Source organism: Malus domestica, chromosome 02 (genome assembly GCF_042453785.1).
Source record: "Malus domestica chromosome 02, GDT2T_hap1".
Lineage (NCBI taxonomy): Eukaryota > Viridiplantae > Streptophyta > Magnoliopsida > Rosales > Rosaceae > Malus > Malus domestica.
Genome location: NC_091662.1, coordinates 679,203 through 949,438, shown reverse-complemented (window position 1 = coordinate 949,438; position 270,236 = coordinate 679,203). Strand labels below are relative to the sequence as shown.

The window sequence follows — 270,236 nt, the reverse complement described above, 5'->3', positions numbered from 1 at the left end:
AAAAATACAGAAAAAAATAAAAGATTATATACATATATATATATACCTAACCATCTTTCACAAAAATTGTACTTTCGGAAAATGACACGTAACGTGACAAGAGGTTAAAAATTCTATCCGAAATTAAAAATAAAATTATTTTTTAATTTTTTATAAAAAAAATTAATAATATTTTAATACGAATTGACTAAACTCTTACCCAGCTCATTTTTTAGGAATTGATGCACTTGGACAATTATTGTTCATTAAAGTCAATTACTATTCATTTTGGTGGATTAAATGGACTTTGAGTCATCTCATTTTTTAAATATGGAGTTGCTCTTAGCTTTGTTTTTTACTGAATACATTGGGCCGAAACTTGATGATCCAGACCCATATATTTGATGGGTCGGTCAAGCCTGGTCCACTGTAGAAACCATTAGTTCACAATGAAAATTGAATTTGAAATAAAAAAGGAAAAATGGAAAGCTCTCTCTCTCTCAGCCGGTTTGCTTCAATTATCATCATTCATCACCATCTCTGAAGCGCTCTCTCTCTCTCTCTCTCTCTCTCTCTCTCTCCTTCCTCTCTCTCTCTCTCAAATGGGTTCGAGCAGCAGTCGACTGGGCTCGCGCCCATCTCGGCCCCGAGTCAATCGCACCGCCAGTCGTTCCATACTCTCCTCTTTCGTCTGTGGTGGCTCCTCTGCACGTGCTACTCACGAGGTACCCTTTTCTTCTTCTTCTTCATCGTCCTCCACTAAAATCGATGCCTTCAATTCAATCGTCAATGCCCATTTTTGGATTTCTCATACTTTTTACATTTTTTGATGCAAAATTCGATTTTTACTGGTTTTGGATGATTTGGGATTTGATCATTTGGTGCAAATTAGAAGAATTTTAAGCTTTTTTCATTAAATTAATTTTCTTGGGGGTTTGATTTTCCTCAATTCAAGTTACAATCCAATAAAAATCTATGGGATTTGTCCAGCTGATGCAGAAGATTGGCCCTGTGCTCGGTAATATCATAATGACTCAGTTACTTTGAATTTTCGTTATAATTTCCCTGCAATTGTGAATATTGTATTCATATTTTAAAACTGCTAATTATGCGACCGTGTTGTTGAAAAAAGTTTGGGGATTTAATTAATGGGGACATTGAATTGACAGTTCGAGTTATGTTTGTTTTAATGTATACATTTGTTCAAGTCCAGTATAACAATCGTGAATGAGGAAAAAGGATTTAACTTTGTTTTCGGGGTCTGAACTATGTTGTTTGATTTTTTAGTGTTTTTGAATATGAACTTTAATGATGATCCCCGATGAGTGGTTGGTAGGATGCTCAGGGAAATGGTTGGAGAAAGTTTGATTACGATCGTAGAACTTGAAGGTCAAGGTTCTTAATGGTGCGGATAAATGATCACGTAGTCTTTAGCGCAACTTATGTTCTTGAGCTGGGAATCAATCATGCTGCTGATGTAGTAGTGTGAAGTGGTTGGTAAAAATGTTTCTGTGTATATATGCCCCCATTCTCGGGAGATAGGGAAGATTTAGAAAAGTTTGGATGAGTAAAGATATTTTGCTAGAATATAAGTATATAATTGTGTGCAAGTCTATTATTGTTCATGGGAGTCCTCATGACGAACGTATTAGGAATCTTCTGGAGAAGTAGAGGCATGTAATTAGATATCAAATGATTGCAGTTGTTTTTATTTAGTGCTTTGCGATGCACTTGTGATGACAACCTCAATATATTATTTCCATGAAGTCATGAAGCAGAAATTTTGCTTGGTGTTGGTTTGAAGTTGAGATACCTAGCATTAGTCTATTTAGCGTATAACTGAAGTTATTTATTCTTGTGTTACTTGTGTTCATTTGGGAGTAAATGCACATCTCTTATGATGGACAGTATAGAAACGTAAGTTTAATACCTTTTTTGGTGGCCAAAGAACTGTGGTGTTACGTAGTTGTATTGATGCCTTGATAGTGTATTTTGACCTTTTCTACCAATACCCTACAAATTTCGTGAATCATTTTGTACTTGGTAGTTATAGTCATATAGATTACATAAGGAGACTGATTTGCTTCATGCCTTGATAGTGTATTTTGACCTTTTCTACCAATACCCTTCAAATTTCGTGAATCATTTTGTACCTGGTAGTTATAGTCATATAGATTGCATAAGGAGACGGATTTGCTTCATGCCTTGATAGTGTATTTTGACCTTTTCTACCAATACCCTTCAAATTTCGTGAATCATTTTGTACCTGGTAGTTATGGTCATATAGCTTGCATATGGAGACTGATTTGCTTCATGCCTTGATAGTGTTTTTTGACCTTTTCTACCAATACCCTTCAAATTTCGTGAATCATTTTGTACTTGGTAGTTATAGTCATATAGATTGCATAAGGAGACTGATTTGCTTCAGTACTTTTCCTGCAGATGGAAGATCACGCACCTGAGTGTCGTGTAAAATATGCAGAGCAATCTGATCTTGATATCAATCAAGTCCGGAACTCTGGAGAAGGATCCTCGTTGGTCTCCAGTAGTGGACCACTGTTCACCTGCCCCATTATTGAAATTGGATCATCATCTGAGAGCACTGTTGAAGAAGGATTAAGCAGTGTTGACACAATTAACCGGGGGAAGTGCTTGTCCAAAAGTAAAGAACTAATACCTCATCAGGTAAGTGCCGATTATAGTCATGATCAATCTTGTAGGGATAATAGTACTACCGCTAGTACTTCGTTTAGACAAGAACAATCTTCAGAAACAGTCTCTTTGAATGGTTCTGCTAATGTGGATTCAGTCAATGGCATTGACATTTCAGCAGACAAGAATGTATCTGAGACCTGTCCCGAGGTTATGCTTCCAAGTAGCTCATCTCCACAAGGGATTCGGAATTCCCGTTCTCAGGAAGTGTCTGTTGAGAATCATGTGGCTGACGTAAGGGGTGTACAGGGTTTTAATGCTGATACTGATTCTGCTAATGTTTCTGAAACTCCGTCGACTTTCGACTCACTTGGAAATGATTCCCTTCGGGAGGCAATACCTTCTGGTTTAGGATTCCTTGTGTCCAATAGGGAACAAGGCCAGGAAGATGGAAGTGTACTTCATGTTGATGTTATGAGCATTTCTTCCAACTTTTTGAGGAGTAGCAATGCTGATGCAAGTAATCGTGAGGCTAGAAGGAATGGCAGGCGACTGTTCTGGGATGCATTTTCAAGGCGCAGCTCCAGGAGGTTTATTGATTCACCAACCATTCTTTTCTCTACTGATGATACCGAGGATATGGGATTTCATGACAGATGGCTGCTTGGTTTGAGTGGTGATTTCTTTGATGATGAAATTGGAGTTGATTCTGGTCACCGGGCTAATAGAATTCCCAACTCGAGTGAACGACGGCGACATTCTAGATCTGAGGTGATAGATTTTAACATTAAAAAATATTATGATGTTTCAGTCACGTGGCTTAACTTGGATCTTAAAATTGAGTTTTTTCATTTGCGAGAGTATGGGGGCTTAACTGTATTTTGTATATGTGTATGTTCATTTACATGGTTTACAAATATATCATTCATCAAAGGTTCTTTTATACTTTATGAAGTGTTATATCCAGATGTTTTACGGGCCGGAGAAATCCGTAAACTATAGCAGCTTTATTTTTTGGGGTCCCACTAGTAATTTTCATTGATTTGCATCTGCATGACTCTTTGTAGGTCTGGGAAAGACTTCGTGTTGGCCTTGATGATAATGGCCAGCGTAATACCTCTTGTCCCACAGGAATCCACCCTCGTGGCATGTGCTCATGTGGCTCATTCTTGATGGCTGAAGAGTCTAGTACTCGGGCAAGTATATCAAGAATTGTCATGCTCGCCGAAGCTCTATTTGAGGTAATTTTCTTTCTGCACTCTTGCATATGTCTTAAGTTAGGAGGGTATTTAAGCAACGTAATTAAATCAGCGATGATTTTAGTATATTCTTCTTCTTGAGGTCTCTTTGAGGGCTTTGGCTGCATGTTTACCAATCTAGGTTGAACGGCTGTGATATGGTTTGCGCAGTTTTTATCTATGTTTGACGGTTAAGCTTAGGGGCAGATATTACACAACAGATTACTGTGTACCTTATGAATGTATCAAACCTAATTTTGTTGTAATGTGCGATGTGCAGGTTTTGGATGAGATTCACCGCCAACCTGTGTCACTTTCACTGTCGATGGTCTCAGCTCCTGCCCCAGCATCTCTTGTTGATGGTTTTCCTCTTAAAAGTCACACAAAGGTTGACAAACCAAAGTCCGGGGATGATGTTGAACAGTAAGTTTTACTTAAATGATTTCATCAGTAGGGAGCATAATGAATTTGTTTGATCATGGTGAGTTAATAATTGATAGGTGTTACATATGCCTCGCTGAGTATGAGGAAGGAGACAAAATTCGAGTTCTTCCCTGCCATCACGAGTATCACATGTCATGCGTTGATAAGTGGCTCAAAGAGATACACGGGTATTGTCATTGCCATCCTCTGTTTTTCCCCCCTTCATGATTGTCCTTCATTTCCCCATGTATTTTTTCTCACCGAAATTCTCTCTGTTCATTCCTGCTTACAGAGTTTGCCCGCTTTGCCGAGGAGATGTTCGTGAGGGTTTCACCGACTGTTCTGTCCCTAACTCGGAGATATCTTCTCTTTGATTTAATTGTACATACTACACAGTAATGTATATAGTTAAAGATGGTTCTTCGCATCTACCAGGACATGTTTTGGTCCCCCAAGACTGACTTGTATCTGAATTTTTCCGAAATCCACGATATTGTAGCGTCTGCCGTCCTTGATGCGGATTTATAGTGATTGAAAGAACGAGATACTTACATATCAATGTGCATGAATTGGCATCTTCATCTCAACAAAGAGGCTTCAAACATAGCAAACCCTGGGATTTTCGTTTTTTTTTCTTTCAGTATTTTCCCTTTTTACCTTGGTGTTTGTCACATCCCGGCCCGGGGCGGACCACTTCCTAGGTCCGCTCCACCACCGTAGTACGATATTGTCCGCTTTGGGTCCCGACCACGCCTTCTGGGAACACACGAGCAACTTCCCAGTGAGTCACCCATCCTGGGAGTGCTCTAGCTTCCTTCTCGCTTAACTTTGGAGTTCCTACGGAACCCGAATCTAGTGAGCTCCCAAAATGTCTCGTGCTAGATAGGGATGAGAATATACATTTAAGGATCACTGTGTGGGCGATGTGGGATCTTATAGTGTGTTTTTTGGTTATGTATTTTTGGCTTTTATTTTTAGACAAACGATAGCGTTAGTAAGTTAGATTGTTAATTGTTAAGAGCGAGGGGACCAGTGAGCATTGAAACCCAAGGATAGCTATAACGTCTTGAAGTTCTTTAGGGATTGAAACCCAAGGATAGCTATAATGTCTTTAAGTTCTTTGTAATGTTGTAAAGTTCTTTTAATCCGCCCCAAGGTGTATAAGCATGATTGCTTTTCACGACTGGGGTGAAGCGTTATCTGCTTTTTCTTTTATCTTTTTCACATAGTGGGTTTCTTGCTGGAATTATTGGTAACGGACCTTCCATTTTGCTCAAAAGCTTGCAGATTCCTTTGCCTTTACTTGAATGTCTTGAATAAATCTTGCTAGTTTTGTTGTCAAGGTATAGTCTCTGGTTAGGACGACTCGGGGTTCAGGTGTCTGCAAAAAATTCCTCTTGCTGCCGAATTTGCGATTTTTAACTTGATTTCCAATCCAATTCGACCACTTTACCTGCATCGCAAGTAACCCCAACTCCTGATGATCATGTCGTATGTTTCGATTGATTTGTTTCTTGTATTACACGCGTGTTGGATATTTGCATGAAGGCCCTTTAGAGGATTTCAAATAGTGAGTGAGAAGAACTAAGAAAATAAAAATCAAGGAGCGAATCGAGTTCCGAAACATTGAAGGAGATAATACATTGCCTACATTTACAAATCAAACATAAAGTTTGAATGCTTGGAAGAACAGCGTTCTTCTCTCAAAGTTCATACAACATATCAAGCGATCTCTCAATCAAAATACATATTAAGCAGCTACTCAACGAAAACGCATTAGTAGCCGTGCCCCGGGATCCAAAAGGGATTCTGGTTCTGGTTCTGCTCTTGTGTATAAGTTGCCGGTTTCGATCTCAGCTTCCTAGGGGTGGTGTGAATGTGATCATCACAGAACGGATTGGTTTCATGGAACTTTGAAGTATAATTGTGGTTGTTGTCTCGCGGCGGAGCAAAGAGATTCGGGTGACAATTCTCCTCGTCATCTTGGAATGCAGTCCATCGCGCTGAGTGGATACCGTGTTTCTCTCTTGCCGCATTTCTCAAGCTCTCCATCTCCCCAACATGCTCCTTGAACTCTTTCCTCACCACGTCCAGAACAACTTCTCCATACCGATCGCACCACGACCTGAAAACGAAACAAAAATCCAATGAAAAATAAGAGAGAAAGTACAAGGGGGCGGTGGTTTTAGTTAGAGAAGATTTGCTCACTTGGGAAAGAACTTCTTCAGATCAGCCTTGTCCACCGGAAGCCTGGTCGAAATAGCTTCAATTTGTTCATTCCTGAGCAAATCACAAGAATCAAACTCGTATGTTTTCGATACAAAAAGATTGCTTTTCGATACCAATGTATATGTAAGAAAGACTCATCAAAAGGCTTACGTAAATCGAAGATTTGGATTTGAAGCGCAAAGCTCTGACTGAATTCTTGACAGCTCCTTCTTTATCTTCTCCCCTAAAACCTTCAGATCATACAAAAATAAGAAAAAAAACAACCTTCAATTTCGGATCATGCTTCAAATATAAGCCAGCAAATTACGAAATTAAATCATACGGTTTTGAACCTTGTCAATGAAGAAATCGGAAGGAGAACCATCCGAAAGCAGCCTCCTTTTTATGAGCTTAGTGTCTGGCCCTTCACCCATGGGGATTGGAACAAGCTTCAAGTGAGCCTCACTATCCGATCGTTCGTTTAGCGGCAGCGGAGTTGTCTCGTCCTCCGACTCATTCCTCTTCCATTTCTTGAATCCATCAAAACCCCATTGCTTTTTGGCCGATTTCGAAGGTGTTTGTTCATTTTCGTGGGCATGATCCCCCTGACCCTCTTTCTGTTCTCTCTGAAACAGACTCCTAAACGGTTTCCTCCTTGTTCGATCTGCGCTGCCGTTCTCTTTCACCGGCACCTGTGGCAAGCTTTCCGGCATAAGAATCGACGATTGATCTCCTGCTTGATGCTTAGAAGAGCTGGAAGAAGAGAATTTTGACGAATCAGGCAAATCGAATATGCTCTTTTCTCCCCTGTTTTTCCCATGTTTGTAAGGTGATACAAATCCCAACACCGAAGCTGCCCCTTTGATTTGTTTCACTGCCGAGCTGTGTTTCGATTTGTTCTTCGAATTCAAACCCTCTTTATCTTTCGTTAGCAAGCATTTCTCATCCTTCAAGTCAATTTCCGACCACTGCTCTTGATCTGTATTCTCTTTCGGATCCTTCGCTGGCAGCGACCCTGAAGCGATTATATCTTTGGCCTCGATCTCAGCTCCCTGTGCCTCTAATCGCTGCAGCAACGGCCTTTTCGAAGAATGGTACTCGTCTTCCGATATGCATTTCGCATACAAGAGCTCCTAAACATTGCTTGGTTACTCAGAAAACCAAGAAAGAAAATCCAATCGAAATGAAAAAAAAAAGGAAAGAGTTGAGATTGCAGACTGGCATTTTACCTGCAAGAACAGCAACTTGTCTCTCAGAATAACCGGCTGTTCGTGCTCCGCCACCTGAGAGGCAATGAGGGTTTCGAGCAAATGCAATCGGAAAGCGGACACCTCGGTCTCAGCCAAGATGCCTTCTTTGTGAAGACCCATCAAGTTCAGAATCTGGTGGAAAGAGTCCTGCTGCCACTTGAGGTTATCCGACTGCAGCTTCGAAAGCCTCTGCTCCGCCGCAGGCAACCGCCGCTTCTTGAAGCTGAAGGGAAGAATGGACTTGCACAGGGAGGTCATGGAGTCGTGGATTGTGGAGTAGTACGCGGGCGCGTATGAATATACCATTTTTGAAATTCTGGGTCCTTGATTTGAATTGCCAAGTGGGTTTAACGGAGATCGAATTCGACAAGTTGCCAGAGCCTTGGATTTGGATTTGGTTTTGCGGGTGTTTTTCGAAAAGTGAAAGGAGATTTCTGGGAGTTGCGGTATGTGAAGAAGATTAATGGTGGGTTGAAGGTCGATTGCAGATTTGAAATTTGGGAGACGGGAAAACGGTCACTAGGAAACTAGCCGTTGCGGGAAGAGTCTAAAATGGTAAAATTCGCAAAGGTGCCAAAATAATGAAAATAATTGGTCCACCGAACGGCGTCGTTCGCTGCCTTCCCCTTGGCAAAAGTTTTTATTTTTATTTTTATTTTTTATTGATTTTCTTTTATGAACCTATTTATACATACGAGAGTGTCAGAGCATAGATAAATGGTCAAGAAGTAAGACTAAATTCTCATCCCACACAAGATGGATATATATAAAATAAAAAAATATGAATTCCCACATTGTGTCAAGATCGTCAAAACCGCCACAAACTCTTGTCGCACCAGGAAATATGTACTAAAACTTGAAGGAATACAAAACAGTAAACTGGAGTGGGCTGAAAAATAAAGTTTTATAAAAGCGTGGTTTTTTTTTCTTCACATAGTAACCCTACACTGTAAAACTTGTATAATTTTCAAAATTTATACTGCTTGTAATTTCGGCTCAATTTCGATCGCGACATTGTCTTGAATTGGACATAAAGAAACCTTATTCGTGCCGCTCATCCTTTCCGAGTTATGTCTTAGTCACACATCACATTGAAAACTTTGAAAAGTTTTGGACTCTTGCGTCACTCCAATCAATCAACGAATAATTAATCAAAGTTTATCAATCCTTGCCTAATCATTTATCCATCTATATAATCAAGACAAAGATAAATTAGCTAAATTGGGTCCATTCTTTAGTGACCTCCAGCTAGCCAGTCGTGACACAAAAACAAGGATTAGGGTAGGAAAAGAAGAAGATTTTACCCAAATTAGGATAAAATCCAAGTTAGCATGCTTCATTTTTATAGGAGAAAATGACATTCCACCTTCAAAGCATAGAATATATTTTATTGATATTTTTTCGGTCTTGTTTGAGAGAACCGAATCTTTTATCTGGTTTAGTCTTAACTTGTTACTCCATTTTTATGGCAAACTTGTTTAATGAAAATGACTCGGATTTTGCCAACTCAACAGCTAAACAAAACAGGATGAAGCAAGGCTGCAAATCTTATTTTTATCCAAAACCTTGATGTAGGACAAGATATGAACTTCACAAGGTTTGAAAATTCCTTAACAGATTTTAACCATCTGATGTCGTTTCAGCTTCCAAAACAGCATTTTAAAGTTGGTAATAAAATCAGACTTTTCATTTTTCAATCTAATCAATATTTTTGTATTTCATTAGACTTTCTATGAACTTCACAAGGTTTGATACGAACTTCCCAAAGTCAAATTAAGTCTATTTAAGCCATTTGGCTCCCAGTGTAATGTATTGATTCATAAATGAACAAAAAATCTTTCGGGTTTATCCCAATCTCTAGTGAATTCTAGCTTTTCTATTCTTAGGTTTGCGTTTGTGTCCCATTCAGTACGCTTCCCTTATCCTCTATTTCACCCAAATTCACTCACGTCACTCAATTTCCATCCTCGTTCCTCAGTCTCTGAAGGCTCAAGCGACACCGCACCAAAAAAACCCACCAAAAAAATACTTAAGTAAGAACACCGCACCAAACTTTTATGACCTCACTTATTAACGAAAAACTCATGGATCCACTACTGCCCATCTTTTTCGCGACTTAAGTTGTTATGATCTCACCATGATCTCCCTTAATTGGAAGCGAAGATTGGTATTAACATTTGATTAGTGCAAGAACAAATGATTTCCACTAAACAAGAGAAAGGTCGACCAAGACAGCAAAGACTGTCCTATAATTCACCTGTTCTTGTCCCACCCGTCACATGAGTGGAGCCTTTTCTCTCATCTGATATTCAATTTCAAGGTGGGGAGGTTGGATGGATGGATAGTGATATGTAGTGCAATTACATTCATTCACAAAAGGGATTGCACCTCTTAAAATTTTGTATTGGAGATCACATGTTGGTTCAATAATTTGGAAATCATTGAGAATTTTGGAATAATGTTTAACTCTTTACAATAATTAAAGAGTTATTCCTTATGTAGACTATCACATATACTAAAGTGACTTGCAAAAATAAAAACTGAAAAAGTTCGTTTATAAAAGTCAGATTGAGATTTGTTTGTTATGAGAAACGCTACATATAACTAGTCAAGCATTTTCCCGAAAGATGTGGAAGAGATTTGACGCAACACGAGCATATAAGGATTACAAACGTAAATCTTGAAGAACCAAGGTTTTTGGAATCCATCATAGATGGATAAAATCGAAAGGTTGTTTGATTATTTTTTGAATTGATACATTACATTAGGAGCCAAACGACTTAAAAAGACACAAACACAACCCCTCGGGAAGCTCAGGGTCTTAGTAAATTAAACGACATGAAAGGTTGTTTTATTAGACTTTAAAAATGTTGTTTTGGGAGTTTAAACAACCTCGAATGGCCGTAAACATGACGGGCTCATATTATAACCATGAGTCTTGTTCTTCTTGCATTCTCTTCAAAAAGGACATATTACTCTCAATTCTAGCACGATAATATTTCTTGTTACTTTTTCTGTCGCGATGTTAATTAAATCTGATATAGCCCAACTTTAATTCTTCTTTCCAAACTCTAAAACATTTTATTTTCTTGATATTTTTTCGTCGGAATTGACCCATATCTTGTCCTACATCAAGATTAATGTGTGGAATTATAATCTCCCACAAATTTGCATAAACTATCTACTCACACAAAGACTACTTGGCAACTATTCACTTTAACAAAAACATATTGTAACCAAACAATTAGCACCACAAAGTTAATTGTTCAAACTTCAAACCAACTCTACAACTGCAACTGCAAGCTCAATCTATATTTTACAATTTGCATTTACCAAATTACCAATACAATTACTAGGAGATAATCTCCATTCTGCAACAGGGGCAATGGGCATTGTTGTGAAGCCATGGAACCATGCAACCAGAGTGGAACCTATGGGCACAGGGCAGGTGCACCAGGGTCTCACCTGGCCTGAGCCTCTCCAGGCAGACTGCACACTCATCCTGGTCCGATGACTTCCAGGTCAGCTTTGACCAGCTGAACTTCTTTGACCCACTTGTACTACTACTACTCTTGTTTGCTCCGTAAACTTCTTTCTGCAACTCCCCAAGCAAGACAGATGATCTTCCTCCTCCATCCACACATTTCAGTCCCTTGTTACCACCATTAGTATGCCTAAATTTATCACAAATATAATAAAACACATAGTTAAAACATATCGAAAATCGAGAGACAAAAATAAACAGGTATTGCAGAAGGAGAAAAGAATGAGAGGAAATTTATTCCCGTCGCGTATGTTAGTGCAAGAACCATTATTGTTAAGAAATTTTATGTGCATGAAGGAACAACTGTTTCATTGATATTGTCAAGAACGCATCAATAACATGGATATCGAGGCATTATTGATGTGTCAGCAACAATTTGTTTCATAGCCGGACCACATATTGGTAAATTAATTACCTTTTGGGTTGTGGTTTTCTTTGTGTTCTCAGTCTTTCATCTAATCTCCCCTTGGCTTCTCTGGCTTCCACTCCCAGCTTCTCATCCATGTATGCTTGGTTCAGTATGCTTCTTTGCTATTGTGTCCAATAAATTAATACTGTTATTAATGATTCAAACATGCAAATTGAAACAATGATCATGAAAAATAATCCATATACAACAGGAGAAAATTATATTTGCTTGTAATTTAAATCGGTAGGACAGCGATTTTCACACTCCAGTTTCTCGTTTCTCCTTCTGCGCTCTCTTCTTCTTTTCCTCGATTGATTCTTGTTTGATTCATTCATTTTCGAGGGTAAGAAAAATCGGATGCTTCCAAGAAAATGAGAGAGCGAAAAACACAGAGAGCGATAGAATTACCAGTGAAGAGGTGGAGGTGTGGTGAGATTCATGGTTGCTAGCATACAAACAGAAAGAAGAGCGCCTGGTGCTGCCATGGATGCCGCCGACGCACGGTGACTCTCCGCTCTGATGGACTCGTCTCCTCCGAGCGCATTCCACACCAGGAAGCATTCCAGCCATTAATTTCAACCTCCAAATAACAACTCAAAACCGACAAAGAAAACAAGTGTAGCTCTCTCTCTCTCTCTCTCTCTCTCTCTCTCTCTCTATATATATATATATATGTATATATTTCTCTTATAAATGATACAGTTTTTCCACCATGAAAAGCTGCTTGGTCCTGAAATATTTTCCAAAGAAATGAAGAAGAAGAAGAAGAGGGAAGTTAAACAATAAGATGGAAACAAAATATGGTGGCAGACAAAAGAGGGGTCCATACCATTGATGGTTGTATATACGATCTGCATCAATCATCTTCATCTCTCTCCTCTCAATTATGTACCAGTGAAAACCGTTAAAGTTTCAGAGACGGTTCAACGGCCTACTACTACTACTGGTAAAACAAAAATAAATAGTGTTTACTGCAGTCAGGTTTTCGATGTGGGGCTATATTCTTCAACGAAAATGAGCAAAAGAAAAGTAAAAGATGAGGAGACAAAACAAAACAAAGAAAAGGTGAGAGACATGGGATGGAAAGGTTGAGGGAGTTTCAGTGCAACTTAACCGAAAGCTTCCAACAAGTCCACGAGGTGTGTGTCGAATGAGACAGTGGTGCTGCGTGTTGCTATGAACTGAAAACCTGGCACTTATTAAGGGACAAGGGTGAGCCACGTGATCAACCAAATCTCTTCTTGTAATGTTTCATTGGGCTTTCTAGTAAATAAAATGTCTTTTCTCGGCTGCAGTGAATGGTTTTGTTGAGTACTTCATTTCTTCTGTTTTTGTGTTTAGGTAAAAAGGGTAGTGAATTTGCACATTCTTTTTTGCACTATTTCAATGAATCAAGTAGAATTAAGAGGGGGAAAAGTTTGGCTTCAATGAAACAGGTGTTTTAACTATTAAATTTTATTTCAGAATTGTGAGTAGAGCAGTCTGACCAGCTAGATGGTCAGACACTCTCACAAATGAACGGGCTGCATTATATGAGGGTATTATCGGGTCGCACGTAAGTCCAATCTCCAATCCACGTGGTCTCATTCATTGTGATAATGAGACGTCTTTGTCCTTATAACCTGAAAGTCAATTTGATTGTACACACAAATGGCGTCTTACCCCACATATAAAATCGACTATTTAAAGAAATTATATCATAAATGATCAAATTTATCAATAAATAATATCAAAATTGAATAGAAGTGAATCTTTTTCAAAGTTAAAAACAAGACAAGGTGTAGAGAATCACAAATGTCAGGAGTGAGTATATTTTCTCTCAATAAACAATACAAACGTATCAACCCCAACCCCACTTCTACAATATTTTACTACACAAAGGATATGGACAAAGATCTTATCATGTGAGGAAGAACACACCATGGGTTCTAAGGATCATACAAACTAATATTAAAAGACACTTATTTTTATCTTTCATATACTTTTCTTAATCTTCAGCTCTTAGATCGAATAAATTAAAGAAAATTAATAAACAAAAATTCAAATGGATTACTCAAATCTTCCTTTGTTTTTGTCCAACAATGTGATATTCTAAACTAATCTTAACTTATAATAATGAAAATTCGAACTCATGTACAAAAAAAAACACAGTCCTAATCAACTCGCTTAACACAAGTGGCTCTTTACCACAATGATGAAAATGTGTTGAGCCCTTACATGATAGCGTGTGTTCGAACCCCATCAATGACTAATCTAACAAAACTTATCGTTTGACCAAAAAAAAAAAAATCAACTCGCTTAACCACATCGGCACCAAATCTCATCTCATAAGCACGTAGTTTTCTTAATTGGGCAACAAGAAAAACTAATCACACCATAAAATCTATGCTATGTTCAAGCTCACATTCCAATTTTGTATTCGAGCCCAGCCCATAAGTCATGCAAATGGACGACAATATTAACCTTCAAATTCTGGCCCAACATGGTTTTCAGATTTATCGAAAGGAAAAAAATATAAAATAAAAAAGACCCTAAAAAGCGATAATCTCTGAACAACGTCAAATGACCAGAAACCCCAAAAGCATCCCATGAATTCCGGAAATCTACGTGTCCTCATCCGTCATTGCACCTTCTCCACGGGGCCTCCTCCTCCTCCCAAATAAAAACACAAATACCACCACCACCACCCCTAACCTCTCCACACAAATCAAAATAATGGAGAACCACCACGAACCCTGCTCCCCAAACTCCCTCAAACAAAAGCTCCGCTCCTCCCTCTGCATCATCCCATGCTTCCCTACTCCTAAAGCTCACCACCACGGCGCCCTCACGGCGCCTCCCACTCCGCATGAGGCTGATAATGTCAGCCTCGTGCAAACCTCCTCATTCTCCCCTAATCCCCGGTCCTCGCGGTCTAGGCATCATCACCACCCCCAACACCATTACAACCACCACCACCACAACAATCATTACGAGTTTGCAGAATTGAAAGACAAGTGCAGAAATTGGATTGGGCGCATGCATGGACGTGGCAATGGCCATGGCCGCGCGGGCCGGAGGCATCATTCAGCCGATTTCAAATATGACGCACTCAGCTACGCCCTCAACTTTGATCACGAGGAGTCCAACCTCGAGGATGACCCGCTCTTGGGATTCTCCTCCCGATTACCGCATTCGCCGCCTCGAACATCGCAGGACTCTGTGGCTTCTCCCCCTGCGTCCAAGGAGATAACTGCCTACAGCTAGCGTATGATCCAAAGGCAAGACCTCAGCAATTAATCCGTTCTTAATAATTAATTAATCATTGGGTTTCATAATACACATAAACGTAAATATGGTTTGTTAATTAATTTTCATGGGGGTGTATATATTGGCACGGTTACTAATGTTGCTATGTTTTTTTTACCTTCAATTTATTTTTCTGCAAACTTTTTTCTTTTGCGAACGATTAGTTCTGAATTAGGTTAAATCTGAAGTTTATATTTTGGCTGGGAAATTTGGGAATGAATGCTTGCTGTAAAGTATATATATATTGGGAATAACTTAATTATATATCACTGGATCATCAGAAAATTTCAAATAATAAAGAAATTTAATAGAATCTGAATGAGTTTGCATGATTAATTTCACCCCATCAATTCGATTTGCAGAAGTTCCCAGCATGTGTAGTTCATTACAATTGCAATTCGCGCGTAGCTTCTCTATTGCTCAATTTTCACGCATTAATGCATGCATGCATGCACGCGTACGTAGTCGACCCAGGCCCAGATTTGATACGGCAAATAGTAAATGAAGAAGACGACCATACTACGAGGGGGCGTAAGTAGTGAATGAAGATGACGATGCCCATACTACAATCCAATGAAGGAGAGGGGGCACATGAGTAGTTTAAATGGCTAATTCCCATACTCTAAATTATTAAATGGCATATGGCGGGTCTAAAAATGTTAAATGGCTAATGCCCATACTCTAAATTGTCTTGTATTTAAAATAAATAATAATTATAAAAAAAAAAAAAGGTGGCCTTTCCAGGATGGTTAAAAACCTTGTAAAGAAATAAAGCAATGGTTTTATACGACTGATATTTTATTAATTGTGAGGAAAAATATATTTAACTTAAGTGCATAACAACATAGGAGAGCACATCCGTTCTTGTTAATGTTGCTACTCTCTCACATCTGCAAGAACTCGTGATACTTTGACAGCGAATAATTAAGCAATTCCTGCTGCTGCAAAACAAGAAGCAAGCACCCTGAGGTAGATGATGTCAAACAACGAAAGAGCTAGCTACTTCGATTTTGTCCCGGCCAAATATGTGGCAGTTCATGTTGGAAAATATTAGTATTTAGGTTTACTTTAATATTTGGTTTTCTGGGCTTAGCCCGTTAGCATTAGGGTTTATGGTTAATTTATTATAAATAGAGTGCTTTGTTATTCATTCGAAATAAGTTATTCACAATGTAGCTTGTTAGGGTTTTTGTAGCCGTTTCGGCATTCAGTTAGTTTAATAAAATTCTTATTATTTTGTTCTTCTTGTTTGTTCCGCACTCTGATATTCAACTTGGTATCAGAGCAGGTTCAATCCTTTGGGATTTAATCTGCTTGGTCGGGTTGGTATGTTATTTGTCAGTTTGTATGCTAGTTTTTTGTTGTTGGTTTAGTTTGCATAAGAAAACAAAAAACCTGAACCTTCCACTGCGTCCAGTTCCCTGTGACATGAACCCTGCACCTCGCCTGCTTAAACCACCGCACCACCATCTCGCACCAGACCACCAGCCTGCACTCGCATCTGCCTGAACCGTACCTGCCAGCCATCGTTTCTTCATCAGATCACCACCACGCTGCCACCGGAACAACCTGCTTGCACCTGCACCCAGATCCCTTGCCGTCGTCCCGCGCACCCAATCACCATCCACCCAGGTTGCCGCTGCTCATCACATCCTTGTTGCACTGCCTTATGAACTCACCGCCGCACAAGACCAAGAAACATGTTGCTGCAGTTCTGAAGAAGCCCAGCAGAAAAGAGAAAAAGGAAAGAAAAAAGAAGAAGAGAGAAAAAAAGGAGAGGAAAAAAAAAAAAAAAAAGAGAAGAGAAAAAAATTGTTTGGAGTTTTTTTTTTAGGCCCACACGGGCAAAAGTCAAAAATATGGTTTAAGTTTGTTTTAGGCCCGCAAGAATTGTTGGTTGCCTTGTTTGGAATTGTTTTCGTTGTTTGTTGGTATAATTGAGATATGGAAACCTCGTCCGTTTAGTGACGGGTTCTTTCCATACTCTCAACTCTAGCCAGTTTGCCAGTCAAGTCAAGTCAAGAATCAAGTCAAGTCAAGTTCGCAAGTTCACCAGTTCGCAAGTCAAGTCAAGTCAAGTTTGCATACCTGCCTGTCTGTCTGTCCGTGTTGCGGAGCCTGCCTGTCTGTCTGTCCGTGTTGCGGAGCCTGCCTGTCTGTCTGTCCGCGTTGCGGAGCCTGCCTGTCTGTTTGTCCGCGTTGCTGCGGAGCCTGCCTGTCTGTCTGTCCGCGTTGCGGAGCCTGCCTGTCTGTCTGTCCGCGTTGCGGCAGAGCCTGCCTGTCTGTCTGTCCGCCTAACAGAGCCAGTCCGCATCTGCTTGTTTGCAAACCCATGTCGTATACCGCCATGAGTTTGACGGGGGGTGTTGTAGAATATTAGTATTTAGGTTTACTTTAATATTTTGTTTTCTGGGCTTAGCCCGTTAGCATTAGGGTTTATGGTTAGTTTATTATAAATAGAGTGATTTGTTATTCATTCGAAATAAGTTATTCACAATGTAGCTTGTTAGGGTTTTTGTAGCCGTTTCGGCATTCAGTTAGTTTAATAAAATTCTTATTATTTTGTTCTTCTTGTTTGTTCCGCACTCTGATATTCAACTGTTCATTAGATCATGACCTTCCTAAATATTCCTAACCTAGTAATTAAACATGAAAAATGCTCAGGAGATTTTCTCTCAAAGTGAGATTAATTCTTGATGAAATCTCTGTCATCTCACAGTTGACAATTTAATTAACGTCAATTTCCGTGTCAATATTATAAAACATTGTATCAAAAACATGAGATGACATAGAGTTAACAAATAGTTTTACTTTTGAGAGTCTCCTTAACATTTCTCATTAAACATATAAATAGCAATTAGTTAATTAAATGCACTTGCACTTTGTTGATCCTTCTTCTACGTTTGTTGTAATATTGAACATCATCGGATTCATCAACATGAGATTTACTAGATAGCTAGGAGCCTAGGATTGGTCAAATGTACAGATCAGGAGAAATCTATGCTAGCTGAATTACTGTTTACACTACCGATTAGTTTGCTAATTATGTTCTGATTTCTCCCACAAGGGAACTATACTGTCTCCATCCATGTGGTGCCAGTTGTTTATTCACCACTTCTTTATCCTCTATTGGCCTACTACTGTCCTAACTGTTTGGGACTATAAATTTATCTCTACGCTGCAGCCAATAGGGCATATTGCGCGCGCGCGGGCACATGTTATAAATAAAACAATGCAAGTTGAGGTCTACTTTCCATCTCACACAATCCCACAATTAATCAATTATTTTCTCGAGAATTGTTAGAGTTAGTCGTGTTCAATTATCCGTCTTTATAAACATGAATGACAAGAATCAATCTGCATAAAACCGACAAAGCATGGCCGACCAGGACCAATTAGCCCATGCAAACACGACAGATTCTGAAACTCATTTTCTTCACTACGTACTGGGATGCTTATCGTTGTCACACCTCTATTATCTATAGCAAAATGATTAGGGTGTTTCAAACATGGAAGGATACATATAGTAAAAAATGTAGGGTTTCACGTCCTTGTTGCTTATTGGAGGAACGACAACTTAACAGGGGTAGGATTATCTACTTGCTAAAGACGATCGAGCCAAGTACTATACAGATCTCTTTCTTTTACCTGACTTTCAGTGCGCCATAGATACCAGAATCACATAAGCATGATGTAATATCGATTGGTTAGTTAGTGTACTTTTATAATACCGACACGAATTTGTTTGACTAATATCGTTAATTTGGTGCTGAGCCTTTCGGTGGTAAATACTTAGATGAAAAATGTCAAGGTCCAGAATAATAAAGCTACTTTACGCGAAAAGTTACCAACACATACTGCCGCTTGATAGGTTTGGAATATTGCTACATCGTGCTCATGTTTTTGGAAAAGTTAATTTGGTTTTTTTTTTAATATGTAAGGTTATATTTAGTATTTTATGCCTTAAAGTTTAGCAGAAGAACTTGGATTCCTTATCTATTGAAATAAGGTTAGTTCTCTGCGTGTTAAAATTAGGATTAATTCTCGAAACCTGTTTGGTGCAAGTTTCTTCAATTTCATAGAAATTGCCTTCCTTCCAATCAAACCACATAACACTCAATGGTGAACATGTTTGTGATTTGTGAGACACAAAGTCGTAACTCAAAATGCTTAACTTTTTTAACATTCATTCTTTACCCAAAATATATGTTTCTTTCTTGAATTTTAGTCAATCTTAAAAAGAATAATGAAACCGCGTATGGAAGTTTAATTTACTTTTTGTTTTAATATCAAGCAAAGAATTTGGGCCAACCTCATCCAAACAAGTAAAAGACTAGCTGATGTTAGTTTCCATATTATTTTCTCTTTCCTTTTGTCACATCCCGGCCCGAGGTCCACCACATCCCAGACCCGTTCCACATCGTAGCACGATATTATCCGCTTTTGGCTCCAACTACGCCCTCACGGTTTTTGTTTCTAGGATCTCAGATGACAACTTCCCAGTGGGTCACCCATCGTAGAATTGTTCTCGTGCGAACTTGCTTAACTTCGGAGTTCTGATGGAACCCGAAGCCAGTGAGCTCCCAAAAGGCCTCGTGCTAGGTAGAGATGGGAATATACATATAAGGTACATGATCAACTCCCCTGGGCGATGTCGGATGTCACACCTTTTCTTATAAATTAAGATTTATTCCTCTTTGATGTTGAACTTTTTATACCTTTAAAAAATTATAAAAAACAAGGAAAATATATCTCATATCCTCCCAGTTTTGAGAATTGAAAATCTATCGGAATCTCTGGTGTTAGAAAGCCAAGAATTAAGGGATTTGGATTGTTAGTATGAGAGATTCAGATGCTTTATTTGTGTGCAGTGAGTTAGTGTGATAATAAGAGTTTAAAATGAATAGTTTTAGAAATTTTATTTGAATCCATACAACATTTTTTTACATTCAACTTACTCCCTCCACCCATATTATTTTTAACTAAATTATTAATATATCTTTAAACCCAAACTTACTATCTAAATTACCCTCACAAACACAATTTGATACATAAATTTATCTTTACACCCATATAAAAAATAAAAAACCAAAATCGTGTTTTGAAACTCATTCAAGGCATAAAGACAACAATATCTCCCACATATTTGTCTCATGCGTAATCCTTCTATTTGCTGATTTTGCTCAATCCCATATCTGTTTTAATTAATCTCATCTGTTGATTTTGCTTAATCCCATATAGATGATTAAAAAAAATTAAATATTTAAATCCCATATGTTTTTATTTTATTTTTTGTTCAATCAGTATGCGTTTTTTTGCAAATGATCAAAATTGGATCAGCCAATCCCTCCAATATTTAGTACAAAATCCAAAAGTTTCACATGGTCCGTTGAATCAGCATTTCATTCATGTGTTCTGAAGTTTGAAGAATCCTTGGTTGCTTCGAATCCATAAACAATAACATAAGCATATAAAAGCTCATAAGTAACATCGAGCTAGTGCGATGAAGGCGCGACACATTCCCAGATGGTACCAAGAAGTAGATTGATGATTGGGTATATATGGGTCTATTGATAAATTTTGGTTTTATTGTTCATTTAATCTTGTACCTGACGGTAATTATGCAATAGAGTAAGAAAGACAATTCATATTTAAAGTTTGAAAGAGATTATATAAGTTCAAATAAAATTTCTTATAGTTTTATTTCTCAGAATATATAATCTCGAACACAGAAATTCAGAGGATCGCAATTCCAGTTTTGATGATGTGTCATCACCCACCGATTCGATGAAAGTCGAAAATGTCCTTCAAACGGTCGATATGAATCCAGAAAAATATAGTGGACCAAGAATTATCCAATTATTGTGAAGTTACCCTATTCAGACCAGGAAAGAAGTTAGCAATTTCGGGATAAATAAAAAAGTTACGGTAAGTTATAGTATACAACAATCTATGGCATGCATTAACTTAATTATTTCTTACTGTAAATACTTTAGTTCATAAGAATTACAGTAAGTTCTATCGTCGAATGTAGACATACATTTTTTCTTTTAATAATTTACTCTTAAGTATGAATAGTTACTTAAACAAGTCTAGGCGTTTTTTCATAATTTTCAATCGTCTATGAATCATCAAAGTGGTCGCTTGTCGTTCAGAGCCTAGACATGACCTTGATAGCACTAGGCAGAATTTTTAAAACAGTGGTAATGCTATAACATAAACTCATAACTTATGTTTATCTTTTTTTAATTTTCTAATGGCATGTGTTTAATATTCATTACTTTTTGTATTAACAAAAAATTAAATAAAATTGAACGATTGAAACCCTAATTAGTAAAACAATCATGATTTATATTGACCATGATCATGCGATCAAAGTAATTAAAGATTGATCACGAACAAAAATAAGAAGTTAAGGCTTCAATTAAGTTGTGATTAAAATGGCATGATTGCAGTTAAAATAAGTAACCATAAGTAGATACGAAATTACTACCAACAATTCTATCATAAATTATTAATTAAATAATATGTTGTATGCATAGTATAATTTAATGTAGTATTTGAAGGACCGTCCAAGATTTTCGTTTTGTATTTGTCTTCTCCTACCTTGCCACAATGTCGATAAATTTTTAAGCCCACTAAATATATAATTTGGTATATCAAGTCTCATTATATTAATAGTTAAAATATTTTTAAATATTTAATTATTTGTATCATAATACTTAATATACCAGATTATATTTTCGACATATTAAAGAATCATCGATAAGGCCATTAAATTCAAAAAAAAAATATATATATATATATATATGTTTATATATTATTTGCATATGTCACTATCAAAAATAAAGTACTCCTAGGTTCCCAACAACAACACATAATACTACACTTTTTTACTGATAAATCATAATCTTGCATGAAACATTCCACGTGGCTTCCCCCGTCACCTTCTCTCTTCTCTCTTCTCCAAGACTTCAAACCAAAAACCATAATTTTTCTCTTCAGCCACTCTGCCATTTTCCTCACAAACACATCATTTTCCCGAGAAAATAAAATCCCACCACGGAAAATATTCAACGATGGATGGAACAATAAAAGGACCAGATTTTTAGAGCGAGAAAGTGCCAAGGAGCTGCTAAGGGGACGCTTGTCACTGTGAGCTTTGATTCCTTCGGAGTTTGGAAACTGCACTCCACCGACTCGGACTCTCTCTCTCTCTGTGTTTTTTCTTCTCCTCCATCTTATCTCTTCCACACACTCTCTCTCTCCTCCAAACGCCAACGTTTCAATCTGGTACTTAATCTCTCTCTCTGTGTGTGTGTTTTTGTTCAATTATTTGTGTTTATTGTCCCCTGTTTTGGATATAAAGCTGTAAAATTTTGTTATAGTTTGGTGCAATCTGGCTAGGGTTTATAGCAGATGATTAGAAAAGCTTCAGTACTTAAATTAGAATTAACAAAATGAAAATCCCAGATGAAAAGACCTTAGCTTTATCGCAATCTAGATGAAAAGATTTTAGCTTTATCGAATTTTGATCGTGGGTTTTCTTATTTAGGATTGATTTTGCAGACCCTTGATTGAATTTTGAATTTTTTTTTAATTAATTGTAGATATGGCGTTTGATCAAAATTCGTTTCCCAAAGAACTGAGACAGTTAAATGTAGCTCGAACTGTGGCCGAAGAACCCCGCATTGCGCAGGCTACTACAGCTGCTCGAAACCCCGATGGATTTTTCCCCAGCCACCCAGTTCGTGAAGTTAATAGCCCTCATTCAATACCTGTTTTTTACCAAGCACCGGTTGCCTCGGAGGCTGGGCATGTTGGCCTAGGGTATGGAAATGCCGTGTCGGGGGTGCCCCCGTGGTGCCCTGGCCCCCGCATTGCTGTGCCGGTGGGACATCCAGGTGTGAACCCTGGCGTTGGTGTTGGAATTGGTTACAGTCCTAATTTGGGCAGTCGGGTCGGCGGAAATGATGTTGATCTTGTAAGCTCTGATACTACAACAACTGCTTCTAGGCCTTCTGACTGTAGTTCGAATATGTTTAATAGGAGTGCTGGCAGTGGTCTAGATCATGGAGTTAATGATATGGCAGCTGGGTTCGGTTATAATCCCAATTTAGGCAATAAGGTCAGTGGCAATGTTGCTGATCAGACTGGGAATGATTTGACATCGGGATATGGTTACAATGCCAATTTGGGCAGTCGTGGGAGTGGGACTGAACAAGCAAGTGATGACGGTGGGGAAGATTCTGTGTATGGGAAGAAAATAAAGCTTCTGTGCAGCTTTGGCGGAAAGATTTTGCCCAGACCAAGTGATGGAATGTTGAGGTATGTTGGAGGGCAGACAAGGATTATTAGTGTTCGGAGAGATGTGAGCTTCAATGAGCTAGTGCAGAAGATGGTGGATACATATGGGCAACCTGTGGTCATTAAATACCAGCTCCCCGATGAGGATCTCGATGCACTGGTGTCGGTTTCATGTGCTGATGATCTTGACAATATGAAGGATGAATATGGGAAGTTGGTCGAGAGATCTCCAGATGGTTCAGCAAAGTTGAGGGTATTTTTGTTTTCTGCTTCTGAAGTTGATCCATCTGGTGTCGTACAAATTGGGGATTTACATAATAGTGAGCAGAGATATGTTGATGCTGTCAATGGGATTATGGATGGGGTGAGTGTTGGTATCGTGAGGAAGGAGAGCAATGCAAGTGCAACTTCAACTCAAAATTCTGATTTTAGTGGAACTGATGTTGTTGATAACTCAGTTCCTGGTCAGGGGGACAATACTGGACTTCCATCACCGGGCAAGTTATCACCGAAAAGGGATTCATCTACTTCTCATGATGCTAGTACAAGGCTGGTATTTGTGGATCCTAAGCCTACAATTTATTCTGAAGTTTCTACAATTCCATTGGTCATTCCTGTGGTTAAGTCTGGGCCTCCCCAAACACCATCTTCTCATCCGGAAGGTGAATTAGAAAGATCTGTGCCTGTTACAGTATCACAGCAGCAACCTGGAATTGGCATTTCATCTACTGCTCCTTATCTGCAAACTTATGTTGGTCCTCGCCAAGATTTTGTTACACGGGCAGACCATCTCCAGCTTCCTCCTCAGATGGGTTTCCCAAGTCCTCACCTATTGGGGACTGCTGGTCCTGTATTCACCAAACAGCAATACGGTGATAGTATTGCTGGCATCACCCCGCATCACTTCATTCCTGCAGTGCACATGACAATGACTCCCTCGACTTCTCATGTTAATATAAGACCAAGTGTGCTTCAGCCATTGATCCATCCACAACAGACCCGGTTGGATAAGTATGTAGGCGAGAGTACCTTTGTTCCCAAGGTCGTCCAGCTTCCTGCTGAACAAAGCTATAATTCCTATCAGGTTCAAGTACCCTCAACAACAGCAGGAGGTGCTTATGGATGGCATCAAGTTCAATCACCAGAGCATGTGATTTACCATGATGCATTGGTATCTCACCAACAGGAAGTGTATCCCGAGAAGTCCACAAAGTTCCAGGACTGTTATATGTGTCAGATAGCATTGCCTCATGCACATTCTGATACTGTGGTACAGGTTCAGAGAGACATTGGCGGAAGCCCGGTATCTGATTCAAGTCCAACTTATTATAGTCCTCGGCTGGAGGAGAATTTGCGAGCTCAGCCGATGAACAAGGGAGAAGGTAATTTTGGCCAAGGAGTTGAGGCTCGCCCTAGGGTTCAAATTCCAGTAGATCCTCTTCTCGTAACATCTCATTCAGATGTGACTTGCCTCTCTCAGATTTCATCTCCACAGGGCGTTATCCAGAGAGGAGGTGATGTGCAATCACCAGATGGTGCATTCATGGTCAGTATTCCTAAGCATTGTCAAGACGATGTTGTTCAACTACATCCAACACCATTTCATTACCAGGTTAAACAGGAAAATTTAGGTAACGATCCTTTTAATCAAGATGTACCTCTTGTTGGAGGTGCACCTGTTGAAACTTCAGAATGCCTGGTTCGTGAATCTCCAACTGCATATGATAATTTGAGACAAATCGACGGGAGGATGGAAACACTCAGGATAAATCCCACTGAGATTTATGTTAACAAGGAGCATGGTAAATCACCTTGGGATATACCTAGAATGGAAGACAACGTTGATCACAAAACAGCACAAGTTGGGGGTAGAGAGGTGGCTGTGGATAACCTCGTTGACAAATTAGGCAGGAATCACTTTAACCCGACCGAAGTACTAGCTTCTCCCTCTGCCGAAGTCTCACATGGGTATAGTTCACAGCCAGCAGAATTCTATGATTTAGGAAAACAATCTATATGGGGAAATCCTGAAGCTTATCTGCAATCAAGAGTTGGAATATATCCTTGTGATTCTTACGAATCTAATTATGGAACCCCTGTTGTTTTGACCCATCTCACTGATGGAATTCAACCTCCTCCTGAATGGAAGGATGAGAATATGAGATTGCAGCCCAAGATGGTATCTAACGAGAGGGAAGGTATTACCTCGAATGGTTTTGGTGCCCAGGACTCCTCAAACTCACTGTTCAGCAATCAAGATCCTTGGAGTTTGTGCCAGGATACTCAATTGCCTCCTAAGCCAACCAAAATACAATTGAGAAAAGAACCATATACAGAAATGCGAATGGACGATGGAGGCCAACAGCCACCAGGCAATTTGAACAGGGATCTTAGTTCAGAGCATGCCCCGTCGTCCAAAGGTTAGTTAAGTGATGATCTTTCTAGATAAGTTAATTATTTCATATGAACTTTTCTTATTATTTTGCTTCTTTGTCGTAGGATCAGCAGAAGAACAAATAAAGCAAGAACTTCAAGCTGTTGCTGAGGGAGTAGCTGCTTGTGTTTTTCAGTCATCTACGCCATCAGATTCTTACTTGCATGATAAAAATGAGTCTGCTTATGCAACCAATCGAAATGAAGAGGTTCAAAACAATGCTGCAGGGATGCAAAACAGAACAGAAAGTGAGGTATTTAAGAATTCATATATGTACATGTGTGAATTTTTTTTATTATTTGTACGTGTTCTCTAAGAGGTCGCACTTGGTGCGATGGCAAGTGCCTTCGCCCATGAGCAGTAGGTCTCGGGTTTGAGACTTGGGAGCAGCCTCTCCATAAATGGGGGTAAGGCTAGCCGACATTCACCTCTCCCAGACCCTGCGTAAAGCGGGAGCCTTGTGCACTGGGTACGACCTTTTTTTTTTATTTGTACGTGTTCTCTCCCTCTCTGAAAAAATATTCTAGGCTCTCCTGTTGTTTATCTTCTAACTTCCGCTTCCTATTTTAGGATGTCAAATCCAACTTTGCAGATAAGCCAAATCTTGGTTTTCCAGTAGCAGATGGCCTAGGCCGGTTGCAGGTGAAAATTTGGTTTCCATTAATATGTATGTATTGTGATGTTGTGATATTACCATGTACCATTGACCGATTTCTTTTTCTTTTGGCAGATTATAAAGAACAGTGACCTTGAAGAGATGAGAGAATTAGGTTCTGGAACTTTTGGTACCGTTTATCATGGAAAATGGAGGGGCACTGATGTTGCAATCAAAAGAATCAATGATAGGTGTTTTTCCGGGAAGCCTTCAGAACAAGAGCGCATGGTTTGTCTTTTTGTTACACTAGTTTCTAAAACTTTTAGCTTTCATTCATTCATAACTCTTTTACTTAATTCGTATGTTGTGGTTTATGTATTCAAACAGAGAGATGATTTCTGGAATGAGGCTATCAAGCTTGCTGACTTGCACCACCCCAATGTGGTAGCTTTCTATGGGATTGTGCTTGACGGACCCGGAGGTTCTGTGGCAACAGTGACAGAATATATGGTTAACGGCTCTCTGAGAAATGCCTTGCAGAAAAATGAGAAGTAATGTATTTGCTTGGCATTTTGTTGTCCGTAATTTTCAATTGGGATAAAAATCTGACACAGATTTAATTTTATCAGGAGTTTGGACAGGCGCAAGCGCCTCATGATTGCAATGGATGTGGCATTCGGAATGGAGTACCTGCATGAAAAGAAGATAGTACACTTTGATTTGAAAAGTGACAACTTACTTGTCAATCTTCGAGATCCACACCGCCCAATATGCAAGGTAGTGACTTTATTTTGCTCCTTGCATTCGCATATTCTGGTTCGTTTTGTGGTAGATTTGATCTTTCGTTTCTTATATAAGCCACATACTTGTTTAAAATGCAGCATCTTTATTCAAAAACGCATATTTTTCATTGACATGCTTTATAAGATGCTTCTTATGTAACATACTGTAATTCGTTTACGTGTTTAGAATATTGTGTTCACTGGTTTCTTTCTGATGCCAGGTCGGTGATTTGGGCCTATCTAAGGTGAAATGTCAAACGCTGATCTCCGGTGGTGTGCGGGGAACACTTCCATGGATGGCACCGGAGCTGTTGAATGGTAGCAGTAGCCTTGTTTCTGAGAAGGTTTGTGCTTTCTTATTTAATTTATTCTAAATCGTCTCAAATGATTGCGACTCGCTTCTTAGACCTGTTTTTAATCCTTAGCTCTTTACCCTCCTCTTTTGTTGCATACAATAGGTCGATGTGTTTTCTTTCGGTATCATGTTGTGGGAGCTGCTCACTGGAGACGAACCATATGCGGATTTGCACTATGGTGCTATCATAGGTATCTTCTACTGCTCAATACAACTTCGCACTTGTTAACAATGCTCGGCGCCTTGAGGTTTTACTCAGATTCGGAGATGCTGATATCCCGCTGTTCATATGTTAATGCAGGTGGTATTGTGAGCAACACATTGCGGCCACCAATACCGGACTCTTGCGATCCTGAATGGAAGTCACTGATGGAGAGATGCTGGTCATCAGAGCCGTCCGAGAGGCTGAGTTTCACTGAAATTGCGAACGGATTACGCTCCATGGCAGCAAAGGTTCCTCCTAAAGGACAGACCCAACCGCAGCAACCCTCGGCAACATAGTCTCAGGCTCGAAAATGATCTTAGAAGTTGCTTCATCGTCGATGTCTCGCCGGCGTCGGCACCGGTACCTTTGTGTTTCGAGCCCTTGGAAGATAAACTTAATATTTGCTTTGCTTTATAGTGATGGGGAAGTTGTTTTATTGTTTTATAGAAACATATTGGTCTTATAAAAGTCTCAACTCATATAGGTTTTACCTTTGAACCAACTTCAGTACAAGCACTTATCATTGGATTGTATCGAAGCTTAATCTTTGTCGGGATAAGGCTTTGTTGTTGTTTCGTCACTTTGTACACTGGTAACATATTAGGGTTAAATGGAACATGTTCGATTGGCCCGAGTCGTAATCGAAACAAAGATTAAACCTTGTTAAAGTGTTGGGAAGTTACTTGGCTATTTGCAGTTGCACTGAAAAATGAGATCCATAAAGTATAATTGTCTAATGAAGACTCTAAATTGAACTTCAGAATTGGACATTAAGATCACTTAGATTGTCAGTAACATCTAAAATACTACCACGCCAAAGCTTAATAGAAACGTTTTGGTTTCGATTACAAAATTTTGGGAAAAACTTACCTACAACAGAAATGTCACTGTAACGATATTTTAAGTCAATTACATGAGAATATAGGTCCACTCCTTTTGTATTTTGGGCCTACTCATCCCCTTCTCGTCCCATCTTATGAGTATTTGGCCGGTCAACCACATGGTCCAGACAGAAGAACTCCTCCAATCGCATATTATGTGTAGTTATTTTTAACATGACATTTTGTCAATATTGTTTACTTCTTATGGGGGATACAGATACTTCCCTGCAATTGTTTACGCCACCATGACATTCCAAAATAATAAAACGATGTAGAACAAATTAAAATGCCATAATATTACATTATCGATCCAAAATACCACGGTGGCACTCCACATGTTTGGGGTCTGTCTTCGTTTCTTTTGTTTTGACCAATAGCAAGTCGTCGTCTCTTAGGGCGTGTGGGTTGTGGCGGGGAATGTTTAAGGCACCGCGTTGGTGAGCATATCAACTGTGGCGGGGAATGTTGAAGATTTGGAGAGATTTTTCAATATGTTCGGAACACAGGACAGAATATCACACGTCATTATATTATTGGAGAAAGTTTTTTTCAAGTGTCATTCCAATTGTATAATGAGATGTAGTGTTTAGTTCTGTGTTCCTGGCATTTTGAAATCCCTCTAAGATTTGCATTAGGAATTCCCTGTTTTGTTTCCACAAATCTACACCACCCTATCAAATCTTTCCTCGAAAATCTATAAATGTTAAGTATTGATCAACTCTTTCTTTCCATATATATATATATGTGTGTGTGTGTGTATACATATTTCCTGTTTCCTTTTTCTCTTGTATCCCTTTCCCTTCCCTTCCCCTCCCCTATAAATTAACACCCTTCTGCTCCAAGTCTCTCAACACAGATTCTCTCGCTCTCTAGACCAACCGTGCTCATGTCAAACCACGGTTCACTTCGCGAACACAAAACAGATATGGATGTTTCTACTTCTCCTACGTCTTCTTGCGGTTTTCGTGGTTGTTTTAGGACTTCTGGATCACGCAACAACAATGGTCACGAACGCCAACACTTGGTGCAGCAAGAAGGCGGAGGCCGGCTCAAGGAGACAACATGGTGGAAGAAGAAGCTGACAGAGGCTAAGAATAGGTTGTGCCGAAACAAGAAGCAAAAGAAAGCAACGTCGTACGACATTGATAGTTACGCTCTCAATTTCGACGAAGGTGTTGGCAGAGAAGCCGATGCTGCTCTTGGCTTCAGCAGGTTCGCTGACCCTTTTACCAATGAAGATGGTTCCTTAGGCAGAGAGGTTCGCAGGACCGATGAATCAGCTTTCGTAGAATCCAGAGGTCGGATTCAGTGTCGTCTGTGCTGCCTTGTTTCCTTTTTCGATAGGTTTTCTTGCACTGTAAGAAACAGAACAATCTGTATTCTTTTTTCAGTTGTATTTTTTGCCTTAAAATTACAGATTCACATTCTTCATAGACATTCTCATTCATAAAAATATGTATAGAAAGCAAGCGTTTTATTTAATATGCGATCGGTATACAAAAAATCTACATAGATCCACTGAAACGTAGTACATTAAGGCTACCTGGTTCGAGTTTTTCGTGTTACATGCTTAGAGTTTGATGATATTATGGTACTATAAGACATGGATAGTGTCGGGGTGCCTCAGACTCGAAGCGATCGATCCAAAGATGGGCAGCATACCATTTGAAGGCTTGAAGCTTTTACTGTACGAGAAATATTAAATTCCTTGCTCTCTGTTGCTAGATTTTCGACTAAAATCATGACATTTACTTCAATCGTTGGTTGTTCATGTCACCTGCATTACTTTTTTTTCCAAATTACAAATTGAGACAAGTTTATATGAAGTTTACGAAACAAATTAACTCGAAAAAACAACCATATTATGTTAATCGTAATCCTACCTCTTGCGTTTGCTCTTGAGAACGGAAGTCGATGAAATGTTGCTGTGCCAATTCCTTTTTCTTTGATTAATAAACCAGTTATTGATCTGTTTCAACTGCAAGCCTGTTTCCTGCACCAATCTGGCCTTGTCTTCCTCCTATCGAAGCGAAAGAGCGTCTTAATTAGTAGCTATTACAAAAGAATCTGCTAAACTGAAAGCTTCAAGGGGATTATAACAAAGTTCAAACTCACTGTCGGGTAAGGCCACTTGGAATGCGATTGCCACCAAGATTTTAAGACAGAAGTTGTGTCACCTGGCAGTTTCCCCGCTCTTCTCTTGCGCAGAATTTCCTCTCTAATGTCGACGATCTTTTCCTTGTAACCCTAATAAGCAGAGGTTATCAGCTACACTAATTGTCCACACCGAAAATGTATATATACGCTGTAAGTCTATAGTTTGTACCTGTTCCAGTTCATGCTTCAGTTCCTGCCTTACGCGCTCCATTAAGGACCTCTCACTTTCAGTCGGAACAAGAGGGCCAAATCCCATGGTGTCTGGCCCGTCCAGACTTCCATCATAGGAGTTGATGTCGCTATCTAACTGGTCATCATCATCGGACATGGTAGCACCCGTTCCTTCACCCGTGGATACACCTGTGAAAGCAGCTTAAAATATTTAACTGTAAACCATCCATAAACAAATGTTGATCACGATCAGCAACCAAAAACGAGCAATAACAACTGACGACACTACACAAGATGTCTTATCCTATATCCGAATTTATAGAGACAGGCAATCCAAAGTGATGACACTAATCAAAGCTAAAAGACTCAACGAAAAAAAAAAAACTTAAGTCAGTGCAACTTCTGCCCTCGTCTTTCCTCTTCACACCGATGAAGTCTTTAACAGCGCGACACTGACATCAACCTCAAACTCAACCTCAGGATTCACGATAACAATGGAAACAATGTCGATGGTTTTGATGGTTTCGCTATTGCAAAATCCCTCTTTTCGCAGATATCTAAACACGTAGAGTTAAACATAGTTTTTTCGGGGGAAGGGCAATAAAAGAACAACTATTAGGCAGCCTTATATAAACGATGCTCACATTTAGGACACACCAAAAACAGTTTAGCACATGGGAAGTAACATTCATGTTCTTGTCCTTTTTCCCTGTCTCCTACTTTTCGGATAAAGGCAGCGAAATGGGGAGGAAAGGATCAAGATTTATGGGACGATCGAAACTAAAGAAACAAAAATTACCTGTTAAGCTTTGCAGAGACTGATCAAGCTCCCAACAAGCCATCACTGCTTCCATTGCGTGAACTCGGACATGCTGCTGCAGTTGTTCTTTGAAGGAGCAAAGCAAAAGAACATAATTCGTCTACAAAATCACAACGAGCAAAGATCAGATGACGAAAACCGAAAGTTTAACAAAATTATGAACATCTCGTTATGCTAGACCCTCAACCAACATCGTAACCAAAGCATTTTGTTACAAAATTACAATGTGACTTTTATAAAGTACATAAATTTATGTGTTCTGCAAATCTCAAGAACATTTTAGCTAAAAAGCCTAAATTTATTTATAGAAGAAAGAGAACAGCAAAGGAAGAACTAGGCGTCAGCGGATTAGGCGAGCAAGACTACGCACCAGGATTCGATTGTTACAAAATTACAATGTGACTTTTATAAAGTACGTAAATTTATGGCTTTTTAGCTAAAATGGTCCGAGGTTTGCATAAAACATCATTTTGGTTCCTGAGATTGAGTTACAAAACTTTGAAAATTGCTTAAACTTCGGGCCAAGAGCTCCTAAACACTTAACGGAATTTTTAACGGAATAACCAAAATAATGGATGGTGAATAATCTCAGGACCATTTCTATTGATTTTCAATCTCAGAGACCAAAGTAATGTGATTTGCAAATCTCAAGAACATTTTGGCTAAAAAGCCTAAATTTATTTACAGAAGAAAGAGAACAGCAAAGGAAGAACTAGGCGTCAGCAGATTAGGCGAGCAAGACTACGCACCAGGATTCGATTGTCTGGATACATACCTAAATGTTTAGACTTAATATTATAGTAGAAATTATAAAGAAATTGGAGAGATTGATTTGCAGAACAAATTCTAATTCCAAGACATGCCACTAATCAAACTACTAATTAAAGGATTAAGATTCTCCAAAGCACTTGTAAAGTGGAATAATTAGAGAATTAAGCAACATGATTCTTCACTGCCACCTCAACTAATTACACGACACTCTAAAAATATCCAGAAATTAAAAATGTTTTAAACTTTCAATAATATGGAATTAAAAATTAATTAAGATTTAATTAGTGCTAACCATGAACAAATCAAGTTCTTTCTCATCCATGACTCCAACATCCCCATTGGCTCGGAGCGCCGAGTAGTTGTCGACCACGCGCTGCGATTGCAAGAGCTTCTCATCGATCCTTGGCAGCTGATCGACCGGCGTAGCGATCCTCAAGCACGACACGTGCGCCGACACAAGCTGCTCATACAGAGGATGTCCCACGATGTCGGCCTTGAACCTCGCGCTCTCGCACTCCAGCTCGTCTTCCCCCTCCTCCTCTTCTCCGCCGTCGTAACCGCTTATCTCCCTCCGGTTCCGATCGCTGCAGCTGCTGCTCTTCCCGGACGGCGATATGACCACGTCGTCGTTTCTCCCCGCGTCGTGGAGGCCGCCGAAGCTGGTGTTCTGCTGGCGGAAAGCTGCGTTGTTGAGCCACGTCAGAGCTCCGGAGAGCGGCGGCTGGTCCTCCGCGAAGGAGTGGAACGCCATTTCGTGAGGGGTCTGCTGCTGCTGGTGATGAAACGCCATTTTTGCGAGTTGAATTGTGAGAAATCAGAGAGAAGAGCTTAAAGCTTATGGCTTTTTCAGTGCATATAGGAAAAGCGAGGCTTGGAAAAGCCAAAAGCGGCTTTTGAGTCAAGAAAGAAGGTGGGGTTTGTTGAAAGTTTGAAACTTGAATGTGTTATTAAGCAAGGAGGAGTCCTACTGTCTGCAGAGAGTGACGGAGAAGACGACTTTTGGTTGCGTGAGGACCGAGGAAGACAATTGGACGGCCAGATTGATGGACACGTGGCGAAATAGTAAGACAAAGATTGATTATTTATGATTGTAATAAGAATTCTAGACTTCTAGATTTGCAGCAGGTGTAGCTGTAGCCTGTAGCCATAAATGTGGATAAAGGTGCACAGGCGCATCCTAGGCACAATCTAAAACCAAGTACCTAACACTTTTATTAGTATATATTTCATCGTGTGACACATACTCGAAAGTTTTTGTGATCATCGCGCACAAGTTACTCGATGTTATTGTTCTACTTAAGTTATAGCATATGTATCGATTAATCTTATGACAATTTACCTAAAAAAAAAAAAAACTAATCTAATGAAAAAGTGTTCAAAGGTTCTTCTGATTAACTGGTCAGGTCACCCATACATTACGCGTGAATGCTTTCATTGAAAGTTACATATGCGTCGGGCCGAATTGTAGCCAACTAATTTAGAGTATGTTTCATTGTGAGAGCGTGACTGTCCAGTTGATCAAGTTGTCTTGCATAACGTTTGTCTGAATTTATTTATTTTTTAGTACTGGGAGAAGTGAGGAACATAGAATGGTTGAGTGGTAGTGTGAGAAAGGTAAAGAAGCATTACAATAAAATCTCAATAAATGAATGTTCGCGGTCATAATCAAAATTTTCAGCCCCAACTTGGGTCAGTGTACTAAGATAATAACCTCGGTTAAATAATAAAATCTTTCAATTCATTATAGTGGTATTCTCTTTTACTTGTAAGTGAGAGGTCTTAGGTTTGAATCTCGCCAAAGGTAAATTTGAACCATATTATTGCTAACCTATTATGAGGCTTAGCTCGCTCTTTTACTCCCTTAGTGCAGACAATAACGTTTGCTAAAAAACAAAAACAAAACGTAGAGTGGTGAAATGGACATAGGATATATTGATTCATTTATTTTGGTTTGGAGTGTTTGGACCGTTTGGTGGTATTGTGGGGTATGATTGCTTCCTACTTCAACCCTTGGGGCTTTCCCTCTTGTCTCTTCCACTAAACTATTTGCCTTGCCCTAACAAAATAATATCTAAATAAGATATTTAAACAATTACCAACCTCTTGGAGCCATATATATACGCACAAACACATAGATTTTGTATTGTTGCAAGAAGTTTCTTATATGATTTCGACAGAACGTGCAGCTGTTGGCATGGTGGAAGGACTATAGACATTGAAAACATACGTGTCTATATATTAAAAAAAATGTGGCAGCGATTCATTACTAACTACATAGATATTGTTCCTCAACTCGAATCTTATAATTTTCAGGTGTGTAAGAAGTTTCTTAAATGACTTTGGTAGAAGTTCCAGCTGTTGGTATGGTGGAGGGAATATAGACATTGAAATTACACTTGTCTATATTTTTAAAAGATGTGTTAGCGATTAATTATTAACTACACTGATATTGTTCCTCAACTCGCATCTTATCATTTTTAAGTGTGAAAATTTTATCACTAAAAACTCGATGTAGCGAGAAATAAACCACGCTCATCATATTTAATTTTGTTAATTTTCTGATTCGAGATGTTTAATATTTTCAACAATATATGTTTTAAAAAGACATAAAAATGAAGAAGTTGGTCGACAAGAAAGTAAAAGGAAAGTATGGAAGGGAAGGAGCAACTTTTCTTTTCTTGTGCTTTAATGCTTGAGATACGCTTGACAAATGGAAGTTTTTAAGGTCAAGACAAAATACCAAGATGTCACTCAATGAAATATTCAATCACAACAAATCTTATGGCAATATCTTGGATAGATTTCTGACTGTATTCGGAATACGAGTCATAACATTACATGTCATTACATAATTAGAGGAAAGTTTTTTTTTTTCAAACATCCAACTAATTATATAATAACATGTGATGTTTTACTTTGTACTTTAGACACACTGAAAAATATATCCAATATCTGCCAATCTATTTAATAAATTCACATGATGAGTTCATGGTTTAGCTTATATATTAGAGTAATTCGTGTGAACTCAAACGATAAGATTGTGGTGGGGCAATTATGTCAATTATGTCTATACTCGAGATTACGTGTTTGACTCGACGCAAGTATATGTTTTTCAAGATGTTAATAATTTCGGACCGAATTAAACTCATATTTATATGATTTACCCACATAGGTGGTGAGTGGATTTCAACCCAATTAGGTTGATCTTGGTAAGGATTTTTTGAACCGTATGAATGTAGGCATAATTACTTAATGGATAGTGATTAGGCACTAATACGAGTCTAATTTATTGTGAAAAAACGTGATGAGCACATCGAACACATTCATAAAATATCACAATGACGTAACTATTGTGTAGGGTAACTAATGTCTAATTATTTAGTAAAGATGGAACATGTGATCATAAATTTAAGATTATGAAGACACTTTTTTATGCAATAATTAGCGAGATTCATCATCATTAGTCGTAAAATACATGCAACGATTATGCACCCTCAATTTAGCCATCGGTCTTTCAAGTTATTTATTTGATAAGTTATTTATCACCACCGTTAGACTTTAGAGATAAAATATTAAATATAAAAGTATGATCAGACCGCTGATAAGATCACACTGAAAAGAAGTGAGATGGGTGGTTTAAAGGTTGCACCCTGTACGAAGCCGGATGATATCCGAATGCGGTAGAACTTTATTGTTTCGTGAGAGTGCTTAACTGTTAAACTGGTTTAAGTTGTCCTACTTAAATTTTTCTAGTCTGGAAACAAGATTTAAGAAGAGGATAATATAATAAATAAAAAATCAAGGAGCGTGCAAATGTGGGTATGGTTGACAGATGTGGGGGAAGTCGTTAGATTTGATCGGTCTCTGATTACACGGGAGGGACAGTTTACCAAACTCCCCAATCAATGACGTTCGCTTTCGGACGTCCTCGTCAGAGGTTCGTCGGTTGGTCCTTACCCTGTCCACTGACCTCAAACCCGTACGAGCACACGTGTCGTCCCTAGGTTTCATGGACCACCTGGGAATACACGCCCCATCGTCGGAGAATCCTGTTCGTACAGCTGTACAAAAAAGCAGCAGCAGAAGGGAAGTGGTGGGGACCACCTGCAGGAGGGACACAGGAGTGATAGCTAATCGGCCGTAAGATTGAATTTGGTGCTAGCGGCTGAAGTCACTGCAGGACTCCTTCACGCGCGGCTGTTCGTGGTCCCCACCTTCCCTATTTGCGTGCGCCCTATTGGGCCGAAAGAGAGAAGGGCTACATCTTCGTCGTTCGTAGATTTCCCTTGGGCCTTGCGACTACGGGGCCCAAGGTGTCCTTTCCATTGAGACAGAAGAAGTTCGTAGAAGTTTGAGATGGGTCCACCCAATCCAGACCGTACGTTTGTTTGTCTTCGGATCTTGTCCGACCAATTCATCTACCTTCATAAACCTCACTCTTTTCTTTTTTCACTTTTTATTTATATTTTTTTTCTAAATTATTTTGCCGACTGACGAACTGATTACTTATCCTTGAAGGGCCAAGCCCAACTTACATGAAGCCTCCTTTTCTATTTGCTGAAACAGAAGTGCGAACATCACTACCCAATTGGGAAGTAATGTTTTTGTATGTAGATGCATTCCGTGGATACGTACATACATTTCATACATACAATTGGCATTGCGCTATCCAGTTACTTCTTACGCACTCCTTATTAATTTATGTTATTTAATCTTTTTCATTTCACTCAATTCGACAGCGGAAAATCGAGGGGAATGTGTGGGAGGTAAAAAGGATATGTAGATATTACAGCTCTACAACCAACCAGTATGAATACATTTCGGTGCATACATTTCAGTACCCACATTTAGGTACATTAATTTAATATAATACATTTCGGTGCATATAATTCAATACATACATTTCGGTATTAACATTTAAATACATTAGTTCAATATAATACATTTTGGTACTAACATTTATGCCCTATTTGGCACACCATATAAGATACCGGATAGTACTAATAATACGAAATACGATGTTTGGTGTCTGTTTGGATTAAATAGCCACCGGATTAAATAACCTAGGCCCACCTTTTTTATCCTGTCTTTACCCGCTTGCTTATACCGTCCAAAACCACGGTACAATTTAGTCAGGCTGAAATTTGTCGCTTTCTCATTCCTCTTCAGACTCACTCTTGCTCTCTTGAATCCCAGGTTCGTCTTCTCAAGTTCTTTCTTCTTCGTTTGAATCCCACTTCGTCTTTTCATTTTTCTTCGTCTTCCCAGGTTCTGCCGCTCCCTTTGTTCTTCCGCCTCCCTCTGTTCTTCACCGTTGGCCAAATCACCATTGACCCAAAATAGCAGCACTAATTCACCAATCGTGGGGTTGTATTTATTGGAATTCTATATGTTACAAATACCCCATCTGAATCTGCAGCAAAGAGGAGATAAGAAAAAAATATATATATTCACCAATTGTGCGCCCAACCATTGGCCTTCCCTCTGTTCTTGTTTTTCCGACGAACAGGAATCGATTATTCTGGTAGTTTGTGGATTTTTGTTTAGTTAATATGTTTCTGGGCTTCTTCTGCAACTGGGTCTTGCAAAGAAACATGGTGTATTTGCAGAGAGGTTCTTGACTAAAATTGCAGTGGAAAACTTAGTCCGATACTGCATCAAATGTCTGACTAATTTAATCAGTACTGTCCGGTGGTTATTTATCATATCCGACAGAAATAGTCAGTACAGTCCCAGCTGCCAAACGAGACCTTAGGTACATTAATTGAGTCTTTCAAGTTTGAAGAATGTTAAATAAAATTAATAAATTAAAAAAAAAAAACTTTTTTTGGTCAAAAAATAAATAAAAATTTGTTTATTAATAAATTTAAATATTTAATGGAAGACACTAGATAAAATGCACATTGATTATTTAAAATTAGGGAACTTTAACGAAAAGCTCCCGTTACTGTTCACTTTAACGAAAAACCACATTTTTACACTAAAAAGTCAATCATGGTACTAGTCACTTTACCCTTTATTTTGTCCTTATCATTAAAACTCAAAGTTTTCAAGCCCTTTTCATTAGTTTTCCTTTAAAATTAAGGACACATCAAGGGATTATAATAAATATGTAATCTAACACCACATTTATTTTAAATTTTAATCTTCGTTAAAAAATTAGGAAAATTAATGAAAAAATGCTTGAAAGCTTTAAATTTTAACAATAATAACAAAAAAAAAGGGTAAAATAAATAGTAATAAGATTGATTTTTTAATGTAAAAATATAATTTTTCGTTAAAATAAACTGTTTGTTGAAGTTCTCTAAAAAAATCCCTATAATAAATCAAAATTCAAAGAGCGTGCAAATGTGGCTATGGTTGACAGATGTCGGGGAAGTCGTTAGATTTGATTGGTGTATGTAACGACACTGATTACACGGGAGGGACGGTTTACCACACTCCCCAAGCGATGACCTTCGCTTTTCGGACGTCCTCCTCAAGAGGGTCGTCAGTTAGTCCTTACCCTACGCACAGTGACCTCAAACCCGTACGAGCACACATGTCGTCCCTACGTTTTATGGACCACCTGGGAATACCCGCCGCACAGTCTGAGAACCCTGTTCGTACAGCAGCAGAAGGGAGGTGGTGGGGACCACCTGCAGGAGGGGAAACAACAGTGGTAGATGATCGGTCGTCAGATTGAATTTGGCGCTAGCGGCTGAAGTCGCTGCAGGTCCCCTTCACGTGCGGCTGCTCGTGGTTCCCACCCTCCGTATTTGCTTGCGCCCTATTGGGCCGAAAGAGAGAAGGGCTACATATTCGTCGTTTTCCAATGGGCCTTCCTACTGCGGGGCCCAAGGTGTCCTTTCCATTCAGTGGAAGAAGTTCGTAGAAGTTTGAGATGGGTCCACCGAGAGAATCCTCCTCCCAATTCACCTACCTTCATAAACATCACTTGTTTCTTTTTCACCTTCTTTTGTTTTTTCGTTTTTTTTTTTTTTTTTTTTTTTTTTTTTTTTTTTTTTTTGCCAATTGACGAACTGATTCCTTATACTTGAAGGGCCAAGCCCAACTTACATGAAGTCTCCTTTTCTATTTGCTGCAATGGACCGGGTTGAGGCCCAAAAACAGATCCAATTCCAAGTCCGATATTTCCAGCATTTGCAAAAAGAGAAAACGGAAGTGCGAACATCACTACCCAATTGGGAAGTAATGTTTTTGTATGTAGATGCATTTCATGCATACGTACATACATTTCATACATACCATTGGCGTTGCTCAATCCAATTACTTCTTACATATCCCTTATTAATTTATGTCATTTAATCTTTTTCATTTCACTCAAGCCGACAACAAAAAATTGAGAAGAATGTGCGGGAGGTAAAAATGATATGTGGATATCATAACTCTACAACTAACCAATATGAAGTTGGTGTAAACAATAGCATCTAAGGTATCTTCAAACTATAACATAGACCGATGCTTCTTTGTTCTTATTAGTAATGTTCATTATGCTATGTTGCCTAACTAGGTAGGATGCGGTGGTATCTTAGGCCAATCACGCATCGTCACAGTGAAAATGTTAAAACACACGACAAGGCCTGATAGGCTTCAATACTGCCACTATCACCTCATTGTAGTAGGTAAGTTTCCCTCCTATCTAAGACAAGAAAGGGAGGCTTCCATAATGTTAGAAGGCTCTCACCGAAACACATGAAGCACAACTTAAGCAGCAGTACGTTCTCATTACAAAATCTTTGCAGAAACAAGGTTTACGTACAATTATAACTTCAAAAGGCTCTTAACAAAAATATTGAATATGTGAACTGAACAATATGAACAGTTATATAAATTATATGCAAATGCAATGTACGTAAAATGATCAAGGGAGACTAGGAGAAAGGGAAGGCTTTGCCACCTTGAGCTCACCTCAACCGCTGATATAAACGGTTTTGAGAGGCTTGTTCCACAGAGCTCGAGCATTCCCAGCTCTCCCGTCACCCAAAAACTCGGCGAAATCGTTGAATTGGTGTATGTTCTCCAAAGGCCTGTAGGTCGGTATGGCAGCTTTGGTCGTCACAACATCCATACCTAAACAAAGCAGACCAAAATTAATGGGAAATGTTTTCCGCAATCTTGTTTTCTGCTAAAGGAGTCATTTGTTTGTGTGATAAAGGGCTCCTTTCGGATTGCTTCTCGAGCAAGCATTTTTTGTTTACAAGCGCTTCTGCTACAAGTACTTTTATCCTAGACACATTGAATTTTTTATTAAACTACAAGTGCTTAAAGAAGCAACTGAAAGTGCATATTTGGAAATGCTTTATGTAGTATCGGGAAGTACTTCCTAAAGTAATTGACTCTTAGAAAGTGCTTTCTGAACCATCGGAAGGCACTTCCTGCAGACACTAAACTAGAGAAATGCAGAGGAGAAAAATGGAGTGCGGAAATTAAATACTCGGGAAAAAGCTCAAACCTTCAATTTAGCCATCTGTCTTTCAAGTTATTTATTTGATAAGTTATTTATCATCACCGTTAGAGTTTAGAGATGAAATATTAAGTGTGAAAGTATGATCAAGCTGTAACATCCCACATCGTCCAGGGGAATGAATCTTGTAAGCCTTATATGTATATTCTCATCTCTTCCTAGCACGAAGCCTTTTGGGAGCTCACTGGCTTCAGGTTCCATCGGAACTCCGAAGTTAAGCGAGTAGTGTGCGAGAGCATTCTCATGATGGGTGACCCACTGTGAAGTTCTCGTTTGAGTTCTCAGAAACAAAATTGTGAGGGCGTGGTCGGGGCCCAAAGCGGACAATACCGTGCTACGGTGGAGTTGAGCCTGGGATGTGGTGGGGGCCTGGGTCGGGATGGACAATTTGGTATCATAGCCAATCTCTGGCCAGAAGTGTGTCATCTCTGGCCGGAAGTGTGCCAACGAGGACGTCGGGCCCTAAGGGGGGTGGATTGTAACATCTCACATCGCCCAGGGAATGGATCATGTAAGCCTTATATGTATATTCTTATCTCTACCTAGCACGAGACTTTTTAGGAGCTCACTGACTTCGGGTTTCCGAAGTTAAGCGAGTAGCGTGCGAGATCATTCCCATGATGGGTGACTCACTGGGAAGTTCTCGTGTGAGTTCCCAGAAACAAAACCGTGAGAGCGTAGTCGGGGCCCAAAATGGACAATATCGTGCTACGGCGGTAGAGCGGGCTTGGGATGTGGTGGACCCCGGGCCGGGATGTGACACGACTTTTTAGGAGCTCACTGACTTCGGGTTTCCGAAGTTAAGCGAGTAGCGTGCGAGATCATTCCCATGATGGGTGACCCACTGGGAAGTTCTCGTGTGAGTTCCCAGAAACAAAACCGTGAGAGCGTAGTCGGGGCCCAAAACGGACAATATCGTGCTACGGCGGTAGAGCGGGCTTGGGATGTGGTGGACCCCGGGCCGGGATGTGACACGACTTTTTAGGAGCTCACTGACTTCGGGTTTCCGAAGTTAAAGCGAGTAGCGTGCGAGATCATTCCCATGATGGGTGACCCACTGGGAAGTTCTCGTGTGAGTTCCCAGAAACAAAATCGTGAGAGCGTAGTCGGGGCCCAAAGCGGACAATATTGTGCTACGGCGGTAGAGCGGGCTTGGGATGTGGTGGACCCCGGGCCGGGATGTGACACAGACTGCTGATGAAAAAAAAAAGTCTAGAAATTTAATTACGTGACTTGCAAAAGTAGATTTAAGGACTTATTTTTTTAAAAAAAAAAAGTCTAGAAATTTAAATTTGAAGAGCAAATTAACATATAGATTTAAAGGCTATATGCAATGTTAGTTGTTTATAGGTGAGAAACTAAAGATATTACGCTGGATCAGGCTCGGTTGAAATTTCCAAATGCCTCGTAGAGGTTCGGTGGAAATTTACAAACCCCTCAAAGAGGTTCGGGGGAGATTTGCCAACTCCTCATAGATGTTCGATGGAAATTAAACGCCTTCGAGTTATTGACCGGTCCAACCCGGCTGCATTCATGAATCACCCGTTCAAATTATCATCTTGATAAAGATGGTTTTACTTCGTCGGATATTCATTCTAGTATTTGAAGGATGGAGTAAATTATTTTCTTAATCCAATAGAGTCAAAATTCCTTTCCGTTTTAAGATTTTCAACAACTCCTTACTTCAATTTTTTAACCCATAAAATTTCACGTTCTTACATTCGGGAAGAGAGAATTAGAAATATCCCATTGATTGCAGCTTTCTCTCCGAACTCCTTTTTATGTAGTCAAAGTAAAGGGTTGCTAGGGTTTTGAGTCAAGGCTTGCTAGGTCTGCTGGGTCCTGGGTATGATAAAGTAGGAGGAGTTCTGCTTCCACCAGTAGGACGGTTCTCTTCCCTTGCCAATTGAACTCTCGTACTCTGACCCAATGAAACGAAAAAAATTCTTCCAATGACGAAACCTGTAAGACATAACATAAGTTACCACCTTCAACTCGAAACTACGAAGAATCCACTTCATATATTTAGTTCAGCTTCTTATGTTTAACTTAAAAGGTTTGTGATGTGTCAGATATTCATGTCTTCGTTATAATTCATATCTTGCTTGCGTATGTGCTTAAGTTTCTTTGCCTTTGCCAATTGTATCACACTGATATGAATTCAAACTAAATATCTTGTACACGTACGACCAGGAAAGTTTCAGAGAAATAAGCACTTACCGGAAAAGCCAGAAGGTTTCCTTTGTCAGGTGAGCTTTTAGCTTGCAGATGACATTTTGCAACTCCAGTCTGTCGCCCCAGCCTATCCGTCGTTAGTTGCTCAACTGCCAGAGCTTACTTAGCGCTGAACTAAATGTATAATTATTTCTTTGAGTGATGTACTAAATGTATGAATTATGATTATATTTTCTAGTGATGAACTAATGTTTCATGCACTAATTAGTGACGCAGTACTGCTGCAGATTAGAGGAAGTATGAATCGAGCAATCAGGGGCGTGGCTACAATTTATTTTTTTCTTTTTTATCTTGTGTTGGTGATATTTCAATTAGGTATCGAAACATTCATCTCATCGCTCCCACTCTGGGGTAGGAAGGACTAAGAATGAGCTTAGCTTCCATGGCTCCTCATGAGAAGAGTTTTTCGATATCAAGACAGGCGTGTTTGTTTTTTCCTGTCCTAAATTTATAATCTGATTGTTTTGATATGATGACTTACCAACTTGGTGTAGAGTCTATAGACTTTATCTGTATAAATGGAATATTTGTAGCTAACGGAAGACTCAGAAAGAGATTATAAGAAAGGATATGGAGTACTTGTAGCTAAAGAAAGATTTGGCACAAGACTGAGTGCAGTGGCATTCAATGATTCATACAGCCCACCCCGTTTAATGAGATAAGGCTTGGTTGTTGTACAAGTAGTATTCTTTGTGTGCAATTTGTGGCGTAAATAAAAAGGTGTTTGGGGGGTGATTGGGAGGATTCAAATAAACAAATGCCTCTTTCCAGACGGTTTTATCTCAAGCTCTCCAGGTGACCTGGATGTCTAGATATAGAGCGAAACAAATAAATTAAAGATGTTACTTTTCAGTTGCTGACCTTTTCCTTGTTGCTCTGCTGTGACAAGCTCTCTAAATCTTGTCCGTGACATGATACAGCACGTTCGGGTCTTCTTTGTTCCGTACTGATGAGCCATCGAGAACAACAAGGCTGTTTCTTGGGGAATGAAACAATCGTTTTTGGAGGGCAAGAGCAAATACCCTTCAAGTTGTGCAGCGCGCAGCTGCAATTGCGGTGGTATGGCCTGTTCTCAATCTCCATGTCCTGAATTGATAAACTTACTTCAATCACGCATTGAAGCATCATTGCCGCTATCCCAAGGATCATCCCTCCCACCTCTCCTCTCCTAAGCTTTAGTGAAAACGCAAGTGTAAGTATGTATGTGCCAATTAAGCTTTTGAAAAAGTGTGCTTCCTTTTTCTACATATGTGTGTCTTTGAAGTGCTTCTGTTACATGCTTATATAGAACACGGAGGGGTGTTTCTTCACGGTAGTGTAGGAGTAACCAAGAGTAGAAGTTTTGTTAGCTTCGCTACGCCGTTGAACTCAAGAGAAGCTTAGCAATGGTGGTCGTTCTTGGGAATCATTATTCTTTTTCAGCTTTTGTTTTTCATGAGGCCTTGTCAAAGTAGTTATTCAACAAGGCAGTTGGTTTTTCTTGAAAAAATCAGCTTCTCGAACACATGCTTTAGAGAGAGAGAGAGGGAGAGTTTAGACAAAACGATTTTCTTACTTAAGCTTAGTTGACTGTTTCTACGACTTTAACATAGTTTTTCTCCGTAATGACGTCTTTTTACTAATCTTGTTACCAATCCTATTGTTATGAGCGTGAGTTAGTTGACTGTTTCTACGCGACAACATCTCCGTTTTAGCACGGCGTCACCGTCCTCTCTCTCTATCTCTCTCTCGTCCTTGTAGAATAGTAACTTTAGGACGTAAAATATGGAGTCACTGTCTCCCTCCTCTCTCGCTCTTGCGTTTTTGCCTTTCAACTTTACCTCATTGGAATTGTCATTACTTGAAAATAACTAATAACCACTATCAGTAAGGTAGTAAACACTATCTGCTTCAATCCGTTTTATTGCTTCAATCCTTTTCATGGTCATTTTTGTATATCCCGGCCTTGTAATCTCGAATCTTGACTGCCTGCTTCCATTTATTTTGAGAAACAATGTTCTGATATGGTATTCGCAATTCATTCAGTGGATCGAGACTCCATGTCGATCGTGTTGTTGCTTTGTGCGATAAGAATTTGAAAATTCGATCGTGACTTTATCTTTTGTGATAAATTGATAACATAATGTGTTTTCCAAAAAAAAAAAAAAAATGATAACATAATGCAGCTATCTTATATGTACTTAAATCTGTAAGTGAACTTCTCACAGTAACTTTCGATATCACATATATGTAGAAACGTAAGTTCTTTACGGAATTGAAACTTGAAATGCACTGTTGCAATTACTATTCACTACATAAGTTCATGTAAGGTCTCTCCTCTCATTAACGTGTAATTCATTCTCAACAGAATATAGACAGAAACTTTGGTAGTCCTTTGTGTTCTCCACCTTTCTGTGTAAACTCTCGTACTTGACGCTTTTGCCTATGATATGTTTCCTCGTAGCACCACTTATTTGAGTTTTAGTTTTGGCAAGGCCTGTGAGCTTTGGAACCAAGGCATGCGTATTGGCAGCTTATAGTTTGTACTTCGGACTAACAAATTAAAAATGTACACTTTTCTTGGTTGTGTTGCTTATAAAGATCTGCAAGCGGGCAAAGATTTCGCCATTACCAGACATATATCTCGGTCACGTGATCAATGTTATACTAAACAAATGAATATACCCGCCGTAAAAGGCAAATATCTCCTCTGCAATTGGAGGAGATAATGTATGATGATCGATTTTCTTTTTGTTGTATATTGTTGTCTCATTTGGAGTGTGCACGGTGTACAACCACAAAACTCTCTGTGTGTGTCATATTCTTATGTGGTAGCCATCTTCAATGTCGACATATTCGTAATACTTATATTCATTCGGCAAGAACAAGATAACATTTTCTAAATGGAAAATGTTTTCTAAACTCCCCTTTTGTTCTTTGGATCTTCCTTTTATTTTTTTTAATTACAACTAATATTACTATTCTAAGCTACATTAAAGATCAGTTTGGGTTGTTGTGTTTTCTTTTCTTTCTTTTTTTAAATTTTAAATTGCTTCTGCTTTGCTACGAGACTAAACAACTGTGAAAAAAAAGGCTTTTAGTGAAAAAAAAAAATCAAGGTAGAATTGTCAATATGAAATTCAATATTGTTCACCTGCCTCTATTGATAAAAAAAAATGTTTTTTTTTAGAAGCATGTATAGAGCTGCTTCTGCGTTCTGTTGTTTTGGACTTGTAATTTTTAAGAAGCTACTTTCACTTACTAAACACAAATAAGACCCCAACTTTTTTAAGAAGTTACTTTTAAAAAAATTTAAGTAACCGCAACCATTCCTATGAAGATAGTTAAATTTGAACTCAAAAAACAGTGGATTGAGAAAAATACCTCATTCGTCAGTATTATTTCTTTATTTAGGTGCCTCATATCTTTTCGATGAATTTAATGACAAAAACAAAACAACAACAAAAGTACGGAGAGAAAACCTAGAGTACGGAAATTATTTTCGTGTTTCTAATTAGGTATTTTAAAATGACAGATTGGGAAGCATAGATGGAGGGACATGAGAACATGGATGGTATTTCACTTTGTGTGTCATTTCTTCTGTTTGTTCGTTTTCTTTTTCCTCTTTTTGTTATAATATTTAATAAAAGTTGTTTTCTAATTTGTTGAACATGTTGGTGCAGCCAACTAAACATCCCATCCAGCCTAGAATACGAGAGATTTTTAGTGTGCAGGGTTATTCCAATACACTAACTGTAATATTATAATTGATGAGAAATTTAAAAAAAAAATCAAACTAATTATATTATGATATTTAGTGTAGTGTGCTTGGCACATTAAAAATTTTCTCTTAAATGTCGGTTGGTGTTTGGATTGTATTGTATAATGTATTGGCTTTATTAACTATTTGGTAATTAAACACACTCAAAGACTGATAGTCTTTCTTTATGTTAACGGCTCTCCAAATTCCTATGCATTGTTTAATCTAGATCGAAGAATCTCCAAAAGTATCTAAAAAAAGGTTTATCTGCAAGTCACAATTTAATACATATGTAAATATATTATACACATATGTCCGCTTACAATTTATTTGTTGAACTGAATGACTTGTTATAAGTAAGAAGTCAAAAAAAATTTCCATATACTTGTATGCTTTTGGCACCGGCTCCAATTATCAACATCTTGAGAAGGGTTACCAGTCATGTTATTTGTCTGACACCTCTAACAAAAACATATGACCTGTTATATTATATTTTGGTCACTCTCGATCCCACCCTGATTCCATCCAATATAAAAGAGAGCTCTGCCAAAGTTCTTCCTCAATAGCTCAACCCACAATCTAGCTAGATCCCCAAATTGGGTTTTGAAGGAGAGCAAGGAAGAAGGGGATCCAAGATTTCATATTTGCAGTCTAAAACCTGCAAATTTGGAGTGAAATTGACAAAGATGGATAGAAACAAATTAGAACCCAATATTCTGTTTAGTGAGTTCAAAACGGAAAGAGAGCATGTTCTTAACCAAAATACGATGATTGCCAGATAAAAAAATAGCATTGATATGATGATGATCAGAAAAACTTACAAACCTCTCTGAGTAAACTCAAAATTAGATTTAATTACAAAACTTGATTATCCCATATTATTGATCAAACAAAGTATACTTATTGTTCTGATCAAATCACAAACATACATCAAACCTTGAAGAGAACATTCTCCTCCTCATCCTCCTCCTCGTCCTCATCGCACAAAGTATCCAATTGTTGATGCGACTGCCGCCGCTGATGTAGCCTCCCGACCGCATGGTGGTGCTTAGCCGGCGAGGAAGACGGCGAGGAGTGCACAGAAGAACCGGCTGAAGCCACCAAAGCCAAGTTCCCTTCGCTCCAAGCCCGCCTTAGCGGATACGACACTTTCTTACTCTTAGGCCCTCCGTGGGTACATTGCTTGTTAGGTGACTTGTTGTGTAGGGCACAGCCACAGTTGCGGTGGTACGGGCGCCGCTCCACTCCGATATCCAACTCTGATAAGCAACCCTCGTACACGCACCGGAACAGCCCGTCCGCGGCAGCTCCTGCAGCGGCCATACGACAAGTTTAGGTGTTCGTATTGAATGTGTTACAGATCACAAATATACACAAACGACGTGTTTGTGCACCACCACCCTCTATAAATGAAAAGTTAGGCGTTAAGGGACAGGGGGGGGGGGCATTTATAGGAAATGGGGTTGTTGGTTGTTATATAGTGGAAAAGGTCGGGGGGTGGGGGGTGGGGGGTGGGGGGTGGGGGGTGGGGGCAAGACAAGAGAGAGAGAGAGGGAGAAGTTGGTTGTCAGCTAGCTGGGTTGGCTGGGTTGCTGGGTGTGTTGTGTGAGAGCATATGAAGCAGTAATTCAAGGGTTGAAGGCGTGTGATGTGGGTCGGTCGTAGACTGAGTTAATTTTTGGCATGCACTTGTACATGTGGGCGTGTTTGAGTGGAAATATGGTTATGAGTTAGGAGAGAAATTAGGGAGTGAAGTTACCAACAAGAAATTAATTAGATCGCAATTAGTTAGGTATACTTTTTTGAGTGATTTTACTCAGTTGTATGGTGTTATTAATCTATTTATATGACCATAAAAGAATATATATATATATATAGGTCCTTTATGCAAAAGGAATTTTTTTTAATAGGGATTAGGTGTGAGATTCACTCCATATTGAATTTCAACGATCCGAACCGTCTATTTGTAAGTCTCAATTCATAAATCATCTTTACAAAAATTTAATTCAATCCGAAACCATTTGCCTATTTAATTATCAATGTCAAATTTCATTGTTTCTTATATAACAATGTATTTGTTCATTTCTTTGAACTCAATTAGATGTCTTAAATATTTCCTATTTGGCTAATATTTTGCAATGATGATCTAAGAGGTACAACTTGAAAAATAGACGGTTTGGATCGTTAAAGTTCGATGTGATGTGGACCCTACAACTAATTCTCATTTTTATAAAAAAAAATTGAGGATCCATTTTCTTAAAGGCTTCCTATATATATATATAATTGATGACATATCAATTATATTGCTCATACATATCATAGCACGTGAATTAACGTGTATTTATGTTGTTTTTTAAATGACTAAAAGTGTTTTATGACATTTGAAAGCATTTTTATCTGCACTTGGCAAAAAAAAATTTAATTTGTTTTTGCTAAAAATGTTCATGAACGTATATGAACTTTTAAAGATGCGGTCTCAAACGCGCTCCTACTAACACCATATGATAATGTGATTGTACGCATTCTAAAAAACTAGAATTCTGATTAGGTCACTTTAAATCCAAACTCATTATATATATGACGTTAGGATTAGCTTAGCAATCATCTATCTTTGTACTTGTTTGTAGGTATGTTTGGTATATTGTAGCTGCCGTGTTGCTATATTGGAGTCATCCCTATAAAATGTCTTGTTCACCAATCATGCAAAAGAACTATTTTTTTGGTAATTTGTGGGATTAAGTAGCTAACTAGCTAGCAAGATTACTTCTCAAAACGAAAGATCAACTTTCGTGGGGCTACTGATTTACTTGTGTCGATGAGAATTTTTGTGGCTTCAATTTGACACATTAGGGTTACTTTACGAGCGATAAAATTTATTAGGAGAAATTAGGTTTACATCCTTCTTTTTACTACTTCATTGATTAAAATCCTATTCATTTTCAATTTTTTATCAAGGTCTTTGGGTATTAATAACATCATTAATTATTTGAATAGTAAAATATTTTTATTTTTAAATAAAAATGTTAAAATTAGTATATTTATATTTATGGTTAAATTTTTTATCATATATTTTTATTGTTAGTTTGTACCTATTTTTAATTTGTACCCATATATTAGTTTTTTTTTGTGCCCATATTTTTTAAAGTTTTATTTGTGTTTGTACCCATGTGTATACCGTCACGTGACATTATATATTTAATCAATGATAGAAAAATTACATATGGTATACTTATGTTTTATGCCTAAACTTTGTATCATTTATTTATATATTTAGTTTGTACACACTTTTAATTTGCAACATTTTTTTAAATTTGTAGTATTTTCTTTTTAATTTTATTTTGTACCCATGTATTAATTTCTTTTAGTGCCTATATTTTTTAAAAATTCATTTGTACTCATAATTTTTTAATCTTTTATATGTACCCTAATTTATTTATAATGTACCCATTCTTCTTTATTAATGTACCACTTTGTTATATGTGAAATGTACCAATTTTTTTGTAAAATGTACCAATTTTTTTAACACTATGGATACATTCTTTTTCCATTTATTATTTCTTATTTTTACGTAGTTTTTATCCATTTATTCAATCAAAATGTTTGAATTTTTTTATTGTAACCGTTTATAATAGTATTATAATGAGAGATTTTAAATTTATAGGATTATAAATCTCATAAAATATCAAACAATTAATGTCAAAACTATAAAAATATTAATATTAATTGTAATATAATGAGGTGTACAAAGTCAAGGGACTTTGATCAAACTTTGAATACCATTAAGGTTTTAATCAAAGAATGTTAAGGATTAGGGACTGCATCCAAAGTATCCCATATTATAATATGAGTAAGCAACATGCATTACGAATATGAGAGAGTACATTTAAAAATATCAGTCATATTAATTTTCATGTTATATAAATGATTAAAACACCACCTTACGGATCTCTTTAAACATTTATAACGAATGTATTGATACAAAAAAATAAAAAAAGAATCTAGGATGCATGTAGAAAATTGTTGAACAAAACAAAGAAAAAAGGATGCTTGTAGAAAATTAAAGCACATGCATATGCGTTTTGAGTCCTTCGGTTTCAACACCAACACCACCAAAGTATTGTACTGTTGCTTGGGATTCAGAGCTAGCTTTGATTAATCAAAGATGCAAATGAATATTTATATAGGAACTTTAACGAAAAGCACCCGGTACTGTTCATTTTAACGAAAAACCACATTTTTACACTAAAAAGTCAATCCTGGTATTATTCACTTTACTCTTTATTTTGTTCTTATCATTAAAACTCAAAGTTTTCAAGCCATTTTCATTAGTTTTCCTTATTTATATTAGCTTAATTAAAGAACGGCTTTTTGTTAGCATAATTTCTCATTTTAATCCCTTAACAATGAAAATCGATAGAAGTGATTCCTGAATGTGACAAACTTAGAGACTACTTTTATCGATTGCATACTCAAGGATCACTTCTATCGATTTTCAATATCAGAAATCAAAATGAGAAAATTATATATGTCAACATCAAGAACCATTTTAGCTAAAAAAAACTTTAAAGAAATAATAATCAAACCGTTGAGATTTTATGTTGTAAGAAGGGAAGTAGCATTTTGGGAATCTGTGATCGAGTCTGGGAACCAAAGTAGCATGCAGCAACAAATGGACGGATACTTCTGCACTGCACTATCATGTGAGACTGTAAGCAACCCATGTGAGTCTTGGGAAGGTGATGCCAAAGCATCACTATCGATCGTAGTAGTAAAAGAGTAAATACAATTTACTGAAGGGGGAGAAAGAAAAGGGCAGAGAGAGAGTAATTGAGCATGCTATGCTTGGACTTGGAGATTCACGTAGTCGTAATATATACTAGGGTTACGTCGTGTTACCAACTCATGTATCGTAATATTATTATGTGATGTTACTAATTTACGTTTCATAATATTAGTAGCTAAGGAGTTCATAGTTTATCAAATTAACGATATTCATTAAAGAATATATATTAAAGACATGTACATATCCAAATACCAACATGATGGTAAAAACTATAGTTTCAAAATAAAACATCAAACTAAAACAAACAAAAAGTCGCGCAAACTACTAAAAAACTCACTTCACCAAAATCTTGCATTGCATAATCCGTATCCAAGCTCGTCACCGAAAACAATCAAATCCTATAACCCTAAATAGTTTATATTTTAAATATAGAATTTGTGGAATAAATATACTGTGTATTTATAAGTAATACGTTACGCAGTTATAGTTACACTACCGAAAGAGAAAATTTATATGTAAAAAACATCATAACGTTCTAAACTAATAACACAATACTTACACTACTAAACGTCGTCTTCTATAGCCGTTCAGAAAAATGCATGTATGAACTTCCCCTACCCTAAACCCCGATAGTCAACATGCAGATTCCAGTTGCACAACCAGTCACGAGAAGAGGAAAAACAAACTTTCCAGTTAATAAAGTTGGCAAAATCTAAGCTAATAATATGCCCACCTGTGGTCACGTCTATTTAAATCATGGGAGGTTCTTTTCTATTTCTTCCAACTGCCTTTGCTTGTAAATATTAATTAAAAAATTTCACCATTAAATGGCAACCAAAGCCAGCCAAGAAAAAGATTCAAACAAACCTTCAATAATCTTTATCTATTTCGATCTCACCAAGTACCAAATTTGATTTGATTGTGTTAGAAATCAAATATGATATAAAAGCGAAAGTGGAATAATAGAGAGAGACGAGAGAGAGAGAGAGAGAGAGAGAGAGATTGGGAGAAGAAAATCAAAGTGTGTACTTTCATTATCATTAGACGCCTTTGTATAGGTAAGAGTAACTTGAAGGAAAAGCCCAAGTACCTCTAATTTACATCAATGATCGATAAGCATTAACTAATACTACACAATTGGTTACGAATACGGACAACCACATAGACATAAATATTTACAACACTCCCCATTGGATGTCCATGTGTTAATGAAGTTATGTCTATTATGATAGTTACCTCAATAAAACCTTGCTTGAAAAACCCAATGGGACAAAACCAAAGTAAAGAAGAAAATCGAGCACAATTTTGGAAACACTAGTAAGGTGTTGGACGCACATAACGTTGCCTTGCTAAAACCTTGCCAAAAAAAAAACTCAGTGGGATAAAAACCTGGTTGAAGGGAAAAAAGCACAACGAGCTTATATGTCCATTATAGCATATTGTCAAAAACTCCCCATAAGAAATAACTCCGCTAGATAAGCGACTCCCCCTGATGATAGTAAGCCTTGATTTGATTGATCATCATTGTCAATTTTGAAGTAATGTGAGGAAATTGAACTTGAGCAAAACTTGACACTTGGAAGCGCAAAAGTTTATTGAGAATTGACAATAGCTGTTTGTACTCCTTCAAAGAACAAAGAAATACAAAATAAAATATAGGATTCAAAATAAATTTGTTGATGCACAAAACCGGAGGTCTTGAACCAACGTAAATCCAACCGTGAATCACACAAACGCACAAGAACACAAAGAACACAAAGATGTATCGTGGTTCACCCCAATGTTTGGGCTACGTCCACACTGATGTTGATTGTATTTCTCTGTATGAATGTATGGATTACAAGTGTGAGAGGGAGTCCCCCCCAGAGAAAGAGAGAGTTTAAGAGAGTTTCTCTGTTTGTGAGCTTTGTGGCTTCTGTATGTGAGGATGAGACCTCCTTTTTGTGAGGGGGAGGAGTCCCCTTTTATAGAATAAGGGGCTCCTCCTTTTACATATATCGTGGGCTTAATGTACCGAGGCCCAAGTAACGAGGCCCAATATAATATGGTACCAACAAAATTAGAAGTAGTTTATTAAACTCCATGGTAAATATAAGTAGACCATCTATACAAATAGCCTCATAGGGCTTTCAATAATCTTATAAAAATGGGAACTCCTCCAAGAGTATATTGTAACAATATAATTTTAGTTCGAACTAACAAGAATACTCGTTAAGACAATTTATACCAAACTTATAAAGAATAGGTATTGAGTGTATGTTTTGAGCTTTGGGCTCGTATAACGTTTGGTTTGGGCTTGGGCCTTTTGCATCGTGTCCATCATTTTATTCTAAAGCATATTCCTACTGCATCCTCCTCAACGGTCCACATAGAACCGCGCACGCTTCCGTTGGGCTGCGGATCTAATACTCCGATATCAGAATTCAGACCTTCCGTCTCTCTGTGGCGGCGACAGCGCAAAAGCTCACAGGGCAGCCATGGCTGGAGGAAGAGGAAGAGGCAGAGGAAGAAGAAGACCCAACATCAATGACAGCAGCAACATAAACAGGTGCAGCGGCAGCAGAAGAGCGTCGTCGTCGTCCTCCTCAAAGTCCAAATTTCGAGGAGGTCTGTTCGTGGAAGGCGGCATTTTATCCGATTGGTCATCCCCTCAAACCGATCAGCGAGGTTGTTCGTATATCCCTGTCGAAGGATCATACTTTGCTAATTTTTTGTTTGGTTTCCGGGAAAATAATGGGAACTGGGATTCGGAACGGATGTTTTGATTTAAGTTATAACTGCGGAGATAGCCAAATATTGTTTCCAGATTGAAAAGATTCAAACTTTTGCTGTATTTAGTTTTGAGTTTTGAATTTCAGGGAAAAATCCGAATTCGAGCAACAAATCTACGTCAAAATCAGTAGCAAAAGCAGCTTCTGGGTCGAAAAGTGATTCTCGGAGATCAAATGTTACCGCTATAGGATACCAATACCCTTCTGTTGAATTTCAGGTGTGTCCTTTTGGTTCAAAAGCTTCTTCCTGCAGTTAATTTTTTTCAATAAAAGAGAAAAAGTTTCTAATTTTCCTTTGTATTTTGTCTTGTTAAATACAGTTTTAGCCGTCTAAGATGAGATTTAAATTAAGTTTCCGAAAATTTATTTAATTTAATGGATTGGGTTCTAAGTTGTGATGAAATTGTAGTTACTAGCATTTTGTGCTTGTAGTGAAGAAAATATTACTAGAGCTAAGCAGGTAACTATTTCGTCATGCTCTCGTTTAAGTAAATTATAGTTCATCGGAAGGTTTTATTCTTTGTTTGAACAGTAGTTAGTTCATGGGGAAGTTTTTAGTATGCTTTTAATTTAAGTCGCTGCAAGCAATGTTTGAAGCATAATGTATGCACTTGTCAAATGGCTACAGGCCGAGGGTCTTTGAGGTTCCGTTTTTTCTTTCTTTACTGGAAAACTTGGAGAATGTTTATGGAGATAATATGTGAATTAATTGATGCATTGGGTATTCTTTTTTGTTACCCAATGCATCAATTAATTCACATATTATCTCCATAAACATTCTCCATAAATGGGGGTAAGGCTAGCCGACATTCACCTCTCCCAGACCCTGCGTAAAGCGGGAGCCTTGTGCACTGGGTACGACCTTATTGGGTATTCTTTTTTGTTAACAATTAAGTAGCAGCGTTGGTTCTACATTCATGTAGTTTGGATATGCTTTGGTTTGGACAGGAGGGTTTCTATTCAGAATTACGAGAAGGCAATGATGCAGAAAAAGATATGGACGAGTCGTGCCCTTTGGTTTTAGTTGATTACGAGGATACCCAAATTTCAGCTCACGCGTTCCAAACACAACCGTCAAGTCCCAATGAAGTGGCATTTACTTATCACTACGGTTCAAGTTTTGTGTTAGGTGAAAGCTCTCATAGAGGGCTAGGGTTCTCTGAGGAACTTGAGGAAACCCCAAGTGGCGTTGAAGATTCCTCAAAGCAAATGGAAGAGCCACAATATTCATGTTTTGACTTGGAGTCTTCTGATAAAGATGTGGATGCCAATGACGGGATGGACTGTGAAGTTGGCGAAGAGATGGCTGAAGAGATGCCAACAGAGATGTTGTCGCCCAAGAAGAACTCAGGCTTTTTGTCAATTGGTGGCATGAGATTGTACACCCAAGATATTTCTGATGAAGAAAGTGAAGAAGAAGAAAATGGAGAGTCACTGTATGAGGGAAGCTCAGGCTCTTCTGAGTCTGGAGAACGACTTGGATCCTCTGAAAGTGAAGACTCTGAAGAAATGTCTGATAGTGATTCAGATATAGACGATGATGTTGCAGAAGATTATTTAGTGGGAATTGGTGGGAGTTACAACATTTTAAGTTCCAAATTTTTGGTAGAACAGGATTTGGATGAGCCGGATAAGAATAGCTCTCTGAGGAGTGGCTTTGATGAAACTTTGCAGAAGTTGGGCGGAATTGCTCTTCAGGATGCATCTAGGGAATATGGTAGGAAGAAGGGCCAGTCACAGAAGAAACATAATGTGAATGAAAGACATGCTCGGTCTTTGGCTATAGATGACCTAATGCTTTTAAAGGATCCAAGAAAGCATACAAAAAAGAAGCCCGTTGCTAAGTATCCTCAGTCTTGGCCTGCAAAAGCTCAAAGGAGTAAATTCTCAAGAACTTTTCCTGGTATAAGATCTTTTCTTTCTCAGTTTGGCTTCGTATGTGTAGCTTGGTTAACATGTGTCTGTTCCATGAAAGGGATGTGATCTGGCAATGGCTGAGTCAAGTTCATAATGAATTTCAGCGGATTAACATTTATGTGCTTTGCTTTTTCAGTTGGAGAAGCAAATGAGCTTTCTCATGTTTTTCGTAGTTTCTAGTATTCCTAGTATCCTGTAGATGAATATGATTTGAAGTGCATGGTTTCGAAGTTAGATCTCAATTAGAATGACTATGCGGGTAAAATTTCCCACTTATCATGGGTTAATAAATGTCTGAGGACTGTTTGTATATCAGAGAGAGGATTCCTGTATGATATTGTAATATTTTTCGATTGATTGTCATTCATGCCTTTGTCTCATGCTAGATATTGTTCTAACTGACTTTCCATTCAGGAGAAAAAAAGAAACATCGTAAAGAAAGGATGGTTGAGAAGCGCAGGGAGAGAATGCTGCGCCGAGGTGTTGATCTTGAGCGCATAAATTTGGTAAACTCCTTTGTTGTTTTCAATGAAGTTGTGTGCTGGTCAGTAACTCATGGAGGATATAATGTGCAATGCATTATACTTGGACTGTATTACATTTATATTCTTTTCTATTTTAGAAAATGGAGCAAATTGTTTCGGATGGAGTAGATATGTTTTCTTTTCAGCCTATGCATTCCAGGGATTGTTCCCAGGTATGGAATTTCGATTTATCTCCTTAATTTGATGTTTGTAACTTATTTGATCCTCTTAGTTTTACCGTTTACACTTTCTGTGGGCACTTCATTTTCGTCAAGTGTTAGCCTTTGTTTGATAGTTGGTGTTTTTGAATATTTTAGGTGCAGCGATTAGCCGCAATTTATCACCTAAGGAGTTCCTGCCAAGGATCTGGCAAGAAGAGGTAAATCATTTTGTTTCGTTAATTATAGTTATATAAAGAAAACGTGGAATTGATGTTTTTTTCTTTTCCCAGGTTTGTGACAGTGATGCAGACACAACACACAGGCATGCCATCGTCAATTGATAGACTTCGTCTTGAAAAGGTTAATCACATTTCATGCTTACAAGTTACAATTAGTGTATTGTAAGGTCTGGCCCTGCATTTTTCATACTTTATGTTTCTCATTGCCTTTCTGTTTCTGCTCTGGAACATAATCACTATATACTTCGATCCTCTACGTATGCATGTGCAGCAAAATTCAGTGATTGTTTTCTATATTTCAGTTGATTGGAGCTGACATGGAGGATGCTGATTTCTCTGTTGTTGAGCCTGGTAGAGACAAAAACAGGTCAAGGAAAATTGGAAAAGGGATTGATTTTAAGACACCGGAATCTAAACAATCCAGCCAAAGAAAGACACCGAAGACCTCAGCCAAACGTGGCAGTGGAAAAATGGATTCATATGCTAATGCACCAGTATCATTTGTGTCAAGTGGTGTAATGCAATCAGCAACTGAGAGTGTAACTGTTGACTCAATAGACGCAAGTTGCAAAAGCAAGGCTGTTGCTGAGTCAACTGAATATCGTTCGTTTGAGGTACACACTAAGGGTTTTGGATCGAAAATGCTGGCTAAAATGGGATATATCGAAGGTGGTGGATTAGGAAAAGATGGACAAGGCATGGCTGCGCCCATTGAAGTGATCCAACGGCCTAAATCACTTGGGTTGGGTGTGGAGTTCCCCAGCCCCGTTGAGATCCCAGTCAGTAGAACACCCCCAGTCAAGAATAACGCAGTAAAGAGTAACCCGATAAGAAGCAGATCTCAAACTCAGAGTCAAAGAGTCGGAGCTTTTGAAAGGCATACCAAAGGATTTGGCTCGAAGATGATGGCGAAGATGGGATTTGTTGAAGGCACTGGATTGGGGAAAGATTCACAAGGCATTGTCAACCCTCTAGCTGCAGTCAGGCTACCAAAGTCGAGGGGATTAGGTGCCTCAGGTTAAGTTAATTTTAATTTATATTTGCTTACTTGTAGAACTTTTGTCATTGAAAATAAAACGTGGTAGGGTTACCATCAAAAGCCACAAAGTTTTAAATGTCTTCTTTACGAGAAAACCTTTCTGCCCCGGTTTTACTGTCCCTGGTTCGCCTTCTTTCCATCTCTCTCCTCACGTGATAGGCCAAAGGAGGAGACACGAAGGGATGTTGAAACGGGGGCAGGGAAGTATTTTTCCGGTTCGGGGCTGGTTTCGAGAGCCATGGTCTTCTTAAGTACTCTTCATCCTTTTGCATCTGAATTATCTTGCAAGCAATCATATGGTGCACCAAATTTGTGATTCCATTAGATGGCACTGGAAATTGGAATTGCCTCTCCACCTTTTTGTTTATTATTAGTTGAATAGGACTTATCATATGCACATGAAAGAATAACATCAACTTGTCTAATTCGACACAATCTGAGGACATAATTGTTTAAAATATGGCCAATGACTTCATATGCTGGCTTGGGCCAGTTGTTAAACTCTGCTCGTTCTTTTGCATCTGAATTTGAATCATCTTTTATCAAAACGAGACGTTTTCTTGTTATTTACATTTAAATTCGAATCCTCTATTATCAAAACGTGAAAACGATTCATTTGCATGCTATGTATTATATCTTACATGTTCTACTAGTTTTATGTTTTTCGAGTAGGAGAAAATTACCAACGGGCAAGCTCAAATCCATTAACCAACTCATTGACAAAAAAAAAAAAAAAAAAAAAAATCCATTGACTAACTCATGAATCCTAGTGTTTGATTCTTGGTAATTTTAATTTTGAAGTTTATACTAATTGGACAAAGTCACATCAGAATATTAAATTTACTTCATGACTTAAATAACGTAACATTTTGTTAATTATTCAAAAATTGTATTATTTGGTCAGATGGAGACTATATAGGTAAGTCTCATTACTGAGCGGTTTATCGTAAATTTTATAAAAATCATATGCAACAGGACCTCTTTCTTTATTTGATTTCTAATCTCTTTAACCGACGTGTTAATGACTTAACAACAACGTTCTCAAATAAATAAATGTGACAAAAAAAAAAAATTAAGTCTCACTGAGGAAAAATTAGGCAAAATGGCAATTCTTGGAAAATGACATAAATTTAATTAATTAAAATGGTAAATGGAGGGCCGAGATATGTCCAGAAAAAGGCCAAAAGTTTGGCACCCTTTTGAAAATCCAACCTTATAAAACTTGCACCCCAGATTCCTCTCACTCGCATTTGCGGAGCTTCGAGATCTCGCTCTGCTGCTCCACTTCTCAGAACGCGCTCTTCAGGTCGTCCATGTCTGATACTCCAATAAAGGTCAGTGCAGATCCTTCCTCATTTCATTTGGGTATAAAGAAAAAGATGGAGTTTTTATGTCTTTTGCTGCTTATTTGGTTGTTTATAGATCTTTAATGATGTGCAAGTTATGGTTTTGATTGGCTTTTGTGATTGAATTTTGGTTGAATTTGAAAACCCATATGGAAATTGTGCTGATTTTTTGTTTTTGTTGCGTATTTTCACTTCTGGGTTCCCCCAGATCTGACTCAAACATTGAAGAATGGACGTTTCTCATCGATTCACGATCTGTGCTTTTACCGTTTTGTTGATTTTTGAATCCGGATATGGGTTTTACCTTCCGGGTAGTTACCCTCACAAGTACCTTGTTGGGAGCAAGTTAGGGGTGAAAGTGAATTCTCTGACTTCCATTGATACCGAGCTGCCCTATAGCTATTACAGTCTCCCCTTTTGTCAGCCCCCAGATGGTGTTAAGGACAGTGCCGAGAACCTTGGTGAGTTCCTTATGGGGGACCGCATTGAGAACTCTCCATATCGGTTTAAGATGCACACCAATGAGACTGAGATCTTCTTGTGTGAGACGGGTCCATTGTCGGCAGATAAGTTCAGTCTCTTGAAGCAGAGGATTGATGAGATGTATCAGGTCAATCTGATTCTTGATAATTTGCCTGCGATCCGGTATACCAAGAAGGAGGGATTTTTGTTGCGGTGGACTGGGTATCCTGTGGGAATTAAGGTTAAGGATGTGTACTATGTGTTTAACCATTTAAAGTTTAAGGTGCTTGTTCATAGATATGAAGAGCCCAACGTAGCACGTGTGATGGGTACTGGCGATGGGTCGGAGGTGATCCCAGCAGTTGCTAAATCAGATTCGGATGAGCCTGGTTATATCATTGTTGGGTTTGAGGTGATACCTTGCAGTTTCATGCACAATGTGGATTCTGTGAAGAAGTTGAAAATGTATGAAAAGTACCCTGCAAAGATACAGTGTGATCCCACCACTGTGGCAATGCCGATTAATGAAAAGCAGTCGGTCGTATTCACATATGAGGTTGAATTCGAGGAGAGTGACATCAAGTGGCCCTCACGGTGGGATGCTTATTTGAAGATGGAGGGATCCAAAGTCCATTGGTTCTCTATTCTCAATTCTCTGATGGTGATTACTTTCCTTGCTGGTATTGTCCTTGTGATCTTCTTGAGAACTGTTCGGCGGGATCTTACTCGTTATGAAGAGCTTGACAAAGAGGCCCAAGCACAGATGAATGAGGAGCTGTCTGGCTGGAAGCTTGTTGTAGGGGATGTTTTCCGTGCTCCAAGCAACCCTGCCCTGTTGTGTATAATGGTTGGTGATGGTGTTCAGATCCTTGGGATGGCAGTGGTGACCATACTTTTTGCTGCTCTGGGGTTCATGTCGCCTGCTTCTCGTGGGACACTTATTACAGGTATGCTGTTTTTCTTTATGATCCTTGGTGGTGCAGCTGGTTATGTTGCTGTTCGTCTTTGGAGGACAATTGGCTGTGGAGATCACAAGGGATGGGTTTCGGTCTCATGGAAGGTTGCTTGTTTCTTCCCCGGAATTGCCTTTTTGATTCTGACCACTTTGAATTTCCTGTTGTGGGGTAGTCACAGCACAGGAGCCATTCCATTTTCTATCTTTGTTATTCTCCTTTTGCTGTGGTTCTGCATTTCTGTTCCCCTTACTCTTGTTGGTGGATACCTTGGGGCCAAGGCACCTCACATAGAGTACCCAGTTCGAACCAATCAAATTCCTAGGGAAATCCCTGCGCAGAAATACCCGTCCTGGCTGTTGGTTCTTGGGGCTGGCACTCTCCCCTTTGGCACCCTATTCATTGAGCTCTTCTTTATCATGTCCAGCATTTGGATGGGCCGTGTCTATTATGTGTTTGGGTTTCTCTTCATCGTATTGATCCTTCTCGTTGTGGTCTGTGCTGAGGTTTCTCTGGTTCTAACCTACATGCATCTTTGTGTGGAGGACTGGAAATGGTGGTGGAAGTCATTCTTTGCTTCTGGTTCGGTTGCCATATACATTTTCCTGTACTCCGTAAACTACCTTGTATTTGATCTCAAGAGCCTGAGCGGACCTGTCTCTGCGACTCTTTACTTGGGGTATTCGCTCCTCATGGTTGTGGCGATCATGCTTGCGACAGGCACAGTCGGGTTCCTCTCTTCGTTCTGGTTCGTGCACTACCTGTTCTCTTCGGTGAAGCTGGACTGAAGAACGTTTAGCAACTCAGAAGATCAGCAAGTAAAGAAGAGTTACCGGCGATCATTCGTGGAAGACAGAGTGCAAACTTTTACAGATGTTCTATCCTGTGTTACTTTTCATTTCTATCGCGTTAGGGAACTTAGTTCGTTCTAATAACCAATGTTTCGTCCAGTTTTGCTAAATTCTTTAATAGATGAACATCACACTATCGATTATAGCTCGATACGGACGTTTATTTGCAGCAAGTGTTTTTGGAATCTAAAGATATTTTCTCTGATTCAGTCATTTAAAAGTACTTTTAAACGAGCTTGTAGTTTTCAAAGAGGGAGAATCCAATTCGAATCTTATACCTTAAAAACATACATACTCCAAATTTAGACTAGTTAAATATTTTGCATTGAGAAGGGTTTGTCCGGGCACACAGTGGTACCCGATTTTGTTTGGGACTATTTCTCTTAATCGCGAAATTCGATCACTTGTCAACTACGAAACTTAAAAATCTCTCGCTTAACGTAGTACTAAATGATTCAAATGTTGTTAGCATTTTTTTCTTATAAAAAACATAGTAGTTTTTTTTTTTTTTTTGGGTCAAACGTTATTAGAAACATTTTTATTCATCTGAACTCTTCCTGAGAATTTATTTTCCTGATGGAAATAAATTAACGTTGTCATCATTAGCATCCAACTTTTCTAATTCATCCAATATTAAATAAATTTAATAGATCTTGAATAGTAATGTTTTTCAGTGTGCCGAGAATACGGCATGATACACAAAATATTATAATACAAATGATTGGATACTTGAAAAACAAAATTGCAACCATTTGTATTATAATGCTTCGTGTGCGTAGTAGTATTCTCGTTACATTAAAAAACCTTGAATAGGGGAGGACAAAAATGTCAATCCCACCTTAAAGGGTAGAGCCTTTTTCAACAGAGAAAACCAGAACTAGTGGTGTCAGTTTTTCGGTTAGCTTCAGCCGCTTATAGTTCTTAGCCTCCTCCCTCCCTCTCCCTCTCCCTCTCCCTCTCATTCACACAGAGAGAGAAGAAGAAAGAATGTTGCTCCACTCTCTCTCTCCTCTTCACTCCTCCAATGTCTACTCTCCCTCTCTCTTCCCCTTCCCTCCCTCTCCCTCTCTTTCCTCTTCTTCTTCTTCCTCTCTCTCCCTCGAAACGTCTTCGAACCGTATCTGCTCTCTGCGTCTCTACAGCAATGCCCATTTGAGGATCACCTACAAATCCAACGTAGAGAAATAAAAAAACACATCGACGTTGTGTTTATGTTTATGTCAATTTTCTCTTCTTCTTAATCAACAATGTTTGTTGTGTATTTTGTGCTCCGTTTTTTGGCAGGGACTGAAGCTCAACTGTTCTCTGAAAGAGCCTCTGAAGGTGATGATATCCGGTGCACCGGCGTCCGGCAAAGGCACTCAATGTGAATTGATTGTCAACAAGGTAACCGTTTCAGGATCCGTTCCGGATTGCTTCTTTAGAAAACACTTGTTTTATGCTAGAAGTGCTTTTATTATTAACACATTGAAATCTTTTTTAAAAATCCAAGTGCTTTCCCGGAAGGCGCTTCTATGACCCCTAAACGCTTTTAAGTTTTTCTGCTAAACATAGGCAGAAGCGCTTTTATTGTCAAAATGTACTTTTAGCCTTTTTAGCCGTTACAGAAGTAGTCCCAAACGAGCTATAATATACAAGGCCTTGCATTCTTCAGTTTGGATTGGTACACATATCAACGGGGGACCTTCTCAGAGCTGAAGTGTCATCCGGGACGGAAATTGGAAACAAGGCCAAAGAGTTCATGAATGCCGGTCGTCTGGTCCCCGATGAAGTCGTGACAGCGGTATTATTCCATGAACTCATCATGACTGAAAATCTCACATTATTCGTAATCGTATCATAGATTCATAATCACTTGCTTTTGTAGATGGTGACAGCACGGTTATCACGCGATGATACAAAGGAAAAAGGGTGGCTTCTTGATGGATATCCGCGGAGTTTTGAACAAGCGCAAAGTCTGCAAAAATTGAAGATTATACCAGATGTGTACATTGTGTTAGATGTATGTGAGTCTCATATATAACGAGTGTTATCTGCTTAAACCGATTGCCATCAAAACTTTCTCCTCAAGTAACCTAGTTTCACGTTCGATTCTTTCTTTCTAGAAGCATTTAAGTCATCGTTTTAAGGAAGCTGACTAAAGCTTCTAAGTTTGCTTAATTTCCTATGATGTATGTTAGCTGTTTCATTTGATTCAAACTCATAAAATCGAAGTTTTGTGAGCGACATTTGAGTAGAAAATCATTAATTTTCTAAAACAAGTAGTTTTGTATGTGTAATATATAGAAGTTATTTCGATTTGTCACCTCAATTCCTTCTGTATGAACTTTGTACAAATAGAATTGATCTTTACATAGTTTTTATTCCGTAATACTCAGGTTCCTGATGAAACTCTAATCGACAGATGTGTTGGAAGAAGGCTAGACCCAGTTACAGGGAAGATCTACCATATAAAAAGTTTCCCTCCGGAGACTGAGGAGATTAAAGCAAGACTTATTACTCGTCCTGATGACACCGAGGAAAAAGTATGATTTGAACATCTTGAATTTCTAATTTCTAATTTCCGGTAACTTGTAAGCGATTTCATATGTTATGTGGCAAAACTTTGGAGCAGTTAAACTCAATTGGTACCTCAAAATCTTTTGAGCTTATTCTGTTTGCCGTCTAGGTGAAGTCGCGTCTTGAAATATACAAGAAAAATGCAGATTCAATCTCAGCCACATACTCGAATATCATGAAAAAGGTGTTTGTTAATTGACATCTTGTATATCATTTTTCCTTTTACCATTGTTGTATATGAATCTCTGTAAACAACTTTATGCTTTACACTATATCGTTTGAAACACAGATCGATGGAAACCATTCGAAGGATGTTGTTTTCGAAGTAATAGGCTCTATACTATCGCAAGTGCAGAAAGATAAAGAAATGAAGATCAAATTAGGTAACTCTCTTCAGAATCTGAAGCACATTTCTATGAGTTTCGCTGACTTAAATCATTAATACTTGGAACCGAGTCTTAATCTGTTTTCGGTCATGTTACTTTTACCTAAATGACTTTCAATTTCAATGTTGCATGATGATTTTTATACGCATCTAAAGTTTGAAGAGAGCAGTGACCTAGTAAAATCATACTGAAATTCGAAATTTTCCGTTCTCCACGAATTAACTTAACTTGTGTGGTTTGTCAAATTCCATCTCTCTCTCTCTCTCTGCACTAGGAAAAAGTTGGAGTGGCTCAAATCCGTCTTCAGTTGAGGTATATGTCTAGTTAATTCAGTGTGACAGTTTTGCTATCAAATCAGCCATCGTTAATCCAGATAAGTAATATGTTATGGTTCTGTTCAATTTTTCTTTCCCAATTTTACAGGATAACTGGAGGGGAATTCCTACTAAATTGAATAACGTTCCACATTCTCGAGAAATCAGGAAATATTTCTATGAGGATGTGCTGCAGGCCACCAAAAGAGCAATAAACGATGGAAGAACTCGACTAAAGGTTTCTTACCGGTCATTTCTACTTACAGTGCATGTATGATCACATATAAAACCATTGGTCTCGAAAGGCATGTTAAAGTACACATCTTATTTCCAAATTGGCAGGTAGAGATCAATATTCCGGAGCTGAACCCAGAAATGGTAAGGGGGCATATACCTTAGTTTTCTCAAATCTGTTTGGAGTTGACTATATCTTATGATCAACAGGATGTTTATCGAATAGGAACCTTAACGGAACTTGTTCGAACTATTGCTCTTTCATTTGCAGATGATGGGAAACATGTCAAGGTAATTTGATCCTGGTGGTTTAGATTAGTGACCAATGATGATTTAAGCTTTGCTTGCATTCATTCAAATTTTTCCTTGTCAGGTTTGTGTTCAAGGCTCGATGGGGGAAGGTGCTCTTGCTGGAATGCCATTACAGCTTGCTGGTACTCGAAAAATATTGGAGTTCATGGACTGGGGTGAATACGAAGCTATGGGGACGTTCATCAACATTGGTTCTATAGGTACAGAAATGTTACGCATCCGTCTGCTAAACAGTTGATGTTCATTTTACGTCAGTATATTACATTATCCGACTTGCCTTGAGACATTAGATTCATGATCTTCCTTTATAAATTTACGAAAAATGTATACATCAACGCAACATTTCTACATATCAAGTGCAGGTGGCAAAGAGGTAGAAGAGCAAGATGACCTGTTTATCTTAGTAGCTCCTCAGAATGCTGTTGGGAATTGTATTATTGATGTAAGTATATATATCTCGAGGGTCGAATACTCCACGACTATATTCGTAGAGAGCAAAATTGTACTTGACATGGCTTTCTTTCTACCTTTCTGTTGTTATTAAGAGCCCTTTGCTTAAATTTACAGGATCTAAGAGCCATGACTGATGCTGCAGGGAACCGACCAGTAATTCTTATCAATCCTAGGCTCAAGGTTAGTTTCTATACTACATTTGATGAAATGATTTGCGCTCGGGATTGCTTATAGCCGCAAGTGTTAAGCAACACTAAGAAATTTTTTCCTTTTAAGTGGACATACTGATGAAAGTTTTTAAATTTCAGGATTTACCCGCTTCGAGTGGAATCATGCAAGTAAGTGAAGAACTCGTGACCTGAATTAAATTCATAGAAACCGATCAGTTTCTTGACTATGTCTCGTTTTATAGACCATGGGACGCGACAAGAGATTGGAGTATGCTTCATCATTCGAAAATTGCTATTTCTTTCGGCTTCTCTATTATGCAGGAACCCAGTATCCAATTATGGGTGCTCTCCGGTAAGCTTAGCGCAACTTTCTGCTCCACTACTTCCATTTACTACTCTCGCACACTCATAAATACATGTGTTTGAGGTCGTGAAGAATTGTCTCACATCGGAAAGTTAAAAAAAACTTGCATCCAAAGAATCTGCAAATGTACTAGCTTGCAACGCAAGAAAATGGGTCAATTATGTTATTTGTCTCCTGCAATGTGCCATGCCTGAAACGTTACGATCTTATGTTGAATGACATTTATAAGTGTTCTCTGTAAGAACTTGTTAACAAACAAACACCAAGACCAAAACATGAACCACAAACAAAAGGAAACCAACCCAGTTATGTGCACATAAATAACCAGAAAGGAAAACATACCTGCAGCTGCACCAGAACTCGTAGCCATTGCAGCGAACTTTCAGTGATCCTTCTCTTCTCTTGCAGATTGTCAAGAGCTCGACTCACAGATAGGTTATGGTCCAATATGAGCGTTAGTTTTGTGAGAAGAGAGGTCACTATATATATACATATAGACTTCACCAAAATAGATCAGGATTTCCTATCAAAATCCTCATCGGAAACAAACACTTGTTTCCTGATGCTAACCAAAATCCTTTTCAGTCAAGGATCAGCATTCCTTTCATCAATAGGACTTTCTATCCAAATTGAATACCTATAACCTGTCCTAAAACTTCTCTATCTCATACTCATATTCTTACATTCTCCCACTTGAGTATGAGAACAGTTTCAAGTACTCAGTTTATCCAATCATACTTAGATAGAAGTGATCACTAACAGATAATCATCTCAAATTATTATAAAGGTGATCACATAATTAAGTCATTCACCAACACACAAATACATAGACACAACCAACTTACATAAACCAAAACAATGAATTTATAATTGCCTCTGCAACATAAAATACAGATTTAACTTACAAATCACAATGTCCAGTTCATGTTCATAGCAATGTATCTAAGCTCAAAAGTAAACCAAGACATCTGCTCCCACTCATATAGCCACCAAATCTTTTGGATAACAAAAGTTTAACCTCACATACATCTTACCCATGCATTTTAAAGTATTGAACTTAAGAATCTTTTCTGTTACATCGCAGAATTAACTCAAAAGTCACAACATACTTAATTTGCACTTTGTAATTATGTGAACCAATATAGCAAAACCAAACCAATTTGCTCCCACTTATCTAGGCTATACTTAACACAAACAAGTTAAGTATAAGTTAATATCAACTGTATTAACTAACAGTCATTGCAATACACTGAATGTCTTATCAATGTGATCAATTGCCGCAACCAATATGCAAACAAATTTCATGATCACATTCATTCAATTTGTATTTACAACAATGTGATTTTACTTGACCAGAACAAACACATAAATTGATTTGCTCCCACTATATCAAGTTAAGTTTAGTTCCGGTAAATAACACTAAACTTCTCATTACTTAAACAAATTAAGTAACATAAATAATTACCAATTGCTTCAATAAAACCATAATCTAGTTTTCAAGCATCCAAATGAATTATAATGGCCGGCCTAAGTAACCTTATGCTTACATTCGAACATATGATTCTCCCACTTAAGCATAAGCAGAATGTACTGCACAGCCAATAAAGAAACCGGAGATATGAACCAATTGATTCCCGATTCCTTACCAATTGCATAATCTCAGTTTAGTCAAATACACCTAAACCATTATGCAAACAGTCTATGTATCAAAAGATAGTCACAATCCATTCGGAAAAACTTATCTCACATAAACCCAAAATCACCAGTTTCAACAATGATCAAAATCAGAATAGCAAGCACAATATTCTTGCATTCAATTTGATCCTAACTAGTTCAATACCCATCGAGCAAGATCAACTAAAATTTGATAATGTCTGGATATAAAGGCACAAGTCATCTTGATTAAAACAAGATAATCAAGATCTCAACCTCCCTTTTTTTTTTTTTTTTTTTTTTTTTTTTTAAGGAACTTAAGATAATCGTCCAATAAAATTTAGTGTACTTATAGATTTAATACATAATATCAAATCTCTTACACTTACACTTACAATATATCAAGTGAGATGAGTTTCAGAATGCATTCTTGCCAACAAACAACTTATATCATTTCATACAGGTACTAACACAAGAGCCTTCACATGTTTTTAGTTATACAGTGCACATATTGGCATTAACAAACCCAAAGATTCTGAACTACATCATTCACATATATGGCAACACCCCCAAAATCTATTATATGTAGTCTAACCAAAATTGGAATATGAATTACACTCATAATTTTAAAAACGTCATTATGGATACTCGTATAATCCAATTTTGCTTTTCTAGAATAATTCAAACCAATCAGACCCACATAAAAGCCACAGGTATTTGGTAGCAACAATAAGTCAAATTCTATTATCATAATTCATAATGGAAAATCATGATGCAAGCTTCTAAGTTTCAAGCAAGTTAATGAGAAATCTTACATCTGCTTGAGACAACAAAATAGCTACAAAACAATATTTTCCACCCAATCTAATTACACAAGCTCTAACTCAAAAATAGAAGAGCAATGTGTACATCAAATATTAGTCTAATGAATCTTTATGCAGAAAGAATGATTCCAGTCATCTCACATAAATCATAAGTTGGCATCTATAGGGATTTCGAGTTTAATCGTGCCTTCACAAAATAAACAAGCATACTCAGAATAGCAAAAGCCCTAATTCATTATGCTCAAACTCATCGCACTATAATCACGCATATAGGAGAACAATTAATTATGCATGAAACAGTGAACTGAGTTACCTGAATGCATCATTGGACTCATATTCGACAACCCGATCGCAATTCCTCGGCTCCAAATCAACGAAACAAATTATCCATCAATGCTCAAGACCCATCCATACGGATTGCCATTACTCCCAATTCCCATGGACCTCGTACCATTGCAATAATAGAATGACGAACGAGTTAACGTCAATATGAAGAACCAGAATAATAATATAATCTCAATATGCAGATAACATGATCTTTGTTCAATGGTTTTTAACAACATAATTAGTTGATCATAATACATCTTTATTCTTACAAAGGATTAAGAAACCACAATTACCTCAATCTGTAGAACTCATAATAAACACAGCGGAAGCAATAATTCTCAACAATTAGAACTATGATGTTTAAGATAGATGTATACAACTAAATTACTATACTTATCATCAAATAAGCAAATCATGGAAAAAAAATTTTCTCAACCCCATATTGACAAAACACGAGTTTCTCCCTTTCCAGACTAATCACGGTCAAAAATTGAACTAAAGGTTATTTCTTAAACGGTGTCGTACCACTCGCCTTTAAAAACCAATTAAACAGACTTGTTCTTCAAACCAGTTCGTATGCTGCAGCAATCATATAATCCTTAGACACCAAATAATGGTGTCTCATATATGTGATAAACAGTTTAAAACGATCAAAGTTAAATCAAGGTCCAAAATTTGTATTCAAAACTGATATCTTTAATATGTTTCTGCAGCAATCAATTAAAACAAACTGTAGCGACAAAACTCATTCATATGCTCTTAAACATACACAGGTATCAGAGAGAATCGAAAGCATCGAAAGCATTTATCTCCATACCTTTTAATCACTGATTTCAAATTCACGAAAGGAACCGCGGAAGCGATTTAGAATTTGAAAAATAGAAGATTTTAACATTTTAAGGAAAAACCCAGATCGATATTCATTGAAGGAATCAAAACTGACCGTAATCTGGGAAAAACTCTCATTCGGCAATGGTTTATAGAGCCGTTATTTATTTATTTATTTATAAACACATTCGACTTTTCTCCTTTACAGATTTGAACTCATGTTTGTGTCTTGCGGCTCTGATACCACATGTAAGAACTTGTTAACAAACAAACACCAAGACCAAAACATGAACCACAAACAAAAGGAAACCAACCCAGTTATGTGCACATAAATAACCAGAAAGGAAAACATACCTGCAGCTGCACCAGAACTCGTAGCCATTGCAGCGAACTTTCAGTGATCCTTCTCTTCTCTTGCAGATTGTCAAGAGCTCGACTCACAGATAGGTTATGGTCCAATATGAGCGTTAGTTCTGTGAGAAGAGAGGTCACTATATATATACATATAGACTTCACCAAAATAGATCAGGATTTCCTATCAAAATCCTCATCGGAAACAAACACTTGTTTCATGATGCTAACCAAAATCCTTTTCAGTCAAGGATCAGCATTCCTTTCATCAATAGGACTTTCTATCCAAATTGAATACCTATAACCTGTCCTAAAACTTCTCTATCTCATACTCATATTCTTACATTCTCATCACTTGTCACCTCGTGTTTTAGGTTTTCTTACCCGTATCGCTACGAACTGTACAAGAGGGTGGAAGATCCTTACGGGAAAGAGAAGTACGTAATATTGTCTACATTCCCCGAAAAGCCAAGTATTGATGAAGTGAACGATGCATTTGAAGGAAAGCCTAGGTAACTCTCTCGTTGAAGATTATATGTTCGTTATTTTCGTTTAATTTGAAAGACCAGCATTTCCCTGACCGAACGTTTTCATTTCGATCAAACTTTTGCAGAAATGAAAGCAAGAAAGCCGTAGGATTTTGGTAAGAAATTAAACGTTCAAATAGTTGCGGAAGTTTGTAGGTACAATGTTCTGCTATGCTGTTTTAACTGTTTTCTTTGCCTTGTAGGGGATTCTTGAGTGGTATATTTTGAGGTGGAATCTTTAGGAAGGTGATCGGGGACTGAAGAAAAAACATGTAAAATATGTCTCATCAGCAAGTTCTCACATAAGAGCCGCGAACTAAGCATACTGGGGTAAAGAGTGAATGTTGTTAACCAATTGAGTTACGTTTGAGTCACTTGTAACATGTTTTTTTTTTTGTATTTGTGCTTGATGCATTCATTGCGTGTATATATATGTATATGTATATGCATGATATATTCATACGACCATTAGCCACAAAACTAGTTATTTATAATTTTATACCGAACTTATCATTAATGAGAATCGAACTTAAAGGATTTTCCTTTTACAAACTAACAAAAAAGAAAAAATAAATAAAGAACCTAAATTTGCAGAAGCCATACAACTCACCAAGTGATCAATTTGTGGCTCACATAGCCCAACGTATCATATATGGCATGGACCACTGGATAAGACCCAGAGTAAGGATATTAAATAATTAGAAATCTATTCGTTTTTTTTTTTGGTATTCAAAAGATGATAATGGTTTAAGCGAGTCGAACTACACATAAAATTTAGTTGTTTGACTATAATATAAAAGTATTACTCTCTACACAAGGTAGAAAGAATAACTAAGACCTCGAGATTAGCCATCAACTACAAGCAAGCTACTTCTTTTCCGTTAAGAACGAGTAGAAAATTTTAACTCCTTGAGTATTACATAAATTTATTCAGTTCCATTTTTTTTAAAGAATCTCGACGGTATAAAAAAAAATTTATTAATAAATATGACCATGATGAATGAGATCTTTCTAGGTTTTTTTTTTTAAGGGAGATTTTTTATGTTGATTGGACCCCATAGATTATCACACCAGCACGCAACATTGTGCATATGTACTTCTTGCTAATTAATTATAATATCAAGTAAAAACCTAACCTTCTTATATTTGGAAACCTAATCAACTAACACAAATCAAATGAGATGGTGAATGCTTTTCTTTTTCTTGGTTTTCTTGATAAGTAAGAATATAGGGAACTTTAACGAAAAGCACTCGGTACTGTTCATTTTAACGAAAAACCACATTTTTACACTAAAAAGTCAATCCTGATACTATTCACTTTACCCTTTATTTTGTCCTTATCATTAAAACTCAAAGTTTTCAAGCCCTTTTCATTAGTTTTCCAAAGAATATATGACAAACTTGCAAGTATCATTTTATTTTTATCATCCACTCACACTGAAGTTCCGTAAAAGCAAAAAACATCTCAAATTCTTGAATGGATCGTCACAGCATGAATCAGGTGAATGAAAAATTAGGCGTATAATTAAGAACATGACTAACAAGAATTCTTGTATACTATACTTGGGTCTAATAGTCAGAAAAATAAAAAAAGTTGTTGTGAGTTATAACTTGCTCTATGTTTACAAATATACTTTTATAAACAAGTTAAACTCATCTAATAAAAGTTACAACTGGTCGCAATTTAGTGTCGAAATCATTACAACTATATATCATTTTTGCATATCCATGAGCTAACTTGAAAACTTCTCTTATCAAATGAAGATCAGATACCATTAAATCAACTAATCACATGTTTAGGAAATTCAACTTTTAAGAATTTTTTACGGTACATGCATATATATACTTAATACATTCAACATCTGACGATCTGATATGCGACCAAAAAAAATAAAAAATATCATATATATAAACGTATCTAATTGTTAAATAACAAATATATTAATTATATGCATGTATCGTAAGTCCGTAACCAGTTTTCAAAATACGAGGAATGAAGAAAAGCTTCGCAGTTACTTTTAAAGATTGCCTAATATTTTCATTCATCTTTTTGCTTCTTTTTTTTCCTACCACTTATGATTGCCCTGCAATACTAGGACCAGAATGACTGGGATATTCCACAAGAATCAATCAAACACAAACAAGACTAACTCCGGCGTCCCCACGTTTTCTACCCACTACCACATTTCAGCTTCCACCTTAATGAATCGGGATCCTCGTTGGATCTTCCTTGTAAAAATATCAGAGATATGTGAATTGTGCTCGTTCATCATATATTATGCGATCAAAAATTATTTTAAAATTTTTATTTAAAATTAAATATAAATAGTACTTGATAAAAATTAATCACGATTCATGAATTCTCATTATCATTACCAAAAGGATCCTGTTGGCACCTTAATCACTCTTTCTCTTTTAAGTGTCAATCATACACACGTTGCCCTTACAGTGGATATTGAATTGACCCCATAAAGCAAATAAAGTATAATACTATGTCACTCCCACAATAATCATTCAATGGTCGTACTCACCAACTACAATCATTCAAGCCTGCAACCGTCAGCAGGACGAGAAATTGTTGTATTGTATTGATAGGATCATTTAGTCTAATTGATGTCAGTGGTATAATATGTGAAGTGTCTATAGGAACGTGGATTTAATATGTATAGTCCTGAAATACGAATATCTAATTTAATCAGTTCAAATGTTATAATATGTGAATTGGCTATAGGACGTGGATTTATATAAGAATATATAGAATTTTGTTTTAAATAGAGAAAAATTAGTTCTTCGGTAATAGTAGCGTGCAAGACACTTACTCTTTTTTAAAGAGATGAGGACCATTACATCCAGAAACTCCCTTCCCATCCCTCCTCCAACAATTTTATTGATAACAAATGAAGTAAACGAAAAAGATAAAGGCGGGGGACTATGCCAAGACCGCAAAGATAGAAACGATCAACAAAAACAATAATCAAAATAAAACGAATTGTCACGAGCATGAGTAAAAGCTACAAAATCTGGAATCATAAATCACTAATTATAAGCATAATTATCTGCCTCAAAAGAAGTTAAGTATCTGCAACCTAATTTATTTCTCTATAACTATGCATACACATAAATCGCATTTGAGGAGGCCGTTATCGACAATTCATCCAATCCATCATAAAAAATCACAGAACCGCATTAGAACCCTTAAAAAGTAAAGAAAGCACACTGCTACAGTATTAGTGTATCACTAAATATACCTATTATGTAACATATGAACTGGCTATACGACGTGATCGCGCTCCACCATCCAAAAAAATGCCCTCTGTCATCTTTCTTATTTTTTCCTTTTTCATGCGTTACGTGTAATCCAAAGCATCATACTTTAGTACAACCAAATTCCAAACAAAGAAGACAATATTTGAGAACCTGCACCAAATATGAAACCAAAAACATGCAACAAAGTCAGTTCAAGTGGAAAATTGCAAATCAACAAAAGAAAGCATGGACATTATTGACTCATCATAAACGTGAAGGGGGACCTGTCTCTATCTGATCAAGTTTCAGCTTGGTTGATATGAATTTATCAGTCAAAATCCTCGTTGGATCTCTGTGTTTGAAATTGACATATTCGAAAATTTAGACCGCTCAAGAAAAAATAATCTAAACAGAGAGAGAGCACAGCAGTACAAGGAGGATCCATAATATGGATTAAATCTCCTTTTTATAATTTAGATTAAACTAATGTATAATATCGTGGTTTCAAAGATAAATTTAAGGTTAGATATGTCACCAACTTCACATTGCAAAGAAACAAAGTGAGAATAAATTTAAGGTTAGATCCTCCTCCTTTCCCAGAAAGTTGAGAGTTTTTTTTTTTTTTTTCTCTCTCTCTCTCTTTCTTCTGTGTCGTAGCAGGAGCTATCTCCTCTCTGCTTGGAAATGGCGGGAGGGTCGTTCGCGCCGACCGGCGTGGCCAAGGAGAGGGCACAGCAGTACCAAGGGAGGCTCACCCCTTATGTCATCGTTGCCTGCATTGTTGCCGCCGTAGGCGGCTCTCTTTTCGGTTATGATATCGGAATTTCAGGTAACCTTTCACCTTTTTGTTGGCTAGCTCTTTGGTCTTTGCCTTTTTCAGGGTTTCATGAGGTAATCTACCGAGCCGTACAAGGAAAGAATTAGGGAATGATGACATGTAAGCAAAGTTAGTGGTGAAAAGTTCAGCTTTCTTACATGGTATCATAAATTTTGGGTAGCTGAAAATGGACAAAAAATATAGGTGCAACAGGGTGTATATCTCCTTGTGCTTATCTCTCTCCTCACGGTTGAGAAGAAGGGTCGAGGAGAGAGATATGCACAAAAAAAGGATATACAACTAGTTGCACTTAAGTTTCTTTTCTTAAAAAAAAAGTAAAAGGAGAACACATTCTTATTGTAACTTACAAATGTCAGGATGATATTGTGACGGTATCTCAAGTCAATCACATATTGCCACATGTTTTTAACTTTCCCACATAGCTGTGTGATTGATTTGAGGTACGATCACAATATAGTCTGGAATACCGCCACAGTGTCATCACCGTTGTAGGGAAGTTTTCGGACGGCCATAAAATCGGTAACATGTATGATCGTGCTTGTATGTGTGTGAAATATGGAAGCAGAAATCTTACTGAAGAATCTCTTCTAAATGTTTGGTTTTAACTTTCATTAGGCGGGGTTACGTCGATGGACGGATTTCTTAAGAAATTCTTCAAGACAGTGTACAAAAACAAGACGCATGCCCGGGAAAACAACTACTGCAAGTATGATAACCAGGGTCTTGCAGCGTTTACCTCTTCGCTGTACCTCGCCGGTTTAGTTGCATCTTTTGTGGCTTCTCCGGTCACAAGAAATTATGGACGCCGAGGAAGTATAATCTGTGGCGGAGTCAGTTTCCTCGTTGGAGCAACTCTAAACGCTTCAGCTGAGAATTTGGCCATGCTTCTCTTAGGTCGGATCATGCTTGGCGTTGGTATCGGATTTGGAAATCAGGTAACTAATTCACACAACCAATGACTTACTTCTGTCAACAAAATGTTCGTATAAAACTGATTTCTTCTGCTTGCTTGTTTGTCTTGAAGGCCATTCCGCTATATCTTTCAGAAATAGCGCCAACGCATCTTCGAGGAGCCTTAAACATGATGTTTCAGTTAGCAACCACGCTTGGGATCTTCACAGCCAACATGATAAACTACGGGACTCAAAAACTCGAGCCATGGGGGTGGAGGCTCTCGCTAGGGCTGGCTCTAGTACCAGCTGCGGTAATGACAGTCGGAGGAATATTTCTACCCGAGACACCAAATAGCTTGATCGAACGAGGATGTAAAGAAGAAGGAAGAAAAGTTTTGGAGAGAATTAGAGGAACCAAAAATGTCAGCGCAGAGTTTCAGGACATGATGGATGCAAGCGAGTTTGCCAATGCAATAAAGCACCCGTTCAGAAACATCCTCGAGCGAAGGAACAGGCCTCAGCTCGTTATGGCAATCTTCATGCCGACGTTCCAGATCCTCACGGGGATAAATTCGATTCTGTTCTACGCTCCCGTGTTGTTTCAAAGTATGGGGTTCGGAGGAAATGCTGCTCTGTACTCCTCTGCTTTGACCGGAGCAGTTCTTGTCACGTCTACGCTGATATCCATCGCAGCAGTTGACAAACTGGGACGAAGAGTTCTGCTCATTACTGGTGGAATACAAATGATTGTATGCCAGGTAAACTTCATTACAATTCAATTAGAAAAACTAATTGAAAGTTCTAAAGACGCTTAAACGCTTAGTACTCTCTTCTTCAACGCGAAACAGGTCGTAGTCGCGCTAGTCTTGGGGTTCAAGTTCGGGGACAATCAAGAACTGTCGAAAGGATTCTCAGTACTGGTGGTGGCCGTGATTTGCCTCTTCGTGATAGCTTTCGGGTATTCATGGGGTCCTCTCGGGTGGACAGTGCCGAGCGAGATCTTCCCTCTAGAAACCCGATCAGCTGGACAGAGCATTACAGTGTCTGTGAACCTTCTGTTCACTTTCATCATCGCCCAGTCGTTTCTCTCCCTCCTGTGCGCGCTCAAATTCGGGATCTTCCTCTTCTTCGCGGGATGGATTACTATCATGAGCGTGTTTGTTTACCTGTTTCTTCCCGAAACCAAGGGGATTCCGATCGAAGAGATGATACTGATGTGGAGAAGGCACTGGTTCTGGAAGAGGATAATGCCGGAAGAATATCCTGAAGCTGACGACTCCGTTAATGTCAGGCCAAACAATTCAACAATTTGAGATATTTTAGAGCATAATGAGGTGTAAATAAAGCAGATGATCGTTGCAATTCAGTTTTAAAGGGCTTGTTTTGGAAAGTACTTTTAAAATGATTAGAAGCGTTTTTAGTGAAAATATTTTTGAATTAATCCTCAGTAAAAATACAAGCGAATAAACCCAACTTTTATCCCTAAATGCAGTTTTAATCATTTTAAAAGCACCTTCAAACCATCCTAAAATATATTGAGTGGAAGCAGCCAACTAGCCTATTTCCCTTGAATCAATGTCCCTATATATGAAATTTCCGGGCACCTACATTACTCCCAACGGGGTTTTCTCCATTGCGAGGAAGTCGCGAGATGTGAGTAGCCAGTCGATCTGCCCAAGACGGACAACCAGCTGGTCGATCTGCCAAGGCGGACAACCAGCTACTCACATCCGTTACGGGATTTAAGTGGCCGAACAATCTGTATTGGGATGAGTATCGATCTGCCTACAGTGGAAACCGTCTACTCACATGTCAGTTGCGGGATTTGAGTAGCGGAAAATCGGCCGAATACTGGCGGGCAGTTGTTGCAGGCCGGTTGTGACGCAGGCAACCAACTCCTCACATATTGCGGGTTGCAAGTAGTCGGGTCTACGGCAGAGAATCGCTACCCAAATATCAGGATGTGAGTAGCCGAACATTCTACCCAATACATGGGAGAACCGGTGTGAGTAGCCGATCATTCTACCCGATACATGGGAGAACCGGCAACTCATATCCTGTTCGCCGGTTCACCGATTGATCTGTATTTCTTCCCAATACAGGCAGACAACCGGCTGCGAGTAGCCGGTAAACCTACAAATACAGTCAAACAACCGGCTACTCGCATATTTCGACACCATTTCTAACAAGAAAAACTCGTACAAATCCACATAAAGAACACCAGAATGATTGGCAAGGATTAAGCACAACATTTTATTCCTTGATGATTACTACTACATCATACAATATCTCTCTCTCTATACTTCTCTTTTCATCCAACCTTGTAAACATTTCTTGCACACTAAGTAAACTATACAAGGCACCAAGCACACAAACTTTCCTATTAATCTTCTTCCTTTGATTTGCACAAACCCTAGCAAGATATTTGCCCTAATCTTATCATCATTTGCTCGCACTCAATCAACTTTCCTCTTGAAAAAATAAAGGAAGCAAAGCGAACAATCATTACCAACTAACAGAAGAACCTTCAACGAGATTTTCCGGATCTCGGATTCATTTAACTTTCGATCAAACGATTCAAGCAGGCAGCCTTGCTAAATCACCATCGCTCACACCAAATCGAGCCGCAGCAGCCGGCGGAGATCGCTCGTTGCGGTGCCGTTCCTTCCCAAAAAAGCAGGCAGCGGCACCGAGCTCGGAGGCGGAGACGCGTAGAAAGCGCTCGATCCGGCATAAATCGCGTCCATGACCTTGAACTCGGCAGCTTTAATCTGCTTCTGCACGGTCTCCGGGTCGGGTCCCAAACGGTCCGTGGATCCCAAAACCAGATCCGGATCGTTTTCCTTGTTCGCCTTCGGCTTGCAATCGTCGCTGGCAACAACTCGTAGCCCTCGGTTGCCCTTCTCCGGGTTCAAAACCTCACCGCGCCTCAGGATCTTGACCTGTCCCGTCACAAGGTTTTTAACCGGCGCCTTCGCGACAACGGAGCGATCAGCGCACCGATCGCGAGGTCGGTCGTGCTGATTGGACTGAACCGCTATCGGACTCCTTTTCCGGCGGCGAGATTGATGAACATTGGCGGCGGGGCCATGGTTGGGGGCGGAATTAGGGTTAGGATTAGAGAAATTGGGGCTCCGTCGTGATCCGGAGCGGGGGGAGAGGGTTAGGGTTAGAGCTTCGTGGCGGAACCGACCTCGAAGGCAATCCTGCGATCGGAGAATCGCCGTCACCATTTTTTTCCCTCAGAAGAAGAAAGACAAGGAGAAAATTGAAAATTGCGAAAAAAAAAAAAAAATTTATTTAATTTCTTGATTTTCTGAAAATTTTGTTATCGGAGAAGAAATGCTATATTTTGCAAAGCATAGGGGAGCGTGTATTTATAGAGAGGTTCCGGTACGTCACGTGACGTCGCGTGAGGTTTGGAACCATCTCTGAGGCGCGTGGGCGGGTTAAGATTTTGACCGACGTGGTTTTGCAGTTATAGCGGGGGTTGAATTTACTGTATTGCACTGGTGTTTCACGAATTTACGAAGGCGACCAAGCAAGGTCTGCGCTGGCGTTTGTAATTTTGGAGTAAGAGAGGGGCAATGATGTGTGGTTCGATGCTTTAGTTGCCGTGAAGGGGACCGGAGAGCCACGCGTTAAAAAGTGAACGGGTGGAGTGGTTGATCTTGTCGACACGTGTTGACCGGGGTAACGGAGTTTTCCGTTTGGGCGGGTTTTGACTGGAATCGCGGTTTCGTAGAAGCTACGGCCTACGGAACAAGGGAAACAGTGGATCCGGGCTCCGGTGAGTGGGCTCTGGGTCTGTGTGTACCAACCACGTGTCTGGGCTAGGCAGATTATTGACCCATCAATGAATTGGACTGGATGTGTAACCAAAGGAAATTTAATTTGATTGGGTCCACTTTGGGTTGACAATAGTTGGGTATACCTACATAGCGTGAAGTAAAAGCTCGATTAGAAGTGATTTAAGAAAGAAAAAAAAAAAGGATAAATTTACTATCCTTATGTTTCATGGTTTTCAATATTTAGTACATTAAGTTTTTTTCATTACAAAGTTATACCTAAAGTGTAAATTTTGGGACAATCTCATACATCTGTTAGTCAAACCGTTAAATCTTTCGTTAACTGATGATGTAGTGCCCACGTGGATAATGAATGGCCGTCATGTGTCAATAAGGGTCCCACGTGGATATTAAAATTTTAAAAATTTAAAAATAATTACAAAAAAAAAGTTCTTCTCCTACAAACATCTTCTTTTCCATCCCTTCTCTAACCCTCCACTCTCTCCTCCTCTACACACCCTTTCCGCACACCATCTCCACTTTCTCTCTCTAACCCTCATATCCACACCCTCTCTGCACACCATCTCCACTTCACAGCTTATGGGCCACTCTACTTTGCCAAAGAGTTATTGAGTCGGGACCCCAAACTCGCTGTCGAGCTGGACTCCCGCGGTTCTTCGCCTTTTCACCTGACGGCGGCAAAAGGGTCAGTGGAAATGGTGAAAATCTAGTGTGAGTCAACCCATATATGGGTTTGGTGTTAGATCGCGATGGATTCACTCCCCTGCATTTGGAGGCGATTAAGGGGATAGTTGGTTGAGTTGCCCTGAGTCAAATTGGCGGCGAGGGTGTGCATAAGAGATAAGGGAAGGAGAGGGCCGGGGGTTGAGGTAGGGTGCCCATAAATTTTTTTTTTTTTTTTTTTTTAAATTAAGTGGGTTGGGGGTTAAGGGAGGGAGAGGGTTGGGGGTTGGGGGTTGGGGGTTGAGGGAGGGAGAGGGTTGGATTTGCACATATGGGTGGAGGTCGAGAAGGGAGGGACGGTCGGGGTTGAGGAAGAACAACGTTTTTTTTTTCTTTTTCTTTTTTGGTTGTAATTTTGTAATTTTTTTTAATATCTACGTGGGACCCTTATTGACACGTAACGTTAGTCATTGTCTATGTGGGCGCCACGTCATCAATTAACGGAATACTTAACAGTTTGACTAATGGATGTATGAGACTGTCCCAAAATTTACACTTTAGATATGACTCTGGGACGAAAAAAACTTGATGTACTAAATATTGAAAACCACAAAACACGAGGGTAGTAAACTAATATTTACCCAAAAGAAAAACTATTAACGTTTTAATAATAATGTTTTTAGAGCCAATTCATAAGAATATGTAATTGAATTATGAAAAAAATACTTAAAGTACTTGTGAAATGCAAAAACATTTTTTTTCCAAAAATGCTTTCAATTATTTTAAAAACACTCACTACGAGGTGTAAAAACTTGGATCTATAGTATGCTATCCAAAACTAATAACATCTGAAACCTATCTATAAGCCCTGTAAAGAGCTTTATCTTCTTTTTGGGTCTAAGCCCTTCATTTCATTGCAGATGTAGCCATTTGAAAAAATTTGAAAAAAATTAAAGGAAAGATTATTAGAAGAGGTAAGATAATAGAATATGAAGAATTGAAATAAAATGAGGTATGATACTATAAAATGGTGAAAAGTACGTGAGAAATAGTGTAGTAAAGACTTAGGTATTTATAGGAAAAAAATTATTTTTTTTTGAAAATTCGTCCAAATTTTTTTTTTCAAATTCCAAGGGTAACCTGACGGCAGCATAACGTTAGTTAACCGTTGGCATTCAAATGGGCTGAGCTGGAGGGCTGGTAAAATGTCAAGATTGACATTCTGGCGTTGAAAGGCTAGCAAAATGTCAAGCTGGCGCTAGAGGGTTGGCAAAATGTCAAGTTTGACATCCTGGCGCTAGAAGTGGCCAGCCCTCTGGCCTGATTTGGGGGCTTTAGCCTGATGGGGACTACAAACCCTTTGGCTTAATCCTTAGTTGGAAATAGTTTTCATGTCATTTGGATCTATTTTTAGCCCAATTGATCTTTGGCCAGATCGGTTGGAGATGATCTTATGTTCTATTTCGAGATATGTGCAGTATATGATGGGAGCCCTTATAAGTGGAATACGTGTCGTTCATTTCTAAACTGATAGACGGCCGAGATTTAAAGCTCAAAAACAATGATCTTCTCCACTTCTCTTCAGCCTCCATCGCCGTCTCTCCTCCGTCTGGGCTCTGATCTTCGCACTCCTCTAAAATACACTCCAAGGTACTGGGCAGCTCCCTCAAATCCTTTCTAATATATCCTTCGACTTCAAATCTTGGTTGCAATCGTTCCAGTTCTGGATTTTGAATCATGGGTTCATTTATTTATTTATTAATTTCATGCTTTTTCTTCCTGTAAATTCTTGATAACCTACTTCTATTTTTTCTCACTGCATCTGGATAGGTTTCGATTGATGAAAAAAGATGAAATTTCATTGCTTTTGGTGTTTACAGGTGAAAGAAAAGCCGGAAGAAATGCCGCTGTACGATTGTATGCTGCTGCTGAAGCCCCATGTGAGGAAGGAGTCTCTGATGGACTTGGTTGCTCGAGTGAGCAAACACGTTTGCAGAAGAAATGGAGTTATTACTGACATGAAGTCGTTCGGCACTGTTCAGCTCGGTTATGGTATTAAGAAGCTTGATGGAAGGTATTATCAGGTGGGTTTCTTTTTATCTTTCTGCAATCTTATAGTGCATTTGAATTATTACGGATTGTAGTCTTCTTCGTCGTTGCGTTTGAATTGTCTTATTTTTGCAATGAGAGCGTGTTGTGTAATTCTTTGCGCTTGCGGGTGGTTTTTAGTTGAGCTTGTTAATGCTACATTTTCTATAAGTTGAGGGCCAATGTGATGCCGCTGCAGTTTCCCATTCTCTTTGTTGTACGTAATGAAAAGTGTATGTGAAATTTCTTTAAGCTTCTTTTAATATGGAGGTTCGAGAAATGACAATTACTGGCCGAAGCAGGGATGATTTTTTCGTAGGTATGAACTAGTATTTGAATTGGGCTATAAAGTGCTGCTTTCTCTGTTTGTGTTAAGAACTTGAATTAGAGGATTTGAAATGTAAGGATGGAACCTCTAGGGGATGGCATAAAGTTGATAGCTTGCCTCAGAATTCTCAGGATGCTTAATTTGAACTATCTTAGGTTGTAGATTCTGTTACGCCCTCAGCAGGGGACGATGGACTCTGCTTGTAAGATTGTAACAATATCTGAATTTGAAGTTCTTTGCAATCTTTATAGCAAGACGGATGGTTTTCTGTCAGATCTTGCCAATCCCTAAACTTAGGAAAAATGACAACAAAAAAACAAAAAAGGTTGGCATTCTATCACAGTTTTAGAGTGCAACCGTAGCTTTACTGTTTGATAGTTCTTTAGACGTTTTGTCATCCCGAAGAGCGACAGTTTTCACTGTCTTAACACTCTTGAACATCTCCATTAGGAGAGTGGAATCCCTAAGTTGATTTTTAAAATGTCTTCCACCAATATGCAATCCTTGAAGGAGATTTGGAGCATTTGCAGATGCTGGTGCCTTGTTGAGAGGGTGCCTTTTATCCTGAAGGGTGAGGGTGATCTCCCTTGTCGGTTATTGGGTTTCCAGGGTTTCTGCTTCCTTGGTGGAAATGTAGATTTCACCAGATTCAGCACTTCTTGGAATATTCTAAAACTTTTGAGAGCTCTTGACCAATCTCATCAGATGCAGAAATAAATTTGTACTCTTTTGGTCATTTTCTATTTCCATATGTTGTCTCGTTGGTATTTCTAACTGTGGACGAGTTATTATGATTTTATTTATAACTCAAAGTTTCCATATGGTATAGGGCCAACTAATGCAAATGACAATGATGACTACACCCAACATCAACAAGGAGCTGCACTACTTGAACAAGGAAGATCGGTTGCTGCGCTGGCTGTTGGTTAAACACCGAGAAACAAAGTACGGACAGGAATTTCTAAGTGAAGAGGATTCAAAAAGTGAATTCAATAAGCTTCAGCGGAGCAGCATATATAATATGGATGAGTCCGAGACTGAGGATGATGACGACGATGACGAGGAATATGATGTGAAATATGACGTGGAAGGGTAGTGGAGTACTGTTTCAGGCATGATCCTTACCATTTTGTTGAAGTTCCTTGATTTACGTTTGACATAAGGTACGGCATCAGTAAGTGTTATGAACTATGTTGGGTGAATTAGCTTCTGAGCGAAAACATTGAATATCTTCTGAGCGTTAAAAGGATCAATGTAGTAGTTTAAATTTCTTTGTTTCTCGTGATGACGTATGTGTTAGGTTGATGTTGAGTTGTCGCAGGAGGAACTAGGGCATGCTGCGGGTGCTTCTAGCTCGGTTACTTGAACTACAAGTAACCATGCTTTGGAGCTTCCTTCTACGATTCTAACCTTGTGTTTGGATGGAGACGGCTGCCTATTGCATATACCTGTAAACGGGTTGGGTTTAATGGGTTTTGGTCGGGTTCAACCTAAACCATTAATTTAACGGATCATTCGGACCCAACCTGTTAAGTTAACGGGTCATCCGAACCTAACCCGTTAAGCTAACGCGTTACCTGTTTCACCCGTTAACTTATTTATTTTTTTATATTTTTATATTTTATAACATTTCATCCAAATTTTTTTTACATTTGCCTTCTTCGTCGTCAGCCTCCTCCACTCCCTAATTGCCATATCCTGCGGGGCACTCACGATGTTCTACATGACGGAAGTCTACACCTTCGGGCACAGGATTGAGACCGCCCAGAAGCTGCTGGGGTCCACCCCATACGACCTGCTCCTGATTCGGATCGGCGACTCCTTCTCCGGCCTCCTTCTCTTCGCGATCGGCTTCCTGCTGCTCATGGTCTCCTTCGTGAAAGATCGCAAGTTCCAAAGCTTCTTCGCCAAGGGGTGCACGTTGCTCCACGTTTTCATGGCGATGTGGCGGTTCTACTTCAAGCAACGGGTGGAGGACCTCGCCTGGGACTGGCTGAGGCAGACGGTCGGTGACGTCGTGCCGGCGGCGTCTTGGGTTTATGTTAAACCATAATGATTGGGCGATCTCTTAGTCTCAGAGAGCAAGCCGTGCAACGGTGCGAGAGAGAGTGAGTCGTGAGGGACCTGATGGTTTTCTATTAGGACTCTTGAAATTACACAAAAGTTCTCAGGTCTTAACCGGTTTCGCGAGTTCACCTAAAATGATCCGTTATTTAACGGGTGATTAACGGGTTGACCCGTTAACCACCTGACCCATTTATCATCCATCCGAATACTAATTTTAACGGGTCGGATGAAAAATGTCAGGTCTACTATTGCACATGAATTGCTTGATTCTTGTCCCTTAATTTCCAAATGGTTCCACTTTCTATATAGCAAACATGCCTTGCATTAACCACAGGAGGAAGGAAACATCCCATGCATTGAAAAACAATAAAACGGTAGCGTCTATATTTTACACGCGGAATGTCGTTTGGCATTTAGGAAAGGCATGATATCAAGAGAATCTGTCGAATATTGTCGGCGCAATCTGTTGAGATATGTTAGCAAATATTACATTAAACACTTAGTGGGCACAAAAGGGACCCATACCACCTATTTGGAGAGTCTTGGAAGACCTTCACATATACATTTTCTGAGATCATGGGACCACCTTGGTCTGAATGTACATCCGCCTCTGGTTATGCTAGAACGTTTAAATTAGACATGGATTTCAATTTATATTTATACTTCATCTTTTGTTTTCTCTTCTTTCTCTTTATTTGAGTTTCTTGACGCATACAAACATTCGTTTTTGTAATACTTAGGTTCTCACCCGTTAGAACCCCATATCGTAGCCTTATAAAAACAACGAAGATTTGGCCCATATTCTTGGGTAAGGATATAGGGTATACTTAGACTAGTCAGGACCGAAGTATTTTCGTTAACAAAATGTATATTAATCATTGAAAAATGTTATACTGTTATTTTGCCATAGATTTAGCTGTTACAGTAACAAGGAGAAAAGGGGGTGCCTTTCTTTAATCACTTTATTAATCCTATTCTTGCTTTATTGAACACATTATGCATACTTTATGCATGGTTAACGTCTTTTTTTGCAAATTGTTAATCCTATTTTTGCTTATTAGTTTCCGCACCACTAATATTTTGACTATATGTTCCCCCAATTGCATGTCTTTTGACCCTCCACTAATCTAAATCAGTGTAATAATTTTCATGGCACAGATCCACCGTTATTTTAGCGTTTTATGTTATTAATACAATACTACGTGGATAAAAACTTACATATTTCTTTGTATCATTAACACAACATCATAGCATCTTCAATGTAGACAATTGAGGAGGCAAACCCATTTTGATAAGCCACGTAGGCAAAAACAGCTCTAACAGTATAGGCAATTAATTTTGTCTACTCTCAAAGAAGGAGATCCCCTCCGGATCTTTTCCTCCTAATACATCAAGTTTGGGAATCCGGACAATTGAAATTTGATCAAACGGTTACAAACAAGGGCTTACTTTAAAAGTTATAATAAATTTAACCGTTGAATCAAATTTCAATGGTCCGAATCCCCAAACTTGGTAGATTAGGTGGAAGGGATCCAGAGAGGATCCCTTTCCGTATTTGCCTAATTCATTGGAGTGACAAACTTTTTCTACGAGGTAATTGAGTAGACAATATGCCACGTCGGTCGTTATAGTACAATTTTACTTACTTTAATTGCCTATATCATAAGAAATACTCACGATAATTATGTACCTGAACCACGAAAGTCCTCCGAACTTAATAACAAGTTGGCCCCCATAGGAAGAATGTGGAGAAAAGAATTTACAAGATAACGTAAATTAAAGTATAAATAATTGTACTTGTTATATGATTAGATGATAGAGGCAGAGGTATCAAATCAAAGCATAAGCCCCTCCTACTGTTTTGAGACTCTAATGGGAATCCAAGTCAGGTGAATTCTTTTCCTAAAAAGCTGTGTTGTTCTCAGCTGCACACGGGCAAATCCGTTTCAAATCAAATGCCCGTTGAAGTGTCTGTCCCTTTCAATTTCAAACCTGTCGTTGGGACACTTCTCTAGTAATTTACTAAGTTCTCTTATCAACATATTCCCGGCTCGATGTTGAGTCGGGAACAGAGATTCTTACATGTAATTAAAGTTATATCTTTATACGTAAACAAGACGAAGAGAAGAGAGATGTATATTCGATTGTACCCAAGCTTTTCTTGCTTCTTGTGAACAAACTACTCAGAATATAACAATCTTGTTATGTCTAAGTGTGTCGACTTTTTCAAGGGGATTTTCTATGGTACTATAGATTTGGTGTATGTGATACTCCAAGTATTTTTAACAGTTAGATATTTGTAATAAAAATCAAGATTAAACAGTTAAAATGGCCGAAATATCACAAACTCTTACCCTGGAATCATGGGTGGATGTACATTGGGATCAAGGTGGTCCCAAGACCACGTAGAGTCCGAGAAATATATATATATATATATATATATATATATATATATGTGTGTGTGTGTGTGTGAGGGTCTTTCGAGGACTTTCTGAATGTTTGGTATAAGTTTCTTTTGTACCTACCAAATGGTTGATATAATGCTTGCTAGACATATCTCAACAAGTTGTGGCGACATCATTCGACAAATTCTCTCAATATCACTCACAGATTGTTTCGTCATGTGTCGACATCTGTTGGCATGTGTGCAATATAGTTTGACTTAAGATAAGAAACTCACCAAATGTCGACGAATGTCTCAATAGAAAATTTGATTTTTGTTTTTTAAGCATTGCAATAATAGAAGAAAGTCACGAAATTCCTGAGGGTTTTTATAGTCACTCTAACCCTGTGAGAACCACTGCATGGGAGGGTCCCTCTCGTGAGTGGTGATGCCAAACCCCAAACTTGAACAGCTTGACACTGTTTCCTTTGAATCAAGCAAGACACTCGCATGACATGTATGAGTAGAATTTACATGCAACTTGAACGTCAAAATCGAAGTATTGTAAACTTATTTAAAACACCATCAAAATAACGTCTCCAATATAAGTTTCTTTCCAAAAACATGTATCACACGTTCAGAAGCTTGCATTCTCGGTAATTCACCCACTGAGTTACTGTTAAGGTCAAGGTTCAAGCACGGGGGCTGTCAAATTGTAATTACCCTTTTTAACGTCCTCGAGGGACACTAAAAGCTGTGGCTCATCACAAATTAAGAAAAAGGTTACTTTTATCGGCAACTTGTCTTTTACTCTTTCATCTTTCCTGCACTGCACGGTCTGCATCGGCTGCTCGAGAAGGACTATATGGAACACAATTATGGTTACTGTGATGCCTCGTTTTAATAAAACAATGATATGTGTAAGTTTTATAACACATTATTTTATATTATTGGATTGAGACGTTATTTGTAAGTTTTTATATGGCTCCCTAAGTAGAGTTATGAAAGAACAACGAATCAATTTTTATATTCTCATTTTCTCATTTTACGTTAATACCTTAAAGCTTCATATAGCTCCCTAAGCTAGTCTACAATATTGTGGAGAATTGAATATTCCGCTACTTAGAATTTTTAAATTCAATTTAGCGATTGCTTTTTTGTTAACTGTTGGATTGACTCTAAGAGAACTTTAGTTGTTAGTAAAAAACAGAGAAAGAGAGAATTTTCACACTACAATTTTTCATTTTAAGAAACTAGAGATCAAACTTAAACGTATAATTTTACACATTACTCTAACTAACTGACTTAACCTATTATTCGTCTCACATTTTCTATTCACAATACCAATTTATAAATTCATCCAGTCCCCTACTTTTTACTTGCTCTACCCTATCTTTTGATTGGATTCTTTCTAATAAAAAAAGATAAAAGAGATGCTTTGTGAACTTTTGATTAATTTTTGTTAAAAAAAATAAAAAAATTCACAAAGCATCTATTTTTTTCCTAAATGACCAGCACCAGTCAAATCAACAAACACCCTCAAGGGTCCCCTCTTGCTACCAAAAGCAATCCAAATTATATTCCCATTTCAACTAATCATGTTCCTTCTTTGGACTTAAGCAGGAATGTTTTTGCAATAGTATTTCAGGTCAATTACACTTAAAAACACATATGTTTTAATTTTTTAGATTGTACTACGTAATTACCTTAAAATATTGTTAAAAATGCTTCTTTGAACAAAAAAGTCTTAGAAATTGATACAATCTCAAGTCAATGCTAAAAGTTCTTAGAAAATGCTACAAGTTGCGATATTTCTTTGAACAAATTTTTTTTTTATAGAATCTTTGAATGTGATTATACTTAGTTTTACGTTAAATATTTTATTACCTCTAAATACTCTATGTATTTTTTTAAAGTCTACTTCTAAATATTTCTATTCCTCTCTTATCGGGCGCATCTGTCTAATAAACATATTTTCTAATAAAAAATTACCAAAATATTTGCAGATTTTCGATTTACATGTACAAACAAGTCCACCTACTTTACGTTGCACCAAAGAAAGAAAAAGAAGTTTTTACAAAAAAAAAAAAACAAAAAAAAAAAAAACAAAAAGAAAGAAAAATAAACTGTTCCTCCTTTCCCTCTTTTGCTAGTTCCCATGCATTTCTCACTCCGACTCTCACAGAAAAGGAAACGGATTTCCATAATATCTGACACATTTTTCTTCCAATCGGGCATCCAAAATTGTCTGTTCTCTCAGTCATCCCAACCGCAAGTTCCAATGGAGATTTTCCACTCCTCCTTCTACTTAATCCTTCTCCTCCCTCTTCTCCTCCTCTTCGCGGCGGTTTCCGCCGCGGATATCTACTCAGACACCCTTCTCAGCTTAAAATCCGAGCTCACAGATGCCAATGGCAGCTTGAAAAATTGGATACTCCCTTCTACAGAAAACCCACCTGGCAAAATCCACGCATGTTCTTGGTCCGGCGTCAAATGCAACACCAACAACTCCGCCATTACTGGCTTAGACCTCTCAGTAAAGAGTCTCGCCGGTGAAATTTCCGGCGATCAATTCGCCGTCTTCGCCGACCTTGTATCACTCAATCTCAGTCACAACTCGTTCTCCGGTCACCTCCCCGCCGGAATCTTCAACCTCACCAACCTCACAACATTAGACATCAGCAGAAACAACTTCTCCGGCCACTTCCCTACCGGCGTCTCCGCCCTCCAAAACCTCATTGTACTCGACGCATTCAGCAACAGCTTTTCTGGGTCGCTCCCCGCCGAAATATCAGACCTTCAGAACCTCAAAATCCTCAATTTAGCAGGAAGCTACTTCCGGGGACCGATCCCGTCTGAATACGGGGCTTTCCGCCGGCTCGAGTTTATTCATCTCGCCGGGAATATGATCACCGGAAGCATTCCGCCGGAACTGGGGAAGCTCAAAACAGTGACCCACATGGAGATTGGCTACAATTTTTACCACGGAAGCATTCCGTGGCAATTGGGGAACATGACGGAGCTCCAGTATCTCGACATTGCCTATGCAAATCTCTCCGGCGCTGTCCCAAAATCCCTCGGCGATCTCGACAATCTCGAATCCCTCTTCCTTTTCAGAAACCAGCTTTCTGGGTCAATTCCGCCTGAGCTCAGCAACATCAGAGCTCTCCAAAGCTTGGATCTTTCCGACAATCTGATTTCTGGGTGGATCCCAGAAACCTTTTCGGAGCTGAAAAACCTTAGACTCCTCAGTCTTTTCTACAACGAGATGAGCGGCGAAGTTCCCGACGGAATTGCAAAGCTTCCGTCTTTGGAGACGCTGCTTTTGTGGAACAATTTCTTCTCCGGCAACCTTCCCCGGAGCTTGGGGAGGAACTCGAAGCTCGGATGGGTAGACGTCTCCACAAACAACTTCAACGGCAGCGTTCCGCCTGATATCTGTGCCAATGGTCAGCTCCTTAAGCTGATGCTGTTTTCGAACAATTTCTCCGGCGATCTCTCCACTTCTCTGTCAAACTGTTCGTCTCTGGTTCGTCTTCGACTCGAAGATAACAAGTTTTCAGGTGAGATTCCATTGAAATTCAGCACTCTGACTGACATCACATATGTTGATTTATCTGGGAACAATTTTAGTGGTGGGATTCCAATGGATATTTCAAAAGCTCAAAAGCTTGAGTACTTCAATGTCTCTAGAAATCCAGAATTAGGGGGCACAGTTCCTGCAGAAATGTGGGAATTGCCAAATCTTAACAATTTTTCGGCTTCCTCGTGTGGCTTGATTGGCAATGTTCCTTCGTTCAAAAACTGCAAATCAATATCTGTTGTTGAATTGAGCAAGAACAGCTTGGAAGGAACTGTCCCGAAAAGTATTTCTAGCTGCCGGGTTCTTGAGAGGATTGATTTAGGTAGCAATAATATATCCGGTCGTATACCCGAGGAGCTTGCAAGTCTTCCTGCTCTTCTTGTTCTTGACCTGTCACATAACAGCTTCAATGGACCAATACCTAAAACTTTTGGTTCTTCTTCGAGTTTAGTACTTCTAAATGTGTCTTACAATGATGTTTCCGGGAGTATTCCATCCGAAAAGGTATTTAGAATGATGGAACGAAGCGCGTTTGATGGGAATCCAAAGCTGTGTGGAGAGCCTCTCAGATCATGTCCTGGCTCAGTGTCTATATTTGGAAGCAGAGTCGCCGGGAAGCTTCTGTGGATCGCACTACTCTGCATCGGAGTAGTTATGTTCGTTACTCTATCAGTTATGGGGATATTTTACTACCATAAAGGCAGCAAAGGCCAGTGGAAGATGATCTCGTTTGCTGGACTTCCTCAATTCACAAAAAATGATTTATTGAAGAGCTTCAGTTCGACAGAATCCATGGATGCATTGCCACCTTCGTCAGCTTCAGTGCGGAAAGCAGTTCTGCCAATGGGAATCGCAGTTTCGGTAAAGAAGATTGAATGGGGAGCAAAGAGAATGAGAGTTATGCTGGAATTTGTAACACAAATAGGAAATGCAAGGCATAAGAATTTAATTCGATTGCTTGGAGTTTGCTACAACAACCATCTGGCTTATCTCTTATACGATTACTTGCCCAATGGAAACTTGGCTGAAATGATAAGTGTGAAAAGCGAATGGGCAGCCAAGTACAAAATTATCATCGGCATTGCAAAGGGATTACACTTCCTTCACCACGAATGTTCTCCTACAATAACACATGGAGATCTGAGATCAAGTAATATAGTGTTTGACGAAAATATGGAACCTCATTTGACAGAATTTGGGTTCAAGCACCTGCTCGAGTTGAACAAAAGTTCGTTTACGGCAGCAACTTCCACCTGGGATGCAGGTATGCATAATAAGATATGTTCTTTCATGTAGTAGAGATGATTATGTGGTGGTTGTTTTGAAAAGTTTTTATCTGCCATGCCAAACATATAACTTAAGCCCTTACACCACTACTCCTGAAATTTTGGGTAAATTACGGAATTCCAGTAAAACTCAACGATATGATTAGAAACAGAATTGTAATCAATTTGATATCGTTCGTGTATTAGCATCGACCATTTCCCTAAGTGCTCTTCTTTTGTTGGACAGGTGATAACATCAGTGACACAAAAGAGGAGCTGTGCAGGGACGTATACAGCTTTGGGGAGATCATGCTGGAGATTCTAAGCAACGGCAGGTTGACAAATTTTGGCGCAAGCATACAGAGCAAGTCGAGGGAAGTTGTTCTGCGGGAAATCTACAACGAGAACGAAGCTGGTTCCGACATTTCAATGCAAGAGGAGATAAAACTGGCAATTGAGGTTGCTATGCTTTGCACCAGGAGTAGGCCATCCGATCGACCATCCATGGAAAATGCATTGAAGCTTTTATCCGAGTCGAAACTCCAGATGAAAAATAACCCAACTTTTGAAACTGCAGGGTGATGAATTTAGATGCAGATTGCCACAAGAAACCAAGGACGTATACGCAAGATGAAGTACTTAACTGGTAAGAGTGAGCTGTTTGTAGTCATTCCATTTTGTTTTGTAGTTTGTTTGTATTGTAAGCGTAATAAATGCTTTAGCTGTATAATAGTGCCATGTAATGTAAGTTTGTGTACCGTTGCGTGGGTTGTCTAGGTTAATCACGTACTCACTACTATGCGGTTTAACGTTATTGGCCTGAGATACCGCCATAGTGACTTTTGGTAGTTTTACTCCATACAATATGTGTGTATGTGTGAGCAATATATCACTGTACGACTAAAATATGTGTATTTTACGAAATTTCTTAATGAAAGTACAAATATAGCGATAAAAAGAAGGAAATAAAGTGTTGGGTTTCTATTCATGCATCCTGGGTTCGAAACTCTTCATTCCTTAATTATTGTAATAGGTCCAAACCCTCCATTTTCTTTAATAACAAAAAATAAAAATAAAAAACAATAAAAAAAAGGAAAAAAGAGTCACTATTCACAGTCAACGGCCCGGTAAGCCTTTACACCTCAGAAGTGGGCCGGTCTCTGTGCCGGCCCAATTCACAGGTCCATTATTAACCATGAAGTCACGTGCTACTGCCAGATCAACCATCTTCCTCTTTCCCGCCAAATCATTCCCGCCAAAATGGCGCGCTCCTCTTCCGCGCGGTGCCCTACAATTTGACCTACAGCGAGGGAGCATTTTAGAAAGAGAAAGTGGGAGGAGGGAGTTAACACTGTAATTGTAGAGAGAGAGAGAGAGAGAGAGTAGAGACATGTCAGGGTGGGACGAAGGAGCGATCTACTACAGCGACCAAGCGCAGTCGCTTGGCGGCGACGGCGGAGACGCCGGAAGCAACGCCGCAGCCGCCACCCGCCACTCGGTTCTCCAGAAATTCAAGGAATTCATCCGTAGCTTCGAGACACAGAAAAATGTGTTTTCGTACAGGGAGAGCCTCCTCCACAACGCTAAGTACCTTCTCGTCGACATCGAAGACCTCGACTCCTTCGACGCCGACCTCGTCGCAAAGCTCCGCTCTGCCCCCTCCGATTACTTGCCTCTGGTTACCACTTCACCGATCTGCTAATTATCCCCCTTCGTATTCAATTAATCATTGTTTTGAGTTGTTAATTAATTTTGATTGTTTTAATTGTGAGGGTTTTGTAGTTTGAAAATGCCGCAGGTCAGGTTTTGGCGAATTTAAAGACGAAAGTGCCAGGAAATGAAGGGAAATTGGAGGAACGGGTGCCTGAGGATGTTCAGATCTTGCTGACCTCCAAAGAAGACCCGGCGTCGATGCGCCAGCTTGGGGTTGGTTTTTTCTTTGAATTTTTTGCTTGGTGTTTGTATTTTCTGTTTGGTTGATGAGAAAGTTTGGGAAAATGATAAACTTTTATTTCAGCTGAACATAAAAAGTTAATTATTTGAGCAATGAGAATTTGGGGAATGGTGTATTATTAATGGTTAGGTTATGCTACATAATTTAAATTTTAAATTATTGTAGGCACAATGTATATCGAAACTCATCAAGGTTTCCGGGATCACTATAGCTGCTTCAAGGGTCAAGGCGAAGGCAACTTATGTGATTGTAATGTGTAAGAACTGTAAAAATGTGCAGAGGGTACCTTGCCGGCCAGGCCTTGGTGGCGCAATCGTCCCTCGCTCTTGCAACCATATTCCTCAGGTTTGTTATATTCCTTGTTCTTATGTTCCTTTCTTTCGGTGTTTTCTTGCATTGTCTTTCTTTTCTAGTTTGGAATCTTATACAAGGGATTGCAAATGTTTAGCCTGGAGAAGAACCTTGTCCGCTTGATCCATGGGTTGTGGTTCCTGATAAGAGCAAGTATGTTGATCAGCAAACCTTGAAATTGCAAGAGAATCCAGAGGTGATGATCTTAATTTATAAGGAAAAGAATTTTAAGTTGAATTATGGAATCTGGATGTAATTAGTTGTTTCCCTTGGTTTATGAAGGATGTACCTACCGGAGAGCTTCCAAGAAATATGCTTCTATCCGTGGATCGTCATCTTGTTCAGACAATTGTGCCTGGCACAAGATTAACCATCATGGGCATTTATAGCATCTATCAAGCTTCCAATTCTGCCACATCGTGAGGATTGTTATAACTTTAGATGAATATTTTAATGTCTTTGTATACTGCTCTTCACTACTGAACTTTGATGTTTACTCTATTCGGTTCTATGTAGCCATAAAGGAGCAGTTGCTGTTAGGCAGCCTTACATCAGAGTGGTAGGAATAGAAGAAGCAACTGATGCCAACACTCGGGGTCCTGCTGCTTTTACACAAGATGAGGTATTGGTTGAATTCAATATTTGGGAGTATCTTTAACATCTTTTCTACATTGCTAGTGTGTTCAACATGTGCAGTTCTCGTTAGCAAGTATAGGCCTCATGGAGTATTTAAGCACTAGATAGTTGGTAAATTTTGGTGTGGTTGAGAATTGTTTACTCTAATACAAGCCTTAGCTGTATATGATCATAAAATCATCTTTTTTATTTTATTTTTTGGTCATATTTTAATCGAAGTAAGCTTTGTTATAGAACTAGTAATATGACTTTTCAACCATTTTTCATGTTTGCAGATAGAAGAGTTCAAGAAGTTTGCTTCGGAAGATGCATATAAAAATATATGCCTGAAAATTGCTCCCTCTATATTTGGTCATGCAGATGTAAAGAAGGCTGTGGCCTGTCTTCTGTTCGGCGGATCTAGAAAGGTATATCCTGAATTTTTGTCTTTAGTACTTGTGTGGTTTATTGATGGTAACAACCCATTCTCCTGTGAGCAGCATTTGCCTGATGGTGTGAAGCTAAGAGGTGATATTAATGTCCTACTTTTGGGGGATCCATCCACTGCTAAATCACAGGTTGGTTCTCGTATATTTGTTTTATGGGCTCACAATCTAAGTGGCAGTATACAATTTTTCACAGAAAAATATCTCTGCTTAGTTTAAGACCTATTTACCTAGCCATGTGAGAATAAGACAGTTTATGGTCTTCTTCCATTGCTACACATGGCACATGCTGATTTGATTTCTACTCATCTGTAAAGTTTCTCAAGTTTGTCGAGAAGACAGCTCCCGTGGCCGTGTATACTTCAGGAAAAGGGTCATCAGCTGCTGGTCTTACAGCTTCTGTGATCAGGGATAGCAGTTCTGTAAGTTCCTGATCTTCTTCTGATTTTAATTTAACGATGCTTGTTGTCTCTAGTTTTGTAATGCCTTTCACAAAATATTAGTGAGGTAGTTGTCCCTTTCCTTTGGAAAATGTCTCTAATTTCAATTTCTTGGTGCAACGCAGCGTGAGTTTTATCTTGAAGGAGGAGCCATGGTTTTGGCGGATGGAGGTGTTGTCTGTATTGATGAGTTTGACAAAATGAGATCAGAGGATAGGTAATGCAAGCTGGATAGATCTTGATGTGCTTAACTTAGTTTTTCATAGAGTTCTAATAGACTACATTGTTGTGGCTTAGGGTTGCTATTCATGAAGCCATGGAGCAGCAAACCATATCCATTGCCAAAGCAGGAATAACAACCGTTCTTAATTCTAGAACCTCTGTGCTTGCAGCTGCTAACCCTCCATCTGGACGTTATGACGATCTGAAGGTACACTGCTATTCTAGTTGATCTAATTTAAGAGTCTTAGATGCAACTTGTGACTTCTTTGAATACTAATTGACACAATTGCTTTCTTTCAGACTGCTCAGGATAACATTGATCTGCAGACGACAATTCTTTCGAGATTTGACTTGATCTTCATTGTTAAAGATATCAGAATGTACAGTCAGGATAAGGTATTTTTAATATTGCTAATTCGAAGTGTTTTGCTCAAGTACTTTGGGAGTACAATTCTTGTTTTCTTTCAGGTGGCATTTCAACACCTAACATGTACTATATCTTTGAGTGTCACTGCTGGTCCACTTTGATTGTACTTACTTTTTCATCGGTAGCTTGACTCGGCTTTTTAATGACAGACTATAGCAAGTCATATCATAAAGGTTCATGCTTCTGCTGGTGCAGCACTGGGTGACGGTAGAGTAGTTTCTAAAGAAGAGAATTGGCTGAAGAGGTATACTTTGAAACACAAGTTCATACATTCGTTATAAAATGCTGCCATTGGAATATCAATGAGATGTTGAATTCTTTTTCTTTGCGACATTGTAGGTACATACAATATTGTCGAACTGAATGTCACCCGCGCTTATCAGAAACTGCATCGAGAGAGCTGCAGAGTAATTACGTGAAAATCAGACAGGTATTCTTGCTGTTAACTTATTATAGTGAGGATTGAGCAGATGCCGACCCAAAAATTCTCCAATTGACATCATCTTCATGAATTTTGTTATAGGACATGAGACAGCTAGCGAATGAAACAGGGGAGGCCGCAGCAGTGCCAATCACCGTAAGGCAGCTTGAAGCTATAGTGAGGTTGAGTGAGGCCCTTGCAAAAATGCAACTGTAAGTATTAGTGATATTGATTGATGCTTAGGAGTTAGGACTTCCAATTGTGATGTCTATTAACATGAACGGGGACTAGAACTTCAGTATTGAAAACCACAATGTCAAATTCAGGCGCCACGAAGCTACTGAGGAGCATGTTCGTGAAGCAATAAGACTATTCAATGCGGCCACAATGGATGCAGCAAAGTCTGGAATACAACAGCAGGTCAATCTTACCGGTGAGATGGCTAATGAAGTTAAGGTTAGTAGAAACTACTTCATTGTCATCTTTTCCTACAAGAAAACAAAAGAAGCGACTAGATCAGAGATAAAACATCATTTTCATTCTCTCTTATCTTTCTCATACTCTTTTCTTTTCCAACGCGCGCTTAATTTTTCTCCCTTCAACAGCAAGCTGAAACTCAGATAAGGAGAAGAGTAGGCATTGGGAACCACATATCAGAGAGAAAGCTGATCGATGAGCTCACAAGAATGGGGATGAATGAATCTACCGTAAGTACGAATTTGATTAAATATTCATCATAGTTGCCTCCGCACATGAGCAACTAATCTGGAAAAGTACGATTATTTGAATTTGACGCCTCTCGGTTTGAATCGTCTTCCAAATATTGATAATATCGCATACAATAGTGTGATTTTGGGACAAATGAACATCTGAAAAATGACTATTTCAACTTAGCGGACCATTAGAAACTAGTTGGCGATTGCTTCCGCCAACATCTTTTCGGTTGTTGGTGCCTTCATTGATATCACTACTAATTTGCAGGTGAGAAGAGCTCTGATAATTATGCACCAGAGGGATGAAGTCGAATACAAGAGAGAAAGACGCGTAATTTTACGCAAAGCATAAACAGTTGTTACCTACACATTTACAGGGCAGTTATCTATTGTTTCTGTAATCTTAGGGACAAATGAGCCTCAGCTGTGCATTAGTTTGTATTTCGTCCAATTTTTTCCATGTGAAATGGAATGAGCACTTAAGAGTGATATATTGTGAAACCATGTTTTCTCCAAGTTTACCCTTCCATGTGCCTTGAACGTGACAATTTCGTACGAGAAATTAACGAAAGTTGATGGACGTCTTTGGATACGAACTCCTTACAAAACTGTATAGACTTGTATGAAACGGAAATGCTAAGATGGCGATGTCCGAATTTGAACACGTGCGGGGAAACTTAAAACACGGGATGTTTTGTTTTTGGTTTGGGTTTGGGATGTCACTATGGCATCTCATAATAATGGAGTATAATTCTCTTCCCTGTTTTTTTTCTTCCCTTTCCTATTATATGACGGTCACGGTTAAGTCACGTCAACATCTTATATTAATTTTTTATAAAAAGAAAAAGATAAAATAAAGAATGTAAGTCACGTTAACATCTTATATTAATTTTTTATAAAAAGAAAAAGATAAAATAAAGAATGTGAGAGTAGAAGATGAATGAGGATGGAAAATGAGGGAAGAGAATCCTTGTCTCAAAATAATAGGGAACTTTAACGAAAAGCCCCCGTACTGTTCACTTTAACAAAAAATCACATTTTTATATTAAAAAGTCAATAATGGTACTATTCACTTTACCCTTTATTTTGTCCTTATCATTAAAATTCAAAATTTTCAAGCCTTTTTCTTTAGTTTTCCCTAATCCTAACCTACAAACAAGAGGACGAAAGTGAAATTTTGAGAAAACTTAAATGGACTTGTTTTGAATAAAGGAAAACAAAAGAAGAGAAGAGGGGATAGGTGGCGGCACGGGGAGGATGGCGTCTTCTTCTTCTTGTTCTGTTGGGTCACCGAGTTCTCTGACTCAGCTCCACCGTCCTCCTCCGAGTCTGAGTCCGAGTTGTGTGAGGTACGCAGTGCTCGGGGCTGGCTTCGCCGGCCTCTCCGTGGCGTGGCACTTGCTAAAGCAGAGTCCGAAAGACTCCAACATCCGAGTCGACATATACGATGAAGCTGGAATCGGCGGCGGCGCGTCCGGGGTTTCGGGTGGGCTTCTTCACCCTTATTCCCCTAAAGCCAAGCTTCTATGGCGTGCTGCCGACTGCTGGAGTGAGTCCTTGAACCTTTTGAGCGCTGCTGAAGCCGCCGTGGCTTCCGCTGCTCAAACTTCTGACGGCCCAACGCCAATTGTTAGAAGAAGGTTCGCTTTTTTTATTATTTTTTTATTTTTTAATTTCGATTCGATTAAAGTTGAAATATTTGTGTTCTAGATTACTACATCATTCGTGCATTGCAGCATTTGTGCGCATTTTAGTGTATCTTGAAAGGGTTTTGATGATGTGGATTAGGTCAATTGGTCACGGTGTTCCCTTCTAGTGCGTGAATTCTCTACCGTAGATTAGAGTAGTTTAGAATACCGCTTTGTGAAAAGGTTTCTTTTATTCTTTATCTCAAGCTCAATGCTGTAGAAAAACACCTTGCTAACGAGAGAACGGAAACAAGAAATTTCGCTCTAATAATCGGTTAGTAAATGACTAGTGACAACCGGATGGTTGAGAGTTTTTATCTCCGATTTTGCTCGTGTTTTTGTATAAAACTTAGCTAATAGGCATGAGATTTTGGATTTCTTGTCTTCAGGGGCATCTTGAGACCAGCCCTGAGCCTGAAGAACTTGGTGTTGTTGAAAGACGTAATTCTCCCTCGTCATTCTACCATCACAACAGCTTCAGATACTTAGTTTTCAACCTCATTGTAATGTTAGTGTTTCTCAATTTATGTCAGTAGAATGCCCAGAGTTGCCTTGCTAGTTGCCGAATAGAAACCCTTGACAACGATGCTGCCCAAAATCTTGTACCTGGCATATCTCCACCTCTTGATGCCTCCTTTTATATGCCTGAAGCTGTTAATATTCATCCTCAACGCTACTTACAGGTTCAGATAATTTAGCCGCTGACCCCTCTTTCCCCCGAATCTCTTTAGTAGATACGCTTTTTCTTTTGTTTTTGTTGATTTCTTGTTGTCATGGTTATTTTTCCAGGCACTGTTCTTAGCATGTCAAAATTTGGTGAAGGAACTTCGTGCTTCTGGCACCGGAGTCAAAGAATTGCATTTGCACAAGAGTTCTGTCCACAAACTCGTAGACCTGGAAGGTAATGACCAACGCCATTGTTTCAAGCTTTGTTAAGGCTCATGTCGTGGACTTCTTTGGCTCTCTCCAATAAGTTGTTTGTATGTATTCTGTTTCGTGCTCCGTATTTCTTATCGTTAGCCTTGCAAAGTAACCTGTGAAATTCAGTTAACATCTGTGTAAGTTTGGATTTTGTTGATAGATTCGATGTTTCAAATCGGATGTTTAACTTTCCATGCAGCTTCCGTCATTTCAGAAGGTTATAACTGATAGGTTCAACACTTTTTCTGAAAATGTTGGCTTTTATTTAGTAATGTTAAGGGTTCGGTAATTTCATTGCACTTATCATTTTTCATATTTAGTGTCTGATTATATTTGATGTTAGGGGAGTACCAGGCAGTAATAGTATGCCTTGGCGCCAAAGCAGACATGCTTCCTGAACTCTGCGGGAGGCTTCCGTTGAGGACGTGCAGAGGTGTTGTTGCACATCTTCAGCTTCCTGATGATATAGGGTAAATTTTCTACTCCGCCTTATATTGGTATCTGAATGGCCCAAATTTTTTGTGCTGTATGTACGAAACAAAACTGATCTTATGAATTTCTGTGTTTAAGAGAGGAGTATCCGAGCCTTGGCCCCTCGATATTGTCAGATGCTTGGCTTGCTGTCCAAGGTCCTCGGAGTTTATACATGGGCTCAACATGGGAATGGAAATCAAGAAATTCATCACCGGATGTTTCCGCAGAAGAAGCTGGGGAAGCCCTTAAAGAGCTTCTGCCAAAGGCACTTGCCGTTTATCCTGTCCTAAAAGATTGGAAGTTTGCCGGAGCCAGGGCTGGCCTGAGGGCAATGCCGCCGCTCACTCCTCACGGCTCGCTCCCCCTTTTGGGCTGTGTCGATGACATCATAGGCGAAAACCGCAGCTCCAACTACTGGTTATTTGGAGGGCTTGGTTCACGGGGATTGTTGTACCATGGTTGGCTTGGGAAGTTGATGGCACAGGCTGTGCTTTCATGTAATGAAGAATTAATCCCGCATGAATTAACCTCTTGGAAGAAATTAAAACAATAATTAATGCATAATTTCTCGTTCATTTTTCAAATTCTTTGAACCGAGGTGCCTCGTTCGATGTGTTCATGGACATGCTCGTGTCACAATATACGTGGATTAGGCCAGTTGACCAGAGAAGTTCAAATCCACCTCCACGTAACCTGTTGAAAGTACAAAATAGCTCGCGCTACACGTCATCACTCAATTAAAGTTCCAAGGTACAAAAGTTGTCATGTTTTCACTACGTGCAAGCAGAGAAGCTGAATTTCCTAGCCCAATGTCCATACATAAACTTGGCCTCCGGCTGTGGATCCTGCTAGCATCCCAACGTTGTAAGGGTGAGCATCAAATCGACATGGAATCGCAGTCATGTGCGGGCTCTCTAAAGTGAGCACTGTTCTTCTTGCAGCTGGGGAGATCACATCTACTCCTCTTTTCACGTTGCCTATGAAGACGTAGGCGTCGTCCCACCCCCATATTCCCCTGTTTCCAGTTTCAAAGTCAGAAGCAAAGCGAAAGCGATCCCGTTCTAGCAAAGGAAAGTCATAAACATTCCAAAATTTCACAAACTGGTAAAAACCATACCTGAACTTAGAAATCCATCTGCTGGTATTATTGTTATGGTATATCATTGATGTGTCCTGGAAATTAGCTCCACTCGATATACCAACTGTATCGTCAATACTACACGAAGACAGAGAAATTAGTCACACCGCAGCAGGCGAGATCAATGCAAATTCATTCATTAATCACCTCTTAAGAACGTTACTATTATAGAACAACAATGCAGTGGGAAGAAAAAAGGCGCAAGATGGATACCTTGTCGTTGCAAGAAACCCTCCAGAAGGCGAGAAGTAAGCAGAATGCACAGCCCTATTGTGGCTAACTGTTCGTAAAGTTTTATCTGCATGAATACTTCTCAAATCCCAAATGCAGGCAGTTCCGTCTGAGGAACTAGTGGCCATGAGGTTAGGGTTTGCTGAGCTAAAGTCAATGCTATTGATTCGGTATTCATGCAAAGACCACTGGTTTGAGAAGCTTCCAGTTCTCTGATCCCAGACACTTAAACCTCCATTGCCCTCAGCAAAATATAAGCAGTTCGGATCCTTCGATTGTTGAGACATAGAGTATATAGGCTTTTCACAGGATTGTACTAGATCAAACACCTCTTTCTCGGCATCCATCAACCGGATATAGCCATGATAACAACTGGTAAAGATCTGCAATTTAACTCAACAACCATATGTTACCATACATCACAAGAGTTACTCGAACTCATTCCAGTGATTGCTCACATAAAAGCATGCGGAAAAACAGTGCCAACTTTCGGGAAGATGAATTTCTGCCTTATTGCTACCAAACTCAATTTCTTATATTACTACTCAGAAGTTGAGCAGGACAAAGTATATTAGTGACAGTGTGTGAAACATAACTCAGAATTTAACAGAACTTAAACCTACATTTTTGAATCGGAAACATAAACGTCTCTCTCTCTCTCTCTCTCTCTCAACACTGTTATCATACAAGAACCATTTGGATAGAAATTACCTTTGACATGCAATGTTGCTGAATCAAAATCCCCGAAATAGGACCACTATGTGGATGATACAAATATATTCCGCTTTCTTCATCTTCCTTAGAATCAATATGCCAAAATCCAACATTCCCATACTTATTTCCAACCGCAATCATATTCGAACTAGTACAAGGAAAAAACTTCACATTCATAATCCTGCCGGGCACAACCCTCGCTACATTCTCCGGTTTTAGAGTCAAAGACTCTACCTTTAAACTACTCCACACTTCATTTTCTTCCTTCTTAACCAAACCACAAGTAAACCCACCAATTCCCTCACTCAGAGGTTCTGTCTTCTCACCAATTTCAACTTCATTTTCTTCGTTAATCGAAAAGCTCTCACCTTTGCCACCCTCAAATCTGCCATTTTCGCCCTTAATTTCACCTTTCACTGAAGCATCCAATTGGGGCTTCTTCGAAATATCCAGAATTGTTTCTATTAAAGCTCGATCTGACACTCCGCTGTAGGCATCTTTCATGCTAAGAGGACCCAAATAGCTAGGCAACCCCTTCAATGGGCTCGAAGAATTCGGGGTTTCGGCCATGGATTCGAGAACCTCGTCGCTTAGGCCCTTCGCATCGGGCGGTAACCCGCGCGTGCGTAAAGATCGCCTCATGACAATTGGGGTCTGGGTTTTGGGTTGTTTCTTCGGACTAACATTGTACGATTTGGTCTCGACCCTATAATTATAACCAGATATTAGAAATGGGGGTTTCGAGAAAATCGTGATTTTACCATAGATGCACACTCACACACACACACACATATATATATATATATATATATAGAGAGAGAGAGAGAGAGAGAGAGAGAGAGAGAAAGAACCTTGGGCGTTTGGTGGAGACAGAGACTTGGGCTTTGATGGATTGGAGCTTGAGGGAAGACATCATTTCATCGTTCCGGCGGATGTTCTCGAGCCTCTTACGCTCGTACTCTGTGAGTTTCTCAGTCGCCATTAGAAGGGAATGCTTAGAAGCAGAGAGGGAGAGAGAGTCTCAGAGAGGAAAGGGAAGGAGAAGAGAGAGGGGGTTTGCCAGTGAATGCGGTGGGCCGGTGGGCGGGGGGTTATACATGTCATTCGCGGATTGGTGCAAAGTGGCGGGAAAGGAAACTGGCGGGAACGGGATTAGGCCAATCGACATGTGGTCGCATCAGCTTCTACCATCTGTCTGGGTTTTTATCTAAGAGACCCGAAGGTTTAAATTATGAGAAAAATATCTATTAGAGCCACTAACCAGAGAGCAATGCTACCATATTTTTTAAGAAAAACTAATGAAAAAAGTTTGAAAATTTTGAGTTTTAATGATAAGGACAAAATAAAGGATAAAGTAAATAGTACCAGGTTTGACTTTTTAGTGTAAAAATATAGTTTTTCGTTAAAGTGAACGGTATCATGGGCTTTTCATTAAAACTTTCTATTTTTTATATTATATTTGTATAGAAAGATATTTTTTTTTGGGCTTCCCAAAACAAGTGCTCAAATTCGGATCATCCAAAATAAATTTGACAAACTGCATTAACTTACTCTATTGATTCACTTTACACAAATCAATGGCTCAAATTCTCAAATCTTTAGGCTCGATCGTGACTGTCCGAACCGAATCCAAATTCCATTGGTACACCCAGTCCATCTCTCTCTCTCTCTCTCTCTCTCCAACTTTGGCCAATCCATCTTCTACTTTCGCCAATCCATCTCACTCTCTCTCTTCTACTTTTGCCAATATCTTATACTTTCGCCAATCCATCTCACTCAATCCATCTCACTCTCTCTCTCTTCTACTTTTGCCAACATCTTATCTTATACTTTCGTCAATCCATCTCACTCAATCCATCTCACTCTCTCTCTCTTCTACTTTCGCCAACATCTTATACTTTCGCCAATCCATCTTATACTTTCGTCAATCCATCTCACTCAATCCATCTCACTCAATCCATCTCACTCTCTCTCTCTTCTACTTTTGCCAACATCTTATACTTTTTCTACTTGTACTCGTAAAGCTCTGCCCCAGGTGTATAAAATCTACCATGAATTCTCTCATGGAACTACGAATTTAACCATCAGTTTCCCTCGATCCACAGCTGTGTAGGGCTATACTTATTAGGTACAAGTATGAAGTACTACATTGCTAGTGCTTATCAGTGCCTTCAGGCATTTTTGCAGCAACTACTCAACAAGATCTTCATCAGCACGTTGGATAATAATCTTGACCTAGAAACAGTAGTACCAGCGACTGATCAACCACCATCACCACTACCACCACCACCGCTGCTGCTAGCCGCCGCTGCCAGCTCTAGGACTAGAAAGCACAACTTTGATTGGGCGAAGATTATCGTGGCGTATTGCTTGTCGACAGCCATTGGAATGGCTCTCATTCCCATCCAACTTCACTCCAACCAGCTCCCTCTAACCTTTTGCTTTCTCGGTCTCGCAATCCTACTTGCTTTTACTTGTATCATGGTTAGCAAATTTATCCAACACTCCAACTCTCCACGGATAATAGTTCATCTCTTCCATTATTTCGGGATCTTCTTCGGAATCACCGCCTTCTTCATTTCCGTGTCAATCCCATTTCCTGTCTGGTTCAAATGTACGGCCTCTCTCATCTATGTGGCCTCAGGCCTTGTAGTACTACTTTGTCACCACTACTATCCATAAGGCTAGAGCAAGCAAGGAGAAAACCTCATAAACAAAACGTGCGATGGGGGAAACATAGTTGTAATCTACTAGCTACATATCTGCATAAGACTACGAGTTAAACTGTATTAGATAATGTCTTAGCAAGTGTATCAATTTTATACAAATAACATTATTGTCTTGCTTTTCGTTTTGGCAGGTATTTTACTTTTTAGGAAAGGTTTTCACCCTAATTAATATCAATAAATATTAAATGTTTGTTTTTGTTATTTTGTTTTTCTAGCTTTGTGGATCACTTCCTACGAAAATGTGGAGTCAAGTAGCACCGACTTCACAAGATCAATAAAATCCCCCTATTTTAGTTTTACTTGGCTCTATGTTGACAACTCTGCCCAGTATTGCTTGTAACCTAAAAAATAATAATAAATAGTGTCTTGGAAAGTGAAAGGGAAACAAATCGATTGATAAAATGGTGAAGAAATGTGTTTCTATGAAGAATTTTGTTTTGTCAGAAATTAGATTGCAGCAACATGTTAATATGACCTATTTCCCTTCCATCCACATATATATATATATATATATTAAAAGCTTGCTAACACATAGGAGTTTTGTCTCTATTAAAAATGTAGTACAAATATAATAAGAATAGCATGACAAGGACACACACGCACGCGCACACACACGCTCACATATATATATTAGAGAGGTGGAGGACTAAGGAATAAGGATCACTTTTGTTTGCTTTTTTTCCTTTTTTTTCCTTCTGATAACTGAATGTACAATGTAAATTTTTTGTGTTATCTCTGTTGGATTCATGCTAATTAGTATCGGTGTTTCTAAATAGGATACTAATTCGATTTATACATTTCTTTCTTTTGTATGCCTCTTTGGTGACAACGAGTCGATGAGACTTTGTGATTGAACGTGCTAAAGCATTAATGTTCGAAAGTGTCTAGTTTTAGAATATTTTGGAGCTTTGAATCATCTAGTATTCAAGATGATGATTACTTTTTGTTTTTAGAAGCTTTAATTTGTAATCATATGGATTATAATTAAAGACTTGCTTGAGTGTAGCAGAAAAATATCGTTCGTAAACTATTATTTCAATTATTGGAATTGTATGAGGACTTAAATGATTAAAATAGGGAAATACAAGCTAAAATATACCTATAACAGTGTTTAATTTTTAACAAATGAAAATTATGACAAAATTTTCTTTTTTAAATTTCAAGTTGTTAAAAAAAACATGTAGACGGGTGAAAAAGGGATAAATGGGTAAAAAAATGATAAACGAGTAAATGATTATGGTTAAATGGGTTAATGGTTATAATTAAATGGGTACACGGTTATGTGTATAGTTAACCATTTATAAACGGTTATGGGTATGAGTATAACCGTTTATGCAATTATCTAACGGATAAACTGTTATGTGAGCATGAACATAAATGATTATGAGTAAATAACTGCTATTACCTACTCGCCATAACCGTTGCCCATCCCTACTTTGACTGTCCGAAGCGAATGAATTTGTTTAGGCTCCTGACAGTCCGAAGCAAATGAATTTGATCTTTAGGCTCTCTCTAAGTACCATTTTTCTATCCTCTCTCTCTAAGTACTCGCTGGCTAACTCCACCTGTGAACTCGCTCTGGCTTTTCTCTCAACTCGCCCAACTTTCCATGTTGACTCGCCCTGGCTTTTCTCTCAACTCACCCAACTTTCCATGATGACTCGCCCTGGCTTTTCTCTCACTCTCTCTAACGATCCTTTTCTATCCTCAACGACCTTTTTCTACTTGTACGCGTAAAGCTCTGCCCAAGGTGTATAAAATCCACCATGAATTCTCTCATGGAACTAAGAATTTAACCATCAGTTTCCCTCGATCCACAGCTGTGTAGAGTTATACTTATCAGGTACAAGTATGAACTACTATATTGCTAGTGCTTATCAGTGCCTTCAGGCATTTTTGCAGCAACTACTCAACAAGATCTTCATCACGTTGGACAATGATCTTGACCCAGAAACAATAGTACCAGCGACTGATCAACCACCATCACCACTACCACCACCACCGTTGCTGCCAGCCACCGCTGCCAGCTCTAGGACTAGACAGCACAACTTTGACTGGGAGAAGATTATCGTGGCGTATTGCTTGTCGACAGCCATTGGAATGGCTCTCATTCCCATCCAACTTCACTCCAACCAGCTCCCTCTAACCTTTTGCTTTCTCGGTCTCGCAATCCTACTTGCTTTTACTTGTATCATGGTTAGCAAATTTATCCAACACTCCAACTCTCCACGGATAATAGTTCATCTCTTCCATTATTTCGGGATCTTCTTCGGAATCACTGCCTTCTTCATTTCCGTGTCAGTCCCATTTCCTGTCTGGTTCAAATGTACGGCCTCTCTCATCTATGTGGCCTCAGGCCTTGTAGTACTACTTTGTCACCACTACTATCCATAAGGCTATAGCAAGCAAGGAGAAAACCTCATAAACAAAACGTTCGATGGGGGAAACATAGTTGTAATCTACTAGCTACATATCTGCATAAGACCACATGCACATGCAATGATCGAGTTAAACTGTATTAGATAATGTCTTAGCAAGTGTATCAATTTTGTACAAATAACATTATTGTCTTGCTTTTCGTTTTGGCAGGTATTTTACTTTTTAGGAAAGGTTTTCACCCTAATTAATATCAATAAATATTAAATGTTTGTTTTTGTTATTTTGTTTTGGAAAAATTAGTATCCGGTCCCTAGTTTTTACTGTTCATTGACTAACACCTTATTAGTTCTCAAATTTTGATTCAAGTCCCTAGCATTAATGTGATAATGAATTTACGTGTTTATTATATAATTTTTTTAATATAAAAATTAGTAATTAATTTAGGGTTTAATACTCACACCTCTATTAAACTTCTAATTAATTTTCAATTCAAACATTTCCAAAATAATAAAAAATTAAATTAAATTAAGTTTGTACCTATTAGTTTTTTTTATATATAAAAAGATTCTCAATTTTTTAATCTTAAATGTACCCATTCATATAACTTTTCAATTTTTTTAATCTTAAATGTACCCATTCTCAAATATATCAATTTGTTATATGTAAAATGTACCCTTTTTTAATATAAAATCCATTCAAATTTTTTAATGCATGTTTAATCTTATATGGGTACATTCTTTTTCGTTGATTTGAGAATGTATCCATGTTTTGGTACAATAACTTTTTTTGTTAATTTTGGTTAATGTACCCATACATATATGTACACACACACACAATATAATACAGAGAATAATTTATATTTTATTATTTTTAATCCCATAAATTATGGGTTGTATTTAAAATCTCATTAATACAAACAATTACAAATTTCAATTTTTAATTTTTAATTAAAAAAATATAGTAACTTACATTATTACATTAATATCAGGGACCTCAATAAAAAACTAAAAACTAACAAGGTTTCAATCAAATAATATTGATAGCTAGGGACCGCATCCAAAGTGTCCCTTTTGTTTTTCTAGCTTTGTGGATCACTTCCTACGAAAATGTGGAGTCAAGTAGCACCGACTTCACAAGATCAATAAAATCTCCCTATTTTAGTTTTACTTGGCTCTATGTTGACAACTCTGCCCAGTATTGCTTGTAACCTTGGAAAGTGAAAGGGAAACAAATCGATTGATAAAATGGTGAAGAAATGTGTTTCTATGAAGAATTTTATTTTGTCAGAAATTAGATTGCAGCAACATGTTAATATGAACTATTTCCCTTCCATCCATATATATATATATAGGCTTGCTAACACATGGGAGTTCTGTATCTATTAAAAATGTAGTACAAATATAATAAGAATAGCATGACGAGGACAGTTCTTACAACAAGTAATATGGTGTAGAGTCTAGTGGAATCAAAATAAATATGTTTTTACGTTTTTGTGAGAGTTGTCATATAAATAAAGTGGTCGAAACACAGTTCACAAGTTTTTGTTTTTCCAAGATGAAGGCTATTTTCTTTCTTAAATCAATGGAAGAGGATTTGAACTCAACAAATAACTAGTTAGTAAACAAATCCAAAGTTTGTATAATATATATCATATATGCACACGACGGCTATTTTGATTTTATAATTGTTGGGCATAATCTCGTGTCATTTTAACAAGGTTAACGCTTGCTTCTCATTTCCTTTCAAATTCAATAAAACATGAAAAAATTTAACTTGTTAGGTTAGTCAATTAGAATATTGTGTCTGTCCTCGAGCATCTAAGTACGGATTTATAGTAAAGAGATTTATAATACACTTGTGATGGAATCAAATATTTTGTACTTATTTTGTTTGTGACCTCTATCATTGATTGACACGTGCTAAATTTATGATCATAAAGTTAATGACGTGTCAATTAATGATAGAGGCCAAATACAAAATAAATACAGAAAATTTGAACTCGGTTGAGATTTCGTTAATCATGCATGATAATTAATCTTGGAATAATTTCACTGTGAACTACTAAATTCTTGCATTATTGATTCCTAGGCAATACAACCCCTCATTCTTAAAAAATAAAAAAAATAAAAAAACCCCAATAATTAATCTTCATTCCATCCCAAAGAGGTTTAGTTTTTTCCAATATCTAATATAAGGGCAAATCCACTCAGCTGGCTTTCACAGCATTTACCTTCTCTACTTTCATAACATAGAATATATATAAATACTATATATTTGTAAATATATATATTTAGTTGCAGCTTCTTCTGAGCACTCCTTGCGTCCACCTTGCCCTTTTTAGAAAGTGTTCTAAACAGTGTAGTGTTGTTGGATGGTGTCAATGTCTAGCCCCTTCAGCTTAACCACTGATTCGACGTGCCCCTTTAACGTGTGCAGTTCCCTCAGTCTGCATGCATAATATAAAACATCAGATGCAAAAATTCAAATAATATACTTTAAAAAATTAAAAAAATATATTATTTTATTCGCGTATATACGTGTATCGATTTGTTCAAAACATATGAACCAAGGATAGGCCTCGAACGAACCAACATAGGAAGCATCCTGCTGTTTTTTGAGTGCCCTTTTTTTGTTTTTGTACAAGGAAGCATCATTTTACCTAGCGACTTCCGCGCGCCTCTTGGCCTGCTCAGCTAGCTCCGCCTGCTCCCCGTGGTTGCCGTGGAACAATGCTTCCGGAGGCTGGAGACCGTTGAGCGAACGCTGAGCTGACGCCCATTGCGCTTCTCTTGCCCCCTTTCCGTAGTCATTGTTTGATGTGAAGGCAGTCTTTGTGCGTAAACAAAACATAAGCAAGCAACATTAGGTCGGGAAACGAGTCAAAAGAGTAAAAGGAGTAACGTTTTTATGGTAGAGCTAGAGATGAAAAACAAACCTTGTTCTGGACAATGGTATCCCAGGCCTTGCCGGTCAATGCGTAGCGGATAATGAACTTGAAGATATCGAGGGGGAAGTAGGTGACGATGCTGTAGATCCAGATGACACCGGCCCATCCCCATCCAACGCCTTCGATTCTGGCAAAGCCCCAACTGCAGTACACAGCGATGAGCGTGGCCACCTGAAGAAAAAGGTACCCCAAATTAGCAAGGTAAGTTATGGTGAAAAGCGAAAAATACTACCGACTGTATCGGAAGTACTTATTTTTTAGAATCTAAGTGGCACATAAAGTGAGACGGAAATGGAGTTTCAAAGGGTAAAATCATATACTAACCAACTGAGCTGCAAGAAAGGCGACCAAAAGCATGAGACCAGGGCGTTCGAGGAAGGACCAGCTCCTAGATCGAGTCACGAAGATGAGCGCTTGGCTGATGATGCTCACTTGTAGGTAGATAGCCGAGTTAAGCTGTTTCGGGTTGTCTGAAATATTGTGCACTCCAAAATGTTTCTGTAAAAAGTACAGATTTTTTTAGCATTTGTATTATGCTTAAATCATCAATTGAGTGTTGGAATTTGATTTTTGATCTCTAAGAGTTTGTTTACATACTCCGAAGAAGTCGGTGCTATTTGCAAGCCAGAAGAAGACCACGGTCATGACAGCCATGTAGGTTCCAAGGACAACGCCAGTGGCGAAGATTTCCTTGAGCTTCCATGAGTCAGGGAGAGGAGACGGCTTCACTCTGTCCTTGGAGATGGTCATGATAGTCCCATCGTTCAGGACAGCGATAACCAAGACCATGAAAGGCGAGAAGTCGAACTTCCAGATGAGAGCAACGAGCATGAATCCCACCACAATACGGATTGTGATGGAAACAGCGTAGATTGTATAGTTCTTCATCCTCTGGAAGATGGCTCTGCTTGTCAAGACGGCACTCACAATCACACTCAGCCCTGGCTCTGTCAGGACAATGTCCGACGCGCTCCTGGCTGCGTCAGTTGCATCTGCCACGGCAATACCAATGTCCGCCCTCTTGAGCGCCGGGGCATCATTCACACCATCTCCAGTCATCCCGCAGATGTGCTTCCTCTCCTGTAGCTTCTTTACAATCTCATACTTGTGCTCTGTACGCCATAAATATATGTGCATTAGTTTTAAGTTTAAAACCACTAACGGGAGCTGCTATTGGCACTCGAAAAAATAGTGTTTTAGTTACCAGGAAAGACTCCGGCGAAACCATCAGCCTTTTCGATGAGCTCATCAACAGGCATGGAGGCAATGGACTCGTCCTTGCTCTGTCCTAGAAGGGTGGATGACGGATACATGTTAGTTCCCATGCCGAGCCTGCGACCGGTCTCTTTCCCAATGGCAAGTTGGTCACCAGTGATCATCTTAACGTTGACACCGAGCTCAAGAGCACGGCGGATAGTCTCAGCACTGTCGTGCCTGGGAGGATCAAAGAGAGGCAGTAAACCGACAAACTCCCATGGACTGCCGGCGCTCTCCTTGGTCTTCTCAGGAACTGTCTGTAAAATCATAGAGAATGGAATCGAATTTATGTCAGGAAATTCATCTTTCTGGGGTTAAAAACAGAACAAACACCATTGAGTCATTTCGTCGCGGTTATTCACCTGTCGAGCAACTCCCAATGAGCGGAGACCGCGTTCTGCGTAGTTGTCAATGACAGCATGGGCCTTCTTCCTTGTTTCTCCCTTGAGATCGCAAAGGTCAATGATCTGGTAGACAAGTAAAATGGTTAGTTAACAATATTTTTTTCTTTCTTCGAAATCTTCACGTACAGAGTTCTGATGGCATCGGTCAATAAAATGTGCTCTATATTATTGGTACAAGGGCTTACTTGCTCAGGTGCACCCTTGCTGCATCTGTGCCAGTCGCCATTGGCATCGATGTAGGTGATTGCTGTGCGCTTGTCGACGGGATTGAAGGGCAGGAAATGCACCTCAGTGATTCCTGCTCTTGCCTACAAAAACATCAACAAATCAGAATAAAGATGAGCTGCTTCAATCAGGCATGCTGCTGCAGGAGAAGTAAAAATGGATTGAATTGTGTACCTCCTTGGGGTCGGCCAACATATTAACAATCGAGGCATCAATGGCGTCCTGGTTTTCGACCCTGGAGGCCCTAGCAGAGAGCAACACCACGCCGTCCTTATCCACGTTCTTCGGGAACACCTGAATTATATTCACACCCAAAATAAGTACTGATCGCATAACGAGAATCATAGGCAAATAATCATATCTATTATCTTCGTTACTGACTGTCACGCCTTCGAATTTAAGGTCAATATTATACTGAAATATGGCACGTATTCGGGTTATTACACTAACCTCAATTAGACTCTTATCGACGGTAAGCTTGTTGAGGGTGAGGGTACCGGTCTTATCACTGCAAAGAACGTCCATCCCAGCCATCTCTTCAATGGCTGTCATCCTCTTGGTGATGGCGCCTTGCTGTGAAAGGCGGTGAGACCCAATAGCCATGGTCACGGACAAGACCGTGGGCATGGCAATGGGGATACCTCCGATCAGAAGCACCAGCAGGTTGTCAATACCATCTCTATATGCCCTATGCTGAATTGGATACATCACCAGGATCTCAATTACCATTCCCACAGCAATGGAGCATATGCAGAAGTTTCCGATGGATGTCAACACCTTCCAAGACAATACAAAATTAGTAAAACGCCCCGAAGTGAAAGAGAAAAACTTCCATGGAACCGAGATGTCATTGTCACTGTTATATGATTGGATTGAGATACCACACAATACTTTACATAAAATTCGATGACTGACAACGAAGAGAAACGCGTAAATGCGCTTACCTTTTGGAAGTGACCCACTTGGTTGGTGCTATCCACAAGGTGAGCAGCCTTTCCGAAGAATGTATGGACACCGGTAGCAATGACAACAGCTTCGATCTCACCCTGCTTGCAGGTAGAGCCAGAGAATACCTCATCTCCTGGGTTCCTGGTAACGGGAAGGGACTCACCGGTGAGAGCAGCCTGGTCAATCTTGAGAGGATCACCTTCCAAGAGACGCGCATCAGCTGGGACGATATCTCCCAACTTGATGCTGATCACATCTCCTGGCACCAGGATTTCTGCCTCTTGCTCCCCCCACTTTCCATCCCTCAAGACCTTAGTCTTGGGGGCAAGACTAGCCATCAGAGCTGCCGCAGCATTGCCGGCGTTGTTTTCCTCGATGAAACTGATGGTTGAGTTGATGAGCAACAACACCATAATACCGACGAAGTCTGGCCAGTCAGTTGGCTTGCCCTGCATTGTTCATAACATTCTTCTTTATTTAATCCGACGACCAGAAAAAAGTTGCATGGGAAGAAAAAGGAAGTGCCGAAATCATTTTTCTTCGTTTGATTAAATTGATTAACGATAATATTACCCCTCCATTGGCCAAAACCAGGGCCATGATAGCAGCGCACTCCATGACCCATGATAGAGGATTCCACATAAATCCCAGGAACTTAAGGACCTTGCACTCCTTCTTCTCCTCAAGCTTGTTCGGGCCGAAGATCTCCAGCCGCTTCTGGCCTTCCTCGGCCGTCAATCCACTTTTCGTGCATTTCAGCTGCTCGAACACTTCCTCAACGGGGATTCGCTCCTACAAAAAACACACAAACAAAACAAACACATTTCCACTACCATACCATTGCATGAAACTTCAAAAAAAAAAAAAAAAAAAAAAAAAAAGACACCACGTAAAATCATGCAAACTCAAATACGTACGAGGTCGACGTTCTCGTTCTTGACGTCTTCTAAGGAGATGTTGGCCATGATTGACCAACGGCACAACACCGCCTTCTTAGGCTCTCAGGCCCGAAAGAGCTCCGCTGTTTCTCTGCTTCCCCACCACGAAATTTGCCACAAGCAGTGCTCTCAACCTCTGGGCCTCCTCGTCGGAAGAGACAAGAGGAAGAGAGAAACCGAAAGTAAAAGAAAGTACGAATAGGATTTGTCAGCAGCCCAACCCCGTCCCTTTTTTTCCCTGATGGCCTAAGTTGTGCCCCTCAGCCGCCTCGAAATTTATAGGAGATGTAGGAGGGGGGGCAACGCAGGGCTGCCCGTCGATTGCTGCTCTTATTTTGGAGTTTCGTTTCGCCGTTTCGGTTTCCTCGGATAAGTTTGTTAGACATTTTTGTGGCTTTCCAAATTGCACGGCCATATTTGGCTCCTTTTAGATATATTTACAACTACTCATGCATCGCAAGTTGCGGGGTACTCCTACTTGGAACAACATAGCAAAACTGATCTTTCTAGAGAGAGAAACTGAGAGATAAGGAGAGAGACAACAAATTCGGGGGAAGGAGGGAGGAGGTGGGAGGGAGAAGGAAAAAAACTAGTAGAAATAAAATCATTCAAAGATTTGATCCCAGAAAAAAAGGGGACCGAATGGACTTGGTCTTGCTGACAAGTCCTTCAAGGTTGACGGGGAGAGAGTGTACACAGCGACTGGCAACTGATGACGGCCGGAATCGGAGCCAGTTGCTGCCATGGTGGACGAAGTTCGCCGGTCGGGTGACTTGTTGAACCAGTGGGTTTATTTGTTAATGTGAATTTCGTTTTCAGTTTCCTAATTGAAATTAAAATAGAAAGTTTGTGTGACAAAAGTTTAAAGTTGAGCATGGAAGATAATTACTGAGTTTAAATTAAAAAAAAAAATTTATTTTCTTTTGCAATCAGGACTAAAATGGAAATCTGTTCATTATGGAGTGCAGAAGTGGACTAAGCCTCACAATAGACCAATCACAATAACGTGGTTCAAATTCTTCTTGACGAGAATTGAAGGTAAAACTTCTCATTTACAAGTGAAAAAGAATATTACTAAACCTTAACCAGATTAACTTAAATCAATGCAAACATATTTGTAAGAAATTAGCTAAACCAATTACATAATGCGCGCTAACTTTTGATTTTTGGTTTTTTCTGTTTCCACAACTAGAACTTACATAGAACGAGTCCACCACTGCGTGGCATCCCAATCCAATAATATACATTGCCTTGTGGAGAAAAACATGCACATAGCAATGCATTATTGTATGGAAGACAATACGTACTAGTGAACCTGTTCCATATAAATCATTCTCGTCATGCACATATGGTACACATTGAAGCAAGCATAGGTGTACGGTAATTAAATTTAGAATCACAGTGATAGTGCTGGGATCCGCGACACGCATGAGCAGAGCAAACATAAAATTTAGCATGTGCATATACGCATGCTCGAAACAGCGTATGTGCCAAAGGAAATAAAAGGCCAACAGCAACACAAACTTCCTGTCCCAGTACATGCTAGGAAATCACGACACCCTTGAAGCAATCATATAAATCGACAGTTAAAGCAAGAGTTGTAACATGAACCAACCTAGAAAATCAGGTGAACGGTGGCACTATAGAGTAGCAAACAAGAGAAGTTGAGAACCTAGCATGAAAACCAAGTAATCCTTCGTGCAACTTTCCTCTAAAATAGGAGCTGCTCAATCAGCCCGGGAAAATAACGCCGAATTTCACCTTGGAAAGCAATTTGACATCCACACAAGAAACTAGAAAATCCCTCCAAAGGGCAATTCCTTTCTCACCTCAACTTGTGCAGTAAACTGACAAGATAATTCCGCTAACTATATGTTAAATTTCATTACGTAGAGTGAACAACGAGCTACCTAAACAGAAAGAACATAGTGTTCCCGCAATTCCATGGCTCATCATCAACATGCCTATCTATGCAATGTATCCAAAAACCAACAAAACACTGAAATATTCTGACCAGAACATCTTAGCAAAGCACTAATCTGCGTAACCAAAACTTTATGGATTACAAGGGCTGGACGGAATCATTGCTACTATGTTCAAAATTCTATATCAATCACAGTAAGCAACGATGAACTACCCATACCCATCACCACATAAAGATTTACGAGGCAAATACAACATGCCAAATCAGTCATCCAAACAAGTATTTCACTAATCAGATGGTACAGGCAATCCGCAATCGAATTAAATTAAGAAAGACCGGCATGCCATCACCAACAAATATCGAAAACAGCATAAACAGAGCATTGAGAAGTCATGATTCAAATTAACTCATCTAAATTCAAAAATTGGTCCAACATTACTGGAAATACACTTAAACTACAAACCAAATAACATTTTCATAAGGTAAATCTCCACCACGGGACTACATGGAAGTTCCCAATTTGATTAAACATAAAAAGCTTCCAACTGTTTCTCAGAATTAAAATCTTGACCAACACATAGATATAGAGTAGCGGGTGATCCACCTCAAAATCCAAGCTTGGTGCGGCGCCAGTGCCTGCGCTTAGCGTTGTACCTGAAGCAGCACCACGCCGTATTAGAGCAGGCGGGAGAAATTTCCAAGAGCTAAAAAGATAAATCGAGTGTAAAAAATTAAAAAAGAAATCAAATGGGGTCTCTAAGATCCGAACCTGATGGTGTTGTCGGTCCTCATGCGGATCCAGTGAGGAATGGGTCGGTTCTGCCTCATCTTCTTCGCCAGCTTCTTCTTGATCATGAAGGACTTGTGCGACGGCTGCAAATCCAACGGCCGATATCAAACATCAGAACAAGAAGAAAGAAGTCGAGGAGCAGAAGATGCAGTCAGAGAGAGAGCTTACCATCTTCGCTGCTGGAGCTCTGAACGGAGGAGCGACTTGCAGACAAAATTCTAGCAGTGGGAAACCCTAATTCCTGAGTTTTGCAATTTATAGTTTTACAGTGATGGGTTTTACTGGACATTTGGGCCTGTTTAAGATTATGGGTTTATGGACTATTGGACCGTATTTGAGAAAGCGTGGGAGTTTTGTAGGCCCATTTCTTGAAATGGCTTACACTATCCGTTTAAACATTATAATTATAATTGTTCATTCTCTTTATCATCTACTACAGATAATACATGTAAAAAAATAATAATAATTCAATTTGGAGATCGTTTGGTCATCTATACGTGTTAAACCAATCAACCGTTTTGGTAATAAGTAGCATCATCATGATGAACCGTTCATTTGTTTTATGTAGACAAATGGCTAAAAGATTTATAAAATTAATGATTTTTCATATATGATCTTTAGATGATGATAATGAATGATCGATTCCGATTATAATATTCGGACAATAAAGATTCGTTAAACCCCCATAGAAGGACACAAGCAATATCCCTTTTATCTTTTTCAGCATGCGACCTGTAACGTCCAAACAAAAACTAAGGCACCTAACCCAATATAATAAAAAGAACTTTAAGGAAAAGCTCATGGCACTGTTCATTTTAACGAAAAACCATATTTTTACACTAAAAATAAATCATGGTACTATTAAACATCCCAACCCCTTTTATATTTTAAAAATAGCTTTAGTTCTTCAATGGTGAGCCACGTGGGGCCCACCTTATGATTTTTGTTTTTCCCCCGGTCTCTCTCTCTTATCTGCTTCCCCCGTAACCTCCTCCGTCTTCTTCGTTTTCTCCCTCTGCAACCTCATCTCTCTCTGTCTCTTCCTCTCCTGCACAGTGATCACACAAGCATCGCCTACAACTACATTCTTGGCTCGAGATCGTCATCATCATCATCGTTGAACTGTCTCTTTCTCTCTGCTATGGCAACAGGTCGTGAACCCGAAAGCTTTCCGGCAAGCTCCTTGACTGGTAAGTCACGGATCTCCCTTCTTCCTTCTTTTTTTTGCTGTGTTAGTCGAACTTAGGTAGAAATGGGTGAGTTCTAACCCTTTTCGTACCTAGGTTTGGAATCGAAGACGTCACAAGCAAGCACACCAACTTCCGCACACCAACTTCCGGCGGACCCGAGCACTTCGAGGGCTCTTTCCGTTCGCTCACGACAGTTCCACGGCGAAACGAGGGTACCTAAATACTCTACTCTTTTCCCTCTTCATTTTAGTGTTTGATTGGAACCCTAGTTTGCTAGAAAACCGTCCGCCAGTGCTGTAGCAACTCCGGCTTTCCCCTCCGGTATTTCGCAGGCCTTTCAGGCCACCCATCAACCCCGGGCCTTAGGCCCGTGCATGGACCAGCCCAGGACACCAAAAACCCAACCCGTTCCCTTTTTATTTTTAGTTACTTTTCTTTTTAAAACCCAAATACCTAAGGGGCCTTGGGCCCGTGTACTAAACCCTATAGCCCAGCCCGTTTTCTTTTATTTTTTACTTTGGGTTTTAAGGGTCCCCCGGGCCTTAGGGCCTCTTTCCTTTTATTTAAGGGCTTAAAGCCCAGTTTCCTCCTTAGGCCTAAGGGCTTAATGCCCGGCCTTGGGTTCTAGGCCTGCGGGCCGTGTGGTGCTGCGTATGTGTGTATGTATGATTGTGTATGTGCGTATGTGTATATGTATGCACGTGAGTGTGTGTGTGTGTTATCTGGGGGTGTGCATGTGCAGTGTGTGTGCTTGTGCGTGTAGGTCCGTGCGTGTATGGTGAGTGTGCATGCCGTGCATATGTGTGCGTATGTGTAGTGTATGTATGTATGGTGCAGTGCATATGTGCATGTGTGGTGCAGTGCATATGTGTATGTGTGTCCGTGCATATGTGCATGTGTGTGTATTGTGTAGTGTGTATGTGTGTGGGTTTGGGCTTAAGCCCAAACCACCATTTTTCACCCAAAACCCTTTGAACCCAAAAACCTTAGGGGTGTGTTTGTTTGGGCTCACTAAGTTTCATTGGACTGGACTAGACTATAGTCCAGTGTTTGTTTGGCGCGGGGATTAAGTTTAATGGGATTAGCCGGTACTCGCTCCGACTAACCCCTTCGCTAAACGTTCTTGGCGAGAACCCCCAATTCTCACGGGATTGCTAAGCCCGTCTTCGAGAGTGTTGCTCGCTCGCTCCTCATTCTTGGTCGTCCTCCTCTCCGGTCCTCCTCGCTGGTCCTTCTCGCTCGTCCTCCTCATCTTCATCCGGTAAATTCCAAATCCGACGACCTATTTCTATGATTTTGTTTTGTAGATTGTGAAATCATTATTGGGTTCTGATTGATTTTGTTGTTTTGGGTTCGAAATTATTAATGGGTTTTGATTGATTCCTCGTATAATCCTTCTAGTTGTTATGCTTATATATACCTTCTAGTTGTTTGGCTTGGGTTTTTGACGGATCGGGGTAGTGCTGGTAACCCCAACAGGAGTTATAGCTGGCGATGCCCCTGTGGCTCTCAGTGTTGGTGTTGATGGCCACGACTTGTGTGTAGCAGGCATGGGTGATGTTCTAGGCGAAGCCTTCTTTGTAACAGAAGGCTTTGCTTTTGCTTTCTAGGATTTGCAGGTTGAGATACTTTTCCAACTGATTTTTGGGGCTTTTGCGTAGCACGTTTTTTATTAATATCATTCGCCTTTGTAGACGACATTTCGGCTTTCCTTTCATCAAGAATTCGCTGCATGGCTATAAACTGTGCTTCTTTGTTGTCGTAGTTTTTATCGCCTGCAATGGCTTATTCCTTGCCGTGCTAGCAGTGCTTGTGCCAAGTACTTGACTATATTTGAGCCACTACTTTGTTGCAATTTTGCATCTCAACCAAAGCTGCGCAATTTGGATACCTTGACTATTAGTCTACATCTAGCTTTCTCTCCCCTTTTAACTATTCTACTTGAACTTCAGCTTGTATGGGATCCGGGGAATGCATTTTGCAAATTAAGCTATGCAGCTTTTGCGTTAGTTTTCTTGTTCTGTTCCAAGTGGATGAGGTTAGACCATGATGAATTTGAGGTATTTGTACTGTCCGGCAAACAAGGGTTTACCTTCAGTTATGAAATATTCCTTGTTGAGTTCTTCGATAATGCTAATGCATATGTGCTGCCAGTGTCATTGACAAGTTTTGGGTTACCTATTTTCGTCGCTTCAAAACTTGTCAAGGAAAAATATTCTTGTTATTTTCAGAAGTTTCTTTCCATGCTTTTTTCTCTAGCAGTGGGTACAGAGCCATTGGATGGTCTTTTCACTATAAATTCGAACCCATTCCAAATGGAGACATTTGAGAACATGTTGGTAACTTGGGTAACACAACCTACTGCTCGATTTTTACTGGATGGCATGCATTACCATGGTGTGCTGAACATGGCATTTCTATCGGAGTCACAGAGGCTTTTGCAAGTTATAGAGAATATTTCTAAGTACATGAGTCTATTGGTAGCTTCCTATCTTGCTTATGCAAATCAAATCCATGTGGTTCTTGCCTTCTATATTGACAACATTGGTATACTAACTGATTTTGGCAAGCATTTTGATGGTGATGAGTATGTATCCTGGTGCCACTTCAATGCTAAATACAACATCGACCTGATGGCAGCCTTGTTTATGGTTCATACGACTCATATTCGTTTAATGGAGATGTATTTTCTAGATCCTACTACCTCATTGCCTCCTGTTCAGGTTCTACCTCCATTATTTATACTTGTTCTTTGTTTGGTTTCACATTTTCATATGCTTGAATCAGATCATATCTATTTGGGGAAGGGCAATCAGGTTCCTGCTACCGATATTAATTGCATGCATAATTGGTTGAATGGGAATGTTTTGCATGTTGGCACATGGTTTGGGGAAGCTATAGTGTTCTTATCGCTACACATATGGAATGAAATTTTGCGCAGTCATTTTGTTCTAGTTGATCCTTTTCATCACCATGGTATATGGAGAGTTACCTTAGCAAATATGAGAGCAGCATTATTAATAAACAAAATGGTGGGAATGTGCCATTTTCTAGATTCTGGGAGCAATCTAAGGCCCTTGTGAAGGAGAAATGTAATCTCTGTGTGTGTGTGTGTGTGATCTGTGCATCTGTGTGTGTGTGTACAGTCTCTGTGTGTGTGTAATCTGTGTGTGTGTGTGTGTGGACTCTGTGCGTGCGTGCGTGTGTACTTTGTGTGTGTGTGTGTCACTGTGTGTGTGTGTATATAATGTGTGTAATCTGGGTGTGTGTGTGTGTGTGTGTGTGTGTAATCTGTGCATGACAGATCATGATTTCATCTTCATTAGTTTCTAAATGTTTGCTTCTTGTTCAATTGTTCATTCAACTCATGGCATGAATGTTTATTGTAGTTGTGATTTATTTAACATAATCTGCTGGAAATACGTAGTTGACCCGAGTGTTGAATTAATTCTTGAAGCTAATTTAGTCTTCCAAATATTTTAGTGCCTGCAGGTTGGTCAAATGAATAATAGAGATTCCCATGCAAATAAATTGTGCTTGGAAGATGCAACCAAATACATAAGACAGCAGCTGTAGGCTATGCACCAAGATGGTTGACTTGTTTTAATTTCTTTATTCTGCCTTAGCATTGGTATATTATGTAACTTGTCTATAGTAAATATATCCACAGAGGCTAGGATTGATGAAAGTTTAGTGAATGATGTTTTAAGAGTTAATCAATGGCAAATATTGACTTGTCACAAGTATCTTCTTATGTACTTGTATTTGTTGAAGTTGCATGTATTGGGCACTATTCTTTTTCTTATTTTGGGTGATAGAGTTTAAATCAAGCTACATTTGCAAATTAAACTCAACTATTTATAAATAGTATGTCCCAACTATAGTATGTCCCAATTCTATTAGCAGGTAATAGAAACAAAACAATTTTCCTCTTTTTTTAAGATTCATAATATACATGGCAAAAATATGCTCCAATTAACCCATATCATGAGATTTGTAGCATTACTCTATTACACAATGGCAAAAATTTGTAGTTCTAGTCTAAGCAAACACAAATCTGGTGAACAGTACTGTTTTTATTATCCTGCTTCTTAGTCCGACACTGCACCAAACGCTTCACTAAATTAGTCCAGCTTAGTCTAGTCTAAGCCAGTCCAGCTTAGTCCCTGCAGCTAGTCCAGTCCGAGACAGTCCAGCGCAACAAACGCAGGATTCTAAAAACCCAATAGATCCTAACCTTATTTAAACCTAAACCCTAATCCGGATCCAAACCCAAGACCCATTTCCATTTCTTGAAATTCTATAGTGGGTAGTTTAATTAACTGTACATTTTTGTACTTAGGGACAATTATTGTGACGTTCTGTCTTCGCTGGTGGTGCAGCTTTCAGCGACTAAGTACTGTTGTGGACCCCTTCTAAAATTACATGATTTTATAGTTTAATTGCATAAATGATTAGCATGCCTACGAGTTTATGATTTGATTTATGATAAGCATGTTTATTAAATATATTGATTTTCGTCTCGTGTTTTTGATGAGGAATAAATTGTTGGCTTATATTGAGCTATATTTTAATATATAGTATTTTCTATAAAAACCATGAACTGGTAGACTATCTGATAGATGACGATAGGATGCTAGAACATGTTTTTGAAACCCTTCTTTATAGTATAGACGATGGACGACATTTATACTATGAAGTGGTTATTTATGAGAGACGTAACTATTTGTGTGTACCTAGTAGACACTATGCCACCTGGGGCGAGGATTTGGTGTTGGCATTTAGGCCAGGAGAAATAATCCCTAGCTACGGGCTGAGGGACATGAGGAGGCATTGGGCCGGGAGTTGGTAATCTCTGGCTACGGACGCAGAGACCACGGAGCAGGCATTGGGTCGGGAGTTATATTTATTCGGTGATCTTACAAGCAGCACACCGCGCTTACGAGACGATCTACGAGATGATTTACGCGATGATTTATATGATGTTTTTCCGCGTTATACCTTTTGAGATGTTTTATGGCATGCTGGAGTTTCAGAAAACCTATCACTTTTTATGCTAGTAGTTTTCATTATATATAAACTGTGGAGGTTAGTATCTTGATAACTGTTTTATTATTATTGTATATATGAACTTGGTCCACTCACCTTTGTTTTGCGTCCCCATTCAGGACTTAGGATCAAGACACCTAATCTCGGCGTCAAGACACTTCCGCAGCAGCATCTTTGAATTCTCTCGATGTAGGACCCACTCTTTTATTCATTCAATTTTATCTTAATTCTTTTTAGTGATTAGATTTAGTTGTATGTTCTGAACACGTTCCTAAATTGTTAATTCATTGTATTTAAATTCATAACCCTTATTTACTTCTTATTCTTAGCTTTTGTATCAATTAATGACTTTCGTCACCCTCGGGTGTCGGCCAACACGTGTCTATTCTGGTATTCGGGGAATATCAGGGTTGGGGCGTGTCAATTCACTTTATCTTTTATATTGTCTTTATTGTTAAAACTTAAAATTTTCAAGTTCTTTTCATTAGTTTTCGTTATAATAAATGCAAAGACTTTTCAACATGGTAATATTTCATACTACATGGTATGGAAGTTGGATTTGGGAACTCAATATTTTTATTATATGGAGACAAATTTCACCATTGAGATTGACATTAATGTTTTCTTTTTGGTAAAGAAATATCTCCTATCTGATCCCTTTCAGAAACATATGATATGAGGATATGTGTGAGAACTGAATTAGCTATTTCCATGGAATTCAGAAATCTCCCCTATCTGATCATCCCCCTCATCTTCTTTGTTTCTTGTTCCTCTGCACAAAGTTGGATAAGAGCCGGTTACTGGTACGCCGGCAGCGAGTCTCCTATACCGGAGATAAATTCTGCCTTGTTCACTCATCTTATCTGTGGTTTTGCTGATGTGAATGCCTCCACCTACCAGCTCTCCATCCCTTCTGCTCATGTCCAATACTTTTCGAGCTTCACCGATATTGTCAAGCGAAAGAACCCGTCCACCATCACAGTCCTATCCATCTGGAATGGACAGGCTGAAACAGGGCGAGCGATTTTGGGCGAGAACGCTAACTTTTCTGTCTTGTCCTCAATGCTCGAAAACCCTTCTAATAGAAGGTCTTTCATTGAGTCCTCCATCAAAATGGCAAGGCGTTATGGATTTCGGGGTATAGACTTATTCTGGCTGTGGCCTAGCGAAGCCTCCGATATGAATAACATGGGTAAGCTGTTGGACGAGTGGCGAGCTGCTGTGACTTATGAGTCGAGAAATTCAAGTCAGTCACAGCTATTGCTGACAATGGCCGTTCGTTACTTGCCTGCTTTTGAATCATTGAGTTACCCTATTGATTCTATGAAGAGGAATTTGGACTGGGCACATGTTGTGGCGTATGACTATCATCTGCCTTCGAAGGAGAATGTTACCGGTGCTCATGCGGCTTTATACAATCCTTTGAGCCATGTTAACACTGACTACGGTATAAGGCAATGGTTAAACTACTCATTTCCGGCCGGCAAACTGGTTTTGGGTTTGCCTTACCACGGATATGCATGGACACTTGCAAAACCCGAAGAAAATAATGGAATTGGGGCACCTGCATCTGGCACTGCTGTGACAAAAGATGGATCCATGAGCTATAAGTACATCAAGGGGTACACACGAAGCTACCAAGCTCCCATAGTGTATAATGCTACTTATGTTGTAAATTACTGCATCATAGGATCGAGTTGGGTTGGTTTCGATGATGTGGAAGCTATCAGAGCTAAGATTGCATATGCCAAGGAGAAGAAACTACTCGGTTCCAATGTGTTTCTAGTCACCAATGACGATGACAATTGGGCGCTTTCTCGGGCAGGTACGCAATACTTATCCCCCGATACAGGTTACTTACCGATGCTATGTTTTTGACAGAAGGCTTTTTTCAGGCATCAAATTGTTATCTAATGACTAATATAGATCCAACTGTTTTAACGATTCACAGCTCAAGAGGAAGGAAATGGTCATGAAAACAAGCGGCGATTATTGCTTATAATTTTGCTTCCAGTTACTTCGATCGTAATTCTTACAGCCTTTGTGGTGTGTTACTTGCAGAGAAAACTCTTGATGACAAGAGGTTGTTTTTCTCAATATTGAGGGTTTGTTTAACAAGTAGATGACGAGAATTTATCTTTTGTACCATAACGTCAACAGAGTTTGTGTTTTCACTTTTTCTTTTCCCTTCTGGTTTCAGGGAGAATAATTCTAGGCAATTCAAGAGCATCAGATCCTTCAAATCCGCAAGTGTTCAGCTTTTCTGAGATCAAAGCGGCAACAAATAAATTTTCAAGCGAAAATAAGCTTGGAGAGGGCGGGTTTGGTCCCGTATACAAGGTAAGATTATGTATATTATCTACATGTTGTACAAACTCTGGTGAACAGTGAGTGTTGCAACCTTTTGAATTCATCTTTGGATCGGTTATAGATCTCTGTTTCTTTTCATCAACCATGTTAGCTATATTTTCTTAAAAAATTCTAGGGTAAACTGCGGACAGGACAGGAAATAGCTGTGAAAAGACTTTCGAAAACGTCAACTCAAGGACTTGAGGAATTTGGAAATGAGGTTACACTTACCGCGAACCTACAACATGTAAATTTAGTTCGGGTTCTTGGATTCTGCAGTGAGAAGGAAGAAAAAATGCTGATCTACGAGTACATGCCAAACAGAAGCTTGGACTTCTACCTTTTCGGTCAGCAATTTTTCATGCTTTCTGCTAAAGTTGAGAATGCATGCTAGAATTACACAAACTTTGCAATCTAATTTAAAGTTGTGAAATCTGTGTTCGTAATTTTTTTTCTCTTGCTCCTTTGCATACCTCATTGGTCCTGAGTTCGTTATCTCGCAGATCCTACCAGAAAGCAACTCCTAGACTGGAGAAAGCGTGTGCACATCATTGAAGGGGTTACTCAGGGACTCCTATATCTTCAAGAATACTCAAATGTTACTATCATTCACCGAGATCTAAAAGCTAGCAACATTTTGCTTGACAATGAGATGAATGCCAAAATTTCAGATTTTGGAATGGCCAAACTTTTCGGAAAAGATGAACTTGAAGGAAACACAAGCCGGATTGTTGGAACATAGTAAGTAAACTGCCTCTCATCGGTTATTCTTATTCACGCATGATCATATCCTTTAGTACTTATTGAATGCAATGCAGCGGCTATGTTCCTCCTGAATATGTAAAAAAGGGCATATACTCTATGAAGTACGATGTCTATAGCTTTGGCGTTCTACTTTTGCAACTGATTAGCGGAAGGAAGAATACATGTTACTATGGTCCGAACAAAAGCTTGCACCTCTTGGAATATGTAAGTTCCATAGCTTTCTTTGACTACTGTAACAACTACAATTTTGATCTGAACTTCAGCATTAAAATTATTTCAGGCATATGCATCATGGAAAGAGGATAAAGGGCTGGAATTTATTGATCATTCACTTGACGATTCTTCTACTTCTTTTAAACTGTTGAGGTGCTTGCAAGTAGCTCTACTATGTGTCCAGGAAAATCCCGACGATAGGCCTACGATGTTGGAAGTCTATTCCCTACTCAAAACTGACACTGAGGCCATTCCAATTCCTACAACGACAGCTTTCTCTGGAAAAACTGATAGAAATATGGAAAGCGTATCTACATCACAGAAAGGAAGCTGTTCAGTCAATGATGCTGAGATTTCCGAACTGAAACCCCGATGATAATGCAGGCTCGAAGAGAGGTGTTTATGCGAGCTATTACTTTATTTATTTAGGGGTAGTTGTGTTCTTAGGCTGAAGAATGTGGTAGTAGACAAGTTTGTAACAACTTTTTTTTCCTTCTCTATAAAAAACAAGGTGAAATTAATACGTGCTGATTAATCTGAACTCTGTATGGATTCTGGACTAGGCCGAAAAAAGGGTTCCAGGTAAAGATTCTCTAGCCATTGCTTTCATGGCAGATAAACTTTTATCAATATAATTCGATATTGTTCTTTCATACATTTCTCAAAAGGTCATCTTCCTTATTACTTGTAATTTTTCGTGCTCTGCACAAACTTGGATTCGAGCTGGTCACTGGTACGCCGGTAGCAAGTCTCATATACCGGAGATAAACTCTGCCTTGTTCACACATCTTACTTGTGCTTTTGTGAATGCGAATTTGTCCACCTACCGGCTCTCCATCCCTTCTGCTCATGAGCAATACTTCTTGAGCTTCACCGATATTGTCAAGAGCAAAAACCCATCAATCAAAGCACTCCTATTCATATGGAACAAAGAAGCAGCAGCTTCTCAGCTAATTTTGGGTCAGAGAGCTCACTTTTCAGCCCTCTCTAAAATGCTCGGAATTCCTTCGAATAGAAAGTCTTTCATTGAGTCTTCCATCGAATTAGCAAGATGTTACTTTCAAGGTATAGACTTGCTCTGGCCTTGGCTTAACACAGCCTTGGATATGATCAATATGGAAAAGCTATTGGACGAGTGGCGAGCTGCTGTGACTTCTGAGGCAAGAAACACTGGCCTATCACGATTAAAATTGACAATGGCTTTCCTATTTTAATCGTTGATTTATCCAAACGAATCTATGAAGAGGAATTTGGACTGGGCGCATGTTAAGGCATATGACTATCATCTGCCTTCGAAGAGAATGTTACTGGTGCTCATGCTGCTTTATACGACCCTTTCAGCTATCTTAACACCGACTATGGTATAAGGCAATGGTTAAACTACTCGTTTCCTGCTAGCAAACTTGTTTTGGGTTTGCCTTACCACGGCTATGCATGGATAGTTGCAAAAAACCTCAAGACCCTGCATCTGGCATTGCTGTGACAAACGATGGATCCATGAGCTATAAGTACATCCAGGGGTACACTCGAAGCTATCTCCCATGATGTATAATGCTACTTGTGTACTGTATGATAGGATCGAGTTAGGTTGGTTTTGATGATGTGGAAGTTATTAGAGCTAAGATTGCATATGCCAAGGAGAAGAAGCTACTCGGTACCAATGTGTTTCATCAAGTCAGCAATGACAATCAAAATTGGGCGCTTTCTTGTGCACGTAGGCATTACTTATCCCACACTAAAGTTCAATTGTGACAGCAAGCTATTTGAAGGCATCAAATTGTTTTACTTCCAACTTCATTCATGATTGACAGCTCAGGAGGAAGGAAATAGTCACGAAAATAAACCCCGGTTATTGTTTGTAATTTGCTTCCAGTTTCATCAATCGTAATTGTAATTCTCATCGCTTTCATGGTGTGTTACTCGCAGAGAGAATTATTGAAACAGAAAGAATTATTGAAGACAAAAGGTTATATACTCAACTGTGATGGTTATTTTCTAATAGCAATTAAATGAAGAGAGATTCTCTTGTAGCGGTCGACACCAACAGATAACAGATTTGCATTTGAATTTTTTACTCCTGGTTTCAGGGATGCTTGTTCTAGGCAAATGTCTACTAGTACATCAGCTGTTGACAGTGATGCTCCAAATCTGAAAGTACGCCGCTTTTCCAGTCTCAAAGCGGCTACAAATAACTTCTCAAGTGAAGATAAGGAGAGGGTAGGTTTGGTCCCTTTTACAACGTAAGATTTGGTACATTTTCTATATATACTTTTTATGCTGTGGGAACTGGGATTAAAACTTGTGTAATCTGCCTGAACAATTTCAGTGATTTCAACATATAGTTCACGTCTAAGCAATAGTTCGTGATAGAAATTTGAAGCGTGGAAATTTTATGGAACTTACATATTCCAATAGGTGCAGACTTTCATTCAGAACATAGTAACATGTATTCTTCGTCTGCTAATCATTTGCAAAAGCTGAACTCTGAAGCTGTAGACATTGTACTTCATAGCGTATATGCCTTTTCGTACGTATTCAGGAGGTACCTAGCTACTGCATTGCATATAACAAGGATAAGGATAAGGTCATGTGTGAATAACCGATGAGAGGCAGTTTATCACTTACTATGTGTCAACAATCCGCCTTATGTTCGCTTTGAGTTCATCTTTTCTGAAAAGTTTGGCCATTCGAAAATCGGAAATCTTAGCATTCATCTCAACCACATGATTACTTTCTGTATACTTAATTGTGGTTTGGGCTCGGAGAAAAAAGGTGGAGGAAGACCTAGGAAGACTTGGAAAGAGACTTTGAGAAAAAACATGGAGTAGTTGGAGTTAACGGAAGACATGGCGCAAAACCAAGCGCAATGATGTTCTAGGATTCATACAGCTAAAAGCACTTGGTAAATTAAGACTTTGTTGTTGTTGTTGTTGTTGTATACGTAATTGTGTTTTGGAAGGGTCGCTCTAAGTAAGAGTTATACTGCCTGGTGACCATAGATTGACCTACCTTCGCCTTAAGTTGGACAGCCTGGAGTTGGTCTACATTTGCTGCATATAGCAAGAACATGGACCTTTCTATGTTTGTCAACGATGACGAAATTGCAGGGCCAACAACTTAAGTTAAACATGTAGCAATGAAAACTTTCGCCACCAAACTTTTTGTGAAATGTATGAAAGAACTATCGAATTATACTGAGAAAAATTTATCTGCCATGAAAGCAATGGCAAGAGAAACTTTACCTGGAACCCTTTTTTCTGCCTAGTTTCAGAATCCACACAGAATTTAGATTAAACAGCGCGTATTACTTTCAGCTTGTTGTATATAGAGAAGGAAAAAAATATTTGCTAGAAACTTGTCCAGAAATTAGCTAAGAATACACCACATTCTTGAGCCTAAGAATACACCACCTCTCATTCGAGCCTGCATTTTTATCGAGGTTGCAGTTCGGAAATCTGAGCGTCATTGACTGAACAGCTTCCTTTCTGTGATGTAGATACGCTTTCCTTATCTCTATCACTTTTTCCAGAGAAAGCTGTCTTTGTAGGAATAGGAACGGCTTGAGTGTCAGTTTTGAGCATGGAATAGACTTCCAACATTGTAGGCCTATCGTCGGGATTTTCCTGGACACATAGTAGAGCTACTTGCAAGCACCTCAACAGTTTAAAAGAAGTAGAAGAATCGTCAAGTGATGGATCAATAAATTCCGGTCCTTTATCCTCTTTCCACGATGTGTATGCCTGAAGTAATTTTAATGCTGAAGTTCAGGACAAAATTGTAGTTATTTACAGTAGTCAAAGAAAGCCATGGAGCTTACATATTCCAAGAGGTGCTGACTTTCGTTCGGACCATAGTAACATGTACTCTTCCGTCCGCTAATCATTTGCAAAAGTAGAACTCCAAAGCTGTAGACATCGTACTTCATAGAGTATATGCCCTTTTTTACGTATTCAGGAGGAACATAGCCGCTGCATTGCATTCAATAAGTACTAAAGGATATGATCATGCGTGAATAAGAATAGCTGATGAGAGGCAGTTTACTTACTATGTTCCAACAATCCGGCTTGTGTTTCCTTCAAGTTCATCTTTTCCGAAAAGTTTGGCCATTCCAAAATCTGAAATTTTAGCATTCATCTCATTGTCAAGCAAAATATTGCTAGCCTTTAGATCTCGGTGAATGATTGTGAAGTTTGAGTATTCTTGAAGATATAGGAGTCCTTGAGTAACGCCTTCGATAATGTGCACACGCTTTCTCCAGTCTAGGAGATACTGTCTGGTAGGATCTGCGAGATAACAAATTCAGGACCGATGAGGTACGCAAAGGAGCAAGAGAAACAAAAATTACAATCACAGATCTCACAACTTTAAAAATTGCAGAGTTTGTGTTATTCTAGCATGCATTCTCTTTTATAGCAGAAAGCATGAAAAATTGCAGACCGAAAAGGTAGAAGTCCAAGCTTTTGTTTGGCATGTACTCGTAGATCAGCATTTTTTCTTCCTTCTCACTGCAGAATCCAAGAACCCGAGCTAGATTCACGTGTTGTAGTGTTGCAGTAAGTGTAACCTCATTTCCAAATTCCTCAAGTCCTTGAGTTGATGTTTTTGAAAGTCTTTTCACCGCTATTTCTTGTCCTGTCTGCAGTTTACCCTAGAAATTTAAAAGAAAATAGAGTTAACGTGGTTGATGAAAATCGAGATCTTACCCGATACAAAGATGAATTCCAAAAATTGCAACACTCCCTTTCAGGGTTCGTACAACATATGTAGATAATATACAAAATGTTACCTTGTAAACGGGACCAAACCCACCCTCTCCAAGCTTGTTTTCGCTTGAAAATTTATTTGTTGCTGCTTTGATCTTGGAAAAGCTGAATGCTTGCAGATTTGGAGGATCTGATGCTCTTGAATTGCCTAGAATCATTGTCCCTGAAACCGGAAGGGAAAAGAAAAAGTGAATACATCATCTAGTTGCTAAACAAACCCTCAATATTGAGGAAAACAACCTCTTGTCTTCAATGGTTCTCTCTGCAAGTAGCACACCACAATGGCTATAAGAATTACGATCGAAGTAATTGGAAGCAAGATTATAAGCAATAATCGCCGCTTGTTTTCATGACCATTTCCTTCCTCTTGAGCTGTGAATCATTAAAACAGTTGGATCTATGTTAGTCATTAGATAACAATTTGATGTCTGAAAATAGACTTCTGTCAAAACATAGCATCGATAATTAACCTGTATCGTGGGATAAGTATTGTGTACCTGCCCGAGAAAGTGCCCAATTTTCATCGTCATTGTTGACTTGAAACACATTGGTACCGAGTAACTTCTTCTCCTTGGCATATGCAATCTTAGCTCTGATAGCTTCCACATCATCGAAACCAACCCAACTCGATCCTATGACACAGTAATTAACGACGTAAGTAGCATTATACACTATGGGAGCTCGGTAGCTTCGTGTGTACCACTTGATGTACTTATAGTTCACGGATCCATCTTGTGTCACAGCAATGCCAGATGCAGGTGCCCCGATGCCATTATTGTCTTCGGGGTTCGCAAGTGTCCATGCATAGCCGTGGTAAGCCAAACCCAAAACGAGTTTGCTAGCAGGAAACGAGTAGTTAAACCATTGCCTTATGCCATAATCGGTGTTAACATGGCTTAAAGGGTCGTATAAAGCAGCATGAGCACCGGTAACATTCTCCTTCGAAGACAGATGATAGTCATACGCCACAACATGCGCCCAGTCCAAATTCCTCTTCATAGATTCGATTGGATAAATCAACGATTCAAAAGCAGGCAAGTAACGAACGGCCATTATCAACATTAACCGTGACTGACTTGAGTTTCTCGACTCATAAGTCACAGCAGCTCGCCACTCGTCCAACAGCTTACCAATGTTGATCATATCGGAGGCTTCGTTAGGCCACAGCCAGTTTAAGTCTATACCCTGAAATCCATAACGCCTTGCCATTTTGATGGAAGACTCAATGAAAGACTTTCTATTAGAAGGCTTTTCGAGCATTGAGGACATGACTGAAAAGTTAGCGTTCTCGCCGCCCAACTTCGCTCGTCTTCTTTCAGCCAGTCCATTCCAGATGGATAGGAGTGTGATGGTGGACGGGTTCTTTCGCTTGACAATATCTGTGAAGCTCGAAAAGTATTGGACATGAGCAGAAGGGATGGAGAGCTGGTAGGTGGAGGAATTCACATCAGCAAAACCACAGATAAGATGAGTGAACAAGGCAGAATTTATCTCCGGTATAGGAGACTCGCTGCCGGCGTACCAGTAACCGGCTCTTATCCAAGTTTGTGCAGAGGAACAAGAAACAAGGAAGATGAAGGGGATAATCAGATAGGAGATACTTCTGAATTCCATGGAAATAGCTAATTCAGTTCTCATACATAACCTCATATCATATGTTTCTGAAAGGGATCAGATAGGAGATATTTCTGGATTCCATGGAAATGTCAAAACACCTCAAGTGACGTTTACGTTTCTAATTAATTCAATGCTTGCAACAATGCACGTACTGTTGGCGATTGTTCTAGAGTACGTGGACACATACCGTTTAGGATTCAGGGACAGCTTCAATAAAATTCTTTGGCTGGTGGGACAGACGCTTAATTACCTGAGACATTCGTAACGAGAAAATATCGAGTAGGGCAGCTTTTTAAAGGAAAAGACTTGGCTGCTGAAAGATTCAGCAGCACTTTTTGCTGCCAACCAATCACGGCTGGACACGTGTTCAAGTTGGATTAAAAAATTCACAATTTGGACATGTGTCCAGCCGTTATTGGTTGGCAGCAGGAGGTGCTGCTGAATCTTCAGCAGCCAAGTCTCGTTCTTTTTTAAAGGAAGAGCGAGCAAATTGTATGAGCACAAATTTATATTATTAGCATAGAACGTCACCTTTGGATATATAAGATCACCAAAATTTATTAGGTTGTGAGCAGTAAAAAAGTATACGTGGTTTAATTATCCTTACACAAGTTTTTCTCCTACATAATCTACGGAGTGTCGTATACGTAAGGTGGCTGAAAGCTTGTACCTTTGCCTTAAATTGAGCAGCCCGTCCGCTGCATATAGTAAATATGAAGACCTTCGTATGCGTCGACGACGTTGCAGAAAATATGTGGACAACCCTACTATCACAAGAATTAACAATTTAAGTTAAACACGTTGCATTGAAATGTTTTGCCACCTAACATTTTGTAAAAGGATGTGTTATCCACACACCTCATTTTACTTCTCACACACCATTTGATAATTTATATGATATATCCGTTGATCTTCTTCAAATCATCCGATCCGACGGTCGAAAATTAAAAAGGTGTGTGAGAAGTAAAATGAGGTGTGTGAATATCACATCCCTATGTAAAATGTATAAAAGAAAGAAAAATCAAATTATCGAGGAAAGTTTGTCTGCCATGAAAGCGATTTCTAAGGGAAACTTTCCCCGACTCCATAGATTAACAGCCCTATAACTTATAGGGCGGTTAATCAAGCTACAAATTTGAGATATTATCGAGTCTTAAATTCAATAATTTTTTAGCCTTGAAATGAGAATAATTTCTTTGTCTTTGTTTTTTCTTTGATTGATTACGTACGTAACATTTGCGGTTGCAATAACGCGAAAATTTCGAGTTTGAACAAAAATTTGAGATGTGATCGTGGATGGCGTTTGGACAAACCAAATTACTTTAGTTGCGTTCGGTTGCCAGATGCCGGAATTTTCAAAGTTTTTGGTCTACGTCTGCCTAACAAATACAGTTCTGCTGACCTTATCGTTAGCATTCGGTGCGCAACAGAGTTAGTCAAGCAAAATGAGGAGTGTCGACAAAGAAAGTTTCTTTGACCCAGCGTCCTGAAGACCGCATTAGCTAAGGCCCTCGTGCTTTATTTTCCTTTAGCAAACAAATATTAAAAAATTGAACATGTGTGTAGGAGATAAAAAAAATGTGTGAAAATTACCGCTCATTAATATATTCGCCCCACGACCATCTGTCTATAGTTGATAAGTTTACCAATTGACCTCGTATATTTGCCTCAATGCCCTTTTAGACATGTCTGAATATTATGAAGATTGCTTCAAACGTTTTAGTGGCATATATATTTTTAGTAGAATGACAGTATTAGTGAGTTAAATAGTTAGTTGTTAGGGGGAGAAGAATCGGTGGGAATTAAACTTTCACTCATGGTGCATAAGCATAACTGTTTTCTGTCATTGCAGTAAAACGATATATGCTAGTAGCATACATTTTTGAAATAGGAAGGCTACATATCAATAATTGAATATTAAACAAAAATTGAAAATATTATTATCTGGCAGCAAATTAACATTTGATATTTTTATTGGAGATGCTCTTGGCCTTATTGGAAGTAGTTAACTACTATACTACATATTGTGGGCTTGTTTTGGATAATTTACCAACTTTAAGCTGTAATCTTTATGTTCATCCCCATGTACTTGCAGCTGCGTGAAAAATGAAATTATAGAGTTGAATAATCAACAGTAATTGAATCCTAAACAAAACAAAACAACTACATATTGTATTCTTTAATTTGGAAGAACTAATATTTCATATATGCAATAGAAATTAATCCAAAAAATATGGGTTATTATCAGAGAAACAGTCTTAACGGTCCACTACTAATAAACGTCAAAATTTTCTCAAATTTAATCACTTGTATGATCCAATTAGTGTATCATTTTAGATAAAAGTTTCGATGGATGCAACTAGCAATGAAATCGTTCAATATCCAATATAATGTAAAATTTTTGCAACATGATTCAACAAAATACCTGCTTGAGAAAGAGCCCAATTACTGCTGTCAGCGCCGACATGCCATGCAAAGTAGCCAAGAAGTCCTTTCGTCGTCTTGGCATACGAAACCTTGGCGGAGATACTCTGCGTATCGTCGTAACCAATCCACGTCTTCCCGGAGTAGCAATAGTTCGTAACAACGGTGGCGTTGTACACCGTCTGAGCTGCGTTTTGGCTTATGAAATCCTTTATTTGGCTGTAACCTTGGTCACCATACGTTCCTATACCGGATCCATTAGCAGGGGCAAAAATGCCGTGGTTATTCGCGTCCAACAAACGCCACGCATATCCGTAAAATGGAAGACCTAGCACTATCTTTTTGGGAGCCAATCCTGCCTTAATCCACGACGTGATTCCGGCATCCCCGTTAACGGAACTCGCAGACAACGCCGCGGGTGGCGCAGTGTTGTTTGGGAACCAACCGGGGCCGTAGAAGTCGTAAGCCATTACGTTGATCCAGTCCAAACTGTTTGATATGGACTGGAAGGGGTAGTTTATGCTGTAGTAATCCGCAGAGCGGAAAACAGCAGCGGCTAAAAGTAAAGCGGTCTTGCCCGTGGTTTTTGACTCATTTGCCACGGCAGTTCGCCACTCCGTGAGAAGGGTACCGAAGTTAGTCATCTCCGTGGTGGAGGATGGGTATTCCCAGTCAAGGTCAAGGCCATGGAAGTTGTAACTCCGCGCTAACGTGATGGAGGAGTTAATGAACGCTTTACGCCGGGTAGCCTGGCTAGCCATTGCGGCAAAGGTGGCGGGGTTGGAATTTCCGCCACCGATGGACAACAGGGTTTTTACAGAAGGGTTTTTTTGCTGGACTGTTTGTGTAAAGCTTGAGAACGGGGCGGAGTTGGAGGACGAAACTGTGACTTGGTAGGTGGTGGCATTGAGATCGGCAAATGCACAAAAGAGATGAGTGAAAAGGCTGGAGTTTATGCTGGCGGCCGGGAAGCCACTGTCGGGAAACCAGTAAGCGGCTTTAACGACGGTTTGGCCGGATGAGAAGTTGAGGTGGATGAGGAAGATGAGAGCGGAAAAGATAAACGGAAGTGTTAGCTTGGAAGACATTGCAGCAAGTTATTAGTTCTTGCTTGCTTGTTCGTCTCGTATGTCTATATATTTATAGCGTTTTGATCCAATGACTTTTTCCTGCATGTAGATATGACGACCGAATTTGCGTTTAAGATATTGTGTTAGGATTGGGACTTTGCATAGACTCTTAGAGACACTTGTGCTGTGCGCGGTCTATTGGCATATAGTGGACCATATCAAAATTAATGTCTACGGATAGATATCTTTAGATAGTTGGCATCTTGTTATCTAATTTATGGATAGATATCTTTAGATAGTTGACATCTTGTTATCTAATTTATGGCATGTAAGTTCTGTATTTTCTTTGTATTACTAACACATGAGTACTAAAATTATTTCTCTTCACATGATTCATGCGTTTACAAATCCATGTGGAGTAAAAAAGTTGGTTTCATATAAGAATCTGTAACCCAATACTCGAAAATTCGAGATAAGATGTATTGGGAGAAGAGGCTAGTTGATCTCACAACTATTTATTCCCTCTCCTAATCTTGATTTCCTTGATTCATGAATTATTTGAAAGCTGTGTAAACACAAGGGGAATGAACGAAAGTCGGCTATTTCAGAAGTTGCAAAACTAGCATAGCTAAGTTGGACTTTAGATGAGCAAGTGGCATCCCTTCTCGTTAGGGAGGTCCAGAAACTGAATACATGGTCCTATTTAGTATAAGACTTTATAATCCTAGTGGTAGAGTGCTTATCCTTATACTTACTATTAGACTTTAATATTATAACACATTAATATTTTAGGACTTTACCTACTTGTTTTATAAACCACATCTAAATCATCTCTCGAATAGAGGTAAAACCTACTTGTTTTATGGACTTTACTTTTATTAGCGAGAGATTTTAGATGTGAAAATATGGTCTCCTTAGCATTATCGAATTGATAAACCTTCATTTTCAATATTCTTAGAACTTTTTAATTGACATAATAGATTATTCTTGAATGTATTATATTGATAAAATTGATGGTGATTAAGAAACCAACCAAATGTGAAAAATAAAAAGATGTACAATTTTCATTTAGAGCTTAGATTTATCGTCTCAAATTGGAGAGAAATTCACATGAAACAAATTTATCGATATTTTTGCGTTTTGGTTCAATACTGCGTCATTGAGTGGAAAAATATTTATATACAACAATAAATTATTAAACCAAAACATCATAAGTAATCAACCTTGTCGGTTTTGAATATAAAAATCAAACTTGTAAGATCAAAGGTCAAATTTGAAGAAAATCTGAGTAAAAAACAGAGGCACTATAACAAGAGGAGGATATGTCAGATTATTCGATACACCAAATGTAATAATATAATTAACTAAAAAATTTCAATTAATTTTGGATTATGACATTTTGAGGATCATTGATGGCTCGTCGAATGAAAGTGGACTTGGTTTCGGTATTGTTCTGATAACGTTATCTGATCATGATACCGACACACTAGAAATTTTTTTCAATGGGAGGACGGGCAATACATGCTCCAAATCGGTAGGACCCACAATTAAATCCAACGGTGGGAAAAGCCACACCTGATGCGTGCGATAAAAAAATATTTTAAATATATTTATTTAAAATTAAACACAAATAATACTAAATAAAAAATGATCGTACGATGTATGATAAACAAATTTAATTCGTAGATCGTCAACATTCTCACTAAAAAGATCCGGAGAGAGAAATTTTTTATTATGATGAAAACACAGCGATACACCATGTGTTTTATGTAAATGATGAAAAAATTTATTTTTTAAATTATTAATTTTTTAACATACATGTCACATCATTTTTCCTATATAAGAAAAATTAATGAAAAGGGTTTGAAAACTTTGAGTTTTAATGATAAAGACAAAATAAATGATAAAATAAATAGTACCAAGATTGAGGTAAAAATGTGATTTTTCGTCGAAATAAACAGTACATTAGCTTTTCGTTAAACTTCTCTTATACGCCCTGAAATATCTCCCCCGAGAATCCTGCTGACTCTTCACCAACCAGTAGAGCAGCGCGCGCGAGCGAGATAGAGTGACAACAGAGTAGGTCACCCACCCCGTGTTTCATCTCCCGTTCGCCTCCCCCTACCCTCGCTCCGACCACATCACCGCGCGCTCTTCCATGGCTTCCTCCATAGCTCGGAGCTCAGCTCGTATAGCCGTTGTCGGCGATGTCGTAAGTCCCTCTCTCTCCCTCTCTGTGAATTTCCGAAACCGTGACCGGTTGATTAAATTAAATTTCGTACTTTTATCCTCTAAATATCAAATTTTTTTATTTGGGTTTGTGAAGCATGATCAGTGGAATCTAGAAGAAGATAGGAAAGCACTTCAACTGCTGCAGGTATTTACATTTCCCCCCTCTTCTCTATCTTCTTTTAACTTAAAAGAACAAGTTAAAATCTTTGATTATTTGGGAAATCTTTGATTATTTGGGATTATGTAGTAATATTTGAGTTAATTATCAAAAACCCTTTTGTCCAAATGCTTTTTCTTTTTAAATCTTCCAACTTTTGTGTATGTCCTGCAAAGAAATCTAATAAAGTTCGTAACTTTATATTGACATGCAGCCGGATTTGGTTCTTTTTACAGGCAGGTTCCATTCTCCCTGACTATTTCATGTACCGTATGTTTTTCGGTGCTTCCCGACTGCTGATCTAAGTAACTAGTAACTTTGGACGTTTGATAAATTCATGGCATGTCCCTAATTGCTGTAAATTTTAAGATAAGTTTGTTCTCAGAATATAGCTCAAGAAAATTTAGAGACTTAGAGCCATGTGTGATCTGAATTTATGTTGTGGCTCTGCACTAACGAGGCCGTTGAGTTTTATTTGTTTTTTTAAATCGATAGTTTACCTTCCTTTTGTGTATTTTTGGCCTTTCCTTCTCCTCCATTTTGTTCAGGTGATTTTGGTGAAGAGAACGTTGAACTCGTTAAGAGCGTTGCAGATCTCGATATTACTAAGGCAATTATTTTAGGAAACCATGACGCCTGGCATACAACACAGTTTTCTCGAAAGTAAGTTGTTTTTCTCGATATTGCTAAAGAAATTATTTTAGGAAACCATGATGCCTGGCATACAACACAGTTTTCTGGAAGGTAAGTTGTTTTGCTTCTATTTGTATTTTTCTTATGTATTTCCATATGATTAAAATGAAGTCCTCGTTAGAAACGCTGCATAGTATCCAGTTCAATATGTAATTATCAATGTGGTTAGTTTAGAATGTAATTCAACTGGCTGTGTCCCCCCCCCCCCCCCCCCCCAACACCCCAACACACACCCCAAATTGTGCACATGCATACACGCCCTTGCATCAAGTGTGTTGATGTAATTCTGACTCTTAATCCAAGGTAATCTGGTTAATTTAATAGTTTCTAATATCAGGAAAAAAGACGGCGTTCAACTTCAGCTAGAATGGTGAGTTTGTCTTATCTTATTGATTGTCAAAGATGCTGAAATTGCCATATCTGTCGCGTTTTGGTGTACCAATTATTACTTAACGTTCCATTGAAATATGATATCTTTGCTGTTCTAGATGTCATTCTTACATAAAATACTTGTAATATTCAGTCTCGGTGAGGAGCATGTGGGTTATCGGCGTTTGGACTATCCTGCTATGAAGCTGAGTGTTGTTGGTGGGCGACCTTTTTCTTGTGGGGGAAATGAGTTTTTTCGACAAAAGCTTCTGTCTGCAAGGTGTGTAATGTTTCTAGCAGCTCTTGATGAAACACGAAACTAGAATTTTATCAATTTGTTTGCTTTCTTATTCAAAAATAAAAAATAGTTGGCCCCGATACAAAGTAGCATCCAAGAATGTGCAACCGCTTTTTATAAAACTATGCATGAATCACATTTATCATGCAAATTCTTCGGAGAAAGTGTTTTCCACAATGGTAGCTTAAATACTGACTGAATGTGCTGAAACAACTGCCTCTTAGGTTTGGGGTCCAAGACATGGAAGGAAGTGCTAAAAGAATATGCGAAGCAACTTCGGGTGCTCCTGAGGACCATTTGATCATATTTCTTGCACATAATGGACCCACAGGTTTGTCAATCTGCTGAAGCAAATAATAATCAGGCATTTTGAGCCAAACTTCACTTCATTTGAACGCAGATTTCTGAGTTCACTCCTTGTGCAGGTCTTGGGTCTAACGTGGATGACATTTGTGGAAAAGATTGGGTGTTTGAAGGTGGAGATTATGGTGACCCAGGTAATAACCATTTGAACCTCTTCACTGAAGCACTGAGATGGCCTTTTGTTATCCTTTTAAACTTAGTGTTACCCGTTGAATCAATGTCACTCTCCTACACAGCCTTTTGGGTTGCTGCGTGTTGCTTGTGTCCTGATGAATTTAAGAGGCTGGTCGTGGAAAGGAAGCAGGTTGATCTAACCTAAGATGTACTAACATAAACACTTTGTTTTTTCGGTACAGATCTTGCACAAGCCCTGTCCCTCTTAAAAGAGACTGCAACAATCTGTGCTCCACTGGTGGTGTTTGGTCACATGCATAAAGAGCTAGCGCATGGAAATGGTCTTCGGAAAATGATTGTGGTTGGAGCCGACAACACTATATACCTCAACGGGGCTATTTTTCCTAGAGTAAAGAGACTGAACGTTGAGCAAGGAACACCGGAGTCCTGCGGCACCATGCGCGCCTTCACTTTAGTGGAGATCTTGGACGGAACAGTTGATAAAATCGTTGAAAGTTGGGTTTCAGTTGCCGGCGATAGGATCACATTGGAAGAGGAGCACATTTTGTTCAAAAGTGGCGATTAGAATTCTCCGAAATTAGATGTTAGTTTGAGCCATATTGTATGTATCCACGATTGTGTTATGAGATATCGACTCCTATGCAAAAGGAACATAGTTGTTTAACCTGCTGAATGTATATGCTATTAGGGTTTCCAAAACAAATCATGTTTGTATGAGTAAACTCTTATTTAACCAAATAATCTATTTGCTTGAGTAATGATCTTTTAGACGATGTTTAAACTCAGTGTATAAAGAAGGTTTCGACTACTCTGGACTGGCCAATAGACTTAATTCACGTTTGCATTTCACAAGTTTTCTCACTTTGCAATTATGTCAACCTTTCTTTTCGAGAATGTTAAGGAGACTCCCTCAAAGTAGAATTTTTCGTGGACACTCCGTCTCATATTTTGAACACAATATTATAATGTTGACACAAAAATTATACAAAAACATGAGATGACAAAGACAGATATACTCACAAAATTACAAAAACATGAGGTGACGGTGGATAGACTCAGTGCGAGTTACCCCAGCATCTCTCTTCTTTTTCTTTCCTTTTGTTTCCCCCACAGATTCCAAGGAAGTCTATGGCCTATTTGACTCTATTCTTTTCCTTGGTTAGTGCACAAAATTATCTAAATACCTACCCTCTCCTTAATGACTTATGAAATGTCGATCTAGTCACCTATTGGTACTCCAAATCATAACAAAATTTTAATGTGCCAGAAACACGATTTGTGCATTAATATAGTACACTAATCATAGAGGTTTAATTGAATGAGATTATGATCATGGTAGATTTTTAATGTGTTTAGAGTATATAGCAGTACGCCTTATGTTATTATACAAGTAAAATTTATTTTTTTAAATGTCCCTCTACTTGTATATTGACATATAACTTATGTGTTTGTATTTCCGGGACAACGAAGAATCTCTCCATAGTTATGATTGCAGCCCAAATTTGTACGAAGGAGTCCATACCATTGCGTGACAACATACATATTTCATCAAACACATGATGAATATCATCATCTTTATTCTATTGAGCTTTCATGTTCATTGATTTGGTCCCCATCTTAAAGCACAAAGGTCCCCTACTCTAGTCCTAAAGCCTACTCAATTAATTTCATTGTTGATGACATCCTTATCTTTTTTGTTGAATAGCATGTGATGTGATTAGAACAGTTTTTGTCAAGTACCGTTTATATTTAATTTTAAATAAAAAAATTACAATGATTTATGATCGTATGATTTACCATGAACGGATTTGATTTGAGAATTCATGAAATCCTCATAAAGATCCTCACTCTATTTTTTTTGCATAATAAAATGACAGATGTGACATATGCTACTTTTTTTTTATATAATTATGCAAACATCACTTTGTTTAGCTTTTTATCATAATTCCTTAATGAAAACTAGATGATTTGGATCTGTGAACTAATAAGTTTGGAATTAACTTGGCTTCTTTATGTAGCTGGTTCATGAAATTTCATACTTATAATCAGAATTGTTTATATCATAAATAATTATCTAAAGATCATTTTTACAAAAAATCAGTTAAATATGAAACCATTTTGTCATCGAATGATATAATAAATTAATTATGAACTATTTATTTATTTACTACAATTAATTGGCGAAACACTCTTAATTTTAATTTTTTTGTAAAAATTTCAAAATGATTTATAGTATGAACAATTTCGATCATAAACACGAAATTATGTAAATTCACCATTAAGTGAATTAAAGTGAAACTCGAAGAACTAAACCTTTCTCAATAAATTTTATCAAAAAGGGCCCTTTGTTTATTTTATCTTTTTTTTTTTTTTGGAGTTATCAAAATTGGGGGTTAAGTAAGTACGAAATTTTGGTCAAAGCACTGACTCAAGGAGCAAAGTCATTGGCAGGCAAATCTCTTAATCTTAGGGATTCCTACTTTCTAATTGTTCATTGTATATTATACGATTAATTTTTATTATGTGCTATTTGTGTTTAATTTTAAATAAAAAAATCAAATAATTTTTAACCACACAATACGCAATGAATGACTCACATGTAAAAATTTCTAGGATTCTACAATTTAAATCCGGATCAGATTCAAATCCAAAAGAATGAGGGAGGTCTGACTCTGACGTCTCTGCCGCTCTTCTCCCTTTCTTCCAAGATCCTCCCATGGTCTTTGACTGAATCTCGTCCGTCCATTAGTCCATCCACTTTTTTGCCCTTTTTTTTTATTGCTCCCTTCCTCTTTTGGTTATATGATATTAAGTATTAACTAATAAAAATGACCGCGATGCCGCATGTTTTAAGACCGTTTAAGATGATATTTTTTATTATATATAGCTTCATATTCAACCGATTGCTTTCCACTGCTTTTTTTTTCTGAATTATTGAACTATTTCCTGCAATAATTAGTAATTAGTAATTACTAAACTTCGTTTTACTGCACTACTCCCTACGATAATTAGTAGCTTCATGGTCATGTATGAGTAATTAGTAATTACCAATCTTCTTTTGCAACTGAAGTATCACTAAGTTATAAAAGAAATGCTAAGAAGACTCTTTTAAAGTGAGATTCTTTGTAGAAAGTTTGACATTTCATAGTTTAATATTAATTCTCGTACTATCATTATAAAATCGTTGACAAAATCTGCTTAGAGCACCTCCAAAGAAGATGTCAAAAATAATATGTCAAAACTATATTTGATGGCTAATGTGACAAAGTGAATACAAGTGTTAAATCCTCTTCTTTTCCAATAAATGTGTCAAATATGTATTTTATTATTTTATTGGACTCAGAGTTACATTAACTATTAAAAAATAATCAAAATTAATTTTAGTTTTTATTCTATTGGTTGTTAATGGGACACATGAATTAAAAAATTAAATTAAAAATATTTGACTTCTTTGTTTGCTGTAAAAAATAAAAAAAAACAGTTAGAAAGCAAAGAGTCAAATGAGTCGGTTGTCGCATCATATTTGACATATCCATTGGAGAACATTTGAATATCTTTTAATCCTATTTGATAGTGATCAAATCTATCAAACATTAAACCATTGCTAATGACAATTATTTAATATCTTGAAAGTGGTGAACTCAACCATTTTTATCAGTTTAAAGCCAGCAAAAGTTAGTGCCTCAATTATTAATCTAACCACCCTTTATTTTTCTTAATTTGAGTAAAAAACTAAAACAAATTTACACCCATATTCACGAGAGGTTTTTCAACCGGTTGATACATCATATATTATTATACAAATAGAAAAAAAGTTTTTTTTTTTCAAAATGTCTTTCAGTTTATACATCGACATATGACCTATGTGCCCGTCTTTCGGTACACTAAAGTGCACCATGTGGTCAAACTCGCAACACCCTTTAATAAAAAGTTATAACGTTGTTACAAAATGAGGCCAACTTAACTATAAATACAAGAATTCGCCTTTCATAAATTTATTCCAACAATCGATAGGAAGAGCAAACACGACGTTACACTCTTAAAAAAAAACAAGGGGCCGTCACATCAACTGATATAAATAGACCAAGTTTGCACATCATCAACCTACTCTTGTTGTTTACAACAAAAAAAGCATCCTTCTCCAACAGCAATCCGTAATTTCCAGCTCCCCCGCCTGGATCGGATCTATCTTTTGCCACCACCACCTTTCGCCTTTAATTTCATCTGACGCCACCTCCCACCTGGTTTTTTTTCTGCCTTTCCATCATCCCCAGTAAAAAATTTCACGGAATCCAAAACCCCCCCCCTCAAAAAATTAAATCTTTATTTTTTATTTTTCCTTCTTTTCTTCTGAAAAACAGAGAAAAAGAAGAACAAATAATAAAGATTTAATCTTTTTTTTTTCCTTCTATTTATTGGAGTTTTAATTTTCTCACGATGAACAAGGACAGCAAGGATTGGTAGAACTCGATTTGTCTGCAGCTGGGTTTGCGTTAATGGGCAACGTTACGGCGGGCGTGGCGGCCAAGTTTGCGTTTTTCCCGCCGGACCCGCCGACGTACGACGTGTCCAAGGACGAGGGCGGGAAGCTGGTGTTCTCCGGCGTGACGGCGGACAAGAGCATGGAGGTGCATTTGCTGGACACGAAGGGCGGGAACAAGATCGTGGCGACGTTTTGGCGGCACCCGTTCGCGCGGTTCACGCTGCTATACTCGCATGGGAATGCGGCGGACTTGGGGCAGATGCACGAGCTCTTCATTGAGCTCAGGGCTCACCTGCGTGTCAATATTATGAGGTATTCTTGCATTTAAATTCTCCCCCTTTTTTTATGATAGGAGATGTATTAATATACGGGACTCAAACTAAAGACCTCTAGAGGTGAAAAAAATAAACGCTCTTAGAGCTTCAAATCGCTTTGCTTTTTGCTTGTTTTGGATTTTGTTCTGGATTTTGATTGATGGATTGGCTTTGTTTTTTAAATTAATAAACATCAAATGGTATGTTTTTTGTTCCCTTTTTTGTGCTTTGAGAAATGTTCATGGAACACCTTTTCAGCTTTTTAATTTTATTTTGGTATTGGTTTTTTTTTTTCTTTCAGTTTTATTGATTGTTTTCTGCCTTTTTTGAAATAATTTTTCTGAATTTGGTGTTGGATTTTTCAAATATGGATGCTCCTCTGCTTCCACGTTTGATATGTTTCGTTTGGTTTTTTTTATTAGATTATCTGTTCATGCTAGTATTCTTTGAAATTTCAACATTTGATTGTTCCAGTAAACAACGGCGGTCACTACACATGCTAATTTTTCTTTATATTTTGTTGGTCTTACGTTGTTGGTCTTTATATTCTTTGAAATTTCAACATTTGATTGTTCCAGTAAACAACAGTTTAAGCTAAAACTGTTTGATTGATCGTGTAGCTTTCTTGTTTTAATTCTGTTTGGCGGGGTTGGTATGGAATGGATGCATAGGATGAGAGCGATCCTCGTCATAGAAATTCCTCTGCTACCATTTGTTAAGCGCTTGAGAGTTCATTAATGTACTTTGAATGTAAAATGCAGATGATATGCTGCAATTTTTTCTAATTCACCGTGTTTCAGTGATGCGAAAGCCTTCCCGGATGTACTTAACATGGTTTTCTTTGTCACAGTTATGACTATTCGGGATATGGAGCATCCACTGGTAAGGTAAGTATTGAGTATCGATGGAGTTGGTTTGCGTTTATAGTGGTTAGTGCAGAATTCAGGTTTTAACGTCCATCCCTTTTACATCGATCTATTGACCGTCATAGCTAAAATCTACGACTGAAATGTGTTAATGTTGGTGATTGTTTAGCCATCTGAGTTCAACACATACTATGACATAGAAGCCGTGTACAATTGTTTGAAGAGCGACTATGAAATTAGACAGGAGGATTTGATAGTGTATGGCCAATCTGTTGGAAGCGGACCAACACTGCACTTGGCTTCTCACTTGAAAAAACTCAGAGCCGTTGTTCTTCACAGTGCCATCCTTTCAGGCATACGAGTCTTGTATCCTGTCAAGTTGACGTTTTGGTTCGACATTTTCAAAGTAAGTTCGACTTGTCTTCTTTGAATTGCTTAATTCTGCTGCAAGGCTCGGTTACTTGAATTTGTATTGACAAGCTCTGTGCAATGTTTTCAGAATATAGATAAAATACGGCATGTCAGCTGTCCGGTTTTAGTTATTCATGTAAGTACCTATTTCGTTCATTCATTTAAAACTATGTTGTTTGAGTGTCATTCTTTAGAATTCAAAGAGTTTGTGCTGTGGTTCTTATGTCGTTAATCTTCCCGCCCTTGCCTAGTATATCTTGTCTGATGAAAACCATCAAAAAGTCGTAACTTAAGAATGAAGAACATCAAACTACAGCTCAACGTTAAAAATCTCGTTTGTTATCAGCTAAATTGAGAGAGATGTTGTCATAAGAAGTGAAAAAATGGTAATCATATTATCAGAAGAGAGTGAGGATTTCATATCAACGTCAAGAAGCAACTGATGAAAGGAAGAATTACTCTTAGACACCTCTATTGGGTTGAACTTCCGACAAAAATGCTATAACTTTAGAAATTACAGCAGTATTCTGAATTTTGTAAATATGTAATTGAGCATTTGTGACACTTCTGGTTTGATTCAGTCCGATTGTTCTCATAATTTGATTCATTGATACGCTACTATTTGCAGGGAACGGAGGATGAAATTGTTGACTTGTCCCACGGAAAGCGTTTGTGGGAACTATCCAAGGAAAAATATGATCCATTATGGGTGAAGGGTGGAGGCCACTGTAACCTCGAAACATTTCCCGACTACATTAAGCACTTACGCAAGTTCATAAACGCAATGGAGAAACTCGCGCTCGCAAAACCACAACAGGAGAAGAAACAACTCACTTCTGACGGAAGCATCACAGAAGTAAAACACAACAAGTGCTTGAGATTTAGAAAGAAGTAGCTGGTTTTTATAGTACATGATTTGAGAAGTAGAAAATGGAAACAGATAGTTCCACTGCACTGTGAGCCCCCCCGTCTCCGCGAGCAGCTGTGATTGCTTACATGATGGACTGACTACCCAGTGTTTGGCAGACAAGGTTAGCTATGCATTCAGCTCGGTAGTTTTCTTGGTAGGCGAAGGGATCGAATTAGGAGTCATATGTAGAGTGTTTGATCCAGATCAAGTTCAGAATCAAATGACGATTTTTCGAGATAGGAAATGAACTTGCATCTAAAATTCAAGAAGTTGGTTTGCTTTCCCTTGTATCTGGATTTCATGTACAATATTTATAGAACTGAGCTTTGACTATCAGCAATTTTAGAAGAGAAATTACATGGGTTGCTATGCTTTGATTTACCTTCTTGGCCCAACAAAACTAATTTTTTATACGAGCGATACTGGGGAAAGGAGTTCTAAGAACTCGTGAGCGAAAAATTCTTAATCAATTGAGCTACAAGTCATTTTAATCCATTCATTCAGTCAGTCGTCAAGTACTTGCAGTAGCAGGCTGGAACAGTATGACTGCCTCCTCGCAGGCTGGTCCAACCTGATCACGTAACGCAGGACTTTTTTGTAACCGGGAATATACATTGTCGTCCTATTTTACATGTCACGTGATGAGTCAAATACGGTGATGACATATATTCCTGGTTACATCCAAGTTTTCTCCACAAAACGCTGTCACGAAAATTATGATATATGCCGGGTGTTTCATGCCTCATACAGCATCAAACAAATTCTGGATACACAAGGATAAAAGAACGCTGAAATGTTTCAATATATGACTAAATTCCTAATTTTCGTTCTCTTTTTCGTGGTGTCGTCTCTGCAAAGCAAACGGAATTAAACAATCACCATAGCATTTGATTTAGTCTAGCTCTGTAAGCTGAGCTCTCCTTTCTGCAGCTCTCTTCCTAATAAAAATCCCCCACCTTAACGCCGCTTTGAGCTTAAGCCACCCCACAACAGCCTTCCCTGAGGCTCTCTTCGCGTGCTCCTTCCTGAATGGCTGGCTTATCTGAGGCTCGTATTGTACACTGTAATTGTAACAAGACTCATCAGAAGCACCAAAACCAACTCCTCCTGCTCCTACGCCGGCTCCCATACTAAACGTCTTGAGCAGTCTTTGCATGTCATCACTCTCCAACATCTCTGAACTCCTGATCCGGATTTCATCAGCAACAAAATCATCCAATCCATTCCCGTAGTTTGGCCGTGTCCAATCTCCTGAAACTTGTGAACCGCCAACAGATGGCATGTAACCCATGCTGGTAGGTAATGCTGCTGGTTCCGGGTTATTAAATTTAATCATCGCTGGTTGGTTGGACCTCACAAATGGAAATTCAATGAACTGAGAGACGGATGGGGGGTTATTTTCTGGTTGGAACTGTTGGCTGAATTGAGGGGGGCACTGCTGCTGGCTATTCTGAGTAGATGCAGAATGGTGATCCATTATGGCATAGTTGTTGTAGTCAGCCACGGGTGCAGGTGAGGCTCTCGTGACCTTTTTATCTCCGGCGAGAGCATGTAAGACTTTGCCATCATATTCTATGACTTGATGCCAATTATCGTACGCTCTCTTAACCAGAGAATCCACTGAAACCTGCATATAGGGCTCCAAGTGAGTAAGCCGAGTTGAAAGAGAGGCAAAATTATTGTAATGTTTCTAAACAATAAAAATCATCCGACCTTTTGAGTGTGGGTGAGTGACTCCAAGGGAAGAAACTGCCCATCAGCGATAAGTCCCCTGAGCTCGTAAATGTGATTGAAAACAACACCCGTGCCATGAGCCTGATCAGTGTAGTAAACGTACAGCTTTCCACCCAAGACACAAGTTTTGGCATGCTCCACTGTGTTTTCCCACATCCTGTTGGACATCCCACTCCCAAGCATCTATATTCGGAAATTCAGAAATAAGAATACGCCGAAAAAGAAAGAGGAAATGGTGTTCAGAAACAAATACAAGGGATACTTACACTTCTTAGTTTCTGTGGGTCCTTGACAAGAAGGCGAAGGAAGTCTTCAACGGTTATGATCTCAGCCTTTATCAGTTTTTTGTGCAGAGCTCCATCCTTTGCTATTCTATCCAATCTCCAAACTTCGTCGTGCAAAGCCGGTGGGTAGTGTTTCTTGTACACTTCAAGTTACAGAAACAGAAACTTGATTTAGATAAGCTTTGCAGGTATCTTGTTGAAAAGGGAAATCGAGGGTGAAGTGACCCTTTTATACCAAAATTTTCCTAAAGCCTACAATGTGATGCACATAAAGTAAACGGTGAAATAGCAAGCTTAAGACAACTCACATTCTCCCCTGTGATCTTTAACACAAAAGGCATCCGTTTTACCCTCACAAACACGAATTCCCTCACAATATCCAGGCGAAATCTTAACACCGAGCCTGAACTTCCTGCTCCTCGTCCAGCTAGAATTGTCGGTGAAGGTAAGATCTCCGAGAGTACCTACCCCTTCCTTGAGAACAACCTGTAGATCTCCTGTCAGAAGAGGCCTTTTCCCCTCCCGTTCCTTCACTTCATGGTTTTCAAAGTGCTCTTTCGTCCAATTATCCTCAGCTTCCTCATTGAAGTCGCCTTCCAGCACCACAACATTCAGTTTTGCAGCAGATTCGGGTCCTGTTTGCATAACACTGCCAGTGCTGATGTCTACCAAGACAACATGAATTGCTGCTCCTTGCTCTCCTTCAACCTTTGCACCTGTGAATAGGTGAGGTGGCATTCTTGTTTTAAATTGTAGTTGCAGGGTTTTTCCTTCTGGACCCTGTATTCTCGGTGGTGGAGACCTGCAGTATTTCCGAAAATGCAAACAATAAATTCACTGATACGGGCTTCCCACCCCAACCTCAACCAAATACACAGTTCGAAGAAAATAAAGACAAACACACGATAACTGATGAAAATACGAAGAAGAAAGCATAGTTTAGGACTCAAAGGGAACAAGGAGAGTCGGAAACATCTAAATACTATGGTTGGAACAAACCTTCCAGCCAGTTCAGCATGGTCTAACTTTGTCAAAGCACGCTCCACTTCTTCACTAACCTGTTACTCAAAGAAAGTTCAGAATGATCAAAAGGGCGAGATCTTGCTGCAAACAATACATGTTTCGAGCAAAATGCAGCCCGGGAAATACTATGCAGCAGCAGCACAGGTTGGAAAAGCGAAAAAAGTGCAGTTAGTTTCAACATTTGACTCAAATTCTAAGATGCAAAGAGTAACAATCCGACTCACAATTCGGCGGAGAAGAGGCTCCAAAGATGAGCAAAGTCTTTGCAAGCTATCAACCTTCAAAGATTCCACAATTACACTGCATATAGCATTCAACTGTATAAACAATAACATTTCGAAAAAAGAATATCGAATACTTGCATACCGATCATTCAACGATAAGATTAAACTTATAGACTCGATCGCACTAACATACTTAACTACAATTTGGATGAAATACCAGGAAACTTTCAGCCACAGGAACACAAAAATCACTAGATAATTCAATACGAGGACATGAATTTACAACTTTTAATCAAATTCTTGATGTTGTGAAGTTAAACTTAACACGAAAGTTCGAAGTTCGAAGTTAAACTTAGCACTAGTTTGAACTTGTTTCTTTAGAGAAATACCGCTAGACCGATAGCTAGTCAGGTGAACAGCGTATCAGTTTCAATAGCACAAAACTACATTCATCGACTTATTACATATGACTGCAGTTTCAATGGCACAAAACTACATTCATCGCTTATTACATTTGACTGCATTCGTCAACAGTTTACGATCTTTATATTACTTTCCGAGTATTTTGATACAATGACATTGGGAGTCGGAGATTTGAGCCAAGTCACATCAAACTCGTCATGAACCTCGGACCTTTCACTTACAAATTCGCTAAGTTCAATAGGATTAATCGATTAACCCAAAAACCAACACTAATCCAGAAGATTAAACCCTTTAAACAATCAAATTAGCACCTATTAACAAAATAAAAAATAATAAAGCATAAAATCAAGTAAAAAAAAAAAGGAAAGAAAGAATAAAAACCTTGCCAAAGTGGGCAATCTCTGCTTCTTCGGCTCGGGGGGATGACCATCTGCATCGGCATCCAATTCATACCCTCTCTTCTCCACCCTCGTACTCCCCGAACCTTCCATTTTCAGAAACTTATCCAAAAATCCCCGCTGCCAAAAGCACTTCCAAAACTTAAGAAACTTAACAGAACAGAAGAACACAACAAATTTAACTCCAAAACAACGATCGGAACCGCAAAGTTTCCAGCTTTTGAGACCCCAAAAGAGTTGCTTCTGCGTTCTTTGTGATCTGGATATTGCTTGGAAAGATCTGTTTGTTGAGTTTTTGGTGGATCTATATCGATTTTTTTATATTATATTTGATCCGAAACACGGTATATTATTGGGTTCTTGCATGTTATAATATCATTGTGTATATAATTCAACGTCAGAGGCTCACAGCTGGGATTGATGGGTGCCGTCTCTCTCCTCTGCTCGCTCTCTCTCTCTCTCTCTCCTCTGGTTGTGACCGAGTGCATGAACGTTGAAAGTCCGAACCGCGTCTTTTGGTGGAACTTTTGAATTTGGTAATATTATATTTGTGTGTGGAAGTGTGTGAGGAAGTCAATTGCTTATCTCATCCGCCGACAGAAATGACCATTTCTATAAGTTGTAATTGTATTCGTTTCCTTGTTTAATTACTCAAAAAAGTATGATCAAAAACTAAATTTTTAGATCAAATTGTAAATTAAATGATGTGTTTTGTAATAAAAATATGCGATGAATGCAAATAACTTTCTTAAAAGTGAGACTTATGGATTCTGTCACCTTATGTTTTTAACACAATATTTATAAAGTTGGTACGGAAATTGATGTTAAACTATAAGGCGATAGAGAGTCTATTAAGAGTCTCACTTTTGAGAGTCACTTTTGAGAGTCCCCTTAGCATTTCTCATATTATATTTAATATTTTGACCTCATTTGGGTGGTGTGAGATCTAACATAATGATGTGTTTTGTAATAAAAATATGCGATGAATGCAAATAACTTTCTTAAAAATGAGACTTATGAATTCTGTCACCTTATTTTTTTTAATTTAATATTTATAAGGTTGGTACGGAAATTGACGTTAAACTATAAGGCGATAGAGAGTCTATGAAGAGTCCCACTTTTGAGAAAGTCCCCTTAGCATTTCTCATATTATATTTAATATTTTGACCTCATTTGGGTGGTGTGAGATCTAACATAATTAGGTTGAAAAAAATTCGGTAGAATAAGAAGGTTCTCCTAATAGAACAACTCTCACACTAAATAAGATATGTGTAGGATTAATATAAGGAGTTTTATGCTTTAGTGAGAATTAAAAATGCCCTAAAGATGACGTTGTCGAAGTATTCTTATCCGCGTTTTGCTCATAGTCAGGTCTCCCGAAGTTTTACTCAACATCAAGAGAAAATTTCTTAGGGTTTTTGCAGGAGACGTTTTACTCAAAATCAAGATCAAAGTTATGTATTATACAAATATCAGAAATCATTTTGACTAAAAAGTCTGCTTTTGACAATGTGGCTTGGTAATAGCTGTGAAACCCATGTTCTTGTAAATTGGATATCTTTTTCTGTCCTCAATTTCTTCGCCTCGAAGACTTTGTTTGATCAACGACAATCCATGATTTGGGTGTCTTTAGCAATCATAACACGTGATGCTAACATGTGCAAGCAATAAGTTAATAGGAAATACAATGATATAATCTATATATATATATCTATGTATATGTATGAATTAAGATCCGAGGACACACTTTGTTTTACAATCATTTGTAATCCTCATTTTGTAATGTATTTTAACGATTGAATCGTTTATATTTAAAATATCATTTATGGATCATCCTTGTATTAGAAGCATCAAAAATCATGAAGACATTTATTTATAGTACAGTGAAGAAAATTGACAAATACGATTCTACAAAAAAAACATACATTTATCCAACGGTCAGATGGTTTTAATTTGAGTGATTTTTGGTAAACATAATCTTTGATGTAAAACAAAAGATAGATGGTTGTATCATTGAAACACATTGCAGAGTGAGCTCCACAAAAACGTGTATCAAAAGCATGTGTCCTCGAATTCCATCGCACCCAATATATGCAAGTATTACATGTATATATGAATATTTTAAATCACTTCTACCGTGGCATAAATTAATAGGAAAACTAGTGAAAAAAACTTGAAAACTTTGAGTTTTAACGATAAGGACAAAATAAAACGTAAAATGAATAGTCCCAAGATTGACTTTTTAATGTAAAAATGTGATTTTTCGTTAAAGTGAACAGTACCGAAAGTTTTTCGTTAAAGTACCCTAACATTTTGTTCATAGGGTAAAATCTGGTAACTATATGCCATTTGTGGGCAGTACAAGTACAACTACAACCGCAAGAGAGCGAGAGAGCAATTATGCTGTAACAGGGGAAGAAACAGACCATGCAATTTGCTTGGTTGTATGTATAAATATTGCCAAGAGAGACGAATCAGTGGTTAAACCGAACGAGAACTTGAAATCGAAGTTTACAAACTATCCCAACCCATTTGACGGGCTCTTCTTTCCCACAAGAAAGTCACCTTTCTCTCCTTGATGAGCAATGCCTCAGCGCGCTCTCTCGCCTCCTCGCAAGTTTCTGTTGCAGCATTGCACTTTTCTGCTTCCTTCTGGTACTGAGAAGCCACCCTCTTTGCTTCAGCAAATGTGATGTTCATGTGACGGGTGTGCTCTGCGGCAACGGCCTCTTGCAGCTTCAATTCCTCTGTCAAAAGGTCCACGAACTGCTTCTCCATCTCCTGCTTCAGATCCGGGTCATTACTTCCGCAATCTGTTCATCAACAAAATAATCATTACATCCATGTACCCGTATACATAGATCACAAGAAATACCAGGAATGCAGAAAAAAAGAAATAACGCAAGACGTTGAATGGTAGGAGGCATTCTAACCTGTGACTGAGAGATTGGCCAATCCTGCAAAGGAACAAAAACCAAAAACATGACATTTATCATTATACGGATGAAAATAAACTCCCAGATTACATTAGTTTGAAAGAAGATAGGGAAATCAAAAGCGAATTCTCAATATGCACAAATCAAGACTCCATAAAAATACCACGACAAATGCTCAATCTAAATTAAAAGCCCTAAATTGTTGTAGCTCTAGTAAAACAATCCATCAAATATGCGAACAACCACTTATGACAAGATAGTTCAAACAACCACCCCCACCCCCTCTTCCCCCAGTTCGACCCAGTTCGAGTAACTGCACACTAAGAATATTCAACAGTCATTGTATGATCAAACGAGATTTCCAGGAACCCATGGATTAAAATCACAAACATGGTTAACTAAACCTGAGTGCAGAATTAGTGCAATGTTATGTTTCCAAAAAAGGAGCACATCGCGGATCCATAAACTCAGATCAGAAGGACTTCATACAGCCCTCGGTAATTTTAAACAGTTCATATATGATATGCAGGTAGATGCTGTATCTACATTTCAAGAACCATAGTTTGCACAATGTGTATATAGCAAGTCAAAGCTAAAATGGCCAAAATCTCAACTTTACTCGAAACTCAATCGAATTATGATTCAAAACCATGAACTGGGTTCAATGCCACAAATCTATCTAAAGGGAAATTCCAATTTCACTCTGTTCAGCTTAAAATCAGACACAATTAAGTGGAAAATTAAATCTAAACGTGAATTGTAATTGCAATTTCACTCTGTTCAGCTTAAAATCAGATGGAACAAGAGGAAAAGTAAATCGTAAATCTGAACTGGGTTCCATTTGTCACACATGATCCAATACATTAGCAGCTCCAAATCCAAAATTAGCAAAAATAAAGATCAAAACCCCAAATTGATGACATGGGTAAGCATTAATTTCATTCCAATCAATAAAAATCCATACTTTCAGAAGAACCCAGAAACAAAAACATAAGAAATCAGATTCAAAACAACAAAAAACCCATATTTTAGAGAGAGAGAGGATTACCAGGAGCAATCTTGAGGAGAGACAAAGGAGGAGGACAATCGCAGTTGCAAGAAGGGCAAGATATTTTAGAATCCCCCAACTTTATGGTCTTCTTAAACCGCCAATACAAGGCCGGCCCGCAAACCCCCAATGCAGAAACCACCGCAAACACCACCAAACAGCACCTCAAACAGCCAGCAGATCGCCTTGACATCTCTCTCTCCTCTCTCTCTTGTTTCTCTCTCTAGATGTGGGTGTGTTAGTGTGGTCAGCGTATTTTGGGGAAAGTGAGATCTAATTTGGAATCTATGAGAGACTGGTTGTTATAAGTCTTGGTTGGAGAGAGAGAGAGAGAGAGAGAGAGAGTTAAACTGAGTTAAACTGTCCTTGAAGAAGTCTCAGTGGCACTACTCCATATCCACATCCACTTCCACTTCCACATCCACAGCCACTTCCACATCTACATCCACGAGAGATCTTTTACTGTGACCGAAATACGGGATGGTACAACATATGTTATTATATAAAATGGTAAAACATATATGTTAAAAAGTTAATAACTTAAAAAATACAACCATTTATATAAAAATATATGGTGTACCATCCGTGTGTCGGTCACAAGGAAAAATTTCTCCACATTAATCATGCAAAATACTAATTTTGTAGTGGTTTGATTTAGCTGTGGCGGGCTGTTGGTTTCGCGGGGTTTCTTATGTCAATCCGATAAAGATGGGCTTCAATACGCCCGTATAAATAGTAGTAAACTCTGGCCAAAAGTGGGCTACAAGGCCCAATATCTATGTTTTTGTTTTTGTTTCTTGACAAGCATAATTTGTGAGGAGGATAATTCAAACATTTTTCTTATACGAGTGATATTAGTTGTGGAGAATCGAACTCATCTATGTAACTGTGATCATAGGTTGGATAATGCTCTTAAGTATTAACCAACTGAATTACAGGTTCTATGCAAGATGTTCGAACTTGAATGCAAGTAAGTGAACACAATTATTCTGATCAACTGACGTAACTCAGTTATGAGCCTAATTCACAAATATGAATTCAAGGATAGAAATCAAAATTGAGCAACCTATGCAATTTAAGTCCTCTAGAAACAAATACTATAACTAATTAGCTATGAATAAAGAAACTGAATAAAATATATTTGTGTTTTTAAAATCAATAATCAATTAAAACATTGATTTCCTCTCTAATTTAGCTTTTTTTCCTTTAAAAGGGGACCAGCTGGTGGCTTCATTATGGTAGTCAACTCTTCCGAGGGTCGAGAAAACACACATAGGCATTTCAGTCTCTTCCCCAGGGCACCATCATGTGCTTCACACATGCTAGGAATCAAATCTAGGACCTGCCGTGTGAAATACGAATCTTAAATTGTCCCCCAACTATTGGGCCACCATGTGATGGTTCTCTAATTTAGCTTGTTAATTTCTATATTTATGTTGTCTAAACTTACAAGAAATATCCTGTTTTATACTTGTACGATTGATCTTATCAGTTATCATCCATATGTGGATGTGGTCCATGAATAATTTTGACACATCTAGACCTTGGTAGTGTTAAACTTAGAGCACTAGGGTTTTCAGCTTTTGATTGCACACCCATATAACGATGGGTAGCAGTGTATTTATACAATACTTTCAGATTACAAGTAGGGTTTTGAATACCCTATTTACACGGATAACTTTGAATTCAAAAATACAAAATCATAACAACTTATCTTTGGATTATTCAAAACTGAAACCCGGACCTAGCAATCTTATCCTATGAAGAGTTTGTTGCAGAGATTAGTTTGGGATAAGATTGACTTGGTCTAACATCCCCCCGCAAGCTGACAGGTCGAGCAACGACGGGAAGCTTGGAAACTAACAAGTTGAAGCGTGAAGAGGAAAGACCCTTGGTGAACAAATCGGCAATCTGGTCTTGGGAACAAATAAAATGAACCAAAAGCTGTCCACGGACCACCTTCTCTCGTACATAATGGTAGTCCACTTCCAAGTGTTTCGTCCGGGCATGAAAAACTGGATTGGAAGCCAAAGCAATGGACGAAACATTATCACACCATATATGCGGTCGTGGAAGATAGAGATGTAGATCACGAAACAAACTTCCTAACCATGACAACTCAGCTGCAGTATAAGCAAGCTGCCTATACTCAGCCTCTGTGCTAGATCTTGAGACAGTCTTCTGTTTCTTTGAACTCCAGGAAATCAAATTCGTGCCCAAATAGATACAGAAGCCACCAGTTGAATGACGTGTGTCCGGATTTCCCGCATAATCAGCATCAGAGAAGGCATTTAACCGAACATCACCAGGTTTGTAGACAAGACCGTGATCATGTGTGGCCTTTAAATACCGCAAAATCCTCTTAACCGCCATCCAATGTGTAGTCCGAGGCATATGCATGAACTGGCAAACCTGGTTCACAGCATAAGAAAGATCGGGTCTGGTGATCGTCAAGTATTGGAGCGCTCCAACAACCGTTCGATATTGTTCTGGATTAGAATAAGGTTCACCATCATACTGACTGATCTTGTGTCCCGCAGGTACAGGAGTGGATACTGGTTTGACAGCAGTAAACTTGGTGCGCTCCAGCAGATCCAATGCATACTTGGATTGTGTAAGATGCATATTCTCCCCAGAATAAGTAACCTCGACACCCAAAAAATAACTTAAGGGACCTAAGTCCTTCATAGAAAACAAAGTGCCGAGCTTCTCTATCAACCATTGCATTTGTTGATCATTATTGCCTGTAAGAAGAATGTCATCCACATAGATAAGTAAGATCAAGTAAACACCTCGTTGATTAAACACGAACAATGAATAATCACATAATGATTCTTCAAACCCAAGTTGAAGCAGATAATCCGAGAATCTTCGAAACCAGGCTCTGGGAGCCTGTTTTAATCCATACAAACTTCTCTGCAATTTACACACATAATGGGGATACTGCTGATCAAGAAAACCGGGCGGCTGTTTCATGTAGACAGCCTCATCCAAATAGCCATGCAAGAATGCATTCTGTACATCCAACTGTCGCACCGTCCACTTCTTCGACACTGCAAGACTCAAAACAAGCCGAATGGTGCTGTGTTTCACGACCGGACTAAACGTTTCATTATAATCCACTCCGGATTGCTGATGGTAACCGTTAGCCACAAGTCGAGCCTTGTGACGTTCGAGAGAACCATCGGCACGTCTCTTGATTTTAAACACCCATTTGTTTGGCAGCAGGTTCATCCCAGGACAATATGGAACAAGCGTCCACGTTCCACACCTTTGCAAAGCACTGAACTCTTGTGCCATTGCTGCCCTCCATTCTGGATATTTGATAGCCTGACTAAAACAAGACGGCTCAACAAACTTGGAGTCAGCGATTGCATGCAAAGCATATTTTGGATTTGGCTTTTGAATCCCAGATTTTGACCTTGTTGTTATGGAGTGGGGGAGAGTAGGCTCTCGTATGGAAGATGAGGTGGTAGATAAAGTTGTTGAATGAGAAGGATTCTGAGAACTTTGCACAGATGGAAGGTGAACCAAGTCTTGCTCATCGGTGGGACCTAATGTGGAACTAGGTTGAGGTGTCCTATTTAAACACGGGATGGTAGGGATAGGTGGATGAGGAGTAAGGTCCAAATTTGAAACAGGTTGTTGGGGAGGAAAAGGTGGCGTGATATGCGGCTGATCAGTAGACACCAAGTTTGACTCAGGTTGGTGGTTGAGGCTAGGATGAGACTCGACACGATTTGGTGAAGATATGGATGGTACTAAGGGTGATGAGGGTGTAGTGGTTAAAATCAAATCAGGGGTCAACGATGTACCTGTGATAGTGACGGCTTCCTTGGGAGATGCAAGTTCCTTGAAAGGAAAGGAATCCTCATCAAATAAAACATGGCGAGACACGTAGATGCGTCTCGTGGATAAGTCCAAGCACTTGTATCCTTCATGATTCAGTGAATATCCTAAGAAAACACATGGTTTGGACTTTGGTTGAAGTTTATGCCGTGTATACGGAGTCAACAGTGGAAAACATTTTGAACCAAACACTTTAAATGCCTCATATTTTGGATTCTTTTGAAACACTTTTTCATAGGGAGACACGTTAGATAAAACCTTTGTTGGAAGCCTGTTTATAATATAAACAGCTGTGGAACATGCATCGAACCAAAATGTTTGAGGCATATGAGCATGAGAAAGCATTGTAACACTAGTTTCAACTATATGACGATGCTTTCGCTCGGCAATTCCATTTTGTTCAGGATGTTTTGGACACGAAAAACGTTGGGAAATCCCATGTGTAGCAAGAAAAGTTTTGAAATCGCGACTCATGTATTCACCACCTTCATCACATTGAAGAGCTTTAATAGATTTGTTAAACATTTTTTCAACATGTGTTTTAAATGTCACAAAAATTCCAAATACTTCAGATTTATTTTTCATGGGAAAGATCCACGAATATCGTGAGTAGTCATCCACAAACAACACGTAATAACGAAAACCTTCATTAGAAATAATAGGTGAACTCCAAACATCTGAATGCAAAAGTTCTAATGGACAATAAGACACGGACACAGACTTGGTAAAGGGAAGTTTAGTGCTTTTGCCTAATGGACAAGAGTCACAAAACGTTACAGTACTTGTACCAGATGATGGTACTTGGTTATTTGCAATCAAAAATTTAATAATTGACGAAGCAGGATGACCAAGACGTAAATGCCATTTCTGGGGTGAGACTCTAACACCGACACACACTGAAATAGGATAGTTGGACAATCCACCGCCACCAGGAAATGGATACAATCCATTCTCACATCTCCCGCGGAAAAGCGTCTTCCGGGTTTTGAGGTCCTTAACAAGGAAAAAATAAGGAAATATCAGTATATAGCAATGGTTATCTAGGGTGAATCTGTGTGCCGAAATAATATTAGTGGATGCGGATGGACAATGTAAAATGTCATGGAGGTTAAATGAGCAAGACTTAGTTGAAATTTGATTCGAACCAGAATGTGCAATGGAAATTTGAGAACCATTACCTACTCCACCAATGTTGTCATTACCAGTGTATTCTTTTGGATTTGCAAGATTCTGAAGGTCTGGGGTGACATGAGCATTGGCACCCGTGTCAAGAAGCCAATTTCCATTATTAGGCATCACTTGAGAAGACGCCATGGCAGCAAGACGATTGGTGGGGATGCGTCCTTCATAGGCTGTATTCATCCGCTGGTAACAGTCCAGAGCCGGATGGCCAGGTTTGCCACAAATTTGGCATTTGATGCGTTCTCCAGAAAGGTTGCACCGGTCACCAGTACTTGCAGGCGCACCACCACGTGGATTGTTGTTGTTACGAGGCATACCAACTCGTTGATTGCCATTGTTGATGGCACCACCACGATTGAACGAAGAGCCTCCACGTCCATTGCCACGAGAGCGACCACCACGGCCTCGTGACGTTACAAAAGCATTGATCGGAGCAGTTTCAGTCACCACAGCTTGCTCCGTCATTCGTCTCTCCGTTGTCAGCAGAAGAGCTTCAAGTGTTGGATAAGTGATTGGAGTATCACGAGCTTGTGCTGCATTCACAGTCATCTCGAACGCAGGACCAAGGTTATTTAAAATAATTTGAACCAGTTCATCATCACTTACTGGTTGTCCGGCCAAAGCAAGGTTGTCGGCGATCGCATTCATACGATCCAAGTAGTCAGCTACAGAGAGGTCACCTTTCTTCGTCTGCAGCAGTTCTGTACGCAGAAACAATATACGATTCTGGGAAGTTGACGCATACCGCTGTTCCAATGCTTCCCAGGTTGCACGGCACGTGCGTTTGCTTGCTACTGTCGACAAAACAGAAGCAGTGAGAGAGCTGTTGATCCAACTGAGAATCATCTGATCATGTTGAATCCAAGTCATGTAGGCTGGGTTAACGTCAGTGGTGCCAGCCAGAGTCTTAGGAGGACACAAAATGGAGCCATCAACGTAACCCATCAGGTCACGGCTCTTGAGAACAGGCAGAATCTGAGCAAGCCAAAGCGGATAATTCGAGCGGTCAAGTTTGATATTCACCACACTAGTCATAGAGGTGATGGAGGAATGAGCAGCGGGTAGGGGGGAAGGATTGATGTGAGTGGTGGAGTTGGTGTTGTTGGTGTTGTTGGTGGCAGCCATGGAAGCGACAATGGGTGGGAAAAAAAAATTGGATCGTTTGTCGTTTAGACTGTAGGGCTCAATACCATGTTAAACTTAGAGCACTAGGGTTTTCAGCTTTTGATTGCACACCCATATAACGATGGGTAGCAGTGTATTTATACAATACTTTCAGATTACAAGTAGGGTTTTGAATACCCTATTTACACGGATAACTTTGAATTCAAAAATACAAAATCATAACAACTTATCTTTGGATTATTCAAAACTGAAACCCGGACCTAGCAATCTTATCCTATGAAGAGTTTGTTGCAGAGATTAGTTTGGGATAAGATTGACTTGGTCTAACAGGTAGACCCTTGATTTTGATATATGATCACATAATTCTTGGTTTCACAAGGCAATGGGAGTGACATGCCTAATGCTTCCGACCAAGTTTGCTTTTCTTTCAAGTTTCAAGCTATCATCGCAACTTGCTTTTTCTTCCTCCCTAAGGTTCCATCCTCTTCAAATCAAAACAAAAAAAAATTGACTTGGAAAGTTTTGAATCATATTTCCCAAATCTGATGAAGTTAAATGTCCATTATATTGAATGGCTATCCTATTAATTTTATCGATACTTTCTTGTACAAAGTTGATCATTCAGATAATTAATTCGAAAACAACATCGATGTAATTAGTTGTGAATTGGTGAAACACCTTTGAAATTTTAAAATAGTGTGATATATATAAAACATGAGAGTGCAATATAAGAAAAATGAGTGTACCAATTTTTAAAAGTTAAGGAGAAAGCAACATAGAGATATATACCTACAACAAATGTTACCATACCAATATTTTAGACCAATAACAAACATTTATGCGTTTCTCACATAGCAGTGCGATTAACATAAATTGCAGCTAGAGTAATTTCTCGAATTCTGTAATAGAGGTAGGACTCACCAACACATGTGGAAAGTAAGACTTATCGATACCTGTGAGTCTCATAGGATTCTCTTCCTCCAAATTTTCCTTCAGCCAAGGAGGGAGGGAGGGAGGAAAGAGAATTTGAAGAAAAGAAAATTATATTATTTGTTTTAAAAATGTAGTACAAATATAGTATGAAAAATACGATACAAGTAGCAGTTTTGCTAAAACAAATGCAACTGTAAAAAAAAAATCATGGAGTCTAAAACCTTACCATATATGTGTGGCAAGTTCGGAAAATGATCATCTTCGAATCTCTTTCACCTAATCCACTAAATATGGGATCTGGGCTATTGAAATTTAATTTAACAGTTAAAATTATTATAACTTTAAATTGATCCGTTGGATCAAATTTCAATGGTCTGATCTCTGAACTGAATTACGAGAAAGGGATCCGTCCCTTTATGGCAAGTTCAACCATTCACACTAAGGCCCAGAAACCCCCTCGCGTCCCCGTCCTTTCACTTTACCTTTTGCTCGAAGCAAAAAACCCATTAAAACTCCGCCACCTCCACACACCTTATCCTCACAAAACCCCCCACCCAAAATTCACGAACTCCCGCACCAATTTCCTCACACACTCTCGCACAAACCAAAACACAAACACTTCATCTGCAACAATGGCGACGAAGAAGGAGATGGAAGTCGTGAAGGGCCTGGATGTGCAGCGCTACATGGGACGGTGGTACGAGATTGCCTCCTTTCCGTCGCGGTTTCAGCCCAAGAGCGGCGAGAACACGCGGGCGACGTACACTCTGAAGGAAGACGGCGCCACCGTGAATGTTTTGAACGAGACTTGGACCGATGGGAAGAGGGGGTTCATCGAGGGCACCGCCTACAAGGCTGACCCGGCGAGCGACGAGGCGAAGCTGAAGGTGAAGTTTTATGTGCCTCCATTTCTGCCGATCATCCCTGTCGTTGGGGATTACTGGGTTTTGTTCATCGATGAGGATTATCAGTATGCGCTGATTGGCCAACCTAGCAGGAATTACCTTTGGGTATGTATGCATTTCGTATTTACGTTTAAATTTAGCATTAAAATTTAGTATATTATGTGACCTAAAGATCACTGTTCAAGTTGTGAAAACAATCTTTTTACAAAGCAAAATAAAGTTGCGTATGTTAGACGTTTTCTCGCAGAGCGAAAAGCCTTGTTGAGTAGCCATTTATAATTAATTTATTCTACTTTTTGTTGATTTTTGATAAATTTAGTGTTGTTGGTTTGAAAATAGCGCAAATAGAACTTATTACAAATAGAAAATGAGAACGTTCGGTTACTGTTGATGATCTATGTTTATATTCGTGTTTAAAATTTGATTAAAGTTAGTAATTCGTATGAAAAGTTGATTAAAAGTTTGTAACCGGTTCAATAAGCGCATGTTACTTTCGGTTGTGTTTGCCGCGTGTTGGAAAAATACGCACATATAGAACCGGTTACAAAATTTTAATCAAATTAAGAGTCCGTTATGTTGTCCTCATAGTTTCTCCGGTTATATTAATGATTTAAAAGTTTGTAATCGGTTCTATTTGCACGTAGTACACTTTTTTTTTATTTTTGTTGTGCTTTGTCTAGTCCGTATGTAAAAATTTGATTGTTATTTTTGGTGGGGGGTGGGGGAATTGGATGCAGATATTGAGCAGGCAGCCTCATCTGGATGAAGAAATATACAACCAGCTGGTTCAGAGGGCGGTGGACGAGGGTTACGACGTGAGCAAACTCCACAAGACGCCGCAGAGCGAGACTCCGCCGGAGTCGGAAGAAGGCCCCAAAGACACCAAGGGCATCTGGTGGTTCAAATCCATCCTCGGAAGATAGAGAAAATCCGACAACACCAGTACCACTCCGGTAGAAGTAACGTGTATGGGGGTTTTGAGATGTCTGTGTGTATTTGAAATAAGAAACATTTAAGACCCCGTTTGCAACATGTAGACGGATTTACTCTAGCAGCGACGTCGTTTTGTTAATTATGTTCTTGTACTGTTATTAAGCACTAAAGTTTCCTTCAGGTTGGTTTTATTATGCATTGTGTGCGTGTGAATTTTGAGATGATTTGTTAGTAGAAAATGTCTTCAACGACCACTGTTGAATTGACCGGATGTGGACCGTGTCAACATCGCCAGGGTTCTACGGAGGTCGAGAAACTTGCATGTAACGGGTGCAACCTTCTCTATCTTTGTCAAGAGAAACTTGCGTGTAACAGCTGCAACCTTCTCGGTCCCTCATCACATGGAGATTCTTGCATGTCACCGGTTGTATATCCATGCAAGCATGCACTCTCACTTGTCACGTATCATTTAGCGACATTAACGTGTTTCTTTATTGCGAGATGGCACCAGTTGGTGTCTTGGATGTTCAATTAAAGTTGAACAGGCAAAGTGTAGTGATTTCACGCACAGCCCTGTTTCACTCTGGTCCTTGGATTAAACCAAAGGAAATCGAGGTACAATATAAAAGGAAGAGTACAAGAACAATGATGTACGGAAATCATTTCCCGCTCACAAAATGGATGGAATTCATGCAATTTGAGTAAAAAAAAATCTTAAACATATCGAATCAGGCGGTAGCATAACAATCATGGACCTTTCATACATGTATATGATAGAACTCTACATTCCCTACATATGCTCTACAATCTGAGAGATGAAAGATGACCCGGCTTCGGAAGAATAAGCAATGACATAGATTTCATAAATCATAATGCGAATATCACGTACATGTAAGCGGAGGCGTAAAATCATGTTACGAAACAGAGACAGTAACGTACTATAATAGCAGGGGACCTCTACGAATATTTGGTTTCCGTTTCTTTGAGACGGAAGAAACGAGGGAACTTCACACAATTCTGCCAAGCAAACGACTGACAAATGACATCAACATATTACAATCATCACATTGTCATCCATCAACTTCGACATTACAGGATTGCTGCTCGCATTACAAGCTTACAATATGGTACAACACTGATTGGTCTTTTTTGCCTGCTTGTAGAACATCTGTTTCACACAAACACCGTCGTCATGTAGTCACATTAGAAACGAACTAAAGGTATTTAAACACTGGTTGGCCCATTGAACTTTCCAAACTTCAACGGGGCAGATATAGTGTGTTTTAGCATATTTTTATTTGCAGGAGGAATGTCCATCCCTTCCGCCAAGTATTTAAAACAAAAGGCGAAAAAATTCTCAATAATCCATACACACAACTTGAAATACAACCCTAATATCTTTGGTACAGTGCAATCAGCGATGATATGTAAAAGAGATTGCCAAAAAAAAAAATTTATGATCACACTAATATAAACTTAGACCTTGATGCTCGAATGCAGCCCTTGACGTCACACTTGAAATTATAGGTAATTAACATGACATCAGCTGATATATACTATATGAGTGTGTGCAACGGCAAACGTGTAAATGTATCACAAGAGTTTTATGTATGTACCTGCGATGCTGCACTAAGATCTGAACTCTTCTCAACTAAACTGTCCAGTCTCTCACCTCGTGCAAGCACACTATCAATAGTCTTATGCTGTACCAAGGAAATAAACAAAAAAATAAGCGGGTGAGAAATGTAGGAGGTGACCAATATGAACTGGGATATTGCACATAAAGATTATATCATTAAAGATATCTACAACTTATTTCAGGCAAAGAATTCAGCATATATGACATTAAGTTGAAGATTTATTTTAGCCATTACTATTCATAGGTAAACATGTCAAATTGGAGGTCCACATTAAATAAATATTTAAAATAAAATAAAGATGTACGACAGACAGATGTACATAATCTACTAATAAAAAGATCATATAAAAATGAGCCACAACAATACGTTGATCAAAATCTAACTGAAGTAAGGCATTATACTCACAAGGATAATTTTTGTTTCATCCAATTCCCTTTGTATTTTCAACAACTTATCAGCCTCTGCAGGATCCTGAAATTTGAAAATATAGTAAGAAAGAAGAAAGTAGCTTCAGTTATAACTCTATAAAACTTATCTGTTTCGTAAGAACAGAAAACATAGTCTTGATTAACCCATCTGTTCCCTTATGAGTCGAGCTAAACAAACGAGGTAGAAAACAGATTAACAGGCACACCTGGAATTTCGTCAGAGCCTCACTCAAATAAGGCCATGGTTGTGTGCCATCCTGTTTTGCAGTCCTCCAAGAATCACCAAATTTTTTCTGATATTCATCTAGCACCTGAAAATCATACCAATCAATCACTTATTTGATAACACAAGCAAGGAGCACCATATTAGTAGTCCATGAAACAAAGTATGCAACTATGCAAGAACCTCCGACACAAACAATTCAACGCCAATTGGATCTAAAATTCTCGCTAAAGGGGCCACTTGAGCTGACAAAACTATCAATCGCCAAACTATGATAATGCGAAACCGGTAGCTTCAATAATTGGTTAGCGGTGAAGACGATGGAAGACATGATTGAAATTAGCAGATAATTCGCCAATGTCAACCAATGCTAGCATTTTAGTAATTCCATCTACTAGAAGCCACTCCGATATACCTAATCACACGACACTAACATTCCTACAACGTGAATCATATCTCACATAACATAGTCCAAACTACCAAGGAAATCTTAGGTAACTAGTAACCTGGGAAGCAAGGCATGGCAAATGAAGGTACATAACTAAATATTGGCCAGAACAGTGAAATGCAATGATTAAATGAACATTGTGTTACCTGGTTGAGCAGAGAAAATGCACTTCGAACGGGATAGTGATCATCCATAAAGCCCAGCGCACAGAGACCATTGCTGTTGTAAGCATGTACTTTATACTCTGAAGAAACAAAAAACAAGAAATTCAGGTTCCATATAAGCATGTTGAAATGCTTACATTTGCAAACATAAACGTTAAACCTGTGAGCTACACAATCTGTGCCGAATTGACAGAAGTTTCTTGTAAAAGCATACCGCAAACTCGGGCATCGATATTGCATCTGATGCCCAAGGAAATCTAGGCATCGAAATACCAACTGAAGCTTCAAATTTCTAGAATTCCCACAAAAGCTAACAGAAAAAAGGAATTTTTTTGAAGTTCCAACCAAATTCATGAGCCACAAATCCCAAATTTCATGAATTCATAAAATCGCAATGAACAATTGTAGTTGAAAACAAAAACTAATGAAAAAAGGGGTCCCTGAAAATTGGGGGTGTCAAGAACGGACCTTCGTGCTTGACGGACTGGCGTTGGCCAGGCGGGGTGCGTCTGGCGACGGTGCGACCGACGAAGACGATGAACTCCTTGACGCTGGACCTCTGGAAGTAGCCGAAGTGACTGGTATCGGAGGCGTTGGCCAAGATGATGGGGTCGGATTCGTCTGGATTGCACTTGAGGACCAGCAAAGCCGTGATCTTCATCTTCCTTGTCTGATTTTTCTGTCGGCAAGATCTAATCTGTGGGCTGTTGTTCGATTTAGGGATCTAGAGATTTGGGGATTTGAAGATTGAGATCGTGGAGAGGTGAAGAAAGCGAGAGTAAGAATTGTGTTCTGCCAATTGGCGGGTGGGGTGGGATCTCGTGCGGTTTAAGATCCTTGCGATATTGTGCACTTGCTTTGTTCCCTCCACCATTAAATCAAAATTCCTTCAAAAAAAATAAAATATAGAGTAAACTGCCGATTTGCCCCCTGAACTATCACCCAACTTTCGATTTGCCCCCTGAACTTTTTAATTGGAAAATTAAGGACTTAAACTAATTTTTTTGGCCAATTTGCCCCCTGCTGTTAATTTTTCATTCATTTCATCCAAATTTCTGTTAAATGGAAGCATATGCACAACATGTGTGGGTAGTTCAGTCACTTCATTCTTTAAAATAATTGAAAACTTTAGATTTCTAAAATATAAACCTATGCAAATATGTGTGATTCTATAGCTTTTCTGTCTGAAGGTCTAGTGAAATGACGCTTTTGTCCACAAATGAGAGTTACGTGGTTTGCACATGATAAGAGTTAACGTTAATTTGGATGAAATTTATGAAAAACTAACGGTAGGGGGGAAATTGGCAAAAAAAAATTAGTTTAAGTCCTTAATTTTCTAATCAAAAAGTTCAGGGGGCAAATCGAAAGTTGGGTGATAGTTCAGGGGGCAAATCGGCAGTTTACTCTAAAATATATATATATCGAAATCAAATTTGGACCGACTGCCTTTAAATCAAAATTCCTTATTCTTTTTCTATGGCATACAAAATTAATTACTTATGCTTTCCCAAAATAATAACAATAATAAAAATATTGAAGTACGACATTATGAGGAAATTTTATTTTAAAGCAGCGGAAAAACAAGACATTCACTACGTAGATAAATGTTGTTAACTACTTGAGGTACAAGTATCGTGTAACATTTATAGTTACTTAAGGATCTTACCTAAAGGTCTTGCAACATATTAGCTTCCATGCAAAATATTTCTTAAAACTAAAAATTTTAATTCTTTCACAAAAACTGTAACCTAGGTTTTAAAATCGATTTTGAGAATTTGTACAAGATTAATTATAAGTGAAAATTCAAGTCATTCTAGTCGCACCACATGTTTCCTAAAATTAACTTAGGAAATTCCAAAGATTTTTGCCCCAAAAAATATAAAAAATACTTGGGGCCCTCTATTAATTTATATTATCTTTCTATTTTACAACTTTAAAAAACAATAAAAAATAGTTTCATGACCTAATAAATGGTAGGATCACATCCAAATGTCTTGCAACATTTTCTTTCGTTCTCAAGCAAAATATTTCTGAAAACTAAAAATTTCTTTTTTTTTTTTACAAAAAAAATGTGAGTTATAATCCACATTTTGTAATCGACTTTGGGAAATTTTTACAAGATTAATTATAAGTGAAAATTTGAGTCATTCTCGTCACATCACATGTTTCTTAAAATTAATTTAGGACATTCCGAAGATTTTCGACACATAAATTTTTTTTTGGGGCCCACTATTTTGTGTTTCTGTTTCAAAATTAAAAGTAGTTTATGGACCTAATAAATAGTAGGATCACATCCAAAGGTCTTGCAAACATTTTCCTTAACTCTCAAGCAAAATATTTCCTAAACAAAATTCATTTTTTTTTTCACAAAAACTGTGAGTTATATAACCCACGTTTTCAAATTGATTTTGGAAATTTTTACAAGATTCAGTATAAGCCAAAACTTGAGTTTTCTTGTTGTACCACATGTTTCCTAAAATAAATTTAGGACATTTTGAAGGTTTTTTTCAACACAAAAAAAAAAAATGAAAGCCCATTATTAATTTATTATTTTTTCTATTTTTCAAAACAAATAAATAAAAAGAGTTCTTTACCATTAACTGATATAACCCACGTTTGTAGTTTTCTATCTATTTTTTTAGTAAAAATTGGAAATCCTTGCAACTTTACAATGATCTGTTTAAATAATGAGATTCATGTGCGTACTTATACTTAGCATAAGTTACAAACTTGACCAAGCTACCACGGTGACATGTTCTAAAGAACAAAAATTCGAAGCCCCCTTCATTAAGTACTTGAATTTGACTAATGGTTATATTTGGTGTTATGAGTAGCAAAATTACTGTTCGCTTATAAAATATAATACATCTTATCTTTCGTATTAGCTGGTTAATTACGTGTGGCTCACGTGATGAGATAGTTATGAAAGTAAAGTGTTATATGAAGATTACTTGTGTTAAACTCAAAGCCTTTAAGCCTTGAGCATTATTATGTCATTAGCTTTCAATTAATAAAAATATCGAAATGAATGATTTGAGAAACGTCTACAACAACAACAAAGTTTTATCTCATTAAGTGAGGACGGGTCAATTGTATGAATCATAGTACGTCAGTGCGAAGCTCCAAGTACTCCATGTCTTTTTTTAAAGTATATTTCCAAATCTTCCTAAGTCTTCCTCTACCCCTTTTACCCTAAGCCTATGTCTCATGCTCACACTTTCTAATCGGGGATCTATACATCTTCGGTTCACACGTCTAATACCATGTGGATTCCAGAACCGTCTAAATTTAGAAATATAGGGGTTTTAAAAAACTGTTGAAACTTCAAAGTGAAAGAATACAGATGCCTTGCTTCCCACGAAACAAAAATTACAGCGATCCAACTCAAACACTCTCCAAAAATAGTAAATACAGAGTTTGACCAAAAACTAAAAAAACTGGCTTCTCCTTTAATAGTGATTCCTGGGCTGGTATTAATGCGAGAAATGTGTGCAAAGTAAATGGTAAAAAAGGAAACCGAAAAACCTATTTGGGGGTAAATTTTTTGCAGGTAAATTTGGGTGTAAATTTAATTCATAACCTCTCACTTTTCTACCCCCCTTCTTTTATCTCTTCCACCGCATTCCCTCGAAAGTTTTGCACAAGCTTGACGGGGAGTGTTTGATTCCTCTACGAGTAAGTTCTATTCGTTTTTTTTCCAATGCTTTTTATGTTTAGAATGGATCATTTGTTTGATGATTCGATCAATCCCCATACGGAGGATCACATTTTGGAATGTAAATCGATGATTTTGGAGATAATTTTGAATCAAATAGTGTTTTTGTCCGATTAATGATAATTATATGAAAAATGTGAACATTGTAGCGCATTAGTTCGGATGTGAACAAGTACGGACATGTTATCGATACATTTTTTTTAAATCGGCGACAGGTTGAAAGACATGATCAGGTGTTTGCTTTTCGTTTCCCTGTTGATCCACTCGTCTTTGGCAGCAAAACCACCAAGTGAAGGACAGAAAGCAGCACCTCAGGCTCAGGGGCCTCCCTCGAAAAAATGGCAGACTTTAACCGGTAATAACAATTTTTCGGTTACAATTTGGACCTTAGGAATTCAACATCTCAAGAAACCAAGTTCAATATTCTTGTTAACAAAACAAGATTGTAACAGATAAGAACAGAAAAAGCTATTTTTTGTTCAACATTTGCAGGTCAACAGCCTCTTGTTATAGCGCGCGGCGGGCTTTCAGGGCTGTTCCCGGAAGCCAGCACCTACGCGAATAATATGGCAAAGACCCTGAGTTTGCAGGGCTCTGCCTTCTTCTGCAATCTGCAGTTAACGAAGGATAGCGTCGGAATATGCCTGTCGAACATTCTGCTTGATAATACAACAACTATATCTATGTTCTACCCTAAGGGCCAAAAAACTTACAATGTGAACGGGAAGGATATTCGCGGCTGGTTTGCGTTGGATTTCACAGCTGATCAGGTGTTAAACAATGTGTCACGTAAGTCCTTGAAACGAAGACTTTGTGGTTTAAGGACTAATCATGCTTTGTTGTTTTTAATTTTATGTTCTTCAATTCCTTTTGCAGTGACTCAAAACATTTATTCGCGACCAAGTCAGTTCGATGGTATTTTGCCAATCGCTACTGTCGAAGATGCTTTGGGAGCTAAGCCAGATAAATTTTGGTTGAATGTGCCGGTATCTCGCTTGATCTATACTGTCATTTGGTTAGTTTGTAGAGCTAAGTTCTGCACTAGTTACGAATCATTATTTTCGGTGTTCTGTTTGCTCTGTGTCTCGTGCAGTATGATGCATTTTACAACGAACACAAGATCAGCATGGCATCATTTGTCGAAAAGGCAGCCAAATTTGCACCTATACCTTACATCTCATCTCCTGAGATCGGATTCTTGAAAGCCATCGGTGGAAAAGTGAACAAAATGAGGACAAAGCTCATCTTCCAGTTCCTTGACCCCGAAGAAACAGAACCGACAACCAAGCAAAAGTACAGTGCGCTGGTGAAGCAGCTCGGAATGATCAAGTCAGTTGCAGCCGGAATCCTTGTACCAAAAGAATACATATGGCCTGTAAACAAAAACAATTACGTGGAGAAAGCCACGACACTCGTGAATGATGCTCACAAAGAAGGCCTAGAAGTGCATGCTTCCGGTTTTGCCAATGATGTTATTCTCCCTTATAACTACAGTTTTGATCCCACAGCTGAGTACCTGCAGTTTGTCGATAACTCTCAGTTTTCTGTTGATGGTGTGCTGACCGATTTCCCTCCTACAGCATCAGAAGCAATCGGTGAGATATCATATCAGACATTCGTAATTTTACAAGCAAATGTTTGATTTATAACCTAGTTAACCTGCCAATGCTTTCATTCTGCAGCGTGCTTTACGCAGAACAAGAACGAAACCAAGCCTAAGACAGGTAATTAATTAGATTCTACTAGCTTAATATAAATGACGGGCTGTATTGTGAATCGCGTGATGTGGTTGTTAAGAAGTTCCTGAGAAAATTTTCGAACTTGCAGGATTTCCTTTGATCATAACTAGAAATGGAGCTAGTGGAATCTATCCCGGCTGCACAGACCTTGCTTACAAGCAGGCAGTAGAGGATGGGGCTGACATAATCGATTGCTCGGTTCAAATGTCAAGTGATGGTGTTGCCTTCTGCTTAGACACTCCAGACCTCAACTCGGGCACTAACGCATTGAGCCAATTCATGACCAAGAGTGAGACCATCCCCGAACTTCAAGCAGAAGCCGGAGTCTTCTCCTTCCAACTCTCGTGGAGCGATATTAAGAGCTTGAAACGTAAGCATCTATAACTCAAAATTTGTTATTGCTACGTGCTAGTAAATACTAAGCTTGTGAAATTACGAGACTTCAGAGTACGTCCTACATTACTAAATTTAATGGTCAGATATACGCTGAAGAATCCAAACGAATTTAGCGACCAGCCGCTTAAGTGTACTAATGGCTTTTCAACTTGTCTATTTATTTCAGCACAAATGCAGAGCCCCTACGGAACCAAGGAAAAAATAGTCAGAAATCCGGCTAACAAGGACGCGGGCAAACTGGTGACCCTCAATGAATTCCTGGAGTTTGCAAAGAAAAATGCAGTTACTGGAATTTTGATCAACATTGAGGTAACATTTATTTCCAGAAATTTCATTCGTTTTCTACTTTCGATGCCCAAACTCTTCCTAAATTTATCGTTTGTGCGCAAAAACTGATGACACACGAATATATTCTCAGTATGCTGCATACCTAGCATCAAAGGCAGGACTAGACGTTGTGGGAACTGTATCCTCTGCCTTGAGCAATGCCACATTCGACAAGCAATCCACTCAGCAAGTGTTGATCGAGTCGGATGACACTTCCGTGCTGGCCAAGTTTAAAGACGCGAAAAACTACAAGCGAGTGCTCAACATCAAGGAGAAGATAAGCGAAGCAACCAAGGAATCTGTGGCGGAGATCAAGAAGTACGCAGATGCAGTAACCATCACCAAGGATTCGATCGTCAAGATCACCGATTACTTCATTTCTGGCACGACCAACGTCGTCAAGGAAATGAAGGCCGCGAACATCACTGTGTACGCCCACTGGCTGAGGAACGAGTTCGTCAGTCTCATGTTCGATTATTTCTCAGACCCCATCACTGAGATTGCTTCATACGCTCAAGGGTTCAAGGTTGATGGCATTGTCACCGATTTCCCCGGAACTGCCAGCAAATATATGAGTAAGTACGGAATTTTAACCTACTGAATACGAACACCTGAAAATAACATCGAGGCCTATTGACTGGTGTCGTGCCATATGAACGGTTCTAATGAGTCGTTTGTAGGTGTTCGTATTCAGTATGCGTTAAAGGAACCTAGACAAACCGAGTTACAAAAACCGCTCACAACAATTTTCGACATGAATTTGCAGGATCCCCATGCAGTGATACGGACCCCAAGGCCAACGTCCCGTATCCAATCTTGCCAGTTGAACCAGGTGCACTGTCGGGTCTGATCGGCCCCGAGGCATTGTCTCCGGCGGAAGCCCCGAGCCCGGCTCTTCAGGTCTCGAATGTGGTTGACCCACCGCTCCCCGGAGTGGCGAAGAAGAACGACTCCAGCTCCAGCCCCGGCTCCGGCTCCAACTCGGGTTCATCTGATGCAGGCTCCAAATCTCCACCTGCTCCTGCACCTTCTGATGAAAAGTCAAGTGCTTTTGCGAATGGGGCCAGTTGCTGTGCTTCTCTAGTTGCTGTAACGGTGCTTTTGCTGGCGAATTAAGTGCTTCTGAGAATTAATCTAATATTACGCGAGCGTTATACACATAACATCATCTCATACAGTATAGTAAATATTGGAAAATTAGACAGATTTATTTCCGACTGGTTAATTGTTTTGATTCTTCATTGTATTTTGTTCACCCTACATTTTCATTCAATTTTTTTCCCACTAGTCATCAATCAACTCGAACCGATTTCGATTGAAAAATCTCTAAAATTCGAATTCGATCGATTTGTTTGATCAATCATGTCCCATAATTTAGTACTAATCACAGTTTTATCACTAATTAAGATCAACTTATTTAATTTGAAGGTACGTTCAAGTTCGATGATTGTTTTTTTTAACTCTAAATTTTTAATGTAGGAGATTAACATAACTTTTAAGGATATTCAAGTCAAAATCAAGCTCAATAACGTTATAAAAATAAAGACTTTGTTGTTGTAATGTTTTTTTTTTTAAAAAAAGAAACGGGAAGAAATATTTTTATTATTATTCAAAGAAAATATGGAAATTCAGCAAAAAAAAAGAAAAAGGAAGAAATTTAAGAAAGGGGGAGGACGAGGCTCAGATTCGCCTTTGTTCAGACAAAAGAGGGAAGGAAACGCAGCGTTCCATGGCTGCGAATACGGCAGCTGCCGGCGGATGAAAGGACAATTACAGTCATTTCCTCCGCCAAACAGAGCAACCGGGTCGCCCCGCCAAGGAAACCGGTTCCGCATTCCCGCCGCCTGGTTTTACAGACACTAAAAGTATCATCACCGCCTCGTTCTGAGAGAGAGAGAGAGAGAGAGAGAGACAGAGAGACAGAAACAGAAGCAGAAAATTTGATGATGATGATGTTGATAATGAATACGAAGAAGAAGAGGAAGGAGGAGCGGAGAGGGTTGTTTGGGTGCTAGTAACATAAGGTCGGGTGTGGTGAAATCATCGGCTCCGCCGCCATTCAGAGAGGGCGGCAACCACCCTCAGGGACACCCGGAACGGCCTCTCTGAGAGCAGAGCCTCATTCTTAAACTAATGAGCCTTTAAACCCTAGACGCTACGGCCTAAGCCCCTCTTTTATACTGAACCGAGTGAGGGTATTTTGGTCAATCTCGTATCGCGGAACACTATAGGACCCGACGGTTATATCTTGGAAAGATGGGGGTATTATGGGAATGTGAATGACCACACTCCTTGTTTTTTTTGGGAAACTAGAAGTATATTACCAGGGCAAAGATGCTATAGAGATACAAGTAAAGCTTACACCGAGGCCAACAATCAACAAAGCACTGAATTGAGATCAATTTTGGATTTTTGTGTCGAGAATACGTGGATTGAGAGATTTTAATCACTCAATTTTCATTCAACGATTTCTATTGGCCAATCACACTAGCTCATCTCACATAATTCGAAAAATTTGAACGGCTAAGATCTCTTTCTTTCTCTTGAACAGCCCTAATTTTGAGATTCTTGAACTCCAGACACAAAGATTTAGGGAGAATCTCTTTTTGTTTCCTTTGTCTTTGGCCTTATCAATTTGCATTGAATCTCCCTAAACTTTAATTCATGTAAATATCCTCAATTTCTGGAGAAATAGGTGTCCGGTATTCAACTGGGGCACTCCACCTATCACAATATAAGGAGAATTTTAACGAAAAGTTTCTGGTACCGTTCATTTTAACGAAAAACCACATTTTTACACTAAAAAATCAATCCTTATACTATTCACTTTACCTTTTATTTTGTCCTTATCGTTAAAACTCACAGTTTTCCAACATTTTCATTAGTTTTCCTTAATATAAATGGAGAGACACAAAAAAATATATAATTCCCTTCACTTGTATAATGATATGAAGTACCGCTTAAATACCCGACACTTCAGAAAAATCTCTCCAATTTTCCGTTAATTTCGTATGCTTATGCAATTTGGCTGGACTGAAAACAATAGCAGCCATAAAAAAATTGATAAGCAAATCAAACGTTCACAGCATGAATAACAAACATGTAAAATAGTTGCATACTTGCATTTTTCAATGACAAAGAAATAGGTATAAATTCAAAAATCCGAACGATCGAGCATGTCTACGAGAGTCATCCTCCTCGGGAACCTCGGAGGCAGCCTCAAATACGTCGCATCTTCAATGTCAATTGGCAGATGTGTTGCCACAATCACAATTCCACCTTTCTTCCTATGCTCCGCGATGATATACTCGAGCAGCTTTGTCCCTTCAGTGTCCAATGCAACCGAAGGCTCATCAAGCAACCAAATTGGCCTATCGATTGCCAGAAGCCTTGCGAGCTGCAGCCTTTTCCGCTGCCCCATTGACAGCATTCTCGCTTTGTCCTTTGCCAGTCTCCCGAGCCCCATCAGCTCCAAAGCCGGCAGTGAATTCCCTTCCTTGCCTTCGAGAACCTCAAACCACTGAACATTGTCGAGAACTGTGAACTTCTCTTTCACTGCATCTTTAAGGGAGAGCCAGTTAAGTTGAAGCTTGTACTGGTGGAAAACTCCCGAATCTGTGATGTCGTGTCCATTCCACAGGACCTGACCAGCAGAAGGACGAGAAAATCCTGCCAACATGCGTAGGAAAGTAGACTTGCCCGAGCCATTAGTGCCCATCAGCACAAGTGCTCCACCATCGTGAACTGAGGCATTTACGTGTCTCAAGATCTGTTGGGCATTCCTCATGCAAGAGACATTGTTGAGAAGGAGACGGGGAAGCGGAGGCTTTCTGATAGACATCAATGGGGTCTATCAAACAGGAAAACTACAATTAATTTGGGACTACGAAGAGGCCTTCTGAAGTGTGTATTATCTGCGGTCGATGTTCAAAATCCTGTCATCCAAACCAAGTCCCAACTAGTAGACGATGCAGGATGTAACAGGTAACCGTCATAAAAAAATTCCTGTTACAAAAAGTTTGAAAAAAAATCGAAAATGAGACTCCAATCAACTTGTAAAACAAAAGGAAACATGATTACTTTCTGAGATCAAGGTGTTTTCTTTTGAATTGGACTTTAACGAAAAAAAAAAAAAAAAGGATCAAGTAACCTATAGCATAAGTTTCATGGATGATTTGATTTCGTCTGTCACAGTGCGAAAATCGACAACAAGTAAGCTAATTTTTCTTCCTATTCATATCCAATGATAAGAAAATAACCATCTATTCATAACAAATTAGTATTCATCCCCAGAGTTTCGATAGCATCTGAATAGTACGCGGAACCATCAAGAACAAAGTGCATTTCGCATACGATTAGCAACTCTAGCATGAAAAAACACAAGCATTATTCAGAGTATTATGCATTATCACAAACATATCAAAAACTATGGAGTACTTGGAGCTAACGGAAGACTTGGTCCAAAATCGAGCGCATATTCTAGTATTTATATAGCTGACCTTACTTAGTGAGATAAGATTGTTCATCACAAACGCATCAGAAGTTTTCATTGAATCATAAACAATTCAAAGCAAAATTACATAAAAGTCACAGAATTTCATAAATTCAAATCAATAAATAGTTAAGTGAACAAATAAATTTCATAAATTCAAAAATTTTTGTGAAGTTAAACAGATAAGAAATGGGTTCAAAGATCAAGGGGAATAAGCAGAAAAGCAAATCAAAGAAAGACCATGAAAAATTGGAGAAATAAAGAGGCGGCAGATTTACTAGCACCAGAAAAGAACGGATGTCTAACCGGCGTTAGCTGAGTCGGTGCCGGCTTTGCTGGCTTTGCTGGCGGAGGTCGCGGGGCCGTGGTTGTTGCTCGCGGTTCGAAGGTCGCGTACCGTGAGTTGCTCACGATGCAAAGAGAGGTCTATTATCGGCGCCCGTGCTTTCCTCGGGTTAGATTTGTTGAAAACTCTTTTATGCCCTTTTAAAATTGGCAATTTTTTTCCTCTCTAAATTTTTTTTTGGGTCCCTTCTCTAGGAGAAAATTTTCGGTGTGACAAATACACGGGACTATAGATCATATGTTATTATACATTGAAGAGACGCTAAAAAAATTCTTCTTTCTAATTATATAATGACATTCGGCATACCACCCAAGTTTCAGTTTGAAATTTTTTGCTCCCTACCGTCAATTTGATAATCTTTTTTGGTGCACGTAAGGTATCAATTTGCTCCCTACCTTCAAGTAAACCTGACATTTTGGATCCGACCTGTTAATATTAATATTTGAGTGGATGCTTAACGGGTCGGGTGGTTAATGGGTAAATCCGTTAAAAACTCGTTAAATAACGTGTCATTTTGGATCAACCCGTTAGACTCGTTAGTACCCGTTAGTTGATGATGTTTTAATAATTTCAGTAAAGTCTTAACAACAAAAAATAAATTCTATGCAAAAAATAAATAAAAATAATAATAATTGTTAACAGGTGAAACGAGTTGGATTCGAATGACCCGTTAGCTTAACATGTCAGATTAAATCTAATCTAAATCCGATAAATCTGACCCATTTACAGATCTACCTTCAAGTTGATAATCTTTTCTTTTGAGCCTTCGGCCACACTTGAATAAGTGAAAAATAACGCTCAATTTGGAGGGAAAATTGACAAATCTGACGGTGAATGCAAAATTAAAAAGGAAAACTAATAAAAATGGTTTGAAAACTTTGAGTTTTAATGATAAGGACAAAATAAAATGTAAAGTGAATAGTATCAGATTTGACTTTTTAATATAAAAATATGATTTTTTGTTAAAATGAACACTCCCATGAAGTTTTCGTTAAAACTCCAAAATTAAAAGACTTGGGCTCATAACCAAATTAAAATCAAAAGCATCAACTTTCACAAGCAAAAGCTGCTCTTTACTCTTTTTTTTTAAATTTTTTATATTATTTTCTATCGCAGAGTGCTGATGCTGAAGCACCATTCCATAGTCCTTTGTTTTATTATATATTATTTCATTTCTGTCAAAATCTCAGTTGGTGCCTCTCTCTGGCGCTACTCCTGATTTACACGTGTTGGGGGATGTACACGTGTTCGTAATCTTGAGGAGAAGGACGGAAAAGCTGGCCTTTTTTCATTTGCTTCCAGAAACATCTCGACTTCTCTCTCAGAGCCCAGCTCGAGTCCTCTGATAAAAAGGAGAAATGCTGATGGAAAATTTTCTCCGGTACTTGATTTTCTTGGTTTGTTTCTACTGATCTTTTGTTTCTTGGGCTGATTGCACTTCTTTTTCGTTATTTTTGGTGCAGATATGAAGATGATTTGTGAAGATGCTGTGATTTCATGGTAAGTTTCTTTTAACGGATTTGAGAATTTGGGATCGTTTGGGTGTTTTGAAGGTTTTTTATTTTTATTTTTTATTGAGAAAAAATGGTTAACAGTTGATTGTATTTTAATTTTTATTCAATTCAGGTACTCATGTTCAGTTTTTGGATTTGCTTGGAAGGAATTTCTAGGGTTTCTTGGTGAGTTCTTCAGAGATGTGAAACGGGTGGATTTGCTTTATCTGCCCTTCTCTGGCGCTCCATTACTCGAGCGCATTGTCAACCACCTAATCAAGGAACCAGCTGCAGGCATGGTCTACAAGGAAGCATATGCAACTATAAATCAGCTCTGGTTGTAATCGTCCCAGGGAATGGTATAATTTTCCATCTTATATTATACGTGAATGGAACCAGCTGAAGGTCGAAGTAAGCATGTTTGATGGCTCCGTTTGACAAATATGCCTACTAACTGTTTGATAAAATGACTGTTATTAAGGTCCTTAAAATGATTGTGAAGCATGTAGTTTTCAGTGATCGACAATACCTTTTAATAGCATACAATTGTTTTGGTTTTACAATTGCACCCTTAAGTTTGTAGATTACAATTGTTTTCATTTTACAGTAGGCTTTTATCTTTTATACTCTTGACCAGAAATATCAGATTGTATATATATATATATATATATATCTATTCAATTCATCAAGTTCATATTTTAATTTCACATTTGTTGGTTTCATTTCAGTAGCTCTATGGGTGATACGATTACAAAGGCACTATGGGAATCTCATGCACACTATTTCAGTTCGACTTTCTCACTCTCTCACACACCTTTTTCTTGAATGTTGATCAGGTTTTAAGTATTGTTACCTAATTATTCCATTTTTGGTCATTTTCTCAATCAAATTTTTTTACTGGAAAATTCAGTTTATATTGATCAATAAACAAAAACCAGTTAATGTCAGTGAGGTGTCTTTTTGTTTGTACATTATCTCACTTAGTTTGGGACTTGATGCCAAGTTTCCATTTATGAGTTTAAAATTTTTCAGTGCCCCAATAGATGGTTGTTTCTGTTTCGTATCTTTTTTTTTTAAATTGGATAAAAGGTTTATCAGATGACATTTTAGTGGAAAAAATTATTGGTTATGGGTGTCCCACAAGTCCTCTTTATATGTGAAAAGCTTACCCTCTATCTTCAATAATTTTAATGTTGAGACACCTTTTTTACAGTGATTTAATGGATGCATACTTTCTGTTGTGTGCAATAAATTGCATTTGAACCACTCCACCAATCACAATGGTTTGAGTCTGACATATTTGATCTAATGCCAAGAATTAAACCAAATGTTGAAATTCTTGCTAATGTATGTGTGGTTAATGTACAATTTTGTGGTGCAGTTCAGTACCACCAAGTTGCTTCACCTTTTTGGGTATTTGTAGGTAAATGGTGTTGGAATCAATACCGAATGGGGATTGTTGATGGCGAGCATCTCAGAGGGACACTGGTGAAAAAAACTTCTATTCAGTTTTTTTTTTCTTTTCATTTTTCTACTTCCACAAGTGTGGTTGTTTAATACATAGAAAACTATTATTTGTAGTATTATTTATTAATTCTAAGACACTTATCTTCAAGTATCAATTGTTCTTCTTTGACTATAGTACAACAAGGATTGGTTAATTGATAAAACTGGGGCTTATCTTTCTTCTCTTTTTGTTTTTTCACTTGAATATTATGCATGCACTTATGCAGTTAGCAATTTTAATGGATTTTGATAAGCTGCATATACGGTTGTTCATAAGTTACATGTACAGTAGTTTTGTTTTGCACCATATAGATAACTTAATTGAAATATAGTCTTCCCATGTGCTCACCCGATTTGTGTACATGCAAAGGCTATACATTTTGCTATAGTTGGAAATTTGACAACATGGAATGTTTTGTGCGTAGTTTAGAATTTAGTTTGAGAGGTGGTGGTGGAACATGGAATGTTTCTTCATTGTATAGTGTTTTATGTATTCTTTGTGTTGATACAATTAAATTTCTCTCTAAATCAGTTTTGATAAATGCTTGCCATACGCTCGAAATGCTTGGAAAAAAAAAGTGAGAGTACTACAGAAGGAGGCTGCTGCAAAGAGGTAACAATAGCTGCCTAGAGCTACTGTATCTTTGCGGGTTGTGGCCATCTAATTTGAACTAATACAACCCACTTTGTATTACATATCAAGAGCTGCAAAAGGGTAACAATAGCTACCAAGAGCTACTATATTTTTATTAATTAAGGATCGCAGCTTACTTTGGCATTTGTAACCCTCAATTTATGACTCAAACATTGGTTATTGAAAGAATGAAGTTTCATAAGTTTTCATACAATTTTCAATCCCGCAGCAACGCACGGGTATAAATTTCTAGTTGGATACTAAGTTCAAAGCACATTGAAAAAACTTCCCTTTCTCTTGGGTGTGGGTGGGACTCAAAATTTTGCCCTTTGGTTTTACACGAAGGATTGAAAAGAAGTGGAGCAACAGTGAGTGATGCAATCCAATTTACATGATCTCCTTTCCTCTCTGATGGAGTACAGATCTATGCACAACTTCTCCAGCTGATGTAACGAAGTAGGTTTCCTGCAACCCGAAACAAAGGAAGAATGAATATGTCAAACTCGACGGACAAATTGCCAAGGATTAACAGCATAAGAGATGAATGCTCACAATCTCTAATGAGCTCACTCTATGAAGAAAAAACCCGTCTTCCAATTTTCTGCACAACCGGGCAAAAGGAGTCAATAAAGGGTTGTGTGTATGGGGGTACATTGTGCATCAGCCAAGAGACTCACCTTCTAGATGCTGATGTTTCATGTACGGAAGCAAGATGAGCACCTGCTGCCATCTTGCCCGGGTTCCTGATGTAGCTCAGACTACTTGATCGGGGGCTGTTAGCGCAACCCTGCCCGCTTAAGTATGCGTTCTGGAGAATATAAGACATGAACGGGTGAGGACTTAGGAGACGGATTTTGCATTTACTTGGAACTGGTGCGGAAACAAGGTATCAGTGAATACATAGAACTCTTAGTTCCTACCACTTCAAATTTCGTCATAGTACTTCGTAGAGACTCGAAAACTTGCGTTTCTTCCATTCTCTCCTCACCATCTTCACAAATAGCCAGTGGATGGAATCCAACGACTACGCGCCTATATGGAAATACACTGAGTTAGCAATTGGAAGATTAAAATTCTAGAGCTACATTGCCAGTGTAGCAGTAACTTCTAAACATAAACGATACAACTCATGAACATTCACAATTTCTTCAAGCTTCGTTGTGTTTCTACAACATCGCTAGCACGTAAGAAACAGAAACTAAAGATCAGAAGATGTTAATCACAAATAGCAGGGCCATACAACTAATTAAGTTTACCAGTTACTACTGGTTGACTCTAGTGTCCTTCTCAGCCAACGTAACTGATCGTTTCCAACTTCGCTTAATGATCCCGTGGTCAAATTCTTCAACAACAACAACAACAACAACAACAAAGCCTTTTCCCACTAAGTGGGGTCGGCTATATGAATCCTAGAACGCCATTGCGCTCGGTTTTGTGTCATGCCCTCCGTTAGATCCAAGTACTCTAAGTCTTTTCTTAGAGTCTCTTCCAAAGTTTTCCTAGGTCTTCCTCTACCCCTTCGGCCCTGAACCTCTGTCCCGTAGTCACATCTTCGAACCGGAGCGTCAGTCGGCCTTCTTTGCACATGTCCAGATCACCAGAGCCGATTTTCTCTCATCTTTCCTACAATTTCGGCTACTCCTACTTTACCTCGGATATCCTCATTCCCAATCTTATCCTTTCTCGTGTGCCCACACATCCCACGAAGCATCCTCATCTCCGCTACACCCATTTTGTGTACGTGTTGATGCTTCACCACCCAACATTCTCTGCCATACAACATCGCTGGCCTTATTGCCGTCCTATAAAATTTTCCCTTGAGCTTCAGTGGCCTACGACGGTCACACAACACGCCGGATGCACTCTTTCCATCCAGCTCGTATTCTATGGTTGAGATCTCCATCTAATTCTCCGTTCTCTTGCAAGATAGATCCTAGGTAACGAAAACGGTCGCTTTTTGTGATCTTCGCTAGATTGCTCCGGTCATTAGTGTGGATAAGTATATAAATGGATAGAGATAGGAAAGCAAACACAAGATGTACGTGGTTCACCCAGATTGGCTACGTCCACGGAATAGAAGAGTTCTCATTAATTGTGAAGGGTTTACACAAGTACATAGGTTCAAGCTCTCCTTTAGTGAGTACGAGTGAATGATTTAGTACAAATGACATTAGGAAATATTGTGGGAGAATGATCTCGTAATCACGAAACTTCTAAGTATCGGAGTGTGGTGTCGTCTTGACTTGCCTTATCTGTCTCATAGGTAGATGTGGCATCTTCTCTGGAAGTACTCTTCCTCCATCCAGGGGTGGTATCTTTAACTGGTGGAGATGCACAAGGTAATGTATCAATTTCACTTGAAGCTTACTTGTAGTTTCAGGCTTGGTCAAGCGCGATACAAACCATGTAGTAGGAGTCCCCCAAGTCGCCGAGCTAGGGGGTATGCTGAAAGAGGTGACAGACAAGGTAAGCAATCAGAGCTCCGACTGATTGTTCACCTTCTCCCCATCTTGCAGCAGCATGAAGGATAAAGAGAAGAAAAATGAGAAGAGATGATATGAGATACTTTTGCTTTTGAAGAAGTAACTTTCCACAGGCTTATTCTTGAACTGAGCTGGAGGGTTTTCTGGTTTCCTCCAGAGTATAAGGCCGACTGAAGAATTTGAGGGTCAAAACAAGTCCATCAAATCTAGAGTACGTTCCACCCTGCTGATATGGGATACTTTTGCTTTTGACAGAGTAATGGATGTATCGGCACGTGTGCTGTTACGCTTGTCTCCACATGCTTCCTTGTATCCTTCGCACTTGCCCTATCTGTTCCTCAAGCAGATGCGAAATCTTCCCTGGAAACATAAGATGATGAAGATGAGTACTCGAGAGCAATGCCAGGTAAGTAATCAGGTAAGGGGTTCCAGGCAGTCAGTTCCTGGCTGGAAGCTTGATTCCAAGTGCTGACTGATTGCTCTCTTTCTCCTTGTCTTGCAGGTAAAAACAAGGCCAAAAGAAAAAACAGGGAAAAAGCATGATATGGGATACTCTTGCTTTTAACCCTGATGATATGAGATATTCTTGCTCTAGTATAGCTTGTTTGCAGAGGTATTATCGGGGGGAAAGAAAGCTGAATATTTCGAAAGGCTTTGTTGGGAGTGCCCTCTCAGATATGATGAAGGGTTGAGCATTTTTGCAGGTCTGCCTGTCCGTTGGGGATGGAGGTCGACATATATAGGAGTCTCCCTAACAACAAGTAGTAATGCTATTCCTTTACCCTGCTTGGTCATAGCACGGTAGTGGGAGCTGCCAGTTTCACATGTTTTAACTCTGTCAGAGCACTTTGAAAAAGTGGTCTGTGGTATCTGGCTCTCGAGATTCGGAGAACGATGCCTCTTCGATTTTTGAGAAAGCAATCATGCTGGGGGTCTGACTCTCGAGATTCGGAGAGCAGTGTCTCTTCGATTTTTGAGGAAGTAATCATGTTGGGAGTCTGGCTCTCGAGATTCGGAAGGCGGTGCCTCTTCGATTTTGGAGCAAGCAATCTTGTTGGGAGTGTTGTCTCGAATGTGAGTAAAGGTTGGACATGTTTGCTAGTCTACCTTGCCACGAAGCACAAAGGTTGACACACAGGGACTTTCCAATTATCCAGCAATGGTACTGTTCCTTTACCCTCTCTTCGATTTTGAGAAAGTAGTCATGTTGGGAGTCTGGCTCTTTAGATTCGGAGGACGGTGCCTCTTCGATTTTGGAGCAAGCAATCTTATTGGGAGTGTTTTCTCGAATGTGAGTAAAGGTTGGGCATGTTTGCTAGTCTACCTTGCCACGAAGCACAGAGGTTGACATACATGGACTTTCCAATTATCCAGCAGTGGTACTGTTCCTTTACCCTTGTGGGTAATAATATGGTAGCTAGACCTTCAAAATTTATGGGTCTAAACTTTGTTAGTGCTGTTTCTTTGCTATTCTTTTACCCTTCTTGGTCAGAGCGATGTAGTGGGAGCTGCAAGCTTCACGTGCTCAACTTTGGCAGAGAACTTTGGCAAAGTTATCTGTGGTACCCATGAGCTATTGTTGCGTGTGGGAAGTGGGTGATTGAACAGTAAGATTCATGTGTTTTCTACTTCCCCAGAAGTCTTTGACAGAATGCCCATAATTTCCGCAAAGCTGAGTGTGCGTGTGACAGGTGCTGACAAGGCTGGAAAAGTAGGTGCCTCTTCGATTTCTGAGATCGGCCCTCGTGGTCTCTAGGGAGCCCAGCTTTTGAGAAAGCGAGCGCCTCTTCGATTTCTGAGATCGGCCTTCGTGGTCTTTGAGCAGCCCAACTTTTGAGAAAGCAAACGGCTCTTCGATTTCTGAGATCAACCCTCGTGATCTCTAAGCAGCCCAACTTTTGAGAAAGCAAACGCCTCTTCGATTTCTGAGCAGGCGCCTCTTTAATTTCTGAAGCTCCGTCGAGTGCAGATTTTTATAGAGGCTGGCATTAAGTTCCAAAGCACACTTGAATCTCCACCAGTAGAAGCTTCATTCTTGCACTTCTAAGATCTTGATTTGTCCGACCTCTTCTCTCTTCAACACCTTTGAAAATGTCTGGCCCCTCCGACCGTCGTTTTGACTTGAACCTTGTTGAAGAGGCAGCCCCGCCTTCTCCAGACAACATATGGCGCCCATCCTTCGTCTCCCCAACTGGTCCTCTTACCGTTGGGGATTCCGTGATGAAGAATGATATGACCGCTGCGGTGGTGGCCAGGAACCTTCTCACTCCCAAAGATAACAGACTACTTTCCAAACGGTCTGATGAGTTAGCTGTTAAGGATTCGCTGGCTCTCAGTGTTCAGTGTGCAGGTTCTGTGTCTAATATGGCCCAACGCCTATTTGCTCGAACCCGCCAAGTTGAATCATTGGCGGCTGAAGTGATGAGTCTCAAACAGGAGATTAGAGGGCTCAAGCATGAGAATAAACAGTTGCACCGGCTCGCACATGACTATGCTACAAACATGAAGAGGAAGCTTGACCAGATGAAGGAAACTGATGGTCAGGTTTTACTTGATCATCAGAGATTTGTGGGTTTGTTCCAAAGGCATTTATTGCCTTCGTCTTCTGGGGCTGTACCGCGTAATGAAGCTCCAAATGATCACCCTCTGATGCCTCCTCCTTCTAGGGTTCTGTCCAGTACTGAGGCTCCAAATGATCCCCCTCCGGTGCCTTCTCTTTCTGGGGCTCTACCGACTGCTGAGACTTCTCCTAAGCAACCTTTGTGAAGGCTCCCTCTTGTGTGTTTATTTTGACTCATGTATATGTACATATTTGTAGCTTATCGGGGATATCAATAAATAAGCTTTCCTTCATTTCAACGTATTGTGTTAAATACACCAAAGCCTTCTTCGCTAAGTTCTTTGAATTTTCTTTTGTTGAAGCTTGTATGTTGAAGCTTTCTGAGTGGAGCATGTAGGTTGGGGTAGTGTTCCCTTAATTTCCCGAGTGAGGAAAACTTCTTGGTTGGAGACTTGGAAAATCCAAGTCACTGAGTGGGATCGGCTATATGAATCTTAGAACGCCATTGTGCTCGATCCTGTGTCATGTCCTTCGTTAGATCCAAGTACTCTAAGTCTTTTCTTAGAGTCTCTTCCAAAGTTTTCCTAGGTCTTCCTCTACCCCTTCGGCCCTGAACCTCTGTCCCATAGTCGCATCTTCTAATCGGAGCGTCAGTAGGCCTTCTTTGCACATGTCCAAACCATCGTAACCGATTTTCTCTCATCTTTCCTTCAATTTCGGCTACTCCTACTTTACCCCGGATATCCTCATTCCTAATCTTATCCTTTCTCGTGTGCCCACACATCCAACGAAGCATCCTCATCTCCGCTACACCCATTTTGTATACGTGTTGATGTTTCACCGCCCAACATTCTGTGCCATACAGCATCGCCGGCCTTATTGCCGTCCTATAAAATTTTCCCTTGAGCTTCAGTGGCATACGGCGGTCACACAACACGCCGGATGCACTCTTCCACTTCATCCATCCAGCTTGTATTCTATGGTTGAGATCTCCATCTAATTCTCCGTTCTTTTGCAAGATAGATCCTAGGTAACGAAAACGGTCGCTCTTTGGTATTTCTTGATCTCCGATCCTCACCCCTAACTCGTTTTGGCCTCCATTTGCACTGAACTTGCACTCCATATATTCTGTCTTTGATCGGCTTAGGCGAAGACCTTTAGATTCCAACACTTCTCTCCAAAGGTTAAGCTTTGCATTTACCCCTTCCTGAGTTTCATCTATCAACACTATATCGTCTGCGAAAAGCATACACCAAGGAATATCATCTTGAATATGTCCTGTTAACTCATCCATTACCAACGCAAAAAGGTAAGGACTTAAGGATGAGCCTTGATGTAATCCTACAGTTATGGGAAAGCTTTCGGTTTGTCCTTCATGAGTTCTTACGGCAGTCTTTGCTCCTTCATACATATCCTTTATAGCTTGGATATATGCTACTCGTACTCCTTTCTTCTCTAAAATCCTCCAAAGAATGTCTCTTGGGACCCTATCATACGCTTTTTCCAAATCTATAAAGACCATGTGTAAATCCTTTTTCCCATCTCTATATCTTTCCATCAATCTTCGTAAGAGATAGATTGCCTCCATGGTTGAGCGCCCTGGCATGAACCCGAATTGGTTGTCCGAAACCCGTGGTCAAATTCTTCACGTTAAAAAAATTCAACATCAAAGGACCTAGTGAGTTATTAGGCAGGCAAACAATCGAAAGCTAAAAGTGAAACATGATCGCATAGATCAAATCGAAAAACAAATTAGAACATACCTGAAATAATCCAGTATCCACCACAATGACATCCAAGGTTTTCTCGTAAGGTAACTTAATCTTCTTCTGGAAGTAACCTCCTCCTTTTCCTTCCGAAACTCTGGTTGTGTACCTGCAAGTGCAATTTAACCAGAAAACTGAAAACAATGGTGCAAACAGCACAGCTGAATTTGAGATGTAGTAATAGCAGCATTACGTAAAAGTATTGCCTAGAGGACAGCATACCAGGGAACTTTCAGTGTCGAGAAATGGAGGGTGCCCTGTAAAGCGAATATATCCAGCATTGTTAGCAACAGTTAAAGCCGAAGAAAGGAACAAATTCTTACCCATTTTATCAATCGCTACACGATGTCAATCTATCAACTTTATCCATTCGTGTAACAGTTTCCTACGAGATCTGTCATTCACGTTAACAGTTTCACACTTCAATAATTCCGAAAAAAGGCTTTGCAGAACAGAAGTCATGTGAAGAGAAAAACAACCTTACATTCTGCATGAGCGGATCATCTTCCCCAAGATCGCTAACGTCCACCACAAACTCTGCCTTGTACTTCTTTGCCACCTTCTCCATCTTCACCAACAGGAAGAACCACAATTAAACACAAAACCAAAACCAAAACCAAAGGTTAATACTAAGAATCAAACCCGACAACTCATTTCTACCGAAAGCCTTAAATTCTTTTCACCATCAGTCCCCTATTCTTTGCGCTTAAAGAAACACAAAACAAAAGGTTAATACTAATAACCAAACCCGACAACTCATTTCTACCGAAAGCCTTAAATCTTGGACCCCATCGGCACATAGCAAACGAAAAATTAGAACCGGTAAGCCACTGCCTACACATGAACAAGTAGATGTGCTTCTAGCATTTGACAGATGGATAGTGGCATTAGACCAAAGAGAAAGGTGAAAACAAGATTCCTCAGCAAACAATAACATAGTATTTACTGTAAAACGAAAAACAACATAGTATCTACTCCCACAGAAACAGATTAAACATTCTTCTACTTTTGGTTGCTGAACAAACACAGTTTTGAATCACATACATCAATACTTAGCCAAACTATTCAATAACAACAATAAAGTGTTATCCTACTATGTGGGGTTAATTGTATGAATCATAAAACACCACTGAGTTCGGTTTTACACCAAGCTATTGAGCTAGGAAGTTTCATTTCCTTCCAAATATCCTCATATTTTCTAACAATTAGAAAAAGATCCTTGCATTATAAAAATAGAGAGCAGATCTTCTGCACCCATTTTTGCCTGTAACTCCTCTGCGCCTTTGTTAATTGGCTGAGGATTTGGTTGATTTTTTATTATTTTAATTATTGTCAAATTAACATTAATTATGTTTAGTTCAATTAACAAAGACACAGAGAGGTCACATGCAAAAATTGGTGCAGAAGATCTCAACTCATAAAAATATACTCCAAAAATTGTGACCAATGAAATCGAATTATAATATACGAACTTTTTACAAAATCTTCAATAAAAAATGACAATTTTCCAGTGAAGGGACATCAATAAAACACATTTTAGTGCTCCTTTATCGAAAAAGTTTTGATTTTTATATGCGACTCGTAACAAGTTCGATTTATGCGTATTTCCCAACAACGAGCGTTGAAATTCCTATAAGCAAAGTAAGAAAGTGACCTGCTTGAGAAGATGGGTCTGTCGGGTGGGAGGCCGGAATCCTCCTCCGACACTGATGAAGTAAAGATCCAGCGGCCTTCTCTCACTTCTGCCATGGCGGACAGAGCTCCAAGGCTGACCCAGCTGAAAAGCAAGGTAGAGACAAAAGCACAGACTCACCTGCGTCACCAGTGTAAGAACCCAAGTGGGTTTTTTCTCCATTGTTTAGAGAGAGAGAGAGAGAGAGAGAGAGAGAGAGAGAGAGAGAGAGGCACAAAATCTCACTGCATCTATCACTGATATCTCTCAGCTTGTCTATCTGGTGACTCCACCCACCCATTTTTACCATACAAAAATAAAAAAATGTACGTAAAAATAAAAATAAGAGCATGCTATATAAATTGCAGCATAAAAAATTTTACGGTGTTTAGGAGTGTCAGATACTTCTACTCCGCGTGTACACGCAGAGTAAAATATTGTGTGATGAGGGTGCTGACTGCCGTGCAGATGCTACTGTTTGAGTTTGTCGATTGCTGGTCCAATATTGAGCACGTCTGGTATTAATCATTATCATTCATCGTCCTCAAGCTTTCGAATTTCCAATCTGAACGGGGGATCATGCTTTGGTGGACCCTGCCATCAAATCGTACAACGCCCGCATCAAATCGTATAATACATGCCTTTCGTGATGTTTTGTGACCAAATTTTTTTATTTTTAAGATACGAACTTAATTAAGTTCGTGAAAGTAATATGTTCTTAGAATAACATGTTCTTTCTTTGTACTCAAATTTAAATTTCATTCCCGTAATTTATTAGATTAGAAATTTAGGTAGCACAAAGGAATTTACTTTTTGGTTGTTGTAAAGTTGGGTCAATATACTTTGGGGAATTTTGTAGCTTGACTCTGTTCAAGTTTTTTGTACTTGAGGGGCAGGCAATACATGAAAGTCCACTCTCCGCTCCATTATTAATTTGAAATGTCGTCACAATAAAATTTCGAGAGTAGCTAAATTCACAAGATCTCGGTGCAGAGGCAAATGATTTTATTTACTTGAGCTGCAACCCGCTTACGGTTATCTTCAATATATATGTTAGTTGGAACAGATGAAGAGATTTATGGAACAACTAATAAAACAGTTAACTATTCCATTTGTGTGTTGTTACATTCAACTTTCTAGTAATCCGATCTTTCTAACACTCATTCCAAAATTACCACCAGTTTTCTTATCTTTAAACCAAAAAGAAAAGTAAAAATGGGTGAAAAATAAGAACTCGATCAAGAATTCAAGATACGCTAATCAATTTACTGTATATATAGATATAAGTTCTAACATCTCCAACGATGGTGGAAATCCTTCTCTTTTCGCTCATCGGTTCTTCAATCTTGTTATCTTCATCCGTGAAGCTACACCAGTACTCTTGCATTGCTTCCGATGGCACCCGGCTCCTACACAGATCCCATAAACAGCATTTTCAGGTCCGGTAGACGACCCTCAAAGCATGCCACATCAAACCTGAGCAACAACATTACAAATAGTTGCTCAAAGCAATCCTGCGCCACCATCAATGGCCAGTTCAATGTTACAATCGCCAGTATATACAAACGAAAACATTATAAGTATGCTGGGGCAGCATGGAGCATGGTTACAAAATTATGTAACTACTGCAGAGCAGATGTATATGGGATTCTACGATTGCAAAAACAAGTTGAATGATTGCACCGCCCGGAAGTTTGAATTTTATAATTAGGCCCAGCATAACTTCTCCCAAACGACAGAGATTCAGCCAGCTAACCTTAAGTTCCATATTTTCGGATTCAGTTGCTGATCCACCTTCTTTTCCTAGCTGGCCGTTCTGGTTTGATCTCTGACTCCACAGGAGTCTGAGTCTGAGTCTGAGTCTGAGTCTCGCTAATGGTGGAAGGCGGCACATCACTCTCCACCTTTTTGATTGCCGCTGGCTCTTTTTCACTTGGCATCGGACGCTTGAAACGCTCACTTCTTTTCTTCAACTTCTCGACTGTGTCCAGGTGTCGCTCCTCCAATGGTTTTGTGTCTGCATCCTTGATATCCTCCTGATCACCGGCATCTTTCTCCTCGGCCATTGAATGTTGATTATCAACAGCCTCAACTGGCTTGGAAGATTCCTCTCGAACTTTACTGGCATCTGCGGATCCTCTGTTGTTGATCCTATCAAGCTCTTTGAGTTCCTCTGGAACTTTCTTGGCATCTGAGGATCCTCGGTTGTTGATCCTATCAAGCTCTTTGAGCTTCAAAGATGATTTACTGTTGATACTGAAATCCCTCTCCTTATGGCTTGTCCAGCGCTCCAATTTGGAGCGCCCCCTTTTCAAATCCTGTTGTTCATCATCAGAGGAAACATCTTCCTTATGCCTTTTGGAAGAGTGACGCTGCGGTGGGATTTCCTCACCAGTTCCTTGCACACGGGTGCCTTTCAAGCCCTAGAGGGGCAAAAGAGAGGAAACATTCTACATTAATCAGCTAGGGTCAAGTACAAAGGACAAAAAAGTGATGACGAATAACAAGAACAATTCTGCATCAAAATTCCAGGATTAAGAGATAAATTGTCAACTAATAACTACAAATGCCATGCTATTTGTTAGTGCTTTAATCTAACTGCAGAATGCCGCATGATGCGTGTAAGCCATATTCCTCCATATGATGACGACCATACACTGATTGAAGCACAAACCTCAAAGCATGGGGCTAACCCAAATACAGATAAAACATTACTACTGGTCTCAGCAAAGTGTACCAAATCATTGAATATGCGATCATTCCTGACCGTGCCAATACCCATTATTCGTGTGAAAATACCGCCCACAGAAGCTGCCACTAATAGAAGAAGATATGAACACAATCTTCTGATTTTAGCTCTTGCAAGGAAAAGAGGAAATGGAAAGATGAATCCACAATCCAGAAAGATGAAAGAGAAAGGAACCAAACCAGTGAAAGTCAAAGTTTGCAGATGCTCAGAATAAAAAATCTATTTAATTTTATAGGTATAACAAAGAAAAAGAATTGGGATTTGACAAAAACTTCAAAATCAAGCTTGCATTGCACCCTATATACATTATTTTTCAAGGGAAGATAAACAATACAGGAATTAAAAGGGAAAAACCAGACCAAGAGAACTGATGTCAAGAACATACCATCTCCTTATTATGACCACTTTGATCTTCTTGATGTCTCTTGGAAGTGGTGCTGTTATTAGCAATCTCAGATTCTTTACTCTTCCTTGAATTTTCTTTATGTTTTCTGTCATGGACCTTTTGGCTGTCCGCACGCTCATTACGAGTACTTGATCTCTCCTTTCCGGATCTTTTCTCATCATTATTTATTTGATTTCCACGTCCATGAACATCTTCACGTCCCCTACGATGTGAGCTTTCTTCCTCAACCCTATCCCTCCTTTTAGATGGTTCACTGTGCCTTGCAGTCTCTTTATATTGGTGCTCCTTATCAGCGCCCTTGTTCTCATCCTTTGCCCTAGTATGGCCTACCCATGCTTTGTCTTCTGCACCACGCCCACCCCTTATAGCAACTCGTCCTTCATCTCTTTCACGCTTGGGTATATTTTCCTCCTGGGATTGTTTGACCCTATGCCACTCCTCCTTCTCTCTTTGCCTGTCACCTCTCTCCCTATGTGACCAGCCATCATCTTTGTGCCTAGCAGGGTGCAGATCATCAAGATTTTCTCTTACTCTTTGTTGCTCATCTCTCTTACGCTGATCCAGAATTTCATCCCTTTCACGCTTTCTGCGAGTGCTATTATCTCTGTGCCCATGCAAAAAATCTTCTTTATCTATATGGTCTCTCTTCATATATTCCTCATCTTTCCTTCTCTTGCCATGGTAATCTTCCACATGTTCATACCTGGCCTTCAAACTACCTTCCCTTTCCCTGGGTCGTGAACCGACATCCTTATCATGATAAACCCTATAGCTACCATTGTCCACTTGTTTTCTTGACTGCAGATGTTCGTCTTTGTCGTTCCTGTCACCTTCTCGAACCTTACTCCTGTGCCTAGATCCCATTTCATCACTACGTTCTCTCTTCCTTGTTTCTTCAGGCCTGATCCTTCTGCTACAAGGATCATTTTCTCTCCGTTGCCACGGTACATCAAGATTGTCCCTCTCCTTTCGCCCATGAAGGCCATCATTTTTCAATTGCAACTGATGTGCAGAGCTAGGATCCCAGTCCCTATAAGGATAAGAGCCCTCCCTCCCTTTAACTACCATGTGACTTCTATCTGGTTCCTGTCTACCATCACGGTTTTTCCTCTGGAACCCCTTTTCATTTTCATCAAGGTGCCTCTTGATGCCCCCCATATGTGTTGAACGTCCTTGAATGACTTCCTCTTCAACCCCATCCCTCCACTTCGGATAATCCCTGCTGCTTCCTGATCTTGCTTTGCTGTTGTCACTACTTTTTGCAGCTTTTGAGTCCTCACCATCATCAAGTTCTTCGTCAGCAGACTGTTCAACTCTTGAAACTAATCGTTTATGCTTTGGAGCCCCATCTTGCAAGGCATCATTTTCAGCAACAGTAGATGTTTCCTCCTTTCCCATTTCAGAGCTTCCATCAGCCAGAACAGGCTCATCTTGGTCACTATCTCTATAATCAGCACTTGACTCCCGGGCAGCTCTATTTGTGACGGGTGATGATATCCCTGGACTATGTTTACCATCCATGCTTTCAATCGATTCTTCCTTCTGATTTTCAAGGCATTTCTTATCCCCTATATTTCGACTAGGAGTCACATGAGGAGATCTGTCACATGCTCTTCGTTGTGTTTTCCTGTATCCATAAGGACAGAGTTAAAAGGCATTCATGGAGTTGGACTCGAAAGCTGTTAAAAATCAAGTTTGTTGTATGGCTCTCAACCCCATAAAATCTTATAATATGAAGTAGTGCATCCATGTATTTCCAAGAATATATTGTTATTTGGGTCCCAGATTTGACTACAAACGGAGAGAACGTCCTATTGATTATAAAGACTTTAATTTTGTGACTACAATAAAAGGTGATAGGTGCTCTTATAGTTGGTGGCAGAATTGGTATTCTCTGGTCCAGAATATTCAGTAATTCAGTATGTTGCAAGGTCATCTTATTCTCAAAAATAATCCTATCGCAGAATTCTATACGGGTGCTAATGTTCAACATGACAAACCAAAAAAATATCTTATTACCTTTCCTGATAACTAGGAGTCTCACCCCCAGAACCAGTATATGGGACTGCCACTTCAGGAGGGGAGGGTAAGTTTCCTTCTTCTGGTATGTTATCATGGAAAGGCATTTTTCTTCCAACCTTTTGATCGTTATAAGCCTGGGGAGAGCCATCAAAATACTCGCTCTCAACCTGTGGGAGGTCTCCTTCACCTCTACCAAAACCCTCTCTTGGGCGATCATTTTCAGCTCCGTCTGGGATACCATTTCCTGCAGAGGAATCATCATCTAAAGAGTCCTGCAAGACAATCTGTTTACAGAATAGCAAGAAGTTAACTTATATTGCATATCCAAAAACACAATAAGAACACCCAACAATAGGATCAGCATGGCTTTGATTAGTACCTCAATGATTGCATCTGAATCACGAACTCGAGGTGGTCGGGTATCAATCGAGGGGAGACGCTCACCAAAACCACCTTCCACCTGAATTGCTCTTCCAGTTGGCTGGCAAGAAATTAAATTAATTACTGAGCTGGGAAACCAACTTTACTTTTATTGCAATTTATTTAGCCAATGAGTTTGGAAACTAACATATCCTTTTGTCAGGTCAACAAGAGCTAGCATTAATATGGAAATTGTAAAAGAAGCACAGATCAAGAGGATGTAAAACAAGAAATAAAAGGCAAGATATCATTTATAGGTATAATAAAAAAAACAGTTTTACGTACTATAGGAGGACGCAGACGAGCAGATCCTTTTGCTAAATCACTTTGGACAACATCCGACTTCCCAGGATTTACATTTTCAGCAGGAAAATCATGAATACCAGTTGCTGCTGCAAGCTCTGGGGGCAGATCTGGATCATACTCCTGTGATGAAGAAAGTAAAAGGCAAACGTAAACTTTCACTTTTTACCAATATATGGTTGACAAGAATAAATATTAAAAACTGAAAAAGCCAATAAACTTTCTAGAGGTACAGAATCACTTCATTACCTGTTCTGCTCGTCCACTTTCATAAACACGAATCTTACTTTGCATGGTGGACTCCAAGCGAAGCTGTTCCTGCGAATTTAAAACATAGGTACACTTAGTCTTCCCAAACTTACAACAGACAAAAAAGCTTTAAGGTTTATTCTTACCAGCTGTTTGCAATAATCTTTCCAGCTATCTTCATTTAAGCCAAAATTGAAAAAGTCCGATGTATCAACACCAGGATACTTCCAAGGTTTTTCCTCAAAACCATCAATGACAACATCAAATATGGTCCTGAAATACATAAGCAGATTCAGGAAACAATAGTAAACAAACCAACTTGGCTGTTACCAAATGATTACACTTAAATACGACACTTAAATTAATAGAACCCTGACGTCAGTGCTATAGAGCATACGCAAACTACATTGCCTAGCAACTCATAAATAATGAAGAAACACGACAGTATGGCACTATCGTAGAAGTAAAAAAACAACGCCAGTTCACCATGTATATTGATAACTTAAAAAGGAAAAAGATTACTTGTGTGAAGGAAGTGTGAAATCCAGTCCACCACCGAAACCGCGACCACCCATATTGTTGCTCCAGCCAGGTGTACCAAAGCCTGGATGAGAGTTCTTCTGCAGTGGAGTGCCATTTTTCATTCCTGTTGGTCTCCAGTCACCTCTACCTCGACCAGCTCCAGGACCCAAGTTTACAAGTGGACGAACTTGACCTGGGAGTGGGACTCCTCCAAGGCCAGATGTAGGTGGTCCAGGCATTGGCACAGCCCCAGGTCTTACATACTGCATAAGAAGAAACCATTTTAAGGTATAGAAATAGAGCATTAAAACCGTTAACAAACTACTAACATGCAAACTATTCCTTATGTTGCAGATGAGACAGAAAATCACTAAATGACATATGCTAGTCTATAAGAAAAAAGTAGTAGGAATGGGAAGCATTCATGCTGGGGTTCTACAAATTAAAGCAGTAAAGCCAGCAGTTTCCAGGTTGGAAGATTCACTACAATTGACTCTTAAGGCATCTAGAATAAAAGAAGTACGAAGATTCACTAAGAATGCATTCAAAGAACAACTCTAGAAAAAAATACTATTCACTAAACGTGGTCTGAACAATATGCAGTGTACAAGACTGCTAGCATCGTCCAGAGTTTCAAGCAATAGGTGCTTTTGTATGGGAAGGTTTCACTATGTACTCGTTCGTAGAATATATATAACGTGCAAAATAGCCTAATAACTGCACCGTTTACTGAAGCAAGATTGCAAAGGCCAGACATTAGAGAGCAATAAGGCATACTACGTCTAGCTTTCTTAGGGTATAAAACAAACCTCATAAATTGCAAGAATTTCACAGTAAATTTTCTTACGAAAATTCAGAAACCCGTTAATGATGTCTCCCTAGTTAACTATCAATGTAATGCCTCAATCGTTAAGCTCAGTAATAAATGAGCCACAGGCCACTCTGTAGTTAACGTGCCTCAGCGAGACAACGCTACTGAATCCACCATGTGGAACCTAAATTCTTCATATCAGCATTAAAGCGGCCGCACGTGACAGTTAAAGATTGATAATGGTGAAGAAATCTGAGGATCGGAGTTGCAAAGGTTTGTTAGACAAAAAGTGTTCATCAATGAATTGCCTTTTGGAGCAATATTTCTCGAAAAGAACATATGTAAACATGTTTAAAGATTTTTCTAAGAAAAATTAATTTATAAAGGAGGGTATCACTGCAGTTGTCCCCCACAGCTAAGCCTATGTAGAAAATAATACCCAGCTAATTCATCAAGAAGGTAATACCCAGCTAATTAAAACTCAATCTTTCGACAAAGACAATCCGAGAAAATCGAACAGATTTGGTTCTGTTTTGAGTAGTTACTCTCAACTGCAGAGACTTCCTCAATTTTTCAAGTAGAAGTAAATACCAGAATTCTGAAAACATATTCAAATTATAAATTTTCACTTCACTGGTAAATCAACTATATATTCACATTGTACAGATCATTACAAAGCATAAGTTACAATTCTAATCTCTCATCATAAAAAAAGGGGACTTTACAAAGACCCCAATACAAAAAGTTCCCTACTTTAATCAACATATTAACAAAACTAAACTAACCTTAAACTGAGAATGAAATGGATGATACCCATGACTGCTATACCCAACTTTTGGGGGCACAACCACGCCGCCAGCAGTCTTCCCGGCTTCAGCCATCTCCTTCCTCTCACCTTCCGCCGCCTGTGCGCTCTCTTCCACCCACTCTTGGTCGTCCATTGGCTGGTTCGGCTCACTATCAGCCACAATAACGAGGCCGTCATCGTCATCGTCATCTTCGCCGCCCATTCCACCTCTCTCCATATCCATAGGCCCGTGGTTGTTATCGTTCAATACTATCTGCAAATCGTCCTCGCTATCGTCGCTGTCCCAGTCATCTTCCCCTCTCTCACCATCTCTTCTTGTAACTTCCGGGTTTCCGAAATTCGCTGCGGAATCATTCACCGGAAAGGTATCCGAAAGCCCGGGAATCACTGGACCCAAACCCATAGCATCAGCTCCATTGTTAACCTCCTCGATGTCGAAATTCACATCCTTGTCCATCGAATCCAAATCTTTACCACCAATGTTCAAATCCACGGAATTGACTTTCGGCAATTCGACATCTTTAGCCTCCAAAACCCTAGACCCACCAACTGGAGCGGCATCTCTAGCGGAATTGGTTGGAACAGAGGCGGCGGGAGCTAGGGTTTGGGAATTGGACGGGTGAGAAACAGAAGGATTAGAGTGCGGAGCTGCAAAAAGGATCTTGTCCTCTTCGTCGAGGACGTTGAGATCGATCGGACGGTTGAAAGATTGGGGCGCGGCGGAGGATTGGTGGGGCTGCGGCGCAGATGATAACGATGGTTCGGACGATTCAAAGGGTCGAAGAACGTCGGTGTAGAGATCTCCGAATTCGTCGTCGTCTTCCATCGGAAAGGAGGGAGCTTTAGAGGGAGAAAGTGTGTTCTAGAGAGAGAGAGAGGGAGAGGAAAAGGTTTTGAGGTCCGCGCAGAGCCCAGAAGAGTGAAGCAATGGCCAATGTGTTAAAAACTCAAAGCATTGCATTTTATGTGCTTTCCTATTTTTTTCGTTTTTTTGTTTTGTTTTTGTTTTTTTTGGGTCTGATTTCCCAATTTGTTTTGCATTCCAAAATTGTTAAATTCCAATTCTCAAAGGGTTATTATTTATTTTATTAGGAAAATTAATAAAAATTATTTGAAAATTTTGAGTTTTAATGATAAGGATAAAATAAATGATATAGTGAATAGTAACAGAATTGACTTTTTAGTGTAAATACATAATTTTTCGTTAAAGTAAACATTACTGAGAACTTGAGTAAACTGCCGATTTGCCCCCTGAACTATCACCCAACTTTCAATTTGCCCCCTGAACTTTTTAATTAGAAAATTAAGGACTTAAACTAATTTTTTTGGCCGATTTCCCCCCTACCGTTAGTTTTTCATAAATTTCATCCAAGTTAATGTTAACTCTTATCATATGCAAACCACATAACTCTCATTTGTGGACAAAAGCGTCATTTCACTAGACCTTCAGACAGAAAAGCTATATAATCACACATATTTGCATAAGTTTATATTTTAGAAATCTAAGGTTTTCAATTATTTTAAAGAATGAAGTGACCGAACTACCCACACATGTTGTGCATATGCTTCCATTTAACATAAATTTGGATGCAATAAATGAAAAATTAACAGCAGGGGGCAAATTGGCCAAAAAAATTAGTTTAAGTCCTTAATTTTCCAATTAAAAAGTTCGGGGGGCAAATCGAAAGTTGGGTGATAGTTCAGGAGGTAAATCGGCAGTTTACTCCTGAGAACTTTTCGTTAAAGTTCTCTATTTTATTTTGGAGAGCCTTAATAAAAACGGTTTCACACGATCTCTTAATTTTGTTAAAATTTTTAATATATAAGATAAATGATTTTCGTACGTTCTTGTTATCACCATGAATATCTTTGTTTATTTATACACCTCGATTTACATATAGATATCAGGAATTACTATTTTGAAAAATTGTTCGGATATTTTGTTTCCACTTTTAAAAGATGACGACGACGATAAAGACATGATCAATATGTGAAAGATTGTAACGAAATGTGAGGAAAAATGATGATGAGAGAGAATAACGAAGGTGCGGGAAAAGGACGATGCGGGAGTATAACGAATGTGCATAAATTATCAAATTATTCTAATCATCTCATTATAAGGTTTAACTCATTCTTAGTATAGATAATATCGAATATATTTTAAATAAAATATTTGAAATTTTCTTAAAAATCAATGATGTTGATGACAAGCTTGTTGTGCACCTTGGCCGCAATGGATTTGGATCCTCTCCGAGGCAACTAGTCGGGATCCTCCTGACCAGTGTTCGTGGACCGTTGGATTTTTATCAAACGACTATAAACAGGGGGCCTCTAAAAGTTATAATAATTGCAGCAGTTGGATTTTTATCTAACGGTCCACGAACGCTGGTCAGGAGGATCCCGACTAGTTGCCTCGGAGAGAATCCAAATCCAGCCACAATAACGAGCCCATCTTCATAGTCACCCTCTTTTGATTTACTTTCTTTTAAAAAAAATATGACAATGATTCAGACGAGAGAGCATAAGCATAATAAAGATGTGCGAAAATTAGTGTCTTAAAAAAATTGTTTGGAGATTGTTTTTTCTCTTTCAATTTTTTGGTTAGATAATGTTATTCACATTTATTTTTATTTTTCACATGTCCTTTTTAATTTTAAATCATTGAATAAATTGAAGAAAATTAATATTTAAATATTAACAAAAGTGTTTAAAGAATAAAATGTGAACATCATAATTTTGTTGGGTTATGGGACTGACTGAGTAATATGGGGAATGGCCCAATTGGGATGTCTTTCGGTTGTTGATAGGTCAAACAATAGACGTGTTGTGTCGTGGAACTTTTGGAAGTGTAGTGTACTTTTGTTGTTTGGCATTTTTTTGGGTTGGTTTGAAAATCTTTTGGTGGTGTGATGGGTTTAGAAGCAATCCCTTTCCTTTTTCTTTCAAAACTTCACATATCGACCTAACTAGTTGAATTTTACGTTAAACAATTAAAATTGAGGTCGTTTTTATTTTTGAGTTTCTTATGCTTACAAAATATGAACTTTTGGTTAAAAATTTATAACTTTGTACTTGAAGATCAAGAATTAAATCAATTAGGGATGACTAGTCAAATTGATTTCTTTTCCTTACTTTGTTTATCCCTAAATTTCGATATTCCTTACTTCATATTCATGTAGGATTGTAAGGGTGAGTTTGTTGCACTGGACTGTCTCGCACTGGACTAGCTTCAGGGATTAAGCTGGACTGACTTAGACTAGACTAAGATAGACTAGCTTAGTGAAGCGTTTGGTGCAGTGTCGGATTAAAAAGCAGAATATAAACAAACTATAATATTATATTATTTAACACTTATCTAATAATATTTTATTATTTTATCTAATAATATTAATTTAACCCTTTTCTTTCCTTTTTCCCACTCTACCTCTCTCTGGAACCTTCTCCCATCTCTTCCCTCTGACTCCAACCATTCTCTTCGACTCCATCCATTCTCTCATTTCCTCCTTGTATTTCTTGCAAAACGTAGTCTTTCAAAACAAGGTCACGGTAGATCTTTCAAGACAACCTCATCCGTTTCGCCCTCTTCCTGCCGTTAGGCATCTCCACCTTCCTCACCCTTTTTCTCCCAAAAATTTTCGAATCTCTCTCCTCCCTCTGATACATGCGTCGGCTTCTCCATTTGCAATTCTAGAACGAGATAGCCATCTTATAATTTTCTGGGAAAAAGGAAGAATGCTTGCTGATAAGCTTCTCCCATTGTTGTTATTGTTTTGCATTTTTTTTTTGAATTTTGGTGGTTTGATTTTGAGATTTTGGTAGTGGGAGAAGCTGCTTTGGGGGTGGGTAAACGGAGACGAAGCAGCGTACAGACGATGCAGTGTAAAAAGGAAGCAGATTTGGAGACGTGACTAACAATCCCATACATTTCGGGGGGACTCGCCAAGACTACCTAGTGAAGGACTTAGTCGGGACGAATCCGACTTAGTCGGGACGAATCCGACTTAGTCTCATTAACGGTAGTCCTTCTTCACACCAAACACGGCTTAGCAATCCCAATTAAGCCAGTCTAGCCCAACGAGGTTTAGTGAGGGCAAACAAACGCCCCCTAAGTAGACATGTTATCATTGATCTAAAATGGCCTAGACACTGGACGGTGTAGGATCGATGCAATTTAGTGTTACTTGTTTTGAGCTTTTGAAAGAATATTTATCATATAATTTTCCAAAAAAATTAAAAACAAGAAAGTTATTTTTACATATTTATTAACTTCTTAAACATCATTGATTCCGTTTAATTTATTCAATCCGATGACCATAAGAGATGTATAATAAAGTAAAATAATGTGCGTGAAAATTATTTATTCGGATACTTGAAAGCTGCCGGTCGAGACCGGCACAAATAAAGGAGCGAGTCGATAGAATACACAGGAGTAGCGAGTGTTCTGTAGAAGTTGTGCTTCCGAAAATCCGATCCACAACACCACCAACTCTGCTTCTTCGAATTTCTTCAAATCCAGAGGAAAAAAAAAGAGTTGGGGAAGAATGATTGGAGCAGGGAAGATCAAGCAGTACTCCAATGTCCTCGACAAGCCCCTCAGCAAGGGCAAACAAGAGGTCCTCTCTCTCTCTCTCTCTCTAGTTTATGCTATATGTTTGATCGGATTACCTCAATCTTCAACATATGGCAACATTTTATTGGATTTCTGGGTGTTGGGTTCTGTGATTTGGGGGAATTAGAATTGCAATCTCTAATAAAGTTTTTAAATTTCGTGCATTTCGAACTGTTATGCTGCAAATTTATGCTCGATTGACCTCGAATCCGAGTTCTGAGCACATGGATCGTTTTCGTTTGTTGAATTCTGCGTTAATTGTGATATGGGCAATTTGATTCAGGTTGTTCACTTACTTGGGTTTGTGGTTTTTTGCTGATTTTGGCATTTGATGTTTTTTTCAGGTCAGTTTGAGTGCGTTTGCGTTCTTGTTTTCGGAGCTTGTGCAGTACAACCAGACGCAGGTTGACAACATAGCTGAGTTAGAACGAAGGTGATTGAAATTACTACCATTTCGATTACGTTGTTAAGTGCTCATCATGCGCATTCAAATTTGTTTCCTAAGGAAAAGGTGAAATCGTAGTACAATATGAATAGAAATGGTTATTTGATATGTTATAAGGACAGTTTACTCTTTCGTCCGAAAATGAACTTGTGAGCTCACTTAGGTTAGCTGGTGTGCAACTTTAGGCGGTAAGTGAATGATAAAACGTTATCACCTAGGATCGTTTGTTTGCTTGATATTGTGAGTTTCTTCTGCAACCTAGCAAAATCAGAGGTGGTTTGGAAAATTGAAGCGAGTTAGAACCAAAAAAAAGGGTCTTGAGGCGTTGTGGCAGAATAATTCTATTAGCAAATACAATTTCTTTCCTTTCAGCTCTCCATTGACTTATATTGAAATTCTAATATGTGAGTGTTAGAAACCAAAGTTTCAATAATATTTTATGTAAACTGGAGCAGGCTGGAGGATGCAGGATATGCTGTAGGGGCTCGAGTTCTGGAGCTTCTTTGCCATCGGGAAAAGGTATGACTTGTTGTTGAGCAGGAATATCCCTAACTATTATTTTTGTAATCACGATATTCAGAAACCGTTGCTTCATTTGGCAGTAAGTGAGAAGTAAAAAACAGATATCAGTATCTTTGGTTTATAACACATTCTCTATCTATAAGTTGGCAAGTGTGAGGAGCTAACGATTACTGAATATGTAGTTTTAGTCTTTGTAAACAATTGATTCTTTGAGTGTTAACTACATTGTTACAACATAGTTGCAAACCGAACTTATACAACATATGTTTTTAGTTGTGGTTATAAACTAATCCCTAGGCAGAAGAAATTACACATAACAATGCACTGTGCTCATTATATTGGAATTTTGATAAAATGTTATCCTAATGGTCCAAATTCATAACAAGTTATACGTGCTGATGGGTTTGTATCTATCTCCGGCTGTAGTGAGTGAGACTGCATGGATGCTTACTGCTATATTAATGGTTCTTTGATGCCACAGGGAAACAGAAGGGAGACGCGGTTGTTGGGAATCCTGTCTTTTGTGCATAGCACTGTTTGGAAGGTGTTATTTGGAAAGGTGAGTGCTTTTGCTTTGGCTTCTTTATCGTTTTGCATGTTTAGGGCTTTATGGCTGAATAGAGCACAATGTACTTAAATTAGGAACTATGTTAACTGCTTCTCGGTGCCTGAAAATTAGGTAGCTGATTCCCTTGAGAAAGGCACTGAACATGAAGATGAGTACATGATTAGTGAGAAGGAGCTCCTTGTGAACCGGTAACAGTTTCTGCATTAATGAGTTTACTTCTACTACTGTTTCAATTAGCTGGATCCGTCAGGTTTGGTTGATGACCAACTAATACACCATTTTTGAATTGTAGTTTTATTTCGATTCCAAAAGACATGGGAACCTTTAATTGTGGAGCATTTGTTGCCGGAATTGTAAGGGTAAGTGCGACGACACTTTCTTGCTTGTTAATTGAAACATCCGGTGCTTCTATTGTCTGATTGGCCTTTCGTTTCCCAATGAAGGGTGTTTTGGACGGCGCTGGTTTTCCAGCTGTGGTAACAGCTCATTTTGTACCAGTGGAGGGACAGCAACGACCTCGAACAACCATCTTGATAAAATTTGCCGAAGAGGTGACTATCTTTTGTTTTCCGCCATGATGTTTCATTTGTCTTGGTATTATAATCTTGTCGATTTTCTTTCCTCTGCAAGGTACTACGAAGAGAAGCAAGGTTAGGTTGATGTTCGTGGCACGGTCATCTCATTGTTAGTTTTCCCAGCGCTTCTCTGTAATCCAACGAAGAAGGCGGGGACTTACAGATGGATTGTCGAGCTAATGAAATTCGCACCTCTAAACTTGCGGGAATTCGGATTCACACATTGGTTAATTCACTGTGTAAGCTATGGCACAATGATGATTTGAAAGTAGCTACAATTTGGTAAGTGTGGTTTTATCTTGACAAGGAGAGAAGTAGAAAAATGAACAACACTTAATTACTGAAGATTATGTTGTTTATAGAAACTCGAAAGAACGACAGGCTTGTGCTTAAAAGAAGCCTCATTTTATCCCCTCGTGAGGCTTTGAGACATACTCCGTTGTAAATTTGGGTTATGTTAGTTGGTTATGTCGTGTGGCCGGGTCCTTACTTAAAAAGGGAGTTTTAACGAAAAACTTCCGGTATTGTTCACTTTTAACGAAAAACTACGCTTTTATCTTTTTCTGGTACTATTTAATGCACCTTATTTGTCATTTTTCATTAAAATTAAGGTTTTTTTTGAATTTTTTGTTAGTTTTCTTTAAAATTTACCTAATTGCAAAGGAGAAACAATTACCAATACCATCGTTATCCCGGAAGGGCTAAAAACCTTAAAAACGTTTGTCAACAATGGAATGAAACCTTTACTGGATTTGAGATCTCGTTTAGAGAGAAAGATGTGAAATATAGTGTTTCTTTATGTCAAATTCGTTTTCTACTACATAATAGTAGAGAAACTTAAAAACATTTATGGATTGTAGAATCGTTCTCTAATGAGGTACTCATTATATATTTTTTATAAACACTTTCAAACATTTGTTCATAATTCATAAAGCATTTTAAGTATTTTTTGATAAAAAATCAAGCTTCCTACAAGAGCAGACCCTTAACCAAACTGTCGGAAACACCAAAATGTAATATCGGACCATGTTCCCGGCAATATGAAATTTTTTAATATATACTAAAACTGAAAATCAACTGAAACATTGTTCATAAGCACAATGTACTTTTGAAAATGCCCCCAGTTTAATGGTGTAATTTCAATTTTGTCTTGACCATCCAGTTTTGAGTTTTTGTGTGATTGTATTAGTGTGATTGAAGCAACTGTGTCTATATATCAAGTTCTTATATCTGCCATTTATGGTACATAAATTAGGAACCGGATCCCCTCTTGAGCATGGGGACCGGAGCCTGTTGAGCAGCCCATCTGGACCCTTGAAATTTAATCAAACGGCTATAAATAGGGGGCCTTTAAAAGTTATAATAATTACAGCTGTTGGATCAAATTTCAAGGGCTCAGATGGGTTGCTTAGCAGGCTCCGGTCCCCATCCTCAGCAAGGATCATGTTCCCATAAATAAAAAAGGGGGAGACAAAGACAAAGTGGCATATGAAGCAGGCCTCTTGTTTCTCCTAAAAAAGAACTTTTTTATTGTGACGGGAACATGAGTGATACATTATGTATTTTTATATAAGTGATGAGAAATTGTATTTTTTTAAGTTATTAACTGTTTATTACACATATTTCACCATTGGTATAGCGACATATAATGTACCATCCTGTGTTTCAATTACATTGAGAAATCTCTTCTCCTAAACAACATAAAATCTGGAGTCTTTTTTACGAGAGATTTTTCAGTGTAACTGGAACACGAGGTGGTACATCACGTGTCACTATACCAATAGTAGAATATGTGTGCTAAAATGTTAATAAATTAAAAAATAAAATTTTTCATCACTTGTATAAAAACACGTGATGTACCACTTATATTCTCGTCACAATTAACAATTTCTCATTTTCAACCCAAAAAATCCCAAATTTCGATGGCAAAGCATTCAACTTTCCTAGTTTACAAAAATAAATAAATAAATTAATTAATTACAAAAAAAAATCAACTTTCCTATGAGAAGTGAAAAACTCACTTCCGTATGGGACCCATGATGAGCATTCAGAAGAATATGAACAAGGGCGGAGGTGCAACATCAGGAGGAGGAGGTTTGGGAGGCGCGGGGAGCGGGCCGACCGCGGCTGCTGCGGTGGCGGCAGCTCAGAAGCAGAAGGCACTGCTGCAGAGAGTGGAGACCGACATCGCCAACATCGTCGACAATTTCAGCCACCTCGTCAACGTCTCCAGAGTGCATCTGTCTCCCTCTCTCTCTCACAATTGAATTTTGAAATCATAATTTCTAAGAATTTGTAATTTTGGTTTGGGGGTGTGTAATTGCAGGTGAATGATCCTCCTATCAGAAACTCTCAGGAAGCTTTCATGATGGAGATGCGTGCTGCTCGAATGGTGAATCCTTTACCTTCCCTTCCTCTCTGCTTACAATTCAATTACCATAATTGTTCAGCTAATCACTTTTAGTTACCTCTTAATCGTGTGCTCATAGATTAATTTACAACTTGGAATCTGAATGTGTTGTTTCGTTTGCAATGCTAAACCCGATTTACTATCGGCTGCTATTCAATGTATTCATTGTTCAGAAGTGGCGGATCCAGAAAATTTAATTCCCGGCACAATGAACATTGTATAAATTCCTGCACAATGAACATTGTATAAATTCCTGTATAGGAACATGTAGGGGGAGGACAAACTGCGTTCACCGGCCTTATGGGGGAACCGCCGGTTGTTCTCCACCCGAAAGATGTTTCATTTTCATTATTTGGGTCGCTCACTCAAGCATGACGGAGCACAAACTCGACACACATTCTTTGTTTTATAAATCAATTTCCTTACAGATTGACAAATGGAAAGGTTGCTCTTCGTCTTGGTTAATGAGTTAGGATCATGTTTGTGATGGAAATTCGGTTTACACTTTGTCCAGCCTTGTCAGTCGAACTTTAGGGTAATGCAAGCTTGTTTTCCAAGACTCTGTCTTTGACATGTTTATGTTTCCCAGTCGATTTCTGTCTTTGAGTTCTTTGGTTGTTCTCCACCCGAAAGATGTTTCATTTTCATGCTTATTTGGGTCGCTCGCTCAAGCATGACGGAGCACAAACTCGACACACATTCTCTGTTTTATAAATCAATTTCCTTATAGATTGACAAACGGAATGGTTGCTCTTCGTCTTGGTTAATGAGTTAGGATCGTGTTTGTGATGGAAATTCGGTTTACACTCTGTCCGGCCTTGTCAGTTGAACTCTGGGGTAATGCAAACTTGATTTCCAAGACTCTGTCTTTGACGTGTTTATGTTTCCCAGTTGATTTCTGTCTGAGTTCTTTGGTTGTTTACATATAAATCTATGACCACAGGTCCAGGCAGCCGATTCTCTACTTAAGTCTCGGAGTTGAAACAGACGGCAATATTTTCAGGGTTTGCCTCCCTCGATGACCACGTAGAGAAAAGAATTGTGGAATTCAACCAGCAAGCCAAGAACACTTCCCGCATGTTGGCTAGAATCGGGGAGGAGGCAGCTGGTAGCCTGAAGGAGCTCGAACCCCATTACTACTCTTCCCCGCTGAGGACTGCTCAAAACGTGCAGCCACGAGCTTGGCATTTACAGTGGAAACTAGTGTAATGCTTTTACTTGATTAAGACCATTGGTATTTTGTTTAATGTTTTCAAACAACCTTAAAGTCTTCTCTCTGAACTGTGTGCTCTTAGACCTAACAATACAAGTTCTGTCTAATATATGTTCTCCGACCGGAGATATAATACGTTTTCTGACCCGGACAAACAATCCGTGCAAAAAACATAACGGACCAAGGTGATGTGTGGAACTGTAACATACAACGCTTCGACGAAATCATAAACACAAAACAAGGCAACCAGCTCTGTGTATAGAGTTCTAAGAGAGATGTCTCACACAAGTACTAGGCGAGCATACCGCCGGACGCTCGCCTGTTCTGGTCAAGGAAAATCAAATGACCTGAAAGAATCTCATGTTTTGAGGTTGCAAGAGACCCATGAAGCGAATTGCAGAAACCACAGAACATAATAGTGCAGGGCTTCATCTGATTCTTAAAAACAACTCGAAAGAAAGGGGAAAAGAGTCGCGAAAACAAGGTTCATGAGCACTAAAAGTACCAATCGTCTTCGTTTTCATCACACAAAAAGGGATTGTAGAGTTGAAGGGAAGATATTGAGGAAAACAGAGGCATAATGTGCAAACCTACGCACGGCAATGAACATCTTGAAGAGGAAGAAGAAGTAAAACGATAAAAGATGAGCATGGAAAGAGATAGAAACAGGCACCGAGATGTAGTCTACCAAATCTTTTTTATTTTTATTGATATTACTTTTTCTTTTCAAGGAGAACTAGGTCCATTCTCAACACCAAGACCATATAAAACACCAGCATATTTGTCAGGAGACCCATCAAAGTAGGTCTCTTTCAGTTTCATGAACGTACTGCATGTTAGCAAACTATCCGAACCAGCTTGGTGGGAGATGCCAATTCTCTCAACATCTAACAGCTCCGCGAGTTTGTTCAACCCACCATGAAGGCTGTTGCAGAACCTCATCAGATGCTTGATATCATAAACTGTAGGAAAATACATCTTGATCATTTTAAAGAACCCCGCCTGCGTGTTCGGGAGGCTTTGGCCTGTAAGCAGCTTGAGCAAGTACCCAAAATCATACCCACTATGGAATGTCACCCAAACCACATTATCAGACAGCACAACTCCGGATGTCATTAGTAGCTCGGTGAACTTACTAGCATCAACACCCTTCTCATTGTTCTTCACAAAATCCATACCGCTCTGGGACAGTAACTCTATCGAGTCACTAGCATACACATCCTCGTTGGGGTTGAAGTCGCGGAAATTGAATTGCCACACACAGTGCTTGTCGGTTCCACAGGTCGGAAGGTTCCCTTTCTCATCAGAAAATGTGAGACCCAACTGTATCAACTTCAAGAGGTCCACATTGGCCTTAAGGGTTTGATAGTGATAATCATAACTGTCCTTGAAAGTCCCTACAGGCCTCAAAACAATACCGGGAAACTCTGTGTCCATTGCTACATATCGGTATTCCTCTACAACTTTGCGAATCAATTTAAACTCCTCCTCAAGATTATCGCTCCAAACTTCCCTAATGTGAATCGAATCTCTATTCGGAAAACTAGACATTTTCTTCGGGCAATAACAACACAAATTGAAGCAAATAACAAGACCCAAAAGAGCAAAAACCATAGAATCTGCAAAACCAAGAAACCCACAACCCATATCAGGACACAAGAACAACCCACATCTCAAAATTCATACTTTATCAAAACCCATGTATCCAATCATCCAAAACCTAGAAATCATACCAGAAATCAAAGGTACGATAACTCACCTCAAGAATCAACGACTCCGGAATTCTCTTCTCGTTTTCGGATTGAGAAATGACGGGTCGGGACGGGCGGGCAACAAGATGGAGGGGGGGGGGATTTTCTCCGAGAAATCGATTATTTTCTCGGGAAAATTAGGGGGTTTTGGGGGAGAAAAAACGAGGGTTTTGATGGAAAAGGGAGATGGTTATTTTATAGAAAAAGGGAATGGAAAGCTAAAAATAAAATGGTTTTGTTTTTAAAGTCGTTTTGGTGAGGTGAGAGAAATCGCTGTAAGCCTCCCTTGCTCACATTGTAACAGCAAGGAATAGCTAGTGAGGTTGGTGACGATGAACCAGTAATCCCTCGGGAGGTGGGTTCTTAAATACACAACATTTCTCGGAGCCTTTTTTCTTTCGGACGAAAAATTTCTGGTACAATTTATTTTAACAAAAAAACAGTATTGTTTATTTTAACAAAAAATCATATTTTTATACTAAAATATCAATCATAATACTATTTATTTTACCCTTTATTTTGAATTTGGATCCTCGCCGGATCCCATCACTAGGAATCCTAGGGTCCTAGGGATCAATGCACGTGGATTGTTGATCAAAAATCGTGCGGCCGTAATTTTTTCATTTTTTATATTTTTCACGCAAAATGAGACTGTTTTACTTTAAAAATATGAAAAACTTTTAATTGAGACCGCATGATTTTTTATCAATGATCCATGTATGTTGATCCTTAGGATCCAGGATCTTATGAGAATCCAAATCTCTTTATTTTATCTTTATTATTAAAATTCAAACCTTTCATTAGTTTTCTATTTTTCTTTTCACCTTTTAACAATGTCCTGTGAGTTGCGGACCTCGTTTTACTTTGCCCTCCGGTGAGATGCTCAATCGCCCCTTTGCAACAATGTCCCATGAATTGTGGACCTTATTTCACTTTCCCTCCGATGAGATGCTCAATCGCGCCCTTTGTTTGTGCTCGTGATGCACTCTGGAATCTCAACCGTGCCGAGGGACCAAGAAAGCTCGTGGTGTAGGTTCTACTCGAGTCCCATTAACCTCTCAATTCGTTTCCATGTCTTTCAGGCCGTTAACTTTTTTTCCAATTTTAGTAGTAACTTGTACTATTGCACACGAGTAAACTAAAGTCAAGGGACATCGGCACAAATTAAAAGTATATGTAGTTCGGAATAAAATTTAAAAAAATTTAGCCCAAAATTGAAGACGGCATTAAATTCTAACGAGGTAAAAATTATCGCTTTCTATGAAAATCTGAGCATGTAACCTGCAGTCAATGGCATCTAATCCGTGGATGGGGAAGAAAATTTGGTTCTGAGATGGTGATTGAAAGGCCGATAGACCGACCTTTCTTTTTGTTCTGTGTTTTGAAAAGCCAAATAGAATAACAGACTATTTCATTAATCATTAGTAATTGAAATTCGCAGATTTTCTCCTCATCTGAAACGAAAATTTGGCAACAAAAGATAAACACTTGGCTGACATGCTCACAATCTCAAGTAAAACCTCACCCTGTCTAAGGAAGAACTGATACTTTTATCCTCTGCAAACTAAACCAGAAGGTCGGCCCTCGTGTTACTTTCTTCTCAGGGGTCACTAAAAAGAGTTGTTATTAACAAGCCAAAGAATGTTCACTCAGTGCGGAAGACAGACCGCTATAAGTTTTGCAGCTGAGACACTATAATGAACTTCATTCCAGGCTCCTCCCAAGTTCCATCAGCCCAAATGGCCAACAATTGATTGCATTTACCATGGGAAGCAAGGGCGCAAAGTGGTGCAGCGTGGAACTGTCACATCCCGGCCCGGGGTCCACCACATTCCGGACCCGCTCCACCACCGTAGCACGATATTGTCCGCTTTGGGCCCGATCACGCCCTCACGGTTTTTGTTTCTAAGAACTCACGAGCAACTTCCCAGTGGGTCACCCATCATGGGATTGATCTTGCGCAAGTCCCATCATGGGATTGATCTTGCGCAAACTCGCTTAACTTCGGAGTTCCGATGGAACCAAAAGCCAGTGAGCTCCCAAAATGCCTCGTGCTAGGTAGGGATGAGAATATACATATAAGGATCACTCCCCTCGGCAATGTGGGATCTTACAGGAACAGCTCAGGAACTCTTCAATTTCTAAATGCTTCGGTTCCAAAACAGAACACAATTTGGGTTCAGGTAGATCACACTATTTGAACATACAAATCTTTACATACTACAGCTACAGGAATAACAAAAGCATAGCACGATCCTACCAATATCGGAATCCTACCAATATAAGAACAAAGGTTCCGAAAAGTAATAATGTGACGTATGGACCTTGATATTAGCATCTGTAAAATTTGAACCATTACCATTTTCACAAACGTTATTGTACAACAAGGAAATAATGTTCGCTATCAAGTAACAAGATACCAAACGAGAGTGTATAACAAGTCTAAGTGTCTTCATAATGATATGTTTGTTCACATTACAAATAAGACAGTATTCCTTTCTCTTAGACCTTACCATCAATCAGTTTCTACCGAGTGGGAGAGATCTGCAAGAATATGTTTCCTTGAAGTCCTTCTTCCTTGACGACGTGAAGATGGACGCATATACTTCCTTAGTAGCATTAGCAGGGGCCATATCCACCGCCTTGAACCTCTTCGCCCCACCATTACTTGCATCCTTCACATTAGCCCCACCATTCACACCCTTCCCATTTACCTCTACCTTTGCCGAAGCCTTCTGCACAGCCTTAGCATCAATGCCATGCTTGGTACCACTCAACCGGGAGGCCTCCAAACCCACACCTTCTTCCTCTCCATTCACACCAGAATCCCCGTTTTTGGTCTTCTTCACCTTCTTCACTCTCCCTTTCGCCTTCTCGGCCTCCATCCTCTCCCTCAACTCCGCAACTTCCTCTTCATTCCCATTAATCACAATCTTATCCGCCTCCGAACATCCCACATGACAAACAAGGCAAGTCGACGACTTTATCTCCTTCATAGCCTTTGAACTCAACACATGCCCGCAAGTTTTTAATCCCACAAACTTACACTTACCATTGAACTCGACCCCGGTAATGGGGCACTGAAACCGCGGCCCGGCAACCGATTGGCGATTGAATTCAGCCCCGGTAATTGGGGTAAGATGAATACTGATCATGTCCTTCAACCCCTTTATATGCCCAAACGCCTTGGGCACCTTCTTCCCCAGCAACGCCTCCACAAGAGCCTCCTTGTTAAAAACATTCCCCAGAAAATCCATCACGCACGGCTCCTTCAATGGCTCGTTCGACAGCGCGCAATTGAGCCACTTCGAAAGCCTCTGCTCGTTCGGGTCGACCTTATCAGGCTTCTTCTCCGCGTACATTTTGAGATAGCAGTCGCGAGACTCTGCCCCCGTCGCGCCGCCATCGCCGCCGCCTCCAAGAGCTCTAATCCGTAAAATTAGAGTAGAAAGCGGGGTAATTTGAGAATCGAGAAGCGGAGTGGAGTCGTTTAGGGGCTTACCATTGAGGGTGAAGTAAAGCGATGGCAGGGCATGGGAGAAAATTGAGAGCTTGAGGTGGCGGAGTGTTGGGGTCTGAATTGGGGATAGGGTTAGGGTTTGGGTTGGTATTTGCAGATCGGGAGATTGGAGGAAGATTTGGAAATTTTGAAATTTGGGATGCATCGTGACCTTGCTGGTGAAAGTGATTTGCGGATTGGGAAATTAGGGTTTCAAGATTGAAGATTTCGGAGGGAAAATTACAGGAATGGGGAGACAAACCTGTCGAATTTGGGGATTTATAAGTTTGGATTTGGAATGAGAGAGATCGGAGGATCGTGAAGTCGGTGATGAAGTCCTCAAATGAGGGGTAGAATAGTAACTTCAGGGTAGGGGTTTTAGGGTTCTTTCGATATAAAGCTCCGAACTTTGAACGCTCGCCGTCGTCTTCCATTCACTTGTCTTGCCGCCTCCCTCGCAGCTGTGCGTCTCCGCCACCTCCATTATCAAGGTTAGTGTTTATCTCTCTATGTTTCCGATCACATTTCATCCCTAAGTGAATGGAAATCCCTAAAATCCCTACAATCTGAAAATCCCTAAAATTTGAGATCTGAAAATCCCCTGATGGGCAATTTGAGTTCTGTGCTTTTTCACGAAAGCAACAAATTTATCCCCCAATTCGAAGTAACATTTTCATATCTTAGGGTTTGTGATATTGTTTTGCAGGTTTTTACTGGCATTGTTGTAAGATTTGTATAGATTTCAGTGACAGAGCTTGTAGGTTTGGTAATTGTATATTTTACTGAAATATTTTATCCGGCTGACATCGCTTTTGTTGATTTCGTGTTACCAGGGTTTGTAATTTCTATCGGCCCCAAAAAATGTCAGGGTATGTAGTCATTTGTATTTCCAATTCTCTGTACTTGTTTTTCGCTGTAAATATCGAATGTATGCTATAATGGAGGATGCAAATACTTTTAGAGATCAAAGTTTGTTTCCGATTGCTTGTCCTGAGCACTAGCGTAAATTTATTATTGAAAACTTTAACGAAAAACTCCAGTACTGTTCATTTTAATAAAAAACCACATTTTTACACTAAAACGTCAATCCTGGTTCTATTCATATTACCTTTATTTTGTCCTTACCATTAAAACTCAAAGTTTTCAAGCCTTTTCATTAGTTTCCTTTTGTTAAAATGTAGGATGCAAAGGTTGTTAGAGATCAAAGCTTGTTCCCGATTGCTTGGCCCAAGCATTAGTGTAGGTTTATCTATTGTACTGGTGAACCTCCTTTTGCCGATTTGATTAAAGCAAGAGGACACGATATTAGTCTAGTTATGTGAGAGCTGTTGGATTAGGAATCCAAATTTTCAGAATCCGTAGCGAACTTCTGAATTCTAGTTAATGTCTATAGCAGCCTTTTGGTTTCGACTGTGGGAATGTCATGGATGAGCGTGTGAAGGCTTAATTCAGTTGTATGTTTTAGATTTTGTGTTTCTACTCCATACTTGTTTTCACTTACTGGACAGTCCGATAGTGGGATATGGCAGTCTATCATACGCGTTCTTTATTTCTCAGTTTGATATACTTGATATATGTTGGTGTGTCATGTGTGGTATGGCAGCGTGTTTAATATTACTTCATTTTATTGATTGTACAGAGAAGAAGAGGTGGTTGTTCCAGCTGCCGAACCTGTTGCTGCTGCTGCAGCTCTAGGCGAACCCATGGACCTTCTGACCGCACTGCAACTTGTGCTGAGGAAGTCATTGGCTCATGGTGGGCTCACACGTGGACTCCATGAAGGTGCAAAGGTCATCGAGAAGCACGCTGCACAGCTCTGTGTTGTAGCTGAGGACTGTGACCAGGCTGATTACGTTAAGCTTGTCAAGGCTCTATGTGCTGACCATAACGTTAAACTGATGTCAATTCCTAGTGCTAAAACTCTTGGAGAATGGGCCGGTGTAAGTGAAAATCAATTGACATAGAAGTTTTGTTAGTTTTAGCTCTTAACGCAAAGTAACTATTTCCATGTGTTAAACATTTAGTTTGTTTGTATTTTTTCTTCAACTTATTGATATTTTTATACCGTCTCCACGCAGCTTTGCAAGATTGATTCAGAAGGAAAGGCAAGAAAGGTGGTTGGTTGCTCGTGCGTCGTTGTGAAGGTATATATAACATTCATTCGAGTGCATACATTACTACATTTCCGGTGTTATGTCTTGAAGCTAAATCTCCGAAATATCTTGCATCTGGTAGAAAAACATCCATCCGAAAATTTGGTGTTCCACTAACTACATAACTGCATTTTTTCGAGATTTTCGAAAATTTGTATTTCTATACCATACGTTCTTATGGCACCACCAAATTTGATTATTCCTTGTATTCTGTTTGTTTACTTAATTGCGTTTTGTTTCGCAGGATTTTGGCGAAGAATCGGAAGGCCTTCATGTTGTTCAGGAGCACATTAAGTCCCATTAAATTAGAAAACAGTTTGCCCCATTTCGATTTGGGTATGATGTTCTTTAGGTAGAAGTGGAATTGAGTAACTTTCCTTTCAGATTATCGAAACATATGATGTTTTGTCCGTCTTTACCTCTCTGTCCGGAATTGAAGAAATTTTCTGTGTCGTTTCTTTATTTGATCTGCGTTTTTATTAAAGAAAACTAATGAAAATAACTTGAAAATTTTAAATTTTTATGATAATGACAAAATAAAGGGTAAAGGAAATAGTACCAAGATTGATTTTTTAATGTGAAAATGTGGTTTTTCGTTAAAGTGAACAGTACCGGGAGATTTGGTTCGGTTGGGTTGGTTTTGATCGACGGTGAAACATGCTTACATGAAATGATCGAAACCAACCCAACCGATCCAAATCATTTCTTTGTTTTGAAGTTTTACTTGTAAGTGAGATGTCATAGGTTCGATTCTCGCTAAAGGCAAATATGAATCACATTATTATTGAGTCTTAGTCTACTGTCCTACCCCTTTAGTGCAAAAGTATCGTTTATTCAAAAAAAAAAAAAAAAAAAAAAACAGTAATGGGAAACGTAGTTTATCTTTTAAGTATTGGTTTAGTAGAAATCGGGGATTTGAGTCCAATTTTCTCCAATCTCGTATTTATAAAAGAAAAAAAAATGGAAATTTGATACTAGTCGACCCAGTTGCGCTAATGGGCGGCCGGATCTCCAAATGTAATGGGCTATTATTAAAAAGTTTGCTATCGAACTCATTGAGTGAAAATGTTAGAATTCTCACTTGTGAATTAAGAAAAATATCATTAAAACGTAGTAATAACAAAAAGAAGCAAAGCATCAAAATTTATAGGAACGTGATTAATCTTGGGCTTGGGCCCGACATTGTGACACAACAAAAGCAAATAAATTATTAAAGCCCAAGGGTATTATAGTAATTGGGTTAAGTGTTTTAGGGTTTATGCAGATTCCATGTGAGTTATAAGCTCGGCTCCTGCCTCATTAGCCTTCTCCCGCAGGATACAGTGGTGCCGCTTTCAGGATTTCGATCTTCACCTCACAACCACCGTCGAGGTCAGCGCTGCGTTCAGTTGCATTTTCTTCTGATTTAAACTTTACAATTATATCTTGGTTAAGAATTGTGTGTGAAAGCCTGGGAATTTTAACCGAAAATTGAAAGAATAAAAAAAGATGATTAGGGTTTAAAGATTATCAAAAATCTGATATTTATTCGAATGAGATTTGATTTCTTTGTTTTTTCACGAAATCTATAAAATTTCTGGGGAAATTGGAAGTTACAATCTCTATGTCCGAGCATTTGGACACTAAACGTAGCAGCACCAATTTCCTTGGCAAGTTTGAAGGGTTATGATTTTATTGGCAGGTTTTATTGCTCTATGCTTGTTTAGATTTCAGTATTTGAGCTTGGAAGTCTTGTAATTGTTGTATCTCTCACTGAATTTTATTTAATCTGGCTGATTTATCATCTGTTTTCTCATGTCATCAGGGCTTTTCGTTTCAACCGACCCGAAACATGTCAGGGTATGTGGACATTTTGTTTTCTGATTCTCTACTTATGGAATATTTGTTATATAAGAAATGCAAATAGTTTTAGAGAACGATGGGTGATCCTGATTGGTTGTCCTGAGCAGTAGTTTAAATTTATGTTTTATACCGATGAAGTGTTTTCACCGGTTTACTACATATCGTAATGATGGGACGCGTTATTAGTTTAATTTGAGGAGAGCAGTGGGGGGTCAGGAGTCCAGAATCTCAGATTTCCGGGGGAACTTCTGTGTTGTAGTTATTTGCCTGTAGGGGCCATTTGGTTTCGACTTTGGGTGCATGTCATGGGTGAGTGAGTGAAGGCTTGTTTTAGTTGTGTTTTAGCTTGTGTGTTTCCGATACAAGTGTTCTCCATTTAATGTTGTATGTTGCCCCATGAAAGAAATATAAGAAGCTTTTGTAAGCTGTACTTAGTCTTTTTTCTTTGCTAGTCACCTTAGGAATTGAGGTTGCACTCTCGAATCCTGATTTCTTCATTGATCCTTTAAACTAGGACTTTACTGGCTGGATAGTGCTTGCATATTGCAGTCTATCGTAGGCATTTTTTTTCTCAGTTATGACATCCTTTATATATATTCGGTTCGGTATGTCTAATGTTCCTTCAATATATTGGTTGTACAGAGATGAAGAAGTTGCTGTTCCTGTTGCTGAGCCTGTTGCAGTTCCTGCAGCTCTAGGTGAACCAATGGACCTTTTGACAGCCTTGCAACTTGTGTTGAGGAAGTCATTAGCTCATGGGGGGCTCACTCGTGGACTCCACGAGGGTGCAAAGGTCATTGAGAAGCATGCTGCACAGCTCTGCGTTGTAGCTGAGGACTGTGACCAGGCTGATTATGTTAAGCTGGTCAAGGCACTATGTGCAGACCATAATGTTAAACTGATGTCAATTCCTAGTGCTAAAACTCTTGGAGAATGGGCCGGTGTAAGTAAAAATCAATTGAAATATAGAAATTTCGTTAGTTTTTGTTTTTTCATCAAAGTATTTATTATCATTTGTTTGTCATTTTAGTTTGCTCCGATATTTTCACCTATCTTTCGCCCCAGTTTGTTGCTTTTCCCAATATTTTTCAATTGTTCCACAATTATCCTCACTTTGTAGCAATACTTTGGAGTGGTTGTACATCCCAATTAACTAAAATGTCTCTGTCAATTTGCTTATGATCTGATGACTTCCATTGTGGGCGGGGCAACTGGATTTTTCTAGTATTCAATGTTTTATAATATTCAATCATGGGAAGGTCTTTAAATGGTTTCTAATGTTCAAGCCCTATTTCATTGTTTCCATTTTCCGTTCAGCATATTAATTTTTGTCTTGTTGCCCATGTTTATGGATCTTTCTGAACCCGTTGTTAATTCTATACTGTCTGCTCACAGCTTTGCAAGATTGATTCAGAAGGAAAGGCAAGAAAGGTTGTCGGTTGCTCCTGTGTTGTTGTGAAGGTATTGAGAACAGTCGGTTGAGTGCATGAGATTTACTGCATTTCCGGTGTTATATATTGAAGCTGTCCCAAAAATAAATTTATAACTACATTTCTGGGACTTTCTTAAACTACATAACTGTACTAGTACACACTCTTAGGGAATCTTTGTACTTATTTACCGGACTTGCTCTTAGCACTTGCCAAATTTAATTATTCCTCCCATGCTGTTTGTTCACTTGCCTTGTTGCATTTCGTTTTTCAGGATTTCGGTGAAGAATCAGAAGGCCTCCATGTTGTTCAAGAGCACCTCAAGTCCCATTAAATTATAAAAGTTCTGCTTTCGGGCCGATGTTCCCTAGATGTCCTTAAGACCTCTTTAATATCTGGTTATGATGTCAGTGGTATGTCCCAATCTTATATTACTGTGGCTTTGTTATAAGATTTTGATTCGAGCATGTTATTTAAGTAGTGACTTGAGTATCGCCCGAAGGAGTTTTACAATTTTGTAACTGTTTTTCACTTCAAATGAAAAATTATCGTCGATTTGACATGCTTGATTGTATTGTTGATGTTGAGGTTGTAAGCAAATCTTGGCTGCCGTTTTATGCTATAACACGGCGTTTCTTTTGTGGACCATATAGAATTTGAAGCTCATCAGCCTCAGGTTTGTTATCTTGATGGTTTTTTTCTTCCCCATCCCAATTGAGTAGTGGTCCATAAAAGGTAATGTTATATCCTGGAGTGGTCAGACTAGTGGCTCTCAGGCATGCCTGATGCCCGTGTGTGAACCACATTTGCATTCAAGGTTCAGCCATTATCTCCATAGACTCTGGGTAGGACTCATCATTCCTAACGAAAAGTTCAAAAAAAACTCTAGTTTTAATGAAAAATGATAAATAAAGGTGTAGTGAATAATATCAGAAAAAGGTAAAAATACAGTTTTGCGTTAAAAGTGAACAATATCGGGAGTGTTTCGTTAAAACTTCTTATATTCAATGTATGTCAAAGGAAGAAATGAAAAAAAACAGTGACTTGGAAGGTAGAAGGTTTATGCACGTTAAGCAAACTTATCCTTTCTAACTGTTTCAATAGGATAACATAAAATAAGAAGAAATAAGATTCTTTTATGACTAATTCGTTTGTGAAAAATCGTTCACTAGCTTTTTTTTAAGTCAACACTGTTGCCTTGAAAAGTTTTTAAATAATTCTTAACAAGCGGTTTTTGCTTAAACACGTTTGTTAGAACAAAATTTTCCTTAAAAATTGAAGTGTTTCATAAAATAGCAATGTTTTGGAGAAGCACCCGACACTTCCAAACATACCCATAAGCTCATAAATGAAAAATTGAATGACAATAACCCCTTATTGAGATTCTCTCTGGATCTTTGTGTTCAGAGCCTAAGGATTTGGATATTTGGGCTGTTGAAGTTTGAGAGAGAGATCCAGACTGTTGGTTTGTGTGAAGTGGGTCAATGGCATAAGCTAATGAGGGTTGTAAGTTTTAAAATGAGTTATCTAGATCTCTAGATTCGTCTGCTCCGGACACAGAAGTTCGAAGAGGATCCCAGCTCCATAAGCCTTCCATAAGCCTATCCCTTCAAAGATGGTGTAGAAACTTTTACATATCCAATGGGGACACAGAAGTTCTGAGAGGATCCCAATTCCATAAGCCTATCCCTTCAAACATGGTGCAGAAACTTTTACATATCCAATGGAAAAAGAAAAGGGGTTTCGCTTTTTGCAAGTTGCCACAACCAAACCAATAACGAAAGTGTGGCCTAAAACTAAACCACTTGGGTCTTGGAGTTGGGGATATAACTGAAAAAAAAAACAAACGTTTCGGTTTCTGCCATGCTTTCTGACAAACCCATTCGTTTCCGGAGTCACCACCACTGGTTGTTACGTCCAATAAGAAACCCTAGCCAACTGCAAATGAGCAGTGAATGAGACCCCCATAAAGAAAAGATAATGGGATAAACTTTGGATGTGAGAGGTTGCTATCAGTAAAGGAGCACATATTTTGTTAGGTTTTTCACTCATAATATAATACGGATAAAAGATATCAAACGATAACCAAATACGTATGAAAATATGGAATCTATCAGGAAACATAGAAAAATGTCAAAGGTTATTAATTGGATAATATGAAGACAACCACCCTAATTGATAACAAAATTAGAAAATACCCTCAAAACTTACCGCGGAGTTTTGACCTAGTAAATGATGGATTTGGAGCTTATAGCTTAAAACTTGAGTTTTGTTGCTTAATAATGTGCAAAACTTACAACGCAGTTTTGGCCTAATAAACGATAGAATTTGGAATTTGGGGCCTAAATTTGCAAAACTTGAATTGTTGTTTCTAGGCTTTACGTCTGTCAAGCTATTTTTCCAATGTCATCTGTGTATACGTCAATTTGAGAACAATATATTTGCAATGTCATCTTTTAGTTGTTAGCTGCGAATGTATTTGCCAAAAATGATGTGACCGAGCTTATTTACTCATTTACTTTACACAAGTGATAGTAAGAGAGTGAGAATCAAACCATTGATTCACGGACTTAAAGCACTGGTCCTAAGGCCATCTCCAACCGAAGGGTCCAGAGGGCCAGAGGGCCGAAAATAGCCCTAAAACCGTCTCCAACCGAGGGCTAGGCCAGAGGGCTCGGGAATCTGGGAGGGCCCCACGGGATCGGAGAGGGCTGGAGGGCTGGAGGGCTGGCTGGCTGGCTATTTTTTTTTTAATGTTTCTTATTTCTGTCGGTTATAACCGACATAAATAATATATATTATATTATTTCTGTCGGTTACAACCGACAGAAATAACATTTTGAATTCAAACTTCCAACGGCTAGCGCCACTAGCCGTTGTAAATCCTTTTTTTTTTTTTATGAATTTAAACCTTTTTTTTTTATGAATTTAAACCTTTTTTTTTTCTTTTTTTTTCTATAACTTCCTATAACTTCTATTTTACAAAATTTGTTTCAATTTTTTTTAATTCAATTTTTTTCCTATAACTTATATTTTACAAAATTTGGTTCATATTTTTTTTTCATATAACTTCTATTTTACAAAAAAAATTTCATATTTTTTTTTTAAATTCCATTTTTTCCTATAACTTCTATTTCACAAAATTTGTTTCATATTTTTTTTAAATTCTATTTTTTTCCTATAACTTCCTAAGCCATTATACAACATTAAATTAAATTAAGTAACATGAAACAACATTAAACAATATGAAACAACATTAAATAACATTAACCGACATAAAAATTATACAACACTAACCAACATGATTTTTAAATAAAATTAAGTTGTAGTTTTTAAATAATAAATTATGTTTGGCCCTATGGCCCTTTGGCCCTCGGTTGGAAACGGAGGCAAATATGGCCCTGTACTGTTCATTAAAATATTAATATCTTGGAGAATCTTGGAGGGCCAGAGGGCTAAAACGAGCCCTCTGGCCAGCCATCGGTTGGAGATGGCCTAAAAGCCCCTTGCAGATTCTTATTAAACTCGTTATTCTATTTTATCTATGAAGAATTAGACTCGACCGCGGGTTAATGTTGTTAGATTGATTAATTAATTTGTACATATATAATTAAGATCCCATGCATACTTCAAACAATAAGACGTTGCGTACACATGTAGCTATACTTTTGCAGGAGGAGTCTGCAAAAAGATTCGAGGGAGAGATGATCCCAATTGTGGAACACGTTGACAACATGCAAGAACCATTGATGATGCCAAATTTGCCAATGCAATGTCAAGCAGCCCTCTCTCTCGGAGGACAAAATTAGCATTGTGATTATCGATCCTCCTTAATAACTGGTAGTTGGTTTTATCTACTAAATCCAAGCTAATCCCTCCGTAATACCCGTAACATCTTACAAGTATATGTTTTAATCACTAGATTAGTTATATATAATGCGGCCATTTAGAACTAATCTCATTACACAAATATTAAATTTTTTTTTTAATTTGTTCTAGATTTAGCTAGAAGAAAAATAATGGCTCAACTTTTCTCCAGTTTTCATGTTTTAGCTGATACAAATGGCATCATTAAACTCAGCTTTCAGCAGGTTTCAGTACTCCTTATACTCTCTCTCCCTCTCTCTCTCTCTCTCTCTCTCTCTCTCTCTCTCTCTCTCTCTCTCTCTCTACTTATCTCTTTCTGGCTTTGCGTAATTAATTAGCTCCTCCTCCAATCACTGATTAATTAGAGTGCCCTTGTTCATGTATGCACCAATGCAATTTAATTTGTTAATTACTGTTCTGCAATTTCTTCATGTTGATTTGTTTTCGGTTTTTCGTTTTTAATTTTTAGTTTTTCCTCTACATAATTATTTAAACCATATCACTTCCAATATAGGTAGGTGGCAACCGTGGTGTATCTACTTCTTCTTATTTGCCTAACCGCAGTGTCCTTCGAATTCTCTCATACAAAACCAGTTCTTATTCAGGTAGGGCTTGAAGGTCCTAATAATCATGTTTATATAATAAATGCATAATGTATATGTATATGTATGTATATATGTGTTCAACAACTTCATGCAGGCGTGTATACAGGAGTAGTAGATGCAACAGCTCTTCCTTCCCTTCGTTTTCTTTACACAACTATATATAAACCCTAATTTAGAATTCCAAACTCCTCGATCGCCTTCTTAAACTAAAACCCTTATATATAGTCTTTCTCTGTTAAGGTTCAAGTTTGTTGACAACTACACAAATCGAATATCAACCGTATGGTAGATGCATCGACAAGATCAATAACATTGATCTACTTTTAAATTATTTACAAATTCAAAACACCCCATTTTAACATCGTGGTACAAGTGAAGATGGTAACTGGTAGTTGCCTAACCTTGATACGATAGCGTGCATAAACTGTAGTAGTTGCCTAACCTTGATAGGATAGTGTGCTTTGCCCATCCTCTTGCCCTAATCTATGATTTTTAATTGTATCACACTTTAGGCATGTATCAAGTTAAATGGTAACTTTTAAAATTGAAAATTATTATACACTAAGCGGAACATTATCGTCACGTAATATGATCAGTTCACAAGTTCAAAATAGGTAGCTAGATAATATATTTATGCTTCCAAGGTACATGCTAAAAATGATTATTGATTCATAAATTAGCACAAAAACTGGCTATATTATCTTGGATGATCCAGTCGTGCTTCTGGTTTCCATTCCCATCATCATATTGATGATAAATCACCTCGCGCTCTGTAATTAAGAATTTGGAGTCCATGTCATGTTGAAGGTAAGGTAACGCTATGATTCTTGCTCAAAAAAAAAAAAAAACCCCAAATGTTTCGAGTTATAGGCTCATCCAACCCGGCTGCATTCATCAATCGCCCGTTCAACTAAACTAATTATACTACGTAATTGTATTTTAATAACACAATAATTACCCTACAAGTGTGAAAATATAGCGTTTACGTATACGAAAAAAAAATTGTGGCCCAAAAAATTCAACAGCAGTTAAAAGCCGCGGAGAGCACGAGGCTAACTAATTTTCGAAACTTCGTGTATATTTTCAACTGTCAGAAACAAGAAAAACATAGAGCTGCCACAGAAGAAAAAGAACCAAAAATTGCAGAGCAGTAAAAAGCTTACTTGTCAAACCTTAAAACCACCTAACAAAAATCCGTCCCAATTCACAGAACAAAGCGTGGCTCACCTTCCCCTTATATAAAACCCCACCAAACCACAGCCCATAAACCACCAAACTCCATATTACCACACACTCACTTCTCACTCCTCATCCTTTCATAAAAACCAGAGTGATATTGTTATATTCTCTCAAGTTTTCAGATAACTTAGAGGAGGAAAACGTGTTGGTTTTCTGGGTTTTTTGGGAGATTTGGTATTTGAATATTTGAGAAAAGAGTAATGGCTGGGAGTGGATTGTTTGCAGAGATTGTTGATGGAGAAGCATACAAGTATTATGCTGATGGGGAGTGGAAGAAATCATCTTCTGGTAAACTTGTTCCCATCATCAACCCTACCACTAGAAAGGTCCACTACAAGGTTCAAGGTAATGTTCATCTTCTTTCATGGTTTTCATTCGGATAGCGATTTTCGCGCTTCAATTTTAGTTATCTGCACTTCAAACTGAATATTTTACAATTTTATGTGTGCTAAATTGAATATTTGACTATTTTTCTTTGTATTTGATGTTAAACGAGGAGTGTTAAAATCATTAGTCTATAAATTTTGAGTTGTTGGTCTGTTTTTATTCTGGTTTTGGCGTTCTAGGTTTGGTCATATGCACTTCAAATTGAATATTGTTATTTTAAAAAAAGTTCAGTTGCACTTCAAATTGAATATTTTATAAGTTTTCCTCCATTCCCGCACAAGAAGTGTAGATGCTAAACGAGGAGTGTTATAATCATTGTCCTTTCAATTTGAATGGTTGCTCTGGTTTTTGTTACGTTTTTCATTTTTACAGCTATTTAACAATTACCCTTTGTTTGGCTGTGGCAGCTTGTACACAGGAAGAGGTTAACAAGGTCATGGAGACCGCGAAAATCGCACAGAAGACATGGGCTAAGACCCCGCTTTGGAAGCGGGCCGAGCTCCTTCACAAGGCTGCTTCTATCCTCAAAGAACACAAAGCTCCAATTGGAGAGTCACTGATTAAAGAAATTGCTAAACCTGCTAAAGATGCTATCACAGAGGTTGATAACTTGTTCTCTATCTTCTTAGTAAATTAAAAAAACACTCCGACAACTATAAGTTTATACAAAAACTCTTGTCATGTTCTAATTCGGTTTTAGTCGCGAAATTTGTTTGATGACTTCGTTAATAAGTCGGCAAGTTGTTTTTCTAAACCTTTGAATTGAAGGTTTTTATCTTAAAATGCAACATTATCAAGAGCTTATATGTGAGAAATAATTTTTTGGAAACTGATATGGAAATTTTGGGTTCTGTGAAGGTTGTGAGGTCTGGAGATTTGGTGTCTTACTGTGCCGAAGAAGGGGTTAGGATTCTCGGGGAAGGGAAGTTCTTGGTGTCTGATAGTTTCCCGGGAAATGACAGAACAAAATATTGCTTAACTTCCAAGGTATCTTTATTTTTCAAGTACTTTTTAGTTTTAGTTTACCTATCTACTGTTTACTGATGAGTTTTCACAATATCTTTTGCGTGTACTGTTGCTGCAATATAATTGTAGATTCCACTCGGCGTGGTTCTAGCCATTCCACCATTTAACTATCCTGTCAACCTTGCTGTCTCAAAAATTGCTCCTGCGCTGATCGCTGGAAACGCCCTTGTGCTCAAGCCCCCAACTCAGGTATTAGTTACGAATCTTCAAAATTATACACTGGTTCAGAAGTTCTTACTAGATAGTAAGACATTGTGTTCGAGACTCAGTAATTCCCTCGCTGTTTGATTCCACACATCTTTTGCACTGACCTGAGTATAACTTCTCCGAAAATCATTGCCACTACGTAAATTCATGCAAAAATGTATTTTGAATGACAGAACTGCTTACAAAATTCTTTCAAAAACACTTGATAAAAGATTTATGTTTGATGATCTCTTTAACTTCACGGAAGACTAATTTGTACCCGTAAGTTTCCTTCTAGGGTGCTGTTTCTTGCCTTCATATGGTGCATTGCTTCCACCTGGCTGGATTTCCCAAAGGCCTTATTAGCTGTGTCACTGGGAAAGGATCTGAGATCGGCGACTTCCTTACCATGCATCCTGGAGTGGACTGCATTAGGTAATCCCAGATTGATTTCTTCGATACCACAATAGGCTCCCTTTCCTTGTCTATCGTTACTCAATGATGGATCCCGGTTTTTCAGCTTCACTGGTGGTGACACCGGCGTTGCAATTTCGAAGAAGGCAGGCATGATCCCTCTTCAGATGGAGTTGGGAGGAAAAGATGCATGCATTGTGCTTGAAGATGCCGACCTAGATTTGGTCGCGGCAAACATAATAAAGGGAGGCTTTTCTTACAGGTGAAGAAATTAATTGTGTTAGTCTCATTCTTTCTGCTGCAATCCATAATACCTGACTAACAATATATTTTCATATTTGCTTGACAACGCACATTTGTAACAGTGGTCAAAGATGTACTGCTGTTAAGGTTGTCTTGGTGATGGAATCCGTTGCTGATGCCCTCGTCGCGAAAGTGAATGCACGAGTGGCGAAATTAACTGTTGGTCCACCAGAGGAGAACAGTGACATCACTCCCGTAGTCTCAGAATCATCTGCGAATTTTATTGAAGGTTTGGTTGTGGATGCAAAACAGAAAGGAGCAACATTTTGCCAAGAGTACAAGAGAGAGGGCAACCTTATCTGGCCTTTGTTGTTAGATAATGTCAGGCCGGATATGAGAATCGCGTGGGAAGAGCCATTCGGTCCAGTCTTGCCCGTTATTAGGATTACTACGGTAGAAGAAGGAATCCACCATTGCAATGCCAGTAATTTCGGCCTCCAGGTAACATTGATTTCCTTCGGAATCCACCATTTCATGCTTGCTTTAACTCAGAAAATATTAACCCGTGTGTAAAAAAATACAGGGCTGTGTGTTCACAAAGGACATCAACAAGGCCATTTTGATTGGTGATGCAATGGAGACGGGAACTGTTCAAATAAACTCCGCACCTGCTCGTGGACCAGATCATTTTCCGTTCCAGGTAACCCTTTAAAAGTCCGGAAAATTGGTTTTGGAAATGATTTCCGCCTTCTTTTTTATCCTTCTACACAATTGTTTATTTTGTCCTTTGATTCTCCTTTATCGACAGCCGGAATTTCGTTCCAAGGACGTCATGTTGACGATTTTTATGAATGATTTATTTGACAGGGCATAAAGGACAGTGGAATTGGCTCACAAGGAATCACCAACAGCATCAACATGATGACCAAGATCAAGACCACTGTAATCAACTTGCCAACCCCTTCTTACACCATGGGTTAGTGACAGTGTTAATAACGAATCGGGTGATAATATAGTAATCGAAGCTACTTAATGTCGTTGTAGTAGCGGATTTAGTAAAATGTGTAAGTGAATTTTTAGGCTGCAGACTATAAAAATGTGTCATCGTCGGACAAATGGAGTTGAGAAAAAGAGAATAATGGGCAATACCCTTATTGAAAGGCTGCATCACGCGATTATTACATGATGTTTTAAGCTCCTGCAATAACTTTAAGCTTCTCTTCTGTACCTGATGAAGTTGGAGACTTGGTCAATAAGAACTGAGAGACTTGTATTACTTTTTAGTTTTTGTAAGCATATAAGTACATATATTAGCCAAGTACTGCTTTGATCCTTGGTGTCTTGGGCATGATTTGAGGTTCACAACCCTTTAGTTTGGGCCTTATTCTGTGAGGTCTCAAACCTTTAGCACACTTTTGGGCTGGTTACGGAAAAAACCAAACACAGAACTTTCGTCTAACCGTTTTTAAGTAATTGAGCTACAAGCGCTTTGCGATGAGCAGTCATTTTGTAATTACTTGGGACTTACTGTCTTTTTCTTAAGGTGCTTTTGAGCCTTATCCTTGAGCTTCACCACGTCGTATATGCAATAAAGATAATTAGCTAATTCATAAACTTATCTTTGTCATCTTCACTAATACTAATTAGTAATTCTAGGGTAAGTACGTAATGTGGACGTAAAAATGCACTTAGGTGCACTGAGATTGGTTAGTGAAACGCATGCTTAGAGTGTTTGGTGACTAATTAACGAAAAGATGAAATGCATGCCTATTGCTTAGGTGGGTTTTTCTTTTACAAAAACTCTTTTTGTTTAACATAGCAATATTCTAATCTGGAGGATAAGGATTCAAAATTAATTGTAAGGGGGTGTGTACATTGTCCTGACCAACTAGTTTGATCAACATCTACGCAAATTGGGTAGCTATGAATATTGGAGTGGAATATGCTGGTTTAGGCTCCCAAATAAAGTTCTCTAGACATGTTCTTGTTCTTTAATTTGACATCCAAAAGTTTGACAAAAATTTCAGTGTATCAGTAATACGGTCCGGTACACTAAATATCATATTACAAATGGTTAAAAAAAAAAATTTCAAGTAACCAATATTATATTATAACACTTGGTATACCGAATCGTGTTCCAGCATACTACAAAATCTCTCCAAAAGTTTCTTCAATATTTTAAGCAGAACTTCCGAGAGTTGACTTCCGATAGTTGAAAACTGATCTGAATCCAGCCAATGCTGCATAATTCATATACAGTTCCAAAAAATAAAAATGAAACGAATAAGAAAGTTTCTGATGACGATGTGATTGCAGTTGAAATTTTTATACGCCAAATCAAATTCTTATCTCTGGCAGATCAAAGTTGTCTCGAAATGTGATTGATTGATACAAGAACGTTGGAATATATCAGATAAGCACTTACTATTTTCATCAAACTTTTCAAGAAGCACTTGAATTTTTAATATAAAAAATATTTCTAAAATAGCCGCTTTTTGTGTAAACATCTCCAAATAAGTAGACAACATAATTATTAATTTAGGCATAAGGATTATTAGTTGGCTCAAAAGTGTTTAGAGTGGATAATATCCCTTAGGTATATGATATCATGCTTGTATAGAGAGAAATTATAAGGCTCGATTGTCAGACCATGTTATCCGTGCGGTGTAGCATACTTCACAAAAAATCTGGGGATACATATGCACTCATGCTCCTCAAGCACGGTGAAACACATATAAACAATAAAGGGAATATATATCTTCGTGTTCTTATAACACTCATCAAGTGACCTAATTCTTGACTAAAGAAACATGATAATCATGTTTAATGATTTGGTTTAGGGATTGCCTTAACATATAATATGTGACATGTATGGCAATAAATGAGGTGTAAAGACTAAAGAGCATAGAAAAGTCTGGATGTGATTGGTACAGGACAAGGACGTCTACCTACATCTTTTGGGATCATTTTACGAACCAAACGCATTCGAATTTTTGGTGTCTGCGGATTTCAAATAATCTTGTTAATTAAGGTTAAGTAGGAGATCACATATATGCTTATCTGTATTTAAAAACTTTTCAGCTGATTAATCACTAAAATTAATGTTGACCAATGAGTGTGGATGAGAATTAAGGTGAAGCGGAGATGAGAATGCTTTGTTAGATATGTGAGCACACGAGAAATAATAAAATTAAGAACGAGGAAATTTGAGGTAAAGTATGAGAGGTCGCAATTGAAGATAAGATGAGAGAAATTTGGTTAAGGTGATTTGGACATGTATGTGAATCAAAGACCTACAGTTGCTCCAGTTAGAAGATGCAACTATGAGATGGAGACTCGGTTCAAAATGGGTAGAGAAAAACCTAAGAAGATGTGAAAAGACACTGTAAGAAAATATACGGAGTATTTGGAGCTATGATAGGAGCATATTTATGCGCCTTAGTTAGTTAGTTCTTATGCATTTATGTTGTGTTTTCTTAGTTAAGTTAGTCTTTTAAGCTATTTTCATGTGTTTTCAGGTTTTAAGGACAAAGTAAGCAAAAAGATGCAATTTGGAGCATTTTGGAGCAAAATTGAGCTAGAATGGAGCTCATGCATGTGGAGCACAAAGAATGGATGAATTTGAAGGATTGAAGAGCTAGGAATGTGTTTTAAAGTTGAAGACTTGAAGATGCAAAGTTTCCTAATTGAAGTGGGAAAACACTTAATTGAAGATGGATTCCTAGTTGAAGAATGATTCCTAGTTGAAGAATGATTCCTAAGTGAAGTTGGATTCCTAGAAGATTGAAGTTTCCTACTCAAACAAGGTTTCCTACTTGAAGAAGGGAAGTTAAAGCCAAAGAATCAGCTCAAGTGAAGAAACCTTATCCAAACCCTATCCAATCCTATCTTATCCTAATCCTAATCCACCTATATTTCAGCTACTTGGGAGGATTCCTAGCTATATTAGGATGCTTAAAATCAGATTTCTAGAAAACCTAATCCTTTCCTACAAAAATGGCGCCTAGAACCTTTCTAGAAGATCTTTGCCTTGCATTGCAAATCAGCCACTCTCCCTCCACTTTGTGCCGTGAGTTTTTACCCAATTCCCTTGGGATTTTGGTTTCTAGAAGCCCTTATCCCTTCCTAGATAAGTGCCGCACCTTATCCTCCAATTCCCTTTGGATTTCTGATTTGTTTTCCTTCAAGGATTGTGTTTTATTTTCCTATGCAACTTAGGCCTTTAAATCCTTTTCCTTTGCTACCTAGGGGCTGTGATTTTCAGCCTATATATATGTAGTGCCGCACCCTTTCATTCACACCACCCTCTACCATATTTTCACTACATCATTCACCCAATCATCCCTCTTGTGCCGTGAGTTTGCAAAGGAGAAGGAAGGAGACTCTTGGAGCCGTGCATGCCATTCAAGGAGCTTGGATTGTTGGAGCGTTTCTAGGTGTTTTCTATCTTTATGTCAATGTTTAGATTTATTTATCTTTGTTTATTTGCGAACATGAGGAACTAATTTCTTTATAGTTAGAGGGGAATTCAAAGCCATGATCATATGTTTTATATGACTTGACTTCCTCCAGTTATGATTTCATAAATCGTGAATGTGGTTTACTTATCTATTTGATTGATAACATGTTTATGTATGTTGATTGAGGGTCGACACTTAGTTTGCATGCATGAATTTGATGCTAGAGTATAAGGGAATTTCACCTAATCGTTATTAACTTATATTCATAAGTAGTAAAAGTCGCTAGTCACGATTGTGTTAAGTAAATCCTTGGCAAGAGTAACATGCGTATTCCATAGTTATGAATGCCTCGTCAATGCTTATGATTTCCATTTAACTTAATGATCTTTGATATGTGTCTCTATCATGCGTATTCCATAGTTAGGGTCCTTGATAAGAATAATTTGGTTGTAATGCGTATTCCATTCAATTCAATGAATCTAGGGAAATCTGAGAATTAATTGGTGCAATCTAGTTAATTTGGGGCATTGTCATTCATGGTTTGTTGAAAGAGTAACTGGAAATCGAGTCGTATGCATATGTTTCATGTGTGGAGAAGGAACCCTCTAACTAGCATTTCACCATTCTTTTTCATCCAAAATCGTTTTTGTTAAGTTTGTTTTCAAAGTTTATGTTTTAACTTTCAATTTCGTCAAAACAAAATCCCCATTCATTAAGTCTTGTTTTTAGAGTCAAAACCTGTTTTCTTTTGGTCTTTTGAGTCTTTTAAGTTCTATTTTCGTCCAAGTCACTTATTAGGTCTAGAATTGAGTTTTTTTTTATTGTTTCTTGCTGTTTTGAGTGTTTTGAGTTAGTTTTGAGTCTATAGAGTCTAGTTTAGTGTTTTTGAGTCTTATTTGTGTTGATTAGCATCCCTAGTTAATCCCCGGTTTAGAACGATCCCTACTTGCATCATTACTACAATTGTCATTAATAGGGTTTAATTTGTGTGTCAAGTTAATTTTCACATCAAGCAACGAAAGACTTGACACAAAATCAAGCGCAGTGACATTCTATAATTCATACAACCAACCCCACTGAGTGGAATAAAACTTAATTATTATTGTGGTTGTATGAGTCAGATTTCGGTTTGATTAAAAATTATGTATTCATTCTTCACAGCTCAAACCATCGCCTTGAAACTAATGAATATACTATTTTATACTTGTTTAATTAATCAATTAATTAGGAGCAGGATATGGTTTATTGAGATCCTTGTGCATGAACTGTCTAAAAGAGTATATGGGTTTGTACGTAAAATATGAATCAGTCAATGATGATCATTTCCATTTGTGACTCGATCATTTCAAAATTAAGAATTTTTATTAGTTGTAGCAAAGAAATAAATTTCATAAACATGAAGTATGAATATAAAAAAAATAGGTATACCAAGTTGCTTTATTCTACGGATAAAAGCATTTAATTGATAGAAGTGTTGTAAAATATCAATTTGCAAGACTTTGGTCCGATGCCATAAGAACTACTTACTGCATGCGGGAGCAAAAAAAATAAAGTGCGAAAATCACTATCCATTGTTAACAAACTAACAAATTAATTAAATGAATGAGAAAATGAATTTCTTAACCTAATAATATTCGATATTTGGATGCAATGAATATGGTTTGGAAATTGGAATTACAACTAAGATTGCATCCTAAATGAGAGGCCACAACAATCACAACGCTGCTGAATTTTAACATAACAAGATCATAATCCCACTGGTCTTGCTTTTAGCAAACAAAGCTTGAGCATTTTAGTGGTTGAAATTCCATAAATCTAATTAAAAATGTATGTACCCATTTTCTAATCTTTGCACATTGATGCTCTTGTATAAAAAAATGCGAGTATATCTTGAACAAATCATATGGTGAATTATCTATGTTCTAAAAGGTACCAGTCAGACGATGGGTTGAGATCTAGCGCCTAAGCGTCTAGACGAAGACTAAACGGATGCAAATACGAGTTTTTTAAATTGAAGTTAAAAGGCGAGGCTATGAGTTAAAAATTCATTTTTCTTAAGAAGAAAAGACTATATATGATTGAACATGTTGAACTTTGATGTGAATGCCAAGCCCAAAGAAAAATGGTTAATTCCTACTTACGAACCCACCACGCAACGAAGTTGCCGAACTAAGAGAAAAACGTTGCGATAGAGATGGGTTGGATGAATGAGAGAAACAAACGTGTGGGATTCTCACCCCTCAAATTTTCTCTCCTCTCATTTCTTTCCCTTCTCTTTTTATTTCTTAGAAGATAAAACAAAATAATATCGTAGCTTAATCTTAAGCGTTCAAATAGGAGGAAAATTCAGATCTGAGAGTAACTAGCACAATTGAGTTATGTACATTATGAAAATTATTAAAACAAAAATTACAATAACACGCACAATATTAGATTCAAGTTACAAAATTTGTGGAACTAAAGGAGTTGGATTCTCACCCCTCTATTTTTCCCTCCTCTCCTTTTTTTTTCGTTCTCTTTTTATTTCTTAGAAGATAAAACAAAATGATGTCGTTGCTTAATCTTGAACATTCAAATAGGAGGAGAATTTAGATCTGATAGTAACTAGCACAATTGAGTTATGTACATTATGAAAATTATTTAAAAAAAAATTATATTAACACGCACAATATTAGATTCAAGTTACAATTGAGGATGGACGCGATTTGGTTTTACTTGTTTTAGAGTCCATATCGTAATTGGAAAAATGTTTTCAAGAGTTCAATTTGGTTCGGTTTAGGCCCTAAACTAGTAGTGTAGAAGACATTAACGGAAACAAATCAATTCATTTACTGATTGGCTTCAGTTTGGTTTAATTAATTTTCCCTTGTAAGAAATTAAGAGAAGCAAAGTGGACTTCATATGGTCATTCTAGTAGTCATTGAGAAAACCGAATCGAACCATCAACTTGGTTCGATTTGCTTGTTTTGAACGATTCTTTTACCCAACGTTAAATACATTGAGTTAGGATTCAATTGTCCATGAAAAACAACATGTCTTGGAGTGGCTTGTCTGATGGGCTAGTTGGGATCAAGGTCTAAAATATCGATATTATCCTGATATTTTTATCGAAATTTTCGTGTTTTTGGACTACCGATATTTCCGATATCATCGATATTTTAGACCTTGATAGGAATTCTACATGATACTAAGTCACTCATGTATCTTACCATGCAATGTATAAAATGTAAAATATTGTACTAATTCATTATATATAAATGATTATGGTGTGTTTAAATTTCTTTCATTAATTACTACATATTTTATATACTTACAATGTTTGACAGCTCACTATATAATCAACTTAAATTAGTTAAATCCATTATGCAATGCATTTCCTTCCAATTTTTTGTGATAAACTAATAGATAATTGACTAAATAAACATCTTGCAAAGTTTCAATAAAAATTTTCAAGTTTTTCTTACAATTTCTGTGGTTTTTATTCAATTTTTATCGATATCGATAATATCTCAATATTTTCATCGAAATTTCCGTGTTTTTAGACTACCGATATTTCCGATATCATATATATTTTAGATCTTGGTTGGGATAGATTGTGATCAGTAAAAATGGACCTGAGTCAAGTTTCTTACTTGATGTGTCAAAATGTGAAATGAATAAGACTTAGACATGATGGGTTATGGATTTATAATAAAGTGGGTTATCTAATCATTAAACATGGGTTATAAGTCATGTCTTACAAGTCTATTTCAATCCAATTCTATCCCTAAGACTCAACCACATTCAGCCTACCAAACGGGAGTTTTTAAGCACCCTTCACTAACAAGCCAATTTAAGCTAGTTTTTAGTGGCAAGTTCTATAACGCATGAACTTCTAAACACATTGCGTATTGGTCACATAACTAATCAATTCGGCTGTTTTCCATGGTAACCATTTATTGAAAAATGGGATTCTCCATGGACTCTTTAACACATCATGTTTTTGATACAATGTGTCACATCCCCGTCCAGGTCCACCACATCCCGGGCCCGTTCCGCAACCGTAGCACAATATTGTCCGCTTTGGGCTTACCATTCATTCACAGTTTTGTTTTTGGAAACTCACTAGCAACTTCCCAGTGGGTCACCCATCCTGGGAGTGCTCTGGCCTCCTTCTCGCTTAACTTCGAAGTTCCTACGGAACCCGAAGCCAATGAGCTCCCAAAATGCCTCGTGCTAGGTAGGGATGGAAATATACATTTAAGGATCACTCCCCTGGGCGATGTGGGATGTTACAATCCACCCCCCTTAGGGGCCTGACGTCCTCGTCGGCACACTTCTGGTCAGGGATTGGCTCTGATACCATTTGTTACATCCCGGGCCCGTTCCACCACCGTAGCACCACGATATTGTCCGCTTTGGGCTTACCATTCCCACACGGTTTTGTTTTTGAGAACTCACGAGCAACTTCCCAATGGGTCACCCATCCTGGGAGTGCTCTGACCTCCTTTTCGCTTAACTTCGAAGTTCCTACAGAACCCGAAGTCAGTAAGCTCCCAAAAGGCCTCGTGCTAGGTAGGGATGAAAATATACATTTAAAGATCATTCCCCTAGGCGATGTGGGATGTTACATAATGTTTTATAATGTTGGCACGACAATTTAAGTTAAACTGTGAGATAACAGAGGGTACATAGAGAGTCCCACTATTAAAAGATTATACTTAACATTTATTAGTTCAAATTCAAGTGAAAAAGACGAACACAATGCTTGACTTAAACCCGTTTTTAAGAGAATGCTCTTAATATTTTTCAATTCAAATTCAAGTAAAATGTGACGAACACACTGCCATTAGCCAAAACGCATACAGGACAGTACTAGTGTGGATTTGGTACTCTCAGGTATCTCTACTCTAGTGTCTGACCAAAAGAGTATGCTAGACGCGTTTGACGGGTGAGAATGGGCCCCATCCACGCAAAACGCACACACACTCGGCCATTTTTCCCTATTTATAATCTCTCTCACCCCCTCCCTTCACCAAAAACCGCCATTCCCAAACTCTTTCGCCTTTCCCTCCTCCTCCAATAATTCCACTCTAAACCCCCCAAATCTAATTAATTAATCCTCCCCAAATTTGATTAATCTCCACCTAATCATCTCTAGTCATCTGTCTATATAGTATATCTATATATATTGATTGTGTGTGTGTGTGTGTGCGTGTTTATATATATATATATATATATATATATGCAGCCTTGTAGCAGAGAAATGCAGGAAATGAACTCCTTGTTGAGAGAAATGCAGGAAATGAACTCCTTGTTGAACTCCTCAGCCTCCTCCTCCCAACTCTCCCTCCAAGACCACCACCACCTCCAACAACAACCACACTCTCACTCCCAGATGCATCATCAAATTCCAACCCCCTCCGCCTCCCACTTCGACTCCGCCACCCACGACGACTTCCTCGAGCAAATGCTCTCCACCCTCGGCCCCTCCTGGGCCTCTGCCGCCGACGATGCCCCGCCTCCGCTCTCCTCCAACCCCGACAATGTCGTCTTCTCTTACGACGACTCCGCCACCCTCGCCGCCAAGTTTCGCAGCCAGCAGATCAGCGCCGGTTCCGGCGCTAACAAGTCCGCCTCCGCATCAGCCGCAGCTGCTGCCGCCATGATGCTCCAGCACCAGCTCATGATGTCCAGATCAGGCGCTGCCGACTCCGGCTTTGGTCCCACGGGATTGTCTTTGGGAAACAACGGCGACTTTGGCCGCTCCAACAACGACGTCGGCGACGGCTCCTCCTTCAAATCCCCCAATCAAGTGGTGAGTATCTCTCTCCATCTCTCAGTGTCTGGAGTAACTGAAGGCATAAATGTAAATTTACAATGGTGAACTAATGGAGTGGCATAAATGTAAATACGTTATTTTACAGGGCGCCGATGGGGCTTCTTCCGTTCAATCCCTGTTCAATGGCTTCGGTGCATCACTGCATGGAGCTGCGAATTCTCAGTCTCCAAATTTTCACCACCCTCAGGCATGCCCCTGCTCTTAATTTTATTTAATTATTATTATTAATTTAATTAATCACGATTGGTTTTAATTCGGATTGAGAATTATGCACAGGGAGGTCAGCTGCAAGCGCAGAACTACGGAGGTGCAGGGGCGGCGTTGAACCAAGCTCCGGCGGGTGGCTCGGCTGGGGCAGCGCCGGTCCAACCGAGGCCCAGAGTCAGGGCGAGAAGAGGTCAAGCCACTGACCCACACAGCATAGCCGAAAGAGTGCGTTTCAGTCAATTTTGTTTTTAGGAAAATAATGAAAAAGAATCTTTCCGTATTAACGATAAGAACAAATAAGAACAAATAAGAACAAAATAAAAGAGAAAGTAAATAGTATTATGATTAACTTTTTAAAGTAAAAATATGATTTTTTTGTTAAAATAAATTGTACCAAAAATTTTTCATTAAAGTTTTTTTCGTTGTTATCTGCGCAACCAAACAGAAACGGCTGCAATTCTTTGTTTGTTTCTATTCGTCAGTTATTCTGATTTCTTACTGAAATGGGGTTGCACTTGCAGTTACGGAGAGAGAGAATTGCAGAGAGGATGAAGGCTCTGCAGGAGCTCGTTCCCAATGCCAACAAGGTAATTTAGTTCAATTAATTAATTAACCGATTAATTACTTCTCAATCATAATCTGTTAATCCAGATTAAACAATGTAAATATTTGCGTTTCATTGTTAGCAATTTTTCTTCAATGCCAATTAGCGTTAAGTGATACGAAAAAAATAAATGATTGAGATTGAGTATAAAATATCTAACGCATAACACATTGTTAATATGTCACTATATCGGTCTATCAAAGTAATTTTACAGTGAAAAAGCAAAAATACATTATAGACTTATGGTATGTTATTAGCTTAGAATGCTTAAAAAGCGAGTGTAGGTAAATTTCTCGTTCGGTAGACAAGTGTTCGTCTTCCATTCAGTAGGAGGTTTTGTTTTGAACAAAAAAATGGTAATTAATCCTTCCGTGCGCAAAAAGAAAGGAGAAAAAGGGGTACTCCGGACGACCCAAATGCCGATTTGTTAGGCTAATAATGAACTAATGGAGTATTGGAAACTTTACTAGTTAGTTAGACTTGCATTCTTGTAAATAATATTGACTCAAGAAAATATTAGTATAAATAATTTTTTAATCTAATGATTAAGTAAAACCATCATGGGGTGACTCAGTGGTTTAGGATGAATTCCATGCTTGTTTTCCGCGCGGCACGTTCTGGGTTCGATTCTTGATGCTGGTGAATCACACGATGGTGGACAGGAAAGGCTCAAATGCCCCTTTGAGCATTCCCAGCCTTCAAAACGGTAGACTGTCATGGCAAAGCCTATATTCTTGTAGCTTAACCATATACTTATTGGGTCGCAAGTAACTACTTTTAAGTATTTGTAAAACCAGTTTAGGGTGCAAATGGCTCTTTACCGCAAAAACGGAAGTTAATCATGCATATGCACTATGGTTCGGACTCGATCCCCACGATTCCCCTCATTTCCTAACAACTAACAATTAAAACCACTCACGCTATCAGTTGTTTAAAACTAGTTTAGTATATTTCTATATGCCATGTGTGTGTATATGTATACATATATGTTTTCCATATGAGATGGGATCTAATAATTTAATGAATTGGATGTGGGTTTTGGAATGACAGGCAGACAAAGCTTCAATGCTGGATGAGATAATCGATTATGTAAAATTCCTCCAGCTCCAAGTCAAGGTACTGCTCTCATCTTTTAAGTTAACTTATTATTTTATGTGCTCATAAGTGTATAATTATTGATTAATTAAAGGAAAAAAGAGAGATTCCCTGGTTGGTTGACTTGATATTGTTTGCTAAATTAGAATCTGGATATGATAATTAAGTAATTAATGTGTTAATTAGTCATGTTTACTGACTGGCATTGTGCTTTTTGGGCACACCACAATATGAAGGTTCTGAGCATGAGCAGGTTGGGCGGTGCAGCTGCTGTTGCTCCCCTTGTTGCTGATATGTCCTCTGAGGTAAATTCAATTCAAAATAAACCCACCCATAATATACCATTATGTATACTTTTGAAATCTCGACTTATCTACACCAAGTACATTTATAAACTAATAACACATTGATGTTATATGAGAAAATTTAAACATATGACATTGCATTATTGATTTGGGTACTAACATAAAGGCGTACTTGTGTGAATAAGTCTTGTGCCATTTTCGTTTCTATATTTTCAACTGCATTGATTTGAGATATTGTAGTTTGCGAATTGCAAGACGAGGACATTCGTCGCTCTTTAACACTTTTGTGTAAGAAATCTGTCAAATTTACACAATGTGTTATGAGAGTGTATATTTTGTGCAAGAAATTAATGAAAGTTGACGAATGTCCTCGGATTAGAACATTTTGCAAACCGCTTGGACCTTATACGTATCTTGGCCAAGCAGAAACCCACCAATACCACCCCATTTTCACCCACCCTACACCCAGCAGTGTACCAAACCAACAAGAGATTTTTCAATATTATCGGTACACGCGGTGATACATCATTTGTTACTATATAAATGGTGGGATATATGTGTTAAAATGTTAATAACTTAAAAAATAAAATTTCTCACCACTTCTATTAAAACACGCGTTTCCGTCACAACTAAAAATTTCCTCTGACCAACCCCATATTCTCCTTCATACAAAACGACAAAAGAAAAAGCAGCACGCGTGCCACTTTCTCAGATTCGTCTTTCTCTTTTGGCCTTTGTCCTTTCCTTTTCACACCTTTAAGAAAAAATCAACTAATATTTTAATCTTTGGTCGTCGCTGTAGGGTGGCGGTGACTGTATCCAAGCCAGTGCCAACGGCGGGACCCGCGGACGGAGCTCAAACGGCAACCAAACGGCCTCCTCATCCAACGACAACAGCATGACGGTGACGGAACACCAAGTCGCCAAGCTCATGGAGAAAGACATGGGCTCCGCCATGCAGTACCTCCAGGGAAAAGGCCTCTGCCTCATGCCGATTTCGTTGGCCACCGCCATCTCCACCGCCACATGTCACTCCAGGAACCCCCTCCTCCACAACAACAGCAACAACCACCAAGTTGTCCCGTCCAACGGCGGTGACGGGCCCTCCTCTCCCAGCATGTCCGTGCTGACAGTCCAGTCAGCCACCATGGGCAACGGCGGGGTTGACGGTTCCGTCAAAGACGCCACCTCCGTCTCCAAGCCCTGACTGACCTTTTGGCTTTGGATTTACTTTCTGGCGACAAATGAACATACATAGTGACGTGGACTCCAAGGCCGTCTAAAGTCTACGAAAATAAGGCATCAAGGGTGGTGCTTTTCCAACGACGCCGTATTTGCGTAGACTTTGGCTAAAAGCTAACTCAACCGCACCACCAGATCCTCCATAAAACCCCTTTTTACAAAAAGATGTTTTTGGGGTCTCTTTGTTTTTTTTTTCCCTTGATTTAATCTTTTCTTTTGTTGTTTTATCTGAAGAAAATTATTATTTTCTAGTGTAATTTGGTTCGCAATGAATTGAGACTCTCTCAGTGTTTTTGTGTCTGGAATTCAAAGACTATGAGAACTGAACTACTCATCACATTAGCTCATCACACTGGCTACCTCGCACAAACCAAAAGTCTGGATCTCTCTCTTCAATGTCTCGAATCTCTTGATGTTTGAACTCCTGACACAAAAATTCTAGAGAGGATCTCGATTCTTCTCCAATGTACTTGTGAATTTCTGGTATGTTTCGAGATATTTCATATTTCAAAGTTATCGAGCATGTTTATCTTGATTCTTGAAAAATCATGATTATAGGTTGGAAATGAAATGACTAGGGTTTAATAATGATGAGAGAATTATTAAGGAGGAGTATTTTATCGAAACCGAATGGGCAGCAGTTAGGCTAAGCTTTGATGACTTTTTCTTTTTCGGGTTTTGTTTGTTGAAAGTTCTTTTAGATTTTAGGTCCACTGAGTGTTATATTTTTCTTCCATTTTACGACAAAGACATTTCACTTGGTAAGCCTGATCACCTTGTGTATGACAATTTAAAGAAAAGTTTGGCGAGAGGTGTGCATACGTCTTATAAAAGTATGAGATTTTTATTCTACATGACTTTACGTTCTCGTTTAATGTGAAAGTTGACTTAATACACTAGTCGTACTTAAAATTGATTAGACAACATGACCAAAATTATGGTTTGTTCCTTTATATGTTAGAGAAATTTTCTCTAGCAACGCACTAAACTGTGATTTGTCTAAAAAAAAATATACAATTTGGCATGAAAAAATAATCAATGCAACTTACCCACCCATGAACTCTAATTTTGTTCTTAGTTGTTGGAACTTGGAAGGATCCATCAGTCTCTTGGATGTTAGGTTTAAGTGGTACCTAACTCTTGTTGTTTCATCCCATCTTTCTAATCCCATCTCCTTCAATCGTTGCGATGATGATTGCTAGACAACTTGGACTCAGATTTTACCCTTCTTTTGCACGTATGAATTTTTCTTCTCTTCTCTTGAGTCAACAATTTTCTCCTTATTTCTATGGATGATTTTAACTCGAAACGTATATGATAAGTTATCATGGGAGTCCAATCATTCTTTATGATTTTAACACTATTTGACTAATTGAATGTAATGTTTTAATAGGATAGTCTGATTATGTGATTTGTCAAATACTCATTCAACACGTGAAATTATGTACATTGATAAATTGTACTCTTACATACTAAATCGTGCTTAAATACAAAAAGATTCATTCCTTTATAAGGATAGTCTGACGACGCATATTGTAATACTGAAGTTTTTCTCCATATCAACTCGCTAGTACTTGGTGCATAAGAAACTTAACACACAAACAAAGCAAACTTAATGAACTACAGCACATATAATTACTTGACGGTTCAAATCGAAATCGATTCGTAATCATGTTATCATATGTGATTAGAAAGAGTTGCGTTTGGGTGATTCGTAGAGTTGAGGTGGTATACATTGTTTACAAAAGGCAAGGGACAACACACGTATTGTATTAACCTTCACATGGTGGTCTAATAGTTGGGACGAATTTAAGGCCTATGTTTCACACGGTATATCTTAGATTTGATATTTGACACTAGTGAATAACACGATAGTGACCAGAAAAATGGTAAAATATTTATGTGAGTCCTTCTGGCTCTCAAAAATGTAGATTATCGTGGCGAAGCCACATCCCCTTCTTATTAAAAAAAACACATATTATATTACCCTTTACTTACCTTCTTTATTCTACTATCCTATGTTAGCTAAATCAAAATTAAAAAGACTTGTATTGATTATTTATTAATTATCGTTAGGTTAGAAGGCACCATGACTAATGAAACAGAACTAATATTAAAAAAAGGAGGAGAGGTTCAAGATAACATGTTCTTTTATATGGCTTTATCAATTCGTCTTGATTCGGTATAATTTGTTAGTTTACATGTAGTTGGAAGTTACATGTAGTTTGACTCGTATGACGAGAACAGTTACATCATATATTTTTTATGACTTCGATACTTAGTTATGACTAATCTCGTTATTCGTAAGTCATTGAGTATATAACTTCATCTCTTCATCGTTCATCATGTCTAGTCATAGTTTATAAATCTTCCTCCAAACGTAAGAATCTCTCGAGCTGTAAGGACTCATTGCTCTCACATCAAGCTCTTAAAAAAAATAGTAATTTTCACACTCTCATTTTCATCTTCTACCCTCCTTTTTTTCTTATTTTGTTTATTAATATGTCGAGACCGAGATCGACAGAGATGCATGCCCACAGCCGGCTTATTGATTTGGAGGTAGATATTGGTATCAAAGAGCTTTCATGCTTGATCTTCCGAGATCTGCCCAAAATATTCAATTTACATATTCTTCTTCGCATTCTTTTTTCAATATTTCATACATGGATGATGCACATGGGAATATTAAGAGACATGTAGTCCACTACTTTTTGTCAATTCTTCACCACCCCATCATTCAACCATTCACCCTCCATTTCTAAATCCCTAATATTTTTTTAGGGTTTATTTAATTATTTCTCTAAAACAAAAAGAATCAGTTAATGACTTCACCACGATAATTTATTTTTTCAGGAGCCAAAAAAATTAAAAAAAAACATTATCTCCCCTGCCACCATCGTGTGATTCATTAGTTTCAAGAATCAAACTCAAAACTTGCTGTGTGAAATACGGGCTTAAAATTCATCTTCAACAATTGAACTACCACCACCTCACTGTGGTTTAGGGTATATAATTATTATTACATTGTTTTTATTATTATTAATCTATTTTTGCCCATAACTCCACTGAGCTAGTCAAAGAGATTGCACAATATGATTTCAGGATGATTAAACAGTTCATAAATATAACTAATAAGAAAGGACAAGGATTGTCTGCCCTCCATTTCCGGTGCCCTCTCTATGCCCTCCTGTTTGTGTGGTCACGGTTAAGTCACGTCAACGTTTTATATTACTATTCATTTTTGTTTTATTATATCTATAAAAAAATATATATAAAATGTTGACGTGGCTTAACCGTGACTACACAAAACAGGAGGGCACAGAAAGGGCACCGAAAGTGGAGAGCAGACAATCCTTGTCCAATAAGAAAAGATGTTGCAGGAACCAAAAATAATAAAAATGTGGCATTGAAAATTGTTGTTACATTTTCCAAAGTATATTTGTTTAATATTTACATGAGATTTTTTAGTGTGTTTGAAATTCCAGCACATACGCCATATGCCATTATACAAATAGAGGGATACATGAAAAAAAAAATAGAACCATTTTTTGTCACCACCATAATTATGGTGAATGCTCACCATATACCTAATCAATTGACATATGTCATTTCACCTAACTTTAAAATTAAATGTTACTTTTTTCAATTAAAAAAAAAAATAATAAAGTAAAAGGATATGTGTCAATTGTTTAGAACTCTGTTGACTATACACCATAATTTTTACTTGCACTTAATTAAGATTAGATGTTGCTCTCTCTGTTTCTGTATAATAACATATAACGTACCGCCGTGTGTTCTGAGTAAATTGAAAAATCTCTCAATATTTTTACTTGCGCTTAAATTAAGATTAGTGGTTCCTTTTCAAGACTAATAAACTCAGAAACGATTTTCCCTGAATTGTTCTATTCAGAATATGCGATTGCAGTGCATAGAGATATGACAGCCAAGGCAAAGGAAAACGATTATAAAAATTTGGTAGGATACCCGATCGCGTCATCTGTAAAGTATTTTTTGCAAAAGCATAAAACCTCATGTATTTTAATCATATCTGACCTTTCGTTGGTTCCACCTACTACGAGAGCTTTCCTAATCACGCAACCTTACCGATGTTTTTCTTATACTTAGAAGAGAGAAAAACTGAGATGAAATTCGTTCATATAAAGAAAGGTGGCACCCATCTGCAAGTGCAGGCCTTCATCAGATTGCGGATAACCTATCTGAACAAAACTGCTCCGAATTCAATTCAATCCCAGAACCAATTGATTTTGATTAGTTCAAATTCAACAAGTTACTAAACAACCTAATCGTGTTCGTTTTGCGATTTTTTTTTTTCGCAAACTTGCGTCCAAATTGAAGGGGAACAATACAAGCAAACTCTCTGAACTTGCAGGATTCTTCAAACCTATGAACTGTGGTTCCAGAGCTAAAAATAACATGTCAGTAACCTACAGCAATGAATTCGATATGCTTGTATCAACTGTCGCTAACAAGAAGCACGATCTGCAGTTTCACAAAGTCATTCCAAATGCAGATGCAAAAAATTTCACGTTCAATAGGTAAGAATCGAATCCATCAAGCACATGATCTCTAGCTCGAGAAATCGAGATCTAAACCCTGTCATGTAAAAGCGGGAAAAACAGAAGGAATGTATGAAGGATTTTCTACTGCATTCCTAATCACATCATCCAGTTTCCCTATTGAGAAACTAAGCAAAGCATCTCCACTCCAGTTTCAAGTCTCAAAAACCTGTAAACAAATTGAAGTTTTCTTATCATAACCAGTTTACTGACTGTTTTGGCTCAGCAAATCCTCGGCTTCTCATACCGACTAGGCTCTGGAATTCTCTACATTCTCTCCATGGATACCTTCGATCAGAACACTGGGATTGACCACATGCTACCGCCTTAATTCTTCCGATTGCCTAGATTTCTTAGGTGTGTAAAGAACATCAAACTTAAGAACCACAGAGAAGTATTCCAACTACGTAAGCATTCAAATTAATACAAAATAAAATTGTGCGAAAAGCACATTTTGGCAGGTATAGACACCTTTCTTCTCCAATGTTTCTTATTCAAACATAAATGGACACCAAAAACTGACAACTTCCAAAAGTGGTACCACCCCTCTGCAAGCCTCAAAACCAGTATAGATCTCCGCCTCCCACCAGATAATGAATTGAACAAGAACCCAGGAACCGATCAGGATGATTCCTTCAGTCTTCAGGGGCCAAGTCAAGCTTCATACCCCTGCGAAAATGGATAAACGTTCCACTCACTGCAATTATCGGTATCCTAAGTTTTTATGTAAATGTAATCCAACTCCCACCGAAGTATTCCTAGTAAAGTTGTAACTTATAACATAGAAGCAATGAGACACAATAGAATATAGTATCAAGCAGTATTGTCATAAAACGAAAGTGCAGATGCACGTAAATGTATTCAGTAATCATTTGACATGTGATCCACGAAAATGGAGTCAGAAACCGATACTCATTTTCTTCATACGAATCTTTTACTCGTCAGAAGTAAGCTCTAGGCATTAATCCCACATTACTATTGCTGTACAACAACACATTAAACTGATTTATTCAACCAAAATTGACATGAAAAGTTTTAACTAGTGGTGGTAGGCTTGTAAGTGTAAGGCTCTGGAAGTGACAACGGACCTCTCCTCGAATCCTTATCATCCAAAAGCCTCTTCAGACTCTTGTTCTTGCAGTCGAGCGCATCAAAATGCTTCACCTAAACCATTTCCAAAACCCCTCAAGAGATTAAAACTAAATAAATAACAAAAATCCAATAAATAAAAACAAAAACTTTGAGCTCCATGAAACCCAAAATCCCACAATGTGAAGTAAAAATTGAAACTTGAGAATTGGGGATTTCAGATTTTACCCAAGAAGTACGGCAGTGTTTGACAAACTCCTCCCTCGAAGCTTTGCATTCCGCTGCGTACAACTGGCCTTTCGATGCGATTTCGGTCTGCTTCTTGTCCGATTCTTTCTCCACACACGCATAGAAAGCGTCCCGTGCCTTTCAAGCACATCAAGTTGCAGATTAAACCCCAAATTTCAATCCTCGACATTTACATTTCAGAAGAGAAAGAACGGAGGAGAGAGATTGAGTGCGAAATAGGACCTTATAGCAAGCTTGTCTGGCATTGGAGAGCACGTCTGTGTGAACCTCATCTGGGTTTCGTGCGGCGTAAGCTTCCTTGGCCATTGATTCGAAATCAGAAGAGAGAGAGCTCTGAATCTTTGATTCGGTTGCTGCGAGTCGGAGAGGACTGCTCCGCAAGATCCGATGGCGCGTATGGGTGAGTGGGCCGGGTTGGGTGTTTAAGCCGCAGTGGTCTTGGACCGACTTGATTGGACTTTGATTGTATGGGCCTCTAGACAATAGGGCCCATGGTTCAGAACATAGGTTCATATGTGGAAACTTGTTCACACTGCAAGTGCAAATGGAGTGGATGTATATTAGTCTATACATTCTTTTGAGTACCAACACCACCAATGTGTTAAGTTTATCTTGTTTGTATACAAAAGCGAGTAAATTTTTCTTAAAAATGATGACAACTTCTTTGCAACAGTTACGTGCATATCACCTATTTTCATCGTAGTTGTTAGAAAAGTTATCAACTAGGTCTTAGTCGGGTAGTGCTCTTCGTTCTAATGTTAGAAAGATGTTCTAGGTTCAAAGTCCCATTTCGGATATTATATTTGTGTTTTGATTCTCATAAAATTGGTAAGCACATCATAACCGTAATCGATATGTAATTTTTTATTTTGATTACATTTAGTGGCGGATCCAGAAAATAATATTAAGGGGGTCAATAAGAATAACGAGCGTAGCGCAATTTTTTTTTACCAAAAATAGCTTGCATATCACCATTTCATCAAGTCTTGGTATGCCTGAAGTCATTTGGAAATGCATAATGCACACTTGTTAATGCCTCATTTGCGAGGGTAACTAACATGTTCTAAGGTTGTTCTCATATGAATGCTTAACAAAGAAACACACTTATCTTAAACACACTAACCATGTTTGATATCATTGCATCCCATTAATATGTTTGTCCAAGAATGATAATGCTTTGTTATTCACTGAAATCATCATTTCATTCACTCTTTTTTCATACATTTTATCAAAAGGGCATGTATGAAGCCAACTCTAATATTCAAAAGGGCAGCACTCAAGGTATTCATGGACATTCACCGAAGTTCGGAGGGTCAGCACCTTGGTATCCATGGACGTTCACAGAAGTCCCCTACCCCTCAATGCATCCGCCACTTATTACATTTAAAAAAACACACCTTAAGTTACATAAGGCGAACATTTTATTTGTGACCTCATATTCGATGGTACATGCTCTTGACAAGTTGAGCTACGAATCCCTTCTATACAAAATAAACTTTAGCTAGAGTAGAGTGGGGAGTAGGTATGTTAGTTGAGGAAGAAGATAGACAGTGTAGTCAGCTATAAATAGAAGACTAGAAATATACGCTGCTGTATGAAGTGAGTTGAATGGATGAGGGAGAGTAGTAGACTGGACTAGTACGCAGTGAGTTGAATGGTGCTGCGTGCTCACGTCTCTTTCTGTCAGCCGCCCACCGCCCACCTCCGCTGCCCTCCATTTCCATCCTCTCTCTCTCTCTCTCTCTCTCTCTCTCCTTCTTCCGCCTACATAGCTACAATCTCATCAGCTTCCAATTTCCAGGTGCACTCTTCTTTCTTTCTTTCATTCTTCCAAGAAAATAAGCATTGAATTTTATTTATTTATCCCGTATATATATATATCTCTATTTTTTTTTTGCATTTTCCCAGGCAGACCCTCGGACCTTCCCTTTTCTCCTCTTTTGGGACATGATAGAAGAAGGATTATCATACAAAAAGGGGATGACAGAAGGATTACGATACAAAAAGCAACAAATTAATGTCCAGACAGATTGATACATACATACCATACATATATGTATCATAATAATTTTATAATTAAATAATATATACCATACAAACCATGCAAACGAGAGATTTTTTAATGTATTCAGAATACAGGCATATACGATATATGTCATTATAAAAGTTAAGAGATACTTGTATAATAGTGTATCTGCCCATATTCCAGCCACACTAAAAAAATGTAGCACACTCTTTTAGCCAATTGCTTGGCCATGTCTGCCACACCATCAGAAAGTATTATTTTCTTCAAAACCTAGACAATAATTAATTTCTTTCATATTCATAACGATTTGAACTTGCTGATTGGATTTTCTTTTGTTTGGGTGCATTGATGATGACAGCCAAATTTTCCGGTTTCAACTCAAATCCGGGTTTCGTTGTAAAATCTGGAGGTGGAAAGAGGAAACGTAAGCCCTTGTGGATCACAGCTGAGTGCCAAATATGGACAGAAATTTATAAACTTTTTCTGGTGCCATTAATTACCTTTTACAACTGCCAGATTTTCCTGGATTCTGATTTACTGCCCTTTTTTGGATAAGATTTTTTCTTTGTTTCCAAGGTGAATGAATGTATTAAATAGCTAGGGTTTGTGTTAGCTTTATCTAGGCTGGCCCAAATAGAGTTTTTGATGTTCTTCTATATATGTTGTTGGTTTTTGTTTTGTTTCTCTGAGAGGAACTTGTTTTAGCTTCAGGAGGAGCAACAGATTTGCTGCTTCCATTTATTTGCAGCGGGTTACTCGTCGAGGTAACAGTCGTTATCTACTTAAAAGATTTCACTTCATGTAGTTTTATTTAATTGTTTCTTTCACTAATGGTTTTCATTTGCGAAACTGCCGCGGCAATTACTAGTTGATGATGAAGAACTTGAATTTTATTTACGAGAAGTTGATTTTGATAATGAATTTGAGTCATTGAAGAAGATTTCATAAATTGTTTACGTGCTAATAAGCGACGTGTGTTATGAGATTCTTTCTCTTTTATTTTTTTGGAATTGTTATGAAGGTGTAGTACCTACCGATACTTTTTAAATCCTTAGCATAAATTGTTTACGTGTTAATAAGCGACGTGTGCCACGAGATTCTATCTTTTTTTTCATTTCTTTTTTTTCTGGACTTGAATTTTATGTACGAGAAATTGATTTGATACTAAATTTGAGTCGTTGAAGAAGATTTCATAAATTGTTTACGTGTTAATAAATGACGCGTGCTATGTGATTTTTTTTTTCTTAAAAAAAATTGTATGAATGAGTAGTAACTATAGATACTTTTTGAGTCCTTGGCGTAAATTGGTGTTAATAAGTGACGGGTGCCGTGAGAATTCTCTTTTTTTTGGTTGACTTGTTATGAAGGAACAATTACTATAGCTTTTTACTAATAAGTACTTCTTCCTAATCAAAACTAGTTTACATAATTCAAGTTTTTGTGTCCCTGTTTTTCTGTTTTTAAAGTAAGCTATTTAATATGAAATTTACAAGATGCGATTGTCTGTTTTGGATGCTCAATCAATATATGATCTTTTTCAATCCAAAAAAAAAAAGAGAAAGGCTTTAATTTTTTTCAAATTTTTTTATCTGTTTACTCTTCTACCAATACTTTTATACAGTCGATTCAATTCTGGAGTCTTATCTTATCAAAGACCCTCAATGTGAGCTAATTAGTGAACATAAAATTGTGCTAATTAATTATGAACATTAATAATTCGTTCATACATTTTTTGCCTTCCGTTTTGAAAATTTCCTATTAGGTATTACTGCAGAAGCGTTATGGAAGAGGGCATGTCAAGCACGGTCTCAAACAAAGGAGTGAAATGTAAGACTGGAGAAGTTTGCGGTCCAAGCCTTGCTACGAATGACTCATCAGATGGTGCTAGTAGGCGTGTATCGAAAAGGTTCAAAGGAGTTGTTGAGCAGCCAAATGGGCATTGGGGTGCCCAGATATATGCCAATCACGAAAGGGTTTGGCTTGGCACGTTCAGCTCTGAGAACGAAGCAGCTATGGCTTATGATAGCGCTGCAATCAAGCTTCGTGGTTGCGATTGCCATCGCAACTTTCCATGGACCAAATTCACCTTTGAAGAGCCACACTTTCAAAATCAGTACTCTAAAGAAGCTGTGTTGAGAATGATCAAGGATGGTTCCTACCAGGCCGAGTTCTTAGAATATCGAAGGAGTCACGCTGCAAGGGAGAGTTTGAGGAGTGATATCCAATTTGGCAGCTTGGCTAGGGTGCATAACAACGGAAATGGAAAGATGTTGAACCGACTTCTTTTCCAAAAAGAGCTGACACCAAGTGATGTTGGTAAGCTGAATAGACTTGTGATACCGGTTAGCAATGCCAAACGGTGCTTTCCCAGCATTTCTGAAGCCACAAGTCAGAAGGTCGAGAGTTGCTCCAGCCAGCTAGTGTTTTATGATAATATGATGAGGTCGTGGACTTTCCGGTACTGTTATTGGAAGAGTAGCAGGAGTTTTGTGTTCACCAAGGGTTGGAGTCGGTTCGTAAAGACGCACCATTTGAAGGCAAAAGACATTCTTACATTCTTCCAATGCCAGTACAAGCAACTGGGGGACAATGGTAACAAGGAGCCTCAAACATTTTACATGGTTAAAGTTAACTGGGATGGCGTCGAAAGCGAAGATGTTAGCTGCTTGGTTGAGAATGATGCTAAAAATTATCAATATGATAACTGTAAACTTGAAGCTGTAAGCCAAAATATGAATGAAGCTGAAGGAATCCTTGCTGATCAAAAGAAACGTTTCAGGCTTTTCGGCGTGGAGATCTGCAACGAGGTGGCGCATTAGCCTCGAAGGTGTTATAGTTCACCCTTCAATGCCCAGAATTTGTTGTTTGAGCTTTTGCAGGGAATATGATTAATTAGGTTTTGATTACTAAACATACATCCGTCCTTTTGAACTTACAGGATGTTAGACTGAAATGGATTAATGTGCTCTTAATGGTTTTTAGCTGACAAGTTTTGTGATATTTTGTGCATGCTTGCATATAATTAGCAGATATTTCGTAATTAATTGCCGCTCAGGTAAAACCCTTAGATGGTTGATTCCATACTGAATCAAATTTTCTTATCTTGAGGAACAAGATGATGGTGACACAACTAATTCGTATATTTTTATTTAATGTATTTTTGTAAATAGTGAAATTTTAGCTTATGAAATTGATCTTGTTTACTTTTTTAATTATTGATCTTCTGGATAGTCAATGGCGCCCATAAAATTTCGGAAAACATATTTCTAAAACCCAATCTACTTGCAACGTGAATGGACACCATGCGTAAAGATACTTCACCTAAAATAAAATAAATCATTCCAAAAACACAAATGTTAAGAGTGGGGCTAACTAAGGATAAATTTTACACCCATTAGATTTAAAGTTATTTTCAAAATAAGTTATGAAGTTTCAAAATAGTAATTACAAAAAACATTTTGATAATATCATGATTTGTAAAAAACCGTACATATATCACGTCACGTGTCACTATTTATTAAAAATTCATATTTAGATTTTCAATAAAAACTTTAACCACTCACATTGCAGCATCCTGACACATGTCCTTATAAGATATTTTTGAGCACGATTGGATTTCGGGAATGCAATGGAACGAGCGGAACTAAGCAGCAAGTATGTACTATCATATATTCATTATTTGCTATCCAAAAAAAAAAACCCCCATTATTTATTTCCCCGTTTCTGTTCCTAAATTCCTAATATATTTTCATTAGGGTTAGGATTCCTAATCCTAGAATTATTACTTTTCCTATTCCTATTAAGGTTAGGATTCCTAATCCTAGAATTATTACTTTTCCTATTCCTATTCGTAGGAGGTTAAGGAATATGGATGGTGCGTTGCGTGGCTATAAAATTACATGCCATTCCTATGATCCAATTGCGCCTAGCCATGCTTGTATTTCTCTCCCACTTCAGTTCGATTCTCCTTTCTTTCATCTGATCAGATTCATGGCGGTCGCCATGAGAGTTCTAAGTCATGATCATACTATTATAGCTAGGAAAAGACCCCGCAGCAGTACAAAAACACAGTCATACCCAGCAGCAGCACCACCTCCACCGGCCTCGGCCTCTGATGATCATATTCATCACCCTAAAAGACATAAAATATTTTCAACACCAACAGCAACCAGGCCATCATCAAGAAATATTGATGATCTGCCAGAGTCTTTATTAGTTGAAATCCTTTGTAGACTCCCTTGTTTTAAGTCCGTTTCTCAATGCAAGCTCGTTTCCAAGCGTTGGTGCACTCTCCTATCAGATCCTCATTTTATCCGCCTTTTTCTATGTGTTCAAAGGAATCGTAAGAAAAAGCCAACAGGTTCTGCCATAAGCATACAAGGGGAGGAATTCCTTAGTAGAGTTTCACCATCCTCTAGGCCCCTAGCTCAGTTGTTCAAAGGGCTTGTGAGCATCCACGGTTTGAAACAAGAGCCAATTGTGGTAGGTGCCTACAACGACTTAGTTTTGTGCTGCGCAAGCGAGTATAGTCAGCGCGATTACTACATCTGCAATCCACACACAGTCCAGTGGGTTCCTCTTCCTCCCCCACCTCAAGTCTACGGTTATGTAACGGTGGGGTTCACCTGCGATCTTCCCTTCTATGACTATAAGAAAGATGATCAGCAAGGGGACATCATCCAGCTTAATGCGGAGTATAAGTTCAGGGTTGTGAGATTAATTGATCCTCGTGTTGATGATGATGACGATGATGATGTAGTTTCCTGCGAAATCGAAGCACAGATCTTCTTTTCGGAGACCGGTGAATGGAGGGAGTTCGTTTTGTCATCCCCATCCGCCATCGCGGTAGGAGACCTGTGTAGAGAGAGTATTGGCGTTGCTTCCAACAAAATGTTGTATTGGCTGGGCGGTGGAGGAGAGTTTCTTATTGGGTTTGATCCGTTCATGATCGACAACAGTGATAATACTAGAACTCATTATAAATGCTTTTTCAGTGAGTGTGGCGAGTGGGATTCCGGTTTAATGGATTCCCTAGTTACGTTTGACGGGCGTCAGTGGATGTGCGAGTACTACTCTCCTACTCGCACTCTGTCTATTTGGGAGGTGTATGAAGCAAAGGTAGGTGATCAGACGGTCATGATCCACGGTGGAGCAGGCAGTTTGTGTGTGAGACGTTATAAGAGCGTATACTTGGGGGATGAAGAAATGGTTGTGATTAGTCCAAATATAAATCATATTAGAGCGGTTGTTTTCGACCCGAATACTGAGGATTTGGTGTATCTGGTTATAGATAGTACCAGAGACTGGAACAAGAAAGACGTTATCAGGTGCAATACTCGTACAAGAGAGATGTCAAAGGTGTCTACAAATCAGACAATCTGTTGTTTGCACCTCTTTCCATTTGTGCTTCCGTGGTGGCCGACACCAGTCCGTCAACTACCACAACGTGGCGAGCCCAGGCCAAACCTCTCAACTTGATTTGGTAAAATAAAGAGATGAATGTTTGTATCATGTTTTTGGTAATTAAAATAAAGAGATGAATGTTTGTATCATGTTTGTATCCAAGACTGATGAATAAAAGGGCTGGATATCTTCTGTGTCTAGCTTTGCTGACGGTCACATTACCATAATTTAGTGTTTTTGGTTAAGTATGTGTGTGGATAAAATTTTAAGAGTTTTTGGCACCTCTCAATTTCTTTACAAGTTGGATGATCGGAAATGTTCCTTTCGCATATGTAGGCCGAGCATTCTTTTAGTGGAACATCTAGCTAGGTTCAACTCTCATGACCTTGGAAGTTTGTGCATGGATACGTATTCACAAATATTATAGTACACGGACAAACAAAACAAGTAAACAAATTATTTTTATTGCTCTCCCAAATATTACAACACAAAAACTCTCAAAGACGCAATATTAGAGATAATTTTAAAATCTACGACACTCTTGTTTTCTAGAGACAAACTCTAGATGACTCACCACCCTCATTTCTTGCTTCTCACTTCTTGGTTATTTGCTTGCTTGCTTATTTGATACAAATGGATTGGATGCTTTCTCCTTTTATAGGGCCTAGTTGGAACTTTGGAGGAGCATGGGAACATCATGCTTGATTATTCCACTAACTTCCTTTGCTAGAGTTGTTTATAATTAATTACACTAATCTTGCATGTTCGTACGTAGAAACCTCACCATTCTTCTAGACTTTTTCTAGCCCAAGTGCTAATTAATTTTCATGGTCTGAGCCCTTATTCTTTGGGCTGGTGTTGATCTTTCAACATGGTAGTCATCCCTCGTACGTAAATCATTAGTTTTTTCGTTCTTCGGTTCTTCCATTGAATAAAGGAAAAGGCAAGCAATCTTTTTGTTAGTAATTTGTTTTGGGTATACATGTTAGGACTGAACTAGCCACAGATGTCTATGTTTTTAATAGATTTTTTTTTTCCCTTGAAAATACACACATGAATAAAGCCTTGAACTATAAATTGGTTTCTTAGAGCTATCTAGTGCTCTATTAAACATGAATGAATATATTGCATCAAATTAAAATCAAAGTCATATTAGAATCTTAGGAAACAACCAACAAACGAGCATAGGCCATAAGAAAAGTCTTGATGAGTTCCTCTTGTTTTGGTGCGAGGCTTTTGTTACCTTCAGATAGTAACACTTGATGAAGTTTTCATTTACATCTTCGAAATTAATCCTTAAAGCTCTTTCCAACCTTGCTTGCTCTTGAACGCCACCTCTTTGTGTCTTTGGTTTAGAAAGTGATATTTTTGCCTTTGGTTCAGAAGTGCCTTTGGTTCACTTTAGTGTCGTTTAAGGCTGCACCCTTCAAATTTTTTTCAGCGAAACAAGCAAGTCCTAAACTTCGTTATAGAACTTCGAACTGCTTCTACAGTGTCACTAGATAGGTCCATATACTGGATCGAAATGTACATATGTGCGTATGCACATATGCCTCGTATACAATGTAAGATCCAAATATGATGTCATTGTATAAGTTTGACTATATTAGTTTCTAGTGCATCTGTGGTTTAGAGTTTAGATTCAAAGTAGAAATATGAGACGATGAGACAACTGTGATACAACGAAATGTGCAAGTGATGAAATTTTAATTTCACGCTTTGGGGTAAATTGAAAATTGTCTATTCTTGTGAAATACGTATCAACGTTCATGCAAGTCACTAGACTAGATAGTAAATTAGTTGGGTCCAAATTCAAGCACATAAGGAGTGTCATTCTTCCTTTAATGCACGCAAATCAAGGGATAAAAATCAGGAGATTGGTTGCAATTAGAAGAGTTTCAAAAAGATAGAAATTCGCAAAATAAATTTGAGAGCCATTTTGAGAATTACATTGAACTCTCATTGAAATGACCAATTTGTGGTATCGAAATTCTGTCACCTTTAAATTGACAAAAGGGTAATGCTAGAGAGACCAAATTTGTAGACAAAGTCTTGTAAACTAAAAGATATGGAAGTTTATATTACTTCAACGTTGATAAACGTGCTTATTTTTATTGATGATACATCATTTAGTTTGTAAATTATATCTCCAAATTTAGTCTCTGTAGCATTTGTACCTATATAAAAAATTGTAAATTATATCTCCAAATTTAATCTCTTTAACATTTGTACCTATATAAAAAAGTGACACCTTATATTTATTGCTTTAGGCATGTTTTGAGTAGAGTTTTAGTGCCACCCAGCTTAACCGAGTGACAAATTAAGCCCCACAAAATATATTTTTTCTCCCATTTTCTATATACATCTCATTAAAAAAAAAAGAAATTTTACTTTTTCAAAGTGCACTGCGTTTGTTACCAAATTGAATTTTTTTCTCCCATTTTCTATATACATCTCATTAAAAAAAAGATCGAAAATACAAGCAGAGGTTAAGTTTTGTGAGGGTGTAAATTGAGAAATATTAACAAATTTAAGTAATGTCATGCAGGAAGTAAGAAGGAAAATAATTCATATTACTTGAAAGAACAAATTGATTGTTTGACTAAAAATGTTGGCGCCATTTTTAGTGAAAGAGACGGAAGGCAGACAAGAGTGCTTGTCATTGCCTAATAATTGGCGATCACCAAACAGAAATGATAAACACGCATTATTTTTTAAAGGTTTTTTATATTAGCATTCTACAAAATGTTGAATGCATTCCACATTAAAAATTTAATATTAATTGACTTATTTAACCCACTATGTAATGACAATTTTGACCTTTATTAGGTTTTTTTTTTAAAAAAAAAAATCTAAATACACCCCAAATCACTTTTAGCTTATTATTTATCTTCTCAACTATCAAAATAATATTCTCACATCCAGATGAATTGCTCATCGAATCCAAGAGCGAGAATTTATCTATGCAGACGCAGCGAAGTTATTTCACCAGCATTAAAGCTCAAATCATTTGTAAAACCTTAGCATTTATAATCTGTAATCACCATTTATAGTCAAATTGTTTGGGGAAGGATACCAATGAGAGTTTACATGAAATCTCCTTACCTTTGTCCGTACAAGAATTTTTTTCTCCAATTTCTCAGTGTTTGGAAGTAATGGATACCAATGTTTTCCAAGTGCTCCGCATTGCAGAAATGAAGTTCATGAAAGTCAAAACAAAAATTGCATACCACGAAGTTAAACCTAGCAATGAAGCCATTGCTGATGTTACCCTACTTAACGAAGGTAGACATGCAAACTATACTAAGATGATTTCAAATCATCATTTTAAAATCATTCGGCAAACTATACTTTCAAATGGTTAGATTCAATCCCTGAAAAATAAAAATGAGTGTTACAAGATTTGAGAAATGTGGAGTGTATAGAAAATGTGGGGTGTATGTACAAAATATAGGGTGTATATTGAGAATGTGGTGTGTGGGGGTATTATGGGAAAGTATGTGGGGGTGTATTAAGATAATTTTTAAGTGAAAAAGCAAATGTGGGGTGTATTAAATATGTGTGATTTATTCAACAATTTGTGGGATGTTAATATAATAAGCCTTTTTTAAATTAAAAAATAAAAAACAGTGAACTTGTCAGTTCCCCGTTAGTACTACGATCTTTATTTGTATGTGAGAAATTTTAGATTCGATGCTACACTTATCACATTTTTATATCATATTTGTATCATTACTAATAAAGATAGGACTCACCAATATGTGAGTTTCATCTTTATTAGAGAGATGATACAAATGTACTATATATAAAGAATTATTGTGGCTTATTTATATTGACTTAATGTCATATATAATCCAACATAGTGGAGGAAAATATGTTCAAGGAAGTATTTTTCTAAAACCAACCGAAGAGCAAAAAAAAATTTGCGAGTGTCTAATTTGATTGAAAATGATTAGAACGTCTGATAAAGCAAACATAATGCATCTCTAACTCCTCAACTTTGATCAATCTAATTATGCCCACTTAAGAAAGGTTTAATCCTGCTTATCCGATTGTTATTTAAACCCATCTTTGTTCTAGACTGGGATTGGTGTTAAATAGCGCAATCACAGTTCTAATCCAGTCGAGCAAACATGCCCTGTTGGTTGAATTTTTGTCTGACTAACATGATATAAGTATGTTTCTCAATGCAAGGGTGCATGCACAGTACTCCATTCAAATTCTTATTATATTCTAAGAATAATACTACTTTATCTATAACTCATTATAAATGTTCTCTGAAATTTTGATATTACCCCTTGAAACTATATTTTCCTCTACTAAAATCCATCTCATTTTGTTTTCTTGAATAAAGCCCATTTAGTAGCCTTCAACTAAACAAATTCTTTAACTAAGTTTGACTTTTCAAATTGTGCATTTTTTGAATGCCTAAACTGCCCCTATTAATACTTGGATATGATTTTTGGATCAGTTACTTGTTACATCTATTTAATTAATTTTATATATTTTACAAAATAATTCATGTCATTCATTGTATATTCAATGTATTACCTTTCAAATTGTTATACTCAATAATAATACTAATTTCACAATTTTGTGCATTAAATATATAAGTTAATTTACCTACCAACACAACAATAAACCTAAAACAGCTTCGACTAATATTCTAGTCCCTAATCCACAAAACAAAGGTTATATGTTATGCGCCACTTGTTACCTACAAAATAGTCTAATTTACCTATTCCATCGAACCAAAATTTAAAGTGTTACACCCAACCCCAATTTAAATTGTATTTTCACTAAGTTTGAGTTTATTTTGCTTTTAAAATTGTTGTTGGGTCTTAATAGGTGTGCCAAGGGGCCCACCTTTGTTTGTTGTCCCCCGGGTCCAAGCCCTTCATTTCTCTCTCTCGGTCTCACTCTTTCCCTCCCTCACTCTCTCTTCCTTTTTCCTCTTTTTTACCCCAAGTCTCTCTCTCTATTCTCTCCTCTTCCCGTCGAACACGCACACACACCCACTCACCAACCACAACCCATACCACCTGAGCGTGGAGACATTGAAATCAGAACCTGAAGGCGTGATACTCCAACAGTGGCACTGCCACTGTGCATATTCGTGCCTAAACAAACTCCGGCGAGTTTGTATCACATCCGACGTGGGTAAGCTCCGATAACACTCTAAACCTCCCTCTTTTATCCTCATAATTCATTTATGATTGCATCTATGTGCTTTGGTCGTCGAACTACGAAGAAAAAGGTCGGGGAGACTTCCTCAGATTCCGGTGATAAACCGTGGTCGTTTGGCCATCTTTCAGGTCATTTTCCGGCCAACTCCGGCCATCACTCGGTCCCCACTTGGTATGAATCTCTTCTCCACATTTCTAGCTACATTTTGGTAGTAGTCTAGAACGTCTGATAAAGCAAACATAATGCATCTAACTCCTCAACTTTGATCAATCTAATTATGCCCACTTAAGAAAGGTTTAATCCTGCTTATCCGATTGTTATTTAAACTCATCTTTGTTCTAGACTGGGATTGGTGTTAAATAGCGCAATCATAGTTCTAATCCAGTCCAGCAAACATGCCCTATTGGTTGAATTTTTGTCCGACTATCATGATATAAGTATGTTTCTCAATGCAAGGGTGCATGCACAGTACTCCATTCAAATTCTTATTATATTCTAAGAATAATACTACTTTATCTAGAACTCATTATAAATGTTCTCTGAAAATTTGATATTACCCCTTGAAACTATATTTTCCTCTACTAAAATCCATCTCATTTCTTGAATAAAGCTCATTTAGTAGCCTTCAACTAAACAAATTCTTTAACTAAGTTTGACTTTTCAAATTGTGCATTTTTTGAATGCCTAAACTGCCCCTATTAATACTTGGATATGATTTTTGGATCAGTTACTTGTTACATCTATTTAATTAATTTTATATATTTTACAAAATAATTCATGTCATTCATTGTATATTCAATGTATTACCTTTCAAATTGTTATACTCAATAATAATACTAATTTCATAATTTTGTGCATTAAATATATAAGTTAATTTACCTACCAACACAACAATAAACCTACAACAGCTTCAGCTAATACTCTAGTCCCTAATCCACAAAACAAAGGTTATATGTTCCACGCAATTTTTACCTACAAAATAGTCTAATTTACCTATTCCATCGAACCAAAATTTAAAGGGTCCAATTCACTTCCAAAATGACCTAATTTACCTACATAATTTATGTGCATTAGATTAAAAGTTTATTTAATTGCCTGCAAGCACAAACCCACAACATTCGAACATTATCTAATATCACTAATTTTTATTTTTTTTTGGAATAGGTAAATTAGTATAATATTTTATATGTAGGTAAATTAGTATAATATATGTATGTAGGTAATTACATGATTCAAAATGCAGGTAAATTAGTACAATATTTTATAAGTAGGTAAATTAATTTGTATGTAGGTAATTACATGATTCAAACAATATTATTTTGTCCGTACAAGATATGTCTTTTTTTTTATTTGATAAATTAATTTATATATTTTACTAATATTTATGATACAAGAAAGGTAAAATATCCATATGAATTTAATTGCTCATCATAATTAGGATAACTAATAATATTTATTGACCAAATTAGGATTTTGCATAATAAGTTGTAAATGTATTGTAATAGTTGGTTATATATTTGTCTACATGGCGGTCTATTTGAAATTTGGGTTTTATTTGAATGTTTAAATTTAGGTGGGTTTTTATTTGGAAAATAGGGGTTTCAAGGGTTTATATCTAAAGAACCCATTATATTTGATAGAAAAAAATGGTACAATAATTATAGGAATTAAAATAAAAGTTATTAATGTGATGTAGGAGAATCGGCATAATTTTGATCGAACCGAAAAAATAAGGATGAAAATATAGTTTATGACTGTCGAAGCACACGTGTCTATGACATGCCTTTTGGACAAGGATTGTTTGGTCTCCACTTCCGGTGCCCTCTCCGTGCCCTCCTGTTTTTGTGGTCACGGTTAAGTCACGTCAACATTTTATATTACTATTTATTTTTGTCTTATTATATCTATAAAAAAAATATAAAGTGTTGACGTGGCTTAACCGTGACCATACAAAACAGGAGGGCACGGGTAGGGCACCGGAAGTGGAGGGCAGACAATCCTTGTTCATGCCTTTCATCCTAATCCTAAGAAGGTGGCTGCATAACTCGAACTTGGACCTAACAGATAATTAACCCACTTCAAGATAGCTTAGGTTTTTAACTAGCCTTCATGCTCACGTTTTGAATCACAGCGTGCTACGCGCGATTTATACGTTTTAAATGTATTTATATGCGTGAATTGACAAAAGGAAAGTTAAATATTTGAAGTAAATTAATAATCTTAGATCATGCTAGAAAAAACCCCTCACAAACCAATCAAAGCAATTGAATTCACATAATAAAATCGATTTTTCAATTTACATTCTATTGAATTTACATTAAGAATAGAGAAAATAATATTTAATAAACAATTGATTGAATCACATTATTACTAACCCATTGTGAGGTCAAGCTCACCCGCTTCCCCTTAGTATAGATAATATCATATGTTAGAAAAGAAAAAAAATAATCATTTGACAAATAATTTAATCACATCATTATGCGCGTGGGAAAGACTTTTTTTATAACCGTCATTACAGGTCTCTTAAGATGTTTTGAACGTGTTTAAAAATAGAGAAAATAATATTTAACGAACAACTGATTGAATCACATTATTGCTAACTTATTGTGAGATACTAATTAAAAAAAATGTACAAAAAGAATTAATTATTTAAAAAATACTGTTAAAATGACGAAAATACACCTGTATTATTTGGTGCATTATTTTGGACTACTTTTGAATTTTTTTGTTTTGGGAGCATTTTTGTCTAAAATATTTTAGTAAAGCTTGTGACCCCAAAAAGGGTTGTTGGCTTTATATATAAGGTCATCTCCAACCGAATGGTCCAAAGAGCCAGAGGGCTGAAAATAGCCCGAAAACCGTCTCCAACCAAGGGCTAGGCCAGAGGGCTCTGGAATCTGGGAGGGCCCCACGGAATCGGAGAGGGCTAGAGGGCTGGAAGGCTGGCTACTTTTTTTTTAATGTTTTGTTATTCCTGTCGGTTATAATCGACAGGATTTCTTAAGAAAAAATTCAAATGCAACGGATACTAGCCGTTGCATTTGATTTTTTTTTTTTTACAGTTTTATTATTATTTTTTATTTACAAAATTGTTCATATAACTTCTATTTTTTCCTATTGTGACATCCCACATCGCCCAGGGGAGTGATCCTTAAATGTGTATTCCCATCCCTACCTAGCACGAGGCCTTTTGGGAGCTCACTGGCTTCGGGTTTCATAGGAACTTCGAAGTTAAGCGAGAAAGATGCCAGATCACTCCCATGATGGGTGACCTACTGGGAAGTTGCTCGTGAGTTCCAAAAAACAAAACCGTGAGGGAATGGTAAGCCTAAAGCGGACAATATCGTGCTACGATAGTGGAGCGGGCTCGGGAAATGATCCGCCCCGGGCGGGGATGTGACAATTTGGTATCAGAACCAATCCTTGGCCGGAAGTGTGCTGACGAGAACGTCGGGCCCCTAAGGGGGGTGGATTGTAACATCCCACATCGCCCAGGGTAGTGATCCTTAAATGTGTATTCCCATCCCTACCTAGCACGAGGCCTTTTGGGAGCTCACTGGCTTCGGGTTCCGTAAGAACTCCGAAGTTAAGCGAGAAGGATGCCAGAGCACTCCCAGGATGAGTGATCTACTGGGAAGTTGCTCGTGAGTTCCCAAAAACAAAACCGTGAGGGAATGGTAAACCTAAAGCGGACAATATCGTGCTACGGTGGTGGAGCGGGCCCAGGAAATGATCCGTCCCGGGTCGGGATGTGACACCTATAACTTCTATTTCTCAAAATTTATTTCATATTTTTTTTTAAATTCCATTTTTCTCCTATAACTTCTATTTCACAAAATTTGTTTCATATTTTTTTTCTATAACTTCCTAAGCCATTATACAACATTAAATTAAATTAAGTAACATGAAACAACATTAAATAACATTAACCAACATAAAAATTATACAACATGAAACTTAAATGGAGACGGTTTTTAAATGGGTTGAATTAAAGTTGTAGTTTTTAAATAATAAATTATGTTTGACCCTATGGCCCTTTGGCTTTCGGTTGGAGACGGTTTTTTGTGACAGGGCTAAAACGAGCCCTCTGGCCCTCTGGCCCTCGGTTGGAGATGGAGGCAAATATGGCTATGTATTGTTCATTAAAATATTAATATCTTGGAGAATCTTGGAGAGCCAGAGGGCTAAAACTAGACTTCTGGCCAGCCATCGGTTGGAGATGGCCTAAACATTTAGAATAATTTAGTGTCCTCGCTTCCTTGGAATCTAAGGAAATAGCGCCTAAACAGCTTTTAAACCAACCTAAGAGTGTTATTTCTCTGATACACCCCAAACGTTATTATTTTTCTATTTTAGATAAAGCTCCTTAGACTTATTCAATGTCATCAGTTTAGTATTTAAAAGATTGCATGTCTTCATTATTGGAATCTCATCAATTTTATTACTGGTTGGAGTCGTAGGGGCTAGGCTTGTGTGTAAAATCGTTCAGATTAGTAATCCTTGAAAACATGATTACGTGTAAATTTTGATAGGAAAATGATAGTCAAATTAGGGTTTTAATAGAGTTTGAAATTTGGGTGTAGTCAATTAGCATTTTAAAAGATTTTAAAATCTAGGTGTGATCAAATTACATTTAAGAGGATTTTAAAGAGAACATCCAAATCAGCAGGTGGTCAAACATGGTTTAAAAAAAATATGTAGTGAGAATGCTACAGGTTTACTAGGATTTTAATGAATGAGAAATTTTGATGGATTTGATTTTGAGGGTGGGTGATATGAATACCAAATGCCACATCTCATCGTCCTCTTCGACTTCATCTTCTTCATCCTCATCCATCGGGGTTTACCCCTCTCATCTTTGTCCTTCAACTCAGTTGTCCTTCAAACCAGTGCTCAATACCACAATTTCTCTCCTGAATTTTTCCTTTATGTGTTCCTCCTCAAATCATTGGTGGCGGCCCTGGAGGCTGATGTGGTGGTGTGGTTGGGATCTATGGCCACGTTGATCTCTGCCGGGAGTGGGTGTTAGAGTTCCTTGATTGTCAATTAATTGAACTGATTGACGTTCCTAAGAAATTCATAGAAATCTATAATAGAAATACATAATAATTTGTCATAATTTTATGTAAAATTATTAAAGTTCATTGAAATCAGTCACTTAAAAAAATCCATTGTCATTCAGTACTACGGTCTGACGGTACTCATATTCACTTGGAAGTGAGAGGTCTTAGGTTCGAATTTCGTGGATGGCGATTTCGATACCAAATTAAGCTGTCCATTATGTGGCTTAACCGAACTTCCCTGCTTTTAATGTAAAAATATCGATATAATAAAAAATAAAAAAAAACCATTAAAATATTTTAGAATCTAAATTTATCACTCTCTCAATTAAAGGATGTCATTGACTCCGATGTAGGAGAATGGACACACGATTGATCGACTTGAAAAATAACACCGCCTATTATCTCACTCCTAAGAGAAGGAGGCCCAATTGCCGCCTATTATCTCATTCCTCCCTAATACCTCTGATATCTACGCCGGCCGTGGATGAGCTCTCTTGATCTTGGCTGAGCTCTTCCAAACCTGATTTCTTTTTCTGCTTCCGTCTCTCTCGTATCTGGTATGGCTATCTTCTACTCTTCTTCTTCCTTGAATCTTTGATCTCTGGAAATTGCGATTTTCTGCTTCTTCAGAATTGATGAAATGTGTGACTGAATTCATTGTCTCAAACGTCTTCTTCTGCAAATATAGTTTCTCGATTTATGTGATTTGTTCATGTGCTTTTTAAATCCCTAATTTTCGAAGTTTATCAAGACTTTCAAATACTTCTTTCTCCCGCTCATCCCCAATTTCAAAAATTTCACGAGCTCGATTTTCCCACACCGCAGCCCTAAAACCAGGGCATCATCCAACATTTCGCAGAACTTTCAATCTCGCTGCCATCTGAATTCGCGGTACGGTTGTTCACGTTTCTACTAATTTTTATGCGTGATTTCTTTTATTTTTCTTTTCATAATTTATGTGAATTTTCTATGTGGGTACTCAGAAATCACAATTTGTTTATAAATTGTTGAATAATTTAGATGAATTCGCCACAATACGGCTCCTCTAGCATTGAGGAATTTGGCCGATTTCTTGAGGGAGACCTGCATGGTTCATCGGAGTCCGAAGATGATACTGAAAAGCAAAAAGCAGGTAACTATTTTGGTGGGTTTTCAAATTACAGTACTAAAATGTGTGCACTATGTTCGCTTTGGCTTTACCATGCTAATATGTCCAGAAGCGTCGTCGAAGGAGGCGTGTACTCACCCTGGTTCCTTTCAAGATATGTGTTATGTGTGTGGGCTTCCCGTAAACGAGAAAGATTTTGGGTACGAAGACAAGGTATGTGACATGTATTCATAATTTGTTGGTATATTTTGGAAAAGATAAACGTATGCTTGAAAAAGGCTTAATCGTTTCTTATATCCATTTTCTAGTAAGGAATGACTTCCTAATCTATTGGTATCTATTGCAGGGATTGATGCTTAAAAATGAGGAACTTGAGAGAGTCAAGAAATTAGGCATTAAGAAATTGCTGCACCGTAAGAAACTTTACTTAGTAGTTGATGTGGATCACACACTCCTTAATTCCGCCGATTCAGGAGAGGACTGCTTGCAGAGCCAAACAGATGGTCCCCAAGGTTTGTAATGTTTGTACTTCTATGTATTTTAACATATCTAGTGTTTCAGGTTTATACGGTTGTTGTAGTGAGTCGTTGTTTGTTCTTTTTCTAATTCTTTGAATGTCTTGTACATGCCTGTGCACGCAAGATGCATGCAAGATGCATGCAAGGCGTTGAGGCCCTCTGTTAGGTCCTTCTTAAGGGATGCCAGCTACATGTACGAGATGTACATGTACACAGCTGGTGAACGATCATATGCGCTGGAAAAAGGCTAGTTTACTTGATCCGTCAAAGGAGCATTTGCAGTGATAGGGTGATCTCACACGACAATGGTGCCCAAAAACATCAAGAAGGCCTAGATATTGTGCTTGGTCACGATAATGCAGTTGTGATCCTTGCCAATACAGAAAATGTAAGTGATTTGTTCCCTGTCGATTATCACTTACAACAACAACAACAACAACAACAACAAAGCCTTTTCCCACTAAGTGGGGTCGGCTATATGAATCCTAGAACGCCATTGCGCTCGGTTTTGTGTCATGTCCTCCGTTAGATCCAAGTACTCTAAGTCTTTTCCTAGAGTCTCTTCCAAAGTTTTCCTAGGTCTTCCTCTACCCCTTCGGCCCTGAACCTCTGTCCCGTAGTCACATCTTCGAACCGGAGCGTCATTCGGCCTTCTTTGCACATGTCCAAATCACCGGAGCCGATTTTCTCTCATCTTTCCTACAATTTCGGCTACTCCTACTTTACCTCGGATATCCTCATTCCCAATCTTATCCTTTCTCGTGTGCCCACACATCCCACGAAGCATCCTCATCTCCGCTACACCCATTTTGTGTACGTGTTGATGCTTCACCGCCCAACATTCTGTGCCATACAACATTGCTGGCCTTATTGTCGTCCTATAAAATTTTCCCTTGAGCTTCAGTGGCCTACGACGGTCACACAACACGCCGGATGCATTCTAACACTTCATCCATCCAGCTCATATTCTATGGTTGAGATCTCCATCTAATTCTCCGTTCTCTTGCAAGATAGATCCTAGGTAGCGAAAACGGTCGCTTTTTGTGATCTTCGCTAGATTGCTCCGGTCATTAGTGTGGATAAGTATATAAATGGATAGAGATAGGAAAGCAAACACAAGATGTACGTGGTTCACCCATATTGGCTACGTCCACGGAATAGAAGAGTTCTCATTAATTGTGAAGGGTTTACACAAGTACATAGGTTCAAGCTCTCCTTTAGTGAGTACAAGTGAATGATTTAGTACAAATGACATTAAGAAATATTGTGGGAGAATGATCTCGTAATCACGAAACTTCTAAGTATCGGAGTGTGGAGTCATCTTGACTTGCCTTATCTGTCTCATAGGTAGATGTGGCATCTTCTCTGGAAGTATTCTTCCTCCATCCAGGGGTGGTATCTTTAACTGGTGGAGATGCACAAGGTAATGTATCAATTTCACTTGAAGCTTACTTGTAGTTTCAGGCTTGGTCAAACACGATACAAACCATGTAGTAGGAGTCCCCCAAGTCGCCGAGCTAGGGGGTCTGCTGAAAGAGGTGACAGACAAGGTAAGCAATCAGAGCTCCGACTGATTGTTCACCTTCTCCCCATCTTGTAGCAGCATGAAGGATAAAGAGAAGAAAAATGAGAAGAGATGATATGAGATACTTTTGCTTTTGAAGAAGTAACTTTCCACAGGCTTATTCTTGAACTGAGCTGGAGGGTTTTCTGGTTTCCTCCAGAGTATAAGGCCGACTGAAGAATTTGAGGGTCAAAACAAGTCCATCAAATCTAGAGTACGTTCCACCCTGCTGATATGGGATACTTTTGCTTTTGACAGAGTAATGGATGTATCGGCACGTGTGCTGTTACGCTTGTCTCCACATGCTTCCTTGTATCCTTCGCACTTGCCCTATCTGTTCCTCAAGCAGATGCGGAATCTTCCCTGGAAACATAAGATGTTGAAGATGAGTACTCGAGAGCAATGCCAAGTAAGTAATCAGGTAAGGGGTTCCAGGCAGTCAGTTCTTGGCTGGAAGCTTGATTCCAAGTGCTGACTGATTGCTCTCTTTCTCCTTGTCTTGCAGGTAAAAACAAGGCCAAAGGAAAAGACAGGGAAAAAGCATGATATGGGATACTCTTGCTTTTAACCCTGATGATATGAGATATTCTTGCTCTAGTATAGCTTGTTTGCAGAGGTATTATCGGGGGGAAAGAAAGCTGAATATTTCGAAAGGCTTCGTTGGGAGTGCCCTCTCAGATATGATGAAGGGTTGAGCATTTTTGCAGGTCTGCCTGTCCGTTGGGGATGGAGGTTGACATATATAGGAGTCTCCCTAACAAGTAGTAATGCTATTCCTTTACCCTGCTTGGTCATAGCACGGTAGTGGGAGCTGTCAGTTTCACATGTTTTAACTCTGTCAGAGCACTTTGAAAAAGTGGTCTGTGGTATCTGGCTCTCGAGATTCGGAGAACGATGCCTTTTCGATTTTTGAGAAAGCAATCATGCTGGGGGTCTGGCTCTCGAGATTCGGAGAGCAGTGTCTCTTCGATTTTTGAGGAAGTAATCATGTTGGGAGTCTGGCTCTCGAGATTCGGAGGGCGGTGCC

The 270,236-nt window shown here is 38.6% G+C and overlaps 44 protein-coding genes, 3 long non-coding RNA genes and 1 pseudogene across 71 annotated transcripts; 28 read left to right on the top strand and 20 right to left on the bottom strand.

The window, feature by feature from the left end:
- The first annotated feature begins 428 nt into the window (after positions 1-428).
- Positions 429-4,845, top strand: LOC103447295 (uncharacterized). The gene is made up of 6 exons (XM_008386495.4): positions 429-704; positions 2,422-3,402; positions 3,699-3,872; positions 4,150-4,292; positions 4,370-4,480; positions 4,585-4,845. The coding sequence occupies exons 1-6, from the start codon at positions 429-431 to the stop codon at positions 4,664-4,666; spliced, it is 1,767 nt and encodes a 588-aa protein (XP_008384717.3). The 3' UTR covers positions 4,667-4,845.
- A 1,063-nt stretch (positions 4,846-5,908) lies between these two features.
- Positions 5,909-8,348, bottom strand: LOC103406705 (uncharacterized). Its single transcript, XM_008345695.4, has 5 exons — positions 7,730-8,348; positions 6,854-7,633; positions 6,672-6,751; positions 6,501-6,572; positions 5,909-6,417 (listed from the first exon to the last, which is right to left on the bottom strand). The coding sequence occupies exons 1-5, from the start codon at positions 8,054-8,056 to the stop codon at positions 6,069-6,071; spliced, it is 1,608 nt and encodes a 535-aa protein (XP_008343917.3). The 5' UTR covers positions 8,057-8,348; the 3' UTR covers positions 5,909-6,068.
- Positions 8,349-10,947: 2,599 nt separating this feature from the next.
- Positions 10,948-12,918, bottom strand: LOC103447287 (E3 ubiquitin-protein ligase SIRP1). 4 transcript variants are annotated; one of them, XM_070805204.1, is made up of 5 exons: positions 12,818-12,918; positions 12,533-12,640; positions 12,112-12,433; positions 11,710-11,825; positions 10,948-11,424 (listed from the first exon to the last, which is right to left on the bottom strand). In XM_070805204.1, exons 3-5 carry the CDS (start codon positions 12,271-12,273, stop codon positions 11,103-11,105), a joined length of 600 nt encoding a protein of 199 aa, XP_070661305.1. In that variant the 5' UTR covers positions 12,274-12,433; positions 12,533-12,640; positions 12,818-12,918; the 3' UTR covers positions 10,948-11,102. The 4 variants fall into 4 exon arrangements, with proteins under 4 accessions (XP_070661305.1, XP_070661311.1, XP_070661303.1 ...); XM_070805210.1 differs by having other exon boundaries at positions 12,778-12,857; XM_070805202.1 differs by having other exon boundaries at positions 12,533-12,917.
- A 1,500-nt stretch (positions 12,919-14,418) lies between these two features.
- On the top strand, positions 14,419-14,949 carry LOC103418122 (uncharacterized). The gene has a single exon (XM_008356270.2). The coding sequence runs from the start codon at positions 14,419-14,421 to the stop codon at positions 14,947-14,949; it is 531 nt and encodes a 176-aa protein (XP_008354492.2).
- A 7,039-nt stretch (positions 14,950-21,988) lies between these two features.
- LOC103447271 (RAF-like serine/threonine-protein kinase PRAF) lies at positions 21,989-28,303 on the top strand. The gene is made up of 10 exons (XM_017335206.3): positions 21,989-22,284; positions 22,602-25,718; positions 25,798-25,985; positions 26,303-26,374; positions 26,463-26,615; positions 26,715-26,878; positions 26,957-27,104; positions 27,331-27,453; positions 27,568-27,655; positions 27,766-28,303. Exons 2-10 carry the CDS (start codon positions 22,604-22,606, stop codon positions 27,963-27,965), a joined length of 4,251 nt encoding a protein of 1,416 aa, XP_017190695.3. The 5' UTR covers positions 21,989-22,284; positions 22,602-22,603; the 3' UTR covers positions 27,966-28,303.
- Positions 28,304-30,007: 1,704 nt separating this feature from the next.
- Positions 30,008-33,460, bottom strand: LOC103447281 (homeobox protein knotted-1-like 3). 2 transcript variants are annotated; one of them, XM_008386474.4, is made up of 6 exons: positions 32,762-33,460; positions 31,678-31,798; positions 30,877-31,067; positions 30,666-30,797; positions 30,434-30,570; positions 30,008-30,327 (listed from the first exon to the last, which is right to left on the bottom strand). In XM_008386474.4, the coding sequence occupies exons 1-6, from the start codon at positions 33,257-33,259 to the stop codon at positions 30,324-30,326; spliced, it is 1,083 nt and encodes a 360-aa protein (XP_008384696.2). In that variant the 5' UTR covers positions 33,260-33,460; the 3' UTR covers positions 30,008-30,323.
- Positions 33,461-47,172: 13,712 nt separating this feature from the next.
- On the bottom strand, positions 47,173-48,351 carry LOC103453470 (uncharacterized). Of its 2 annotated transcripts, none has more exons than XR_001786053.3 (2): positions 47,840-48,351; positions 47,173-47,568 (listed from the first exon to the last, which is right to left on the bottom strand). XR_001786053.3 is itself a non-coding variant. In XM_008393016.4 (2 exons), the coding sequence occupies exons 1-2, from the start codon at positions 48,231-48,233 to the stop codon at positions 47,494-47,496; spliced, it is 462 nt and encodes a 153-aa protein (XP_008391238.2). In that variant the 5' UTR covers positions 48,234-48,346; the 3' UTR covers positions 47,173-47,493. The 2 variants fall into 2 exon arrangements, 1 of the variants encoding a protein (XP_008391238.2); XM_008393016.4 differs by having other exon boundaries at positions 47,847-48,346.
- Positions 48,352-54,042: 5,691 nt separating this feature from the next.
- Positions 54,043-58,420, top strand: LOC114827070 (uncharacterized). The gene is made up of 8 exons (XM_070813685.1): positions 54,043-54,360; positions 54,552-54,682; positions 55,413-56,367; positions 56,796-56,887; positions 57,004-57,078; positions 57,223-57,284; positions 57,357-57,426; positions 57,608-58,420. The coding sequence occupies exons 1-8, from the start codon at positions 54,171-54,173 to the stop codon at positions 58,325-58,327; spliced, it is 2,295 nt and encodes a 764-aa protein (XP_070669786.1). The 5' UTR covers positions 54,043-54,170; the 3' UTR covers positions 58,328-58,420.
- A 1,098-nt stretch (positions 58,421-59,518) lies between these two features.
- Positions 59,519-62,161, top strand: LOC103451229 (transmembrane 9 superfamily member 11-like). The gene is made up of 2 exons (XM_029108656.2): positions 59,519-59,678; positions 59,899-62,161. The coding sequence occupies exon 2, from the start codon at positions 59,920-59,922 to the stop codon at positions 61,891-61,893; it is 1,974 nt and encodes a 657-aa protein (XP_028964489.1). The 5' UTR covers positions 59,519-59,678; positions 59,899-59,919; the 3' UTR covers positions 61,894-62,161.
- A 635-nt stretch (positions 62,162-62,796) lies between these two features.
- On the top strand, positions 62,797-71,795 carry LOC103451211 (adenylate kinase 5, chloroplastic). Of its 4 annotated transcripts, XM_029108647.2 has the most exons (19): positions 62,797-63,132; positions 63,241-63,342; positions 63,611-63,739; positions 63,824-63,958; positions 64,335-64,481; positions 64,625-64,699; positions 64,805-64,898; positions 65,176-65,213; positions 65,325-65,453; positions 65,558-65,593; positions 65,660-65,740; positions 65,823-65,961; positions 66,124-66,203; positions 66,329-66,394; positions 66,523-66,552; positions 66,627-66,736; positions 71,106-71,243; positions 71,345-71,374; positions 71,462-71,795. In XM_029108647.2, exons 1-19 carry the CDS (start codon positions 62,944-62,946, stop codon positions 71,484-71,486), a joined length of 1,773 nt encoding a protein of 590 aa, XP_028964480.1. In that variant the 5' UTR covers positions 62,797-62,943; the 3' UTR covers positions 71,487-71,795. The 4 variants fall into 4 exon arrangements, with proteins under 4 accessions (XP_028964480.1, XP_028964484.1, XP_070661288.1 ...); XM_029108651.2 differs by lacking the exon at positions 71,345-71,374 and having other exon boundaries at positions 62,822-63,132; XM_070805187.1 differs by lacking the exon at positions 62,797-63,132 and having other exon boundaries at positions 63,249-63,342; positions 63,511-63,739.
- A 2,606-nt stretch (positions 71,796-74,401) lies between these two features.
- Positions 74,402-74,919, bottom strand: LOC139188106 (uncharacterized). Its single transcript, XR_011571284.1, has 2 exons — positions 74,789-74,919; positions 74,402-74,675 (listed from the first exon to the last, which is right to left on the bottom strand). It is a non-coding gene; the product is annotated as an uncharacterized lncRNA (long non-coding RNA).
- Positions 74,870-77,662, top strand: LOC103406703 (sugar transport protein 7-like). 2 transcript variants are annotated; one of them, XM_029108631.2, is made up of 4 exons: positions 74,870-75,333; positions 75,958-76,277; positions 76,367-76,993; positions 77,084-77,662. In XM_029108631.2, exons 1-4 carry the CDS (start codon positions 75,189-75,191, stop codon positions 77,546-77,548), a joined length of 1,557 nt encoding a protein of 518 aa, XP_028964464.1. In that variant the 5' UTR covers positions 74,870-75,188; the 3' UTR covers positions 77,549-77,662. The 2 variants fall into 2 exon arrangements, with proteins under 2 accessions (XP_028964464.1, XP_008343915.2); XM_008345693.4 differs by having other exon boundaries at positions 75,306-75,441.
- A 799-nt stretch (positions 77,663-78,461) lies between these two features.
- Positions 78,462-79,593, bottom strand: LOC103406702 (uncharacterized). Its single transcript, XM_008345691.4, has one exon. It carries the CDS (start codon positions 79,466-79,468, stop codon positions 78,845-78,847), a length of 624 nt encoding a protein of 207 aa, XP_008343913.2. The 5' UTR covers positions 79,469-79,593; the 3' UTR covers positions 78,462-78,844.
- Positions 79,594-82,209: 2,616 nt separating this feature from the next.
- Positions 82,210-84,400, top strand: LOC103447242 (small ribosomal subunit protein bS6m-like). The gene is made up of 3 exons (XM_008386420.4): positions 82,210-82,357; positions 82,588-82,791; positions 83,953-84,400. Exons 2-3 carry the CDS (start codon positions 82,609-82,611, stop codon positions 84,217-84,219), a joined length of 450 nt encoding a protein of 149 aa, XP_008384642.1. The 5' UTR covers positions 82,210-82,357; positions 82,588-82,608; the 3' UTR covers positions 84,220-84,400.
- A 446-nt stretch (positions 84,401-84,846) lies between these two features.
- LOC103426692 (uncharacterized) lies at positions 84,847-85,176 on the top strand. The gene has a single exon (XM_008364777.1). It carries the CDS (start codon positions 84,847-84,849, stop codon positions 85,174-85,176), a length of 330 nt encoding a protein of 109 aa, XP_008362999.1.
- A 4,443-nt stretch (positions 85,177-89,619) lies between these two features.
- On the top strand, positions 89,620-93,327 carry LOC103447252 (leucine-rich repeat receptor-like protein kinase TDR). Its single transcript, XM_008386429.4, has 2 exons — positions 89,620-92,420; positions 92,669-93,327. Exons 1-2 carry the CDS (start codon positions 89,732-89,734, stop codon positions 93,001-93,003), a joined length of 3,024 nt encoding a protein of 1,007 aa, XP_008384651.2. The 5' UTR covers positions 89,620-89,731; the 3' UTR covers positions 93,004-93,327.
- Positions 93,328-93,723: 396 nt separating this feature from the next.
- On the top strand, positions 93,724-98,526 carry LOC103451788 (DNA replication licensing factor MCM5). Its single transcript, XM_017335203.3, has 18 exons — positions 93,724-94,099; positions 94,204-94,347; positions 94,541-94,720; positions 94,824-94,922; positions 95,009-95,145; positions 95,243-95,348; positions 95,638-95,769; positions 95,842-95,919; positions 96,105-96,209; positions 96,353-96,444; positions 96,525-96,657; positions 96,750-96,845; positions 97,026-97,120; positions 97,216-97,306; positions 97,400-97,509; positions 97,624-97,753; positions 97,903-98,004; positions 98,279-98,526. The coding sequence occupies exons 1-18, from the start codon at positions 93,812-93,814 to the stop codon at positions 98,360-98,362; spliced, it is 2,202 nt and encodes a 733-aa protein (XP_017190692.2). The 5' UTR covers positions 93,724-93,811; the 3' UTR covers positions 98,363-98,526.
- A 632-nt stretch (positions 98,527-99,158) lies between these two features.
- On the top strand, positions 99,159-101,677 carry LOC103406700 (uncharacterized). Its single transcript, XM_008345689.4, has 6 exons — positions 99,159-99,650; positions 100,088-100,139; positions 100,235-100,381; positions 100,488-100,599; positions 100,963-101,089; positions 101,190-101,677. The coding sequence occupies exons 1-6, from the start codon at positions 99,268-99,270 to the stop codon at positions 101,644-101,646; spliced, it is 1,278 nt and encodes a 425-aa protein (XP_008343911.2). The 5' UTR covers positions 99,159-99,267; the 3' UTR covers positions 101,647-101,677.
- Positions 101,647-104,352, bottom strand: LOC103447208 (uncharacterized). Its single transcript, XM_008386393.4, has 5 exons — positions 104,028-104,352; positions 103,174-103,882; positions 102,445-102,845; positions 102,211-102,309; positions 101,647-102,108 (listed from the first exon to the last, which is right to left on the bottom strand). Exons 1-5 carry the CDS (start codon positions 104,156-104,158, stop codon positions 101,895-101,897), a joined length of 1,554 nt encoding a protein of 517 aa, XP_008384615.2. The 5' UTR covers positions 104,159-104,352; the 3' UTR covers positions 101,647-101,894.
- A 5,978-nt stretch (positions 104,353-110,330) lies between these two features.
- Positions 110,331-115,251, bottom strand: LOC103447220 (ATPase 8, plasma membrane-type). 2 transcript variants are annotated; one of them, XR_003776340.2, is made up of 13 exons: positions 114,983-115,251; positions 114,639-114,857; positions 114,062-114,514; positions 113,568-113,894; positions 113,292-113,411; positions 113,078-113,200; positions 112,851-112,955; positions 112,436-112,745; positions 111,829-112,343; positions 111,556-111,729; positions 111,220-111,402; positions 110,873-111,113; positions 110,331-110,730 (listed from the first exon to the last, which is right to left on the bottom strand). XR_003776340.2 is itself a non-coding variant. In XM_029108600.2 (13 exons), the coding sequence occupies exons 1-13, from the start codon at positions 115,028-115,030 to the stop codon at positions 110,634-110,636; spliced, it is 2,844 nt and encodes a 947-aa protein (XP_028964433.1). In that variant the 5' UTR covers positions 115,031-115,251; the 3' UTR covers positions 110,331-110,633. The 2 variants fall into 2 exon arrangements, 1 of the variants encoding a protein (XP_028964433.1); XM_029108600.2 differs by having other exon boundaries at positions 110,944-111,113.
- Positions 115,252-117,309: 2,058 nt separating this feature from the next.
- LOC103447230 (large ribosomal subunit protein eL39z/eL39x) lies at positions 117,310-118,027 on the bottom strand. Its single transcript, XM_008386411.4, has 3 exons — positions 117,886-118,027; positions 117,697-117,800; positions 117,310-117,581 (listed from the first exon to the last, which is right to left on the bottom strand). The coding sequence occupies exons 1-3, from the start codon at positions 117,886-117,888 to the stop codon at positions 117,533-117,535; spliced, it is 156 nt and encodes a 51-aa protein (XP_008384633.1). The 5' UTR covers positions 117,889-118,027; the 3' UTR covers positions 117,310-117,532.
- Positions 118,028-118,691: 664 nt separating this feature from the next.
- LOC139188093 (uncharacterized) lies at positions 118,692-124,342 on the top strand. The gene is made up of 3 exons (XR_011571276.1): positions 118,692-118,907; positions 119,001-119,119; positions 124,076-124,342. It is a non-coding gene; the product is annotated as an uncharacterized lncRNA (long non-coding RNA).
- A 223-nt stretch (positions 124,343-124,565) lies between these two features.
- Positions 124,566-127,936, top strand: LOC103426564 (cysteine-rich receptor-like protein kinase 4). 2 transcript variants are annotated; one of them, XM_008364651.4, is made up of 7 exons: positions 124,566-125,781; positions 125,908-126,039; positions 126,157-126,296; positions 126,442-126,652; positions 126,809-127,046; positions 127,124-127,274; positions 127,351-127,936. In XM_008364651.4, exons 1-7 carry the CDS (start codon positions 124,632-124,634, stop codon positions 127,657-127,659), a joined length of 2,331 nt encoding a protein of 776 aa, XP_008362873.3. In that variant the 5' UTR covers positions 124,566-124,631; the 3' UTR covers positions 127,660-127,936. The 2 variants fall into 2 exon arrangements, with proteins under 2 accessions (XP_008362873.3, XP_008362874.3); XM_008364652.4 differs by having other exon boundaries at positions 124,572-125,781; positions 126,463-126,652.
- A 210-nt stretch (positions 127,937-128,146) lies between these two features.
- Positions 128,147-129,882, top strand: LOC114822560 (class V chitinase-like). The gene is made up of 4 exons (XM_070804677.1): positions 128,147-128,421; positions 128,625-128,762; positions 129,371-129,500; positions 129,823-129,882. The coding sequence occupies exons 1-4, from the start codon at positions 128,276-128,278 to the stop codon at positions 129,880-129,882; spliced, it is 474 nt and encodes a 157-aa protein (XP_070660778.1). The 5' UTR covers positions 128,147-128,275.
- Positions 129,883-130,452: 570 nt separating this feature from the next.
- Positions 130,453-133,758, bottom strand: LOC103451752 (G-type lectin S-receptor-like serine/threonine-protein kinase At1g11410). Its single transcript, XM_029108578.2, has 7 exons — positions 132,544-133,758; positions 132,287-132,418; positions 132,070-132,209; positions 131,721-131,931; positions 131,329-131,566; positions 131,101-131,251; positions 130,453-131,023 (listed from the first exon to the last, which is right to left on the bottom strand). The coding sequence occupies exons 1-7, from the start codon at positions 133,694-133,696 to the stop codon at positions 130,715-130,717; spliced, it is 2,334 nt and encodes a 777-aa protein (XP_028964411.1). The 5' UTR covers positions 133,697-133,758; the 3' UTR covers positions 130,453-130,714.
- A 1,822-nt stretch (positions 133,759-135,580) lies between these two features.
- Positions 135,581-137,296, bottom strand: LOC114827049 (class V chitinase). Its single transcript, XM_029108573.2, has 2 exons — positions 136,089-137,296; positions 135,581-135,758 (listed from the first exon to the last, which is right to left on the bottom strand). The coding sequence occupies exons 1-2, from the start codon at positions 137,173-137,175 to the stop codon at positions 135,739-135,741; spliced, it is 1,107 nt and encodes a 368-aa protein (XP_028964406.1). The 5' UTR covers positions 137,176-137,296; the 3' UTR covers positions 135,581-135,738.
- Positions 137,297-139,160: 1,864 nt separating this feature from the next.
- Positions 139,161-142,162, top strand: LOC103447199 (uncharacterized). Of its 4 annotated transcripts, XM_070813662.1 has the most exons (9): positions 139,161-139,369; positions 139,484-139,534; positions 139,761-139,782; positions 140,095-140,209; positions 140,577-140,609; positions 140,763-140,888; positions 141,131-141,237; positions 141,332-141,403; positions 141,626-142,162. In XM_070813662.1, the coding sequence occupies exons 1-9, from the start codon at positions 139,316-139,318 to the stop codon at positions 141,967-141,969; spliced, it is 924 nt and encodes a 307-aa protein (XP_070669763.1). In that variant the 5' UTR covers positions 139,161-139,315; the 3' UTR covers positions 141,970-142,162. The 4 variants fall into 4 exon arrangements, with proteins under 4 accessions (XP_070669763.1, XP_070669768.1, XP_070669767.1 ...); XM_070813667.1 differs by lacking the exon at positions 140,577-140,609; XM_070813666.1 differs by lacking the exon at positions 139,761-139,782 and having other exon boundaries at positions 139,484-139,535; positions 140,092-140,209.
- Positions 142,163-145,401: 3,239 nt separating this feature from the next.
- On the top strand, positions 145,402-148,769 carry LOC103447179 (uncharacterized). The gene is made up of 5 exons (XM_008386363.4): positions 145,402-146,199; positions 147,052-147,088; positions 147,237-147,473; positions 147,567-147,614; positions 148,107-148,769. The coding sequence occupies exons 1-5, from the start codon at positions 145,901-145,903 to the stop codon at positions 148,371-148,373; spliced, it is 888 nt and encodes a 295-aa protein (XP_008384585.1). The 5' UTR covers positions 145,402-145,900; the 3' UTR covers positions 148,374-148,769.
- Positions 148,770-149,030: 261 nt separating this feature from the next.
- Positions 149,031-152,987, bottom strand: LOC103447190 (calmodulin-binding protein 60 E-like). The gene is made up of 7 exons (XM_029108560.2): positions 152,458-152,987; positions 151,654-151,729; positions 151,406-151,464; positions 150,715-151,208; positions 150,389-150,549; positions 150,102-150,305; positions 149,031-150,015 (listed from the first exon to the last, which is right to left on the bottom strand). Exons 1-7 carry the CDS (start codon positions 152,565-152,567, stop codon positions 149,281-149,283), a joined length of 1,839 nt encoding a protein of 612 aa, XP_028964393.1. The 5' UTR covers positions 152,568-152,987; the 3' UTR covers positions 149,031-149,280.
- Positions 152,988-154,708: 1,721 nt separating this feature from the next.
- Positions 154,709-156,783, bottom strand: LOC103453450 (uncharacterized). The gene is made up of 3 exons (XM_029108555.2): positions 156,459-156,783; positions 155,408-155,431; positions 154,709-155,287 (listed from the first exon to the last, which is right to left on the bottom strand). Exons 1-3 carry the CDS (start codon positions 156,649-156,651, stop codon positions 154,986-154,988), a joined length of 519 nt encoding a protein of 172 aa, XP_028964388.1. The 5' UTR covers positions 156,652-156,783; the 3' UTR covers positions 154,709-154,985.
- Positions 156,784-163,968: 7,185 nt separating this feature from the next.
- LOC103451145 (temperature-induced lipocalin-1) lies at positions 163,969-165,579 on the top strand. Its single transcript, XM_008390585.4, has 2 exons — positions 163,969-164,557; positions 165,190-165,579. Exons 1-2 carry the CDS (start codon positions 164,180-164,182, stop codon positions 165,373-165,375), a joined length of 564 nt encoding a protein of 187 aa, XP_008388807.2. The 5' UTR covers positions 163,969-164,179; the 3' UTR covers positions 165,376-165,579.
- A 648-nt stretch (positions 165,580-166,227) lies between these two features.
- On the bottom strand, positions 166,228-169,154 carry LOC103451135 (VAMP-like protein YKT61). The gene is made up of 6 exons (XM_029108539.2): positions 168,757-169,154; positions 168,271-168,368; positions 167,660-167,764; positions 167,431-167,496; positions 167,002-167,088; positions 166,228-166,553 (listed from the first exon to the last, which is right to left on the bottom strand). The coding sequence occupies exons 1-6, from the start codon at positions 168,947-168,949 to the stop codon at positions 166,503-166,505; spliced, it is 600 nt and encodes a 199-aa protein (XP_028964372.1). The 5' UTR covers positions 168,950-169,154; the 3' UTR covers positions 166,228-166,502.
- Positions 169,155-171,808: 2,654 nt separating this feature from the next.
- Positions 171,809-175,738, top strand: LOC103406697 (glycerophosphodiester phosphodiesterase GDPDL7-like). 3 transcript variants are annotated; one of them, XM_008345686.3, is made up of 10 exons: positions 171,809-171,963; positions 172,219-172,358; positions 172,496-172,792; positions 172,880-172,989; positions 173,097-173,598; positions 173,686-173,727; positions 173,831-174,112; positions 174,305-174,447; positions 174,557-175,040; positions 175,232-175,738. In XM_008345686.3, exons 2-10 carry the CDS (start codon positions 172,229-172,231, stop codon positions 175,579-175,581), a joined length of 2,340 nt encoding a protein of 779 aa, XP_008343908.2. In that variant the 5' UTR covers positions 171,809-171,963; positions 172,219-172,228; the 3' UTR covers positions 175,582-175,738. The 3 variants fall into 3 exon arrangements, with proteins under 3 accessions (XP_008343908.2, XP_028964360.1, XP_008343909.2); XM_029108527.2 differs by having other exon boundaries at positions 171,819-171,963; positions 172,281-172,358; XM_008345687.3 differs by having other exon boundaries at positions 171,826-171,963; positions 172,153-172,358.
- Positions 175,739-177,440: 1,702 nt separating this feature from the next.
- On the bottom strand, positions 177,441-179,420 carry LOC103406698 (ABC transporter I family member 1). Of its 2 annotated transcripts, none has more exons than XM_008345688.4 (2): positions 179,264-179,420; positions 177,441-178,470 (listed from the first exon to the last, which is right to left on the bottom strand). In XM_008345688.4, the coding sequence occupies exon 2, from the start codon at positions 178,304-178,306 to the stop codon at positions 177,620-177,622; it is 687 nt and encodes a 228-aa protein (XP_008343910.3). In that variant the 5' UTR covers positions 178,307-178,470; positions 179,264-179,420; the 3' UTR covers positions 177,441-177,619. The 2 variants fall into 2 exon arrangements, with proteins under 2 accessions (XP_008343910.3, XP_070661222.1); XM_070805121.1 differs by having other exon boundaries at positions 179,242-179,395.
- Positions 179,421-180,487: 1,067 nt separating this feature from the next.
- Positions 180,488-182,411, top strand: LOC139188075 (uncharacterized). 2 transcript variants are annotated; one of them, XR_011571236.1, is made up of 4 exons: positions 180,488-180,684; positions 180,767-180,803; positions 180,930-181,155; positions 182,220-182,411. It is a non-coding gene; the product is annotated as an uncharacterized lncRNA (long non-coding RNA). The 2 variants fall into 2 exon arrangements; XR_011571228.1 differs by lacking the exons at positions 180,488-180,684; positions 182,220-182,411 and having other exon boundaries at positions 180,691-180,803; positions 180,930-181,359.
- A 683-nt stretch (positions 182,412-183,094) lies between these two features.
- Positions 183,095-191,657, bottom strand: LOC103406696 (uncharacterized). Its single transcript, XM_029108495.2, has 9 exons — positions 191,400-191,657; positions 190,230-190,313; positions 189,968-190,002; positions 189,743-189,854; positions 184,193-184,278; positions 183,857-183,968; positions 183,614-183,744; positions 183,489-183,537; positions 183,095-183,401 (listed from the first exon to the last, which is right to left on the bottom strand). The coding sequence occupies exons 1-9, from the start codon at positions 191,598-191,600 to the stop codon at positions 183,324-183,326; spliced, it is 888 nt and encodes a 295-aa protein (XP_028964328.2). The 5' UTR covers positions 191,601-191,657; the 3' UTR covers positions 183,095-183,323.
- An 835-nt stretch (positions 191,658-192,492) lies between these two features.
- Positions 192,493-200,660, bottom strand: LOC139188070 (FIP1[V]-like protein). 2 transcript variants are annotated; one of them, XM_070805102.1, is made up of 10 exons: positions 199,685-200,660; positions 198,089-198,351; positions 197,713-197,839; positions 197,567-197,635; positions 197,300-197,440; positions 196,974-197,075; positions 196,592-196,878; positions 194,552-196,199; positions 193,174-193,840; positions 192,493-192,931 (listed from the first exon to the last, which is right to left on the bottom strand). In XM_070805102.1, exons 1-9 carry the CDS (start codon positions 200,531-200,533, stop codon positions 193,196-193,198), a joined length of 4,131 nt encoding a protein of 1,376 aa, XP_070661203.1. In that variant the 5' UTR covers positions 200,534-200,660; the 3' UTR covers positions 192,493-192,931; positions 193,174-193,195. The 2 variants fall into 2 exon arrangements, with proteins under 2 accessions (XP_070661203.1, XP_070661205.1); XM_070805104.1 differs by having other exon boundaries at positions 192,493-192,893.
- A 3,389-nt stretch (positions 200,661-204,049) lies between these two features.
- Positions 204,050-206,889, top strand: LOC139188068 (uncharacterized). The gene is made up of 8 exons (XM_070805099.1): positions 204,050-204,320; positions 204,661-204,749; positions 205,217-205,280; positions 205,765-205,842; positions 205,963-206,039; positions 206,144-206,210; positions 206,295-206,402; positions 206,482-206,889. Exons 1-8 carry the CDS (start codon positions 204,249-204,251, stop codon positions 206,509-206,511), a joined length of 585 nt encoding a protein of 194 aa, XP_070661200.1. The 5' UTR covers positions 204,050-204,248; the 3' UTR covers positions 206,512-206,889.
- Positions 206,890-208,434: 1,545 nt separating this feature from the next.
- LOC103447099 (mediator of RNA polymerase II transcription subunit 22b-like) lies at positions 208,435-210,117 on the top strand (annotated as a pseudogene).
- Positions 210,118-210,729: 612 nt separating this feature from the next.
- LOC139192165 (probable CCR4-associated factor 1 homolog 7) lies at positions 210,730-212,196 on the bottom strand. Its single transcript, XM_070813651.1, has 2 exons — positions 211,809-212,196; positions 210,730-211,668 (listed from the first exon to the last, which is right to left on the bottom strand). The coding sequence occupies exon 2, from the start codon at positions 211,661-211,663 to the stop codon at positions 210,776-210,778; it is 888 nt and encodes a 295-aa protein (XP_070669752.1). The 5' UTR covers positions 211,664-211,668; positions 211,809-212,196; the 3' UTR covers positions 210,730-210,775.
- Positions 212,197-214,131: 1,935 nt separating this feature from the next.
- LOC103447069 (uncharacterized) lies at positions 214,132-215,465 on the bottom strand. The gene has a single exon (XM_008386245.4). It carries the CDS (start codon positions 215,463-215,465, stop codon positions 214,320-214,322), a length of 1,146 nt encoding a protein of 381 aa, XP_008384467.2. The 3' UTR covers positions 214,132-214,319.
- Positions 215,466-215,669: 204 nt separating this feature from the next.
- On the top strand, positions 215,670-217,914 carry LOC103417956 (small ribosomal subunit protein eS12-like). 2 transcript variants are annotated; one of them, XM_070805095.1, is made up of 5 exons: positions 215,670-215,790; positions 216,133-216,391; positions 216,481-217,239; positions 217,378-217,443; positions 217,697-217,914. In XM_070805095.1, the coding sequence occupies exons 3-5, from the start codon at positions 217,003-217,005 to the stop codon at positions 217,754-217,756; spliced, it is 363 nt and encodes a 120-aa protein (XP_070661196.1). In that variant the 5' UTR covers positions 215,670-215,790; positions 216,133-216,391; positions 216,481-217,002; the 3' UTR covers positions 217,757-217,914. The 2 variants fall into 2 exon arrangements, with proteins under 2 accessions (XP_070661196.1, XP_008354335.2); XM_008356113.3 differs by having other exon boundaries at positions 215,693-215,790; positions 216,133-216,168; positions 216,939-217,239.
- Positions 217,915-218,701: 787 nt separating this feature from the next.
- LOC103417955 (small ribosomal subunit protein eS12-like) lies at positions 218,702-221,286 on the top strand. The gene is made up of 5 exons (XM_008356112.4): positions 218,702-218,823; positions 219,257-219,291; positions 219,937-220,237; positions 220,690-220,755; positions 220,999-221,286. The coding sequence occupies exons 2-5, from the start codon at positions 219,284-219,286 to the stop codon at positions 221,056-221,058; spliced, it is 435 nt and encodes a 144-aa protein (XP_008354334.1). The 5' UTR covers positions 218,702-218,823; positions 219,257-219,283; the 3' UTR covers positions 221,059-221,286.
- A 5,121-nt stretch (positions 221,287-226,407) lies between these two features.
- Positions 226,408-230,023, top strand: LOC103447094 (NADP-dependent glyceraldehyde-3-phosphate dehydrogenase). Of its 2 annotated transcripts, XM_029108448.2 has the most exons (10): positions 226,408-226,780; positions 227,230-227,423; positions 227,681-227,809; positions 227,918-228,037; positions 228,333-228,469; positions 228,555-228,710; positions 228,814-229,192; positions 229,275-229,391; positions 229,559-229,667; positions 229,772-230,023. In XM_029108448.2, the coding sequence occupies exons 1-10, from the start codon at positions 226,636-226,638 to the stop codon at positions 229,783-229,785; spliced, it is 1,500 nt and encodes a 499-aa protein (XP_028964281.1). In that variant the 5' UTR covers positions 226,408-226,635; the 3' UTR covers positions 229,786-230,023. The 2 variants fall into 2 exon arrangements, with proteins under 2 accessions (XP_028964281.1, XP_008384496.2); XM_008386274.4 differs by having other exon boundaries at positions 229,559-229,821.
- Positions 230,024-238,164: 8,141 nt separating this feature from the next.
- LOC103406693 (bHLH transcription factor RHL1-like) lies at positions 238,165-242,730 on the top strand. Its single transcript, XM_029108443.2, has 7 exons — positions 238,165-238,948; positions 239,058-239,159; positions 239,249-239,404; positions 239,701-239,766; positions 240,834-240,899; positions 241,115-241,183; positions 241,986-242,730. The coding sequence occupies exons 1-7, from the start codon at positions 238,376-238,378 to the stop codon at positions 242,388-242,390; spliced, it is 1,437 nt and encodes a 478-aa protein (XP_028964276.1). The 5' UTR covers positions 238,165-238,375; the 3' UTR covers positions 242,391-242,730.
- Positions 242,731-247,379: 4,649 nt separating this feature from the next.
- LOC103417954 (uncharacterized) lies at positions 247,380-248,755 on the bottom strand. Of its 3 annotated transcripts, none has more exons than XM_008356111.4 (4): positions 248,563-248,755; positions 248,320-248,457; positions 248,091-248,166; positions 247,380-247,671 (listed from the first exon to the last, which is right to left on the bottom strand). In XM_008356111.4, exons 1-4 carry the CDS (start codon positions 248,644-248,646, stop codon positions 247,664-247,666), a joined length of 306 nt encoding a protein of 101 aa, XP_008354333.2. In that variant the 5' UTR covers positions 248,647-248,755; the 3' UTR covers positions 247,380-247,663. The 3 variants fall into 3 exon arrangements, with proteins under 3 accessions (XP_008354333.2, XP_070669740.1, XP_008354332.2); XM_070813639.1 differs by lacking the exon at positions 247,380-247,671 and adding an exon at positions 247,896-247,983 and having other exon boundaries at positions 248,563-248,730; XM_008356110.4 differs by lacking the exon at positions 247,380-247,671 and having other exon boundaries at positions 247,896-248,166; positions 248,563-248,731.
- Positions 248,756-252,147: 3,392 nt separating this feature from the next.
- Positions 252,148-253,185, top strand: LOC114822558 (AP2/ERF and B3 domain-containing transcription factor At1g50680-like). Its single transcript, XM_029097117.1, has one exon. It carries the CDS (start codon positions 252,148-252,150, stop codon positions 253,183-253,185), a length of 1,038 nt encoding a protein of 345 aa, XP_028952950.1.
- Positions 253,186-266,441: 13,256 nt separating this feature from the next.
- Positions 266,442-268,032, top strand: LOC103417953 (RNA polymerase II C-terminal domain phosphatase-like 4). Of its 2 annotated transcripts, none has more exons than XM_029108431.2 (6): positions 266,442-266,576; positions 266,845-266,910; positions 267,040-267,151; positions 267,240-267,340; positions 267,474-267,639; positions 267,781-268,032. In XM_029108431.2, exons 3-6 carry the CDS (start codon positions 267,040-267,042, stop codon positions 267,894-267,896), a joined length of 495 nt encoding a protein of 164 aa, XP_028964264.1. In that variant the 5' UTR covers positions 266,442-266,576; positions 266,845-266,910; the 3' UTR covers positions 267,897-268,032. The 2 variants fall into 2 exon arrangements, with proteins under 2 accessions (XP_028964264.1, XP_028964257.1); XM_029108424.2 differs by having other exon boundaries at positions 267,237-267,340.
- Positions 268,033-270,236: the final 2,204 nt, after the last annotated feature.

What these genes read in the sequence shown, in the direction of transcription:
- LOC103447295 (XM_008386495.4), top strand. Translation starts at nt 429, where the DNA reads ATGAAAATTGAATTTGAAATAAAAAAGGAAAAATGGAAAGCTCTCTCT. An exon ending in GGCGACATTCTAGATCTGAG is followed by an intron (nt 3,403 to 3,698) that starts GTGATAGATTTT and finishes GACTCTTTGTAG; the next exon opens with GTCTGGGAAAGACTTCGTGT. An exon ending in TCCGGGGATGATGTTGAACA is followed by an intron (nt 4,293 to 4,369) that starts GTAAGTTTTACT and finishes AATAATTGATAG; the next exon opens with GTGTTACATATGCCTCGCTG.
- LOC103426564 (XM_008364651.4), top strand. Translation starts at nt 124,632, where the DNA reads ATGAGGATATGTGTGAGAACTGAATTAGCTATTTCCATGGAATTCAGA. An exon ending in GGTTTGGTCCCGTATACAAG is followed by an intron (nt 126,297 to 126,441) that starts GTAAGATTATGT and finishes AAAAAATTCTAG; the next exon opens with GGTAAACTGCGGACAGGACA. An exon ending in AGCCGGATTGTTGGAACATA is followed by an intron (nt 127,047 to 127,123) that starts GTAAGTAAACTG and finishes AATGCAATGCAG; the next exon opens with CGGCTATGTTCCTCCTGAAT.
- LOC103417954 (XM_008356110.4), bottom strand. Translation starts at nt 248,646, where the DNA reads ATGGCCAAGGAAGCTTACGCCGCACGAAACCCAGATGAGGTTCACACA. An exon ending in CCAGACAAGCTTGCTATAAG is followed by an intron (nt 248,458 to 248,562) that starts GTCCTATTTCGC and finishes TGTGCTTGAAAG; the next exon opens with GCACGGGACGCTTTCTATGC. An exon ending in AACACTGCCGTACTTCTTGG is followed by an intron (nt 248,167 to 248,319) that starts GTAAAATCTGAA and finishes GAAATGGTTTAG; the next exon opens with GTGAAGCATTTTGATGCGCT.
- LOC103451211 (XM_029108647.2), top strand. Translation starts at nt 62,944, where the DNA reads ATGTTGCTCCACTCTCTCTCTCCTCTTCACTCCTCCAATGTCTACTCT. An exon ending in CTGATGACACCGAGGAAAAA is followed by an intron (nt 64,482 to 64,624) that starts GTATGATTTGAA and finishes TTTGCCGTCTAG; the next exon opens with GTGAAGTCGCGTCTTGAAAT. An exon ending in TTATCAATCCTAGGCTCAAG is followed by an intron (nt 66,395 to 66,522) that starts GTTAGTTTCTAT and finishes TTTAAATTTCAG; the next exon opens with GATTTACCCGCTTCGAGTGG.
- LOC103447179 (XM_008386363.4), top strand. Translation starts at nt 145,901, where the DNA reads ATGGGCAACGTTACGGCGGGCGTGGCGGCCAAGTTTGCGTTTTTCCCG. An exon ending in CTGCGTGTCAATATTATGAG is followed by an intron (nt 146,200 to 147,051) that starts GTATTCTTGCAT and finishes TCTTTGTCACAG; the next exon opens with TTATGACTATTCGGGATATG. An exon ending in GTCCGGTTTTAGTTATTCAT is followed by an intron (nt 147,615 to 148,106) that starts GTAAGTACCTAT and finishes TACTATTTGCAG; the next exon opens with GGAACGGAGGATGAAATTGT.
- LOC139188070 (XM_070805102.1), bottom strand. Translation starts at nt 200,533, where the DNA reads ATGGAAGACGACGACGAATTCGGAGATCTCTACACCGACGTTCTTCGA. An exon ending in TTCACACTTCCTTCACACAA is followed by an intron (nt 197,840 to 198,088) that starts GTAATCTTTTTC and finishes TATGTATTTCAG; the next exon opens with GACCATATTTGATGTTGTCA. An exon ending in AAAGTGGACGAGCAGAACAG is followed by an intron (nt 197,441 to 197,566) that starts GTAATGAAGTGA and finishes TCTTCATCACAG; the next exon opens with GAGTATGATCCAGATCTGCC.
- LOC103406698 (XM_008345688.4), bottom strand. Translation starts at nt 178,306, where the DNA reads ATGTCTATCAGAAAGCCTCCGCTTCCCCGTCTCCTTCTCAACAATGTC.
- LOC103406697 (XM_008345686.3), top strand. Translation starts at nt 172,229, where the DNA reads ATGATCAGGTGTTTGCTTTTCGTTTCCCTGTTGATCCACTCGTCTTTG. An exon ending in AATTTTGGTTGAATGTGCCG is followed by an intron (nt 172,990 to 173,096) that starts GTATCTCGCTTG and finishes TGTCTCGTGCAG; the next exon opens with TATGATGCATTTTACAACGA. An exon ending in CGAAACCAAGCCTAAGACAG is followed by an intron (nt 173,728 to 173,830) that starts GTAATTAATTAG and finishes TCGAACTTGCAG; the next exon opens with GATTTCCTTTGATCATAACT.
- LOC114827070 (XM_070813685.1), top strand. Translation starts at nt 54,171, where the DNA reads ATGGCTGGAGGAAGAGGAAGAGGCAGAGGAAGAAGAAGACCCAACATC. An exon ending in ATTCCAGGGATTGTTCCCAG is followed by an intron (nt 57,079 to 57,222) that starts GTATGGAATTTC and finishes TGAATATTTTAG; the next exon opens with GTGCAGCGATTAGCCGCAAT. An exon ending in CAAGGATCTGGCAAGAAGAG is followed by an intron (nt 57,285 to 57,356) that starts GTAAATCATTTT and finishes TTCTTTTCCCAG; the next exon opens with GTTTGTGACAGTGATGCAGA.
- LOC139188068 (XM_070805099.1), top strand. Translation starts at nt 204,249, where the DNA reads ATGATTGGAGCAGGGAAGATCAAGCAGTACTCCAATGTCCTCGACAAG. An exon ending in TTCTTTGCCATCGGGAAAAG is followed by an intron (nt 205,281 to 205,764) that starts GTATGACTTGTT and finishes TTGATGCCACAG; the next exon opens with GGAAACAGAAGGGAGACGCG. An exon ending in TTGTTGCCGGAATTGTAAGG is followed by an intron (nt 206,211 to 206,294) that starts GTAAGTGCGACG and finishes TTCCCAATGAAG; the next exon opens with GGTGTTTTGGACGGCGCTGG.
- LOC103447199 (XM_070813662.1), top strand. Translation starts at nt 139,316, where the DNA reads ATGGCTTCCTCCATAGCTCGGAGCTCAGCTCGTATAGCCGTTGTCGGC. An exon ending in CAAAAGCTTCTGTCTGCAAG is followed by an intron (nt 140,889 to 141,130) that starts GTGTGTAATGTT and finishes ACTGCCTCTTAG; the next exon opens with GTTTGGGGTCCAAGACATGG. An exon ending in TGGAGATTATGGTGACCCAG is followed by an intron (nt 141,404 to 141,625) that starts GTAATAACCATT and finishes TTTTCGGTACAG; the next exon opens with ATCTTGCACAAGCCCTGTCC.
- LOC103451788 (XM_017335203.3), top strand. Translation starts at nt 93,812, where the DNA reads ATGTCAGGGTGGGACGAAGGAGCGATCTACTACAGCGACCAAGCGCAG. An exon ending in CTTGCAACCATATTCCTCAG is followed by an intron (nt 94,721 to 94,823) that starts GTTTGTTATATT and finishes GCAAATGTTTAG; the next exon opens with CCTGGAGAAGAACCTTGTCC. An exon ending in GAAGAGAATTGGCTGAAGAG is followed by an intron (nt 97,121 to 97,215) that starts GTATACTTTGAA and finishes GCGACATTGTAG; the next exon opens with GTACATACAATATTGTCGAA.
- LOC103417956 (XM_008356113.3), top strand. An exon ending in CTCTTGGAGAATGGGCCGGT is followed by an intron (nt 217,240 to 217,377) that starts GTAAGTGAAAAT and finishes GTCTCCACGCAG; the next exon opens with CTTTGCAAGATTGATTCAGA. An exon ending in GCTCGTGCGTCGTTGTGAAG is followed by an intron (nt 217,444 to 217,696) that starts GTATATATAACA and finishes TTTGTTTCGCAG; the next exon opens with GATTTTGGCGAAGAATCGGA.
- LOC103406705 (XM_008345695.4), bottom strand. Translation starts at nt 8,056, where the DNA reads ATGGTATATTCATACGCGCCCGCGTACTACTCCACAATCCACGACTCC. An exon ending in ACAAGTTGCTGTTCTTGCAG is followed by an intron (nt 7,634 to 7,729) that starts GTAAAATGCCAG and finishes AGCAATGTTTAG; the next exon opens with GAGCTCTTGTATGCGAAATG. An exon ending in CTGAAGAAGTTCTTTCCCAA is followed by an intron (nt 6,418 to 6,500) that starts GTGAGCAAATCT and finishes TTTCGTTTTCAG; the next exon opens with GTCGTGGTGCGATCGGTATG.
- LOC103447252 (XM_008386429.4), top strand. Translation starts at nt 89,732, where the DNA reads ATGCATTTCTCACTCCGACTCTCACAGAAAAGGAAACGGATTTCCATA. An exon ending in AACTTCCACCTGGGATGCAG is followed by an intron (nt 92,421 to 92,668) that starts GTATGCATAATA and finishes TTTGTTGGACAG; the next exon opens with GTGATAACATCAGTGACACA.
- LOC103406703 (XM_029108631.2), top strand. Translation starts at nt 75,189, where the DNA reads ATGGCGGGAGGGTCGTTCGCGCCGACCGGCGTGGCCAAGGAGAGGGCA. An exon ending in TTATGATATCGGAATTTCAG is followed by an intron (nt 75,334 to 75,957) that starts GTAACCTTTCAC and finishes AACTTTCATTAG; the next exon opens with GCGGGGTTACGTCGATGGAC. An exon ending in GTATCGGATTTGGAAATCAG is followed by an intron (nt 76,278 to 76,366) that starts GTAACTAATTCA and finishes TTTGTCTTGAAG; the next exon opens with GCCATTCCGCTATATCTTTC.
- LOC103406702 (XM_008345691.4), bottom strand. Translation starts at nt 79,468, where the DNA reads ATGGTGACGGCGATTCTCCGATCGCAGGATTGCCTTCGAGGTCGGTTC.
- LOC103453470 (XM_008393016.4), bottom strand. Translation starts at nt 48,233, where the DNA reads ATGGCCGCTGCAGGAGCTGCCGCGGACGGGCTGTTCCGGTGCGTGTAC. An exon ending in AGGAGAATGTTCTCTTCAAG is followed by an intron (nt 47,569 to 47,846) that starts GTTTGATGTATG and finishes CCAAATTTGCAG; the next exon opens with GTTTTAGACTGCAAATATGA.
- LOC103451135 (XM_029108539.2), bottom strand. Translation starts at nt 168,949, where the DNA reads ATGAAGATCACGGCTTTGCTGGTCCTCAAGTGCAATCCAGACGAATCC. An exon ending in CCAGTCCGTCAAGCACGAAG is followed by an intron (nt 168,369 to 168,756) that starts GTCCGTTCTTGA and finishes TTGTTTCTTCAG; the next exon opens with AGTATAAAGTACATGCTTAC. An exon ending in CATTTTCTCTGCTCAACCAG is followed by an intron (nt 167,765 to 168,270) that starts GTAACACAATGT and finishes TATGATTTTCAG; the next exon opens with GTGCTAGATGAATATCAGAA.
- LOC103417955 (XM_008356112.4), top strand. An exon ending in CTCTTGGAGAATGGGCCGGT is followed by an intron (nt 220,238 to 220,689) that starts GTAAGTAAAAAT and finishes GTCTGCTCACAG; the next exon opens with CTTTGCAAGATTGATTCAGA. An exon ending in GCTCCTGTGTTGTTGTGAAG is followed by an intron (nt 220,756 to 220,998) that starts GTATTGAGAACA and finishes TTCGTTTTTCAG; the next exon opens with GATTTCGGTGAAGAATCAGA.
- LOC103451752 (XM_029108578.2), bottom strand. Translation starts at nt 133,696, where the DNA reads ATGAGGTTATGTATGAGAACTGAATTAGCTATTTCCATGGAATTCAGA. An exon ending in AGAACCATTGAAGACAAGAG is followed by an intron (nt 132,210 to 132,286) that starts GTTGTTTTCCTC and finishes TTCCGGTTTCAG; the next exon opens with GGACAATGATTCTAGGCAAT. An exon ending in AGCCGGATTGTTGGAACATA is followed by an intron (nt 131,252 to 131,328) that starts GTAAGTAAACTG and finishes AATGCAATGCAG; the next exon opens with CGGCTATGTTCCTCCTGAAT.
- LOC103447281 (XM_008386474.4), bottom strand. Translation starts at nt 33,259, where the DNA reads ATGGCGTTTCATCACCAGCAGCAGCAGACCCCTCACGAAATGGCGTTC. An exon ending in TGAAGCATGAACTGGAACAG is followed by an intron (nt 30,798 to 30,876) that starts GTACAAACTATA and finishes TCTGCTTATTAG; the next exon opens with GGTTACAAGGAAAAGATCGT. An exon ending in CCAAGTGGCCTTACCCGACA is followed by an intron (nt 30,571 to 30,665) that starts GTGAGTTTGAAC and finishes TCGCTTCGATAG; the next exon opens with GAGGAAGACAAGGCCAGATT.
- LOC114822558 (XM_029097117.1), top strand. Translation starts at nt 252,148, where the DNA reads ATGGAAGAGGGCATGTCAAGCACGGTCTCAAACAAAGGAGTGAAATGT.
- LOC103453450 (XM_029108555.2), bottom strand. Translation starts at nt 156,651, where the DNA reads ATGTCAAGGCGATCTGCTGGCTGTTTGAGGTGCTGTTTGGTGGTGTTT. An exon ending in TCTCCTCAAGATTGCTCCTG is followed by an intron (nt 155,432 to 156,458) that starts GTAATCCTCTCT and finishes GTTCCTTTGCAG; the next exon opens with GATTGGCCAATCTCTCAGTC. An exon ending in GGCCAATCTCTCAGTCACAG is followed by an intron (nt 155,288 to 155,407) that starts GTTAGAATGCCT and finishes GTTGATGAACAG; the next exon opens with ATTGCGGAAGTAATGACCCG.
- LOC103418122 (XM_008356270.2), top strand. Translation starts at nt 14,419, where the DNA reads ATGGAGAACCACCACGAACCCTGCTCCCCAAACTCCCTCAAACAAAAG.
- LOC103406693 (XM_029108443.2), top strand. Translation starts at nt 238,376, where the DNA reads ATGCAGCCTTGTAGCAGAGAAATGCAGGAAATGAACTCCTTGTTGAGA. An exon ending in CACACAGCATAGCCGAAAGA is followed by an intron (nt 239,405 to 239,700) that starts GTGCGTTTCAGT and finishes TTGCACTTGCAG; the next exon opens with TTACGGAGAGAGAGAATTGC. An exon ending in TTGCTGATATGTCCTCTGAG is followed by an intron (nt 241,184 to 241,985) that starts GTAAATTCAATT and finishes TCGTCGCTGTAG; the next exon opens with GGTGGCGGTGACTGTATCCA.
- LOC103447230 (XM_008386411.4), bottom strand. An exon ending in AGGACCGACAACACCATCAG is followed by an intron (nt 117,582 to 117,696) that starts GTTCGGATCTTA and finishes GTGCTGCTTCAG; the next exon opens with GTACAACGCTAAGCGCAGGC.
- LOC103451229 (XM_029108656.2), top strand. Translation starts at nt 59,920, where the DNA reads ATGGACGTTTCTCATCGATTCACGATCTGTGCTTTTACCGTTTTGTTG.
- LOC114827049 (XM_029108573.2), bottom strand. Translation starts at nt 137,175, where the DNA reads ATGTCTTCCAAGCTAACACTTCCGTTTATCTTTTCCGCTCTCATCTTC. An exon ending in TTGGGCTCTTTCTCAAGCAG is followed by an intron (nt 135,759 to 136,088) that starts GTATTTTGTTGA and finishes TTTTTCACGCAG; the next exon opens with CTGCAAGTACATGGGGATGA.
- LOC103451145 (XM_008390585.4), top strand. Translation starts at nt 164,180, where the DNA reads ATGGCGACGAAGAAGGAGATGGAAGTCGTGAAGGGCCTGGATGTGCAG. An exon ending in CTAGCAGGAATTACCTTTGG is followed by an intron (nt 164,558 to 165,189) that starts GTATGTATGCAT and finishes AATTGGATGCAG; the next exon opens with ATATTGAGCAGGCAGCCTCA.
- LOC103447220 (XM_029108600.2), bottom strand. Translation starts at nt 115,030, where the DNA reads ATGGCCAACATCTCCTTAGAAGACGTCAAGAACGAGAACGTCGACCTC. An exon ending in TGTTGGCCGACCCCAAGGAG is followed by an intron (nt 113,201 to 113,291) that starts GTACACAATTCA and finishes ATGTTTTTGTAG; the next exon opens with GCAAGAGCAGGAATCACTGA. An exon ending in TTTCGCCGGAGTCTTTCCTG is followed by an intron (nt 112,344 to 112,435) that starts GTAACTAAAACA and finishes TATGGCGTACAG; the next exon opens with AGCACAAGTATGAGATTGTA.
- LOC103447271 (XM_017335206.3), top strand. Translation starts at nt 22,604, where the DNA reads ATGGCGTTTGATCAAAATTCGTTTCCCAAAGAACTGAGACAGTTAAAT. An exon ending in CTTCAGAACAAGAGCGCATG is followed by an intron (nt 26,616 to 26,714) that starts GTTTGTCTTTTT and finishes GTATTCAAACAG; the next exon opens with AGAGATGATTTCTGGAATGA. An exon ending in GTAGCCTTGTTTCTGAGAAG is followed by an intron (nt 27,454 to 27,567) that starts GTTTGTGCTTTC and finishes TGCATACAATAG; the next exon opens with GTCGATGTGTTTTCTTTCGG.
- LOC103447242 (XM_008386420.4), top strand. Translation starts at nt 82,609, where the DNA reads ATGCCGCTGTACGATTGTATGCTGCTGCTGAAGCCCCATGTGAGGAAG. An exon ending in TTGATGGAAGGTATTATCAG is followed by an intron (nt 82,792 to 83,952) that starts GTGGGTTTCTTT and finishes CATATGGTATAG; the next exon opens with GGCCAACTAATGCAAATGAC.
- LOC103447190 (XM_029108560.2), bottom strand. Translation starts at nt 152,567, where the DNA reads ATGGAAGGTTCGGGGAGTACGAGGGTGGAGAAGAGAGGGTATGAATTG. An exon ending in TAAAGATCACAGGGGAGAAT is followed by an intron (nt 150,550 to 150,714) that starts GTGAGTTGTCTT and finishes TGTAACTTGAAG; the next exon opens with TGTACAAGAAACACTACCCA. An exon ending in ACCCACAGAAACTAAGAAGT is followed by an intron (nt 150,306 to 150,388) that starts GTAAGTATCCCT and finishes TTCCGAATATAG; the next exon opens with ATGCTTGGGAGTGGGATGTC.
- LOC103447069 (XM_008386245.4), bottom strand. Translation starts at nt 215,465, where the DNA reads ATGCATCCCAAATTTCAAAATTTCCAAATCTTCCTCCAATCTCCCGAT.
- LOC139192165 (XM_070813651.1), bottom strand. Translation starts at nt 211,663, where the DNA reads ATGGTTTTTGCTCTTTTGGGTCTTGTTATTTGCTTCAATTTGTGTTGT.
- LOC103406696 (XM_029108495.2), bottom strand. Translation starts at nt 191,600, where the DNA reads ATGGAGAAAAAACCCACTTGGGTTCTTACACTGGTGACGCAGGTGAGT. An exon ending in GAAACATCAGCATCTAGAAG is followed by an intron (nt 183,538 to 183,613) that starts GTGAGTCTCTTG and finishes CCGGTTGTGCAG; the next exon opens with AAAATTGGAAGACGGGTTTT. An exon ending in GAGTGAGCTCATTAGAGATT is followed by an intron (nt 183,402 to 183,488) that starts GTGAGCATTCAT and finishes TTCGGGTTGCAG; the next exon opens with GAAACCTACTTCGTTACATC.
- LOC103447094 (XM_029108448.2), top strand. Translation starts at nt 226,636, where the DNA reads ATGGCTGGGAGTGGATTGTTTGCAGAGATTGTTGATGGAGAAGCATAC. An exon ending in GGTCCACTACAAGGTTCAAG is followed by an intron (nt 226,781 to 227,229) that starts GTAATGTTCATC and finishes TGGCTGTGGCAG; the next exon opens with CTTGTACACAGGAAGAGGTT. An exon ending in AAGGGAGGCTTTTCTTACAG is followed by an intron (nt 228,711 to 228,813) that starts GTGAAGAAATTA and finishes CATTTGTAACAG; the next exon opens with TGGTCAAAGATGTACTGCTG.
- LOC103447208 (XM_008386393.4), bottom strand. Translation starts at nt 104,158, where the DNA reads ATGGCGACTGAGAAACTCACAGAGTACGAGCGTAAGAGGCTCGAGAAC. An exon ending in GGGTTTCTTGCAACGACAAG is followed by an intron (nt 102,310 to 102,444) that starts GTATCCATCTTG and finishes GTCTTCGTGTAG; the next exon opens with TATTGACGATACAGTTGGTA. An exon ending in AGATGGATTTCTAAGTTCAG is followed by an intron (nt 102,109 to 102,210) that starts GTATGGTTTTTA and finishes AACTGGAAACAG; the next exon opens with GGGAATATGGGGGTGGGACG.
- LOC103426692 (XM_008364777.1), top strand. Translation starts at nt 84,847, where the DNA reads ATGACGGAAGTCTACACCTTCGGGCACAGGATTGAGACCGCCCAGAAG.
- LOC103447287 (XM_070805204.1), bottom strand. Translation starts at nt 12,273, where the DNA reads ATGGCTGGAATGCTTCCTGGTGTGGAATGCGCTCGGAGGAGACGAGTC. An exon ending in ACACCTCCACCTCTTCACTG is followed by an intron (nt 11,826 to 12,111) that starts GTAATTCTATCG and finishes TGGACACAATAG; the next exon opens with CAAAGAAGCATACTGAACCA. An exon ending in AGAAAACCACAACCCAAAAG is followed by an intron (nt 11,425 to 11,709) that starts GTAATTAATTTA and finishes TGATAAATTTAG; the next exon opens with GCATACTAATGGTGGTAACA.
- LOC103417953 (XM_029108424.2), top strand. Translation starts at nt 267,040, where the DNA reads ATGAATTCGCCACAATACGGCTCCTCTAGCATTGAGGAATTTGGCCGA. An exon ending in TACTGAAAAGCAAAAAGCAG is followed by an intron (nt 267,152 to 267,236) that starts GTAACTATTTTG and finishes TAATATGTCCAG; the next exon opens with AAGCGTCGTCGAAGGAGGCG. An exon ending in ATTTTGGGTACGAAGACAAG is followed by an intron (nt 267,341 to 267,473) that starts GTATGTGACATG and finishes TATCTATTGCAG; the next exon opens with GGATTGATGCTTAAAAATGA.
- LOC114822560 (XM_070804677.1), top strand. Translation starts at nt 128,276, where the DNA reads ATGCTCGGAATTCCTTCGAATAGAAAGTCTTTCATTGAGTCTTCCATC. An exon ending in GAAAAGCTATTGGACGAGTG is followed by an intron (nt 128,422 to 128,624) that starts GCGAGCTGCTGT and finishes CGACCCTTTCAG; the next exon opens with CTATCTTAACACCGACTATG. An exon ending in ACCCTGCATCTGGCATTGCT is followed by an intron (nt 128,763 to 129,370) that starts GTGACAAACGAT and finishes TCCTGGTTTCAG; the next exon opens with GGATGCTTGTTCTAGGCAAA.
- LOC103406700 (XM_008345689.4), top strand. Translation starts at nt 99,268, where the DNA reads ATGGCGTCTTCTTCTTCTTGTTCTGTTGGGTCACCGAGTTCTCTGACT. An exon ending in ACTTGGTGTTGTTGAAAGAC is followed by an intron (nt 100,140 to 100,234) that starts GTAATTCTCCCT and finishes TTATGTCAGTAG; the next exon opens with AATGCCCAGAGTTGCCTTGC. An exon ending in ATCCTCAACGCTACTTACAG is followed by an intron (nt 100,382 to 100,487) that starts GTTCAGATAATT and finishes TTATTTTTCCAG; the next exon opens with GCACTGTTCTTAGCATGTCA.